The sequence below is a fragment of the Dendrobates tinctorius genome, unplaced genomic scaffold (assembly GCF_039654945.1).
Source record: "Dendrobates tinctorius isolate UK_male_01 unplaced genomic scaffold, ASM3965494v1 ptg000070l, whole genome shotgun sequence".
NCBI classification, from domain to species: Eukaryota; Metazoa; Chordata; class Amphibia; order Anura; family Dendrobatidae; genus Dendrobates; species Dendrobates tinctorius.
Window position 1 is genome coordinate 99,879,857 of NW_027361738.1, and position 241,400 is coordinate 100,121,256.

Here is a 241,400-nt window from a genome sequence, read left to right on the forward strand (position 1 = left end):
AGATCACTTATCCCCTTTATTTTAGTCACTTCTTTTATAACATTTTGCTTAATTATGCAAAGTTCTCAACTACCAAAAACATCATGGTAATACTTCACTTTATAAGCTATAATATTGCAAGAAAACCGAAAACTACATATATGTCCGTATCCAAATAGAAAGTAGTATAATGGCATATTCTTCAGAGTTCTACACCCCCGCCTCCCTTATCTTGCACCTGATGGAAACAGTCTGGTTTCATGACAGCCCATCCCAATTACAAAAATTTAACTTACAGCAACAAAAATGGAGAAACGAAACAGTCAGAGAATGGATAAAACCAAACTTCAACTCTGATTTTAGTTTTAACCCTTCACAAAACGACAATGATATGAATTTAAATTTTACTTGGCACATCCAGGATAAATTAATTGACTTCTTAGATATTACTTTAAAATTTCTCAGAAGAAGGTATAATATAAAAAAGAAACAGCAACAGACTCTACCCTGTATGCTACCGCCTGCCATCCTAAAAAAAACCAAAACAAAACTATACAAAGTGTTCCATTGGGAGAACACATTCGGATAAAAAGAAACACCTCTAAGGATAAAACATAGCAGAAGGAAGCTATTGAAATGAATAGATTAAAAGCGAGAGGCCACTCACAGCGGATGATTGATAGAGCAACAGTTTCACAAGCACGAAGGGACAGAAAACAGACGTTAAAAGAGAAAACGAAAGTGACTGATCAGGGACATAATCAGATCACATCTGTAACACAATATAGTCCACAATTCACAGACATGAGAAAATCTCATTCAAAAATACATCCCCGTATTGTATCAGGATGAAAAATATTCTACATAATGCCTTAAGATTTACAGCTAGAAAAGCCCCAACCTTAGGAGATACTTTGTCACCAAGTGTATGTATAAATAATACTGTTACAACAGATAAGACGCGGTCGCAGCAAACTATAAATGTGGTCACCGTACAGGTTTATGCTGCAAACATATGGTGAATACAAAAGGAATTCCAATCTATTGTTACTGGGAAGAACTATAAGAACAAATCATATCAGTTGTAATACTTCATACGTAGTATAGCCTTTGACTTGTCTAATTTGTGACGTACAATATGTAGGCTGCACTACGAATCCATTAAAAGTCAGGACTAGACGCCACCTTTCCGATGCAACTAGTAAAAAGACATGTTAGGCCATGTGCATACGTAGTGGAAGGTACTGCGGATTTTTCCGCGCAGTTTTGGGAAAATCCGCAGGTCAAAATACCTGCGGTTTATCTGCAGATTGTCTGTGGTTTTGCCTGCGGTTTGACACCTGTCATTGATCAGGTGCTAAACCGCTGCGGAATCCGCACAAAGAATTGACATGCTGCGGTTTTGAAGCCGCAGCAAATCCGCGCGGAAAACTCTGCACCGTGTGCACTGCATTTTTTAATTTCTATTGCTTACAATGGTACTGTACAATGCAGCAGAATCTATTGCGGACCCGCAGGGCCAAAAACGCTGCGTTCGAGTTATAACCTCATAAAGTGACAGTGGTCAGAATTGTAAAAATTGGCTCTGTCATTAAGGACTATATCCTATTTTGATAGATGCCCAGATTGTAACAAACTTCCACCTGATGAAGATGGATCCTCCATCGAAATGCATCGTGGTTTAAACCCATCTCTTGTCTGAGTCTCTTCTCTGCGCTAAGACCGTTTTCCATTTTCTCATAACATTTGGCTTATTGGGATCATGCGTTTAATTGGTTACATGTAAAATTTAATACAAATTTACAACAACAAAAAAAGCCACCACACACACAGACGTCTCCAGGACATGGGCTACAAGTGTCACATTCCTTATGTCAGCCACTCATGACCAATACACAACACCAGAAGCGTCTTACCTGGGCCAAGGAGAAGATCCGGACTGTTGTCAGTGGTCCCAGAGTCTGGAGGAAGAGTGGAGGCCACAATCCAAGCTGCTGGAGGTCTAGTGTGAAGTCTCCACCATCAGTGATGGTTTGGGGAGCCATGTCATCTGCTGGTGTAGATCCACTGTGTTTTAGTTTTATCAAGACCAAAGTCAGCGCAGACGTCTACCAGGACATTTTAGAGCACTTCATTCTTCCCTCTGCCAACAAGCTTTATGGAGATGAAAAAGTCATTCTCCAGCAGGACTTGGCCCCTGTCCACACTGCCAAAAGGACCAATACCTGGTGTATACACAACAGTATCACTGGGCTTGATTGGCAGCAAACTGGCCTGACCTTAACCCCATAGAGAATCTACGGAGTATTGTAAAGAGGAAGAGGAGAGACACCAGACCCAACAATGCAGACGAGCTGAAGGCTGCTATCAAAGCAACCTGGGCTTCCATAACCCCTCAGCAGTGCCACAGGCTGATCGCCTCCATGCCACGCCGCATTGATGCAGGAATTGATGCAGATGGGCCCTGACCAAGTATTGAGGGCATTTACTGATCATACATTTCAGGAGGACAACATTTCAGATTTTACAATCACTTTTCCAGCTGGTGTTATAAAGTATTCTAATTTACTGAGATGACTTTTGGGTTCTCATTGGCTGTAAGCCATAATCATCTACACTAACAGAAATAAACCCGTGAAATACATCACTCTGTGTGTAATGACTCTATAGAATAGAGGAGAGTCACTTTATGTATTGAACAAATGAAATTAACTTTTTAATATTTTAATTTTGTGAGAAGCACTTGTATATAGGCATATCAGAGGTCACCGACATATATATATGTTTAGGCGTATCACAGACCCCTGACATTATATATAGGCTGTGGAGACCGCATTGTATCTTAATTAACCTGACAACTATTTTTTAGCAAGCCAGAAAGAATAGACATCTCCATATGTTCACTTTTGAATGTCTTTATTTCTGGTTGGTCAAGAAAAGATTTTTACTTGTGTAAGACTGTAATATTGACTTTTAAGTTGACATTGCATTGTGCTCTTTTTCTTGATGACTAGTCATGTTTACTGACAAGATAATTACACATTGTCCAAGTCAGATAGTTTGTTGGCATTCCAAATAGGAGGCGGAAAATCTATGCAAATAGATAACAATCAAATAATGCGAGTTGGTCGTCACCATTCTTCCCTTTATTTGTGATGCTGGATTAAAAGACACTTGTAAAACATAAGAGGTGAAATGCCATTCAGTGTGAGAGAGATTCAACTAAAGGCCCTGTCACAATAAGCGAGATCGCTAACGAGATCGCTGCTGAGTCACTGGAACTGTGACGTTATAGCGATCTTGCCAGCGAGATCGCTGTGTAGATCAGTGACCAGCCCCCCTGCCGGGTATCGCTGATCGTGCCCGAAATGTCTTGACATTTCTTTGGTCGCTCATGTCCCGCTGAGTCCCTTGTATCGTTACGTTTGACACATAGCCTAACGACCTCGTTAGCAACTCAGAAGCAAGACAAGGCGTGGATTAGCGTTCCCGTTTCCACGCCTACCTCGGCTTCGATTGGTGGTCACTACAGTGTCCTGATTGGCGGGCTTCCTTTTAAAAGAAGCTAACAAAGTAGCGCTTCAGTTCTTTGTTCCTGACCCGGGCTTACCATACGATAGGCGATGAAACCAAAGCCCTCCCTCAAGTAGAGCGAAATATACCCCAAAGATACATACCGTCAACACTGAATTGGTGTCTGGGTAAATCAATCTGGAATCACAGCCCGTGAACGCTATTTGGACGGCCGGTGAATGCAAATAGGACACCGATGACCGTTACTCGGGTGTGCTAGCCAAAAGACGTGTTCGAGAACAATGAAATGTAGCGCTAGTACGTCACCTTTTAAATGCACGGCCAATCAGGACGCGGCAGCGTCCACCATTCAGAGCTGAGAGCGTGAGAAAGGGAGCGCAATCCACGCCTGTGTAAATACAGCGTCACACAGTACATCCCTCATCGAGGTGTGAATCGTCAATGGAACATGCAATGTGACAGGGTCCCAACGACCACCGACATCGTTACAAAGGTCGCTATGACACGCTAGATCGTTGCTCCGTCGTTGGGTAGATTGGACTGTGACATCTCAATAGCGACCACATAGCGATGCGGCAACGATCCCTGTCGTGTCGTATCGCTGTCGGGATCGTTATAGCGTCGCTAGGTGTGACGGGACCTTAAGACATCAAAACAGCCAAAGGACCAGAGACAGGACAGCAGCCAACACATCATGGCTCCATCACAAGGGTCACAGATTAATTCTACAGGATGCCAGCTTAGGGGACCACGGCCCCCGCTAGAATACAGCTCTGCCCCATGGACCATCATTGAACTATGGATACATTTGTGAAACCCAGGTTGGGACCATCCGGTCACCTGGCACCATGGAGATGTTGTGTGAAGACAGGCTGACCTGGTCAGCTGGCCCTTGTACCAGAATGGACTGTCATCTTCCCACACTTGTCATTACCTCCTCTCTGTGTGCGTGCCACAGGTCGAGTAGTCAGCCCTGGAAGCTCTGAAGTCACAGCAGCTCTTATCCCAGTGAGTCAGTGGAAGGGTGAGGCTCTGTAATGTGCACCATCTTGGGGTATTTTGCTGGGACTGTGCTACATGTTATCTGCCCATTTTGTGGTTCAATAAAGTATTACCACACTTACCCTCACCCTGTGTAGCGATTTGCCCACGTTAAAGGGAGGACAGGCGGTGGGACGATCCCAGGTCCTGGGCACTCGCCCACCTTCCGTGTCTTCACATAGGCGTATCACAGGCCACTGATATTTTACTGGACAGACCTTATTTCTTACTCATCATATATTCGGCCATTCCATCATTTACTATGGGGTAAATAAGACCCTTTTTATGCTCTATTGGAAGGAATAGGAGTTACAGGACATCTTTACTTTTTTCTGACCACACTTTGTATTAATGTTATACATTCTCTATTTAGGCTTCAGTCTACCAACTAGTACCATGATCTTTGCTCTGCTGCTTATTTTTCATGTTTTGTGCGACATTTTTCTTTTGTGTATTTATATTAAATGATTTATCCTTCCCCAAAGAAGCCAACATGAAACGTGCGTTGGGGCACCAGGCCTCACTCCCTCCAGGTGACTCCGTTGAGTGTTTTACATGTGGTGCTCATTTATGAACTGTTCATTTATTTACTAGCCTGCTTTTAAGCGATATCCTGTCACTCAGTAACTTTGGGCTGAATTCTATAATCTTTATATTTTGATACCTCTATAGATACAGGATTTGGTTTAATAGATTATATGACTACTACCCGATCACTGTATGTTATAATTTTTTGCATGATATCCTCATGTGTGTGCATTTATCATTTGTTGTGTTTACTAATGCATACTCTGTGGTTATAACCAATGATCACCCACTTCTAGTTATCCTGATCATATGACAGAATAGATCCCGATCTGCCGAGCACTTTATCGCATACAAGCAGTCCCTCGCCAGCTTCAAGTCCATGCTCAGCCGCAAAACTTCTCATCTCTCATATCCTCCCTGTCTCACAACCCTAAACAGCTTTTCAACACTTTCAATTCTCTACTCCGTTCCACAACACTTCCCTCTCCTCTCATTTCTGCTGAAGACTTTGCCTCCTTTATGCAGAAGACCGATATGATCAGAGAAAGCTTTGGTCTCCAGCCCCAATGCCTTCTCTACTGCTCAGCTTTGTTCTTCCAAAACCAGCTTCTCCACCATGACAAAGATCAGCTCTCCACCCTTCTGTCAAGATCACTCCTCACTACTTGAACGCTTGACCCGCTACCATCTCACCTCATCCCTAAGTTCGTCAGTCTTCATCCCAACCGTAACAAACCTCTTCAACCTCTCACAAACTGTTTTCCTCTCATCCTTCAAACATGCCTCGATCACATCCATCCTCAAAAAGCCCTCCCTCAACCCATCCTCTGTGTCTATCGCCGATATCTCTTCTCCCTTACGCCTCAGAACTACTGGAACAGCATGTATATCTTGAACTGTCCTCCCACCTCTCCTCCTGCTCCTTCTTTGACCGGTTACAATCTGGCTTCCGACCACATCACTCAACTGAAACTGCCCTAACTAAAGTCACTAACGACCTACTAACCGCCAAGAGCCAGCAACACTACTCTGTCCTCCTTCTCCTGGACCTGTCATCTGCCTTTAACACTGTGGACCATTCCCTCATCTCTTGAGATCCAGGCTAGGGCCAAATCTGCAATGCCATCATATCCAACAGACCGGGCATTCAGTGTTTCCCTTTTCCACACCACCACCTCCCCTATCTGTCTGTTTCTCAAGGCTCAATTCTAGGACCCCTACTCTTCTCCAGCTACACCTTCAGCCTGGGACAGTTCATAGAATCCCACGGTTTACATCAGGGGTCCACAACCTGTAGCTCAGGAGCCACATGTGGCTCACGATCTCATGAATTGTATCTCACAGCTGTCTGATAGCTTGGTGCATTAGCTCCAGGTCTAGCAAAGAGCTGAAGAGCACATCTCAAAATGGTGAATTTTGTGAGTAGCATGGCACAGAAGAGCAGATCTTGATGCACATACACTGGTCTTAGTGGTTGAGAGATAACTTAACAATGGTGTGCTGGTGACAGGATGACACCACCGATCAGAGGTGCCTGAAGCTGGATAGAGTGTGGTGGGAGTGCTTGATGGGAGAATACTGAAGGGGGAAATTGTGGGAACCCTTGGATCTTGGTATATGGCTTCTGTGGAAAAGCTTTGGCTGTCATTATACCCATAATAGGGGTTTTGGTTGCTACTAATGTGAGGGAGCCGAATGTGACCATCTCTCAAAGCTGAAGTGAAATAAAACTTGGCACTCAACTTAATGAAAGAATCCAGGAGTAATTTTAATGCAGTCCGTTCAGTGTGACAAAACGTTTCGGTCCCACATGGACCATCAGTCCGACTGCTTCAGAGAAGAGGATATAGAGGTAAGGACGTAGTTGCTTGTGCAAAGCGCCTGTATATCTGGCAGGTTGGTGTGGGCCAAAATTGCCCTACATAAGGTCAGAGTAGACGCAATTGTGTGGAAAAATCCTTCATACACCAACGTGGTGTCCACTGCTTGTTAGGGTTAGGTGTATGAAGGATTTTTCCTACTCTGGCCTCCCTCTAGCACCACTCCAATCTATCCTAAACTCTACTGCCCGACTAATCCACCTGTCTCCCCGTTATTCCCCAGTCTCTCCTCTCTGCCAAGCCCTTCACTGGCTTCCCATCGTCCAGAGACTCCAGTTCAAAACCACAACTATGACATACAAAGCCATCCACAACCTGTCCCCTGCATACATCTGTGACCTAGTCTCCCGGTACTTTCCTACACGTAACCTTAGATCCTCAAGCTCTCCTTCTCTACTCCCCCCTCATCTCTTCTTCCCACAACCACATACAAGATTTCTCCCGTGCTTCCCCCATACTCTGGAACGCTCTACCCCAACAAAGACTCTCGCCTACCACGGAAACAGTCAAAAAGGAACCTGAAGACCCACCTCTTCCGACAAGCCTACAGTGATCCTCAGTCTACTGAACCGCTGCACAACCAGTTCTCCCCTTCTCCTAGTGTATCCCCAGTAGACTGAGCCCTCACAGGAAGGGTCCTCACTCCTTCTGTACTTGTGTGTCTTGTATTGCTCATGTTTATTGTACTTGCCTATGTATGCTCCTATTTCATATGTAAAGCGCCATGGAATAAATCGCGCTATAAAAATGAATAATATGACAGACTATTGTCTTACATCTTTTGATACCCACTGCATGCCCTTGTGTCCCCTTACTTAGCTGCATTAATATTAATTTACTGGTGCTGTCACCTGGACGGTTAGGTCTTCCATTGTGCCACCCTCCCCCCCCTTGTTTTATGTTTAATTGTATGTTAAGAATTCAATAAACATTTCCCCTTAATAAGTAGCAGTATGGTGCTTCCTTTCTCTTTATTGTACCTCTCTGATAATCCAGCATCTACTGCAACACATTCAGTAAAGGAATTGTCCAGACAAAATGAAAAGCATGAGAACAGGAATATGATTTAGAATTTATTCTTCGTAATCTCCTCCATATATCCATATACACCCGGCCATTCTCAGACAGGAGGCGATTCTTCCCACTCATTCAGTAATTACACGTTTTTGTTCCCAGGTAGCGGGAGAGGAATCTCTGTCCGGTCGCTTCTTTATTATGTCTCTTTCTCGCCCGTTTGTGGCGCCGTGCTCTGTGACGCCGGGCACGAGAGGTGAATCTGCTTCTCCTGCTGTAACGTTACACAGTGATAGAGAAGAACAGAAGCTAGGATCTAGTGCTGAGAGATACCTGCAGAACGACTCACCGCCCGCATGGCCTCCGATAGATGAAGTGCGCTCCTTACGGCAGTCAAGGGTCTACACCTGATTCTTATTCCCCCGCACCTCTGTGAACCCCATTTAATAATGCCTATAATCCAGCAATCCTCCCCCTCCGCGGCAGACGTTACCTGCTCCATGTACCTACTCTGCCTTTTACACCTCTCAGAGTGGCAGGAAATAGTAGTCATCCTCATCTGGAGACTTTCCTGCGCTCCACGTTAAGCGTGAGGCTCAGCCTGAGGCCTCTGCTATAACCTTGTCACAGGCCTTTTACTTCAGCGTGCTGCTGAGCCCAGGACCCCCGGCCATTACTGGTGGCCCCTACTTCTCCGCTCGGGCCTGCAAGTCAGCCAAGCACTTGATACTGAAATAAAGTATATGGGGTTTGTATTCTCAGGTTGTACACATCTTGTGAAGAGGACAAGCTTTCATCTCTTATTCACCGGCCTGGTGGGAAAATATTCCAGGCTTGCGATTTTTTCGCCACTATGGGCACTAAATCGAACTACTGAAATGCTATTAGGTAGAAGGGGATCTTTGGAGGTGGGGGTGAGGTTTTCTGCTGACGTGCCAGAGTCTATGCTGTCAGTCGGAAGGTCTGACTTGCCCCCTGCGTTACACAGGACATCTGGGTGAAGTTTGCTCTTGCCTCTGCTCTCTGTAATCCCTGGTGAGGTTTGGAGAGAGTGATGGTCTCTGTCTGAAAGTGGAAAAGAGCGAGGGTCCCAGGGTGTGATGATCTGCAAAGGGAGAAGAAACGTGTGTCATTACGAGCACAGATTGGCCTGTCTATAACTCCCATTATCACAAGATTTCTAGTGGAGCAAATCTTATTGCCTATCCTTTGGAGCCATCATCAGCTTGAGGGTCCGGCTCCCCACAGATCAGCTGAATGTGGTGGGAGAGCCATCGCCGGACCTGTTATTATAGATCAGTACCGTACCCTTGAATAAACCACAGATCCGAGCTGTACTACCAGATATCCACCAATTAAAACAGTCAGGCCCTCTGCAGTCAGCTGATCAGCAGGGTTGTAAGAGTAAAGCTGGAGTCAAAAATAACGACTTACCAGCGATCCCAACAACGATATCGACGTGTCAGGATCGCTGGTGAGTCGCTATGTGATCGCTGGTGAGCTGTCAGACAGCTTCACCAGCGATCAGCACCAGCAACGCCCAGCGTCACTGTGTACTTAGTTACCAGCGTGCTGATGCAGGGAGCTGGTAACTAAGGTACACATCGGGTTTCTAAGGGACGTGCGCACGCAGCGATGCGTGCTGGCCAGCGGGAGACCAGTGACTAAAAAAAAACAAAATTGAAACAAACTTGTTCTTCTTCATCCTGGACCTCAGGGGTGGAAGATCTTGTGTCTTCACTCCAGGAGAGCCCCCTGATGCGGCTATGGACAGCGAGGCATTGGACAGTGCTGTAAGGCTCAGGGTAGTCAGTGGCAGCAGATGAAAGGGTTAGCGGGACATCATTAAGGCTGGAGAATCCAATATCCGGAGAGGCCGGCTGCTGGAAAGACCCTTGACTGTTGGATGTAGGTTGCGGGGTCCATCGACCGTCAGATTTGTTAGAGGACCTAAGGGGAAAACCAAAAGAAAAATATAAAAGGTCTGCAAATCGTTAGGAATTAGAAAGCATATTGAAGCATCATTTGTGCGCCACAGGCCTAAAATCTCCAACAAAAACAAAGAGGTAGCGACCGTGGGCCCCCCCCCCCCGGGAGCGGAGGACCACATAACCTCTCCATTCTTTAGTGTTCAATAAGGATAGAATGAGGCTCTGCAGCGAGACTATACACTGCACATTATACAGTGTCCCCAGTTATACATGTAAGGGATATACTGAATACAGAGTACCCCTATATACAGTGTAGCCACCCCTCCCCTGTAGCAATTGTCCAAGCAACTATACCCTGTATGTTGCTATAAAACACGTAACCACACATGGGCCGCCTCCTCTTGACTGATCTAAGACTCAGAGTAATATGGAGCCCACCAGATGAAGTGCAGATCCACAGCTGAGGCCCCCATAACATGGCCATGGTCTAGGGACATCACACATTGCATATTTAGTGATGGAAACAAATGACGGCAGAATCCGCTCCTGGGACACAGGATTATTGGATCTTAAAGATGGGAAGATCTGTCCCAGTAACTTTTTTTTCAGGACACAGATGGACAAGCATAATGCCATGATTGCTCTGGAGTCGCTGGTCATGCTGCTAAACAGATGAATTTTCCATATAAATTGCAGAGTCCACGCTGAGGCGGCTGGAGAGCGCAGCCCCTTGTTCCGTACCTGCTCCCTCGCCTCGGTGGAATAGCCGAAGTCCATGAGTCCCAGCGGGAGCGTTCCAGATCCTCGTACGCATTGTGCCGGTTCTGATACGTCTCGTCAGACAGGTCTTCAAGCTGCGGAGACACAGACAAGTCAATATGTAGAGCAGAGGCCTCTGCCAGATAGAGTCCATCACAGGGGAGAACAGATGCACCACAAGCTCCAGAACTGTAAACTGAGCGACCCGTTAGCAGAGCGACCTGCACAGCAGCATCAAAATTCTAAAAAAAAAAAAAAAAAAAAACCGCCTGCAATCTGCCCAAACTTAAAGATCAGTTTGTTTTTCAGTCAACACTATAAAAGAGGTTTCTGACAAGCAGCAGGGATGGGCTATTGCAGGATGGGGCAGGCACAAATTAAGAAAAGGATATATGCACATTTTTGCATTTTAAGTTTTGAGCGACTCACCAAACAGCGAAAATCATCTTATTCTGCAGATTGTTATGGGAATCCGTAAAAATCCCATCTTAAAGGGAAGGTACCGCGTTTGTAGATCATTAATAAATCAATGTAATGTGGCATAACATGCTGTTATAGCCAAGTTTTGATTGCATTTGAAACATTTTGTGTGTTATAGGAGTTTAAAGAAGGCACTGGGGGCTAACATCTTGCTTTCATAGTAGCAGCACCACACTTTAGGGCACCCCCACACTTTAGGGCACCCCATGGTCATAGGAGATAACAGATGGACACCGACCCTATTATAATGGAGATGTCACAGCTGTGAACTGGGCAGTCTCTGTGGGCTGCACAATTCACAGTAGTGGGAGTGTTCTGCTGCCATTTTCATGGAGCCCTCGGATCTGCTAACATAAGCAGAACAGCTTCCAGCAGAACAGATTCTTGATTGACAGGAGAAAAATGCAGGCAGAGTATCAGAGACTGCAAAGACATCAAGGAGGAGCAGTGGACCATCAGCATAATTGGAGAAGGAGCTGTCAGGGCTGTGATTCACCCTCCATAAGGAGCTACAGGTCTGCAGTGAATGGCCAGACATTGTGAAGGGGGTGAGAGAATCATGTGACCTGGGAGAGAGACATATGAAGACTGATAGGAGAGAGACAGTAACTGCTGGTGATAGCAGATCACAGGGCAGTCACCCACAAAATGGTGCTACCCTGCGATTCTACTTTTCATTCTGCCCCAGGGATACTAGAACACCCAAAAGGGGAGGGAAATGGTGATGTCAGCAGTTACTGCTCCAATTTTCCAGCTAACAGTAAAAGCTGGTAAGTCGTACTATAGCTGCTTGAGGTCTAAAACGGAAAATTCTCCCTCTAGTGGTAATTGTATACATTTGTAAAAAAAAAAAATGTTTTTCATATAGAAATGTTTGCAAACAGTGCAAATATTGCATGAATACATTTTAATTACTATTTTAAGCTTAATTTCACAAAAAAAAACTACAAGAAAACTGGTAGCACTTTCCCTTTAAGATTGCTTGGGTCCTTCACCTTCTGTTACTACCAGTTATACAATCTGTGTGGGTTTATGGCATTCACCCTGGGAATTAAATCATGTGAAGATTGTATAGTTCAGGCTATGGACAGATTGTAACTTCTATTAACCGCATTTGCTTGACTGCTCATCAGCATTACACCGAGGGGCATCCTTTAAAAAGCTGCTAGTTTAACTACAGCGGCAGACGTAGTCAATCCGCTCCTGCCGCCGGTCTCACAGGTGACGCCGAGACCCCCACTCCTGCCACACTGGTGACTACGAGGCGCCCGCTTTTGTTGCTGATCTGACAGGTGATGCCAGTTAAGAGCAAACATTGCAGAGGAAACTGGGGCCATCTGGTGACTGATGCATTTTTTTGGGGCACAGATTAGGAACGGTGTTCACACCTCTGAAAGCAAATATTGTAATATACAGCTCAGCCAAGCAGTGCTGGGAGGCAAAAATTGACACCTGCTTTCTAAGTGGGCATGTGGTCGGGTCCACATGTTTAGGATTCCTCTTCTACGGCAAATAAGCATCTCTACATTGCGGACTTGGCCTTTTGCAGTAAAACGTTGGCAGCTATTTGATTGAATGTCACATAATACGACACGTCCACTGCAACGATGGAGCCCTAATCATTAATGGGAAGAGAAGGGGAGGCCACATGTGCTCACAGCAGTCAGTAGGCAAAAGACTTTGCCAGTCATCGCAAGTGCCCGTGTGCCAACCATATACTGCAGCTACAGATCTTGTGATGTCACCAGTACCCAATATCTGAGCATGCTATTCAGACACACACGACACCTGGCAGGGACACTCACCTGAGGATCTCCTTCCAGGATGGTTTGCTCTGAAGGGTCCAACTCTCTCCAGCTGAGAAAAATAAAAGATTTGACAGTCACAAAAATTTTTTATTCTTCAAATATTTAATCCTCTGACAAGTCTACAAGCCTCCATGTGCAGAACGAGCAGAGGACCCCCTTTAGTAACAAAATTGTCAACATAGTTTAACCCTTACATGAGAGCCATTTTTCATTTTTTATTCCCCTTCTTCCAAGAATCGTAACAACTATTTTACTACCGGCATAGCTGTATGGCAGTATTTCTTGCAAGATGAGTTGAATGATCACATTCATTGTAACATATGACATAAAACCAAGAATTTTTTCCCCCCAACCATTATGAAATGGTGAGAAAACAGACCTGCCTATCCACATTAGTCTAGGGATTGTTTTTATGGTGTTCACTGCAGTAATTACCTGGTAACCTGATCAGTTACTTTAGTGGCTTAAAAAAAAAAAAATCTCCATATAACAGACCTACATCTATATATTAGGTTTGGGTCATTATTTTCTGAGACGCGTCGTTTTCCATTTAATGGTGCTGCAAGATTGCTCGTTATCTGTGCACAGAGGTGCGGTTTATATTGAGACCATATTTGGGTACTTTAGTCATGTCACCTGCATCCTAAGGGTATGTACGCATGTTGCAGATTTGCTGCGGATCCGTAAGTGTTTGACCAATGTAATTCAATAGGAAAAAAAAAAAAAAGCTGTTCGCATATGCTGCAGAAAATTCCGCATGGAATCCGCAGCAGTTTATTTTCAGCAGCAAGTCAATTCTTTTAGCGGATACGCATGCGTTCTTACACCCTTTCCATTAATGAAATCCGCAAGGCTAAAAACGCATGCCAATCCGCAAAGAAACCACACACAAAAAAAAAAATGCATAAAATCTGCACGGATTTTTCTTTGCGTTTTCTGCCAAGAGATGCAGATTCTGTGCAGAAAATTCTGCAGGCAAATCTGCAATGTGTGCACACAGCCTAAAAACATCTGCAGAATCAGATCTTTTCTCAGCTTTAAAACTGCAAAACCTCTTAGGCTATGTTTACACATTGCATTTTTTGCTGCATTTTTATGCAAATTTTCAGTTGCGTTTTACAGTACCAGCAAAAGCCATGAGATTTCAGAAATCTCATGCACACAAATAGTTTTTTTCCTGACTGATTTGGAAAACTGCTGCGTTTTTGCAAACCGCAGCACATCACTTTCAGCGTTTTTTCACCCATATGAAACAATGAGTAATTGCATAAACTTTAAGTTGGTTCATGATTTTTTTTAGGGCACTAAACTTATTAGCAAGCACAAGAGACAACAAAAACAGCAAACACAGCAGCTTCCATTCTGCCAGGAGAGCAGGTTTTGCCCTTATTCATGGTCATGGGACTACTGCAACTCTACTGATCAGTCTCCCACTAACCAAACTTTCACTTCTCCAATCCATCCTGAATGCGGCAGCTAGGACAATATTTCTGTTCAGCGATTTCATCAAAGCCTCTACCTATTTGCCACCAAAGCAAATAGGGCCATGGGATGCATTAGAAGAGGTCTGGGGAAACGAGATGAAAACACAATTCTCCCTCTGTACAAATTACTCGTCAGACCCACACTTGGAGGATTGTGTGCAATTTTGGACGCCGGTGCTCAAGAAAGACATTACTGAACTTGAAAGGGTTCAAAGGCGGGCTACTAAAATGATAAATGGAGTTGGTTCACTACAATACCCAGAAAGGTTATCAAAATTAGGTCTATTTACTCTAGAAAAGAGAAGACTTAGGGGAGACTTAATATATATGTACAAGTATATCAGAGGGCAACACAGAGATCTCTCCAATGAACTGTTTGTACCAAGGACTGTGACAAGAACAAGGGGGCATTCTCTTCGTTTGGAGGAAAGACCATTTCTGCACCAGCATAGAAGAGGGTTCTTCACGGTAAGAGCAGGGAGGCTCTGGAATTCTCTTCCTGAGGAAGTGGTGTTGGCCAACTCACTGAATGAATGTAAGAAAGGAATGGATGCTTTTCTTGTGAGTAACAGTATAGAAGGTTATGAATAACAGATTATAGGTAGATGGTTGACCCAGCTTAGGGGAAGGAATTTTTTTCCCTATGGAGAAAATTGGCTTCTACTCTGTGGGTTTTTTGCCTTCCCCAGGATCAACAATGCAGAACAGCTGCACTAAAAAAAGGCTGAACTAGATGGACATAAGGTCTTCCTTCAGCCTTCAAAACTATGTAACTAGGTTACCCTGTGCCAGTCATTACACTAGTTACCCATCCACTACAGAGTGCTCACCCACAAAGCGCTCCAGTGCTGCCCCAACATACATCTCCTCCCTAATCTGTCTACCACCCTACCCGTTCTCCCCACAGTGCTGCACCACCCTACATCTCATCTACCACACTACCATCCTCTACACAATGCTGTACTGCCCTACAACTCCTCATCTGTCTACTACCCCCTGCCCATCCTCTCCACAGTGCTGTACTGCCCCCTAACATCTCATGTGTACCACCATACCCGTTCTCTCTAGTGCTGTACCGCCCTACATCTCCTCCTCATCTGTCTACCACCCTACCCATCCTCTCCACAGTGCTGCACTGCCCCCTACATCTCATGTGTACCACCATACCCGTTCTCTCCAGTGCTGTTCTACCCTAAAAAAAAAAAATAATAATAATAATAATAATAATAATAAATAATAATAATAATTTTTATTTATATAGCGCCAACATATTCCGCAGCACTTTACAATTAAGCGGGGACATGTACAGACAATAAATTCAATACAAGTTAAGACAATTCAAACAATGACATTAGGAGTGAGGTCCCTGCTCGCAAGCTTACAATCTACAAGGAAATGGGGGGACACAGTAGGTGAGAAATGCTTGTTAATTCAGGTCTGGCAATTATAATAGGGATTTTCATATAAAGCTGCATGATCCGGTCATCAGCCCGTGTGTTTAAGTGCAATAGACAAGTATCAAGTGCAGTTATCATGTGCATGAAGGGTGTGGAGACAGATGAATAGTAGGGTGCAGATTCAGAATAATATTTGGAAGGAGGGAACAGGGCAAAGTTAGCTTGCCGAGTAGTTGATGTGATAGGCTTCTTTGAAGAGATGGGTTTTCAAAGCGCGCTTGAATAGGTCAGGGCTAGGTATCAGTCTGATCGTCTGGGGAAGTGCATTCCAGAGAGCTGGAGCAGCACGAGAGAAGTCTTGGAGACGGAGGTGCGAGGTTCGGATTACGGGGGATGTTAGTCTTAGGTCATTTGTAGAACGGAGGGCACGTGTAGGGCGATAGACAGAGATGAGAGAGGAGATATAAGGCGGTGCAGAACAGTGGAGAGCTTTGTGGGTGAGAGAGATGAGTTTATACTGGACCCTGTAGCGAATAGATAGCCAGTGTAATGACTGGCACAAGATGGAGGCATCGGTGAAGCAGCTGGACAGAAATATGACCCTGGCTGCCGCATTCAAGATGGATTGGAGAGGAGAAAGTTTGGTAAGAGGGAGACCGATCAGAAGAGAGTTGCAGTAGTCCAGACGAGAATGAATAAGAGCGACAGTAAGAGTCTTAGCAGTTTCAAAGGTGAGAAAAGGTCGGATTCTGGAGATGTTTTTAAGATGCAGGTGACAAGAGCGACTGAGTGATCGGATGTACGGAGTAAAGGAAAGTTCAGTGTCGAATATGACCCCAAGACAGCGGGCATGCTGCTTGGGAGTTATGGTTGAACCCTCCAGGGTTATTTCGATGTTGGGTAGAGTGAGGTTAGTAGAGGGGAGAAACACAAGAAGTTCAGTTTTAGAGAGATTTAGTTTCAGATAGAGGGAGGACATGATGCTAGAGACAGCAGACAGACAATCCTTGGTATTTTGAATTAGGGTAGGGGTGATGTCAGGGGAAGAAGTGTATAATTGGGTGTCATCAGCATAGAGATGATACTGGAACCCAAATCTGCTGATTGTTTGTCCAATAGGGGCAGTGTATAAAGAGAAGAGGAGGGGGCCTAGGACTGAGCCCTGCGGGACCCCGATAGTAAGGGGACGAGAAGAGGAAGAGGAGCCGGAAAAAGATACAGTGAAGGAGCGGTCAGAGAGGTAGGAGGAGAACCAGGAGAGGGCTGTGTCCTTGAGGCCTATAGAGCGGAGCATAGTGAGGAGGAGCTGGTGATCCACAGTGTCAAATGCGGCAGAGAGATCCAGGAGAATCAGCAGGGAGCAATGACCTTTCGATTTAGCTGTTATTAAATCATTAGAGACTTTAGTGAGGGCAGTTTCAGTAGAGTGTAAAGAGCAGAAACCAGATTGTAAGGGGTCGAGAAGAGAGTTATCCGAGAGATAGCGGATTAGACGGGAGTGGACCAGGCGTTCCAGGAGTTTAGAGATGAAGGGAAGGTTAGAGACAGGTCTGTAGTACCCTACATCTCCTCTGTCTACCACCCTTCCCCCATCCTCTCCACAGTTCTGTACTGCCACTAAATCTCATCTGTACCACACTACCAGTTCTCTCCACAGTGCTGCACCTCTCCCTACATCTCATCCTCTCCACAGTGCAGTACTACCCTCTCTCGTGCTGCACCAGTTTTATGGAATGCACTAGACGATCCGATTAATACCTAGACCCCACATTTTTAAGCGTGCTTTAAAAACACATCCATTTCCTCTTGCTAAGTTTTCCTCAGAACTTGGTCCCTCTTATTCATCTGTCTACATGCACCCAATAGTACTTGGTAACTGAACTTCTATAGATCCAGGTTGATGACCGAATCATGCAGCTTTATATCATGACCCCTACTATAATCATGTCCGGAGCGTACATAACAGTACTTTCTACATATAGTTGCTTGCGAGCGCAACCCTCACTCCTCCTGTAACTGATGAATGTGTTACTCTAAATTACTGCGGAATATGCTGGTGCTATAGAAATAATTAAGTTTTGATAGCCTTCTCATTGCATAGTCTGGAGAAGGTAGGACTATAAAAAACAAAAACAGTAATGTTGGAGTTCAGATTTTCTTTTACAGCATTTGCCTTACAGGCTGAGTATTAAGCTAATGTATGAAAACCTAACAGATGTGATGATATTAAATAAGATTACTTTAAGTTTCTTATTTTTAAGTTGGAGAGGGGGGATATAGGGAATTTGAACATTTGCCTGTACTATATACTGCTGCACTTCAGTACTGCAATATACAGTAATAATGTGTCCTATTAAAATCAGTCTCTGCCTCACAGAAGTGGCAAGATGGTGGTGACAGGGCCCATCAGGGCACCCCAGCTGTCATGGTACCCCACTGGCACTCAGCTCCAGAGTGTTCCATCACAAATCGCATCGGGGTTAGTGCAGAGGTAACCACGTACCTCGGGGTCAGGATTTCCTTGTACTGTATCTTCTCCACCCGAGCCGCAGCCGCCATTGACATTGGAATGACAATATTATCTATGTCGTATGAATTCTCAAACCTTTTTCGCTTGAGAGCCTAAAAAAAAAAAAAAATAGAATACATGCATCATGTTTTGAGCCTCCTGCCGCACAGAACACGGACATGTAGAAGGGGCACAGATGTATGGTGTGAATTTATGAGAAGAGGCATTAAATGAAAGTTTGGGAAAAAGCAGGTATAGAGGCGCCATGGTCACCATTACAGCTTTCCGGGCATTTATTCCAGGATATGCACTTACCGTTGAGTTGGATGAAGGGGGGATTTCTGTGAGGGATGAAAGCTGCTGGGCTGCATTGCTTGGTCTTGGAGTGATGGGGCTCGATATGTGTATGCTGGAGTTCGGCAATCCTCTGTACTGCCTGTCCTCTCGAAATAAAGACCCTGCCGGCCAAAACCATGAATCCATTACACTTGTAGATTTGCATCACAGATAATGCATGAGGTGGTCCCTGGACCCGGCAGGCATTTATGCACCTATTCTCCATGTGATCATCTACAACTGAGGGCTAATTCAGAGGTTATGAAGATCCTTGCCAAGTACAGCGTTCCCTGACTCCGGTAGCAATGGGGATAGTTACTACATCTATGGAAGCATTATACTAGGGATAAGAGGGGTGCCCCCCGAGCACAGCCTCTCCTGCTGCAGTGTCCGCTGTGAATGGAGAGGGTCAGGCACATGCACAGCTTTTCCTTTTCGCCAGAATCTGGATACAGATGAGTACGCACGCTTCGGTGCCTTTTTGGAAACTAATAGAAGTCACCACCTCTCCACGTACAGCAGACGCAGCGCCAGCAACGACGGGGGACAGTAGACCCTCCATTCGAGAACACAAGGAATCTTCAGCACAGGATTGCATCACAATCTCCCCTCACATCCCCCCAGCAGGCCTTTCCTGCTAAAGTGCAATCGTAGCTCTGCCCACTCCTTAAAGAGGTTTTGCAGCAGCACTCACAGGTGCTTATTTGTACTGCACCAGGAGGTGAGCAGCACAGAGGATGTGGGGTCAGCCAATGATTGCTGGCAGGTTGTGCACCTGTTCTATTCACATACATGATGCCAAAAGAAGCACCTCCATATGCAGAAGACCCCTTTTAAGTTATAAGGACAGGAGATAGGTGCACTTTCAAGCTACAGAAGTAAGGTCTAAGTCTAGAGTTACCATTGCTATGCCCGGATGAGGAGGAGTCAGCATGACGAGGGGTCTGCCTGGGCATCATTAGGATGAGGGGTGATCAGCCTCTCGGTAACTAATCTAACTGCTGCACAAAGTAGTCATTGATGCCCCCTAGTGGTGAAAGAGGGAATGACAAGCAGAAACACACAAGACGGGCAAAGATAAGAAAAGAGCCACGCACCATTCTATGTCGCGTCCTTGTAATGCACAAAAAGCTACAAAGGCTAAGGAACCCCAATATAAAGAAGTCACAAATGACTTAAAGGGTTTGCAATATCCACAGAAAGTTGCCAGCAGGTATACAGGTATTTTCCAGAAAGCGGGATCCTGAGGCACTTACTGCCTGTGAAATCTGGCGTCGGGCTAGGACAGTCTCTTCGAAACCTTTCTGAGGTTTTCTTGCTGAGCTGAGAAAACTTAAGAGCTTTGAGTTTGTGAGAAAACCGGAGCTGCCTGTCGTCTTTCAGCAACGCTTCAAAGTGCAAGTTAAGGGGAGAATCTAGAAGCAAAGAGCCAATGAGCGCACGTTATCAGTCAGGAGACGCAGGCGACATCGGCCAGAGCCGTCCGCTCTGGGCCACTTTGGACCCTCAGAACGTAGTAAACATTAATCTAATGGCTACATAGTAATAACACATAATAGTAGGCCACCATACACAGATGGCCGGCCGATCAAGCAGAAACTGGCAGGTCAGTAACTTATTGACTTACTTGCTGCCTTTTTATGCATACACAATTGTGTGAAAAGTGTTTGTCCCTCCCTGATTTCCTATTTTGCATTTTTCTCACAATTAAATGTTTCAGATCACCAAATATAAATATTAGACAAAGATAACAAAACGCAGTTTTTCTATCAAGGTCTTTATTAAGGGAAAAATAAATCCAAACCTACAGGGCCCTGTATGAAAAAGCAATGCCCCCCCCCCCCCCCCCCAATACACACACACACACACATTTTAAAACAAAAATAAACTGTGGTTTAATCACATCTTTGGGAAGCTGAGGTCACATTCCCTAGCCACACACAGGCCCAATTACTGCCACACCTATTCTCACTCAAGAAATCACTTAAATAGGACCTGCCTGACAGTGAAATAGACCACAAGATCCTCAAAAGCTAGACTTCATGCCGCAATGCAAAGAAGTCTGAAAAACGGAGAAAAAGTCATTGAGATTCATCACTCTGGAAAAGGTTAAAGCCATTTCAAAAGCTTTCGGACTCTAGAGAACCAGTGTGAGCCATTATCTGCAAATGACGAAAACATGGAACAGTGGTGAACCTTCCCAGAAGCACAGCGACGACTCATCCAAGAGGTCACAAAAGTCCCCACAACAACATCCAAAGAACTGCAGTCCTCACTTGTCTCAGTAAAGGTCAGTGTTCATGACTCCACAATAAGACTTGGGGAAAAAATGGCCTGCATGGCAGAGATCCAAGACTAAAACCACTTCTGTGCAATAACAAAGGCTCGTCTTAGTTGGGACAGAAAATATCTTGATCTCCAAAACTTTTGGGGGAATACTCTGGACTAACGAGACCAAACTTGAACTTATTGGAAGGTTTATGTCCCATTACATCTGGTGTAGAAGGAACACAGCATTTCCGAAAAGGAACATCATACCAATAGTAAAATATGGTGGTGGAGTGTGATGGTCTGGGGTTGTTTTGCTGCTTCAAGACTTGCTGCGGTAAATTGAACCGTGAATTCTGCTGTCTACCAAAGCTGAAGGAGAATGTCCAGCGATCTGTCCGTGGCCTCAAGCTGAAGTGCACTTGGGCTATGCAGCAAGACAATGATCCAAAACACACCAGCAAGTCCACCTCTGAATGGCTTAAGACAAAAGTAAGACTTGAGTGGCCTTGTCAAAGACTGGACAGTAATACAATGGAGATGCTGTGGCCTGACTTTAAATAGGCGGTTCATGCTCTGAAACCTCCAATGTGGCCGAGTTACAACAATTCTGCAAAGATGAGTGGCCAAAAATCTTCCAGAGCGTTGTAAAACACTCATTACCAATTATCACTTAATTTCAGTTGTTGCTGCTAAGGGCGGCTCAACCAGTTATTAGGTTTAGGGGGCAATCACTTTATCACACAGGGCCCTGTAGGTTTGGATCTCTTTTTCCCTTAATAAAGTTATTCATTTAAAAACTGCATTGTGTGATATCTTGCGTTATCTTTGTCAAATGTTTCAGATCACCAAACATATTGAAATATTAAAGTGTGACAAACATGCAGAAGAATAGGAAATCAGGAAGTGGGCAAACACTTTCACACAACTGTACGGCAGCCATTCCTTAAAGGGGTTGTCAGTTGTTTATGGCAGATGCACAGTATGTGCGACCAATACAGTAACAAAGCCTGCAACAATTCCGGTTAGAGAGGGGGGTCCTCCCTACTGAGGGCAGGAGGGACCCCCATGTATTAGACATTTATGGCATGTCCTGCGATGAGACAACCCCTTTAAACCATGCAAAGATTCAATTATTGCTTGTGAATGATCACAATAATAAACAGCAAAAATAAAACAGTGCCAGCCACTGCTTCTAGCTGTAGTTACATGCAGTGAAGAGGATACGATGGGTCCCACCAGCGGCTTACCGTAGGGGAAGGAGAGGATGGGGTGGTAGCATGGATCCGCTAGTGCCAGCCGCTCACACACAGTGCTGGGATGGGTAGCCTTCACATTGGTCTTGCATCCACATAAAATACAGGTGGTTGGAGGCTCACAACCGCACTTTGCAGACAACGGCTTCTGAGGCTAAATACAAGAAAAGATCATCAGCTACACAAAGGGCCAGGAAAGAACGGACAGTAATCACAAGAGACAGCCAGTAACCAAATCACACAAATGAGAACTGCAGAATAAGAATTTGCTGACAATATAAACAATTGAATGAGGTGGGGAATATTGCTGCAAATAGCTCATATACCTCCACCATAGATGTTACATCTAAGGCCGGTTTCACATTAGCGCATTTTATGCGCACGCACGGCCGGGGGTAGCTCCGCCCCCGATCCGGCTCTCTGCCCGGCGTGCCCGCCCCTTGCCTGTAGCGCCGCCTCCTAGCGGACGGCGGCGCCTGCGATCGGCGCACCCTATCTTTAGCATAGGGTGCGCCGATCGTGCGCAGGTCGTGCGCTAGTTGCGCTTTGACCTGCGCTGCGCACTTATGACGGTGCGCGCCAAAATCCGAAAAGTTGGATTTTGGCGCGCACGGCGCACCGTCAAAAGTGCGCAGCGCAGGTCAAAGCGCAACTAGCGCACGACCTGCGCACGATCGGCGCACCCTATGCTAAAGATAGGGTGCGCCGATCGCAGGCGCCGCTGTCCGCTAGGAGGCGGCGCTACAAGGAAGGGGCGGGCACGCCGGGCAGAGAGCCGGATCGGGGGCGGAGCTACCCCCGGCCGTGCGCGCGCTGAAAATGCGCTAGTGTGAAACCGGCCTAAGGCCATCAGGGGCAAGGACAGTAATATCACAAGTTTCCAGATTTGTGAGGGCAAACTAGGGGGAGCCTCTGGTTTCTGCAGGGAATATACTGCTAGCATTATGCTGTGTGATCAGAGGGCAGCAGTGACAGAGACCTCCAGTTCCATGGCTGGTCCTGGTGCTTATACCCAGACTCAATATTGGACAGGACGTCAGCGCTGGGCTCCCGATGTAGCTGATAAAGTCGCAAGTTACCACAACCAGCAGAGAGGAGTGAAGTAGGACCCAGGTGCAACGGTCTGGTCAGTTTACCATAGTCACAGATGGGAGACTTATTACCTGCAGACATCCCTAGCTCCTCTTATGATTACTTGACCGCAACGTGATAATTGTGACACTATACAAACAAGGTCACACCAGGCTGAATAATCAAAAGTCGAGACGGATAGCAGCTGGTAGGTAGAAGTTTGCAGGGCTCCAGAAGATCTGAGCCCAGCAAGTCTAAGAGCAAGAAATCCAGTAAGTGACCCAACGAGGAATTACAGTCTGGTTTTATACTGATCTCAGATCTGCATAACAAAGCTAGAACAGGTCAAGACCAGCAAATTGGTCAGGACACGTATATCATTACCTTCCTACTGAGAGACGACACGTCACTGGACCTGACCAATCTGCGTTTCTTGTGCCCACGCATGGGTCGCGTTCTGGCTGCCATGCAAGTGGGGTCCGGGAGCGCTGGTGCTGCAGGCAGGCCTTCTATTCGACGTTTTTTCCCCAGCACTTCATGATCCAGATCCTCTGTGGAACCATTACAACACAGACTGGAACGCACGCTGCATGGGAGAGAAATCATAGGACCTCAGTGTATGATGACTGACAGTACTGGACAGAAGTCCCCACCGTCTAGGACACTTCTACATGTAGCTAAGGATCTGAGGGGTCAAAATTGGAGAGGCCTTGAAAGATTATACCACAGTGGCTGAATCACCCTTCATACACCAAAGGCTACTCTTTCAGCACAGATCATTGCATCTTCGACAGGTATTTTTGCAAAAATAACCTTCAATTAGTAACTTTATAATTTGTCAAAAAGTTGTCTGTTTAGTTCTGATTTTTACATCAATGTGGCTTTTCCCAGACTTTAAATGATTCCTCAAGTTTGACTTTTTAAAAAGGTCACAAAATTCAGTCTTGGATATCGGTCAGGTGCCTCTCACAGCCAAACCCTTTGCACTGACTAGGGGCAGTACCCCAAAACAGTGTCTGCAAATTGAGATTCTGGCTTGGCTTTTATCCTAAGTCATGTAACAAGGCTCGTTAAAGGGTCGACATTGACTTTTAGGAGTGGTACTTCCAATAGGTGGCACTAGAGGTCTAGTCCTCTTCGTCTCTGAAGAGACAATTTGCATGATTTGTAAAAAAAATTAACCACAAAGACATTGTAAAGATTTTGGAAATAAAAACAAAAAAAAACAAAAAAAAAAACAAAACCCTGCTAGTCAGTACATGGAGCACCAGACTGTTCGGAGGAATGGAAACCCCTTATATTCATTAGTGTAACTACTTTGTTCTAGTGGATTTAGGGCACCAAAATTAGGACATCCAGGACGCTTTCGTCAAAGGAGCGTGACACTTGATTATCGCTCACTACAGTGGAGCTGCTAAACCAGACGCCCCAACATCCGAGCAGCGCCTCCAATGAGGACATGAGACGACTGCCTTATGGCCACCTTGTCTACCCCCATATTTACAGTTAGGTCCATATATATTTGGACAGACATTTTTCTAATTTTGGTTCTAGACATTACCACAATGAATTTTAAACAATTTAGATGCAGTTGAAGTTCAGACTTTCAGCTTTCATTTGAGGGTATCCACATTAACACTGGATGAAGGGTTTAAAGGGTTTAGGAGTTTCAGCTCCTTAACATGTGCCACCCTGTTTTTAAAGGGACCAAAACTAATTGGACAATTGACTCCAAGGCTATTTCATGGACAGGTGTGGGCAATCCCTTCGTTCTGTCATTCTCAATTAAGCAGATAAAAGGCCTGGAGTTGATTTGAGGTGTGATGCTTGCATTTGGAAGATTTTGCTGTGAAGGAAACATACGGTCAAAGGAGCTCTCCATGCAGGTGAAACAAGCCATCCTTAAGCTGCAAAAACAGAAAAACCCATCCGAGAAATTGCTAGAACATTAGGACTGGCAAAATCTACAGTTTGGTGCATCCTGAGAAAGAAAGAAAGCACTGGTGAACTCATCAATGCAAAAAGACCTGGGCGCCCACGGAAGACAACAGTGGTGGATGAGCGCAGAATAGTCTCCATGGTGAAGAGAAACCCCTTCACAACAGCCAACCAAGTGACCAACACTCTCCAGGAGGCAGGCGTATCAATATCCAAATCTACCATAAAGAGAAGACTGCATGAAAGTAAATACAGAGGGGTCACTGCACGGTGCAAGCCACTCATAAGCATCAAGAATCAAAAGGCTAGACTGGACTTTGCTAAAAAACATCTAAAAAAGCCAGCACAGTTCTGGAAGAACATTCTATGGACAGATGAAACCAAGATCAACCTCTACCAGAATGATGGAAAGAGAAAAGTATGGCGAAGGCGTGGTACAGCTCATGATCCAAAGCATACCACATCACCTGTAAAACACGGCGGAGGCAGTGTGATGGCTTGGGTATGCATGGCTGTTTATTGATGTGACACAGGACTGGTCGTCGTTTCATACTACAGATGGACAATGACCCAAAACAAAGCCAAAGCAACGCAAGCGTTTATTAAAGCAAAGAAGTGGAATATTCTTGAATGGCCAAGTCAGTCACCTGATCTCAACCCAATTGAGCAAGCATTTCACTTGTTAAAGACTAAACTTCAGACAGAAAGGCCCACAAACAGCAACTGAAAACCACCGCAGGGAAGGCCTGGCAGAGCAACAAAAAGGAGGAAACAAAGTCTGGTGATGTCCATGAGTTCAAGACTTTAGGCAGTCATTGCCAACAAAGGGTTTTCCACCAAGTACTAGAAATGAACATTTTATTTACAATTATTTTAGGCTAGTTTCACACATCCGGCTTTGTGTCTCCAGTGCCGTGCAGCGAAAAGCCGTAGGGGCAGATCCGGGATGTGCCGGAGACACCGGATGCCTGCGTGGCCGGATACAGTGGCGCCCACATTTAAAAGAGCAGCGCGAGACTCACAGTCTCCGCGCATGTGCTGTGAGAAAAACCGGTCCGGCGCTGTCAAAAAAAACGTTGCAGCGAACTTTTTTGCAGACACTGGACGGCTACTTCTTGCCGTACCCGGCAAAACCCGGATGCGCCGCATACCCATCTGGCACAGTGCGGCGACAATACAACTCTATGGGACAAAGCCGGATCCGGTTGTTCCAAATTTCGCCGCATCGTGCTGGATTCAAAAAGCCGGATGTGTGAAAGCAGCCTAATCTGTCCAATTACTTTTGGTCCCTTTAAAAACAGGGTGGTACCTGTTAAGGAGCTGCAACTCCCAAACCCTTCAACCAATTTTAATGTGGATACCCTCAAATGAAAGCTGAAAGTCTGAACTTCAACTGCATCTGAATTGTTTTGTTTAAAATTCATTGTGGTAATGTCTAGAACCAAAATTAGAAAAAAGTCTCAGTCCAAATATATATGGACCTAACTATCTGGTTACATTGGTGACAGAAGCAAACGGATAACACTAACCAATTTATGAGTCCGTTGACGAGACGAGATGGTTTTTGGGGTCCGGAGGAGTCACACGCTGGTGTGGAGAGAGGATTTTGACACGAGACATTTTCAGACGGTGTAAGGCGAGAACACTGCGCAAAAAAAAAAAAAAAAAAAAAAAAAAAGGCAAGAGATAACTAAAAGGTAGACGGTTCTTACAAAGAATACAGAACAAAGTGCTAACATTTCTTGTTAAAAAAAAGATGAAGCATCTTTGGATAATATATGACCCCCGTCTAGATGACAATAATAGTATTTGAGGAGAACAAGCGACTCCAGGCAATCCCCTTGGGTCTTAAGGTACCGTTACACTTAGCGATGCACCAGCGATCCCGACAACGAAATGGATCGCTGGTGCATCACTAAGTGGTCACTAGTGAGCTGCCACACAGGCAGATCTCACCAGTGACATAGCAGCGGTCGGGGGTCGCTACTTACCTGCCAGACGAGGCGATCCCAAAATCCTCCCGCCCCCGTTGCTCGTCTCCACAGTAGGAAGCCAAGCAGGAAGCTGACGACGAAAAACGGCCCAGGCCGTTCTCGCGCAATTAGCGATAACAAGCGAGGGAGCCGGTCGGAGGTAAGTATCACACACAGCGATATCGCTGCTGCGTCACAAAACCAGTGACACTATAGCGATATTGCTTAGTGTGACGGGGCCTTTAGTCTGTCAAATCAAAATCCTAGTCTGCTGTTCATGGCTGGTTTTAGAAGTTGTGTTTATGCCAAGGTTTTTTTTTCCCCTGGAGATTCAAGATAATAGGGAAATATGAAGCACGCTGCAGACCAGTTTCATGAGGTTTCCTATGAGATCCTCTAAAAAGGAAGAAAAAAAAAAAAAGGCACATTAAGGCTGATCAGGGCCATTTCTGGTAATGCTGGTTGTCTATGGCAGGGTCACATTGGGGTGTGATGAGCATCACTGCAAAACCACCTGCGACTGTCACCAACAATGTAACCACCTGCGTGACAAGTCTCCCAGAAAGAGGTGAGTGGGAGGCAACAACAAAAACAAACCGAAGAGGAATTTTAATAGGGAAACGCTTTCAATATCTATTAGCGGTAAAGCGGAGCTCCATACTGCGAAATCAGAAGGAGTTACGACTATAGATATCTGCGTTTCAGGGGAGCGATCACCTAAGAGGACCAGAAAATATTACAAAGAATGGAGCAGATCTAATTACCTGATTAACTTAAATCTACTTCAAAATGTGTTATGTCAATAACTTGCACCTTACTGGATATCAGCAGTGCCCCAAACAGCATTTTTTCTCCCTTTCACTATCAGTCAGTAAAGCAGAGTCCTCCCCTCGGTCACTAGGGCTGCTGGACTAAAGTGCAATCCTCTAGATACATTTATGGAGGAGGGAGGAAAGTTATCTTTTGCCATTTTCCTGCATCACGCCTTGTCAATATATCTTTGTACCGTGTTAGCCAGGAAGTAGATAGAATATTTAGAGTTGAGAGTCCTCGGTGGTTGAGGACTCTATTAGGTTATTTCTGTGCTGAGTATAAATGTGATTCTGCAGATGTTGTATTAGTCTATATGCCTGATGGAGACCTGAGTAGTCTCGAAAGCTGCAATGTGTTACCATCTTTTCAGTTAGCCACTAAAAAGGTATCAACCACTGAGGATGCTCAATTCTGAATATTCTTCTACTCAACTTTCACTACAGACTAGATAACAGCCCCCTGCATACCAGGAGCTTAGTGAGGCAGCTAGTGGGGTCTGCAACCACTTACAATAACCTGCTTCTAGTTACAGCTGTATTATAATGTGGATCATATCCGGTGTCACATCCTTTGCACACTGCTGCACTATTTGTTAGGATTTACTTTCTTTTTCTGTGTCTGAAGTACAGTGCCGGCAAAAAAGATTTTTACACTTGCGCAGCAAAAAAAAAAAAACTTTACATATAAAATCCACATCATAATTTCACTTTTTAAAAGTGTACACAATGGGGGAGATAATAAGAAACTGTCTAATATTAAAGCTGGCTTTGTTGCAAATATCAACCAATCAACGCTCAGTTTTCACTTCTCTGGTAAAGCGAAAGCTGCACTCTAGTTATGTGCAGCTCAGCCAGTTTTGCTATTAGGCAGTCTTTTATCATCTCCCTCAGTTTATTATCTCCCACAGTGGGTCGAAAGAAGCTTAAAATGGAAGAGAAATCCCGTGCCTTGGCTCTGCTCGAGAAGGGGGATTCGGTGATGGCTGTAGCTAGAGATCTGGAAGTGTTAAGAGAAGCAATTTATCAGCTGAAGCGGTCGGCAGCATCATTGCCTCCTGGGATGATACCGCTGAGGAAGTCAGGCTCTGGCGCACCCAAGACAACTTCACCAAGGACTGATAAGCTTCTGAGGCGTGAAGTGATGTCACATCCTTCTATAACTGCTGTTGAACTAAAAAACAAAGTACCCTATGCTCCTCCAGAACATCGCAACTAGGATAATTCATCACCGCCTGCAGAAGGACCTGGGACCTACCAAGTTGCCGTGCCGCAAAGAAGCCCCTGCTCACAGCAGCAACGAAGAAGAAAAGGCTTGCCTATATCAAGATTGGACATCTGAAGAGTGGAAGAAAGTGATGAGAGCACTTTCAGGCTGGTCAGGGGAGGCTCAAAGGTTGTGCGTCGTCCGAGTACCGAGTCAAGGTATGACCCAAAATATACAGTTTAGGCTAGTTTCACATTAGCGTTTACGGCCGCAGCGTCGCGCTGTTTACGGCCACCCCTAAGCCACGCCCCTGCCGCGCCTTCGCTGGTAGCTCTGCCTACGGACACATGACGCTGCATGTGTCCCCTATCTTTAGCACTGGGGACGCAGGCCGTGCGCAGTATGCGTTTGGCGGCGCATGAGTCCTTTTGACGCTGCGCCGAGTGCACCAAATTGCAGCCTGTTGCGTTTGCCATTCCATACTTATGTAAGTACCTGGATAAGAATGAAGTGATTAAACAGTCAGCATGGGTTTGTAACTAATAAGTCATGTCAGACTAACTTAATTTCCTTCTATGACGGAATCACTGATTGGGTGGATCAGGGAAATGCTGTATGTATAGTATATCTTGACTTCAGCAAAGCATTTGACAAAGTATCTCACACAATCCTTATTGAAAAAAATCACTAGGTATGGAATGGACAAGGCAACTGTTAGGTGGATTCATAACTGGCTAAGTGATCGGACCCAAAGTGTGGTCGTAAATGGTTGCACATCAAGTTGGAAGAATGTCTCAAGTGGGGTACCACAGGGCTCTATCCTGGGCCCTGTATTGTTCAACATCTTTATCAACGATTTAGATGAAGGAATTGAAGGTAAACTGATTAAATATACTGATGACACAAAGCTAGGAGGGATAGCTAATACTAGAGAAGAGAGAGGATTCAAAAAGATAAACTGGAGCAGTGGGCAGCAACTAACAGAATGGTTTTAACAGGGAAAAATGCAAAGTACTACATCTTGGCAATAAAAATTAAAAAAGCATATACAGAATGGGAGGAGTAGGGCTAAGCAACAGAACATGTGAAAAAGACTTGGGTATACTAATAGATCACAGACTGAATACGAGTCAACAGTGTGAGTCAACAGTGTGATGCAGCAGCAAAAAAAGGCAAATGCAATTCTAGGATGTATAAACGGAAGCATACAGTCTAGATCACGAAGTCATTATTGCCCTCTACTCCTCTTTGGTCAGACCTCATCTGAAATACTGTGTCCAGTTTTGGGCGCCACATTTTGAAAAAGACATCAGACTGGAGCAAGTTCAGAAAAGAGCGACCAGAATGGTGACCGGTCTGCAAATCCTGTCTTATGAGGAAAGGTTGCAGGATTTGGGAATGTTTAGCTTGCAAAAGAGAAGACTGAGAGGAGACTTAATAGCTGTCTACAAATATCTCAAGGGCTGTCACATTGTAGAAGGATCATCTTTATTCTCATTTGCACAAGGAAAGACTAGAAGCAATGGGATGAAACTGAATGGGAGGAGACACAGATTAGATATTAGAAAAAACTTTTTGACAGTTGAGGTGATCAATGAGTGGAACAGGCTGCCACGAAAGGTGGTGAGTTCTCCTTCAATAGAAGTCTCCAAACAGAGGCTGGATAGACATCTGTCTGGGATGATTTAGCGAAACCTGCTTTGAGCAGGAGGTTGGACCAGATGGCCCAGGCGGTCCCTTCTAACTCCAACATTCTATGAAAATCCAGAGAGCACCTGAATGACTTTATTGGGTCATTGACTTGCATTGGAGATTTACTGTGTTTTGCATCAAAATTTTTAAGCCTCATCGGATGTTCAAGACACCTGACCACTGCATGTAATCACTGGCTGCAGTGGGTCCTGCTGCTGAAGGTACATCCTTTTCTTTCAATTACGGTATTTATTTTAACAATTTAAATAGAAGAAGACATTAAAAAGAAAGGGAGAAAGTAAGAAAAGGAATTGAATTAAATTTTTTAATAGGGAGGTAAGAGTGAAAAATTCCAGAGAGCAGGGAAGGGGGTAAATTAAATAGAAGAAAAACAAAATAAAAGATCCCTGTAAATGGAAGAAAAGAAATAAGTTCTAACATACAAATAGCTTACAATCAGGGACTATAGAAGTATTGTAGAATCCTAGGAAAGAACCGGTTAGCAAATACAAGCCATTGCTTTAAAGAATTGCTGCTCTATGTAACCTTGTTTGGGTCAGGATACACCTGCGACCTTGGAGACGAACGTTTGGTATAGCCGCTTCCATTAGTAAGGTCTATCAGTATAAGGTGATTGCTGACGTCCAGTTGTAGCAGTAGCTTCTATCGTGAAGAATAATAATTCCATAAACTTTAGTCCTAGAAGTGTACAGTAATTGTAATCCATCAATTGTATTCTAGCCTGGGGATTAGACTTCTGATACTATATTTGCAGAGAATAGAAAGGTTTGTCCAGCGTCACACGACATTTCATCGATTAGGATAACCATATTTGTAATCCGATTAAGTGTCTTGTTTCTTAGAGTAACATTCTGGTTGGTGAAGGAGCTGTAGTCCTTCATCCAGGGATGAAACTGAAATCTTTTTCTCATAGTAGATCTGAAGGATAGCAGATTGCTACCATTTATAAGTTAGAGAGAGAGAATATTTGTATGTCTGTCAGAAATGATTTCAGGGTTAAATTTCCGGCTGACATCATTCCTCCACACATGTGCACTATAAAAATGCGGATCCTTCAGCACAAAAAACGTTACATGGTTCGTCCAGGCATCTTGGCGGACACAAAAAAAATTGACGGATCCGCAAAAAAACGGATCCAACGGATTGCCATCCGTCAAGATCCGCCGGTAATGCAAATCAATGGGGAAAAAAAACGGATCCGTCAAAAAAAATGGCGGATCCTTTTTTTGCAAAAACGGCGGATTTTTACTGATGGTCAAAAACAGAAGTGTGAAACAGGCCTAAGTTGTCACCATTGGGTGCGGAGGAAGCATTGCTGTTATATGCTGGCTGTGTTCCTTGTGTCTCCATTACATTATCATTTCCAAGGGTTAAAGCTTTATCAGAGTTATAATGTGAATGAGGATGAAGAGGGAGAGTTATAGTTGTACTTTCAGTAAGTATGACATGGAGCTATTGCTAATCTGCTGCCCATTTTACCATCAGTTTAATCCACTATGATGAAGCTGTAAAATACTTTTTCTCAAGGGCTCTGTAGCAGAACACTAAGTGTGTCCCTCTTCATCTAACCTCCCATACTGAGCTTCTGTTAAGCTGCAGAGCACATCACCTGCCTTCGATCACCCTGATCTGTCACCGCATTGGAAGCTTCAGAACCTGGAGTCATTGATCACAGGATCTTGGGATACCGATCACTCCACAGCGGTCTCCCACAAGTGATCTGCTGACTTAGGGTGTGTGCACACGCTGCAGATTTTGTTGTGGATTCATCTGCGCAGATTTTGCAAAACCCGCAGGTAAATCCGCAGGTCAAAAGACCTGCGGTTTACCTGCAGATTGGCCTGCGGTTTTGCCCTGCGGTTTATCACCTCTACAATGGAGGAGATGGTAAACCGCAGCGGAATCCGCAGAAATTATTAACATGTCAATTCTTTCTGCGGATTAGAAACCGCAGCAAATCCACGCGGAAAAATCCGCACCGTCTGCACTGCGGTTTCCATTTCCCATAGGATATTATGGCACTGTACACCGCAGCAGAACCTGCTGCGGATCTGCAGCGTGTGCACACACCCTAATATTTCCACCCTGTTAACACGAGGGAGAGGGCTCTCTCCCCTGCAGCCGCTGAAACAGTCAGCACCTACACCAGAGCGAGCAGGTATGACCACTCACCAGATCTTTATGCTGATATTGCATTAAGGGAAAGTTGGGGTCCTGGCTTCAGTATGGGAGGTGAAGCATAGCTTCTCTTTCAGAGTTCCACAGCTGTAGGCTTTACCAGGTCTCAAAATAGAGATCTCTGAAGTCAATTAGTTTTTTTTCTTAGATGCTTTAGGGCCAATAAGAAGGTGGTCTCTTCAGTGTTTGGAGCTTGCTTCTCTGCATAGACAGTAACTTTGGATTGTGTTCAGCGGTGTCTGAATCTGCATCTCGCTTCCCAGCTTACGGGCGGCACGGTGGCTCAGTGGTTAGCGGGTCCTGGGTTCGTATCCCACCAAGGACAACATCTGCAAGGAGTTTGTATGTTCTCCCCGTGTTTGCGTGGGTTTCCTCCGGGTACTCCGGTTTCCTCCCACATTCTAAAGACATACTAATAGGGAATTTAGATTGTGAGCCCCATCGGGGACAGTGATGATGTGTGTGTGCAAACTGTAAAGCGCTGCGGAATATGTTAGCGCTATATAAAAATAAAGATTATTATTATTATTGATTCAGAGCACAAATGTCTTGGGATCGTATTCTGTCTAGGAAGTTTTCCGAACATGATCCTGGAAGTCTTCTACCTTCGTAGTGTCAATTAAATCCACTTACAAGTTCTTGGATGTTTCCAGGCCTCACAGAACGTACGTCTGCTCCCGATCTCTGGCAAACCATGACCCCGATACCTGCTCTTCCTGTGCCAGTGCAGACCACGGAGACGCACGTGCTGGATCAGTGTAGGCGATTATCACTTCGTTTTTCTTTCCAGGTACAAGCCCCAAGGGGACTTTTCTTTGTCTGGACACCCATATATTAACACTGGTAGTGTTTTAATTGCAGCCGTTTAAAAAATTAGTCCCATTGCACCTCATTAGAAGATTGCTGGGCTATATGCCGCACAAGCCCGATGACCAGTCATACTGAACAAATTTGGTCATTAGAAGCCAATAATAATATCTGATCAATTAACCCCTCAGAAGTGGTGGCCAAAAATTCCTAGGAGAACAAATAAAATGTTTTAATATAAAAAAAATAAAAAAAAGATATATAAATGACTTGACAGGACAAAATTGCAGACATAATAAGCAATGAGGGAAAAAAAAGGAGAGGCTAGAATCACTGTTTTCCTGCGCCCTTATTTTGCTCTCAGGTCTTCAGACATGTTTATTGCAGGAGGTTTCACATTGGCATTTTCAATCTGTCACTCGCTGCAGTGCTTACAGGGCAGATGTGGTGCTGGCAGTGGTAAAGATTACCATGACTCAGCGCAGGTTAATCATCATGAGGTTTTTACAGGGAAATAAAGTTATCATTCTGTCTGAATTGTGACCCTCCCATCAATCACCATCCTGTTACTTTACCCCAAAGGCAACTAAAAGGCTGTGACATCTATCCTGACTCCGCAGACGGATGACAGAATGCTAGAAATACAGTCGCAGGGCACAACTAAAAGACTTGTCCATCATTGCTGCTGAAAGCCGCCACAATGTAGAAAACCCTTTCTCTACTTTTCCTGCTACACTTAAGCTACTGAGAAAATCAGTAACATCGCTGAATATGCTCCTGTCCTCAAGCAACATCCTCACGTCTGACAAAAAAAAACAAAAAACCCTTTAACTCAGGGGTCTCAATACTCGGCTGGGTATAATGACCGCACATAGAAAAACTTTGAATTGGGGGGACAATATCAGGACAATGATTTTTATTGATTTTTCTTCTCTACACCTTTTGAACATTTTGCAGTGTTTAAAAAAAAAAATAAATAAAATAAAATAGAGCACATGAATGTGGTGAAAAATGTGCATCATCTTGTAGATATGTCCCTATCCAGGTTCTCATATTGTAGTCAGGGCCCCAGATCCCCATATTGTAGATATCTCCCCATATTTAGATATGTCCCATAATTTGCCGTTCATATATACATAGGAAAAAAAATAAATAAATAAAAAAAAAAAAAAAAAAAAAAAAAAGATTTACTATACATGCGGCCGCAGGCACTGTGGATCCCTTGACAATCGCAGCCCGATACAGGATCCGCCACCGGCAGCACTTTCAGTAGAACATGTGCCCTTGGACAAACATTCCATTGAAATTAATTGCCGCACAGACTCTACACAGCAATACCAATGCAGGCCGGTGGCCAATCAGATGCCAGCAGCTGACATCTGCATGCTAGCGCATGACAGTGGTATCATACTCTGCCGCATGTCAGCTGCTGGACTTGGATTGGCCGGCATACGTATTGCTGTGTAGTGTCTTTTATCGGCAATACATTTCAATTGAATTTGAGTCAAACGCACATTCAGCTGAAAAGACTCTGCCGTTGGCGGCCCCCTGGACCGAGCAAGAATCGCCGAGTCTACAGAGCCTGCGGGCCACATGAAGTAGCATCAGGGGCCGCATCTGGCCCACAGGCCACATGTTTCAGACCCCTGCTTTAACTGGTTGCAGCTTTTTCCAGTGAAGTACGGGCCCCTGTGGCTCCACGCATCCTTCCTACTCTTCATGTCAATACATAGACGTACGACAGCTTTTTTTTTTGCAGGATCAGCTGTGGCTTTGAATGACTCCATTAGTTTTATCACATAAAAAAATTAAAAAATCCACACATTTCCACCTTTGTTTTGGCTTTACAGTGATTATGCGGTAAAGGAAGTTGCAACCAGATTCTCCAGGTTGGTACAATTTTACCAAATAAAACAATTTTTTCTTCCTGTATTCTAGTGGACAAAACAAAACTTTAGTGAGTCAATTTTTTGTTTACATTTTCCAAAACCCACGACCCTTGGGGTATGTGCACACCACATCTTTTTCAGAGAAAATCTGCCTGCAACACGCATGAAAAAGGCACAAAAAAAAAAAAAAATACCAAGAAGAACGAACATATATGCAAAAGCAATAACAAAATGACTTGCTCTGCATACGTTCAGTCTTTAAACTTAAAAACTTTAACAGCTTTGCAGTTACAAGACAATTCTTACATTTAGAATATGTTATTGGAGTTTTAGTATAAGGTTTAACCCCTAACAGCCAATGGTGAATATATTGCTCATGGAGCAAGTTTGGATGCGAGGAGTCGAGGCTGCCCCCCAGGTGGAGGATGCCAGCTAAATTAAATAGCCACAGCGGAGATCTGCATGCTGCCGTCAACCACTGAAAAGACGCCGCCGTCAACCACCAGCAGCATTTAAATGTTGGTGTTGCCGCTGTTTAGTGAGGAGCCGCAAGCTCTGACTTCCTCTGCCTATCAGTTACGTTCGATGGAAGAGGAGAGTGAAGTAGCAGCTGATGGGCTGTAGGGCTCGAGCGACAACGTCAAGTGAACACCGGAAGAGTCCGTGCCAACACCACTGGTACAACATCAGCACTGGGAGGAAAACAGTAATTTTATAATGTGGAAAACCATGATCGCGAAGGGGATCGTCAGAAGTGGACAACCTCTTTAATATAACATTTTATAGGCACCATCATCGCCCCTTACATATGGAAAAAAAAAAAAGGGAGATTTTTGTGTACTCACCATAAAATCTCTCTCTCTTAGCCTTTAATTGGGGGACACAGAACCGTGGGTGTTATGCTGCTGTCCACTAGGAGGCGACACTATGCATAATCTGAAAAAGATTAACTTTGGCTCCTCCTCTGCAGTATACACCCCTGGACGGCGTCAGCCTTCTCCAGTTTTGTGCAAAAGCATTAGGAGGAATATACCAGAAACATAACCATGCCTGTAAAAAAAAAAGGCTACTATAAACAGGCTCAAACAACAATATGAGAACCCAACCGTAACAACGGCCCGCAAGGGCTACAGGGTGGGAGCTGTGTCCCCCAATTAAAGGCTAAGAGAAAGAGATTTTACGGTGAGTACACAAAAATCTCCTTTACTCTGTCGCCTTATTGGGGGACACAGAACCGTGGGACGTCCTAAAGCAGTCCCTGGGTGGGAAGCAGTGGACGAATATTGTGCCGACAGTCCCCTAGACTTGGAGTACTGCCGCCTGCAGGACCCGTCTACCCAGGCTCGCATCCGCTGAGGACTGGGTATGCACTCTGTAGTGTTTTGTAAATGTGTGCAGGTTAGTCCAAGTGGCTGCCTTACACACTTGATGTGCTGAGGATTGATGCCGAATGGCCCAAGAGGCCCCTACCGCCCGCGTAGAGTGTGCCGTGATACCGGCCGGAAGAGGAGAATTGTTGAGGCGGTAAGCCTCTTGAATGGTGGACTTGATCCACCTAGCAAGGGTGGCTTTGGAAGCCGGTAGGCCCTTGCGAACGCCTTCTGGAAGAAGGAAAAGTGAATCAGACTTCCGGAAAGGAGCAGTCCTAGACACGTAAACACGCAATGCCCTGACAAGGTCAAGCGTATGCAGAGCCTTCTCTACCCTATGAACGGGAGCCGGGCAAAGAGACGGTAGTGATATTTCCTCATTGAGGTGGAAGCTGGACCCGACCTTCGGAAGGAAGGATGGTACTGTACGGAGAACCACCTTGTCCTGATGAAAAACCAGGAAGGGTTGTCTGCAGGAAAGAGCTGAAAGTTCAGACACCCTGCGTAGCGAGGTGATTGCCACCAGGAAAACCACTTTCTGCGATAGAAAGCGGAGTGAGACCACCATAAGGGGTTCAAAAGGAGGTGACTGTAGTGCTGTCAAGACCAGGTTGAGGTCCCACGTCTCCAACGGACGTTTGTAGGGGGGAACCAATCGGGAAACCCCTTGGAGAAAAGTCTACACTTGCGGCTTGTTAGCAATACGCCTCTGAAAGAGCACTGAAAGCGCTGAGAAACCTCTGATGGGAGGGAGCAATTGGTATATGCAGGTATGCGTCCTGTATGTCTATGGAGGCAAGATATTCTCCTTTTTCCATAGACGCAACGATTGACCGGAGGGATTCCATGCGGAAGTGACGAACTCGAACGTACTTGTTGAGTTGCTTGAGGTCTAGTATGGGTCGGACGCTGCCTCCCTTCTTGGGCACCACGAACAGGTTGGAGTAGAACCCTCGGAAGCGCTCTTCTGCTGGGACTGGCACTATGACTCCTGCTCGCAGGAGGGAAGAAACCGCTTGACGGAAGGCCTGAGCTTTGAGCGGGGATTTTGGAGGGACAGATGGAAAAAAACCTGTGCGGTGGGCTGGTAGTAAACTCGATTTTGTATCCTGAAGACACTATTTCCTTGACCCACTTGTCTTCTGTAATAGGCAGCCAGACCTGCTGAAAGAGTAGCAGTCGTCCGCCAACAAGTGGGGTGTCTTCGAGAGGGCATGAGTCAGGACGAGGGAAAAGTCTGAGGTTTTCCTCCTTTAGGTTTTGCCTGGCTTGCCTTTGATTGCCAGTTCCTGTCCGGCCTCTGTGCCGCCGTGTGTTGTCCCTGCGGGGGGGAACGATTACGGTTTTGTGCTGGGCGTGAGACGGACCAGCCCGAAGAATTCCGAAAGGATCGGAAACGAGATTGATTACGCCTTTTAAACGTGCGTTTTGGTCTTAGTTGAGGGAGGGAAGTACTTTTGCCCCCGGTAGCATTGGATATCATTGTATCCAGCTTTTCACCGAAAAGACGGCCACTGAAGTACGGGAGATTTGTTAGGGACTTTTTTGAGGCCGCATCCGCTTTCCATTCTCTTAGCCAGAGAATACGCCGGATTGTAATGGCGTTTGATGCTATTCCCGCTATTCCTCTTGCAGAGTCCAACGCTGCAAGGACCATGTAATCTGCCACCACTGCAATTTGCACCGCCTGGTCCGCCATCTGAGGATTTGAAGCTTGAAGGCCCTTTTGCAATAGAGCAGCCCAAGCCATGATGGCCTTGGCTGCCCAGACTAAAGCAAATGCGGGAGCCAAAGAGGCACCTGCCGCTTCAAAGATTGAACGAGCCATGCGTTCGACTTGTCTGTCTGCTGTGTCCTTGAGGGTTGATCTGTCCGGCAGCGAGAGAAGCGTTTGTGCTGCCAGCCCAGAGACTGGAGGGTCCACTTCAGGCGGATCTGTCCAATCCTTGGTGTCTTTCTGTGGAAAGGGGTATTTTGCTTCCAAATACTTGCGATTGGCGAATTTTTTCTCAGGCTGCGAAAAATGCTTAGAAAGGATTTTTTGGAATTCCGGGTGATTAGGGAAGACCTTCGATGGTTTCTGAACACTTTCAAAGGAAATGTGTTCTGGTGCTTCCGGGGTTGGATCTGAAATGTCCAGCACCCGAAGGATGGAAGAGACGATATCCTCAACTATCGCAGTATTGCTAGGGGGACTAGGGAGCAAAGCGTTCTCTGTTTCGTTATCTGAATTGGAGTCACATATGCCCTCTGAGTCCTGCGCATCGCTAAGGAGCTCCCTAGCGGGCGAACTAGAGCGGAGGTTTCCCGTAGTCTGGGATCATTGTGGAGATCCGCATTGTCCTTCTCTATCAGGGGACGGCCTCGGTGACCTGAGGCCACTGTGTCTTTCCCTGGAGGGGGAAGACCTATTGCTATGTGATGACACAGCTGAACGCGACCTGTGGGTCCGCTTACGCCTCGAACTGTCAGAAGCGCCCTGATCATGAGACCGGACGTCCCTTTGCTGGGTAACGTTCATAGCCGAGGCATGACCCTGCAGAGCCTGCAGTAATGTGGAGGTCAGGTTATCTATAGACTGTGTCATAGACTGCGTCATCTGAGTTGCCCATTCCAGCGCAGTAGCGGTCGCAGAAGCGTTGGTAGGGACTTCTTGGGGTTCTGCTCCGTTTTTTTTTGGGTACAGTCCCGGCAGTGCGGATACGTGCTGCCGCTGGGGAGAGTGCAGACTGCATAAAAGCAGTCTTGCCTGGTTCTTTTCTTTGAGCCCGACATAGTACCTAGGCTGATTAATAGAGACCCTACAGGGGTATCTACGCAGAGGAAAAAGGAGTAGGAGAGCGCTATAGGTTATAGGAATTCACAGCTGAGTACCAAGGACCCAGCTGTGATCTTACCCCACCGGTGCTCCCCTTAGGTCCAGCGCTGATAAGCCCCATGTCCTGTGCCCCCCGGAGACTCTGTGCTGCCTTCCTCCAGGTGCAGCAAGATGGCCACCGGATTCTGAGGTGGAGAGGGAAGGGGGCGGAGAGCTGGAAAAGGGCGCGCTGGGCCATGTAAAAGCGCGCCCTTCCTGCCTCGATCCGCCCCTTCTATGACACTGCAGTGTCATTTTCGTCATCCGGGGGGGCGTGCCAGGGGCGGGGCGGGGAAAAGGCGGCGGCTTCGGCTAGGCCGAAGCCGCGGTCTAAATTAGAGGCCTGATGCCCAGGAGGGCTCCAGAGCGGCGCGGTAGTCCGGGAGGGGGTCGGATTTGCACCGGACCCCCCCAGAATGGGCGACTGGCTAGCGGTGGGGGCAGCAGTGCTAGCGGTTCCTGTGTGGGGGGTCCCTGGAGCGCCATGGAGCCACTGCTGCTGCAGAGGCAGGGGCGCAGAAAGCCCTGTCTCTGCTGTGCCACGTCTGCCTGCACCCTCCCCCGGCCCCAGCAGGATCCCACAGCTGGGCTGGGGTCCCTGGTGCAGAATGCTGTCTGTACTCCGACCCTACCTGCAGCGTCTCAACCTAATGCCCCCTGCGGGGGATTAGGGAGGGTGCGTCTGTCACCGTCAGGGGGTCTTCATCCTTGCCTCAACCTCAACCCAGACCCTGAAGGGGGTTGGGGAAGGAGGGGGGGGTCTCAACTTCGGACCAGTACCCGAGGGACTGGGGAAGGAGCGACATGGGGGACCGCCATCTCTACTTCAACTGGGCACCCCTAAAAAGGGGGCCAAGGAAGGAGCCATGCCGGGAGTCTCGCTGGAGACCCACTTTTCTTCATCTGTTCCGACGAAAGGAAAAAAAGAAAAAAAGGTGTGCCTCCTTGCGACACTAAGCAAAAACTGGAGAAGGCTGATGCCGTCCAGGGGTGTATACTGCAGAGGAGGAGCCAAAGTTAAACTTTTTCAGATTATGCATAGTGTCGCCTCCTAGTGGACAGCAGCATAACACCCACGGTTCTGTGTCCCCCAATAAGGCGACAGAGTAAACAAAAACTGCTTCTTGAAACGAGACAAGAAAAACAAGTGCATAAATGAAGTCAAACAGGTATTTAATGGATTAAATTTTTAATTTTTGCTTACAAACACTATCTGCTCATTTTCATTTTTTAAAATGTATTTGCTAATTTTGATAAGGTGGACCATTAAACTGACAATGGGAGCGAGAATGGAGGACATTTTTACAGAGTGGGGGGGGGGGGACATTTTTACAGGAGGAGTCTCAGGGTGGAGGGACATTATTAAAGGACATGTCCAGAATCAGAGACTGCTAGTGGAGGCCAGGTCCAAAGTTTGCACCAGTGCCCATAGTACTCTCGTTGCGCCACCATCAGTTGCTATATCCATCTACCCCAGTAGTTCCCAAACTCGAGTCCTCGTGGACCCCAACAGGTCATGTTTTCAGGATTTGCATAGTGTTACACATGTGAGAATTCCTGATGCCTTGATGATACTTCCATCACCTGTGAAATACTAAAGAAATCCTGAAAACATGACCTGTTGGGGTCCGCGAGAACTGGAGTTTGGGAACCACTGATCTACCCCAATGTGGGGCATTATGCAGCCAGTCATACACTGAATATTCATTTTCGTACACAAATTATCTTAAACTTCCCGTCAGTGATCCAAAGCACTAACCTGTTTGTCTGAAATTTGCGTGGTGGGGGTGGGAGTGCCAGACGAGGCTTCACATAGACTGTCCCCAGATGGGGCTTTTCTGACAGATGGGGAACATGAGGAAAAAGGCAACCGGCTGCCTCTGGTATTCAGCCCTGCTGAAGGTCCTGACGGCTGGTGTGGCGTTGTGTCTTCACTCTGCGGAGAGTCCCCGAGCAAAACACTTCCCTGGAACAACATAACATTGCGTCAAACAACCAGCCATCATTTCATTGTAATGCATGTAACCGGGCTGTCATCTACAGCAGGACAAAGCGGTGATGATTATACAGAGCAGAACGTCACTGCACCTTATTCTTAGCCTTCGTTACCAAGACAGTGCACGTTACAAAAAATAAAATAATCCCACGTCATCGATTTCTAGCAGATTTTGAGGTTCACTCTGCATCACCATTCATTACAGAATATTCCCTATACTTTGTTTCCGCCAAAACCACAATCGATGATGCATGAGTAGAAGATACAAGAGAGCAGACATGGCCCTCGGAAGGAAAATCATGAAAGAAAAAAAAAAAAAAAAAAAAAAAAAAGAAGGAGACGTTGACAGAAAGTAACTAGCAATGCACAGCAACTTTCTTCTTTCCTGAATAGGTTTAGGTGTGTTGTCCATTAATATATCAACCACATTTACATGAATTCATTTCTTATACCCAATTCTCATGTTGTATGAGTTGTATCCAATCCCAGTGTAAATTTCTAGCCAGGAAACAGGACATCACATAATATGTAACTTATTAATTGTTTTTATTTATCTCATCTAGCTTTTTGCTTTATTTTACCAAAAACATTTTGGTTTAATACAAACAAATCTTACAGACTGTCAGATACAGAATAGCAAATAAAACCTCAAATTTCCAGATTTTCAGGACTCCCTCCCAAGCAGACCATCCTCCCCCCTCCCACAACTTTACCCACCTGATTTTGCATTTGACTATCATCCCTCCTTGATGTACAAATAACAAGTATCATGAACGCCACAACCAATAAACTACCTTCTATCCGGTCTATTCTGATGTAATCAGGGCTGTGGAGTCGGTAAGCCAAACCTGTGACTCCGACTCCTCGATCTCCCTCACACCGGCTCCGACACCCACATACGAGTACCGTACATACTCGTGTAGAAGCCGAGATTTTCAGCCCATTTTTGGGGGCTGAAAGTCCCCCTCTCGGCTTATACACGAGTCATATACCGGTGGGGGGGGGGAAAATCGGCGGGGGAGGGGGAGCGGGGGGTGTCAGATCATACTCACCCTTCTCTGCAGCTCCCCTGCTTTTTACATGTTGTCGGCGCTGCTCTCTTCCTGCTTCAGCTGTCAAATGGTACCCGCTCATTAAATATGCGCATATTTAATGAGCGGGTGCCACGTGACCGCTGAACCAGGAAGAGAGCAGTGCCGACAACATGGAACAAGCAGGGGAGCTGAAGAGACAAGCGTCAGGACCCGGTGAGTATGAACGGGGGGGAGCTATCGCTCTCTGCCTACACAGTCACTGCAGAGCGCAACGCTGATGAGCAGGGGGCAGCGACTGAGGTGACTATACAGGTTTGTTTTTTTTTGTAAGTGAGGCAGCGGCAGCAGCAGCATGATGGGGCCACTCACTGTGCAGCATAACTGGGGCCACTCACTGTGCACCCTCGGCTTATACACGAGTCAATAAGTTTCCCCAGTTTTTGTGGCAAAATTAGGGGGGGTCGGCTTATACTCGGGTCGGCTTATACTCGAGTATATACGGTATATTGCTTATTTTTAAGTGAAAAATTTATTGTAGGGCAAAGTGAACATCAGACATTTAATCATTTTTAGGATACAATAATCAGGATATTTAGATAGATCATAATATATATTTATTGGAATACAACTTTAGAACACAAAAAACTAAAGTTGTAAATATGTAATACACTAGGTAATATCGATTATATATACATAGATATCTATCACTAGGTAATAAACTATTTAAGTGGCAAAAAACAGTTTTCAACAAAAACATACTAAATAACATTTGTGCAGTCTATGAATTTGTTCTAAGAAATAGAATTGCCTCCATCAGATCCTCCTTCATAGATGACCTCACATCTGACCTAATAATTTTAAGGCCAGAGAACAACCTCCCTACAGTAACTTGGGTTGGAGGCAACATCTCTAGCAATTTCCAGGTATAAAGGAATTGCCTCATGCACAGTTTTGATGAACGGTTGAATTTTTCTTTGAGATTAAGTGAAACATTTTGCTGAAATATGGTCAATCTGCTGCTATAGGAGACGGAGTGAAATCTTTTTCCTTGCGGCAACGCTTTGCCTGCTCCATGTCATCCAAATACTTGTCAAAGTCATACTCATCTGATGAGGATGAAGATATGGCAGCAGTAGCACTGTCAGGACCCAAGTCCTCTTGTGCCTGGCAGTCCTCCTGTAGGCCACTCTTCCTAACTGCTCCCTCAGTCAGAGCTTCTTTTCCTTTAGTAAGCTGTTGATCATCAACCAGTATACGATGACTTGGGTCCACATAAACAGCTGCCAAAATTTTTTTATTTTCCAATAGCTGTGTCTCTCTCCGTTTCATTGAAGCAGAAATGCTATTTTGCCTGTCCCAAAGAGGAGATTTAATCGCAGATGGCAAGTTCTTCCACTCCCTTATGAAAATGCCAGGAGTTAAATCTTCAGCTTGTAATTTTTTAGTCACGGTAAATGGGTGATTAAGCAATTCCTTCAATTCAGCCACCTGTGTCCATTGACCTTCATTTAGGGTCACCTACAGGTTCGCCATATCTATAAGAAACGGTTTCAGTTCAAGCAATCGCTCAATCATTAAATAAGTGCTGCCCCACCGAGTGGGCTTGATCGACAATTGCCCCTTTCCCAGCACGTCTCTTCAAGATGGAATCAATTTTAGGGGTTCTGGCGGCAATAGCCAATTTCTTCACTTTTCCAATCAGATTTCCAGCATGTCCCTCTTGCAGACTCTCTCTTATTGCCAGCTGCACCGTGTGCACAACACAGCGCATGTGATGCATAGGAAAGTGTTTTGAAGCAGCTTCAACAAGATCATCTATTTCTACAGTATAATTTTGCTGTTCTGTTGTAATATCTGTTTGTTCCTCAGTTACATGAACAGCACTGTGGCCTTCCATCTCAAACATACTGAATCCTAAATTTTCTTCTAGCTGTTGTTCATTACTCTCATCAGTGTAATTGTACTTATGTGTGAAGCATTGTCCATTGCAATAGCAAGAACCTGTTCTTTTTTTGAGTTCGTAATCTTGCAGAACTTTTTCCACTAAGGCCTGGAGAAACTGGCTGCTGTGATGAGCTTTAGTATCTTTTACTGCCAGTGTCTTGGTAACAATTTCTTTGTTGTCACAAACATCGAACATTGATGGCAAAATAGTTCACTCTGTGAGGTGTGCAGGCATCCTGTGTAAGAAACATGAAGCGTCTTTTGAGAGTCTTTTTAAGATCTTCCTTTTGTTTAAGGGCTTCTTCTATCACTAATTTTCTAATACTTTCTCTTTCCAGAGAAACACCAATGGACAGATTGATAGAAAAGATTTCTAATCTGCTTTTGCTATTGAAAACATTATCTATGAGCTCAAAAACCTTTCAGGTGATGCAGTTTTTTAAAAAGCTGATCACCTTTTGCAGCCGAAACCCATATCCTCAAAAATCGCAGCAAAAACGCTGTGTGTGAATGTAGCATTAGATCAGGAAAAGAACAGCCATTTATTGGACATTTCATAACTTTCCCAAATTCCTATGAAAAAATATTCAGCACATTCTGCATTGAACTACTGTACCCAATTTATTATATATTTTAGGAGTCGGTCCATTTTATACCGACTCCACAGCTCTGGTTGTAATTAAGGAACAAGCGGCTTATTAAATATGTCTCTAGTCAACTCATCCATCACCACCACCCTTGATCATTTAATGCAACCTCCCTCACTTTCCCAAATTAAGTCATGTTCCCACTTTTTATATAGACCCATTTTCCACTAAAATAGTACTGTTTAGACCTCCCACAACCTTTTCTATTAGGGAGGCATTATTTGCCAACCAAAGCCTATAATCTTTCTAGTCTGATATAGAATCTGGACTATTGGAAATTGTATAGGAGGCGAGCCCCTAACCACACACCCTGTATAGGAGGCGAGCCCCTAACCACACACCCTGTATAGGAGGCGAGCCCCTAACCACACACCCTGTATAGGAGGCGAGCCCCTAACCTCACACCCTGTATAGGAGGCAAGCCCCTAACCTCACACCCTGTATAGGAGGCAAGCCCCTAACCTCACACCCTGTATAGGAGGCAAGCCCCTAACCTCACACCCTGTATAGGAGGCAAGCCCCTAACCTCACACCCTGTATAGGAGGCAAGCCCCTAACCTCACACCCTGTATAGGAGGCAAGCCCCTAACCTCACACCCTGTATAGGAGGCAAGCCCCTAACCTCACACCCTGTATAGGAGGCAAGCCCCTAACCTCACACCCTGTATAGGAGGCAAGCCCCTAACCTCACACCCTGTATAGGAGGCAAGCCCCTAACCTCACACCCTGTATAGGAGGCAAGCCCCTAACCTCACACCCTGTATAGGAGGCAAGCCCCTAACCTCACACCCTGTATAGGAGGCAAGCCCCTAACCTCACACCCTGTATAGGAGGCAAGCCCCTAACCTCACACCCTGTATAGGAGGCAAGCCCCTAACCTCACACCCTGTATAGGAGGCAAGCCCCTAACCTCACACCCTGTATAGGAGGCAAGCCCCTAACCTCACACCCTGTATAGGAGGCAAGCCCCTAACCTCACACCCTGTATAGGAGGCAAGCCCCTAACCTCACACCCTGTATAGGAGGCAAGCCCCTAACCTCACACCCTGTATAGGAGGCAAGCCCCTAACCTCACACCCTGTATAGGAGGCAAGCCCCTAACCTCACACCCTGTATAGGAGGCAAGCCCCTAACCTCACACCCTGTATAGGAGGCAAGCCCCTAACCTCACACCCTGTATAGGAGGCAAGCCCCTAACCTCACACCCTGTATAGGAGGCAAGCCCCTAACCTCACACCCTGTATAGGAGGCAAGCCCCTAACCTCACACCCTGTATAGGAGGCAAGCCCCTAACCTCACACCCTGTATAGGAGGCAAGCCCCTAACCTCACACCCTGTATAGGAGGCAAGCCCCTAACCTCACACCCTGTATAGGAGGCAAGCCCCTAACCTCACACCCTGTATAGGAGGCAAGCCCCTAACCTCACACCCTGTATAGGAGGCAAGCCCCTAACCTCACACACTGTATAGGAGGCGAGCCCCTAACCTCACACACTGTATAGGAGGCGAGCCCCTAACCTCACACACTGTATAGGAGGCGAGCCCCTAACCTCACACTGTGTATAGGAGGCAAACCCCATCCCTCACACCCTGTTTAGGATTCAAACTCTTAACCTCCCCCCACATACCCTGGGAGCTAGAGAAATAGCAGTATTAACCTCTGAGATCAGCTACCAACATCTTCCCACAGCCGAGCAAGATGAGTATAGGACCAGAACATATGGACTAAATCTGTCCCTTCCTCCCCCACACTGTGGACCCCGATCTGCCCTAATGCCCATTCTATTTAGTATTCGAGCAGTTCTATAGGCAGATGCGAATAAGAAACAACATCTTTGGGTCGTATTCATAGATACTTTTCCCTGTGACTGCTGGATATCCTCCCACTCCTCCTGAGTGATTGAGCCCACATCCCTCTCCCATTTAGGTTTAATTGTAGCCACAGGATCTCCCAAAATCTTTTAACAGAATTATACATCAGAGATAAGACCGCTCACATTCTTTGCAGTTATTACAATGTCCAGTAATCCACTAAAATAAATGGTCAAATCTGAGACACCTGAGCCTTAACATGGTAAATATTTGAAAATTTCAGAGCTATCGGAATACTTTTCTTTAACCCCTTAAGCCCCAAGGGTGGTTTGCACGTTCATGACCGGGCCAATTTTTACAATTCTGACCACTGTCCCTTTATGAGAGAATAACTCTGAAACGCTTCCATGGATCCCGGTGATTCTGACACTGTTTTCTCGTTACATATTGTACTTCACGTTAGTGGTAAAATTTCATTCAAATAACTTTCGTTTATTTGTGAAAAAAAACGGAAATTTGGCGAAAATGTTCGCAATTTTCCAAATTTGAATTTTTATGCCCTTAAATCACAGAGATACGGCACACAAAAAAACTTAACAACATTTCCCACATGTTTACTTTACATCAGCACAATTTTGGAACCAATTTTTTTTTGTTAGGACGTTATAAGGATTAAAAATTGACCAGCGATTTCTCATTTTTGCAACACCATTTTATTTTTACGGACCACATCACATTTGAAGCCACTTTGAGGGGTCTATATGATAGAAAATACCCAAAAGTGACACCATTCTAAAAACTGCACCCCTTAAGGTGCTCAAAACCACATTCAAGAAGTTAACCTTTTAGGTGCGTCACAGGAATTTTTTGAATATTTAAAAAAATGAACATTTAACTTCACAAAAAAAAAAAACTTCAGGTTCAATTTTTTTTTATTTTACCAAGGGTAACAGGAAGAATTGGACTGCAAAAGTTATTGTGCAGTTTGTCCTGAGTACGCTGATACCTGATATGTGGGGGAACCAGTGTTTCGGTGCATGGCAGAGCTCAGAAAGGAAGGAGCGCCGTTTGACTTTTTCAATGCAAAATTAGCTGGAATTCAGATCGGACGCCATGTCGCATTTGGAGAGCCCCTGATCTACCTAAACAGTGGAAACCCCCCACAAGTGACACCATTTTGGAAACTAGACCCCCCAAGGAACTTCTCTAGATATGTGGTGAGAACTTTGAACCCACAAGGGCTTCACAGAAGTTTATAACGTACAGCCGTACAATTAAAAAATATTTTTTCCACAAAAATTCTTTTCACCCCCAATTTTTATTTTTCAAGGGTAACAGGACCCTAAAAGTTATTGTGCAATTTGTCCCGAGTATGCTGATACCCCATATGTGGGTGTAAATGACAATTTGGGCGCATGGCAGAGCTCGGAAGGGAAGCAGCACCATTTGACGTTTTTGGCTGGAATTGAGATCGGACACCATGTCGCGTTTGGAAAGCCCCCGATGTACCAAAACAGTAGAAACCCCCCACAGAGGACACCATTTTGGAAACTAGACCCCCCCAAGGAACTTATCTAGATGTGTGGTGAGCACTTTGAACCCCCCAGTGTTTCACAGAAGTTTGTAACGCCTGGGCGTGAAAATAAAAAAAAATCATTTTTTTTTCCACAACAATGATATTTTTGCCCCCAATTTTTTATCTTCCTAAGGGTAACAGGAGAAATTGGACCCCAAAAGTTGTTTTGCAATTTGTCCTGAGTATGCCGATACCCTATATGTGGGGGTAAAACACTGTTTGGGCGCATGGCAGAGCTTGGAAGGGAAGGAGCACCATTTGACTTTTTCAACGCAGAATTGGCTGGAATTGAGATCAGATGCCATGTTGCATTTGGAGAGCCCCTGATGTGCCCAAACAGTGGAAATCCCCTGGGCTGCGAAGAAATGCCGGCGGAGCCGCCGCCCCTGCACCGGAGCACAGCCTGCTGCCACCACCGCACCGCAGAGCGCCGCCCGCTGCCACCACCGCACCGCCCCGCCCGCTGCCACAAGCCAGAAGGTTAGTACCGTGTATTGCGACCATAAGACGCACACCCCACTTTCCCCCAAAATTTTGGGGGAAAAAAAGTGCGTCTTATGGTCGGAAAAATACGGTACATTGTCCCAGGTGGGACATCACTGACCTGTGATCAGCGATCTGTCACAGGCACTGCTTCAGACTTCCTCATGCCTGCGCTTTGTAGGCAGTGAGGAAGCCAGCTCCCTACAGGCCCCCGAAGGTCCTCGTCGCCATCTTGGATCCGGGGGCCTGTAGGGAAAGAGCCCCCCGCAGCAGCGCTGCACATTGCACTGCCGTGGGGGGCTCAGGGAAGCACGGAGGGAGCCCCCTCCCTGCCGATGCTTCCCTTTAACCCCCGGTACACCGTGATCGTGTTTGATCGCGGTGTACAAGGGGTTAACGAGTCAGGGGCAGTCTGTGACCGCCCTTGACCCTGTGCCAGGTGTCAGCTGTGATAATCAGCTGACACCCGGCCGCGATCAGCGGCGCTCACCACGTGAGCGCCGATGATCGCTATGACGTACTATCCCGTCACTGGGAATTAAGTCCCAGGGCACAAGGACGGGATAGTACGTCTGATGGCAGAAAGGGGTTAAATATGTTGAGTGAGCAGAAGTGCCCTTCCACATAATTGGTGTAGAAATTTCAATCCCTTATTTCTCCATGTCCCAAAATCCTCCACCCTCTAATTCATTCAAATCTAGTACTCACCCATTTTCAACCATTTCTTACAGGAGCACAAAATTTTGTTAGTTGGAAAACCTCTCGAATCGCCCTTGAAATTATTAATCTCTAGGATATCTATGAAGTTTTCACCGCCCAGAAATGCTAATACTGAAACCCTGCACCCTCTGTGCCATCTAGTGCCCAGACTCTAAAATGATGAAATTGAGATGCTAATAAGGTGTGCGGCAGAGCCAATCCCATTTTTAGGCAGCTGTAACCTTTCCAGCTTTATCCTAGGCACCCCCCTTTATTCCAAACCAGGTGCCTAAAAATATTGTGCATCTTCCTAAACCAGTATTTAGGAATCCAATCAGGTGATTTATGTAGTACATATAAAATGCTAGGTATAAGGCATATTTTCACAAGATTTGTTCTCCCCAAGAAAGATACTTTTTGCGTCACTTAATACTTAAATAGTTAAAATTTAGGAAGCGCAACCAATCTTTTGTGGGAGTCTTTCCGCTTTTATTTTGAATGGCGTTAATGGCGCCATCACTATAAAAAAAAAAAAAAAAAAAAGATAATAAAATTTGGCCATAAAGTAGAAGTAAAATAGGCAGTGTTATAGCCGCAACTGCCAGCTCCTAACTCCTCCGCCTCCAGCCCTCTGGGACAATTGACTCGTGTATAAGCAAAGGGGGGCGTTTTCAGCACAAAAAGAAAAGTGCTGAAAAACTCGGCTTAAACATGAGAATGTATGGTACTACTTCCTGTAATGCAGTACGTACAATATCCAAAAGTACACGGCTTTTATCACGAAAAAAAAAAAAACTGTGCGACAACCGCTGCTCAGCCAACACCAGAGGCCTCAATCATTTTCCCAGGCTGGAAGTTCTGGATGAATTAATGGTTGTACCACACTGCAGTTCTCAAACACACAACACATGGTGCACCAATTTGTAGGAAACAGTTCATGGCCACGTATGTCCACCGCAAGGTCACATTTCTATGTAAACATATAGCCACATGAATGGCGGACCTGCACTGCGGCTTTCACCTTATGGACAGAAATTCATTAAAATGAACCAAAAAGTCACAAGGACCAAATATTAAAATTGTCTTACTGAATACAGGAAAGGTACATATCTTTGCACCGTGTTAGCCAGTAGATATTTATGGACAACTGTTTATCACTCTCCCATAATGACAGTTCTGTGCTGTGTCGTGGATAAATAAGATTCTTCAGATTTTAAATTAGTCTATATGCCTGATGAAGAGACCTGCATTGTCTCACTGAAGACACTTATGGTAAATCAACAGATCCTAACTCTGGGCCCTGCACCTTTAGTTCCCCCGCTAGGTCCAGCATACAACCAGCTAGTGGAAAGGTTGTCGTAACATGACTTCTATATGACTTATGGCTACAGAATAGCAAATGCTGTTGGTGGTATGAGAAACTCCCATAAAAATGAATGGAGAGATGGAAAAACACACACTGCCACCTTTCCACTCACTGTGAACACCGGCAATACTGGTTATCAAGGGACTCCTCTTTTAGAGATACATGTGGATCCCACACCCAAGGAACATTTATAGCATAACTAGTGTGCCACAAAAGTCTCGTTAGAAGACACCTTTAGTTCTCTGTTTAAAAAAAAAAAAACATAGAAAGGCAAGGCTCAAACTACTGCCGACCGATTATTGAACAGCACCCATAAAATATCCAGTCTCACACTTAAGTTTTGTGCATTCACTGGCGACATTACTCAGGCTAAGGATTGGGAACAAGTGTTCTTATGAAGACTCATTTGCATCGGCTCATGTATGTAGCACTTTGTCGTATGGATAAAGAACATCTAGTGCATTGATAAGACAGGTCCATACAAAGCGACTTTACTTTCTGGCTGGTAGATGGGGGTCCCCATATGGACATCCCACACAACAGGCAGTCACACCTTCTGTGGGACTCTGTCACCAGTCTGTTGACTCCTTGGCTACAGTAGGATAATATCCATGTCCAGCTTTAATCAGAGCCTAAACTGTAGAGATCCTCCCTTGCATCCCTGGATGACTTCATTTCACCTAGTGACTGCATTATGAAAGAGGCCCACCTGTGTATGAAAAGCTCATGTAGATTGGTCAAGTGTCCAGGAGAAACTGTGCACATTACATAAATGATTAGCCAACAAAGGAATCATCCACCCAGCAGCATAAAGGCCCAACAGGTATTAGAAATACATGGCTGATGCAATACACCTGACAACCTGAAGACAAGTGTGACACTACTGTAGAACAAAGAACCAACCGTTTTCCAATTCTCTACTTCTCTTTAAAGGGAACCTGTCAGCAGTTTTGGTCACTAAGATACGGCCGCTGCCTTTCAGGGCTTATCTACAGCATTCTATAATGCTGTAGATAAGCCCCCAGTCCGACCTGCAAAATACGAAAACTAAGTTTTATTATACTCACCTGGGTGGGGGTTGGTCCGGTCCGATGGGTTTCGCAGTGCCTCTGACCTTTCCCGGTGCCTGCGAACTGCAGTACACTGCTTTGCCCTCAACACAGCAGAGAAGTACGCCTGCGCAGGAGCGCGATGCCGGGAGTGGTGAAGCAAGCAAGATGGGGAGGCGCCGGACCTGGATCTGCGACACCCATCGGACCAGAGCGCCCCGCGGGTGAGTATAAATAAAACTTATTTTTATCTTGCAGGTCGGATCGGGAGCCAAAACAGCTGGCAGGTTCCCTTTAAGTGAAGGAGATATTTTACGATACCCGCAGATAATTTTTCGTCTTTGCAGACAGGTTGGCTTTTTATCTGATGTCGTATTATAGTTTGATAACTCACAGCAGGTCACATTTTTATAACGCATGTCATTACCTTCGTACATCGAATTTGCTTGTAGATCTCCGTCTGTTGCCTTATCCGAAACTCTAGGTCGGAAACCTGAGCTTGTAACCATGTCCACCGGCAGATAATAGCTGCCCGCTCCATCGCCCACCTCCACTCTGCCCGACGAGGAGACCTGCAGAGAAGAGTCAGGTTAGACTATGTTTAGGAGTCTAGCTGCTGCATAAACACAGCAGGAACAAGCAGGTCACAACATAAAACTGAGGCAGAGATTGTGTTACATAAATGTTCATTTATGAAGTGTTTCATCCCAATATACGGCAGTTTAGATCCAGTCTAGAAAACCCAAGAGATCCCCCAAAGTCACGACTGCCACTTTGAAGTGTCATTAACTTTGTAGAACAAGGCACAGAAGTCACAGCGGTTCAGGAAAGTTATACACCAGAGCGGTGCAAAGGGTGAAATTACAGCACGAAGCTCAACCGTTCTATTTCCTGGAAGGAGCGATGAAAACAGAGGATACGGTATAACCTGCACAAGTCACAGCGATGGACCTCAGCATTGCCAGGATGAATCCTGGCACATTACTCCATTATTACTGATCACAACTCTGGACCTGGTGAGATCTGTCTGCTCACCAATACATAAAGTAAGCATTGAGAGAAAAACCACCCGCAGCTCCAATCATCCTTAATGTGACCTCCGCAGAGTCCAAGGGTGGACAAAGGTGCCCCTATTCTGGTGACCAGTGAGGGTCTCAGAAGTGGGTTATCGAGAGAGAGATTGTCCGTCTACTCCAGCCGGCGGACACAAATTCTAAAGGATCCGTCAAAAAACGGATGCAACGGATGACCAGTCAGTCAAAATCCGCTAATGCAAGTCTATGGGAAAAAAAACGGTTTTGCCAAAAAAAAAGGGCGGATCCTTTTCTTTTATAAAAACGGCGGATTTTGACTGATGTCAAATAACTGAAGTGTGAAACAGGCCTTAGTCTAATATATATGGGGTTTTGAGGTTACACCATTAGCGCCAAAGTCAGTCGATATCAGCCATCAGTCTAACGTGTATGGTGGCCTCCCGAGAAAGGGTCAAGAGAAGGATCCGGCCGGCCAAACGGCAGTCGACACCCCTCTCGTACTCTGGGAGGATGGCAGCTGCCCCCCTCCGGGGACACAGGAACGCTTGGCATATGGGAAAGTTGGGGGAGGTAGCTGTTGGCAAAGCAATTGGCAGTGACTAACATGTATGGAGGGTTTGAGGATAATCCAGTATCTGATCACTTGGGATCTGATTGTAGTCGCCCCTAGCAAGCTTCTGTTAACATTTTGGGGGGGGAATTCATTGTGTCCTTTCATCGTGGAACATCCCATTAATAACCTGGTTCTGTGGCTTGGATCATGTGTTTGGTTTGTTCACACATGGCGTTTTTGCAGTGGGTTTGTCTGCAATAAAAACAATCCGCACAAAATGCAGCCATTTGCTGTGATTTTCAGGCACATTTCATGGGCGCCTTTCTACACTACATTTTAATATTTATTCAGCAAAACCGCTGCATGAAGCCACACAAACGTTCCACTGCTTTTTTCAGTTTATTTTCTTTCAATAGGCAAAAAAAAAAAAAAAAAAAAAAAAAAAAAAAAAACACACAACACGAGCAAGAAGTGACACGCTGCAAATTTTCAGAAACGCTGTTCAAGTTTGGTCAGGAAAAGGAATTTGCATGACATCTCTGAACTCTCATTGCTCTGGCTGGTCCAGGAAAATGCAGCTTTTTTGCTTGGTAAAGGAAAAAAAAAAAAAAAAAAAGCGTGAAAACAGTCTAAGGGTATGTGCACAAGTAGTTATTAGGTTGTGCGGATTTTGTTGAAAAATCCGCAGGTAAATCCGCAGGAGGTTTCACACCTAAGGATGAGGTGTGAAACCGCAGCGGAATCCGCACAAAATTGACATGCTGCGGATTGTAACCCACAGCAAAACCGCGCGGAAAAATCTGCAGCATGTGCACAGCGTTTTTCAGTTTACCATTGAAAACAATTGTACTGTACAACGCACCTAAACCTGCTGCAGACCCGCAGGGCCAAAACCGCTGCGTATCCGCAGCAGAATCCGCACCGTGTGCACACAGCCTAAGGCCACCGCATATCTGCATAAAAATTAGGCCCTTTCCATTATGCCCAGTTTTTTTTTTTTCCCTTGCAGACTTTCCTGTGCATGTGAACGGCGGTGACAACACAAGCCAGGTTCACTGAAGGCAGATGGTCAGATATCATTGGTTTGATGAGACTCCAACAGAGAATCCGTATTTAAACTGGTGTCCAACCCTGAATGTGTGAATGGACCCTTGTACGACTACTCCTTCCAGATTATGTCATGTTAATCACCCACATAAAAGAAAAGGACAGGGTCTATACTAAGCACAATAAGGAAGTGAAGCCGTGTGATCACACAGCATAGACCTGTGTATAATGCAGGCGTCCCGAGATCTGAGGACGCTGCAGATCTACATGTACAGTTGAAACCAGAAGTTTACATACACCAAGATTACTATGTTTTTAAACAATTGTGGACTGCCCATATGATTCTTTTTGGCAACATCTGAGATACAGACACCGTGGATGTATTTTAATGCACACTTGAAACACTGCTTCTTTGTGTAGCATCTTGGGAAAGTCTCAAGAAATCAGGCAAGATATAAGGAAGAGAATGGTGGACCTGCACAAGTCTGGGTCATCCTTGGGTACAATTTCATGATACCTGAAGGCACATTGTTCATCTGTACAAACAATTATATGCAAGTACAAATAAGATGATAATGTCCAGCCATCATACCGCTCAGGAAGGAGACGGGTTCTGTGTCCCAGAGATTAACGTGCTTTGGTCCGAAATTGGGCATAACAACCCAAGGACAAAAGCAAAAGACCTTGTGAAGATGATGGCGGAAGCTGGTAAGATTGTGCCAATATCCACAGTGAACCGAGTACTGTATCATCATGGGCTAAAACGCCACTCTGCCAGGAAGAAGTCTACATCAAAAGAAACATAAAAGCGCAAGATTAAGGTTTGCAAATGCACACAGGAACAAAGACCTTAATTTTTGGAGACACGTCGTGAGGTCTGATGAAACTAAAATTGAACTTTTTGGGCATAATGACCATCATCACACTTGGAGGAAAAAGGGAGAAGCTTGGAAGCCTGAGAACAGCATATCACCCGTGAAACAGGGGTGGCAGCATCATGTTGTGGGTTTGCATTACGGCATGAGGGACTGGTGCACTTCACAGAATAGATGGCATCATGAGAAAACAAGATTATGTGGCAATACTGAAGCAACATCTCAAGACGTCAGCCAGGAAGTTACAGCTTGGTTGGAAATGGGTCTTCCAAATGGACAATGACCTGAAGCATACTGCCATTTGGCAAACAAAGTGGCTTCAGGATATCAAAGTTAATGTTTTGGAGTGGCCATCACAAAGCCCTGATCTCCATACTATTGAAAATGTATGGGCAAAGCTGAAAAGGCCGGTGCGAGCAAGGCGACCTACAAATACAGATCAGTTACACCAGTTTTGTCAGGAGCAAAGGTCATTCAATTTAAGGGCAATGGTACCAAATACTAATGAAATGTATGGAAACTTTTCACTTTGTGGTAAGTAAACATTGTCTCTATTTTGGCATTTGGCAAATAATTATGGTAATCCTAATTGGCCTAAAACAGGAAAGGTTTATGCTGATTTCATGTCAGATATTGAGAGAAATCTGCAGATGTGTCTATATATAGTGGATGGAAACTTCTGGTTTCAACTATACAGTGGGTACAGAAAGTATTCAGACCCTTTTACATTTTTCACTGTTTCATTACAGCCATTTGGTAAATTCAATTTTACCATTAATGTACACTCTGCACCCCATCTTGACTGAAAAAAAACAAAAAACCAGAAGTGTAGACATTTTTGTAAAGTAAAAAAGAAAAACTGAAATACCACATGGTCATAAGTATTCAGGCCCTTTCCTCAGTATTGAGTAGACGCACCTTTTCAGCTAGTACAGCCATGAGTCTTTGGGAATGAGGCCACAAGTTTTTCACCCCTGGATTTGGGGATCCTCTGCCATTCTTCCTTGCAGACTCTCTCCAGCTCCGTCAGGTTGGATGGTGAACGTTGGTGGACAGCCATTATCAGGTCTCTCCAGAGATGCTCCATTTGGTTTAGGTCAGGGCTCTGGCTGGGCCAATCAAGAATGGTCACAGAGTTATGAAGCCACTCCTTTGTTATTTTAGCTGTGCACTAAGGCTCATTGCCTTGTTGGAAGGTGAACCTTAGGCCCAGTTTGAGGTCCAGCACACTTGGGGAGAGGTTTTCATCCAGGATCTCTCTGTACTTGGCCGCATTCATGTTTCCTTCAAATGCAACCAGTCATCCTGTCCCTGAAAACACCCCATAGCATGATGCTGCCACCACCATGTTTCACTGTTGGGATTGTATTGGGCAGGTGATGAGCAGTGCCTGGTTTTCTCCACACATACCACTTAAAATTATCACCAAGAAGTTCTCTCTTCATCTCATCAGACCAGAGAATCTTATTTCTCATAGTCTGGGAATCCTTCATGTGTTTTTTAGCATACTCTATGCTGGCTTTCATATGTCTGGCACTGAGGAGAGGCTTCCGTCGGGCCACTCTGCCATAAAGGCCCGACTGATGGAGGGCTGCAGTGACAGTTGACTTTGTGGAACTTTCTCCCATCTCCCTACTGCATCTGTGGAGCTCAGCCACAGTGATCTTGGGGTCCTTCTTTACCTCTCTCACCAAGGCTCTTCTCCCAAAATTGCTCAGTTTGGCTGGACAGCCAGGTCTAGGAAGACTTCTGGTGATCCCAAACTTCTTCCATGTAAGGATTATGGAAGCCACTGTGCTCTTAGGAACCTTGAGTACTGCAGAAATTCTTTTGTGACCTTGGCCAGATCTGTGCCTTGCCACAACTCTGTCTCTGAGCTCCTTGGCCTCATAATTCTCATGGTTTGACATGCACTGCGAGCTGTGAGGTCTTATATAGACAGGTGTGCGTCTTTACAAATTAAGTCCTATCCGTTTGATTAAACACAGCTGGACTCCAATGGAGTAGAACCATCAATGGACAGCATGCGACTTAAATATCTGTGTCTTAGCAAAGGGTCTGAATACTTACCGTGTGATATTTCAGTATTTCTTTAATAAACTTGTACATTTGTTTTTTCAGTCAAGATGGGGTGCAGAGTGTACCTTGAACTTTTTTGAATTTACCAAATGGCTGCAATGAAACAAAGTGAAAAATTTAAAGGGATCTGAATACTTTCTGTACCCACTGTATATAACACCCCCCCTCCCCCAAATCACATCCTGTTACATAGTCAGCTGGAGGATCAGGTACCAGGACGTGTTAATTTTTTACTACTGAACATCAGAGTTCACTGAACTCAGAATATGCTCACCTCCCGTAGCGGCGTCGCTCCAGCAATGTCAGTGCTGCGGTTCCCAGCAGTGATGCGACTTATTGGATGCAGCCGGCACGTGATACAACAAGTCACGTCATTCTCCAAGAACAGCGGCGCCCACATCGCAGCAGGGGGAGAGTGCTGACTGTTTACCTTATGTGGGGTTCTGCCCTGATGTAACGCATGCTGTATGTTAATGGACAAAGCCTTTAAAGACTAAATGTTCTGCATGTTTTTTTTCCATATGTGGCATGCACTAGTTTGCCTGCAGAATGGTGGTCTTGAGACCCCCACCACAACTGCTTACTAGATACAGACGTCAGCTCAGGAGAGGACACAAACCGCTTTCTAGTATATGCTTTACCAAATCTGTAGCCCACAGTGTGCATGTTCACAGGACCTACTGAGCGATAGGTAGGGGTCTCATGACCTGGACCACCACTAATCTCCAAGTCATTAAAGGGCAAGCTAAATATGAAAAAAAAAAAAAACCATTCAAAACTGTCTATAATTAGATCTTTTTAAAAAAAAAATAAAGAAATATATTATATATATATATATTTTTATTTTTTTTTTGAAGACAAAAAGTTACCCCAGACAGATACAGATCATCGTCTAGACACTTTAATCCATCTACTATAAGGCCATGAAGTAGCCACTCTTTCCATTTTTGGTTCCTGGGTCGGCCCCTTCTCTTGTTTTCAGTAAACTGAAAACCCCGGCAGTCTGTTTATTGCACAACAAGACTACTGGCGCCTCCTGCTCTCAGTCATTAGAAGGTAATCACCTTTGCTGCCAGTATGTGGATGGGACCCTTGATAACATTTAAGAATTCCTACACGCCAGCAGCCATAACCTCAAACGGGCAAGAAAGGGGAGAGCACGCACCTGGGAGGAAACAAAAGGATGAAGCACTGAAAGTCAACATGCCCAATCCTTTTAAAAAAGGCCAGGAAAAAGCCAGGAGACCCAGGACACCGAAGGCCGGTTCAAAAGAATCGTGAGCCTTACAGGGGTTGTCTGGTGGTGCCAACTTTTGCATTAGCACCAATGTCATCGCGCACAGTGCTCCTATATTCTGTAGAGTGATGGTGCACCAGTGTGTGCACCAAGTAGATATATGGATGTCTGGCTTCCTGCTAAGAGGAAAAAAAACCCTGTCACTTGATAAACTTATCGGGCCGTCCGTGACCTATTTTGTTGCTTCTGACGCCCTTCAGAAAGTGCAGTAATTGAGAGCTCAGTGTTGTCTCTAAAGTGTACACAACACTGAGCAAACTCAGGTTCTCAGCCGTCTGCTTCATACTTCCTAAGCCACATCTGTGCTACTGGAGTCGACGATTGGACTTAAACACAGGCGCTTCGGGGGGGGGGGACACAAAATTAGTGCAGGAAGTGCACGACTTGGCTGACTAGTCCGAGGCTTCTTCCCACCACTTTCCTGTTGACTGACAGGTATCTTGTGTGGACAGGGAGAGACCAGTCAGTCAAAGGATAGGGCTGGGGAGAAGTCATTGGGACCTGCCTCAGACAAGCCAGCCGATAAGAGTCCCCAGATGGCCTCTCAAAGATTTCTTAGGCACCACAGCCATGGTACGGGGCAGCAGGAACCAGATGACGGGTTCCTTTAATCCAAAGTTAACCACAGACATTAAAGAATTATTAACATTTCATACATGCAAATATATAAACTTTTAATTTATATTCAGAAAGTATCACAGCCTTCACCCTTCAGCAGCCTGAATGTTCCCTTGCTTTCAAAGGGATCTTAACTGTAGGGTCTAAAAACGAAAAAAATAAAAGGTGGCCATTCCTAAGTACTGGAGACACATGAGAAGGAGGAGGGGGATGCAGCTGCAGTATTTCTATAGGTTAGGGCCAGTCAAACAGTCAGAACTCAAAGCTGAAAACCTAGGTCACGTCTAGATAACAATAGAGACGAAATTTACAAAAGGGAAAGGGAAAGAAAAGTCCCACAAACAGCAGCTGTAGGTGACTTCCAATCAATTGATTTTTTTTTAATTGTGTAAAGACGAACAATTTATAAACTTTCTTTGCTAATTCTTAAGACCTATTGGTTGTATAATCTTCATTTGACAGGCACATCATATGAAGGACTTTCTGGTTACAAGACCTGTAGTCGTGCAAAGACTTGCAACCAAACGAGGGATGTGAAAATACAGCCACTATAGTCTCATGTGAATGAGCCACAACACAGTCCCACAATGTTTGCAGCTAGAGACAACAGACAAACAGGGTGGGCATATCTGTGCAATCCTATGTACTGCAAGTCTCACCAGCTGCGTCACACGCTTTCAGGAGCATTCCGCAACCGGTGAGAGGTTGGTAGTAAAATAGCGGTGATGGAGCCCAGCGCCATCGTGTCTGTAATGCAACCTGACTGCACAAAGCACTATTGGGGTATGTGCAACGATCGCATCGCATTTGTGCAGTGTCCAAAACGCTGCGCTCTACATTACAAGCACAGTGGATGGGACTAATAGAAGGCTCCTGCCCACTGTGCTTCTATTTACCGCTGCCGTAAACTCACCCACGGTGCGCGATTACGAGATGCCGCATGTGCTTATTTTGACCAATAGAAAGTCATTACATGCAGTAAATCCACATGTACTAAAAAACAAGCGCGCCAATTAGAACGCAGGGTGTAGGGCGCAGCAAAAATATGCTGCATCCAAAGTGCTACTATTCCTGATCGTGGGAAAGTAGCCTTTATGTCACATCACTCCACATCAGATCTGTAAAATATTTACCCACGGATGTAATCTTGTAAAAATAGCCATTTCTGTACATTTTGAAATTAACAAAAGAGATCCCAAAATGATTCACCACGAGACAACCATCCGAGAAGAGGCATTACCTTATCACGCCATGATACAAGGTAAGGTTTAACATGTTTCTGCCATTACTGTCGTGTTGCCAAGCGATTAACAAACTCACTGAACGGAGCAGGAGAGATCCACGGATCGGCTCTCGTGTATTAAGAGTCAGCGCTACATATTCATGCCGTGGAGTACAGCTGTAGACTGGAGCAGGATGCGGGGATAATGACTGGAAACTCTGCTTCTGCCAACACAACTAAACACTTAGTTTTGTTTTTTAAGGGAGACAAGCTGCCACCAGGTGTCTGGTGTCCTTAGTGGTCAGAATACATGCACGCTTGGCCAAACTGAGCATGCATTTGTAGCGGGAGGGTGACAATGAAGGTGTACGGCCTCCAGGGGTCAGCATTGCTTTTAGTCAAAACAAATTCTCAACTTCCAAAAGAATAAAAAAAAATGCTGAAAGATGAGCAAACTAAAAGCTGGAGAGTCACCAATTGCAGAGAGCAGATGCGGCCGAGTGGGCACAGGCTGCAGGGTTTTCTGTCTATGGATGTAAAAAGCATTCAGGGAATCGGATGAGTCATCAAATGTGAATGGTGCACGGGTCTGAAAGCAAGATCCATCCATATCTACTGGGCATTGTGCAGCCGCGTCTTTCCACTCTCCATGTCTAATCCTGCAGGAGTAGCATCACTTAAAATCAGGTCAGCAATCTGCAGCCACGTGCCACACTACTATTAACGGCGATAGGAGCCCGATATTACAGCACACTGACACCAAGGCATGACTACAGAGGCAAGTTGGTAGATTGGGGTCTGACCACTGGGACCCACACTGATCACCGGAACAGGGAGCTTTTATCCCCACTAGTATGTCAACACTGCTCCATTTATTCCCTATGAGGCTGCGGAGCGCAGGGCTTGATTTTTCCAAAAGCCCCATAGAGAATGAATGGAGCAGTTTATTTTAGTCACTTATACAGCGCCATTAATTCCACGGCGCTACAGAGACATTATCAGAACTGTCCCCAATGGGGTTCACAATCTAGATTCCCTATCAGTATGTCATTGGAGTGTGGCAGGAAACCCACGCAAACACGGGGAGAACAAACTCCTTGCCGATGTTGTCCTTGGTGGGATTTGAAGTTGAAAAAATTCCACAATCTGCTGATGGCTGGGTGTCCTGCATCAATCAGCCAGTTATCAATGGACAACCCCTCTAAATGCTGGATCAGAGAAATGAAGGGGTACATATGGATTTGATGTCATATGCGGCTTTAAAGAAAAAAAATGTTGAATAACCCATATAAAAACAGGGAAACGAGTCTGGTGATAAAACCAAACTGGCCACAAGTTAACAGAGCTGCAGTACATCTGCCTCAAGTTATACCTGACTCCAAAATGCTCCCCTCACTCAATGAGACATGTTATCATAAAAGTGCATGTTTTGCAACCTCTAAAGGATTAAAAAAAAAAAAATTTTGCAAATACACCTGTCCTATAACTAGCTGCTGTGTGTAGCAGAGAAAAGTCTCATCACAAGACACTGATCACACTGAACGATAAAAGCCATTAATACAGGCGCGGAGTCTGCGGGCTGGGTCCCGCTGCTTCCTCCTGTAGACCTCTGTTCAGTGACTGATAACACTATAGTCGGCTGTAATCAGTACAGGGCGAGACCGATCCCTGACAACCAGTAACTCATATTTAAAGCAACACCACAAGTCTCACATCACAGTAGGGATGGGAAGAGGCGACATCTACGGCCCATACATAGATGTCTATATTATGCTGACAAAAAAAGAAAATGATAAATACCATAAGCATGTGTACAAGACAATCTAAAAGACTTCCACAGCCTCCCTGAATAATGGCATTTGTACAGCTCCCTATAATAAAGCTGACACTATGCGTATACACAGTAGTGACCCATCCCTGCCCCTATATACCATATTTTTTGGACTATAAGACGCACCGGACCATAAGATGCATCTAGGTTTTAGAGGAGGAAATTAAAGGGGGGGGGGGAGAAAGACTGAAGCAAAAAAAAAAAAAAATCTGGTCGATTATGTACATAATATTCCCTATCCTGGCAGTAATGATCACCCCAATCCTGGTCCTTGCATGCATGGCCCCATCAAGTTACACTTACCTTCCTGGAGCTCTCTTGCAGCGCCCTGCTCCGGTGCCAGCAACTGCTTTATGCTTGTAAGCAGCGCATGGCAGGGACATCATAAGAGAAATGAATATTCATTTCTCTTATGTATCGGCACACGTGAACGCCGGCACACTGAGTGCTACTGAAGAGCAATGAATACTCGCTGCTCTCTGCGATGAACAGTCATGGTGAGTATTCCGGCAGCTGTGTTCGGCTTGTGAGCAGCGCATGATGCCCATGTCTACAAGCACAAAGTAGTTGCTGGCACCAGAGCAGGACGCAGCAAGGGAGTGCCAGGTAGGTAAGTGTAATGTTCTTTTTACATCTTTTCTGATGGGACCATGCATACTACGACCGGGATGGGGACAATAATACCAGAATAAGGATGGGACCAATAGTAACAGGTTGCCAAAGAAAAAAAAAAAAAAAGAAAAAAAAAGAATAATCATTACCCCCTCCTTGCCCATGGACGCGGACTGCAGTGAATATTCATTTCTCTTTAGCAGTGGGCACAGGACTTAGCCGCAGGCTCCTGCCTCTGTGACCCACTGCTCCGCCGAAACCACTCCCCCACCTCAGCCGGTACATCCGGACTATAAGATGCACCCCACATTTTGGTAGGAAAAGTGCATCTTCTAGTCCGAAAAATATGGTAACCTGTACAGTGTGTGTTTAACACAGCAGGGGTCAGCAGCATACAGACCCCTATACAAATTGCAGTCAGTACACAGATTCCTGTGTACCTGAATGCCGTTAGGATGAATGTTCCCACAAATATAGTGCATTCGCGCTTTTACAGTCACTCACATGGGGCCGCAGTGTATATAAACCCACACCTGAATACTATTAAGGACTAGAGTTGAGCGACTTTGGTCGGATCGGGTTTCGTGAAACCCGAATGAAACAAAATAAGTTTGATGAAACTCGTCCGACTAGAGCAAAAAAAAGTCGGAGTTTCGTCCGACTTTTATTTCCCATTGTCTTGCATTGGGGTCGGGTTTCGGACGAAACTCCGACTTTGTTTTGCTCTAGTCGGACGAGTTTCATCTGAAACTTATTTTGTTTCATTCGGGTTTCACGAAACCTGATCCGACCAAAGTCGCTCAACTCTATTAAGGACCCCTACATAACCTCCCCAAGTACATAAAGAATGAAATGTACATACAATTGTGGCCAAACGTTTTAGACTTAAAATGATCATATGAACTGCAAAAAAGTCATTACTTCCCTTGAAAATTAATTTAATCTCAAAACCCCATTTCCACTGAATTGCAGCCCCGACACAAAGACAGGCCTACATCAGTCCAGTGATTTTTGTCTTTAGATTGGAAGAAAGGTTTACCAAACAATGTAGCTCATCTTCAAACAGCATGATGGTGTTGAGCGCAGACTGGCTGCTTTGAAAGGGGGGGGGGGATGAAGATTGAAATCATTTTTTTGATTACGATAACTATGATTACATCCAAGTAAACGAGTGCAGGAATAGTTGCTTGGCATCAAAAGGGCTTTACAGGCAAGGACATTGCTTTTAAGATTCCCCCTAAATCAACCATTTATCGGATCATCAAGAACTTCCAAAGTTCATTGATGACGAAGGGGGCATAAGGGCACCCAACAAAGTCCAGCAAGGACCATCTACAAGAAAGGATACAGCTATTCGATAGGTTTAACACCAATACAAAGCTTGCTCAGGAATAGAGATTAGCAAGTTTGTTCGGATTTGGTTCAAAATACGATCGGCTTCGAATATTCATCGACCGCAGCCGAACGTCATTAGAGTTAACGGGAGTAGAAATTACCCAATAGGTTCGGAACCGATCAAACATACATTCGGCATGAATAGTTTTCGAATATAGCAGGATTATGTCAAAATCAGATTCGGGGACAAAAAACGAACACATTCACTCATCTCTACTCAGGAATGGCAGCAGACCAAAGAAAACAATGCGCAAGGAGCAATCTATACTAGACAGCTCAGTGACCTTAAACTGCCATAGATCGACAGAGTCCGGTTTATACAGGACAGTGCAGCACAGAGGATGATTTTGTTTGCGCTGCGAGATAGTTTTTAGCAACACTCCTTCACAATTACCTTCTAGTGTACATACCCATTTACTCTAAACAAAACATTGAAATTTGGAGGATATGATCAGCAAACTCCCCAGACAGGAATCCCATTGAGAACCTGTTGTCCAATCTACAAAAGGCGACAAACAAAAACCTAGAAATTGTGATGAACTCTGACGAGCCAAAAACAGACAGCCATCAGTCAGGGTCTGCCCAGAAGCAAATATCCATCTACAGGGGCTGGCAAAGGGCAGAAGTCTGGAGAATAAGGGGTAGTGCTGGGCACTAGGAATATTGAGGCATTACAGAAACTTCATGTGTTGGTTAATAAAAAGTATAAACATTCCATAAGTTGTTAATTGTCCATCAGTAACCATAGAAACAGCCAAATAAAGATTGAAACACTGAAGAGGCAAAACATGAAAACCAAAATCTGTCAGTCTCAAAACTGTGGCCCAGGGGCCACATGCAGCCCTGCAATGCTCGTGTGGACCCCAGCCGCCTCAGACCCCTTTGTGTTCTGCAACTCCCAAAGTATGGCCAGAGCTTCATTGTATGGGCATCCGGATTAATTTTCTTTTTTTAAAATCCTAAATAGTGGAGCATACGACCCGATATCTACAATAGTGAAACATCAAGAAATTACGATCGAAACGTGTCGCTCGTTTCCCCTCGTTCGCTCATCATGAGGAGCACCCACCATTGTGATATTAAAATCGATCAATAAAGTCTGAAATTTTAAGGAGCTGGAACCCAACCTTCACTTTTCATACGTCTGACGTCTCATCAAGAAGGAGTTTTGTGCACCTGTGGGGGCTGTCGGTGAGCTGGCTTATATATATATATATATATATATATATATATATATATATATATATATATATATATATATATATATATATATAGCAGTGCCAATAAACACCTTGTGTCAGAATAGCACTTCAAAATTTTACGAGACCCTTGGGAATTTTACAATCACAAAATGTGGCACTTGGACCAAAACGTTGTGCATCTCTGATATATACTCACACTGGGGGCTGGCTGTATGTACACACTTAATGCAAATCCAGCAGTACATCTCCCTGAATACTACCAGTATATGTAACTGTTTACCTTTAGACACACTCGCCCCTGGTCCAGCAGTATATACTCTTGTATACCATCTGTATATACACTCGGGCACTCAGCCCCAGTCCAGAAGTGTGTACAGTGGCATATAAACGTTTGGACACTCCGGTCAAAATTACTGTTATTGTGAACAGTTAAGCAAGTTGATGATGAAATGATCTCTAAAAAGGTCTAAAGTTACAAGTGACATTTCCTTTGTATTTTTAGGAAAAAATATACATTTGTATTTTTTTTTTTTACTATTTAAAAATTACCAAATAGAAAATGGGCTGATGCAAAGGTTTGGGCACCCTTGGACATGTGTGTATGGGTATAACATTGACCAAGGTTTCAGACCATAATTAGCCTGATAGGAATATGGCTTGTTCACCATCATGGTTAGGAAATGATGCAAATTTCCCAGCTTTATAAAACGCCAGCAGCTATGGGTTCTTCTAAGCAGCTGCCGAGCACTCTGAAAATGAAAGTGGTGGAGGCCCACTAAGCAGGAGGCGGCTATAAGAAGATAGCAAAGTGTTTTCAAGTTGCCCTTTCCGCATTTCGAAATGTAATTAAGAAATGGTAGCTATCAGGAACCGTGGAGGTCAAGATAAGAGATAGAAGACCAAGCAAGATTTCAGCAAGAGATGCTCACAGGATTGCTAGAGAGGGAAATCAAGAACCTTTCAAAAAGATTTAGGAGACTGAACAATAGAACAATGTGCCACAACTCCAGAGAGACAAATATGACCTTCATGAAGAGTCATCAAAAGAAAACCTCTCCAGCATCCTCAACATAAAACTCAGCATCAGAAGTATGCAAAAGAATATTAAACAAGCCTGATGCATTTTGGAAACAAGTTCTGGTTCCAAGGTTAAAATAGAACTCTTCGGCCACAATGATGAAAGGTTATGTGTGAAGAAAAAGGGAAGAGAATTTCAGGAAAGGAACATCTCGCCAACTATTAAGCATGAGGGTGGATCAATCACGCTTCCGGGTTGTGCTGCAGCCAATGACACAGGAAACATTTCACTGTTAGAGGGGGGAATGGATTCAATGAAATTTTAACAAATTCTTAATGCACCCAAGACCAGCTGTAAAAAAAAAAAAAAAAAAAAAAAAAGCTGAAGTTGAAGCGAAGAAGAGGATGGATATGACAAATGGATAATGACCCTAAACAAACGTCACAATCCATAATAAACCTAAAAGTTGCAAGCTGAAGGTTTTACAAGGACCCTCACAGTCCCCCGATTTGAACACCATTGACAATCCTCGGCTAAACCTTAAAATAGAGGATGCAAGACGCCCCAGGAATCTCACAGAACTGGAGATCTCCAAGGAAGAATGGAGGAAAATCGCTCAAACAAGACTTATCTAGCTTCAAAAAACTGTTTACAAGCTGTGATACTTTTAAAAAGGGAGATGCTACTAGGTACTAACCATGCAGGGTGCCCAAACTTTTGCATCAGCCCATTTTCCCTATTGTGATTTTTAAAACATAAAATAAAAAAAGGTTTTTGCATAAAAATACAAAGGAAATGTGTCGTCTTAGAGATCATATCTTCAACTTGCTTAAAGGGGTTGTCCACAGCTAGGACAACCCCTTCTTGATCCAAATGTTTGGCCTCCATAAAATAATAAGCATATACTCCCCTCCTGTGCCGTTCCAGCGGTGTCTGCACTCGCAGTTATGACATGTGATGCTCAATTAGTGCCAGTATCAGTCTCCGCCTTTGGACAAAAACAAGAAGAGGAAGTCCGCGCTGTAGCTGATCTTGTACTTCCTTTTCATGCTCAATTTGACAGATAGGGTTCTGGCATCACAACAACCGCACAGGAGCCCCGGGAGATAGAGCGCAGACACCACAGGAATGGCGCCAACACGGGAGGCGAGTATAAACATTATTTTCTGGAGGCCAAGCGAGGGGTATAAGAAGATGCTGCCAACTAGTGGACAACTTCTTTAACTGTTCACAACAGTAATTTTGACCAGCTATGCCAAAACTTTTACATGCCACTGTACTCCTGTACACCATCAGTATACATAACCTTGGGCACTCACCCCCAGTCCTGCAGTAAATATACTCCTGTATACCATCAGTGTACACTCACCCTCAGATCCTGCACTATATACTCCTGTATACCATCAGTGTACACACTCACCCTCTGATCCTGCTGTATATCAGTGCACACACTCACTGCCAGTCCTGCAGTTTATGGCTGTATGCTGCCAGTGTATACACTCACAGCCGGTCCTGCAGTACATAAACCCCTGTATACCATCAGTGTATATACTCACCCCCAGTCCTGCAGTATATATACACTTCTGTATACTATCAGTGTACACACCCTCACGCCCGATCCAGTAGTATATATACACCCCTGTATACCATCAGTGTACACACTCACCCCCGGTCCTACAGTATACACTACGGATTACATTCACTCCCAGTCCTGCAGAATATATATATACTCCTGTATACCATCAGTGTACACACCCTCTGATCCTGCAGTATATATACTCTTGTATACCATCAGTGTACACATTCACTGCTAGTCCTGCAGTATATGTCTGTATACTGTCAGTGTATACACTCTCAGGCGCTCCTGCAGTACATAAACCCCTGTATACCATCAGTGTACACACCCACGATCCTGCAGTATACACTCCATAGTATTAGTGTACACACTCACCCCGATCATGCAGTATATATACACTTCTGTATACCATCAGTGTACACACTCACGCCCGATCCAGTAGTATATATACACACCCCTGTATACCATCAGTGTGTACACTCACACCCGGTCCTACAGTATATACTACTGATAACATTCACTCCCGTTCCTGCCGTATATATACTCCTGTAAAATATCAGTGTACACTTACCACCAGTCCTGCAGTATATAAAACCCTGTATACTAACAGTGCACACATTCACCCTCGGTCCTGCAGTACATACTCCTGTACACCATCAATGTACACACACACACCCCCAGTCCTGAAGTACATATAGTACCCCTGTACACGAGTGTACATTCACCGCCGGTCCTATATAATATATAACAATGTATACCATCAGTGTACACACTACAGTGTATATACTCCTGTATAGTATCAGTGCACACACTCACTCCTGGTCCTACAATGCATATTCCCCTGTATAGTAGTGTACACACTCACCCCCGAGTAGTGTACACACTCACCCCCGGTCCTGCAGTGTATATACTCCTCTATAGTGTACATTCACCGCCGGTCCTGCAGCATATATAACAATGTATACTTTCAGTGTTCACTCACCCCAGGTCCTGCAGTATATACTCCTGGACAACAGCAATGTACACACCCACAGTACATATAATACCCCTATACACCAGTGTGTACATTCACCGGAGGTCCTGCAGCATATATAACAATGTATACTTTCAGTGTTCACACTCACACCCGGTCATGCAGTATATACACCCCTGTATACTATTAGTGTACACACTCACCCCTGGTACTGCAGTACATATATATCCCTGTATAATATCATTGTTCCCAAACCCCCCCGCAATATATATACCCTTGCATACTATCAGTGCACACACACTCCCAGCCTGCTGTATATACACCCCTGTATACCATCAGTGTATACAATCATGCAGGGTCTTGCAGTACATATACACCTCTGTATACTATCAGCATACACACTTACCCCAGAACCTGCAGTATATATACTCCTCTTATAGTATCAGTGCACACACTCACACCAGGTCCTACAGTATATACATCTGTATAATATCAATGTACACACACCCCAGTCCTGCAGTATATATAATTCTATATACTATCAGTGCATACATTCAGCCCAGGTCCTGAATTATATATATCCCTGTATACCATCAGTGTGTACATTCACCGCCAGTCCGGCAGCATATATAAAAATGTATACTATCAGTGTATACACTAACCCCCCCTCTGCAGTAAATATACACTTCTGTATACCATCAGTGTGTACACTCACCCCCAGTCACACTACTGATTATATTCACCCCCGGTCCTGCAGTATATATATACACCCCTGTATACCAGCAGTGTACACACACACCCCGTCCTGCAGTGCATATTCCCCTGTATACTATCAGTGCACATACTCACCCCCGGTCCGGCAGTGTATATACTCATGTATTGTACACACACTCACAACCGGCCCAGCAGTGCATATGCCCCCGTATGGTAGCAGTGCACCACTCACCCCTGGTCCTGCAGTGCTTACTCCCCCTGTATAGTATCAGTGCACACACTCACCCCCGGTCCTGCAGTGCATACTCCCCTGTATAGTATCAGTGCACACACTCACCCCAGGTCCTGCAGCGAATATGCCCCTGTATACTGGCAGTGAACACACTCACCCCCGGTCCTGCAGCGCATACTCCCCTGTATACTGGCAGTGCTCACACTCACCCCTGGTCCTGCAGTGCATATGCCCCTGTATACTAGCAGTGCACACACTCACCCCCGGTCCCGCAGTGCATATGCCCCTGTATACTAGCAGTGCACACTCACCCCCGGTCCCGCAGTGCATATGCCCCTGTATACTAGCAGCGCACACACTCACCCCCGGTCCCGCAGTGCATATGCCCCTGTATACTGGCAGTGCTCACGCTCACCCCCGGTCCCGCAGTGCATATGCCCCTGTATACTGGCAGTGCACACACTCACCCCCGGTCCCGCAGTGCATATACCCCCGTATACTGGCAGTGCTCACACTCACCCCCGGTCCCGCAGTGCATATACCCCCGTATACTAGCAGTGCTCACGCTCACCCCCGGTCCCGCAGTGCATATACCCCTGTATACTAGCAGTGCTCACCCTCACCCCCGGTCCCGCAGTGCATATGCCCCTGTATACTAGCAGTGCACACACTCACCCCCGGTCCCGCAGTGCATATGCCCCCGTATACTAGCAGTGCACACACTCACCCCCGGTCCCGCAGTGCATATACCCCTGTATACTGTCAGTGCTCACGCTCACCCCCGGTCCCGCAGTGCATATGCCCCTGTATACTAGCAGTGCACACACTCACCCCCGGTCCTGCAGTGCATATGCCCCCGTATACTGGCAGTGCACACACTCACCCCCGGTCCCGCAGTGCATATACCCCTGTATACTGTCAGTGCTCACGCTCACCCCCGGTCCCGCAGTGCATATACCCCTGTATACTGTCAGTGCTCACGCTCACCCCCGGTCCCGCAGTGCATATGCCCCCGTATACTGGCAGTGCACACACTCACCCCCGGTCCCGCAGTGCATATACCCCTGTATACTGGCAGTGCTCACACTCACCCCCGGTCCCGCAGTGCATATGCCCCTGTATACTAGCAGTGCTCACCCTCACCCCCGGTCCCGCAGTGCATATGCCCCTGTATACTAGCAGTGCACACACTCACCCCCGGTCCCGCAGTGCATATGCCCCTGTATACTAGCAGTGCACACACTCACCCCCGGTCCCGCAGTGCATATGCCCCCGTATACTGGCAGTGCACACACTCACCCCCGGTCCCGCAGTGCATATACCCCTGTATACTGGCAGTGCTCACACTCACCCCCGGTCCCGCAGTGCATATGCCCCTGTATACTAGCAGTGCTCACACTCACCCCCGGTCCCGCAGTGCATATGCCCCTGTATACTAGCAGTGCACACACTCACCCCCGGTCCTGCAGTGCATATGCCCCCGTATACTGGCAGTGCTCACACTCACCCCCGGTCCCGCAGTGCATATGCCCCCGTATACTGGCAGTGTACACACTCACCCCCGGTCCCGCAGTGCATATGCCCCTGTATACTAGCAGTGCACACACTCACCCCCGGTCCTGCAGTGCATATGCCCCTTTATACTGGCAGTGCTCACACTCACACCCGGTCCTGCATTGTAGATGCCCCTGTATACTAGCAGTGCACACACTCACCCCCGGTCCTGCAGTGCATATGCCCCTGTATACTGGCAGTGCTCACACTCACCCCCGGTCCTGCAGTGCATACCGCCCTGTATAGTATCAGTGCTCACACTCACCCCCGGTCCTGCAGCGCATATGCCCCTATATACTGGCAGTGCTCACACTCACCCCCGGTCCTGCAGTGCATATGCCCCTGTATACTGGCAGTGCTCACACTTACCCCCGGTCCTGCAGTGAATACTCCCCCTGTATAGTATCTGTGCTCACACTCACCCCCGGTCCTGCAGTGCACACACCCCTGTATACTAGCAGTGAACACACTCACCCCCGGTCCTGCAGCGCATACTCCCCTGTATACTGGCAGTGCTCACACTCACCCCCGGTCCTGCAGTGCATATGCCCCTGTATACTGGCAGTGTACACACTCACCCCCGGTCCCGCAGTGCATATGCCCCTGTATACTAGCAGTGCACACACTCACCCCCGGTCCCGCAGTGCATATGCCGCTGTATACTGGCAGTGCACACACTCACCCCCGGTCCTGCAGTGCATATGCCCTTCATACTGGCAGTGCTCAGACTCACCCCCGGTCCTGCAGTGCATATGCCCCTGTATACTAGCAGTGCACACACTCACCCCCGGTCCTGCAGTGCATATGCCCCTGTATACTAGCAGTGCACACACTCACCCCCCGGTCCTGCAGTGCATATGCCCCTGTATACTAGCAGTGCACACCAGGGCTGTGGAGTCGGAGTCGTGGAGTCGGTGCTCATTTTGGTGGAGTCGGAGTTGGAGTCGGTATAAAATGGACCGACTCCTAAAATATATAATAAATTGGGTACAGTAGTTCAATGCAGAATGTGCTGAATATTTTTTCATATGAGTTTGGGAAAGTTATGAAATGTTCTATAAATGGCTGTTCTATTCCTGATCTAAGGCTACATTCACACACAGCGTTTTTCCTGTGTTTTTTGAGGATACGTTTTTCAGCTGCAAAAGCTGATCATCTTTTTAAAAAACTGCATCACCTGAAAGGTTTTTGAGCTCATAGATAATGTTACTCAATAGCAAAAGCAGATTAGAAATCTGCTCTATCCATTTATCCATATCTGTCTATCCATATCGTATCTGTACCAAAAAGAATGAAAACCGGGTAGTACACCAATATATATTCTGTTCTAAATATCTTGATTATTGGATCATAAAAATGATTAAATTTCTGAGGTTCACATTGTACTACAATAAATTTTTCACTTAAATATAAGCAATATGTGTGGGAGTCGGAGTCGTGGAGTCGGTGTAAGGGAAATTGAGGAGTCGGAGTCGCAGGTTTGGCTTACCGACTCCACAGCCCTGGTGCACACACTCACCCCCGGTCCTGCAGTGCATATGCCCCTATATACTGGCAGTGCTCACACTCACCCCCGGTCCTGCAGTGCATATGCCCCTGTATACTGGCAGTGCTCACACTCACCCCTGGTCCTGCAGTGAATACTCCCCTGTATAGTATCAGTGCTCACACTCACCCCCGGACCTGCAGTGCATACTCCCCTGTATACTAGCAGTGCACACACTCACCCCAGGTCCTGCAGCGCATACTCCCCTGTATACTGGCAGTGCTCACACTCACCCCCGGTCCTGCAGTGCATATGCCCCTGTATACTGGCAGTGCTCACACTCACCCCAGGTCCTGCAGTGCATACTCCCCTGTATACTGGCAGTGCACACGCCCCTGTATACTAGCAGTGAACACACTCACCCCCAGTCCTGCAGCGCATACTCCCCTGTATACTGGCAGTGCTCACACTCACCCCCGGTCCCGCAGTGCATATGCCCCTTTATACTGGCAGTGCACACACTCACCCCCGGTCCTGCAGTGCATATGCCCCTTTATACTGGCAGTGCTCACACTCACCCCCGGTCCTGCAGTGCATATGCCCCTGTATACTAGCAGTGCACACACTCACCCCCGGTCCCGCAGTGCATATGCCCCCGTATACTAGCAGTGCACACACTCACCCCCGGTCCCGCAGTGCATATACCCCTGTATACTGTCAGTGCTCACGCTCACCCCCGGTCCCGCAGTGCATATGCCCCTGTATACTAGCAGTGCACACACTCACCCCCGGTCCCGCAGTGCATATGCCCCCGTATACTGGCAGTGCACACACTCACCCCCGGTCCCGCAGTGCATATACCCCTGTATACTGTCAGTGCTCACGCTCACCCCCGGTCCCGCAGTGCATATACCCCTGTATACTGTCAGTGCTCACGCTCACCCCCGGTCCCGCAGTGCATATGCCCCCGTATACTGGCAGTGCACACACTCACCCCCGGTCCCGCAGTGCATATACCCCTGTATACTGGCAGTGCTCACACTCACCCCCGGTCCCGCAGTGCATATGCCCCTGTATACTAGCAGTGCTCACCCTCACCCCCGGTCCCGCAGTGCATATGCCCCTGTATACTAGCAGTGCACACACTCACCCCCGGTCCCGCAGTGCATATGCCCCTGTATACTAGCAGTGCACACACTCACCCCCGGTCCCGCAGTGCATATGCCCCCGTATACTGGCAGTGCACACACTCACCCCCGGTCCCGCAGTGCATATACCCCTGTATACTGGCAGTGCTCACACTCACCCCCGGTCCCGCAGTGCATATGCCCCTGTATACTAGCAGTGCTCACACTCACCCCCGGTCCCGCAGTGCATATGCCCCTGTATACTAGCAGTGCACACACTCACCCCCGGTCCTGCAGTGCATATGCCCCCGTATACTGGCAGTGCTCACACTCACCCCCGGTCCCGCAGTGCATATGCCCCCGTATACTGGCAGTGTACACACTCACCCCCGGTCCCGCAGTGCATATGCCCCTGTATACTAGCAGTGCACACACTCACCCCCGGTCCTGCAGTGCATATGCCCCTTTATACTGGCAGTGCTCACACTCACACCCGGTCCTGCATTGTAGATGCCCCTGTATACTAGCAGTGCACACACTCACCCCCGGTCCTGCAGTGCATATGCCCCTGTATACTGGCAGTGCTCACACTCACCCCCGGTCCTGCAGTGCATACCGCCCTGTATAGTATCAGTGCTCACACTCACCCCCGGTCCTGCAGCGCATATGCCCCTATATACTGGCAGTGCTCACACTCACCCCCGGTCCTGCAGTGCATATGCCCCTGTATACTGGCAGTGCTCACACTTACCCCCGGTCCTGCAGTGAATACTCCCCCTGTATAGTATCTGTGCTCACACTCACCCCCGGTCCTGCAGTGCACACACCCCTGTATACTAGCAGTGAACACACTCACCCCCGGTCCTGCAGCGCATACTCCCCTGTATACTGGCAGTGCTCACACTCACCCCCGGTCCTGCAGTGCATATGCCCCTGTATACTGGCAGTGTACACACTCACCCCCGGTCCCGCAGTGCATATGCCCCTGTATACTAGCAGTGCACACACTCACCCCCGGTCCCGCAGTGCATATGCCGCTGTATACTGGCAGTGCACACACTCACCCCCGGTCCTGCAGTGCATATGCCCTTCATACTGGCAGTGCTCAGACTCACCCCCGGTCCTGCAGTGCATATGCCCCTGTATACTAGCAGTGCACACACTCACCCCCGGTCCTGCAGTGCATATGCCCCTGTATACTAGCAGTGCACACACTCACCCCCCGGTCCTGCAGTGCATATGCCCCTGTATACTAGCAGTGCACACCAGGGCTGTGGAGTCGGAGTCGTGGAGTCGGTGCTCATTTTGGTGGAGTCGGAGTTGGAGTCGGTATAAAATGGACCGACTCCTAAAATATATAATAAATTGGGTACAGTAGTTCAATGCAGAATGTGCTGAATATTTTTTCATATGAGTTTGGGAAAGTTATGAAATGTTCTATAAATGGCTGTTCTATTCCTGATCTAAGGCTACATTCACACACAGCGTTTTTCCTGTGTTTTTTGAGGATACGTTTTTCAGCTGCAAAAGCTGATCATCTTTTTAAAAAACTGCATCACCTGAAAGGTTTTTGAGCTCATAGATAATGTTACTCAATAGCAAAAGCAGATTAGAAATCTGCTCTATCCATTTATCCATATCTGTCTATCCATATCGTATCTGTACCAAAAAGAATGAAAACCGGGTAGTACACCAATATATATTCTGTTCTAAATATCTTGATTATTGGATCATAAAAATGATTAAATTTCTGAGGTTCACATTGTACTACAATAAATTTTTCACTTAAATATAAGCAATATGTGTGGGAGTCGGAGTCGTGGAGTCGGTGTAAGGGAAATTGAGGAGTCGGAGTCGCAGGTTTGGCTTACCGACTCCACAGCCCTGGTGCACACACTCACCCCCGGTCCTGCAGTGCATATGCCCCTATATACTGGCAGTGCTCACACTCACCCCCGGTCCTGCAGTGCATATGCCCCTGTATACTGGCAGTGCTCACACTCACCCCTGGTCCTGCAGTGAATACTCCCCTGTATAGTATCAGTGCTCACACTCACCCCCGGACCTGCAGTGCATACTCCCCTGTATACTAGCAGTGCACACACTCACCCCAGGTCCTGCAGCGCATACTCCCCTGTATACTGGCAGTGCTCACACTCACCCCCGGTCCTGCAGTGCATATGCCCCTGTATACTGGCAGTGCTCACACTCACCCCAGGTCCTGCAGTGCATACTCCCCTGTATACTGGCAGTGCACACGCCCCTGTATACTAGCAGTGAACACACTCACCCCCAGTCCTGCAGCGCATACTCCCCTGTATACTGGCAGTGCTCACACTCACCCCCGGTCCCGCAGTGCATATGCCCCTTTATACTGGCAGTGCACACACTCACCCCCGGTCCTGCAGTGCATATGCCCCTTTATACTGGCAGTGCTCACACTCACCCCCGGTCCTGCAGTGCATATGCCCCTGTATACTAGCAGTGCACACACTCACTCCCGGTCCCGCAGTGCATATGCCCCTGTATACTAGCAGTGCACACACTCACCCCCGGTCCCGCAGTGCATATGCCCCTGTATACTAGCAGTGCACACTCACCCCCGGTCCCGCAGTGCATATGCCCCTGTATACTGGCAGTGCTCACGCTCACCCCCGGTCCCGCAGTGCATATGCCCCTGTATACTGGCAGTGCACACACTCACCCCCGGTCCTGCAGTGCATATACACCCGTATACTGGCAGTGCTCACACTCACCCCCGGTCCCGCAGTGCATATACCCCTGTATACTGGCAGTGCTCACACTCACCCCCGGTCCCGCAGTGCATATGCCCCTGTATACTAGCAGTGCTCACACTCACCCCCGGTCCCGCAGTGCATATGCCCCTGTATACTAGCAGTGCACACACTCACCCCCGGTCCTGCAGTGCATATGCCCCCGTATACTGGCAGTGCTCACACTCACCCCCGGTCCCGCAGTGCATATGCCCCTGTATACTAGCAGTGCACACACTCACCCCCGGTCCTGCAGTGCATATGCCCCTGTATACTGGCAGTGCTCACACTCACCCCCGGTCCTGCAGTGCATATGCCCCTGTATACTGGCAGTGCTCACACTCACCCCCGGTCCTGCAGTGCATACTCCCCTGTATAATATCAGTGCACACACTCACCCCAGGTCCTGCAGCGAATATGCCCCTGTATACTGGCAGTGCTCACACTCACCCCCGGTCCTGCAGTGCATACCGCCCTGTATAGTATCAGTGCTCACACTCACCCCCGGTCCTGCAGCGCATATGCCCCTATATACTGGCAGTGCTCACACTCACCCCCGGTCCTGCAGTGCATATGCCCCTGTATACTGGCAGTGCTCACACTCACCCCCGGTCCTGCAGTGAATACTCCCCCTGTATAGTATCTGTGCTCACACTCACCCCCGGTCCTGCAGTGCACACACCCCTGTATACTAGAAGTGAACACACTCACCCCCGGTCCTGCAGCGCATACTCCCCTGTATACTGGCAGTGCTCACACTCACCCCCGGTCCTGCAGTGCATATGCCCCTGTATACTGGCAGTGTACACACTCACCCCCGGTCCCGCAGTGCATATGCCCCTGTATACTAGCAGTGCACACACTCACCCCCGGTCCCGCAGTGCATATGCCGCTGTATACTGGCAGTGCACACACTCACCCCCGGTCCTGCAGTGCATACTCCCCTGTATAATATCAGTGCACACACTCACCCCAGGTCCTGCAGCGAATATGCCCCTGTATACTGGCAGTGCTCACACTCACCCCCGGTCCTGCAGTGCATACCGCCCTGTATAGTATCAGTGCTCACACTCACCCCCGGTCCTGCAGCGCATATGCCCCTATATACTGGCAGTGCTCACACTCACCCCCGGTCCTGCAGTGCATATGCCCCTGTATACTGGCAGTGCTCACACTCACCCCCGGTCCTGCAGTGAATACTCCCCCTGTATAGTATCTGTGCTCACACTCACCCCCGGTCCTGCAGTGCACACACCCCTGTATACTAGAAGTGAACACACTCACCCCCGGTCCTGCAGCGCATACTCCCCTGTATACTGGCAGTGCTCACACTCACCCCCGGTCCTGCAGTGCATATGCCCCTGTATACTGGCAGTGTACACACTCACCCCCGGTCCCGCAGTGCATATGCCCCTGTATACTAGCAGTGCACACACTCACCCCCGGTCCCGCAGTGCATATGCCGCTGTATACTGGCAGTGCACACACTCACCCCCGGTCCTGCAGTGCATATGCCCTTCATACTGGCAGTGCTCAGACTCACCCCCGGTCCTGCAGTGCATATGCCCCTGTATACTAGCAGTGCACACACTCACCCCCGGTCCTGCAGTGCATATGCCCCTGTATACTAGCAGTGCACACACTCACCCCCCGGTCCTGCAGTGCATATGCCCCTGTATACTAGCAGTGCACACCAGGGCTGTGGAGTCGGAGTCGTGGAGTCGGTGCTCATTTTGGTGGAGTCGGAGTTGGAGTCGGTATAAAATGGACCGACTCCTAAAATATATAATAAATTGGGTACAGTAGTTCAATGCAGAATGTGCTGAATATTTTTTCATATGAGTTTGGGAAAGTTATGAAATGTTCTATAAATGGCTGTTCTATTCCTGATCTAAGGCTACATTCACACACAGCGTTTTTCCTGTGTTTTTTGAGGATACGTTTTTCAGCTGCAAAAGCTGATCATCTTTTTAAAAAACTGCATCACCTGAAAGGTTTTTGAGCTCATAGATAATGTTACTCAATAGCAAAAGCAGATTAGAAATCTGCTCTATCTATCCATATCTGTCTATCTATATCGTATCTGTACCAAAAAGAATGAAAACCGGGTAGTACACCAATATATATTCTGTTCTAAATATCTTGATTATTGGATCATAAAAATGATTAAATTTCTGAGGTTCACATTGTACTACAATAAATTTTTCACTTAAATATAAGCAATATGTGTGGGAGTCGGAGTCGTGGAGTCGGTGTAAGGGAAATTGAGGAGTCGGAGTCGCAGGTTTGGCTTACCGACTCCACAGCCCTGGTGCACACACTCACCCCCGGTCCTGCAGTGCATATGCCCCTATATACTGGCAGTGCTCACACTCACCCCCGGTCCTGCAGTGCATATGCCCCTGTATACTGGCAGTGCTCACACTCACCCCTGGTCCTGCAGTGAATACTCCCCTGTATAGTATCAGTGCTCACACTCACCCCCGGACCTGCAGTGCATACTCCCCTGTATACTAGCAGTGCACACACTCACCCCAGGTCCTGCAGCGCATACTCCCCTGTATACTGGCAGTGCTCACACTCACCCCCGGTCCTGCAGTGCATATGCCCCTGTATACTGGCAGTGCTCACACTCACCCCAGGTCCTGCAGTGCATACTCCCCTGTATACTGGCAGTGCACACGCCCCTGTATACTAGCAGTGAACACACTCACCCCCAGTCCTGCAGCGCATACTCCCCTGTATACTGGCAGTGCTCACACTCACCCCCGGTCCCGCAGTGCATATGCCCCTTTATACTGGCAGTGCACACACTCACCCCCGGTCCTGCAGTGCATATGCCCCTTTATACTGGCAGTGCTCACACTCACCCCCGGTCCTGCAGTGCATATGCCCCTGTATACTAGCAGTGCACACACTCACTCCCGGTCCCGCAGTGCATATGCCCCTGTATACTAGCAGTGCACACACTCACCCCCGGTCCCGCAGTGCATATGCCCCTGTATACTAGCAGTGCACACTCACCCCCGGTCCCGCAGTGCATATGCCCCTGTATACTAGCAGCGCACACACTCACCCCCGGTCCCGCAGTGCATATGCCCCTGTATACTGGCAGTGCTCACGCTCACCCCCGGTCCCGCAGTGCATATGCCCCTGTATACTGGCAGTGCACACACTCACCCCCGGTCCTGCAGTGCATATACACCCGTATACTGGCAGTGCTCACACTCACCCCCGGTCCCGCAGTGCATATACCCCCGTATACTAGCAGTGCTCACGCTCACCCCCGGTCCCGCAGTGCATATACCCCTGTATACTAGCAGTGCATATGCCCCTGTATACTAGCAGTGCACACACTCACCCCCGGTCCCGCAGTGCATATGCCCCCGTATACTGGCAGTGCACACACTCACCCCCGGTCCCGCAGTGCATATACCCCTGTATACTGTCAGTGCTCACGCTCACCCCCGGTCCCGCAGTGCATATGCCCCTGTATACTAGCAGTGCACACACTCACCCCCGGTCCAGCAGTGCATATGCCCCCGTATACTGGCAGTGCTCACACTCACCCCCAGTCCCGCAGTGCATATACCCCTGTATACTGGCAGTGCTCACACTCACCCCCGGTCCCGCAGTGCATATGCCCCTGTATACTGGCAGTGCTCACACTCACCCCCGGTCCCGCAGTGCATATGCCCCTGTATACTAGCAGTGCTCACACTCACCCCCGGTCCCGCAGTGCATATGCCCCTGTATACTGGCAGTGCTCACACTCACCCCCGGTCCAGCAGTGCATATGCCCCTGTATACTAGCAGTGCACACACTCACCCCCGGTCCCGCAGTGCATATGCCCCCGTATACTGGCAGTGCTCACACTCACCCCCGGTCCCGCAGTGCATATGCCCCTGTATACTAGCAGTGCTCACACTCACCCCCGGTCCCGCAGTGCATATGCCCCTGTATACTGGCAGTGCTCACACTCACCCCCGGTCCTGCAGCCGCTCCTCCGCGTTCCGGTCCCCCCGCTCTGGCAGTCTCCGCTCCTCCTCCTCGCTCCCCCGGTCCGGGCTCGCAGCCGCCCCGTCGCTCTCCCCCCCGGAGCTGCTCTCGGTGGCGTCGGAGTCGAATCCTCCCTGCGCCGCCCGCAGCCGGGCCGTGGAGCTGCTCGCCAGGCGGTCCAGCTCCGTGTGCCGAGAGGCCGGCAGCCCCGCGGGCCCCCGCTCCGCCAGCAGCTCCACCAGGCCGGCCAGCTGCTGCCGGACGTGCCGCTCCACCTGCTTGGCCTGGATCACCTGCAGCCGCCGGCACAGCCTGCGCGCCCGGGCCCCGAGCTCCTGCTGCCGGCCGGACATGCGGGCCGCCCTCCGCGCCGCACACAGGGCCCCGGGCTCCGCCGCATCCCCGCCGGGCCTGTCCGGGGCCCCCCGGCTCTTCCCCTCCTTGCCGCCCCCGTTGTGCAGGAGGAGGCCGCTCCTCTGGGCCCGGCCCGCCCCGTTCAGCTCCGGCCTCCACACGGGCAGGCCGCGCTCGGTGGCCGCGGACGGGGCGCTCAGCTTCAGCCTGTGGGGGGCTTCCTGCGCGGCTCCAGTCAGCGCCGGGGCCATGTCCGCCATGCAGGGCGCTCCGGAGGGGGGCGGCACAGTCACGGCTCCGGGGGGCCCGGGCTCTTCATGGCCCGGCCGCCGGGGGGTCTCTCTCCTCAACCCTCCGGCACTCAAGGCGCTAGCTCGCGGCCGCGTCTCCTCAGAAGGCCCGAAGCGCGACGACGGCAGAGGCCTCCTCCCCGGCACCCGGGCAGCCAGGGGAACAAAGCTCCTTTACTCCTCCCCCCGCCTCCTCCTCCATTGCGCGCTTACCCCGCCCGCCGCCATCTTGTGCCGTGCCTGTCACTCCGCGCCCCGGAGCGTACCACCGCACTCGGCGCTGAAGACGGTGCTCCTCAGTGCCCCCGTCACTATCCCTTTCCGTTAACCGCTGCTTAACCGAATATGTACGTGTGACTGATAATATCTGTGGATAAAACAAAATGGAAGAAATTAAAAAAGCAAAACAATTATCCACCCCTCCTCTCTGCAGCAACTTGGTACAGTCCACCACGACTGAGGCGGCGACGACCTCTGTTGCGCACTAGGCTAATTCTCTCTTTCCCGCCTCCTTCGCCTGACAGAACGTCCCGCCCCTTGCTCTGATTGGCTGAGCTCTGCACTCCTTTGTTTCGCCTGCTTTTTTTTTTTTTTTTTTGCCCGTTCCTGGACACCGATAGGCGTGGCTTAACTCCCGCCTCCCCATCAATGTGATTGACGCGCACACCAGCCAATCAGGTGAAAGAACACAGTTCCCGCCTTTATTTCACAGGCAGCATGGTAGTCACAGCCATGAAGAGAGAGGGCTTATAATAAAATGGCCTCTCAGCCCCAGAATCTCACACAGATCAGGATTCTTTATTCTTTTTCTTCACAGCTCTCTTTATGGATTTAAATTACACTTAAATAATAAGAGTTTGGAATTCCCTTTAAGTAAAAGGGGTGGGGCTTAAAGTCAAACTCTAAAGGGCATTGGCGTGTGTTAAGCAAATAGCGCAAAAAAACTGAATTTTTTTTTTCAAAAAAAGTTTATATTGTGATGTCCTAAGAGCAGCAACTTATAGTTTCCTGTCAATGGCGCTGTGTGAGGGCTTGTCTATTGCGTGGCGAGATGTTGGTTTTCTTGGTACAATTATGGGAAACATATCACATGGCGATTACTTTTTATTGAAGGAAAAACTGCAATTTTGGAGTGTTAAAAAAGGGGCAAAAAACTCATCTGCATGTGAACATAACCTTAATGGGATTCCTGCTCCTACGGTATAATCATATAGGTTTAATGTATGTGGTTTTCCCGTCTAGCGCGCTGGTCTAGAACTTTTTTTTCCTTTTGCAGTAAATGCGGTTGTATACTGGTCAGAGAAAGGACAAAATTACGCAATTACGGCTCCTTCTCGCTAAATAGTGTCCTACCTTATTATATATAGCGCCGTCCATTATTATATAGTGTCCTTCCTTATATAAAACACTATCACTTAATTCACACAGTGTCCATTCTTTTATTTATATATATATATATATATATAGCACCATCCTTTACTATATATAGGGTCCGTTCCTTATTATATATAGCACCGTCCATTTTTATATAGTGGTCTTCTTTATTACATATAGTGCTGTTTCTTATTACATACTGTGTGTTTCCTTGTTATGTATAGTGTCACCCCTTATTACATACAGTGCACTTCCTTATGTTTAGTGCTATCCCTTATTACATACAGTGCACTTCCTTATGTATAGTGCCACCCCTTATTACATACAGTGTCTGTAGCATCAGGTTTTCCTCCTCCCCCAGTAGGAACGCCAACTCTCTCACAGCCACAGCCCCAATCCCGCCCTTCCTTTTCCTCTTGGTGCTGCCCGGGATCTGCACACAGCTCGCTGATCCTCGGGCACTGTCTTTGGGACATATGCACGCTTCCTCCTTCTTAAAGGGACAGTGCCCGCTATCCTAAAGTGTCCCCAGCCAATGGCTGTGAGACAGTTATTACAATTATTATTTAAGGCACCTCCACCTGAGGTCCCCTGTTCTAGTTTACCTTTCAGTACCTGCCTGTGCCTCCCTGTATAGCAGCTGTATTTGTCATACCTTACTGCACTTGACATACCCATCTGAATTCCAGCTGTACCTGCCTGCACCTGCTGTGCCCACCTCTTTATCAGCCGTACCTGCCAGTGTCTGCCTGTATATCAGCCGTACCTGCCAGTGCCTGCCTGTACATCAACCTTGCTCACCTGTATACCAGCTGTGCCCGCCTGTATACCAGCCGCTCCTGTGTGCACCTGCCAGTGCATGCCTGAATTCCAGTCATCCCCACCAGCCGCTCCTGTTTCTGCCATGCCTGCCTGTACTAGCTGAACTTTCCTTTCTAGGCCATTCTAGCCTTGGAAGAAGCTACAGGTGAAACGCGCGTCGGGGCGAGAGGGTACTCTCGGTTCACCCACGGATCACTGGCCACCTTATTTCAGGTAGATATCCTGTTGCTATACTTTCCGTATATGCTTAGGTGATGGTCTTTGTTTTAGTGGTACTAACCGGGCTGTGCAATGTCTTTGGATCACTTTCCGTACCCGTACTAGTATTTATTCACTACTACGGGACCTCCCTAATTTGTTTATTCATCTTGCTAATTTATTTTATTTAGCTAGGATATTATGCCATTTTATTTGGTGTGCATACAGTGCATTTTGTCTGCTTAATTACTACTATTCATATGTATAAGCAAATTAATTTATTTAACTATTTTGGGTGTTACGCTGGTGGCCCCTTCTGGTGGTTTGTTTTTTGAGAATATGATTTGTGCCTACATTTTTAGTATATTTTCTTAGGTATTAATAAAGAATTACTTTTTTAATATCAATTTGATCATGTTTTGTGGATCTCTTCGTTAGGTCTGGGGTTTACTAACTCCTGGGCCCATTTGTTATTTATCATTCTAGCCTCCTGTCCATGGGGTTCAGCGGCCGTGCGTCCGAGGTCTGTCCTGGTATAGCACCTGGTGCTCATTTGGAGCCAAGCCTAGTCCACCATCAGGGGCTCTACTGAAAAGTCAGATATTCATTTGGTTACACCCCTCCAGGCTCTCCTCGGACCAAGGTACAGTGGTTCCACCACTCCTGTTACAGTGTCCTTCCTTATGTATCGTGAAACTCCTTATTTAAAACCGTGTCCTACCTTATGTATAGTGCCTCCCCTAACTATATACAGTGTCCTTCCTTATTTCATATAGCGCCGTCCATTATTATACAATATCCTTCCTTATTACATATAGCGCTGTCTCTTATTACATACCATGTGTTTCATTGTTATGTTTAGCCCCACCCCTTTCAACATACAGTATTCTTCCTTGTATATAGCCCACCCCTTATTACATACAGTGTCCTTCCTTATTACATATAGCGCCATCTCTTATTACATATTGTTTCCTTACTGCATATAACATATTCCTTTTTTACATACAATCTACTTTCTTATATATAGTAACATTTTTTATTCGTACAGTAATAAGTGTGATGCTTCGGGGGTTTTGGCAGCGTCCGAGAGTGGACCCTCTGGGTCGCGGAACTGAGGCCCCCGGGGCGAGCGCACCAGGTGGAACCGACCCCTATACAGGGACCGTTTGGGGCAGGCCCGTGGGGGATCAGACACCGCGACAGCTGAAACCAAGAGGGGCGGCTCAAAGGACCGGAGTGACCACAGGCAGGACTGGGAGACCGCACCGAGACCAAGGTGCGAGACGAGGAGACGTACAAAGCAACAGTAACCGAGAAGATAGGGAAGACAGGAGGACAACAGGCTAGGAAACTGGACAGGAAGGGAACCAGACACAGGGAGTGGGTCAGAACTGATGACTAGGAGACACGGACCAGCAGGACGGTGGGCGGGCAGGGCAACCAGGAGAGGCAGAGACGAAAAGGCTAGGAAGAGTATAGTGTGAGGAACTGAAATACTTTCCCAGCACAGATGACTAGTTACCTCAATTTATGTTGTATTTACATGCAATGACCTTATCTGGTGGGGGAATATGTGCCTTTCTTTCTCTGGGCAGGGGGGCCACTTGGGTTCACACCACTCCAGACTGGCCGGAGACTTCACTGGCTGTGAATTCAATTTACATTGGTTAGGGGGTTGGGAGTAGAGTTGAGAGACGTGATGGGGGAGTGCAGTTGTGTCTGGGGATCTGAAGTGAAAGGAGCAGAGTTAAGGCCGCTCCTGGAACCCATGCATGGACTATCGAACTTGGAACTAAGTTTTCTCGGGCTTCGGTCGTGAGATCTATATTCCCCTAGGAATTATCCCATGGACTATTTTTACTGACTTGTTGCTGATCCCGTGGACTGGGGGCATTACATTGGGGTCATCTACCTGGACTTACTGAAATGCTTGTATGGATACAAATAAAACTTGTTGCATCGTTAACCTGCCTAGGTGATTACTAACACCCACAACTCTAGATCTTCACATATAGGACAGGAGGAAAACCTATAGGAACCCTATAGGCGGCCAAATCAATGGACTTCACACAATAACCAGGCGTCATCCCCTTATGGGAGACGCCTGATATATCCCCTGCTGGCAGGTGATTGGCTAACCGCTAATCGGCCGCCACCCACCGCAGGGTTAACCATCAGGACGGGCGCGCGCCCGCGCCCTAGTGTGCATGTGAAGGCGGGGAGCTGCCCGGAGGCCAGGAAGAGGAGAAACACGTGAGCAGGAGGAAGGAGGGAGCGCGCGCGCCGCCGGGTGAGTGAGAGCTGCGGAGGGAGCCGGTGCCCGTGGGACGGCAGCGGCCACGGCCGCCGTTGTCACAATAAGAAGATATATAGATCCCTGGTGGTCAAGGGCAGTGAAAAGGTTAATATAAGGATCCCAGGTCATCTAGGGCAGTGAAAGGGTTAGTGTAAGCATCTCTGGTGGTCTAGGGGATAAAGTAAGGATCGATGGTGGTGCAGGGAAAAAGTAAGGATCCCTGGTGGTGTAGGGCAGATCTGGATAACCTGGGGACCATGGGCCACATCCGGGCCTCTGGCTGTTCCAGTGTGGCCCGCTGACCAAGACAGCTGAAGAACTGAAAACAGTGGCAGCAACATGCCCCCACCCATCGCCTGCTGTGCCAGCTATCCCATCCTCTGGGTGCAGACACAGAATACATTGGTGGAGGAGGGACCGCCAACTCCTTCATCCACCAATCAACATGTGTGACTGAGCCAGCAGACGTCAATGATGTCACCTCACTGCATCTGCTGTATGGAGAGTCAGTGCACAGGAGCGGAGAACCAGTGCAACAAGAGCAAGGTGAAGAGGAGTTGTTATTTTTCTCACGTGTGTAAGGAATGTTTATATATAGGAGACTATGTGAGAGCTCATAGTGTATACAGGAAGCTATGTGAGAGCTCATACTGTATATAGGGGGCTATGTGGGGGCTCATACTGTATATAGGGGGCTATGTGGGGGCTCATACTGTATATAGGGGGCTATGTGGGGGCTCATACTGTATATAGGGGGCTATGTGGGGGCTCATACTGTATATAGGAGGCTATGTGAGAGCTCATACTGTATATAGGAGGCTATGTGAGAGCTCATACTGTATACAGGAAGCTATGTGAGAGCTCATACTGTATATAGGGGGCTATGTGGGGGCTCATACTGTATATAGGAGGCTATGTGAGGGTTTATACTGTATATAGGGGGCTATGTGGGGGCTCATACTGTATATAGGAGGCTATGTGAGAGCTCATACTGTATATAGGGAGCTATGTGGGGGCTCATACTGTATATAGGGGGCTATGTGGGGGCTCATACTGTATATAGGGGGCTATGTGGGGGCTCATACTGTATATAGGGGGCTATGTGGGGGCTCATACTGTATATAGGGGGCTATGTGGGGGCTCATACTGTATATAGGAGGCTATGTGAGAGCTCATACTGTATATAGGAGGCTATGTGAGAGCTCATACTGTATACAGGAAGCTATGTGAGAGCTCATACTGTATATAGGGGGCTATGTGGGGGCTCATACTGTATATAGGAGGCTATGTGAGGGTTTATACTGTATATAGGGGCTATGTGGGGGCTCATACTGTATATAGGAGGCTATGTGAGAGCTCATACTGTATATAGGGGGCTATGTGGGGGCTCATACTGTATATAGGAGGCTATGTGAGAGCTCATACTGTATACAGGAGGCTATGTGAGGGCTTATACTGTATATAGGGTGCTATGTGAGAGCTCATACTGTATATAGGGGGCTATGTGAGGGCTCATACCGTATATAGGAGGCTATGTGAGGGCTCATACTGTATATAGGAGGCTATGTGAGAGCTCATACTGTATATAGGAGGCTATGTGGGGGCTCATACTGTATATAGGGGGCTATGTGGGGGCTCATACTGTATATAGGAGGCTATGTGAGAGCTCATACTGTATATAGGGGGCTATGTGGGGGCTCATACTGTATATAGGGGGCTATGTGAGAGCTCATACTGTATATAGGGGACTATGTGGGGGCTCATACTGTATATAGGGGGCTATGTGGGGATCATACTGTATATAGGAGGCTATGTGGGGGATCATGCTGTATATAGGAGGCTATGTGGGGGATCATACTGTATATAGGGGGCTATGTGAGGGCTCCTACTGTATAAAGGAGGCTATGTGAGGGCTTATACTGTATATAGGGTGCTATGTGAGAGCTCATACTGTATATAGGGGGCTATGTGGGGCTCATACTGTATATAGGAGGCTATGTGAGAGCTCATGCTGTATATAGGGGGCTATGTGGGGGCTCATACTGTATACAGGAGGCTATGTGAGGGCTTATACTATATATAGGGTGCTATGTGAGAGCTCATACTGTATATAGGGGGCTATGTGAGGGCTCATACCGTATATAGGAGGCTATGTGAGGGCTCATACTGTATATAGGAGGCTATGTGAGAGCTCATACTGTATATAGGAGGCTATGTGAGAGCTCATACTGTATGAAGGGGGCTATGTGAGGGCTCATACCGTAATATAGGAGGCTATGTGAGGGCTCATACCGTATATAGGAGGCTATGTGAGGGCTCATACTGTATATAGGAGGCTATGTGAGAGCTCATACTGTATACAGGAGGCTATGTGAGAGCTCATACTGTATATAGTAGGCTATGTGAGAGCTCATACTGTATATAGGAGGCTATGTGAGGGCTTATACTGTATATAGGGGCTATGTGGGAGCTTATACTGTATATAGGGGGCTATGTGAGAGCTCATACTGTATATAGGAGGCTATGTGAGAGCTCATGCTCTATATATGGGGCTATGTGAGGGCTTATACTGTATATAGGGGCTATGTGGGAGCTTATACTGTATATAGGGGGCTATGTGAGAGCTCATACTGTATATAGGAGGCTATGTGAGAGCTCATGCTGTATATAGGGGGCTATGTGAGGGCTTATACTGTATACAGGGAGGTATGTGAGAGCTCATACTGTATATAGGAGGCTATGTGAGAGCTCATACTGTATATAGGAGGCTATGTGAGGGCTTATACTGTATATAGGGGGCTATGTGGGAGCTTATACTGTATATAGGGAGGTATGTGAGAGCACATACTGTATATAGGAGGCTATGTGAGAGCTCATACTGTATATAGGAGGCTATGTGAGGGCTCATACTGTATACAGGAGACTATGTGAAGGCTTATACTGTATATAGGAGGCTATGTGAGAGCTCATACTGTATATAGGGGGCTATGTGAGAGCTCATGCTGTATACAGGAGACTATGTGAGAGCTCATACTGTATATAGGAGGCTATGTGAGAGCTCATACTGTATATAGGGGGCTATGTGAGGGCTCATACCATATATAGGAGGCTATGTGAGGGCTCATACCGTATATAGGAGGCTATGTGATGGCTCATACTGTATATAGGAGGCTATGTGAGAGCTCATACTGTATATAGGAGGCTATGTGAGAGCTCATACTGTATGCAGGGGGCTATGTGAGGGCTCATACCGTATATAGGAGGCTATGTGAGGGCTCATACCGTATATAGGAGGCTATGTGAGGGCTCATACTGTATATAGGAGGCTATGTGAGGGCTCATACTGTATATAGGAGGCTATGTGAGAGCTCATACTGTATGCAGGGGGCTATATGAGAGCTCATACTGTATACAGGAGGCTATGTGAGGGCTCATACTGTATATAGGAGGCTATGTGAGGGCTCATAATGTATATAGGAGGCTATGTGAGAGCTCATACTGTATATAGGGGGCTATGTGAGAGCTCATACTGTATACAGGAGGCTATGTGAGGGCTTATACTGTATACAGGAGGCTATGTGAGGGCTCATACTGTATATAGGGGGCTATGTGAGAGCTCATACTGTATACAGGAGGCTATGTGAGGGCTTATACTGTATACAGGAGGCTATGTGAGGGCTCATACTGTATATAGGGGGCTATGTGAGAGCTCATACTGTATACAGGAGGCTATGTGAGGGCTCATACTGTATATAGGGGGCTATGTGAAAGCTCATACTGTATACAGTACAGACCAAAAGTTTGGACACACCTTCTCATTCAAAGAGTTTTCTTTATTTTCATGACCATGAAAATTGTAGATTCACTCTGAAGGCATCAAAACTATGAATTAACACATGGGGAATTATATAATTAAAAAAAAAGTGTGAAACAACTGAAAATATGTTTTATATTCTAGGTTCTTCAAAGTAGCCACCTTTTGCTTTGATTACTGCTTTGCACACTCTTGGCATTCTCTTGATGAGCTTCAAGAGGTTGTTCATACACGGAGAGGGCAGCGCGGTACCAGAGGGACAAGCAAAGAGTAGTCAGAACGCAAGCAATGAGTCATACACGGAGATAGCAGCACAGTACAAGAGGGGCAATCAGAGAATAGTCAGGACACAGGCAATGAGTCAGAAACCAGTGGAGCAGATACACAGTACAGAATTAAGAGACAAACTCACAACAGGGGACAGAACTGGGTCAGAACCATATAAGCAAGCTAGAAGACAATCAGAAAGCACAGGCACACAGGGGTCACCACACTCGGCCAAAGGCAAAAGTATAACTGACGGGGATTGGAGTTTCCCAGGGCTATAAGAAGCTCTCCTTGAACCAAAGAGAGGCCACAATAATTAACCCCAGGCGTGAAGGTCAAAGCCTGCACTGGTCTCAAGACATTAACCCCTGATGTGCAGGTAAAAACCTGCACTGGGATCATGACAGTACCCCCCTCTCAATGGGGGGCCTCTGGACCCCCAGGCTTCCCCGGGTATTTAGTATGGAAAGCCCGAACCAGGCGATCTGCATGTACAAAGTGAGCAGGGACCCATGAGTGATCCTCTGGTCCATATCCCTTCCAGTGAACCAGGTACTGCAAGGAGCGGCACACCCGCCGAGAGTCCACAATATGTCCAAACTCATACTCCAAGTGACCCTCCACCAACACTGGAGGAGCAACAAGTCCTCCTTGACCGACCCCACGGGTTTTAACATCGATTTATGGAACACATTAGATATTTTTTAAGGAGGCGGGGAGACGCAACCTATATGCCACTGGGTTGACTATCTCCACAATCTCAAACGGACCAATGAAATTTGGTCCCAATTTAGCTGATGGTACCTTCAAGTTGATGTTGTACTGTTGTACAGTCATATGTTAAAGTTTGGGCACCCCTATTAATGTTAACCTTTTTTCTTTATAACAATTTTGGCTTTTGCAGCAGCTATTTCAGTTTCATATATCTAATAACTGATGGACTCAGTTATATTTCTGGATTCAAATGAGGTTTATTGTACTAACAGAAAATGTGCAATCTGCATTTTAACAAAATTTGACTGGTGCAAAAGTATGGGCACCCTTATCATTTTCTTGATTTGAACACTCCTAACTACTTTTTACTGACTTCCTGAAGCACTAAATTGGTTTTGTAACCTCATTGAGCTTTGAACTTCATAGCCAGGTGTATCAAATCATGAGAAAAGGTATTTAAGGTGGCCACTTGCAAGTAGTGGGGGATAATACACCTACACCGTACATATAATACACCTGTCACGGTCACGTGTGTCTGGACGCAGCGAGTACCGCAAGGCGAACCCATGACACGCGTGACCCTGGATACACCGCCTCCAGTAGGGCGAATTTAAATAATAAAACGTGCAGCTGGATACACCGCCTCCAACTGGCGAATTTAGGTAATACACGTTATATATACAGTAGTATGGAAACCCCGCCTCCAGTAAGGCGAATTTAAATAATAAAAGGGAAACCTGGCTAACAATAACAATGGTGGGCCCTGCGATAGGGAATAGGGACGTGGAGACCTCCTGCACTCCCCTGAGCCAGTGTCCCTGCACTCCTAACGTTCCCTATGCTGGTTCCGCACCGGGCGACGCACGCGTACCTCAAACCCTGACTCGCCCTGCACCTAAACCCTCACTAGGGAATTGGTCGGTGCGGAAACTAATCCCACCACTGCACTAAACACACACAAGGGAAAATGACAATACAGGGGAAACACCACTTAGCTTTGCTCTGTTGCGTACGCTCCTAGCAACAGAGCCCACCACCTGCATGCATCTTCTCCTCCACCCGGATCCCTCACCATAACTGGATCCATCACCATAGTGCAGCCTTGGAGTAGAGTTCACCACCAGTTGCAGCTGCCTAGTAAACAGAGTCCCAAAGATGAGTTCAGATTCTGCCCAAGAAGTCAAGCATGCTTGAGTCCAGTTTTCAGCAACCAAGTCCAGCATGCTGAGTGCAACTCTCACCATCGTCGCCACTCCACCAAGCCATGCAAGCATCTCCTACTGACACCATAAACTGCGACTCCACCACGCCATGCCAGCCCTCCATGCAGACTCCATAGCTGACTCAACCCCTCTGTCTGGGCTGCCCAGGACCCTCATTCAGTTCCTTCTTTCACCCAGGCTTGCTTCCCAAATGAAAACCTATCAATATCACCAACAGTGATTGAACACACCTGACTCTCTTTTATAGAGCCTCACACCTGATTTATAATTACGTGCACATTAAACCAAAGAAACTAAAGTGCACTACCGCTCACCACCAGCGGGGCAACTTAGAATGAATGACACCACGTGTAATAATTCTAATGGCCACCGGGGGCAATCACACCACTTTGGAACCAAGCCAAAGGTAAAAAAGTTCACTTTGTGCATTTAAACTGTCAGATCCACCTTGGATCATGACAACACCTACACCGTGCATGTAATACAACTACACCGTACATATAATACACCTACACCGTACATATAATACACCTACACAATACATATAATACGTCCTCTTCTCCCCTCTCTCTTTTTCGCACTTCCTTTCCATCTCATTCTCCTTCTGACTTTCTCCAATTCTCCCTCTTTCCCATCTCTTTCTCTTTCTCCCTTTCTTTATGTTTCTCCTATTTTTTTCTCCCCTTCCTCCCCACTGTCTCCCTCTCTGTTCTTCCCCACAGCTCTCTTTTTCTTTCTCCATTCTCTTCTCCCCTGTTTTTCGTCTCTCTTTCTCCCATGTGCTCTTTTTTCACTCTTTCACTTTTCTCCCTTCCTTTTTTCTCCCTTTCTTTCCCTCTCACTCTTTTTTACCTTTCTCTTTCTTCTTCTCTCTACCTCCCTCTTTCTCCCCTACTCTCTTTCTTCATCTCTGTTTCTCCCCTTCTATGTGTTTCTATCTATCTCTCTTTCTCCTCTCTGTCTCCTTCTGTCTCCCCCACTCTCTCTTTCTCCCCCTCTATTTCTGTCTCTCTTTCTCCTCTTTCTCCCTTCCTCTTCTCCTACTATCTTTTTCATCCTCTCTTTTTCCTTCTCTATCTTTCTCCATTTCTTCCACCCTATCTCCCACTCCTTTGTTTCTCCTCCCTTCTTTCTTTTCCCCCTTCCCCATCTCTCTCCTTTTCTTTCCTTCTCCCCTTTCTCTCACTATCTCTTTTTCCCCATTGCTCTTTATCCCCCTCACTCCTCATGTCCTCTCTTTCTCTTTCTTCCTCTCTCTCCCATTTTCACTTTCTTCCTTTGTATCTTTCTCCCTCTGTCTCCTTCTCTTCCCCTTTCTCCCTCTGTTTCTTTCTCTCTTTCTCTACCTCTCCCTGTCTCTCCTCTTTTCCTCTCTTTCTCCCCCATGCTCACCTTCTCTTTCTCCTCTTTTCCTCCCTCTCACCCTTTCTACACACCCCTCTTCCTGCAGTTCCCCTGATGGCCGCTGGTCCTCCAGTGTCGCTGTCGCTCGGTCACTTGTACTTGCTGTCAGCCGTCTCTGCGCTCATTAATGATGGCGGCGCCCTTGGGTGTCGTGCCGCTGCTCGGGAGGCTGCTGCTGTGCCGGGTGCCCCGGAGCCATGTGCGGCCGCTGTGTGTGCGGAGACACCGAGTAAATCCGGCAGCGGAGGATCATCACACGGCGGAGCCTGCGGGGGACATGGGGGCAGGTGAGCGGCGGCGGCGGCGGCGGCGGCGGCGGCTGAGTGACCTCCATGTGCTGCGCCCCGTTGTGTCCTGCAGAGGGTCAGCTCTGGGCTCGGGCTCCTGCCATTAACCCTTTGTGACTGTTATGTCTCTGAAGTTGTTTCCTGTTTGAGTTTTTTTCATATATAATTTATAACAAAGAAAAAAAAATCACAATAATAAAATAGAAAACAGCACGAATGTCAGCGGCAGAGACGGCCTAAAAGTGGCCCCGAAGGGCGTGATCCAAAGGGTTACACGACCAGTGGCCATAGATCTCACCACAGATAGGGGGCGCCACACAGGGGACTTGTCGGGGGCTCTGGGGGGTCCCGCTGTGATGTCTGCAATCCAGCGAGCGACGGTGGGACCCCCCCCTTCCCCAGCGAGTGACGGTGGGACCCCCCCCTTCCCCAGCGAGCGACGGTGGGACCCCCCCCTTCCCCAGCGAGCGACGGTGGGACCCCCCCCTTCCCCAGCGAGCGACGGTGGGACCCCCCCCTTCCCCAGCGAGCGACGGTGGGACCCCCCCCTTCCCCAGCGAGCGACGGTGGGACCCCCCCCTTCCCCAGCGAGCGACGGTGGGACCCCCCCCCTTCCCCAGCGAGCGACGGTGGGACCCCCCCCCTTCCCCAGCGAGCGACGGTGGGACCCCCCCCTTCCCCAGCGAGCGACGGTGGGACCCCCCCCCTTCCCCAGCGAGCGACGGTGGGACCCCCCCCCTTCCCCAGCGAGCGACGGTGGGACCCCCCCCCTTCCCCAGCGAGCGACGGTGGGACCCCCCCCCTTCCCCAGCGAGCGACGGTGGGACCCCCCCCCTTCCCCAGCGAGCGACGGTGGGACCCCCCCCTTCCCCAGCGAGCGACGGTGGGACCCCCCCCTTCCCCAGCGAGCGACGGTGGGACCCCCCCCCTTCCCCAGCGAGCGACGGTGGGACCCCCCCCCTTCCCCAGCGAGCGACGGTGGGACCCCCCCCCTTCCCCAGCGAGCGACGGTGGGACCCCCCCCTTCCCCAGCGAGCGACGGTGGGACCCCCCCCCTTCCCCAGCGAGCGACGGTGGGACCCCCCCCCTTCCCCAGCGAGCGACGGTGGGACCCCCCCCCTTCCCCAGCGAGCGACGGTGGGACCCCCCCCCTTCCCCAGCGAGCGACGGGGGGACCCCCCCCCCCCCTTCCCCAGCGAGCGACGGGGGGACCCCCCCCCCCCCTTCCCCAGCGAGCGACGGTGGGTCCTCCTTTCCCCAGCATGCGACGGTGGGACCCCCCCTTCCCCAGCGAGCGGTGGTGGGACCTTCCCAGCGAGTGACGGTGAGCCCCCCCCCCCCCACCTCCAGTGCGAGCGACGGTGGGACCCCTCTTTCCCCCCACCCCCTTCAGTGAACCTCATTTAACTTTTGATGACGCTGTGCGGAGGCCATGTTTGTGTCTCTATTGTGTTCTCTTGCTGCTGTTCTGTGTTTTCGCCTCCGGCCGCCGCGTTCTATCTTATTATTGTCCTTTTGCACATAGAGTATCGATCGCCTCCGCGTCATCTGTTCGTTTTCCTCTAGACGCAAATCTTCTAAGACAATTCCCGGCTCCGAAGAACCTGCTGCACTGCGCCATCAGCCGGGCGCTGCGGACCTCACAGCTCCGCGACAAGATGAGCTACATCCACAGCGGAGGCGGCAGCCACAACGTGAGCACACTGCTGCTGCTGCAGCACCTCTTGTCATTACAGGGGACTGCTATTCTGGAAGTCAGTCCTTATAAAGAGAAAAGTTTTACATCTTTCCAGAGGAGTTAGTGTCAGTACTCACCGATGTCAGTATCTCTGCTGCCCTTCAGTGAATAGGAAATCCAGAAAAGGAGCCGAAACCCCCTGTTACCTCCACGGAAATATTACTAAAAAGTGTCAGGTCTGAACAAGGCGCAACGCCCGAATATAAACCGCGATCACTGATCGCAAATAGATATACAGGTGAATCCAGAAGTTTCCATCCACTATATAAACAGACATCTGCAGGTTTCTCTCAATATCTGACATGAAATCGGAATAAACCTTTCCCGGTTTAGGTCAGTTACGATTACATTATTATTTGCCAAATGCCAGAATAATGAGAGAGAGAGAATGTTATAAGGAATGTTTATTACTTACTGCAGTCAGAAGTTTCCATCCATTTCATTAGTATTTGGTACCATTGCCCTTACACTGAATGACTTGGGTTAGACGTTTAGGGTTTCCTTCCACAGGCTTCTCCCAATAGTTGGTTGGAATTTGGGCTCCTTCCTCCTTAGAAAACTGGTGTAACTGATCCAGGTTTGTCGGTCGCCTTGCTCACACCAGCCTTTTCAGCTTTGCCCATAAACTTTCAATAGGATTGAGATCAGGGTTTAGTGATGGCCGCTCCAAAACATTGACTTTGTTATCCTGAAGCCACTTGGTTACCGTTTTGGCAGTATGCTTCCGGTCATTGTCCATTTAGAAGACCCATTTCCTCCCAAGGTTTAACTTCCTGACTGATGTCTTGAGATGTTGCTTCATAATGCCATCTATTCTGTGAAGTGCACCAGTCCCTCCTGCAGGAAACAACCCCACGACATGATGCTGCCTTCCCCGTGTTTCACAGGTGGGATGATGTTCTTAGACTTCCAAGCTTCTCCCTTTTTCCGCCAAATGTAACGATGGTCATTATGCCCAAAAAGTTCAATTTTAGTTTCATCAGACCACAGGACGTGACTCCAAATATTAAGGTCTTTGTTCCTGTGTGCATTTGCAAACATTAATCTGGCTTTTTTTTGTTTCTTCTGGAGTAATGGCTTCTTCCTGGCAGAGTGGCGTTTCAGCCCATGATGTTGATACAGTACTTGGTTCACTGTGGATATTGACACAATCTAAACAGGTTCCACTGTTGGGGTAGCTATTTAGGGAGGGCTAAATTAACCCTTCACGGTTGAGCCAGTGATTTCCAAATTACTCAAAAGACCACACGGAGACGGGGGTCTCTGTATGGGAGGATCGAGACAGATCACCAAGCCCCTTTATTTTAGTCACTTCTTTTATATCATTTTGCTTAGGCCGGTTTCACATTTGCGCTTTATGGCGCAGCGACGGCCTGCGCACGGCCGCCGCTAAGCCCTGCCCCCTGCCGGCTCCCTGCCCGCCCCTTCCGGTCATCGCCGCCTACTAGCACACATGGACGCTTGCGATCTGCGCACCCTATCTTTAGCATAGAGTGCGCAGATCGTGCGCTGGCCGTGCGCTAGCAGGATTTTGCCGTGCGCTGCTCACTTTTGAAGGTGCGCCGTGCGCACCGAAATGCAACATGCGTTCGGCGCACGCACACGGGCGCACCTTCAAAAGTGCGCAGCGCACGGCCAGCGATGACCGGAAGGGGCGGGCAGGGGGCGGGGCTTAGCGGCGGCCGTGCGCAGGCCGTTGCTGCGCCATAAAGCGCAAATGTGAAACCGGCCTAAATTATGCAAAGTTCTCAACTACCAATAACATCATTTCACTTTATAAGCCAATAATATTGCAAGAAAACCGGAAACTACATATATGTCCGTATCCAAATAGAAAGTAGTATAATGGCATATTCTTCAGTTTTACACCCCCCGCCTCCCTTATCTTGCACCTGATGGGAACAGTCTGGTTTCATGACAGCCCATCCCGATTACAAAAATTTATCTTGCAGCAACAAAAATGGAGAAACGAAAGCTTCAGGAAAAATGGATAAGTGAAACTTCAGCTCTGATTTTAGTATTAACCCTTCACATTCCCCCCCTAGATAAATTTTTTTTTTAAACATATATGCAGCATCAGAGGTGCTATCCCACGCTAACAGCTTGAGGGGTACTGGTCTTCACATGACTGATGCCGTGTTAACAGTCATGGCTGTCGCGGCGCACCCGTCCCCCCTGTATACTGCAATTCACGAATAACAATTTTTGATGACGGTGGTGGAGATCTTTTGTAGGTAGCCATGTGCTTGGCTTCAACATCTTCATCAAATAACCTTTTGAGATCGGTGTAGAGAAGAGCAGGGGTGACAGCGTCTTTGGTATCATCATTAGCTGGCTTAGTGCAGAATTTCCTAATACATACAGAAATACACCAAAAAACAAGTTTTAGTATCACATATGCAACAAGGATACAGGCAGCAATGTGTAACAAGCTCTGTAAGATCCCAGCTATCCAGACCCCAATTCCCTTAAACCAATTGGCTGGATTGAGAAAGGAGAAGGTGTCTGACCAACAACTGTCCTTATGACGATCATTGTCTTTATCGTATTGATCTGAGTCTTTGAATATCTTCTAACTTTAACTTTTAACTTCTACCAATAATAATATGGAAAATGCGAAAAACTAAAACATTATGTCCCCTTTATTTGCTATTGGCTTGTTTAACCAGCTTGCAGTGCGATGCATGAATCCAAGTCAGTCTTCCTTCTAGTTTCTCTGATATAGGGGTGATGAGGAGGACTTCATAGGGACCGTCGTACAAGGGTTCTAGTCCGTGCTTCCTGACATGCCTCTTCACGACTACCAAATCACCAGGCTTCAGGTTATGACAGGTGTCGGTTTCAGCTGAATCTGGATGAAAAGAAGAAACTAGAACATGGGTGTTAGCAAGATTTTTACTAAGCTGAATAACACATTGAATTGCACGGTCAGTTTCTTCTGATAACTGCTGAGGCTGGAAATTTGCAACTGGGGGCCTAGCACCAAACAATATCTCATATGGGGACAGGCCATGTTTTGTAATAGGGGTAGTACGAATATAGTATAGTACAATGGGTAGGAGCTCTGGCCATGGAGCCGTAGTCTCCTGCATCATTTTGGTCACTTGTCCCCTCAGTGTGCCATTCAGCCTCTCAACTTTCCCACTGGATTGTGGGTGGTACGGAGTATGGAGGGCTACAGTGGATCTGAGCATTGTCAGAACTTTTTGGTACACATGAGAAGAAAAGGCCAGATCTTCATCACTTTCAACAACTTCTGGAACCCCATATCTGCATATGACTTCCGTCACCAGTTTCTTCGCTGTGGTTTTTGCAGTCATGTTGGTAACAGGGAATGCTTCCGGCCAACTGGAGAACCTGGGGCCCAGTAGAATTTTTGCACCAGTGCGAGGGCCTGATTCTTTCCTCGATATATAGGTCCATGTGCCCATATGGCAATACCAGGGTACATCCGCTTAGGGAGACACACAAATCGGTCCTTTTTCCAGAGACCATTATCCATTCGTGCCCCATCAGTCTTCCATTGCTTCATCTCTTCCTTTGGAGACATTCTCTGCATCGTCATTAAGCGGTCTCGCGGGGTCCGACTGAAAACTTCAGTCTGTTGTAGATCAACAGGTTCTTGTAGGGTCAGTGCTTCTTGTAACTGTTTACGCTGAGAGCGTGTGGTCACCATAGTTGGTATGGTTGGTTCAATGGGTAAAAGAGCGGCAGCTTTTGCTTGCATATCCGCAAATGTGTTGCCAACAGTCTGTGGTCTGGTCCTAGGACCGTGCGCCTTAACTTTGATAATGGCCACCTGAGTAGGTAATTTGATCGAGTCCATGAGGGTTTTAACAGCTTCAGCATTTTTCACTGGGGTTCCGGCAGTAGTAATAAACCCTCGATTGGCCCATAGAGCCCCAAAATCGTGAGCAATACCAAATGCATACCGTGAGTCCGTGTATATATTAGCCCGTCTGTTCTTGGCCAAAGTACATGCAGTAGACAGAGCCTGAAGTTCTGCTTCTTGTGCTGACTGTGAGGGCGGGAGCGCAGCTGCGTGCACTACAGTGTCCTCTGTGGTAACAGCGTATCCCGTGTGGAATCTACCAAACTCGTCAGCATATCTTGAACCATCCGTGTATAACACCAGATCAGGATTTGGGAGTGAATTCTCACTGACATTTGGTGGAGTAGCTGTTGCTTCTATCAGAAATTGGGAACAATCATGTTGGAGGTAATCCTCATCACTGCCATCTTCCCTTATAGTTCATTATACCGTCTTTCAAGGCGTTGTAAAGGGGTTGCATTATGCAGGATGCATCCGGTATCCACTGACAAAAATAAGTGCATAGTCCAAGAAAACGCTGGAGTTCAGCTTCATCTTTTGGGAAAGGAAGGGAGCTGACAGCTATTATTCTTTCTTCTGTGAGGTGTCTGACACCCTGAAGGAGACAGTGACCCAAGAATATCACTTGACCAAGGCAGAACTGAAGTCTCGAGGCCGAAACCCGACAGTTCAGTGCTGCCAGATACTTAAGGAGGCTAACAGTGGCAGAAATGGCAAAAGACACCTGCTCATATTTTTGTAAACTGGTTGGGACTGCTTTGGGCCCCTTGTGGCATCTGTGGGAAAGGCATGCAAAATACAGATTTCCTCACTGTCTTCATCTACATAGGGATTATATAATGTAAGAGCCATCTGACCATCATCTTGGAATTGTATTCCGGAGCGGAACTGTGATAATAAATCTGCCCCTAGTAAATTTACAGGACATGTGGGAGAGATTACAAACTGAGTAGTAACCTCCGGGAAGGGTTTTATGGGGTTTATAAAAGTATATTAATTGGGTCTGCCATCTACTCCGATTAAAACAGCGGCCTGTATGACAATCTCTCTGAAAGTGTCCGAGTCGGGCACAGCGCCAGCATTGGCAGGGAGGGGCATGGGAGAAGGTTCCTAGTCATGGGATTAGGAGCTGAAGTCTGAGGGGGGGCCAGAGTTTGCTGTATGGGCTGAAGGGCACACTGATAAGGGACAAACTGTGTGCTCACAGCCGCGCTGAGCGCAATGGTGGGGGCTGGAGCAGCTACTAGTTTTTTTGTTTTTTTTTCCCCCTCTCTCTGCTGAACAGACGGGTTAAATTCTTCTGAAAACTTTTTTTTTTTTTTTTTTTCCCTCTCTGGATCGGGTGATTAAAATAGGAGGGGGTGGATACTCATAACCACTAGCAATATTAGGCATAATGGGGACTAAGGCTGGCGGCGGTGGCTGATAATAGATACCGTGAGCGTTTAACAAAGAAAAGGTGGGGGCTGCGACTCTCAGTCTCCTTGTACAATTGTCATCTAGCAGGGAGACCTCTTCTTTCAAATCATTCTTAACTATTTGCCTGCCTGACACATTAGTCTCTATCAGTTTCTTCTTTAATCACTTCAATTCTCACACCACAATCACTTTCTTGAACCACAATACATCCAGTCCTTGTCATAATAGACAATTTTTCCTTCTTCAACATAGCAGTAACAGAAACAATCAGAATTCACTTCCTCTGTTCTTCCTAACACCTTCGTCTCACAATTCATGTGCCAAGCCACAAAATTCTTCTTTTCCTTCCACGAATTCTCTCATTTAGAGCTAAATATCCTTACTTCAGTTGTGCACAGATCTGGAGCGGCGGCCGTATCAGTCTGTTCCACAGGGTCAATAATCCCCCTCTGGGATTGCCCAAAATTCGCGGTACTCCGTGAAAGGAGGAGGGCGTCTCAGACTATCCCTCCGGACACCTCTGGTTATATATATCTATCTATACCTGAGTTACGTATCCTACCCAGTCTTCGATCACATCACCACGCCTAACTCTAACAATGATCAGGACTTCAGGATATTTTGACTATAAAGAGAGTCACAATCACTGGTCAATCTGGGGTGTCCGTCCCTTATGAGGTACGGTTCGAGTACTGGGCCCCCAATGGGACTACACCTCTATATGATTCCACCCATGAATCACCCCACCACGGGGACAAACCTCAGATCCTCTTTGCAGCAACAAGCACAGGAAAACCACACCCAACGGTCAGTCTGAACAGTATAACGGCCAACTTACCGTGGTTGTTGTGGGGGATGATCAGCCCCAATTTTCCAGCACCTGCGCCCGCTCCGAGGGTCCTTTGTCTTGTTGTCCTCCGGGGGGGGCAGAGGCGTCCCTATTCGGGGGCCCCACGTTGGGCGGCCAGTTGTTGGGGTAGCTATTTAGGGAGGGCTAAATTAACCCTACACGGTTGAGCCAGTGATTTCCAAATTAATCCAGAGTGTTGCTAGCAACTCAAATGACCACACGGAGACGGGGGTCTCTGTACGGGAGGATCGAGAGAGATCACTAAGCCCCTTTATTTTAGTCACTACTTTTATAACATTTTGCTTAATTATGCAAAGTTCTCAACTACCAATAGCATCATTTCACTTTATTAGCCAATAATATTGCAAGAAAACCGGAACTACATATATGTCCGTATCCAAATAGAAAGTAGTATAAATGGCATATTCAGAGCAATACACCCCCGCCTCCCTTATCTTTGCACCTGATGGAAACAGTCTGGTTTCATGACAGCCAATCCCGATTACAAAAATTTATCTTACAGCAACAAAAATGGAGAAACGATACCTTCAGGAAAAATGGATAAAACGAAACTTCAGCTCTGATTTTAGTATTAACCCTTCACACCGCCATCATCTTCACAAGGTCTTTCGCTTTTGGGTTGTTATGCACATGTCGGACCAAAGCACGTTTGTTGTGAGTTCATTTTCCCCTTCGTTACTGGGGTCTGGTGAACTCCCTATTCTGGTAAAGGAAGGTAATGAGCCTGATTATCAGGCACCTGAGCCTAATGATGATGACTGGCTGAGTGGAGTCACGGACTGGATATAAGGCTGCCGACGCCCTTCTGCCCTGCGGGTGATTTCTCTGTGGAATTCTAGGAAACAAGTCTGATTCCTGCTCCTCTAAAGCTAAGTTTTCTGCTTTGCCTTTTAGCATTTGTGTTTTGTTTTTGTTTGCCTTGCTTTTCTGGATTCTGCCATTCCCTGCTGGGGTGAGCTGATTCTTCTTTTGCCTGTTGCTCTGTCTTCAGAATATTCCTGAGTGCTGACATAGTCTTTTTGAAGCCTAGCGTCTTCAGGGCCTTTTTCACTGTCAGTCTGTTGGCTCTTATTTTCATAGGGTTTTTCACGGATTGCAGACAGCAGCCTTCCTGTCCTTTCCTATCTAGTTAGCTTGGGCCCCGTCTTTGCTCAGTCTATCTTTCTGTCTGTGTTGTGTTCTTTCTTCTTGCTTCACCGTCATTATATGTGGGGGGCTGCCTTTTGCTTTGGGGTCTGCTCTGGGGCAGTTTAGATTTCCCTTTCTGTCTTTAGGCTATTTAATTCTCCGGCTGTGATCGAGGGGTCTAGGGCATCGTAGGAACCCCCCACGGCTACTGCTAGTTGTGTTGATAGGTTCAGGGGTCTGCAATCCGATAGCTGCCAACCTCTCTGGTTTTCTGGACTTAGCTAGCATTTCTGTTTTTGCCTCCTACGGTGACTTTTTCATAACACACGTTCATCTCTGGGACACAGAACCAGTCTCCTTCCTGAGCGGTATGATGGCTGGACATTCCCATCTTTTTTTCTACGGATGAATGAGGCACCATCAGGGATCTGGAAATTGTACCCAAGGATGAGCCAGATATGTGCATTATTCTGGCATTAGGCAAATATTAATAATTATGGTAATCCTAATTGACCCAAAATGGGAAAGGTTTTTTCTGATATGTCAGATATTGAGTGAAACCTGCAGATGTGTCTTTATATATAGCAGATGGAAACGTCTGGTTTCAACTGTATATACAGTGACTGCACCAGCAGAATAGTGAGTGCAGCTCTGGGGTATAATACAGGATGTAACTCAGGATAAGTAATGTATGTACACAGTGACTGCACCAGAATGTATGTACACAGTGACTGCACCAGCAGAATAGTGAGTGAAGCTCTGGAGTGTAATACAGGATGTAACTCAGGATCAGTAATGTATGTACACAGTGACTGCACCAGCAGAATAGTGAGTGCAGCTCTGGGGTATAATACAGGATCCTATCTTCAAAAAGGGGAAGAAGGTGGACCCAAGCAACTATAGGCCGGTGAGTCTGACTTCTATACCAGGAAAGATCTTTGAACAAATTATTAAACATGTATGTCAGTACCTGGATAAGAATGAAGTGATTAAACAGAGTCAGCATGGGTTTGTAACTAGAATCATAGAATCGTAGAGTTGGAAGGGACCTCCTGGGTCATCTGGTCCAACCCCCTAATAAGTCATGTCAGACTAACTTAATTTCCTTCTATGACGGAATCACTGATTGGGTGGATCAAGGAAATGCTGTAGATATAGTATATCGTGACTTCAGCAAAGCATTTGACAAAGTATCTCACACAATCCTTATTGAAAAAATGACTAACTATGGAATGGACAAGGCAACTGTTAGGTGGATTCAAAACTGGCTTAGTGATCGGACCCAAAGAGTGGTCGTAAATGGCTGCACATCCAGTTGGAAGAATGTCTCAAGTGGGGTACCACGTGGCTCTGTCCTGGGCTCTGTATTGTTCAACATCTTTATCAATGATTTAGATGAAGGAATTGAGGGTAAACTGATTAAATTTGCTGATGACACAAAGCTAGGAGGGATAGCTAATACTAGAGAAGAGAGAGAGAGGATTCAAAAAGATATAAATAAACTGGAGCAGTGGGCAGCAACTAACAGAATGGTTTTTAACAGGGAAAAATGCAAAGTACTACATCTGGGCAATAAAAATGAAAAAAGCATATACAGAATGGGAGGAATAGGGCTAAGCAACAGCACATGTGAAAAAGACTTGGGTATACTAATAGATCACAGACTGAATATGAGTCAACAGTGTGATGCAGCAGCAAAAAAGGCAAATGCAATTCTAGGATGTATTAACAGAAGCATACAGTCTAGATCATGTGAAGTCATTATTTCCCTCTATTCCTCTTTGGTCAGACCTCATCTGGAATATTGTGTCCAGTTTTGGGCACCACATTTTAAAAAAGACATCAACAAACTGGAGCAAGTTCAGAAAAGAGCGACCAGAATGGTGACCGGTCTGCAAACCCTGTCTTATGAGGAAAGGTTGCAGGATTTGGGAATGTTTAGTTTGCAAAAGAGAAGACTGAGAGGAGACTTAATAGCTGTCTACAAATATCTAAACGGCTGTCACATTGTAGAAGGATCAACTTTATTCTCATTTGCACAAGGAAAGACTAGAAGCAATGGGATGAAACTGAATGGGAGGAGACACAGATTAGATATTAGAAAAAACTTTTTGATAGAGTGATCAATGAGTGGAACAGGCTGCCACGAGAAGTGGTGAGTTCTCCTTCAATGGAAGTCTTCAAACAGAGGCTGGACAGACATCTGACTGTGATGATTTAGCGAATCCTGCTTTGACCAGATGGCCCAGGAGGTCCTTTCCAACTCTACGATTCTATGATTCTAGGATGTAACTCAGAATCAGTAATGTAATTAATGTACACAGTGACTGCACCAGCAGAATAGTGAGTGCAGCTCTGGAGTATAATTACAGGAGGTAACTCAGGATCAGTAATGTAATGTATGTACACAGTGACTGCACCAGCAGAATAGTGAGTGCAGCTCTGGAGTATAATACAGGATGTAACTCAGGATCAGTAATGTAATGTATGTACACAGTGACTGCACCAGCAGAATAGTGAGTGCAGCTCTGGGGTATAATACAGGATGTAACTCAGAATCAGTAATGTAATGTATGTGCACAGTGACTGCACCAGCAGAATAGTGAGTGCAGCTCTGGAGTATAATACAGGACAGGCTAAGTGAGTTACTGGGTGTCTCAGTCAGATCATCGCTCAGATGGGTGAATTCTTATTACCAGAATACCCCTTTAAGAATGTTTGCTGTTATTGTTTTTTACTCCTGTTATCTCTTCCTCTTTCTAGAGAGTTCTCCTTCGTCTAAAATGGCCAAAACTCATAGAAGTAGAAGGTTACGGATCAAAAAAGGTGGATGCAGAGCGTCAGGCGGCCGCTCGGGCCTGTAAGATTCTGCAGGTGAATTTGTTGCAATGTAACAATTAGTAGCTCAGTGCACCGCCATCTAGTGGTGATTGGGAGAAGGAGCCCCCAGCACTGTGACACCGCCCTCTGGTGATCATTCTGGGAATGCTGACAATACTCAGTAACTTGTCACAATGGGAGTTTAACACTGATCTGCAACAACTAAAGGCAGAAATGTGACACTCCTCCTCCTCCAGCCGACTAATAATTGCAACAGCTTTACAATAAGAGTCGATCTCGGGACTTATTCTGGGCTTCTCTTTGCAGGATCTTGGCTTGTTGCATTCAGGTCATCTAGCAGGGAAAGGAAATCCGGAGGAAAGTTTGGATACAGCCCCTGTTTCCTCGTGGGCGCGGAGTAGGATCCACAGCCGAGAGTCCAGGTCTGTCCGTCACTTACCTAGTGCAGGTTACGAGCGCCCCCCAAAGCTGCAGTGAGGCCCCCGTATCTCTTCGTGGCAGAGACTGTCCCGCCCTATACCCGGCTAATATCGTCCTTGTGGCCGCTCCTGTTAGTCAGTGACTACTCTTTGGTGAATCCCCTTTCTCTTCTTCAGGGTCGTCCCCATGGATTTGGCTGGTGAAGATGATGAAGCTACGAGGGCTCTGCGTGTCTTCTCAAATCCCAAACACCTGCTCTCCTCCGTCATCCAGGTGGCCACGTCCGTCTCAGCCAGTTCGGTAGGTCACTAGTCTTCGATCCTGCGGCTCTCCAGCGGTTGTGGAAATGCATGCTGGGACTTGTAGTGCCACAACAGATGTAGGTCTGTGCTATGGGTTTGCAGACAATTTAGCTTTAAAGCCCCTTCTGCCTGACACACCAGTGGTATGGTCCTTTGATGTAAGACCACCGAGCAGCACCGGGTGTCATGTGACTCTCCCGGACCACCTTTCCTGCCTCCATGGGTATCATGACCGTCTCTTTCGCCCTCAGGATTTCATACATTATCAGCACATTGGAGGAAGGATGAAGATGTGCCGCCTGACCCTCCAGTGGCCTCAACCCATGGCCTTCGTTGCAAGCGGCCAGCGCCGGATTGAAGCTGAGAGGAAAGCTGCCGCCCTCGCCTGTCAAAAGCTGAAGGTTCGAGATTGTCGCATCGCCGGGAGGAGGGGGTGCAGCTCGGATATGGGATTGGATATACAATAATAGGACAACATTTATCGATGCATAAAAGCCTCTTATTCCCTGATATCCGCACAGAATGGATCTGGTTCTGAGATCGGGGTTTGCCCTGATGTTCCCATCTTACATAGGAATCGATGATAGATCACGGCTGTAAGGGGGATGTCCGCTGCGGCTCCCTCCTGCATCGGGGGGCGAGTTGCTCGGATGACTTGGGTTATCTATAGTCCTGTCCCATTAGTGTAAGACACGTGCTGATCACACGTGGCCCGACAAGAACGTGGAGGCAGATGGCACTGCTCATCTTCTCATGTGGATGTGAGCGGCATCGGCCTACCCGTTCCAATATGGGGCACTATCGCAACCCCAGAGCAAGCACAACCGGTGGAAATGATCACTGGAGGAACTTTTTTTTTTTTCTTGTAGTCCGTGTTGCTGTTGGTGGTGTTAATTGCACCACATTTATTAAAGTGTATGATTTACTCCGCCCGAATTTGCCGCCGATTCCTGGCGCGGATTTACTCCGCCCGCTACAGCAAGTTTTTAGAAAGTCGCAATTCATAAATCTGTGTTATTTGAATGGGTTTTGTGGGGAGATCAATGTAAAATAGCAAAAAGTCGTAGTTTTTGTATTTTGCACAAAAGCAAAATGTAAAACAATTTTGCCTTGAAAATAAGCCTCGATAATTCCCCCAATGTGAACATGGCTGCAGGTGAATGCGCAAAATAAGGCGTCCAGGAGTTCCAGGGGGGGAAGGTGGTGGTTTTATTTTTTTTAATGCTGATTTTAATTTCCACTCTTTATTTTTAGGATCTGGGCCTCCTGGACCCCCAGAATCGCCCCCTGACTAATGCGATGTACAACAAGTCATCGGTGCAGAAGTTTCAGGAACAACAGAAACAAGCAAAGAAGTTCCAGGTCCCTGAGCATCTGCTGCAGAGGATGGAGGAGTATTTCAGCCAGGTAAGGCTGCAGAGTCCAGTATGGGGGTGCATTACCTGTCACAGCCCCCCACAAAATACAAATGATGTCATAAGGACTATGGGATATCTGTCATCCTCTGCTCACATCCAGAGCTGCATTCACAATTCTCCCTGCTGCCTTTACTCTACAGCTGGGCCCCTGTAATCCTCTGAATTTCACATCTTTCAGTTTCCCTTAGCACCGGCGACTGGATCACATTGCAGTGAAGATGAGGCTGCGTATATGGAGACGTCAGATGAGTCCGGTATGTCCTCTTCGTTCTCCGATCCGATCACTGGCCGGCCGTACACCCCGATGTCCGAGGCAGAAGCTTCCTATATCAGCCGCTCGCTGGAAGAAAGATGGGACAGCAGCATCGCTTTGCAGGGTCTGCCTGCGGACCAGCATCGGGAGGTCATCCTGTCCGCCATTAAAAGCCATCAGGTGGTGGTGATCGCTGGGGACACTGGATGTGGGAAAACCACCCGCATCCCGCGCTACATCGTGGAGGACGCCATTCTGAGTGGCCATGGAGCCCACTGTAACCTACTGATCACCCAGCCCCGCAGGATCAGTGCCGTGTCCGTGGCTCACCGCGTGGGCCAAGAATTAGGGCCCAGACTTCGTCGGAATGTGGGCTATCAGGTCAGGCTGGAGAGCAGTCTGCCGCCACGTGGGGGCGCCCTTCTCTTCTGCACGGTCGGGGTGTTGCTGAAGAAGCTGCAGACGAACCCCGGGCTGGAGGGGGTGAGCCACGTGGTGGTGGACGAGGTCCACGAGCGGGACGTGAACACAGACTTCCTCCTTATCCTCCTCAAGCAAGTCCTAGACGTGAACCTGGGCATCAAGGTCATTCTGATGAGCGCCACGGGCGACAACCAGCGCATCTCGCGCTACTTTGGAGACTGCCCGATTGTGAGGGTCCCGGGATTTATGTACCCTGTGGAGGGGCATTATCTGGAAGAAATTTTACCCATGCTGGGGAAGAGATCGTACCAGAAGCCGCAGGTAAGGTCATGATATCTGACCGGAGTCTGCTGCGTCAGTGTTTACACGTCTCGCCATTTACAAGATCTCTGCTTGCTGGATTATACGTGACGTCTCAGCACCTCTGCTAGAATTCACCCTGTGCCTGGTGCGCACTTTCCTATTAACCCCTGCCTATAATCCAGGAAATCAATACGCCCAACGGGAGGATGGCTGTGATTGACGGCTGCCGGAAAACTCAGATCACCATTGTGTGACTCGGCGCAATGCTGACTGGGGGATTCCGTAGAAAATTGATGTATATGTATCCTGAAACTATGCCTAAAAATGGCCGCCCCATACAAGAGAAAAAGACTAATGGAAAAAAATTAAGATGGGGGGGCGCAATGTCTGGTGCCATCGGATGGGGGGTCTAGGGCTCTTGGATGAGTGGTGATCGCTGCCCCCCACCCTCAGATTCTCTCCTTTTTTTTTTCAGACCACTGAAGATTGTGTTCCGGACCTGGATCTGATTAGCGACGTCATCCTTCACATCGACCAGCACGGCCCCCCAGGTGAGCGGGTGATATGGTTCTGACTTTACAGATGGAGCTGACTTTTTTATTTTAATTATTGCGTATTTCCCCATTAAACTGCAAAATTTGTGCTCAGACTGGCGCTCGCGTACAATTGCTAATAGGACCTTGGTGAGCGCTTTTGACTATTTGGAGACTTTTGGGGTTTTTGCCCCCCTTCTTGGTAGAGAGGGGAGTGTTAGCATTGATTGGTCCTGGTATTTCTGGTAACATTCATGTCAGTGGGGAGCGCAGCTCTGGAGGACTTGGTGCCACCACAATTTGCTTTGCATTTTATTGGCGCCATGTGATCCCACATTTCACAGGCATTTTCATTATTTTCTAGGGGGAATTCTCTGCTTCCTTCCCGGATGGCAAGAAATCCGCCGCGTTCAAGAGATTCTGCAGGAGCAACTGGTTCATAGGAACGGCCATCACCTCATCCTACCAGGTGTGTGGACGCAGGAGTAATGCTCTGCAGAACGTCGCTTGATAACGGGGGACTGGATGCTGTTTCCATGCAAAGTGGGGACGACCAAATGTCTGCAAGGCATAGCTCTGTAGGGGAGCTGTGTACACAGAACGGGAGTAGAGTTGCAGTAGAAAACTTTATTTTACAAAGTTTGCAAACTTTCCCACACCCTTTGTTAATGCTTCTATATTCTGTCGATTCTCCCCCACCCAGTTCACTCCAACATCCCCTTGACGAACCAGCAGGCCATTTTTGAGCGCCCTCCTCCCGACGTCCGTAAAATCGTCCTCGCTACAAACATTGCAGAAACTTCGGTCACCATCGATGACATTGTGCATGTGGTCGACACTGGGATGCATAAAGAACAGCGGTACGACCTCCGGACGAAGGTACGATGTGTGAATATCAGGGAGGCCAATGAAGAGGGCAAATGTAGGGGTCCATAGGGGAGACTGTAAAGTCCAGCGGTGGTGGGGACACAATGTGGGATAGTCATTATGTATTTCCTGTCCATTGCAGTAATCCACTCTACCACTAGGCGGCTCCTGCATCTGCTTTTTTTCTAACAGTGCTCCATGTGGCCTGGCACGGCATTGCAAGTAAAACACTATCAATAGCAGGTGCAAAACTACAAGTCCCATCTTCCGGCACGCTAGGAATTGTAGTTTTGCACCTTCTGTGTTGATGTCACGGAGCAGATTCACACACAGTCAATGTCACACGTCGACATCCGAGTGGATAACATTAATCTATCGGCGTTACTATTGAGCTCCTGCTGTCTTCTGCAGGTTTCGTGCTTGGAGACAACCTGGGTGTCCAAATCCAACGTGACCCAGAGACGTGGCCGGGCCGGACGCTGCCAACCAGGGTTCTCCTACCATCTTTTCTCCCACCAGCAGTACCAGGACATGCCCACTTTTCAGGTGGCGGAGATTCTGCGGACTCCTTTGGAAAATCTTGTGGTCCAGGCCAAGATTCACACCCCAGAGATGACGGTGAGACGAGCCCCCGCCCGACGCGCCTGGCTCCGTCTCCCCGTCCATCGTGCCTGACTCCGTCTCCCCGTCCATCGTGCCTGACTCCGTCTCCCCGTCCATCGTGCCTGACTCCGTCTCCCCGTCCATCGTGCCTGACTCCGTCTCCCCGTCCATCGTGCCTGACTCCGTCTCCCCGTCCATCGTGCCTGACTCCGTCTCCCCGTCCATCGTGCCTGACTCCGTCTCCCCGTCCATCGTGCCTGACTCCGTCTCCCCGTCCATCGTGCCTGACTCCGTCTCCCCGTCCATCGTGCCTGACTCCGTCTCCCCGTCCATCGTGCCTGACTCCGTCTCCCCGTCCATCGTGCCTGACTCCGTCTCCCCGTCCATCGTGCCTGACTCCGTCTCCCCGTCCATCGTGCCTGACTCCGTCTCCCCGTCCATCGTGCCTGACTCCGTCTCCCCGTCCATCGTGCCTGACTCCGTCTCCCCGTCCATCGTGCCTGACTCCGTCTCCCCGTCCATCGTGCCTGACTCCGTCTCCCCGTCCATCGTGCCTGACTCCGTCTCCCCGTCCATCGTGCCTGACTCCGTCTCCCCGTCCATCGTGCCTGACTCCGTCTCCCCGTCCATCGTGCCTGACTCCGTCTCCCCGTCCATCGTGCCTGACTCCGTCTCCCCGTCCATCGTGCCTGACTCCGTCTCCCCGTCCATCGTGCCTGACTCCGTCTCCCCGTCCATCGTGCCTGACTCCGTCTCCCCGTCCATCGTGCCTGACTCCGTCTCCCCGTCCATCGTGCCTGACTCCGTCTCCCCGTCCATCGTGCCTGACTCCGTCTCCCCGTCCATCGTGCCTGACTCCGTCTCCCCGTCCATCGTGCCTGACTCCGTCTCCCCGTCCATCGTGCCTGACTCCGTCTCCCCGTCCATCGTGCCTGACTCCGTCTCCCCGTCCATCGTGCCTGACTCCGTCTCCCCGTCCATCGTGCCTGACTCCGTCTCCCCGTCCATCGTGCCTGACTCCGTCTCCCCGTCCATCGTGCCTGACTCCGTCTCCCCGTCCATCGTGCCTGACTCCGTCTCCCCGTCCATCGTGCCTGACTCCGTCTCCCCGTCCATCGTGCCTGACTCCGTCTCCCCGTCCATCGTGCCTGACTCCGTCTCCCCGTCCATCGTGCCTGACTCCGTCTCCCCGTCCATCGTGCCTGACTCCGTCTCCCCGTCCATCGTGCCTGACTCCGTCTCCCCGTCCATCGTGCCTGACTCCGTCTCCCCGTCCATCGTGCCTGACTCCGTCTCCCCGTCCATCGTGCCTGACTCCGTCTCCCCGTCCATCGTGCCTGACTCCGTCTCCCCGTCCATCGTGCCTGACTCCGTCTCCCCGTCCATCGTGCCTGACTCCGTCTCCCCGTCCATCGTGCCTGACTCCGTCTCCCCGTCCATCGTGCCTGACTCCGTCTCCCCGTCCATCGTGCCTGACTCCGTCTCCCCGTCCATCGTGCCTGACTCCGTCTCCCCGTCCATCGTGCCTGACTCCGTCTCCCCGTCCATCGTGCCTGACTCCGTCTCCCCGTCCATCGTGCCTGACTCCGTCTCCCCGTCCATCGTGCCTGACTCCGTCTCCCCGTCCATCGTGCCTGACTCCGTCTCCCCGTCCATCGTGCCTGACTCCGTCTCCCCGTCCATCGTGCCTGACTCCGTCTCCCCGTCCATCGTGCCTGACTCCGTCTCCCCGTCCATCGTGCCTGACTCCGTCTCCCCGTCCATCGGCTTTAATTTGGTGTCTGCTTTTATTTCAGGCTGTAGAGTTCCTGTCTCAGGCCCTGGAGAGTCCCGACCGCTGCGCCATCATGGACGCCGTGCGCTTCCTGCAGGAGATCAGTAGGTGGCGCCTGCATTATCTGCTGTACTTAGGGTGATGTCAGGACAATGACCCTTTATACCCTCAGTCTGTTGTCCTGCACCCTCCACCCGTCCGATGTTCAAGTACATCGTGGATTGGGCTCAGGAGCTGAACTCACGGCGTACAAAAACCCATTATACAAAAGCCAATACCAGTTCTGCTGCGGCCACTAAACTTTGATATAAATTTATTGAACCCATAAAGAAAAAAACTACAATGGAGGCTCCAGAATTGTTGCTTTACAGTTGCTGCGACTTTTGCCAGAACTGCAGTAAATCAATAAGAAGTTATCAAGGCGTAGCAGGTAACACGAGGTGCCAATAACAACTGGAAAAGCAACACAAACGTCTCTGGGCTTAGCCGAATAGTAATAGAGCAAAGCTGCACTGTAAAGCATGGAGAATTGCCAGGGTAGCATCTGGAATCAGTGGCAGGACAGGAGGAATATTCCAGATTACACCTCAGTCTTATAGCCAATGCTGGAAAGCGAATGAGTCTCTGGTCATAGCTGACTTCTAATAGCGCTGAGCTGCACTGTAAAGCATGAAGTTGTGTGTTTCTGGACATGAGAGTTTGTGACTTGAATTTGCCATCAATCTCTCAACCTCTCCACTCAGTGACCTGACAGGTTTACTAATTGTTTATACAGGGGTCCTGGATGAAAAAGAAGGGCTGACGTTACTTGGCCAGAGAGTGGCCAGCATCTCCACGGAGCCCAGCCTCGCTAAGGCCATTGTCCTGGCCTCTATATTCCGCTGCTTGCACCCGCTGCTGGTGATTGCGGCCTGTCTGACCAAGGACCCATTTCAGGGAGGAGTAATGAACCGGACGGAGGTGAACAAGGTGAGATGGACGAGAGGAGGCGCAGGCTGCTTCTATACTGAAGTTCCCATTTCTACCACTAGGTGGTGACGCCATCCTGCAGTGCCCCATGTGGTCAGATTTGGCACTGCAAGTAAAACCAGTAAATAATTACTCAAACATCCATCATCATCAAACTACCTGCGGGAAGGCCAATGGGGGTTTTCCCATTTTGTAGCCCCCTATTGATGGCTGCTGCCTTGTTTCCTATATTATGGGTCTTTACTTGTAGTTTTTGTGTCCAGGTGAAGACAGAGTTCAGTGGGCAGTCGTGTAGTGACCACTTGGTGTTCACCAGAGTTTACAATGCTTGGAAAGAAGTTCTCGGTGGGGCGAACGGCGCCAGTCGGAATGATTTCATAGAGGATAACCTGCTGTCCAAGTCTGCCCTGCGCTTCATCCAAGGTGAGCCTTGTCCTAGAGATTAACACAGCAGTGAGGATGGCCCAGTGCTGACCCCTGCTCTGTGCTCTCCAGGCCTTGTCACACAGTTTTCCTCCAACGTGGAAGACGCTTCCCTGGTGGAAGAAGCTAATGAATGCACAAACAGATACGCCCTGTGCAACCAGCTGAGCGACCAGGATGAGCTGGTGAAAGGGGTGCTGCTGGCGGGGCTGTACCCCAGACTTATACAGGTGACTATATGGGGCAGGAGCGGAGACATGGAATGGAGGTCCGTGACCCCCTTCCTTCACATCATGTGTTGCCTCCATAGGTGACACGTGGTTATGTGATCCGTGGGAAGTTCCGGCCAAATAGCCTCTGCTACAAGACCAAATCTGGACCTGTTCACCTGCACAAGAGCACCGTGAACAGGTGACTGCCTGAGAACAGGACATTCTGGGAGTTGTAGTGTTTGCAGCCCTCTCTGTATATTTGGCCGTTACTCATTACGCTCTGCCTTTCAGGGAGGTGAAGGATTTCTGCATGCCGTGGCTCACCTACTTCCAGGCCGTGAAGTCGTCCGGTGCGGTGTTTGTGCGTGACAGCTCCATGGTTCACCCTCTGGCAGTTTTGTTGATGGCAAACAGTTCGGTGAATGTGAGAGGTGAGTACCGTGGCCGACGAGGGGCAATCTGATGGCGGCACAATGAAGATGCTGCAGAGATCCACTGTGGGTGCCCCCTGCTGGGGAACTGTGGCATTACCCGCACGAGTGCGTCAGGTCTGTCCGATGGGGAACGCTATTATTTATCCCCCGCCAGCAACGGAGTCACGTTACCAGTTATTGCTCCGCATAATGCTACGGTGACTGTTTTTTTTTTTTTTTTATTAATCCTTTCATCCCCATGCAACTTTTTTTTTTTTTTTCTTCCTAGAGTCATAACTTTTTATTTTTCTTGCCATATAGCTGTATGAGGGTTTGTTCTTTTGTGGGACTAGTTGTACTTTTGACTGACACCATTGACTTATTTTATTGTACTGGGAAAAGTGCTGTGAAATTCCACTTTTATTTTTTTACCATGATCAATATTTAGTATAAGACTTTGCAAAATGATCGCCCCAAGCATTGGATCCATCTTAATTATTTTTCCCTCTTGCAGATAATGGGGAGCAGATGATTGTTTCTCTTTCGGACACGAACCTCCTGAAGCTAGAAAGTGACCCCCGAACTATCGCCCTGCTCGGTGACCTGCGCCAGGCCTTATCCCAGATGGTGGAGAGGAACCTGCAGGATCAGCTCCCGCCGCTGTCCCCCCAGGAGGAGGAGCAGTACACACAGCTGCTGACCATCCTGGCGGAGCTGCTGGACAGCACGACCTATTGCTTCACGGAGCGAGTGCCGGCCATCGCTGAGGAATGAGGCGACGGTGGTTGTTACCCATCCTGGCAGCAGGGACATGCAGCGAGATTTCCTTTTTCTGCTCTGCGTTTTAGGCAGGGTTATTTATTCACACACAGGACCGGGTTGGTCGTATCTTTTTGTTCTGCACCTCCTGCTTCAGAAGATTCCATATTAAAAAGCATTTTGTGATACTTATGTCACCGGTTTCTCCAGCGACAACTTATTATTGTATAAAAAGTGAAGTTCTGATTCCTTATTTAATACCTCTACCTGCTGTCAGCAATGAGACATTCAGAACAGTGTCCTGCTCACAGCGGAGGGTTCGTTACAACTTTGTGCTACAGATTCAAAAATTATTCTCACTTTTTCTAGACTGTAATGAGAGCGAATCTGTGAAATGTGTGAGAAAATGGAAATGACACTCTGTACTAGTAGCCCGATCATTATATGGACTAAGGGGGAGGTCGGCCTTTATACGGGGAAGGGGTGTCTGAGGGTCCGGCCTTAGAATCGACTTCTGGGAACACTGACATTTGTGTTAATGCTGCAGACTCCACAGTCCATATATTAAAGGGTAGGAACAAGTGCAGAATAGGAAGAGTTTGGTGCGGGTTATGGGAACCTTCCCCCAGCAGTCTACTTCTGTTATCAGAGCTGCAATGTGGAGAAAGCTGATGTAATCTGAGGGGGCCGGGAGGGGGGGGGGAGAGAATCTGAGGGGGCCACGGGGGGGGGGAGAGAGAGAATCTGAGGGGGCCACAAGGGGGGGGGGGGGGGGGGGGAGAGGGGAGAGAGAGAATCTGAGGGGGCCACAAAGCACCTGCTAAGAAATTAGAAAATCCTGTGGTCACAGCTCCATTCTGCACTATGTGTGGAACTTTGGAGAATCCTCTAAGACCTGGGCAGAACACAGTGACCCTTGTGCCACCTTACCTTGGGTCACTGTGAATGGTGGAGGAGGAAGCTGCTGCCCCCTTCCACCATACAGTGTGTGACTGACACTGTTGTGGGGCTCATACTGACCCCCTGTATATACAGTATAAGTAATTACTTGATTTAATTGTTAACTGAGCAGAAATAAATTTCAGCCATATTGGTTCAGCCTCTGGTCTCATGTGGCTCCCTGATAAGATTCCTAGTGTCAGACAAAACCCTGTGACTTGGCTACAGTTTTTTTTTTTTACTTCAATAAATTTTTATTGCATATTTTCAAAAAAGAAGTAACACCCCCAACGTAGGGGTTGAAACATAAGCATAAATGTGCATACTCAAATTGACAAAGTATAAAACAGAAAACATATCTTCGGATATGATTTTTCTTTATGCAAGTGTCGCTATATCTTCAATGCAAAGGGGCAGACTTCTAACCACAGTTCCCATATTCCATCAACCTTTTTCTTGGTAACTGACGAGTGCGCCAGAGTTTGTTCATATTGACAATGTATATTAGTTTTGTCTACCACTTCTCTCATGGTGGGAAGAGACATCCCCTTCCATTTAGCAGCAAAGGTGAGCCTAGCCGCAATCAGAATGTGACACTAAACCCCTGATATTTAAAGGAAAATCAGTTGTCCCTATAGGCAACAGTCCCATTGATGGTATCAAGTTAACCTGAATCCCAGTCACCTACCGTAACATATTTATAGTATTCCAAAAACCGATCGCCACCGGACAGGACCACCGCAACCTCTCCAGCAAGCCGAAGTCTGGTTTGGCCCATAATGTACCAGTTGTCTTAGACACCTATGGCTGCAACTTTTTGATGCCACTATGGAATATCTGCTGCAGTTTGGTTGCGCTCGGCGCACCGTGAAAAGGACGCATGCGCCGCCAAACGCATACTGCGCACGGCCTGCGCCCCCAGTGATAAAGATATGGGGGGGGGGGGATGGCTTTGATTGCATTACTACAAGATATGTGAGTTGTTACATGTATATTGATATCCACTGTTTATTGTTTAAAACCTTTTGAAACCTAAATAAAAATAACTGGTTTAAAAAAAAAAAAAAGATAAAGATATGCAGCGTCATGCGCCGGTAGGCGGAGCTACCTGTGGAGGCGCAGCAGGGGCTTATCGGCGGCCGTGCGCAGGCTGTCACTGCGCTCAAAAGCGCAAATGTGAAACTAGCCTTACACTTGTACATTTCCATAACTGCAGCTGCATTCCCCTCTCTCCCCATCTGAGATGTTGTGTTTCCAAAAGGAGAATAAAAAAAAAAAGAGAAAGTGATGTAACTGAGGTAGGACTAACATTTGTTTTAATTTTGGAAAATTGTGGTTAAAAGAACAAAAAGAAAAAGTTGTGAATGCAGCCTACTGGTGCATGTAGCAGTCATCCTCCTCGTAGATAGTTACCTGCTGCCACCACTAGGGGGCGCTCCAGGTGCACCTGAACAGAAGAGACGGACATGGACTGCCAGCACTAGGGGGTGCTCCAGGTGCAGCTGAACAGAAGAGATGGGCGCTCTGGGTGCAGCTGAACAGAAGAGTCGGACACTGACGCATTTCACATCTAGAAGCTTTTATTTCAACCTTTTACGATAGAAAGTTTCAGGATGTGGAGCAGATAATATTGCTATCAGTATAGAAGGGAGGAGCGGGCAAAGTCAGGAAGCCGCCATCGTGGCTTCTATCAGCAGCATGTCAAACATTCAGTCACAGTCCTGTCCACATGAGACCGGACCCTCAGCTCCTGGCCACGGGGGGGCACCAGATCAGTTATTGCAGAGCGAGGAGCTACAGCCGCTGGGGGCTTTGCTCGAAAGGATGAATTCCAAGTATAGCCCCCGATCATAAATATCAGCGAGGGTCCGGAGAAGTCCTGATAAAGTGCTCGTCGCCCCACAGAGACAGAAGGAGCCGCAGTGAAGCGGAGCAGTGATGGCGAGAGACCTAACAATACTATTTACGTCTTGTTCTCCAGTCACAACCAGAGCTGCTGTCACTGTTGTCGTAGATCTCCATGCGCTCCCCACCCAATCCCATATTCCAGGGGGTTAATAAGAACACAAGCGAACCATGGTGCATTACAATAGCTTCTGTATTCACTAAGATAAACCCACAAATTAGAGAAAGTGGAGGCAGCTCTGGGTGTGACTAGAGAATAATACAAGTTAAAAAAAAAAAAAAATTATGGAAGACTGCAGATCCCTCCTGTAAATTCGGGGTGTTTTACATTGCAGGGGTCCTCTGTCTAGACCCCCAGTTTGTTCCTTTCAGACATTTGGCACTTAGTGAGCAAAAATCACTACGATCGGCCACTAATGAGAGCGACTACAGTGAGCCCACACATGGTTAAAATGTGATTGCATCCACCAGAGCTAGGTCAGATATGAACAGGACCCCCGAAAACATGAACGATAACGCCGTCACACAGAAAAACGCACATCGCTAGGACGAGATAGAAATCACTAACTACCCAGGAAAGCCGGGTGCACCAACATGGGCGCCATCACCCAACACAAACTTATAATAACTGCAGGAGCCAAGGGGGGGAGTGAGCCGTGACGCCACCCAGACCCTCAGCCACTGTCCAGACCCTTGGCAACGGCATCTATATTTGTGGTTACCCAGATATCCCAGAAGTAACACCACCCCAATTTAAAGGGAAATGCTCGTAAACAATGACCCATCTATTAGAAGCTTCTAACAAAAGAACAAAAAAGAAAAAAAAAAAAAAAATGGAACAAAATTGCAGTGCCACCTTACAGGCCGGCGCCTCGGACGCCTCTGCCGTCACCCACCGCGGGCGTGAAGATTTCAGGATAAGAAATAAATGGTCGTGTTATAGACTGGTAAATACCATAAGGTCAAGCAGGCGGGGGGGGGGCGGCGGACAAACCTGGAAGATACCATCACAGAAAAGGTAGCGGGAACAGGAACAACAGGAAAGAGACAACATATGGGAGCATCTTCAAGGTACCCCCCATAAAATAACTCCGTCCGTCCAGTTTATTGCCCTTTGTGCCCCCCACGCTCTGCGGATGACTCCCGACTTCCTCTATCTGCTTTCTGCCCCTTCTTCCTGTTCTAACAGCAGAGGCAGTCTACTATATAGCAGACGTTAGAGAATCTGAGCTCCCACCTCCGGGTACTTTGAGACTTCAGTCATTCTTGTAGAGATTGTCGGCATATAATGGACTGGACTGCAACACTGAGCAGGAAATCCAGCTGTGAGGAGTCCGGACCTGAAACATCCTAAAGACCCCCGAAACGACAACTGAAGGCATGCGGGATCACAGCCATGGGGGGAGGCAGACGTGGGATATGGGGAGGGGGGCACACAAGACCGACCATTTGTGTGTCATCCTGAAGAGTCCAGCACAGCAAGCGAAGAGTTAAAGACGTCCAGACACCGCTACAATTTTGTCACATTTTAATGTCATTTTATTAGAAATCATGCAACAAATTTATTATATTTATATATAAAAATACAAGTGCAATAAGAACGGTGTAGGTCCAGGTGTCGGGGTGCGGCCCCCCTGGTTACCTAAGCTCTGGCCTTACCCCCCCACCCAACCCCCCAGAATAAATTATTTACACGTCAGTCCTTTAGTGTCGTCACAGCAAGTAAAATGTTAGTCCAAACCACAAACAGTACAAAAGGAAAAAAAAAAGTCAAACGTCCCCCCCAATAAACGATCCTTAAACCTTCAGATATCACCTTGTCTTCGTCCCTTCTCTCGGGGGGCTTCGGTAAGAACACGCCCCCCTTCCTTCTCTAAAACAATATGGCCGACATTCCCAAACCCAACAGCGGTCGCGGCCCACGTCCCTGACACTTCCCAATCCTTTCCGATCACGGAGACCGCGTCACACATTTTTCAGAAGACTCCCATATAATATTCCCTCCACAATCACGTGCTGAACTTTCCGATTCGCAATAATATTAAATATAAACCTAAGAAAAATAAAAAATTCCGCAACTTCGATATGTGAAGAACTTGTAGCGATGAGAAAGCGTCGGAAGCGGCGGGTGCAGGACGTCCACGTGGGCTGCGGAGCTTCGAAGGTTACGGACGCGTCCACGTGGCGCTAGTCATATACATATACCCAACATTTCGTATTAAATTATAGACACAGGTTTGTAATGAAGATGGCTACCAGGGCCGGCTGCCATTACCGCCCCTCCCCCGGCGGGTCTGGCTGGGTGATGGACGCCCTGACCATACCGCCATTACCACCCCTCCACCGGCAGGTCTCTGGCTGGCTGATGGACGCCCTGACCATACCGCCATTACCACCCCTCCACCGACGGGTCACTGGCTGGCTGATGGACGCCCTGACCATACCGCCATTACCACCCCTCCACCGACGGGTCACTGGCTGGGTGATGGACGCCCTGACCATACCACTAACTGCCCCCTCCCCAGCCAGAATTTGCCATAAATCCGCCTTATATAAAAAAAAGGTACCATTATCCCAGACAGGGGCGCTGCCCGACCCACCATCACTGAAGCCAGACACCAGGGGGCGGTGGCGAGCCGGCCGTGGTGTACAATGACGAGCAGATGTCACTTGGTGCCGTGGAAGGTGAACGGCGGATGGATCGGTCGTAGCGGACACCATGGCGGCTGTAGCGGTGGTGGAGGAGATGTCACCATGTCACAAACCCTCTGCTGCGCTATGGATAGTAAGAGCGGGGGAGGGGGATGCAAGTGCAGAACAGAGGATGGGCTATAAAGGCGAAGGCGGGGGGAGGTTGCAGACGAATTCTCCGTGGTCCATCCATCGGCGACGGCCGGGGTGGCTCATCAATCTGCAGGGAAACAGTGACGATTTCGGAGGTGGGTGAAGAACAAGTGGGGAGGACAGGATGATGGGAGTTGTACAGGGAGGAGATCAGACAATGAGAGATGGAAGACGACACCACAAATTCATCATTAGATGCCTGGAAAATAAAAGCATTTTGCATCTCAGACGGTGAAACGTGGCGGAAAGTTCCTGTAATCCGGCAACGTAAACCCGAACCAGCAGCGAGAACCACAGCGGATCTCACTTTGTGGCAGAACAGTCTGATAATCCAGAACATTCCAGATTACAGGAGCCTTCCAGATCCATTATTTACACTGCAGTAGTTGGTGGGACATGACAAGCTGCTGCAGACCCCAGGGTCGAGGTGTAGGGGGCGCTACACACATCCTGCCAGTCTTTACTTTATACAAAGTTTTATCCTTATTTTTTTTCCAGCTTTAGTGTAACTTGTCAATCCAGATCCCTGCTTCCTGTCAGTGTCCGGAGCATTCAGCGAGAGCAGGGCTGGATCTGTAAAGACCTCAGCCCGCGCCCGGGAGTCCACGTGACCAAACACACGAAAACGTGTCTATTCACCGACAGCAAGCGGAGATCTCCATAATGCCTCCCACTAGGATCTGACTGGAGACCCCATCACTGCCCTGGATCCCCATATTCTAGTTAGAGGGGTCCTCCGTCAATTTCTTACTTGTCTCCGGTATGAGAGAATTGAAGCTCTGGATTTCCCTTTGATTGCTGCCGTCTACGGGGAGCGTCTCCGCCACGCCATTCTCCCGCGTGTCCACCGCCGTGTCATCTGTGGCGGCTGCTAGGTCCCCGTTCTGTGGTGGGGTCCTCTGTTCTGCATCGTTCTCCTGGAGGCAAATGAAGATTTTATTTTTGGGGGCAGAGAGAATGATGGGACCCCCCGACCGCCCTCCGCGGTCTCCGGTTCAGACCTTTATGCTCTCCTGAGGTTCCTGCTTCATCTCAGTCTTCGGTGAGGACTCGTCAGATTTGGCTTCACCACCTCCTGCAAGAGAGGAAGAGCCGCGGTGTATGGGTAAGAGATAGATGGGGGAGAAGGGCACTGACTACTAACTACAACCCCTGCCCTCCACAGTCACCCCGGGAGACTTCCAACAAACTCCCAGTAAAAAAAATAACTGTTCACCAACAGTGCGAAACCCCTCGTCATCACTGCCCACCACAGAGCCGTGCACCAACGTAGCCGATCCGAACTTGTGACTGCCCGGTCCCTAGCAGGAGCGCCCGTCCCCAGCCTACAGAGCCCAGCAGGAGCGCCCGTCCCCAGCCTACAGAGCCCAGCAGGAGCGCCCGTCCCCAGCCTACAGAGCCCAGCAGGAGCGCCCGTCCCCAGCCCTGAGTGGCACCCACCAGTCTCTGCAGTCATTCGCTCACCTGACTTGGCTTTAGTGCTCGGTTTGGAGCCGCACTTGGAGGAAACCTTGGAAACATCCACCTTCTTGTTCAGAATCTGAACCTGCGGGGAAGACAAGTACAGAACATGAGCGACGCTCGGCTCAGTGTCCTCGTCCGATCCGTCGTCTAATCACAGACTGAACCTACAGATCTCAGAGAGGAAGAAAAGACCAAGAAGAACCCTGTGAAGAAGACAGGCGAGTCAGGTCAGGGAGCCCCAAATATCGGCGTTACCCCAGACGGGTCTCATCACCTGCTGGGTGCAGAATTAACCCTTCAGGGCTCACACTCCTTTAAAGGGGTCTTCCAGATTTATGTAAACAGTATAAAAGTGTTTAAAAAGTCTTACAATTTTGCAGAAATCATAATTATACAATGGTTAAAGGGGTCCTCTGGGGCAGCTCACATCTGCGGAGACACGCCCTGGTCTAATGCATAGGACTGGTGCATACTGACTGTTAATAGTGCACGTGTCCCAGCGGTACGTGGAGACGTGACGTCCTCCTGACGCAGAAGTGAGACGCCGGACCCCTTTATCCTCATTGGGCTGGAAGCCCCCTTTAACTCGCCCTGCACTGAACATCAGAAACCTGAGGAAGGTGGGAGAGAATAAGAGGCAGATACGGAGGAGTCAGAGGACGCCACCAGCAGCGGCGAGAGACATGGATCCAGCGTGCCCGCATTGCCCCAGGTACCACCATCTATCCGCCCGCTTACACCGGCTCTGGAGGTAGCGGCCATATCACCGGAGGGGCTCGGCTCGGGCTGGGGGTAATCCCCCTCTATTACAGTGATGGACAGAGCAGAGATCAGTGCGAGGGGACGCGGTGCTGGCCGCACATTACTCACGTTGGCACCGCCCGGTTTGTGGCTGGTGGACACTGACGGACGGCTGCTGCCTACGGACGGTTTGGCGGCATTTGTTACCTGTAAATAATAGGGGATTTAGTTCTGTAGGGTTGAAGGCAAAGGAGAAGAGACAGAAAGGAGGAGAGCGCGGAAACCAGAAATATATAACTAAGGAGAGAAGGGAAGGAAAGGTGGGAACGACGTCCGGAGAGGAAGTGTACAGCTGGCAGCACTACAACTCCCAGCATGTCAGGAGCATGGCATCAGCTACAGCACCGCACGAGACTTATGGCAGCAGTCGTGCACATACGACACCAGGGAACCAGCGAGATGTCTGGGAGTGGAACTGGCGCCTCCAAGACTGGAGACACCATGGCGAATTTCTTCCAAAAGCAGCGCCATCCCTAGTTACAGGCAGTGAGTGGTACTGCAGCTTGGCCTCTATCGGACAACAGCGCTGATCCCTGGCATGGCGGCCATGTGTTTCCATCCCCTTTCAGGAACTTGCTCATACAGTAAATAAAGGGGTTAAATCTAAAATATAGCTCGAGTATCTGCAGTATACTGTGCCCCTGAGCATACACATCTGTATGGATAGGTCAGGACCCCCACAGGCAGCACTACCCTGGGCCATGCATTAGTGAGTGCTCCCCGACTGGGCACATGGACTGTGCCGCCATCTGCTACCACGCACCGAGCTGCCAAGATGCTGAATATATTGTTTGCACGCTAAGGGAAAAAAAAAACAACAAAAAAAACATGCAAGCTGTCCGAGAATCGGCCGAGGGATAATTAATTAACCTTGTAGGCGCCAAATGACATCACGAGGCCTGCGGGGGGGGGTGTAACTGCTCCCGCGTAGTCACTCGGTTGGTGCTCTACCTCACTGCATTACATTGAATCCATGGCACGACAGGGGTTAAAAGCTACAGGGGAAGAAAGTCTGCAGGTGCAGCAGAGTACTCCCCCGCGCTGCACAGGTGCAGCAGAGTACTCCCCCGCGCCACACAGAGTCACTTCTCTCTCGCATGGCTCAAAATAAACGGCGCCACTCCTGACCATAGGTTGAGTGCAGTTTTACAGCTCAGTACCATTCCCTTTAACAAGGAGCCAACATGCAGAATCAGGAATATCCCTATGGACGTGAGAGGCAGTTTTTGTTTTTGGGGGTCATGCAACCAGGTCTTAGTAATCCAGTAGCCTTGCGCATGAGACAACAACTCTCACTATGCGACCAGCTTGAGTCTAAAAATCAGCAACCTAATAAGAAGTCGAGCGCAAGCTATAAAAATCCCACTCCCAGATCCAAACAGTCGGGGACCCCCCCCCCAGACAACAGGTGATCTGCAGCTAGCAACAGGACTGGCAGACGCATGCAATAAGGCGCCTGTGGTCTGATCACTTAGCGATGGCGACGTGGAGCGAGATCACGGGAAAACAAAGAAGCTCCACAACTTTATTATTCATCTCGTCCATTCATTTTTACAACATCTGATTCCTGCCAGAGACTGAAAACCAATCATCGTTCTAAACCTGCTCACACCGATACATTGCAGCAAACTATCAGGGCAGGTAAAACAGCTCATTCCGTATAACTCAAGATTGGATCTATTTGTAGTAAACCCTCAAAAGAATTATATCCAAGCTTCAGTTTACTGCTCTCATTCACTTACAGGAATCAGAGGTAGTGTAAAAAACAAAGACAAACCTCCAAATAGGTCACAGTTAACAACGGGGGTCTCACAGGGGTCAGTATTGGGCCCTTTTCTTTTTAACACATTTATTAATGTCCTTATAGGGGGCGTACAGAGGAGAATTACACTATTTGCAGATACTAAACTCTGAAAATGTGACCAACTCAGAGGAGGACAATTTATTACAGAAGGATTTATTTTAGCTGGAGTCTTGGGCTGAGAAATGGCTATCGAAGTTTTAAGTAGATAAATGTAAGGTTATAAACTTGGGCAGAGGAAATAAAATGCATAAATATGAGATAAATTATGTGCTAAAATGGTAAAACACTGGGTAAATGGTCACTGAAAGAGCCTTGGGTGTATGGATGGACAGCAAACTCAGCGTTAGTGACCAGTGCCAGCAGCGACTGCCAAGGCAAATAAAATAATGGGATAGATTAAAAGAAGCAGAGACTCATGACTAGAACATAGTTTTCTCTATACAAGTCACTAGTGCGACCATAATTAGGATACTGGGTACAATTTTGGTCTCTGGTGTATGAGACTGATATAGCGGATCTAGAAGGGGTGCAGAAAACAGCGACCAAGGTTATTAAAAGTCTGGGCGACTGAAGGTGATTGGCCATCAAACTGGGGGTTATTCAATTTGGAAATATGACGATTTAGGTGCGATCTTATTACAATGTACAAACATATGAGGGGACAGTACAGAGATATGTATAATGATCATTGTACACAGGTTCTACGACAGAAATCTCTACTGTAACAGTAGTGAAACTATGGCTTCTTTCCTGTAAGGGCAGGGAGACTATGGCCTCTTTCCTGTAAGGGCAGGGAGACTATGGCCTCTTTCCTGTAAGGGCAGGGAGACTATGGCCTCTTTCCTGTAAGGGCAGGGAGACTATGGCCTCTTTCCTGTAAGGGCAGGGAGACTATGGCTTCTTTCCTGTAAGGGCAGGGAGACTATGGCTTCTTTCCTGTAAGGGCAGGGAGACTATGGCTTCTTTCCTGTAAGGGCAGGGAGACTATGGCTTCTTTCCTGTAAGGGCAGGGAGACTATGGCTTCTTTCCTGTAAGGGCAGGGAGACTATGGCTTCTTTCCTGTAAGGGCAGGGAGACTATGGCCTCTTTCCTGTAAGGGCAGGGAGACTATGGCCTCTTTCCTGTAAGGGCAGGGAGACTATGGCCTCTTTCCTGTAAGGGCAGGGAGACTATGGCTTCTTTCCTGTAAGGGCAGGGAGACTATGGCTTCTTTCCTGTAAGGGCAGGGAGACTATGGCTTCTTTCCTGTAAGGGCAGGGAGACTATGGCTTCTTTCCTGTAAGGGCAGGGAGACTATGGCTTCTTTCCTGTAAGGGCAGGGAGACTATGGCTTCTTTCCTGTAAGGGCAGGGAGACTATGGCTTCTTTCCTGTAAGGGCAGGGAGACTATGGCTTCTTTCCTGTAAGGGCAGGGAGACTATGGCTTCTTTCCTGTAAGGGCAGGGAGACTATGGCTTCTTTCCTGTAAGGGCAGGGAGACTATGGCTTCTTTCCTGTAAGGGCAGGGAGACTATGGCTTCTTTCCTGTAAGGGCAGGGAGACTATGGCTTCTTTCCTGTAAGGGCAGGGAGACTATGGCTTCTTTCCTGTAAGGGCAGGGAGACTATGGCTTCTTTCCTGTAAGGGCAGGGAGACTATGGCTTCTTTCCTGTAAGGGCAGGGAGACTATGGCTTCTTTCCTGTGAGAGCAGTAAGATTATGCACAACTCTGCCAATTGATGTTGTAATGGTTGATTCACTGCAAAAATTCAAGGAGGCCTGGATGCCCTTTCCAGATTCTGTGATGTTGATCCAGGGAACTCGTCTGATCGCCGTATGTGCAGTCGGGAAGGATTTTATTCCCATAACATGGAGCTATTAGTGTCTGCCCCATGGGAGGCTTTGCCCATGTTAAATTATAGGTTGACCGTGATAGATTTATATCTACCTTCAACCTTAAAATCTAGTTTCACAGATTTTATTTTAAATGAAAAACAAAAACTGCATCTCCCCTTTTTTAAATTTTATAAAAGAATAAAAAGTTGTGTTTTTTTTGTTCCCGCCGCTTCCTATTAATGAATGACAGCATTAAACTCCGGTCAGTTCTACAAGTATTAAAACATATACCCCCGACACACGGACACCGTTAGTTCATGGAGCAGGAGACATGATGGATATTAGCGGCCACACGGACATGACGCGGCGCCCGGCAGCCATACTTACATTCCCACCACCAGGAACATGCTTAATATTGTCCTTGGAGCCACACTTGGACTGAACATGGCTGTAGTTGACTTTTTTGTTGACTATCTGGACCTGGAGCGTGACCGGATGGGGAGAAAAAACAAAACGAGACACAGAAATGGAGAGGCGAGGTTAGAAAATCACGTGACAGCGAACAGGGTTACGTGAATGACAACAGGGAGGGGAAAACATGAAGCAAAGGGGTTAAGCAGCAGCTACAGTGACGTCCTAGGCCACCCATGCAGAGTCAGCAATCCTCTTTTTGCAACACGCTGTAAGTTGATACGCTGCAAAGTCAACACCAACACTAGTGATTCAGTCCTGCGTTACAGACCACCGCCATACTGGTGGGTGTTAGTACCAGCAATCTGCATGTGCCCTCGTGTCTTATTTTTTTCCAGAATTCCTTTAAGTGTTGCATGTTGGACCCCCAATGACCAGGAGAGCGAGCTGGCACCATCAACAGTGTAGAGAGCGCCAGCTCACGTGCATGATACTTACCCATCACTCCGAACATGGGCACGCGAGCGTTTCTATCCGCCGCAAGGAGGAGGTGTTAGGCAGATATACGATAGAAGGAGGGAGAGAGGGACAGATCGCTAAGGTTAAGAGAGAAGTGACTAGGAGGAGGAGGAGGCGACAAGCCGGCAGCGGCTCACAGAACACTCACTTTCCCATTGGTTTGCTTTTGTGCGGTCTCTTTAGGGTCTGCCGGCTTAGTGCTGGCTGTTTTAGTGGCGGCTGGGGCAGGTTTTCGGGCTGTGCTGGCGGGCACAGATTTTTTCTCTACTTTTGCCTGCTGGGGGGGAAAATGTAAGATGGTTTATAATTCAGCAATAAGAAAGGAAATAAGTCACCTGTTCCCTTATTTATAGCGTCTCATTACAGAGTGACTGTTCAGGGATTGTCCATCTGGTCCAGAACTGCAGACGAGAAGGAAACGAGACCTTGTACTAATCCCGGGTTACATCCTGTATTATACTGCAGAGCTGCACTCACTATTCTGCTGGTGCAGTCACTGTGTACATACATTACATTACTGATCCTGAGTTACATCCTGTATTATACCCCAGAGCCGCACTCACTATTCTGCTGGTGCAGTCACTGTGTACATACATTACTGATCCTGAGTTACATCCTGTATTATACTGCAGAGCTGCACTCACTATTCTGCTGGTGCAGTCACTGTGTACATACATTACTGATCCTGAGTTACATCCTGTATTATACTGCAGAGCTGCACTCACTATTCTGCTGGTGCAGTCACTGTGTACATACATTACTGATCCTGAGTTACATCCTGTATTATACTGCAGAGCTGCACTCACTATTCTGCTGGTGCAGTCACTGTGTACATACATTACATTACTGATCCTGAGTTACCTCCTGTATTATACTCCAGAGCTGCACTCACTATTCTGCTGGTGCAGTCACTGTGTACATACATTACATTACTGATCCTGAGTTACATCCTGTATTATACTCCAGAGCTGCACTCACTATTCTGCTGGTGCAGTCACTGTGTACATACATTACATTACTGATCCCGAGTTACCTCCTGTATTATACTGCAGAGCTGCACTCACTATTCTGCTGGTGCAGTCACTGTGTACATACATTACATTACATTACTGATCCTGAGTTACATCCTGTATTATACTCAGAGCTGCACTCACTATTCTGCTGGTGCAGTCACTGTGTACATACATTACTGATCCTGAGTTACATCCTGTATTATACCCCAGAGCTGAACTCACTATTCTGCTGGTACAGTCACTGTGTACATACATTACATTACTGATCCTGGGTTACATCCTGTATTATAGTCCAGAGCTGCAGTCACTATTCTGCTGGTGCAGTCACTGTGTACATACATTACTGATCCTGAGTTACATCCTGTATTATACCCCAGAGCCGCACTCACTATTCTGCTGGTGCAGTCACTGTGTACATACATTACTGATCCTGAGTTACATCCTGTATTATACTCCAGAGCTGCACTCACTATTCTGCTGGTACAGTCACTGTGGACATACATTACTGATCCTGAGTTACATCCTGTATTATACTCCAGAGCTGCACTCACTATTCTGCTGGTGCAGTCACTGTGTACATACATTACTGATCCTGAGTTACATCCTGTATTATACTCCAGAGCTGCACTCACTATTCTGCTGGTGCAGTCACTAAAACGCTGTATTTTTGGCCCGTAGAGCCACATGACAAAAGTTGGTAGCTGCGGCTTTGAACCATCTCAGCTACTACCTCCAATGTCACCTCCATTTCACCATCGTTTTATTGACCGTCGCCCTCCATAAATCAATCATGCAGAGAATCCGCACAACGACCGACCCTGCAGCCATGACAGATGACATGAGAGGGGAAGGCACAATGTACGAGGTACGGTCACTCGGTCGGACGCCGCCGACAATCACCTTTCCTCCTCCAGGCTGATGCTTCAGGTTGTCAGTGGATCCGATCTTGGAGCGCACGTTCTTCAGATCGGGGGCTGTTGATGGACGAGGCTGTTTGGGGGCTGCGGTGGGCTTGCTGGCGGCCAGTGCACTGGAAGGTTTACCAGCCGGGGCTGTGCTGGGTTTGCTCAGTGGAGCCGGGCGGGTGGTGGGCAGCTTCTTGGCGTCTGTGGAAGCACTGGGACCAGTAAGTGGTTTGGAAGCAGCTGGTTTGGTGGTCCTGGGGCGGCTGGGGGCTGCTGCGGCTCCATTGCTTTTTGTTAGATCAGCTGGAACAGATTTGGGGCGACTTAAATCTGCGAGAAAGAAAAAAGAAAAAAAAAAAAAAAAAGAAGAGGGAGTCAGTCCTCCACCGAAACCCACCCAGGAGTGAAGTTAAAGGCGATGGTCAACGGGTTTGTCTGGGACCATATAGGTGGTCTTCGTGTCACCGCAGACCACCCAGACCTGTATCACATATACGTCCAGTATGTTCCCAGCAGACAGGACTACGTACCCGTAGGGGATTTGGTTATGGTGGGCTTCTTGGCTTCTGCCACCTTCACGTCATTCTTCAGGGCTGTAACAGAGGAGACCCGTCAGGCCCGGGCCGGCATCAGAACACGACGTGAAAAATTGTGTGACCCTCTAGAAATCAATTTCATCTATTGGGGTCATTTCTGCATAAATTACTCCAAGTCTCCACTTCCAGCTTGTGCTTAGACCCTTAAAGCTGAACTCCAGCTCAGCCAGTAAATATCCATAGCTCCGGCTAAAAATTGCCATTTGGCCCCATACAATGACATGGGCCTTTGCAGCTGCTGCTTGGCATTGGGCACTATGACTTCCCAGCATTATTTGTTTTCCTGCAGGATTAATGGCGGCGACTTACCACTTGGTCGTTTGGGGGTGACATTAGGTCTGGGAGCGGACGTTAACGTAGTAGTTGCAGCGGCAGATGCGCCGAGCTTGGGGGCCGCCAGGCTGGCTTTAACAGAAGAGCGAGGGGTAGCCAAAGGTGTTGGGGGCTTCTTGTCCGGGGACTTCACTGGACTTAGACTCTGCTCAGAAGAAAAACAAAAAAAACTGACAGTAGAAGTCCTACCGATGTCACAAGGGCGGAGGGTGAGGACACCGGCTGTCGACCTCCTGCCTCTTACTATACACATGGTGGTCTGCACAGGTGTCAGTTTCGCTTTTCTTGGCTGTGATCGCGCCCACTTTATCACTACGCCCGTATTAATTCACAACCACAGGAATAATTGCTCCGCGATGTCCCGTCCAGTGTGTACAATGGCCGCTATTGATCGGGGCGCTCGGCTATGAGGTGGGAGGCCCCATTCTCGGTATAATTGCAGATGTCCACAGCAGAGCAGCGCGTGGAGGGAGGAGAGCGTCACCTACCTACCATATGTGCCAGATTAGAAAGGCAGCAAAAACGGCACTGAGAACGGGTCTTCATACAATGTAGCTTATCGTTTCCCGGCCTCCCGTGGATCATCACTTTCCCATCATCCTGCATATTCTCTCTTTGGCATCTCTACCTATTGTGATGCCAATGCTATGCTCAGCACTGAGCCAATCACAGCTCTCCGTGAGGTCCCTCCCCTCACAGCAGGCAGTCTCACAGAGAGATGCTGCAGCTGCATCCCCCTCCTGTCTCTCTACAGTTTTATACTAAATTAATCAGAAAAATAAGCTACCAATGCAGGAGGTGAGGAGACGCCGACCCCAGAGGGCCGTTACACAGTATATACACTATAGGATCAGCAGATTGCGTCACTATACACACAGGAGCCGGGTGCAAGAGCCGCGCGCAGGGGCCACCGCCTCCAACCCAACCTGCAATGCAAGATTCCAGCTGACGGGTGAACAGGTATTTTCCATCTTCACAGTCACTTACCTTGGGCTTTGCCTCCTTCGTCTCCTTAGATGTGGTGGACTTTGTCGCACTCCCTAGGGGGCGCTTTGGAGTGCCGTTGCTAACAGTGCTGGCTGGAGTGGGGCCGCTGGTCTTTTTAGCCGGAGTGGGTGTTGAAGAGAGCGGCTTCTTAGGGCTGGCGGCAGCCAGAGGCTTACTTCTAGGGCTAGCGGCGGGCTTGGACGGGGTCACTGCTGCAGCGGCCTTTATATAGAAGATATAAACACACAGTGTGATCTGTGCAATCTGTGGACGTCTTACAGTCCGACTCCAGACATCAGTATCGCGTGCACAACCGCTCGCTCTCATACCTTAACCTTCTTTTCAGGACTCGCGGGAAGCTCCTTGGTAGGAGGAGCAGTGATGTTTCCTGTGTTGGCGGCTTCTGGGGCGGCGCTCGCTTCTGATTTACCTGAAAGGTGAAATTCACAGGTTAAGCTCCGAACGCTGCCACCCGGACTGGAGACCCTCATACGTACACAGGACTGATTACACACACACACATGAATCTGCCATAACATTAATACCAGACACAATCCTATCACAGTCATTTAGTCTGAAGGACAATATTGGTAGTCACTAACCAGTGTAACTAGCAACACCCCCTCGAGCACCGCAGTATACCGGGTGCATCCACCTCCCATGAGAAACACTATACCTGGAGCACCCCACGAGACCCGCCGTATACAGGGTGCACCCCACGAGACCCGCCGTATACAGGGAGCACCACACGAGACCCGCCGTATACAGGGAGCACCCCACGAGACCCGCCATAAACCAGGAGCATCCCACGAGACCCGCCGTATACAGGGAGCAGTATTATCAGAGGACAGGATAAAGCCTGTATCATACCCCAGAGCTACACTCACTATTCTGCTGGTGCAGTCACTGTGTACATACATTACATTACTTATCCTGAGTTACCTCCTGTATTATACTCCAGAGCTGCACTCACTATTCTGCTGGTGCAGTCACTGTGTACATACATTACTGATCCTGAGTTACATCCTGTATTATACTCCAGAGCTGCACTCACTATTCTGCTGGTGCAGTCACTGTGTACATACATTACATTACTGATCCTGAGTTACATCCTGTATTATACCCCAGAGCTGCACTCACTATTCTGCTGGTGCAGTCACTGTGTACATACATTACATTACTGATCCGGAGTTACATCCTGTATTATACTCCAGAGCTGCACTCACTATTCTGCTGGTGCAGTCACTGTGTACATACATTACATTACTGATCCTGAGTTACATCCTGTATTATACTCCAGAGCTGCACTCACTATTCTGCTGGTGCAGTCACTGTGTACATACATTACTGATCCGGAGTTACATCCTGTATTATACTCCAGAGCAGCACTCACTATTCTGCTGGTGCAGTCAGTGTGTACATACATTACATTACTGATCCTGAGTTACATCCTGTGTTATACTCCAGAGCTGCACTCACTATTCTGCTGATGCAGTCACTGTGTACATACATTACATTACTGATCCGGAGTTACATCCTGTATTATACTCCAGAGCTGCACTCCCTTATATTTCTGTGGTGCAGGTCATCATCCTTCAGTGATGGAATAGCTCATCACAGGATGTAACCAAAACTAGAAAAAACCCTTATGCTTTACACTGCAGGCTTCATTCAGAAAACCAAAAGCATGACAGTATAAAGATTTTTTCTTTTTGCCTCTGTGGGAACATCTGCGCTGCGTGTAACTAAAGCCGCAATTTATATAAGAGGCTAAAAAAGCAAATCATGTCCATTTTATTCTTCTTTTACTACAATCCTCAGCGGACGACTAATCCGGCTTGAGACTGCGGCCACTTCAGTAATAACTGTCCCAACATAACCCATGAGCTGAAATAATGATGTGCGAGGGGCCGGCCGTCACTCACTGCTGCCCCCGCGAGCCCGCCCCGTTTATTAATACATGGACGGGTTAGAACAATCACCCCCATCATTAGGAGGAAAAACTAATTGTGATATCTGGCAACGCTGAGAGATGAAGACGTGTGATGGCGTCAGCGGCGGACCATCAAAAACCACCTAATGGGCAGATGGCGGACCATCAAAAACCACCTAATGGGCAGATGGCGGACCATCAAAAACCACCTAATGGGCAGATGGCGGACCATCAAAAACCACCTAATGGGCAGGGGGCGGACCATCAAAAACCACCTAATGGGCAGGGGGCGGACCCCGCCACACCAGGGTGGGGGCGGACCCCGCCACACCAGGGTGGGGGCGGACCCCGCCACACCAGGGTGGGGGCGGACCCCGCCACACCAGGGTGGGGGCGGACCCCGCCACACCAGGGTGGGGGCGGACCCCGCCACACCAGGGTGGGGGCGGACCCCGCCACCCATAGAATCCATTAGAGTTTCTAATGCAGAAAATCCCCCGGGGACACATAAGTAGAAGACCCTTAAGCCTGCGCAGCGTGCTGTTGTGGTAATGCACTGCCTGTGCGCTTCGCGCAGACCCTCGTTCCTCGGTATCGGGGCAGCTGCATTACTCAATTGTTGCACCGAAGCTTCACCCTCGTTCCATGTGAAAGCACCAGAGTAACAGCGGCCAGACTGGTTGCCCTCCCGTCCGGACCGTGCATCACGTGCTGTAGGACCACCTTACAAGAGGAAAATCTATAAATGTTTACAAAGGACGAGACGGATGAAGGAGACGACTGGAACAAAAAGATTATGAACATTTTATTCAAATCCTAAATACGTGTGTTTTGTGCAAAAATATTTGCAATTGGGTTTCATTAAAAATCCGACACTTAAAGACTTCAAATCTAAAAGTAGATTGTCGGCTGTAGAAGGAGTTGACTGAGAAGCGGTCAGCGAGCTTGTCACTAATCATAAATCACCCATCACATGGTTACACTCTCCTCAGAATGAGCTCACTGACTGATCCTCAGTTAACTCATTCAGCAGCCAGCAATGTACCGAGAAACAAAACCTATCAAAGCACAAAAGGTGCAACGTTTGTACTAAGACTCAATGGCAGACATTATTAATCTGCTTGATTTTTGGGCTATAAATTAACATGAGAATCGGGGGGTGATCGGGGTCCTGATCCGAGGAGACTTTACCCCTGGGCTCCAATGATCGCTGCTCTCGGCATTAGCGCAATGTGATCTAATGGCTCATGTGAAGCAGAACACTTTCGTCGGCGGAGTTCTTCCCGTTTTGGGCAGATCCCATTATACAGAGCCTCCGTAATCTGCTCTAATCTACGCTGCATTTTCTCCCATCTGACAGATGGGGTCCAGGAGTAAAATCCAGTCTGAAGCGCAGATTTATCTGTAATAGTCACATTTCAGAAGAGTTCCCCCCCACCCCCCCCCCCCAAAAAAAAATGTGATTATTCTTTCGAGGTCTTACATATGATTTATAGCCAATCTGGCCGCCATTGCTAAACATAAGGCGTTATCACCACCATCCCCAGGTCCAGAAACACTCCCCTCCCAGTGCCCTGAGTGACCGTCGCGGCTTTCCTACAATCTACAGTTCTATCCTCCTAAATGATCAGATGCGCTGCCACATTCCACCTGTAGAGGCCGCTGCAGAGACCACAGGCCGGCAGCTACTACCCCCCAGGACAGCCGGTGTATGCCGGGGAGTGGGGTCAGTTACAGCCTACACAGAACAAGGGGAAAAAGTGAAAACACATCTGCACCATCAGACCACACATTAGGCATCATTTGTATTCTGTAACCATAGAGACACAGATCTGCAGAGAATGTGCAGACACAAAACGGGAGAGGTTTTTTTTTGTTTTTTTTTTTTTTTAAACTGAAAGTTGCATCACTGGTTGTAAAAGTGCATAATCCTGCATGTAATGTGTGCTAACAAAGGCCTGGAAATAAAGAGGGGTAAGAAGCCTGAAATAAGAGCTCTGGAGATTTCGGTTGTGTTACAATTAGGATAATCCCTCTATGACCTCAATCATCTGTATACACATCATGAAGTAATGGAAGATATAGCAGAGCCACATATCTTTTACCCCCTATGATAATCAGGCTCTGGCCAAAACGGAGAGAGGGCATCTGACAAGCCGGCACCCTGCAGACAGTATGGAGGAAACACAGGAGCCATCTACTAAAAATCATCTATATTTCTGAAAGCAGCAATGGAAGCTGCCCATCATGGAGCAAGTGACACACTCAGCTCTGCTACATCTCCACACATCACAGAGGCATTTCACAGTAGATCTGGGTGAGCTGAGCATTCCCCCCCCCCCCACCCAGAACCTTTCAGGCTTCTCTCCACGTAAGCGCTCTATACCTGGAGTCCAATGAGCCCAACGTCTAATGCCCCTGAGACACTGCAACCAGGGAAAAGACACAAATGCAAGAAAATGGAAATAAGCAATCACTTGGAGAAAAGCTGAGTGACGACCAATGTGGCGGCTTTAAACACCCATGAATTCTGCAGTAGGAAAGCCAGGGAGGTAAAACTTCAGAACCAGGCGGTCGGGGGGGATGAAAAAGCCAGGACCACTAGAGATGGCCGAATACGAGATGGACATGTCCTAATGCCTTACACTTACCCTCAGAGACACCCTTCTCTTTGGGTGATAACAGCGAGGCACTAGCACTTTCCACCATTGTCTCCTCAGTCAGCCTCATGTTCTCCGGCTCAGGTCTCTTATTCTCCGAAACGTTGGATGGAGACGCGAGCGGAGATACCTCTTGCTTCGTTTCCTTCTTGTTGCCGGTGCCAGCTTCCGGGACATCGTCCAGCTTTGTCAATGGCATGGCCAAGGACAGAAGGTCCTGGCTGGTTAGGAACGGCCCAGCGCTGCCTCGCTCATCCTTAAAGACAAGATGCCCCTTCATAAGAGAGGAACAGGAGGAGGAGAAGTCCGGGATCTCACTCCTGGAGCTGAAGTCGTAGCCTGACGACTGCTCTTCGGCTACAGTCATGGACCTCTTCATGGAATTTGCTTGTTTTTTGGCCGGGACAGCTTGGCCAGGGTTCAAGCCACCAGGTGGTGACAGCAGATCAAGGTTTTCCTTGGCTCCTGAGCTCTCAGGGTACTTATCAGCAACATTGACCGTCTGAGGGACTGCCAAGTGCGAGCACTCGGACATCGCACGCCTGATGGCTTTCCGTTGATAGGAAGCTCTGTCTAGTAGCGGGCAATCATCTAGACTGTCGAGCCGATCATCTGTGTCCATGTTGAACCAGTCTTCATCTAGGTCATTAGTGTGATTGGCAGGGATAGGCTTAAAGTCGTCCTGTGCCAGCTCCACCATTGTTTTCGGCGGTTGACGGTGCATTTGGACAGCACACCCGTTCAGGTGGTTGTTAAACAGGTCGACGTGGGATGGAGAACACTTCTCTTTGCTGAAGGAATTGTCAGTCAGGATGGGGTTAAAATTGGAATTCAGACCCATGGTGCTGCGATTTTGGAAAACCACCTCTGATTCAGACTGCCCGAAAAGCTGCGATTCCTTCTCCATGGAAGACGCCATGACGTTTTTCGTTGCAGTTTTTTCCTTGTCTGTGATTGCTGAGATCGGTTCGAAGCCATCAAAGATACTACATGGTCCGGCGGTGGGTAGGGCACCCTCCACAGGCTTAGAGCAAGAGAACGGGTCTACTCCTAGGAAGGAGAGAGGGTCGGGACTGGACGGGACCTGGTTGCCTTTTGCTTGCCCTTCACACTCCTCTTTGGGTCCCAGCTGGAGGCTTTTGTCCAGTTTGGTCTCGAAGAAGCAGAGCTTGTCCTCATCCGTGAAGCCGGCGCTTTTAACGAGCCCGTCTTTGATTTGCCCTCCGGTCTTGTTCACATTCAAGCCGATCTCGTTCAGCTTCCCTTCCGTCCTATGCCATTCGTACTCGGCTTTGGGGTAGTCGGTGCCCGGGATGGTGTCGGGGGTCCTGGCGTTGCACAGTTGACTGTATTCAGGGGGCTGCTGGCTGGAGAAAGACATTGTTTTCTGGTTTGGCTCGCCCTGGCTTGTGAGAGAGACTACCGTGCAGAGAGTGAGCCGCCTCGCGCTGTGACATCACATCTGCTTCTGTGTACACGGCAGAGGATTAATCTCCACCTACAGGGTCCCACCTCCCCATAGCTGACAGCACAGCCTGGAAGAGGAAGCGCGAGACCCCCGGCAGAGCCATTGTCATCTACCCGCGCAAGTCACAATGTGTAACGGAGACGCAAATACTGCAGAGATTCAGATCGGATCCCACCATAAAGTATACTACCCCAATGACCAACTATTCACTCCGACAGCCTCCTGTAGCCCCATACGTTCACACGTGGACCCCCGCAGTGTCAGCACCGCCATGGTACATGAGACTGCACTTAGCCCGCCGCATAAAATCTCCGATACGGAAAGGTGGCGAGGGTCCGAGTCTAGTTCCCAGAGATCCATTCCTTGCCCCCAATACTGGTGAAAGGGTCACCGATTCTCAGAATGAAGGGGCTGTGGTGCGGTTTTACTAAGTGCAGGTTACCCGGATTTAAATGAAATGGCGCCTGCAGCTGGTCCCTGTCCTGCCCGATGCTCTGTAGAGACCCCCAGGGATCGGACCACCAGCGATCCACAATTGCATGCAAATTTACTTACATCCCCACACTGTATTGCCCACGGTTGTCAGTGATTAAGCTTTTCTTTTTTAATGGTTGCACCCTATAAGAGGGAGGGAGGGTCAGAGACTTTTTCCACTTTATAACACAACGTCCATTTCTGCTGCAGATCGGACTTCGGTCTCGTGTGGCCCCGGGGTCTGCGCAGACCTACTTAGCGCGGGGCCCTGGAGTGACAGGCCGCCCTTGCTTTGATTTCAGCTCCTGCTGCTATTTCGGGGCAGTGTAGCTTTGCATTAGCGGCTGTATACACAGACACAGGCAGATATCCGCCGCTGGGGGCCGGACAGATAACACCACGCGCCAACAGAAATGTCACATCGGTCCATGCACAGAACAGGCACAAGGGGTCAAATCCTGGGTAAGGCTGGGAGCGGGGGGCACATTTCACATGCTAGACCCCAAGAAAGCTATGGCGGCCATATGCACACATCCATTCCGTAAGACGCAATGGTGGCGGAGTACCAAAAAAATCAGAAACAGTCTCCTATTGGCTGGAAATATCCCGCCATTACCGTAATAATCGCTGTCAGCCAGACGAGAAAATTTTTAATTTTTTTTTTTTTTATAAAAACCCATTAGCATCGACCTTCGTCCATGACCTCCCCTCCCCCACAATCAATCCCGACGCTGCTCTGTGAATGATGCTTTATTCCTGGAAGGTGATGGGAATCCTGCCGGCACTGTAGGGGTTAACACAATCTCGATGCCTCCGCGCTATACGGAGCGATTCGCCCCCCCCTCCCCCCAATCCCTTCGCGCTATTTTTAGCCCGGCTATTTTTTAACCAAATTTAACGCTTTCCTTCCAGTTTTCTCGCTCGCTGGTTGCCATGGCAACGTCCCCCCCCCCCCCCCCCCATAAAGGAGGGAAACGAGCAGCGAGGAAGAAGCGAGCGCGGATGGAAGGAGAACAGACGTCAGAAATTCAGCGCATCGGCGTCTGGAAAAGCTGGGTCATGGCCCATGTGGCTGCTATTAATGCCGTCCCTCAGGATAAGCGCCCAGCTTTCCTGGACTATGCAACTTCAAAGTGTGAAATCTTCCGTAAAACCAAAAACGGCAAAATTTGCACAAGTTAGAGCGGATTTTATTGCAGCAATGCGTGTGGATGCCCCATAAGGGTCAGCTTAGCGTCACCCAGCTTTCCCAAGGGTCAGAAGGGAATTCTCGCTGCTCGCAGGTGCAGACATGTCGCCGTCTCGGCCCAAACACCCGTCACAATGTGACCTTCTAATGTCGTAACCACAATCTCCACCGCTACAAATGGCTTCTCCATCCCCTTCTCAAAAATCGGCCGGAGGGGAGAGGTCACCAACAATAAGTCTGAACCTCATCCCTCAGGTCATCACCTGAAAGGCGACCGATTGATGGGGCGGCGGAGACCCCCGGAGCTCAGATTGGAAATTAACACTCGGCTTTCTACATTGAAAAAATGATCCCTTCGCTCTGGTCAGTTTTGGAAACAGAAGTGGACAATCCCTTTAACTGTAGATGGAGGAGAGAACTACTAGTCCCATCATGCCCATGATGATTAGCAGTGATATTGAGGGGTATATATACTTTCCAGGGAGACTTTCCAGGGAGATACAAAAATATATAATATATAACAAAAAAAAAAATAAAAAAAAAAAAAAATGACAAAATAAAAAAATAGTAAGTAATTTTAATAAAAAAAAAATAATAATTTGCATTATTTATTAATAAAAATGTCTGATTTGCATCCATAAAGCCGCTTTCCTCCCTGTAAGATCGCCCCGTCGAGGATATAATAAACCTTTCCCTCACAATCTCTATGCTTCACCAACACAGACGTCAATCTCCCCCATTGTACAGGAACGCACAAGGGAAAAAAATCTAAATTCTCAGACCAAAACCACAAAAGACAGCAGCTGCAGGTTTTTTTTTTTTTTTAAGCAATTAAAAAAAAAAAAAAAACCACAGCAAAATTTGTAGTTTTGCAAGAAAAAAAAAAAAAAAAAAAAAAAAAAAAAAAAATTTACCACCCAACTAAGCAAAAGTCCCCATCGCAGTACTGAGCACAGCGATCAAGTCGCCAGTAACCAAAGGTGTGCAAGGAACCAGAAATGTTACCACGTTACACAATTAGACATACACAGGGGTTCACATGGGTCTGAATTTGTGGTTTGTTTGTTTCTTTTTCACAATACATAGGAATATAAAAATTCTCTGGATGCAAGCTGCACTGTAAAGAATGGTGGATTTCTATCAGATTGCTATGATTACACAAAGTCTACTTTGTAAGAAATCTCTCACCTATTAGGATCTGTAGTAGAAGAGCGTCTCGGTATTGGATGACAGTCACAAACACATTGTACACTCCATATCCGGACCCCAGTGACCGTACCGATCCCGGATCTCCTGACCTGATCCCAACGCACGGTGTCATAATAGGCTATTTGTGCAGACTGATCTGAACCCAGATCATATCATACATTCGTTCATGTAAATGTAGCCTTCCGAATACATAGAAACCAGAGATACCAAAATGTAACCCCCATTCTTTATACTGCAGGCAATGCTATATTAAAAACTGATTGCAAGAAGATTGTATACATCTCCCATGCTGGACGACCTGATATTTAATCCCTTCCCCCCCAGACATCTTTGGACTAATTGCTCCTTGGGGGGGGGGGTCCCAGTCTAAATACCGCGACACCCACAGCCTCCCGTCTGCACCGGACACTGGTGCGACTCTCAGCCATACTTACAGATGAGCGATGAAAGCTTCAGACACAGAAAACTGCAAAACCAGCGCACACGGATTAGTCACACCATGCGGAAATACTGATTATAGATTGTCTCGAGCTAAAAGGGGCCTAGCGGCATGACAACACGCTACTTTATGATTAGTGGGGGTCCGACTATTGATTTTTTGAGATGAAGGTGCACGATGATTGCAGCACCGCTCCGGGCAACGAAAACGTGAACGCAACCCTTCATTTTGGGGATCAAAGTCGGACCACTGCAGCTCATAAAGCATAAAAGCTATGGCCTAGCAATAAACCCCGACTTCATCAGGGCCCATTTGTTCATTACATTGGGGGGGTCCTTTGCTAAAGACCCCCAAAAGCATTGCAGCAGATCTGGCAATCCCAGACAGCAGCTGTAATCATTAACAGGCGAACAATCACAATATGACATTATCTTTAAAAAAAAAAAAAAAAAACCCACAAACTTAAAATTGTGGGGAAAAAAAAAAAAAAAAAAAAAAAAAAAAAAAAAAAAAAGAAAAAAAGTTTCTCATCCTCCTCATCTTCAGAAATTGATGGATATGGTTGGTTAGCGCTTGCTAGTGCGAGCATTTTTGCATTTTGTTTATTAAACTACAGCCGTTCGAGAATTTTTTTTTTTTTCCCCTCTTCACACAGCTTGCTGCCTAGGAGACCGACCACCACCACTGTCTCCCTGGTAAGTGCTGCTCTGAAGGTGGTAGTATTCGGAGCGTGGGTCCAGTGGTCACGGCCTGCTTTTACAGGCAATGCTTGAGAGCTAATAGAAATGAGCTTGTAAGCACTGTGCATGTTTGGCCACCACTACTAAAGACTAGTGGTGGTCGGTCTCTTTGGCAACGAGCTGTAAACTAACAGAAAAAAAAAAAAAAAAAAGTGTTAATATCTCAAGAAAGATTGAAAATTTTGAAGCAAACTAAATTACAAGAGTGTTTGTTTTTACAAGCTCTATCAGACAATATCCAGTTATAAAAGTAAGAATAACAAAGGTTAATAACAAAAGCAGTTTTCAGATTGAGGTTATTGTTCACAACATGCATATCAGACCCAAGACTCAATTGGATGCACCAACACAATGGTAAAAGGATGCTGCCCCTTTAAATGACCCTTTACCGGCAGCTCTTACGTGGTGTATGGGATTAGCGGGGTATACCGGTAATATTAGCAGTGCATCACACAAGCAGCCAAACCTCGTCCCGGTGCTGTGGTGAGTGCGGCCATGCTCTGCTTGTAAACACCATGCCAGAGGATGCAAAATATCACACACCTTTTTCCGGTCTGACATGGGCTTCTTTTGGCTGCTCGGGTTTTTCCGCAGCAGGTCCTGCCGCTCTAGAAAGTGATGGTGGTCGGGCAGCTTCTCTGGCTTTGGTGGGCCTCATGTAGCCCTTCAGAACCTCAGTCTTGTTACTCTTCTGAGGGGTCTTCTCTGTAGCAGGACGATCTTTAAGACCAGGAGCTGAAGGAAAGACCCTCATTTTGGTCTTCAAAATATCTTTGGTGGCTTCTCCAGTAGAAGATTTAGTTGCGGCAGGGAAGGATTTAGCGCCAACTTTTTGCCGTTTGGTTGCATCACAGCCAGTTTTACTACGTTCAGAAACATTTTGGACGACATCTTTGACATCAAGAAATTCTCCAATCTTTGCCGAGTCCTTGGTGGAGGTTCCTACCTCTAAAGAACCTCCTTCAACATTGAAATTATAGTCAATGTTGTGTTTGGGCATAAAAGAATAATTCCCAAGGGGATCTGGGTCCTCACACTTTGGCTCCAGTTTTGGTGAAAATACGCAACCTTCACGATTGGAACGTGACTTCTCCACTGAAGAATCCGGAGGTTCTGCCAATTTTTTTGGGAGATTTTGATCTGGAGTTCTACATTCCTCTCCAGCTCCTGAAGACTCTGCTGACTGAGGGGGCAGATTTGCATTAGGAGGTCCATTCTCATCTGACTTCAGCTCTATTTTTTTAGGAGGCGTTTCTCCAGCAAGTGCCGAGATGTCGTCACTCAGCCCTTGTAATAACGGAGCAATGGTTGGAGATTGTTTTTCTGGCTGGACATAAGGAGGAAAGATGACATCGTCAAGGTCTAGGTCCATTCGTTGAGGAAGAACCTTCGCTTCTTGCTCTTTCGAAGACAAGTCCACTAATGGAGAAGGAATCAAGACACCTTTTGCCGAATCTTCCACATGATCATTTGTAACAGGATCATCATTGGCACTCATCAGTCCAGCATCTATCAAATTGGAGCTGTCCTTCTCTGAACTATGAGGACGCTTTAAAGACCCACGCTCGGCTTTCTTAGAACCTGACAACTTTGTTTCCTGCAGATGGTCACTTGGCTGGAAGGGGAAGTCAGAAACCTCGACCCCTCTGTCCCCTGCATCGGATACACTTTTTGTACCATTTGGCTTTGCCTTTACTTTTCCCCTTTTGCTTTTCATTTGCCTCTCAAAGGAAGGGCTTCCATCAGTTTGAGCTTTTATTGGAGATGAAAGTGGCTGCTGAGTTTGGACCGTTGGCTCGGACTGACCCACAACAGCAGGAGAACTGGAGAGTCTGGGTTTAATGATTGTACCTGACAGATTTTCAGGGACGGGTTCTGCACCAGGCCAATTTTCAGGAAAGGGCTCTTTGGTATCTAGCAGTGTATGAAGCTCATCTACTGGAATAGTGGCCTGAGCCTTTCCAGGTTTATAGTAATCTAGATTTGTAATAGGTTTACTTTCTGGAAGGGGCTCTTTGTTGCCAGGGACAACATTTGGCTTACATTCAGGAGTGAGCTCCTCATTGCACTGGACAGTAGCTGGCTTATCTGCTGGAAGGGCTTCCTTGTCACCCAAAACTGTATCTGGCTTTTTTTCTGGATGAGGAGGTTTGAGGTCAAGAACTTCTCCCTCATTTTCTGGAACAGACTCTTTAATGTCAAGGACTGCACTAGGCTTGTCTGGAGAAGGAGCTTTAAGCTCAAGGAGTGCACCAGGCTTATTGTCTGGAGGGCGCTCATGTTCTAATTTACTTTTTGGAGCACATTTTTTTTCACTTAGGACTGCACTAGGCTTATTTTCTGGAGGAGATTTAATTTCCAGGACTGCACTAGTTTTATTTTCTGGAGAAGGAGCTTTAAGGTCCACGACTGCACTGGGCTTATTTTCTGGAGGAGATTTAAGGTCCAGGACTGCACTAGGCTTATTTTCTGGAGAAGCTTTAATGTCCAGGACTGCACTGGGCTTATTTTTTGGAGAAGTAGATTTAAAGTCAAGGACTGCACTAGGCTTATTTTCTGGAGAAGGATCCTTAAGGTCAATGACTGCACTAGGCTTATTTTCTGGAGAAGGATCCTTAAGGTCAATGACTGCACTCGGCTTATTTTCTGGAGAAGGAGCTGTAATGTCCAGGACTGCACTAGGCTTTTCTGGAGAAGGAGCTTTAATGTCCAGGACTGCACTAGGCTTATTTTCTGGAGAAGGAGCCTTAAGGTCAATGACTGCACTCGGCTTATTTTCTGGAGAAGGAGCTTTAATGTCCAGGACTGCACTGGGCTCATTTTCTGGAAGAGATTTAAGGTCCAGGACTGCACTGGGCTTATTTTTTGGAGAAGTAGATTTAAAGTCAAGGACTGCACTAGGCTTATTTTCTGGAGGAGCTTTAATGTCCAGGACTGCACTAGGCTTATTTTCTGGAGAGGGAGCCTTAAGGTCAATGACTGCACTAGGCTTATTTTCTGGAGGAGCTTTAATGTCCAAGACTGCACTAGGCTTATTTTCTGGAGGAGATTTATGGTCCAGGACTGCACTGGGCTTATTTTTTGGAGAAGGAGCTTTAATGTCCAGGACTGCACTAGGCTTATTTTCTGGAGAAGGAGCCTTAAGGTCAATGACTGCACTAGGCTTATTTTCTGGAGGAGCTTTAATGTCCAGGACTGCACTAGGCTTATTTTCTGGAGGAGCCGCCTTAAGGTCAATGACTGCACTAGGCTTATTTTCTGGAGAAGGAGCTTTAATGTCCAGGACTGCACTGGGCTTATTTTCTGGAGGAGATTTATGGTCCAGGACTGCACTGGGCTTATTTTTTGGAGAAGTAGATTTAAAGTCAAGGACTGCACTAGGCTTATTTTCTGGAGGAGCTTTAATGTCCAGGACTGCACTAGGCTTATTTTCTGGAGAGGGAGCCTTAAGGTCAATGACTGCACTAGGCTTATTTTCTGGAGAAGGAGCTTTAATGTCCAGGACTGCATTAGGCTTATTTTCTGGAGAGGGAGCCTTAAGGTCAATGACTGCACTAGGCTTATTTTCTGGAGAAGGAGCTTTAATGTCCAGGACTGCATTAGGCTTATTTTCTGGAGAAGGCGCTTTAATGTCCGGGACTGCACTAGGCTTATTTTCTGGAGGAGCCTTAAGGTCAAGGACTGCACTAGGCTTATTTTCTGGAAGACACTCGTTTTCTGGCTTGCTTCTTTGAGCAGATTTTCTATCACCTCGAACTGCAACAGGCTTATTTTGTAGAGTGGACTCTTTGGTATTAAAGACTAGACAAGGCAAACTTTCAGAACCTTTATAGACTAGCATTATATCAGGCTTGCCTTCTAGTTCGTTGCTGGCTGGGACTGTAGCAGACTTTTTTTCTGGAAAAAAATCCATGAGTTTGCCAAGCTTAGCTTCTGGCGTAGATACTCTTCCATCCAAGACCTCCACAGGTATCATTTCTGATATAGACTCCTTGTTACCCAGGACCAGATCTGGATTATTTTCGAGGACAGGCTCTGCGCTATACAGAACAGTATCAAGCATTTTGCCTCCCTGGACTGTACTGGGTCTACCTTGAATGGACTCCTCGCCCAGGACTGTGCTAGTCTTATTTTCTGGAACGGCCAGCTTGTCAGCCACAACATTATCAGACCTACTGTTTAAAAGTGAATCTTCACAACCAGGCTTATTTTCTGGAAAATGCCTCTTACCGTCAGACTTGGCTTCTGAAGGCGGCACTTTGCCATACGGGTCAGTACCAGACATCTTGTCTAGACCACCTAGATTTTTGTCTTTTTGGGCTGAACTAGAATCATTCTTTGGAGTAGGTGTTTTTAATTCAGGCTTTATAGATCCCAATACTAAGCCAACTACTGTGTCTGTGAGCTTTAAAGGTGTAGAGGGGATATCCTCATCCAAGCCAACTGGTAACGGGACAGAACCAGTGAACGTGTCGCTTTTATTACAAGCTTTGCTGTGCGGCAGAACATCGCCGTCTAACCCTGATGTCTTTCCAAATACCAGCAAGTCTCCAGATACGCTTTTATGGTCTCTACCAAGTCTAAAGTCATCATCTAGGAGATCTTCGGTGTCACAGAGCAAATTTTCATTCGGATTCTTTTTTTTATGCCCTCTCTCGTGGGCTTTTTGGAATTCATCTGGTATTACAGGAGGCAAATATTTTTCACCCCAGTCTGGACTGGATGACACATGACCAGCCTGCAGATCTGATTCTAATCCTTTCTGCCAATGCTTTGAGTCTTTTGAGTGCCCTCCACGGCTATAATTTCCAGCTCTCTTATCCCTTTTTTTAGGCTTGTCCCATTTCACAGTCTCGGGTCCACCGGGTGAGGACGGGTCGGCGGAGTACTCCTTTTCCGAGATGTTCTCCTTGCATTCGTCTCCTTTCCATGGAGCGTTCAGAGATTTTTGCTCTGAAGTCTGGAGCAGAATTTCAGGATGTAAATAAGGACACTTGGTGACATCTGTGTCAGCAATTCCAAATATAGCCTCCATAGGAGAGTCAGGTTTCCCACTTTCTCCCATGAGGGAAGGCCGTGTGTCGAAAAGGCTTTTATCCACTTGGTCGGCAGGTGGGGACTCCAAGTGTCTGACTGAGGGAGAATCAATGTTTTGTGGAGCTTGCGTTTGTTTCTCTGGAGGATACAAGGTCGGGTCACCTTCCCTCTCCGAGCAGCTCTCCCGGGTAGACTTGGCTGCGGTGGGATTAGCGGCAGGCACTGTGCCATTTGCTGCACTTAGTGTCTCTCTCTTAGCAATACCCAGTGGTTGCTCAAACAGATGGTCTTGTCTTGTAAGAGGCTCCACGTGTCCCATCTGCCCAGCACTGGAGTATAAAGCCTCACTGCCAGCCCTAGCAAATGGGTCTTCCTCACCAAACTCCAGATCTCTGGGTGCAAAAGTCTTCCTCTGTTTTGTTTTCTTCTTTTTCCTTTTCATGGATGCCTGGATGCCTTCTGGATCTCCCGCATCTCTTGTGGCTTCCTTTCTGCTTTCCATCATGTCGTGGGCTTTTTTGTGCAAAGCTTTGGCTCTAGAGGCTAAGGATTCGGAATAACCAGGCTGGGCAGGAGGTAGATTTGGATTAGGACTGGGCTCAAGGAGTGCGTCCGAAACGGGTGCCAGAGCAGTTTTCGCTCTGCCCAGCCGTCGGTCACTGGTTTTGCAAATGTTTTGCTTTAGGGGCACTGTAGATATAACAGGAATATCAGGTTTATTCCCCAAAACTAAAATCAGATTCATATTAAATGAGCGTCAGAGAATAGATATAGCTCTTAGAGGAAACACCAAAAAAAACAAAACAAAAAACCTTAAATGGTAAACGTAAAAACAAAAAAAAAATACGGTAGATATTACAGCATTATAAAAACACTGGTATAGTATATTATGTGTCTCCAGATTATTCCCATCTGACAAATATTGAACTTTCCAAAAATTCGGTACAGAAAATGAGAGAAAAAAAAAAAAAGTGTTATGGAGACACTTGGAAAGAAAATTCAAGACCAGCAAAGGGGAGATCAATATCCCCAAAGTGCCAGAGTGAAATATAAAACTAAAAACCAATCTACAATAATGATACAGTAATGCATTTGTCTTACCTTGGTCTCCAGGATGCTGGTTGACATCTTTCACCACTGGGTTTACTGGTTCTTCAGGTGTTTGGTTTTCTCCTGTTACAAGTGGAGTTGGTGCCTCTGCTGGGATTTGGCTGACAAGTGAGGTCAAAGTAGACTCCTCCGGAGCAAAGGTAGCAAGTGGAGCAGAGGTCTCCAATACAGGGGTTGGAGCAGCAGGTGAGGTCGGAGCGTCTACTTCCTTGGTTAATGCAGCAGGAGAGGCCGGGACCTCTACGTCCTCAACTAAGGCAACTGATGAAGACAAAGCTTCCTCAACCAGGGAAGCTGGAGCCTCCTGTTCCTGAGCCAAAGCCACTAGAGAAGCTGGAGCCTCCTGTTCCTGAACCAAAGCAACTGGAGAAGCTGGAGCCTCCTGTTCCTGAACCAAAGCTACTGGAGAAGCTGGAGCCTCCTGTTCCTGAACCAAAGCTACTGGAGAAGCTGGAGCCTCCTGTTCCTGAACCAAAGCTACTGGAGAAGCTGGAGCCTCCTGTTCCTGAACCAAAGCTACTGGAGAAGCTGGAGCCTCCTGTTCCTGAACCAAAGCTACTGGAGAAGCTGGAGCCTCCTGTTCCTGAACCAAAGCTACTGGAGAAGCTGGAGCCTCCTGTTCCTGAACCAAAGCTACTGGAGAAGCTGGAGCCTCCTGTTCCTGAACCAAAGCTACTGGAGAAGCTGGAGCCTCCTGTTCCTGAACCAAAGCTACTGGAGAAGCTGGAGCCTCCTGTTCCTGAACCAAAGCTACTGGAGAAGCTGGAGCCTCCTGTTCCTGAACCAAAGCTACTGGAGAAGCTGGAGCCTCCTGTTCCTGAACCAAAGCTACTGGAGAAGCTGGAGCCTCCTGTTCCTGAACCAAAGCTACTGGAGAAGCTGGAGCCTCCTCTTCGTGAACCAAAGCCACTGGAGAAGCTGGAGCCTCCTCTTCGTGAACCAAAGCCACTGGAGAAGCTGGAGCCTCCTGTTCCTGAACCAAAGCCACGCGAGAAGCTGGAGCCTCCACTTCCAGAACCGATGCAATAGGGGAATATGGAGCCTCCTCTTCTGGAATCGATGCAACAGGGGAATCAGGAGCCTGCTCTTCCTGGACAGATGCAACAGGAGAGGCTGGATCCTCTTTTTCTGGGTCCAACACAACAAAGGAAGCTGGAATCTCCTCTTCTGTAACTGAGGAAGAAGGAGAAGCTACAAACTCTTCCTGGTCCAATGCAATGAGGGACTCTTGACCTCCCTCTTCCTGCACCAATGTCAAAGGGGAGGATGGAGATGCTTCCTCCTGGATGAAATCAGAAGGGGGTGAACCTGGAGACTCTCTTTTGTGGTCTGAAGCAATAGACAAGGCTGAAATGACTTCTTCAGGGTTGAATGAAGCAAGTGAGGCCTGAGGTTCTTCCTGGATCTCTGCAGGGAACTCTTGGATAAAGGAAGATTCCCTTGTGTCCGCTATGAATTCGGCAGGTGAGACGGAGGGCTCCGCAGAAAACGGAGCTTCAGGAGGAGATCGAGGAGAAGTCACCTGCTCTGCACTGAAGTCTTCTTTGGGTTGAAGGACGATGGATGCTTCGAGCTGACAACCATCACCAACAGCAGGATTGGGGAGACCTTCATATACATAACTTTCAGTAGTTGGGTCAGAACCTTCGATGTAGGCAAAAATGATGTCTTGACTGCTAGGATCTGGATTTAGCAAATCTTCTGGAAGATAAAAAAATAAAAAGGTACAAAATGATTGATAAGAAGCTACTAGGAGATAGAGAGGATGAAACAAACAGGTGAATTTTTGGGGGAAGAGTCAGGCCTGAGCCAAGCAGGTGCAAACACACAATAACCAAACGCTCGCTGACAGACTATACACAGAGGACAAAATGACTAAATGGCTGCAAGGCGGACAGAAGCTGCAAGATGCTGTAAGACAGTAGCACATGCTAAGGCGCCCCCCAGAGATGCGCAGGATAAAGTAGTGACAGCTACAACCCCGAGTCCAACATACGCGACTGCAAAAATGGTGCACACATGTAACCGCAGGGGCGCAGGCGATGCACAACTAGTTGCCCTCATTAGCTCGGACAAGGGACCTCTGATCTAAGGAAGATTAATTACTACGGAATTTTGGGCACCTGTGTAATTCATGCATGGCCACGTATAAATATGGTGTTCCCGAGAAAGTTTACACACCTCCGACCTACTGACAAGCCTTAAAAAAAGGGGCTCTGAAATGCTCCGACAAGAGAGACAGGTAGCGCACATGTGCGACACTCCATTCGTTCTCTATGGGATAAAAAAAAAAAAAAAAAAAAAAAAAAAAAGACCATTGCTTGTCGCCAGCAGTCCCACAGAGAACGATAGGGGTATTTCAGAGCCCAATCTGACATTCCTATAGATCCCACCCCGCAGACGCTACCGATCAGACGTCAGGTGGGATAGCCTGTTAAGAGGGTAGCCTGACTGTGCACAAGGACTGCAGACATGACGCTTTAGATGAGATTGCGTCCCCGCTGGAGGGTGCGGGACACGTCTAGTGTTCACTATATAAACCATCCATACGCCTTTTAAAAAAAAAAAAAAAAAAAAAAAAAAAAAAAGGGACACTTAGCAGGATGCCACAAATACCAAATGAAGCAGCCAGTCCACGTTCCTATACCGGGACGGGTCTACATTACAGCGTCTACGTGTCATCTCCTTACCTCCGTCATGTCTCTCCACATAGGAACTTCCCAAGTCCGGTAGGAGCTGGCTTTCTGAGGAAGGAGCGGAGTCGAGTGGAGTCTCCTCAATTTTCAGCTGATTTCCCTCGTGTTCTGCAATGCACAAACAGGAAAGTCACCACGACTTGCATAGGCCTGGTGTCCTCTGTTGGGGGAACTACAAGTCTCAGAATAATCTGTCAGCAACAGGTGAAAAAAGTAAGATACTAAATCCGCTGGAAGACATTCACAGCCTTAATGCAAATGTAATGGACATGGCAGCGGCCCCCTCTGCAGAAATCCGACACGGGGCAGGGTCCAGCTGGAGCCATGCATGTCACCAGGAGGTCCGAGCTTAGAAAAGAAGGAGAATCCGGGGCCGGGAAAGTCACCGATCACAAGGCAGAAGAAAACAGGTCGGAGAAAGAAAAGTTCTGTCCTGTGAGTCAGCAGAACCGTCCGGAGAGGAGCAGGACTTCTGGTAAATTAGACAGCGCTTCCTCAGCAATCCTGAGGGGCCGCGGGGACACGAGAGGCGTCCGCTGATTAAAAGTGAATGAGGCCGAGAGACAGCTGCACGGGGCAGTCTATAAGACCACGCATGACGAGCCGCAGAGGAACGATCACTATGTCTGAAACCAGGAAAGTTACACGAGAACTGGATCCTAATGCCGAGACCTGCGAACTGCCAAAAGCCCAGAGCCCCATCATATAAGAGCGGGACAGGAATAGCCGCAGCCGCCACGCTTATCACATCCACTATGGTGGAGGGGGAGCGACCCTATATACACTGCACTATTAGGACCCCCGCAGTACGAGAGACGGCAGAACCTGTGACCCAGAGAGAAACTATTCTGGGAAGGTCACATAAGGTCACAGTCACAACGAAGCATGGGACGCCGACAACACAGGTGGGGTGAGGAAATCACCGAGATTTATGCCAGTATCGGATCCAACAAAGCATGGCGACAACAGCAAAAAAAGCAAGACTACACTACACTGACCCCTGTATTATACCCCAGAGCTGCATTCACTATTCTGCTAGTGCAGTCAATGTGTACATACATTATATTACTGATCCTGCGTTACCTCCAGAGCTGCACTCACTATTACACCTGGGATGGGAGAATCGATTTGAATCTGTGACGGAAAGCCGATGTAGTGCTCAATAGAGAGCACGGAGTAAATGTGAACTGAGCCTTATTTTCACTCGTGTCCCTACACAGTTTTTGCACATGGTCCCGGCTCTCACCTGGTGCATTGTGGGGGCTTAGCGCGATCTGTTCCTCTGCCGTTGGTTGCCATATTTGTGATCTAGGATCGCTCTGAGGAACTTGAAATGGAAGACTTACAGATTCGTCACTTGGAGTTTCCCCAAATGCAGCTATGAAAAATAAATGATAAACTAAAAATAAGAACGTCACAATATACCCGTTACATTTCAATATCTGAGCAGCGGCACCGCAGGGAGCGCAGCATTACACGGTGCACAGACAAAAGTAACGTACATATGTGTCGGCTCCTCCAGAGCAAGAGGGTCTGACTAGTGGACGAGACTCCCCAATGGAAGATCATCCCCCCCCACTCACATCCTAATCTTACCAATCGGTTGTAATCGGTTCTAGGCCACCTCCTCATCTCCTTGTACACTGCCCCTATTGGTCAAACAATCAGTAGATTTGGTTTCCAGTCCCATCTCTATGCTGACGACACCAAATTATACGCTTCTTCTCCTGACATCACGCCAGCCTTTCTAGAAAACACCGGCGATTGTCTAAACGCTGTGTCTAACATCATGTCCTCACTATATCTGAAACTGAACCTGTCAAAGACTGAACTCCTGGTGTTTCCGCCCTCTACTAATGTACCTATACCCGACATTGCCATTTCAGTGTGTGGCTCCACTATTACTCCCCAGCAACATGCCCGCTGTCTTGGGGTCATACTTGATTCAGAGCTTTCCTTTTGCTCCCCACATTCGATCACTGGCTCGCTCTTGTCATCTGCACCTCAAAAACATTTCTAGAATTTGACCTTTTCTTACTTTTGACTCCGCAAAAACTCTTACTGTTTCTCTTATTCATTCTCGTCTCGACTATTGTAACTCTCTTCTAATCGGTCTCCCTCTTACCAAACTCTCCCCCCTCCAATCCGTCCTCAATGCTGCAGCCAGGATCATATTCGTCACCAATCGTTACACCGGTGCCTCTACCTTGTGCCAGTCATTACACTGGCTACCCATCCACTCCAGAATTCAGTATAAACTTATTACCCTCACCCACAAAGCCCTTCATAGCTCAGCACCACCCTACATCTCCTCCCTTGTTTCAGTATACCACCCTACCCGCGCCCTCCGTTCTGCTGATGACCTGAGGTTAGCATCCTCAATCAGAACCTCCCACTCCCGTCTCCAAGACTATACACGTGCCTAGCCAATTCTTTGGAATGCACTTCCCAGGTCAATACGATTAGTCCCCAATCCCCACAATTTTAAGCGTGCCCTGAAAATGCATTTATTCAGACTGGCCTATCGCCTCAACACATTAACCTAATCTATCCCTGTGTGGCACAGTCAAAAGTCTTACCATAACCAGATTTCCCGCATCATGTTCCCACATGCTTTATGCATCCATTAGCCCTCTGTGTCTGTACTGTTACACACTTAACATTATGGCTGGTCCATACAATCAGGGCAATTGTTACCACTCACCTTTCGTGTCTACCTCTTTCCTCAGACTGTAAGCTTGCGAGCAGGGCCCTCACTCCTCATGGTATTTGTTATAATCTACTGTATGTGATTATTGTTATGCTGTAATGTCTATTGTCTGTACAAATCCCCTCTGAAATGTAAAGTGCTGCGGAATATGTCGGCGCTATAGAAATAAAATTTATTATTACCAGTGGTCTTCTCAGAAGTGTCTGCATTCGGTGTGTCTGTGTCCCCGGATTTAGAGTAAGAATCGGTCAGCCATCCTTCATCAAAGCCAACATCAGAGGAACCTGCAAAATAAAGAGATTACACCGAGTAACGCAATAAAAAGGTACCAAATCCAGGGGAGTGGCAGTCACGTCCTAGGGAATGGCCAGGATAAGTAATGAATGTACTCCAGAGCTGCACTCACTATTCTGCTGCTGCAGTCACTGTGTACATACATTACTGATCCTGAGTTACATCCTGTATACCCCATTTTTTCTAGGCTGTATTGTGCATAAATATGTGACTTCAGATTTTGTATTAGTCTAGCCTGATGAAGAGACCTGAGTAGTCTCGAAAGCTTGCAATGTGTTACCATCTTTTCAGTTAGCCATTAAAAGGTATCAACTACTGAGGACTCTCAATCCTGAATATTTTTCTATCCTGTATACCCCAGAGCTGCACTCACTATTCTGCTGCTGCAGTCACTGTGTACATACATTACTGATCCTGAGTTACATCCTGTATTATACTCCAGAGCTGCACTCACTATTCTGCTGGTGCAGTCACTGTGTACATACATTACTGATCCTGAGTTACATCCTGTATTATACTCCAGAGCTGCAGTCACTATTCTGCTGCTGCAGTCACTGTGTACATACATTACTGATCCTGAGTTACATCCTGTATTATACTGCAGAGCTGCACTCACTATTCTGCTGCTGCAGTCACTGTGTACATACATTACTGATCCTGAGTTACCTACTGTATTATACTACAGAGCTGCACTCACTATTCTGCTGGTACAGACACTGGAGTATAATACAGGATCTAATTGAGAACAGTCACTATAGTCGGTGCGGACAACCCCCATCATCCAGGGTCAGCGATTTATGGTTGAAGTCCACAGATCAGAGCAGTAGTCATCCCTATTACCCCAATCACATCAGTACAGGGTCTGCGGATGAGATTTGCACAATCCGCACATTTCCTGAGCTGTGAATCGCTCGGTGCTCGAGATGAACTGTCCCCAAAGTCTCCAGCAGCGGAGTCCTTGAGTCGTCCTCTTCTGTCAGGACGGTACATGTCGTTAAGAAGCCTTTTCTCACTCACATCTGACAATATGGTTGACACCCAAACTTCCTAGAAACATTTTTTTTTTAGGCCTTTCCTCAGCTTTTAGAATAACTCAAAAAAAAAAAAAAAGTGAACCCAAGTCAGCAGGGTTCAAGCCCCTAAACCACCACTGAGATTTCCAGGACTAGATCTAGGACGGTGACCGGATTACAATGAAGCTTTGTAATTGGAGAAAAACCGAGGATCATCATCAAAAGCCACCACCATTGGCATCGTTGCTGCACACCCTGGCGGTGGGTGGCAAGGACGTACCCAGAGGTAGGACGTCCAACAACTCAGGAGGGTGACCGGCCATGCTGAACGGCCTCCATGCTGCCTTTTCCAGCTTTTTCCCAAAATCAGTGAATCTCTCTGTGGATTTTGGGTCCCAAGTCTTGCAGACATCTTCCTTATTAAAGGAGTTTAGATAACAGACTTTCCTTTACATCTGGATCCTTTCTGAACGGCTCCTGGAAACTGGTGAAATAGCTGCTTTGTTCTCAGTATCGAGTCAGACTTCATGAATCCGATCATTTTTGGTACATTAGGGCCACCGTAAATCTCTGTAGTGGGAATACGGCTACACGAAAGGGCAAGTTTCCAGTTCATGTCCCTGGGACCAATGTGCGACAGTCACCGAGATAAATGGCTGCGTTCCGGTCACAACACAACTTGCAGTACGTCTGGTGTATACGGCAGGAAAGTTTCCTGCGCAAAAGTTCAACTTATCCCCAGACCGCTAGAGATGAGCGATTTGATCTTGTTCAGGCCGCCACCCAGCGACACCCGGTCGTCACTTCTGACCCCATCGCCCTGGACGCCTCTTTCTCTCATTTGGCCCCGCAATGAAGCGGCATGCATCGCGCCATGGTGCAAATAGGTCACAAGGCCAAGTAAGAGCCAGGGCTGTCTGGGACGTCGGGTGCAGAAGAGAAGACCGGCAGCTGCCACGGCAGACCGGACTGGGCAGCACAAGTGTTAATGCTCATCTCTATTTGCACGATTTAGGCCATGAACGCCCCTTCTCCAGCTCCACGGGCCTGGCAGAATGCGGGGAAAATCCTCTCAGCTATAATTCTGGACCTGAAGCTTTGTCTATACAGAAGAGGCTGACCCACTCCTTACCGGGGTTTGCGGAAAGACGGGTGCACAGTTATGAGATGTAGGGTGTGTTATGCTGCAGAAACACAAATGAATCCCCCCAATCAGGCCCAGCGCACCCCCGGGTGCAAGGAGGAGAGCAGCAGCAGCGAGGCCGTGACTTATTGCCAGCATCTGCTCGGTAGCTCAGCCCGAGATGATAAATGAGATGTCAGCCCAACCGCGCAGCTCAGCTGTGGTTATATATGGGGAGCTGCGTACCAGGGAAGGCCGGGCAGATCTGTACTTGTGGAGGCAGGAAGAGATCGGCCAGGACGTCTTCATCGACCTGTGATCCATATGGGTCTGGGAAAAAAAACAAAAACCATACATTAGAAGTGCCATTACGGCCATGGACGCAATAAACTGATATCCGTCACTGGTGTCATCTTCGCACTCATCTGCAGCTCATGAAACAGGAGGCTCAGGCTGAACTCTGCAGTGTCAAGAGGCAGTAGCATAAATAATGCCCTTTCCATAGGTCATCAGTAAGGCATTATATCACCCTGCCGACCTCAATGTATGCATCCATTAATGTATAATCCTCCTCCTGATGACAAAGCAAAAACCCCAGACTCAGAGGAGACAGGATGAAGCCTGAGATTTCACAGGATCCCCCCCCAACCTCTCTAATCATACCGTGAACCGTAAGCGATGGTGTATCACAACTCCCTGACCCACTTTCCTCCGCCGCGCACTTTCTCCATTATATAAGAGGTGGAAATTTTTCAAGTAGTGCTCCCTATTATCTGGGGAGGGGGGGGGGTGTCTCTCGTCCATTTACATTCAGCCGTGCTGCCGAGTCTCTTAATAAACGCTGCGGAGATTTCACGCACCACTGCCTAAAGAGTACCAAGGGGGATGTCTAAAGTGGACGCCAACTTAAAAGGGGCCAAAAAAAAAAAAAAAGTTCAGGAGGAGATACTGATGACGGGCGGCTTCTCAACCTGCAAGCCGCAGCTTAAAAAAAAAAAAAAAAAACACTTTTAAAAGTGGAGAAATGGTGGAAAGTGGGACAAGGGAAAGGGAGGAGGGGGGCTCTACAGATACGGTGGACATTCAAACACAGGTTTGTTTTACCGCACTTTGTCCCAAATTATCACGTACCTAAAGCATAGGTTGGCCAGGACTCAGGTCACCGTGTGGTCGTATATAAGCTCCATACACCATGTAGTGGCCATTCTTGGTATTGCAGCTCAGATCACATTCACTTTAATAGGAGCTGAGCTGCAATACAAAGATCGGCCATTATACAGCATATACTGCTCTGGACATATCCTGCCATAGCAATAGCCCCTACAAGCTCATATACTAAGAATAGGCTGTCAATATCAACCCCTTTTAACTTGCTGAACGCTCCATACAAAGTAGCCCCTTTAGAGGGAGTTTCCTACAGGCGAGACCCCCAGCGACAAGCAAATGGTCAGCTGTTTTATGGATTGATAATTAGCAAAATTTGGGTTAACTCCTTTAAGTCTGCATTGCAGTTACATCAGCAGCACCATTTAAAATCCCAAGTTTGGGACGACTGAAGTTTCAGAGCGTCTGTGCCGGGAACGATTGGAATAGGAAAACATTTTACTCCATTTTCTGTTGCCTGATATCCTGTAAAAACCCCTTAAAAAAACAAAAGCAAGTTATCAAAAGTGAAAAACAGCAACTAAATAAAGCGCAGTGTGCGGGCGGGAGCGGGTGCACGCTCTGCGACCCCGGCGTCCATGTCTGTTTTTCTCCAGCCTCCTGGAATAGATGCGCTCTCTTCATGGCTGTGGGGAACTTGTCACATTTCGTTACCGATCAGGGAAAATGCTGCGAGCAACTGGCAGCGGAGCCGGCTGCCCGGATACACAGCTGCCCGGCCAGGAGTCACTGTCTAGACAATATGCCCGGCTTCACGGCTCTGCCACACGTGAGAGGAGAAGATCGGAGGACGGCAAAGCAGATCAGACAAGGAAAAAGCCAACAGCCAGGTCAGCTCGTTCCGGCACCTGGGAAAGCTGGGTAAAGGCCAATATGGCTGCCATTACAGCCCAGTCACCCAGCTTTCTTGGGTTCCTGAATGTCAAGTCTTTCCGGTGATACATAGCAGGGGTCTAAGAATCAGCGGCCAGGTCCGTACACCGATACATGTACCGCACCAGAGGAAGAAAGAGCCGATATCTAGCAGAATTATGATTGCAGCTCTGGATGTGAATGCAGCACAAATTGCATCTCAGGATTATAACAAGTCATGCAAAACACACTGCGTATTCTCAGACACAGCTGGGGCGTGCATTCAGGACTCGTCGCCTCTGCTAACTGAATGGTCCTGTCCTGATAAAGACTGGACGTTTCCATCTCCGGATCCAGTTGCCCGGGGCCCTCACCACTATACATTAGGATGGCTGGGGGCAGTATCAGCTGGCAACATATAGTGCGGATATCACGACGACTAGGACTGCGCGAGGTCGACTCGCCCGTCACTTGGAAAGAGCAGAGCTTTAGCAATGGAAAGATTTTACTTTCCAGTTCCATTTAAAAAAAAAAAAAATAAATATAAAAATAAACACAAAAAGGACGCTGACGGATGGAACCGGCAACACTAGGGGTTAACGAGTATGTGCACCACCTCTGTTGTGCTCGACATTTCAGCCACATACATGTTTTAAAAAGATTTCTCATACTTAGCCTGCGCTTTAAACTGCATAGAAGAAAAAAGAAATGGGTTTATTCACAGCTACACTGCTCAGCAGATTGTCTACGATGCTGCTGCAGCTTTAATCGTTTAATTTCACTATTGCTCTGGATTCACAGCTACACTGCTTTTGCATGGTCCTCCACGCTAAAAGCTTTTTAAGTGTTTTCTCATCTCGGTGCTGAATTCACAGCTACATCACTTAGTAATGCTATACAATTTCCTCCGTGCTGCTGTCTCCTAGTGTTACCTCATCCAAGTGCTGGATTCACAGCTACACTGTACAGTAATGCTGCATAATGTCCTACATGCAGTTGTTTTCTACTGTTAGCTCATTCCAGTGCTGCATTACCAGCTGTATCACTTGGTACTGCTATATACGGTAATTTCCTCCGTGCTGCTGTTTCCAAGGGTCATCATTCCAGTGCTGGATTCACAATACACTGCACAGTAATGCTATACAAGTTGGTTCATGGTGCTGCTTTCTACGGCTTTAGCTCATGACTGAATTCACAGCAACACAACTCAGTACTCCATCCTGAGAAAAAGATGGGAGAAAACATGACCATATTTACTCCCCCCCCCCCCCCCCCCCATCTCATGGCGTACCCCCAGCATCTGCCCCCGCAGTAATTCCCCGATATATATGAAGGTCTTCCTCCATCAGTGATGTTTTCTCCACCTGGCGCTTAGGACAGATAGAGGCAGAGCCATCCTCGTATCCAAGCCACGGAGATGGAGGAACATGGAGCTGACGTCATCACATCTCGGAAGGCAGGGATATTCCTGCTTTACCTGTGTCAGCATGACACTAGCATCAGATACAGCCCCACCTGATCATCCCAGGAGACCCCCATAGACCTATTTAATTGTTTAATATCACAGTTCATTCTGATCTCTGTTGTGAGTTCATTCTCTGGATCACCACTTGGGAGTTCTCCTTCCAGACTCCCTCTGGTGGTAACAGGAGGTAGTGAGGCTGATTTGATCGGTGGAGATCTGCCACCTGAGAATGAGGATGACGATTGGACCTCAGGAATCTCAGATTGGATTTAAGACAGCCGACACCCTACTCTGGTGCTGGCGATTCATTCAGGCTTGTCAGCTCTTGGTTTTCAGCTCTGTTCCAGTCATCTAAAGCTAAGTTTTTCTGCTAATGTTCACACTTGATTTTGTTGGTCTATTCGGCTTCTTGTGTGGTCAGCCAGCCCCGGCTGGGGGCTGTGCTGAATTTCTACTCGTATTTATCTGTATTTGCCAATTTGCTTTTTGTCCCTTACTAGTTTGGCCTCTTTTTGCGCTCTCTCAGAATATTTCAGAGTGCTGATACAGTGGGAGAAGTCTAGTGACTTAAGGGTTAATTTTGCTATCAGAAGTCTTGGACATTATTTTTGTAGGGTTTTTTGCAGGTTGCAGACAGTGTCTTTCCTTTCCTCTCTAGTTTGGGCCCCATCGTTTGCTCAGCCTATTTTCCTGCCTGTGTTTGTGCTTTCATCTTGTTTCACCGTCATTACATGTGTGGGGGCTATCTATTCCTTTGGGGTCTGCTCTGGGGCAGTTTTCCCCTTTTCTTGCTTTAGGCTTATTTAGTCCTCCAGCCGTGACAAGGCGTCTAGGATCATCGTAGGTACGCTCCACGGCTGCTGCTGTGGAATCAGGGATCTGCAATCTGCATAGTTACCAACCTCTCTGGTTTTCTGTGACTTAGCTTATTTTGCTTTTTTCTCCTCGGTGACCCATTCATAACAATCACCAGCCATACCGCAGATTCTAGGGTACTCAAAAGCAGGAAAAAGTTGTTTAAAAAAAAAATAATATTTTTTTTTTTAAATATTTTTTCTCTGGGGCCGTAGGATGATTTTTTCTTTTTCCAAATGGAGATTAAGCAATTGTCTGATCGTGTGGAGCAGCTGGCTGCTGAAGTGCAGAGAATTTCCACCTACCTCATTCAGTCACATGATGCTAAACCCAAGATTCCTACTCCTGATGTGTTTTCTGGGGATCGGTCTAAATTTCTGAATTAAGAATTGTAAATTATTTCTTGCCTTGAAGCCTAACTCATCGGGGAGCTCTGTGCAGCAGGTTAAAATTGTCATTTCCTTGCTGCGTGGCGATCCCCAGGATTGGGCTTTTTCTCTGACACCTGAAAATCCTATTCTGACTAATGTGGATGCATTTTTTAAAGCCTTGGGGTTGTTGTATGATGAACCTAATGCTGTTGATCAAGCTGAGAGAACCCTGTTGGCATTAAACCAGGGTCAAGATCCTGCAGAGTTATACTGTCAAAAATTCCAAAAGTGGGCGGTCCTTACTACATGGAATGATAGTGCTTTGGCAGCTCTCTTTCGGAAGGGTTTATCAGAGACTGTAAAAGATGTTATGGTGGGATTTCCTGTTCCCTCTGGTCTGGATGGTTCCATGTCATTAGCCACTCAAATTGATCGGTGTTTACGTGAACGTAAAACTACACGGGAGGCGCTGCCACCTTTTGAACAGAGGTCTGAACCTATGCAATGTGATGGGGTTTTGTCTAGGGCGCAACGTCGGGAGTTTAGAAGGTGTAATAAGCTGTGTTTTCTCTGTGGAGGCGTGTCTCATACCATTTCTGTCTGCCCTAAACGAGAGAAACATTTTGCACACACATTTGCTGTGGGCAGTGTACAACCTAAGTTCCTTTTGGCAATTACTCTGATCTGCTCCTTATCCACGTTTTCCACGAAGGCTTTTGTGGATTCAGGAGTAGCATTGAATCTGATGGATTTGGACTTTGCTAAACGTTGTGGTTTTTCCATGATGCCTCTGCAGACGCCTATTCCTTTAAGGCGTATTGATGCTACTCCTTTGGCGGAGAATAAACCTCAGTTTTGGACCCAGGTGACAATGCGAGTTGCCCCAGACCACCAAGAAAATTGTAAAATTTTGGTGCTGCATAATTTGCATGATACTATTGTTCTGGGTTTTCCTTGGTTGCAAACAATCCAGTTTTGGATTGGAAATCTGGGTCTGTGGTGAGTTGGGGTTGTCAGTGTGTTCTTAGGGACGCTCCTGTTTTCTCCTCCTCTCCTCAGTCTCATGATATTCCTGATTATCTGGCTGATTTCTCCGATGTATTTAGTGAGAATGAGTCTGCGTCTTTGCCTCCTCATAGGAGTTATGACTGTGCAATTGAGTTGATGCCTGGGTGTAAATTTCCCAAGAGTCGGCTTTTCAACTTATCTGTACCCGAACATGATGCTATGCGATCCTATATTAAGGAGTCGTTGGAGAAGGGTCATATTAGACCATCCTCGTCACCTTTAGGTGCTGTTTTTTTTTTTGTGGCCAAGAAAGATGGTTCATTAAGGCCTTGTATTGATTATCGTTCCCTTAACAAGATGACGGTTAAATATCAGCACCCGTTACCTCTGATGTCTGATTTATTCTCCAGAGTTAAGAGTGCCTGCTGGTTTACTAAGCTTGACCTCAGGGGGTGTATAATCTTATTCGCATCAAGCACGGGGATGAATGGAAGACTGCATTTAATACTCCGGAGGGACATTTTGAGTACCTGGTGATGCCTTTTGGGCTCTCTAATGCCCCTTCTGTCTTCCAGTCCTTAATGAATGATATTTTCCGTGACTTTGTGGATAAGTTTTTGATCATCTATCTGGATGATATTTTGATCTTTTCTAGTGATTGGGATTCCCATGTGGAACATGTCCGGACTGTGTTTCGGATTTTGAGGGAGAATTCCCTGTTTGTTAAGGGATCGAAATGCCTCTTTGGTGTACAAAGGATTTCATTTTTGGGATTTATCTGGTCTCCATCGACTATTGAAATGGACCTGGCCAAGGTACAGGCCATTTATGATTGGGTGCAGCCCACTTCTTTGAAGGCTCTTCAGAAATTTTTGGGTTTTGCTAATTTCTATTGTAAATTTATAGGTAAATTTTTCTGGTATTGTCAAACCACCGACTGATCTGACCAAGAAGGGAGCTGATGTGCTGAATTCGTCTCCTGAGGCTGTCTCGGCATTCCAGGAGCTTAAGCAGAGATTTACTTCAGCTCCAGTTTTACGGCAACCTGATGTCTCACTTCCATTTCAGGTGGAGGTGGACGCTGCCGAGATTGGTGCAGGAGCTGTTTTGTCCCAAAAAGACCCTGTGACTTCTAAGATGAATCCCTGTGCCTTCTTTTCTCGAAAGTTCTCCCCATCTGAACGCAACTATGACGTGGGGAATCTGGAATTGTTGGCCATGAAGTGGGCATTTGAGGAGTGGAGACATTGGTTGGAGGGAGCTAGACATCAAGTTGTGGTCCTCCCCGATCACAAGAATTTGATTTATCTGGAGTCGGCCAAACACTTGAATCCTAGACAGGCTAGATGGGCCTTGTTTTTCACGCGTTTGAATTTTGTGGTCTCTTTTCTTCCGGGCACTAAGAATGTTAAGGCAGACGCCCTTTCTAGGAGTTTCTTTGCCGATTCTTAGTGTGACCGAGCCTACTACCATCCTAGGTGAAGGGGTAGTTCTGCCATTTCGCCCGATTTGAGACACGCCCTGGAGGAATTTCAGGAGGATAAGCCTGAGCGTTGCCCTGTGGGAAAGTTGTATGTTCCTGACAAGTGGAGAAAGAGTGATGTCTGAAATTCATTGCTCCGTATTGGCTGGTCATCCAGGTATTTTTGGTACCAGAGATATGGCGAGTCGGTCCTTTTGGTGGCCTGCCTTATCTCGTGATGTCAGGAATTTTGTACAGTCCTGTGGGACTTGTTCTCGTTCTAGTGGGTTGCTGATGCCCTTGCCGGTGCCAAATAGGCCATGGACCCATATCTCAATGGATTTTATTTCAGATCTTCCTGTCTCTCAGAGAATGACTGTTATCTGGGTGATTTGTGATAGATTTTCGAAGATGGTCCAACTTGTACCACTCCCAAAGTTGCCATCATCCGCTGAGTTGGTGCCCTTGTTTTTACAACACGTGGTTCGGTTACATGGGATTCCTGAGAACATTGTGTCCGACAGGGGAGTCCAGTTTGTTTCCAGATTCTAGAAAGCCTTTTGTGCCAATCTGGGAATTCAGTTATCCTTCTCAGCGTTTCATCCCCAGACCAATGGACAGACTGAGAGAATAAACCAGACCTTGGAGTCTTATTTGAGATGTTTTATATCTGCTGATCAGGATGATTGGGTCTCATTTTTGCCCTTGGCCGAATTCACACTGAACAATAGAGCTACTTCTGCCACTTTGACGTCCCCCTTTTTCTGTAATTTTGGGTTTCATCCTCAATTCTCTTCAGGGCAAGTGGAATCTTCGTCCTGCCCAGGTGTGGACACTGTGGTTAAGAGAATGCAGCAGATATGGGACCAAGTGGTGGATAAGTTGTCACTCTCAGGAAAAGGCCCAGCGATTTTCCAACCGGCATAGGACCATTGGTCCCCGGTTTAAAGTGGGTGATATGGTTTGGTTGTCGTCTAAGAATATTCCTATGAAAGTTGCATCTCCTAAATTTAAGGCAAGATTTATTGGTCCTTATAAGATTTTGGAAATTCTTAATACTGTTTCGTTTCGATTGGCTCTTCCAGATACGTTCAAGATCCATAACGTATTTCACAAATCTCTGTTGAAGAGGTTTGTTGAGCCAGTGGTTCCTATGGCAGCACCTCCTGACCCTGTGTTGGTCGAAGGCAATGTGGAATATGAGGTAGAGAAAATATTGGATTCTCGTTTGGTTAGACGGAGACTCCAGAATTTGGTCAAATGGAAGGGTTATGGTCAGGAGGACAATTCTTGGGTCTCTGCCTCTGATATTCATGCCAATAGATTGGTTCGTGCTTTTCACCGGTCCCATCCAGATCGGATGGGGGTTCGGTGACCCCTCCTCAAGGGGGGGGGGGGGGATGTACTGTTGTGAGTTCATTCTCTGGTTCACCAGTTGTGAGTTCTCTTTCCAGACTCCCTCTGGTGGTAACAGGAGGTAATGGGGCTGATTTGATCGGTGGAGATCTGCCACCTGAGAATGAGGATGACTATTGGACCTCAGGAATCTCAGATTGGATTTAAGACAGCCGACACCCTACTCAGGTGCTGGTGATTCCTTCTGGCTTGTCAGCTCTTGGTTTTCAGCTCTGTTCCAGTCATCTAAAGCCAAGTTTGTCTGCTAATGTTCACACTTGATTTTGTTGGTCTATTCAGTTTCTTGTGTGGTCAGCCAGCCCCGGCTGGGGGCTATGCTGAATATCCACTCTTATTTATCTGTATTTGCCAATTTGCTTTTTGTCCCTTACTAATTTGGCCTCTTTTTGCTCTGTCTCATAATATTTCAGAGTGCTGATATAGTGGGAGAAGTCTAGTGACTTCAGGGTTCATTTTGCTATCAAAAGTGTTGGACATTATTTTTGTAGGGTTTTTTGCAGGTTGCAGACAGTGCCTTTCCTTTCCTCTCTAGTTAGTTTGGGCCCCATCGTTTGCTCAGCCTATTTTCCTGCCTGTGTTTGTGCTTTCATCGTCAATACATGTGTGGGGGCCATCTATTCCTTTGGGGTCTGCTCTGGGGCAGTTAGTTTTCCCCTTTTCTTGCTTTAGGCTTATTTAGTCCTCCGGCCGTGACGAGGCATCTAGGATCATCGTAGGTACACTCCACGGCTGCTGCTAGTTGTGTGGTAGGATCAGGGATCTGCACTCTGCACAGTTACAAACCTCTCTGGTTTTCTGTGACTTAGCTTGTTTTGCTTTATCCTCCTCGGTGACCCATTCATAACAGATCTCCCTGGTGCATGCGCAGAGTGACACTAGCACCATGCAGACGCTGCGCACATTTACATGGCACTCGGGGTCTGCGGTGAGCCGGATAGCACCACAATACCGTATCTGAACACTAGGTGGCAGTCATTTGTATCTCTATTGGATGGTCAAAGGTCTGAACTTTCTACCAAAAAGTATCCGCAGACTGCAAAAAACACATCCCCCCCTGCAGATACCATCGTCTCCGTCCTCCCTGCCAAGGGATGAGGCATCTACGCCATCTGCAAATGCTAAAGTAGAAATGATGGTGCAGCGTCATTAGGAGTGCGGAACAGAGCGCACAGCCAGAGGGGAATCTACGCAGCGGCATCCTAGAAAGAGCGACTAGGCAGCGATCGGACATCAGTCCTTCCAGGAACTGTTACATTAGGATCTTCTGCTTTACCGTGCCCTTAAATCTGCAGTAAACCTATTAGTCCTGGATTTCACCTATTCTAGAAAGTTAAGAATTCAGCCACAAAAGTGTAGACAAAACCAGAGACAAAGGCGACAACTCCAACATGGCCTGTAGGGGCGGCCATATTGGAGGAGGGGGTACAGCCATAGCTGTATTACACATTTTTAATGCATATGTAGCCACCTGCTGACATTTCACTAAAACTGCAGAGGTGACAAGGCGCCAGAAGAGGCGCACTGCATTGCAGGTGGCAGACATGACAAGCATCATGCATAGGAGGGATGTGAAGGTTCACTGAGGAGGGGGGGCATATATTTAAAATTGTATTAAGTTGAATTGACACTTTTTTGGACATCAGCCATGACGTGTATTTGTTGTGCACAATGCAATGTGCCATATTGCAATTCTAGAGCTGATCCCGCGGGTGAGGCTTCCAGCGGACAGTCTAGGCTGTGATTGCCACAGCTCTCACTTCCCCTCTCGCAGCAAAAATCTCAGCAAACACCTAAATCAAACTCATGTCCCTCTGTCTCTCCTGGTCAGTCATTTTCCCTCCATCTTCTCCGGAAACTGGCGATCATTACTGCGATGAGAAGGGGCGCTGTGGTCAGTAATGGACAAGGAGATGGGGGCACTACACATTCCCTGCGGAGCGTTAGTGACAAACATGGTGTTAGAACTTTCCACAAAATATTAGTAGAAGCAATTAAAACCCAAGTGTCAGAGTGTTAAGTAGTTTATTACAGGTTAGTAAGACATGGAAAAACTTAATTAAAATCAGATTGACCGGGACAAAAGGGAGCGCGAAGAGTGAAATCTAAAGGCACTAATGTCTACATTGTGAAGGGGCGGCCGAGACGGGGAAAGGAAGGAGATGGCAGGCAGGAGAGTGGCCACCTCTCAGGAAAGCATTCTTCACACTCCCAGCACGAAAAATGCAGCAAGTCCTGAGGAACGGTGCAGAAAAGAAGCGAGAGGTGGCGAGATAGCGAAGCAGGTCCAAGGGTCCCGTCATGTGCTTACACGGAAAAATGGGAAGCGCTGGAGAAAGGAAGAGGAGGAGGAAGAGAAGCCTTCTGCAGAGAGGGCAACTGGTGCCGAGGACGGCCACGGCTTCTTCTATCCACTAGCAGCCGGGCAGGGGAAGCGGATATTGGAGGAGAAAGCACTGAGTGTGTAGAGGAAGCAGACTGGAGTCCCAGAGTGAGGAGCATTACTCTAAGGGAGGAAACAAGGAGGCGGGGAGGGTGAGATAGAGGAGGAGAGAGGCACAAAGCACAAGGTTAGTACAACATATCCAGAAAGTAGTGTCACACGAGCAGCAAAAGACGGCAGCGGGGGACCCACAACACATGCACTCAGCATCCAACATGCAGACCCTTACCCCCCTAGATAAGAGGACCTGCAGCTCCATGCTGCCCCGACTTCCAAGGAGAGTTAACGCCAGTTTAGTCCCCCCTTACTCCGGTCATGGCGTGGATATAAGACCACCCAAATCTGTAACGCTACCAGCTCTGGCCTTGGTGTCTCATTACTGCCTGTTTGGGCACATTCTCCATTCGCATGCAAAGCTCGAGATTCTGCAAGTCGCCTTAGGAAATGTACGTGGGTGAAGGAGCGCATGACAGCCGGACACGACAGCAAAATCACGTCCTCAAAAACTAACGGCCCATTCAGACCACGAAAGCCGACGGGAAAAGAACGACTAACTACGATGGTTGTGACCCCAAAGAGCACGTGGCCATACACGTGTCGCTGCTGGCATGAAGTGGGATTGGGTTCGTTTCCTGGGCGATGGCCGACGAGTTTACAAGGCCAGAAAGTCAGGAACGAGCATTCCCGCACTTTATTTTCTCAGCTGCGTTTCTCTGCCGTCGTTCACTCCAGCAGCCATCCGCCCTGACATTACATTACATTTTTGGTGCAGACTAGTAAACACTTTGCTGATGTATCTTTGTGTAGACATGCTCGGATCCCCCTATACTATTTCCATGCGTTATTTCAGGCTCTGCGTAGAAGCAGACAGTGAAATAAAACGCAACAAAAGACGCAATGTTTACCAGGGTCCTAACAAGCGTCAGAGCCGCCATCTGTCATCAAATCACATCCACTTTGCAAACAAATTAAGTTCTGCAGAATGGAGGGGGCAATAAAAAAAAAAAAAAAAAAAAAAAAAACACGGACGACTTTCTATAGGGGTTTTATCCCCTTCAGGGCAATATACGATGTCAGACTGGGGAGACAATGCCCTTTATAACGCCCGTGATATTAGGGATGCAATCACTTAACAGCCCATTCTTGTGCCTCCCCTGGGGTTCACCCTCCCCCGGTGACAGACTTATTAGCGCCGATTACATATAGTCCTATTTTAGTAATCATGACAGCGTGCTCATTAATCACCGCACCCAAATCTCCTGTGTGACATCACCGGAGCGCAGCTCTTCATATAGATCATCCATAGATTTAGCTCCGGCTGATGACAGATCCTCCTGCCAGTTCTGAGTCATTGCGGCTGGATGTCCGGGCAGATTTCCCCGGTACACGAGCTGGTGGTCTTCACCAAGCAGCAGTCTGACAGTGGGGTGCACTGCCGGACCCCAAGCGATCCATATATCCACGCTGGTTATAATGGTTACACTGTATTCTTATTATATCCTTTCCAGAGATGGACAATATCTGCCAGCATGTCAGACGGCTCGCCGACGCTCTGCACTGCAGGTTTCATGTCCGCAGTGTCACAGCGGTGTCGTCTGGCCACAGAGCACAAGGGACGACAGCGGAGCTGTGTGCACTTACCGGCGACCGACGCGTTACTGCCACGTGTCAGGACCCCAATCCACAAGGACTTGCAGAAAGTGAATGTGTAAGGGTTACGTTGTGAATAACTGGTGGAAGACGCAGGAATCACACACCACAGTGACCGCTGCAGCACACACTCCGCACACAGCTGCCCGATCCTGGGTAAACAGGAGACTGAGGCGTCCTGTCATCACATCCCGGGTTATACGGGACAGGTAATACCGTACACCCAGATCTCCGCTAAATGACTCAGCAAATAAAGGAGGAGCAGCTGCGTGGGTTATGGAAGTGCACTATGAGCAGTTGTCCTCAACATAACAAGTGCTGAAGGCTCATTGCACAACACAGGAGATCAGCAGACGACCAAAATATATGGAAGTGATACACAAAAAACAAATGGCGGGGAAAAAAAAAAAAAAAAAAAAGTGGTGAAGCCATAAATGTAACCAGCAATTAACGCTGGGGATGGCGGAAAGTAGACGAATGTAACGTCATACCTGACCCTCCGACATCTCCTGTGATGTGCTCACCGTTCTCCAACACTGAGGGATGATGACAACCTGCACCGGAGAGAGGAGAGGAGAAAGGTCAGGAGTCGAGACTACAGACAAAGGAAACAGCAGAACTTTATAAAATGAGTGCAGCTCTGGAGTATAATACAGGATGTAACTCAGAATCAGTAATGTATGTACACAGTGATTGCACCAGCAGAATAGTGAGCGCAGCTCTGGGGTATAATACAGGATGTAACTCAGGATCAGTAATGTAATGTATGTACACAGTGACTGCACCAGCAGAATAGGGAGTGCAGCTCTGGAGTATAATACAGGATGTAACTCAGGATCAGTAATGTATGTACACAGTGATTGCACCAGCAGAATAGTGAGTGCAGCTCTGGGGTATAATACAGGATGTAACTCGGGATCAGTAATGTAATGTATGTACACAGTGACTGCACCAGCAGAATAGTGAGTGCAGCTCTGGGGTATAATACAGGATGTAACTCAGGATCAGTAATGTATGTACACAGTGACTGCACCAGCAGAATAGTGAGCGCAGCTCTGGAGTATAATACAGGATGTAACTCAGGATCAGTAATGTAATGTATGTACACAGTGACTGCACCAGCAGAATAGTGAGCGCAGCTCTGGGGTATAATACAGGATGTAACTCGGGATCAGTAATGTAATGTATGTACACAGTGACTGCACCAGCAGAATAGTGAGTGCAGCTCTGGGGTATAATACAGGATGTAACTCAGGATCAGTAATGTAATGTATGTACACAGTGACTGCACCAGCAGAATAGTGAGCGCAGCTCTGGGGTATAATACAGGATGTAACTCGGGATCAGTAATGTATGTACACAGTGACTGCACCAGCAGAATAGTGAGCGCAGCTCTGGAGTATAATACAGGATGTAACTCGGGATCAGTAATGTAATGTATGTACACAGTGACTGCACCAGCAGAATAGTGAGCGCAGCTCTGGAGTATAATACAGGATGTAACTCGGGATCAGTAATGTAATGTATGTACACAGTGACTGCACCAGCAGAATAGTGAGTGCAGCTCTGGGGTATAATACAGGATGTAACTCAGGATCAGTAATGTATGTACACAGTGACTGCACCAGCAGAATAGTGAGTGCAGCTCCGGAGTATAATACAGGATGTAACTCAGGATCAGTAATGTATTTATAGTAGAATCCTGTAGTTTGCCACAATATATAAGTTATAGCACCATCTTTCTCACAGCCAGATTGCCTCAATATTACTAATTACCTTCAGCCGAGTGTTTGCCTCCGGAGCCATTGACCTCGTCACCATCTAACAGAGGAACGTAGTCCACTTTGTCGCATTTCTCCCCAATGACATCGTCATAAGGCTCAGCCTCCAGCGAGCTTATAAAGTCCCGTTTGATCTCCGGCTCAATCTGTGGCGGGGCGTCCGTCAGGGCGTCCACAAGTTCTAGGTCCGCCATTCTCTATATCTGGGTCTGGAGAAATAAAAGAGACAATTAAGAATGAGTAGAAGTGGATGATGGAGCAGACCAGGCCACAAGCTCATAATCAGGGGGGACCACCAGACTGGATAGAGTTGTAACAAACTCCGCTTTCCTAGACTCCTGACCGGCAATGTGCTTATATAGCAGAGCGGAGCCATTACTGCACTCATCGCCTGTCACTCAACTTTTCCCAGATACAGATAAGACAAAAAAAAGCCAAGCAGAAGTCAAACGGGGATTTTCTGATAAAATTATAAATTGAGAATAAATCTAGGAGACTCTTGTGGATTAGCAGTTAATGTCGGTATAAAATGCTGATATCCTCTCCGCGCGGATTATGTGGCGCTGACACAAATAGAGATATAAATCCCGGGGATGCGGCAGCTGCCGGTAATACATGGCCGACCGCGTACTAATCCGCAGGAGATTGTGACAAGCTCATCAAAAATAAGCAACAGCTAAAAATGTAACCGGAAAATAAAGCGGAACACGGCGAAGAGAAAAGATGGCGGCGCCCGGCAGAGGCCCCCGAAAACTCAACTACAGGGGAAAGATATATTTGGGTGCTTAACCCTTTTTACGGCACTTCACAGATGTACGGACGAGGAGTCTTGCAGTAGACCCGGCTGTCAAACTACAGACACCGGAGCAGCACGCAGCGTAATCCTAACCTCACAACTGACCGTGGCATCTAAGAGGTTAAACGGTGGCAAGCTCAGATCGTATCGGTCGCTCTCGGGTACCGACGGTACGGCACAGCCGGCGCCGGAGTGTAAGCGTACCACGGCCATCCCAACATCTCCCTCCGCAGACTCCAAAATAACTCGCCTGTAATCTGCTTAAAGGGGATTACGGGAGAAGGAAGAGCGCTTTAAGATGAGCGGTTACAACAACATGCGGATATTCGGCGGATGCCATAGAGCAGCTCAAGACACAGATCTGATGAGAGCCGCGTACACCGATGATCACACAAGCAGCAGATACTTCTGCCACAGACAATAGGAGGTCAGGGGGTACATGTGGGGGAAGATAAATACCACCCGAGACACAACCTGAAGTCCAGGGTGGTCCTGCTGTATCTGGGACCACTTTATATCACTTATCCATAGATCTGATCCCTGCCTCTTCCCCACAGCCCTGCCTGTGCAAGTCATTATATGCATGAACCAGGAGGCCCAGGATGAACAGCACTGTACAGACTGGCCATATAAAAACCATACAAAGCAAAGCCTCATCCCAGCTTGAGCAGCTCTGCTCCTTATCTGTGTAACGCCCTGCAGCAGACTGAGCACTAGGGGGCAGCAGAGATCAGGCATGTTGGGCACTACTAATGTGGGACCTGCGATCAGAGGCCTCAGAAGACGGAAACAGCGGAGATGGAGAATGTAAACCTTCCCTGCAGCCATTGTACCGCCGCTTCCTCACATCAGCCACCTATTACTGCCAGGAACCGGGCACTGCCTGAATAAGGAAATGGGGAGGGGGCCGGGGCAGCACTCAGCACCTGCACCCCAAATCTGCCCATTTCCTACAAGATACTAGCACAAACCGCACGGCACAATGAGCAGACACCCCGCGCAGATGTGCGGCCACAGAAAAGGCCCCGTCCAGGACTCTTGGGAGAGCAGCCACCTTTTTCTAATTCTGTACAACCCCTTTTAACGCTGGCTCTCGAGGTACTGACTGGACTATGAGCTCAGCTTGTGGTCGAACACAACAGTCAATTATCAGGAGAGCTGCAGTGTAAAGCATGGAGCAAGGACAGAAAAATCACCTTGGATGAATTCTCCTGTTTCATCCAGACAGCTGAGCTAGAGCCATTAATCACTGCTGTGCCCTAACGGAGCAGACATGCAGTATAAAGCATGGAGTAGGGACAGATTGACAACCACTTATGAGCCAGGAGGTGGCTTTCAGGCTACTCATGTTCAGACATTGCAGCTCCGCTGGATTTACTGCTTCCATAATAAATTCAAAGCCAGAGATTAAGGGGGCAGGGGGTAGGTGTGAGGGTCATCCTGCTTAAAGGGATGTTTGGGTACTCGGACTTCATTCTCAGCGAATGCTCAGCCATCCTGGAGAGGTCGTCTCACAGGACTCCTCCTAGATGTCCTTACTAGCTGGATGCCAGCATACTGCTAGAGTCATTTCTAGCCGAATGCTCCTCCTAGATGACCTCTCTTACTGGATACCAAGCACAATGCCCCATCCAAAAGTCCTTTCAAGCCAAATGCCAAGCACATAAAGCCACTCCTGGAGGTCCTTTTACCTGAATGCCGGGCACACAATGCTTCTCCTAGAGGTCCTGGATGCCGGGCACAATGTTCCTACCAAAAGTCCTTTCCAGCCCAATGCCAGTTCAGCACATTGTCCATCCATAACCACCAGCTCTTAGCACTCGATAGTTGTACCCTATATATATATATTTTAAAGTGACAAATTTGGCTTCACGCCTCCAGCAGTCAGTGTTACAGTCCGGCTTCTACATTGTAGCAGCTATTTTTTAGCTCTGACATCCATCATTTCCATTCCTGGTAAACAGGTGTCAGCCGACGCTCCCTTCTGCCCAGTTAGCGGGAACACAAGGCCATGCGACAAGCGAGCCCGCACAGGGCGGGGCAGACATTTCTGGAAAATACCATGTGTTGCCCCTTGAGAGTCAGCGATCTGGTCTCGTGCTCGGATGTGGGGGAAACATTCCCAAACTTAACTTGAAGTATTAAAAAGTATCCGTCTGCTCTAGTGATAAATCTGCATTAGTAACCTCCATAGGACATCTGTGGTGCCATCCCGCTGTTACTCTTTCTGAAGAAAAATAAATCGCCAACTGGGCGTTACCAATTATGGGTGTGCCCATACAATGACCTGATTGTCTCTGAAACCAACCAATCCTTCATCAAGAGCAACTCCTAGATCCTTGTCATTTCCAGGAGGAATAAAGGAGGGAGGAAGGCAAAACATAACTCTGCGGGGAAAAAAAAAACAAAAAAAAAAAAAAACCACGACATTGCTTTAGCCACTTCTGGGCTGATGCTGACCGTCAATCAATAGAGCTGCACAAAGTCTATTTACTTGAATGGGGCTGTGCTGAAGCCTCCTTCAATCTCTGGACTAACCACAAAATTTAGCAGTGAACCATAACTGTGTAAAAAAATTAAAGATGGAAGCAGGAATGCAACAAGACAACCCAGACACGACAAGCGAGCTCCCCCTCCGTCCCGGACACGACAAGCGAGCGCCTCCCCCCACGGACACAACAAGCGAGCGCTCCCCCCTCCCCTCCGGGCACAATAAGCGAGCACTTCCCCCTCCCCTCCATCCCGGACACGACAAGCGATCGCTCCCCCCTCCCCTCCATCCCGGACACAAGCGAGCACTCCCCCTCCCCTCCGTCCCGGACACGACAAGCGAGCGCTCCCCCCCCCTCCTCTCAGTCCCGGACACGACAAGCGAGCACTCCCCCTCCCTTCCTGGACACGACAAGTGAGCGCCACCTCCTCCCGCATAAGACAAGCAAGTGAGAGCACCCCCCCCCCCCCCCCCAGATGCGCTCGCTTGTTCGTATCTCCCCCTCCTGGTTATGACAACCGAGCACCAGGACCCCTAGAGACAAGCGAGCGGTGCATTCACCACTTGGAGGATGCATAAACAGGTTCTACGTTAGATCAGCGGCTACGGTTGGATTACAGACCTGTACACCGTAACACCGAGTGACGTCATGTATCCGGATTATGGGAGGTGCTCGGATAATTACCTCCTGGATTAGGACACAAACCCCGCATTTACAACCGGAACGGGAGCAGCTCAGGAAAATCCGACAACGCAAACAGATCGGACTGACCGCTGAAAGTACAACCTGACCTGTAACACACGAGACGTCATTACCTCCGGCTGAGATGCAGGGTCAGCGTTCAACTTTACTATGCAAAGACAGGGAGCAGAATTGTGAATGCAGCTCTGAATGAGACCGCAGACTGATGCACAAAGCAACTGACACAAGTGCACATGATCATACGCTCGTCTCTATTATGTATTGTTTGTTCACTTATTTTCACCATTTTTTATATTACAAATTCGCTCAGGGTATGCTCTCATGGTGTATTACTATGTAATTTTTTTTTTTTACAGGGATACTATACCTCCAGTGAACACATCAGGCCATATGGTAAACTTGATAAATCAGGGATTTATGGTATTTTCTCTCTTGCATAGGTCTATGTGCCTAATATATACTGTAAATCCCTGATAGAAGGCCGCTACATACATTGTCTCTCTATACTTATGCCGTTTGATGTTGATGCTTACTGATTGCTTTATACATGTATTTTAATATAAATATTTATACCTACTCGGCATAATATAACCACTATAAGCTCATTAGATCGGTTCGTGTGTTCGGACACTTTATAGGCGCAGTTACACATTCCCGTTTTGATATGTTGATACACGGATCTCCTCCATATAGGGCCATGTTGTGTTACTCTACACCTTGTGCAGGATACGTGCACCGGTCGTGGACATACACTGCCTCAGGGTACATCATGTGTGCTACATGCATGTAGTCATCTCCACCTCAGTAGCGCACCGGACATTCGCGCACCACCTCGTTTCTGGCATCTTATCTCTTCCTTTCATGCACGGCTATGTTGAATGCGCATGTTTTCACTTCCGGCATGCAGCGCAAAAAGGATTTCTCCATGTTGGCCATCACCAGGAAACGATCATCAACTTCGTTACACCCAAGTCTCCATACTTCCCCCTGATGAAGCTACCAATTGGTAGCGAAACATGCATCATGATCTAGATATTGCCTGGTATGCATGAACGTACGCTCTAATGTGCTATACGCCTGACTGTCTACTTATATGTGCTTCACCTATACTAATACCGGTGTCACAGCACATTGTGCTATTGAACTAATGTTCTGCTCTTTGCACCTTGTAGACCGTGGTTGACACCATCAGATGCCTGTGTATTTTATCATCTATAGCATTCAGTGCGGAGGGATTGTGGGGCCTATTTCTGATCTATATACTTATTTTTTTGTCTCTGTATATAATAGTCACATATATATACTATATTATTTGAGACTACACGGTCACCCCTCCACCCCTGGATCCTTACAGCGTTTTCCACAGGCTCACACATCTGGGGATATTTCTATTGTTATCTGCTGTGTTTTTGAATGTAATACTATAAGGCTGAGTTCACACGTAGCGTTTTTTTCGCGGCGGTTTTAACCGCGCGATTTTGCCGCGAAAACGCGAAAAATAAGCATCCCATGCATTCCTATGGGATTCCGCAATGCTGTGTTAATGCTGCGGTTTTTACCGCGGCGGAATCGCTTTGCGGTAAAAACCGCAGCATGCTCATTAATTTGCGGAATCGCGGCGATCCCGCACCCATAGGAATGCATTGTTCCGCTTATTTCCCGCATGTGGCTGTGCACACCATGCGGAAAGTAAGCAGAACAATTGCGGATAGTACCCACGGTCCGGAGGAGAGGAGACTGTCCTCCGGGCTTTGGGTACCATATCCCTGTAAAAAAAAGAATTTAAAAATAAAAAATATTGTTATTCTCACCCTCCGGCGTCCCGCGCAGTCTTCCCGCTTCTCTCCACGAGACGTTGCGATCCCGTGAGAACTGACGTCATCGCGGGCATTTTCGCAAAGGACTACTGGGAACGGCTGCGCGGGACGTCGGAAGGTAAGAATACATTATTTTTTTTTTACATTCTATCTTTTACTACTGATGCCGCATAGGCAGCCTCAGTAGTAAAAAGTTGGTCACACTGTCAAACACTATGTTTGACGAGTGTGACCAACCTGTCAATCAGTTCTCCAAGCGATGCTACAGATCGCTTGGAAAACGCTAGCATTCTGCAAGCTAATTACGCGTGCAAAATGCTAGTTTTTCCGCGGGAATTTAAAGTGCGATTTTCCCGCGGACTGGAATTCCGGAATTCTCGCGGTAATTTCCGCGAGAGTTCCGTTACGTGTGCACTTAGCCTAAGGGTTCTCAAGTAAACTCATCTATATATCCCCTAAAATGATACTTTATTGTTTAAAAACCACGACTGTGGTATACACCAGAAAAAACGTGACAGAAGATGAGAAAAAAGTAAAAAGAAAAAGTGTTCCAGCAAAGCCCATACTAAGGTGACACCTTGGAATCCCTCGTCCGTAACTGAGCTGTATCCTGCCTGGCCGCGGAGGTTGGCACCCTAGGGGGGAACGTTGTGGCGCCCCCGCTCAACGATGGCTGTCCCTAGGGGCCCTGATAAACCCTACAGCCACTAGTGGTCCCTTCTACCCAATATATAAATAAGGGAACCCCTGCTTCTAGACAGAGACCACACTGCTCTATAGAGGACCCTGTGTCCCAAAGAGAGGTTAAAAATAGAATTAGAACACACATGGCATTAGGTGGTCATATTGGATAATGTCCCACAAAGACCAACAACCGTGAGACATCATAATGGGATAAAACGATTGGGATAGTGCCTCAGTCTCATGTACAAAAGATCTATTGATATAGAAAAAAGAGGCACATTATTCTATTAAATTACTGATAAGCCATAACCCAGAAATCGGCCATCAACAATATCCCATTGTTGTAAATATACAATAAACGCAGAACTGCCACAGCGATACTCATCTGCGTTTGTCGCCACCTGCCATCAAATAGTTAACGCCTCAACGCGTTTCGCCTTATTAGGCTCATCAGGAGGGCTGATGCTGCGATATCTTGTGTCCCATGAAGGTGCAAATAGCTTACCGATACTCAGTACAGCTCCACTCTTTAAACCTGCCGCGCAGAGCCTAAGCTCCGCCCACTCACATTCCATGGCGTCTGAGCGCCAATTGCAGCGCCACCCATCCACTGTCGCTCCAATCAGCTGGCAGATCTCTCATGCAGCGTCATAGTGACCAATCAGGTGTCCACAGACAGAAAGTCTCCCAGCACTCTCCAATCATCAGAGCTGAAACTGGTTACCGCATCTGACGTATATGCAGCGTCGCTGCTGAGTCGCCAATCAGATGTCCTTAGACAAACAGTCTCATAGCGCTCTCCAATCACTGCGGCTAAGACACACTGTCAGCTCCGAGGTATATCGCCCACATATACAGTAAACGCTGCACTCTTCTAAACCAGGCATATATGCCCACAGCACTGTATATGACATATAATCCGATGCTTAACAGTCTAGTCTAAATATGTTATCTGCATTGCTAAGCATAAATCGCATCATAACCTTCAGCAGTGTGAACAGGCGTCAATATGCAACTACCTCATCATATGCAATAAACAGTAAACGCTCTCCTAGAATAGACATATATGCCTCCAATAAGACACTGTAAAACATATATATGCAGATCTTTTAATTGTTAATCAGATGCTTAGCAATCCAGTCCAAACATGTTATCTGCGTTGCAAAAATAATTAACATGAGAATATTCGTAAATCGCATCATACACTTCAACAGTGTGAACAGGCGTCAATATGCAACTTCCTCATCATAAACGTGTACTGAGAACTTTCTGTGTATGCCACTGAGGCTAAGATTAGCCAAAACTGCTCAAAGTCCATTAGAGAGTGGATATACATACGGCAGTAAAGAGGGAGATTTTATATATCCAATATTCCACGACAATGCATGGGGATCCCACTAGAACGGGAAACAAAAACAAAACCCAAAAGGCCAATATCCTCAAAAAAGAACACATTATTCAATTGTGGCTCATAAGAAGCAGGCAAATGCCAGTTGCTCATTCAGCCCCCTCGGCTCCAGGGACTCCATCCTGAATATCCATTCACATTCTCTCCTAAGAATCACCTTATCCACATTACCTCCTCTTGGGTTCCCATTAACTACCTCTATAACACAAAATTTAATGTCACCGGGGTCGCCTTTATGACACGTCCACATATGCTTTGCAAGTGGGGTCTCTCTTTTATGTCTAATGTCTCCAAGATGTTCCCCCACTCTTCTTCTGAATTCTCTCCTAGTGTTCCCTATATAATTTTTAGGGCACGAACATATGGTCATATAGATGACCCCTGTAGTCTTGCAGTTTGAGAAGTCACGTTGAAAAAAACATCTTACCAGTGCTTGCACTACAGAAAGACTTCCCCGGTCTCATATTTACAAAAGCTGCAATCCCCGCACTTAAAAAAGCCACATGGTCTCCTATCTAGCCAGGTACCACCAACCACTGGTCTCCTATATTGGCTGTGGACCAACATATCCCTAATTGATTTGCCCTTTCTGAAGGTAATATTGGGACGCTCACCAATCATATTTTTCAAATCTGGATCCAACCTGAGAATGTCCCAGTGCTTGGACAGGACCTTTCTGACCTCCTGATGGTTAACATCAAATGTCCCGATCACCCTTATTAGTTCTGTCGAGTCTTCAGTCTCACGTTTCTGCAGCAATTTAACCCTGTCTGCTTTCCTTGCAAAGTCATACGCTGTGTCTAGAACATGTTGCGGGTACCCCTTATCCTTAAACCGACAAAACATATCACCAGCCTGTTTTTGGAACAGATCATTCCTGGAACAATTCCTCCTCGATCGTAGGAATTGTCCCTTCGGGATGCCTCTCTTAAGAGGAACTGGGTGGTGGCTCTGCCAATGTAACAAGCTATTTGTGCTCGTCGGTTTCCGAAATATACTGGTAGAAACACCTCCCATCAGATCTTTTTTGATTTTAATATCTAAAAATGGTATTTCAGTTTCATGAATTTCTGAGGTGAATCTCAGGTTCACATTATTTTGGTTCAGTTCTCTTACGAATTCTTCAAACTGATCTTTTTCCCCTGTCCATATCATGAAGACATCGTCTATGAACCTGTACCACAGAGAGATCAGACCGTGCCACCACTTCTCCTCCAAACACAATTGTCTCCTCCCACCAGCCCAGGAACAAATTTGCATACGAAGGGGCACAGGGGCACCCCATCGCAGTGCCCCTGAGCTGGTGGTAGAATTTTCCATCAAAGCAGAATGCATTATGGGTCAATATGTACCGCAAGAGAGAATTCAAAAAGGTGTTATGCCCTCTATAGGCTATTGACCTGACTCAAAAAGTGTCCCACACCCCTAATGCCTGCGTCATGTGGTATATTGCTACAGAGGGCTTCTATATCAATGGAAGCCAGCCATTTCCCTTCCAGATGTACGCCCTCTCATTTTAGCAATAAATCTGATGTATCCCTTAAATATGACGGCATAGAAACCACAAAGGGGCGTAATATCTGGTCAATATATAAGCCACTATTTTGTGTCAATGAGTCCACACCTGATTATATAGGGAAGACTAGCAGAGAATTCAGAAGAAGAGTGGGGGAACATCTTGGAGACATTAGACATAAAAGAGAGACCCCACTTGCAAAGCATATGTGGACGTATCATAAAGGCGACCCCGGTGACATAAAATTTTGTGTTATAGAGGTAGTTAATGGGAACCCAAGAGGAGGTAATGTGGATAAGGTGATTCTTGGGAGAGAATGTGAATGGATATTCAGGATGGAGTCCCTGGAGCCGAGGGGGCTGAATGAGCAACTGGCATTTGCCTGCTTCTTATGAGCCACAATTGAATAATGTGTTCTTTTTTGAGGATATTGGCCTTTTGGGTTTTGTTTTTGTTTCCCGTTCTAGTGGGATCCCCATGCATTGTCGTGGAATATTGGATATATAAAATCTCCCTCTTTACTGCCGTATGTATATCCACTCTCTAATGGACTTTGAGCAGTTTTGGCTAATCTTAGCCTCAGTGGCATACACAGAAAGTTCTCAGTACATGTTTATGATGAGGAAGTTGCATATTGACGCATGTTCACACTGTTGAAGAGTATGATGCGATTTACGAATATTCTCATGTTAATTATTTTTGCAACGCAGATAACATGTTTGGACTGGATTGCTAAGCATCTGATTAACAATTAAAAGATCTGCATATATATGTTTTACTGTGTCTTATTGGAGGCATATATGTCTATTCTAGGAGAGCGTTTACTGTTTATTGCATATGATGAGGTAGTTGCATATTGACGCCTGTTCACACTGCTGAAGGTTATGATGCGATTTATGCTTAGCAATGCAGATAACATATTTAGACTAGACTGTTAAGCATCGGATTATATGTCATATACAGTGCTGTGGGCATATATGCCTGGTTTAGAAGAGTGGAGCGTTTACTGTATATGTGGGCGATATACCTCGGAGCTGACAGTGTGTCTTAGCCGCAGTGATTGGAGAGCGCTATGAGACTGTTTGTCTAAGGACATCTGATTGGCGACTCAGCAGCGACGCTGCATATACGTCAGATGCGGTAACCAGTTTCAGCTCTGATGATTGGAGAGTGCTGGGAGACTTTCTGTCTGTGGACACCTGATTGGTCACTATGACGCTGCATGAGAGATCTGCCAGCTGACTGGAGCGACAGTGGATGGGTGGCGCTGCAATTGGCGCTCAGAGACGCCATGGAATGTGAGTGGGCGGAGCTTAGGCTCTGCGCGGCAGGTTTAAAGAGTGGAGCTGTACTGAGTATCGGTAAGCTATTTGCACCTTCATGGGACACAAGATATCGCAGCATCAGGCCTCCTGATGAGCCTAATAAGGCGAAACGCGTTAACTATTTGATGGCAGGTGGCGACAAACGCAGATGAGTATCGCTGTGGCAGTTCTGCGTTTATTGTATATTTACAACAATGGGATATTGTTGATGGCCGATTTCTGGGTTATGGCTTATCAGTAATTTAATAGAATAATGTGCCTCTTTTTTCTATATCAATAGATCTTTTGTACATGAGACTGAGGCACTATCCCAATCGTTTTATCCCATTATGAGGTCTCACGGTTGTTGGTCTTTGTGGGACATTATCCAATATGACCACCTAATGCCATGTGTGTTCTAATTCTATTTTTATCCTCTCTCTTTGGGACACAGGGTCCTCTATAGAGCAGTTTGGTCTCTGTCTAGAAGCAGGGGTTCCCTTATTTATATATTGGGTAGAAGGGACCACTAGTGGCTGTAGGGTTTATCAGGGCCCCTAGGGACAGCCATCGTTGAGCGGGGGCGCCACAACGTTCCCCCCTAGGGTGCCAACCTCCGCGGCCAGGCAGGATACAGCTCAGTTACGGACGAGGGATTCCAAGGTGTCACCTTAGTATGGGCTTTGCTGGAACACTTTCTTTTTACTTTTTTCTCATCTTTTGTCACGTTTTTTCTGGTGTATACCACAGTCGTGGTTTTTAAACAACTGCTGTGTTTTTGCACTAAGTGACGTGTTCGCATTATGCCGTTGTGCTTGTCTATAGGTAATGGCTCTTCTACTATATGCTCGGTTTTGATTACTGATATTACACCCGCTTTTGGCGTCGTAGTTGGGAGTCATTTTCTGATTTATACACCGCTATGAATATGACCGCAGATTGACGCGCAAAGCAACTCAGAATGAAGAAAAAAAAAAAAAAGCTTTTCAAAAGTTTCTCAAAAGCCGTTCCTAAAGCGTTAATGGAAGGTCCTGAATAATTATTCACTGGAGAACCCAGCAGCTAACTGTCCTGAGCTGAGGGTTTGCTACAATAAATGAATGCACAGAGAAAAGCCAGGCATGGACAGACAGTAGCCAGGTCAGACACCAGATATAATGATGTGGCACAACCGAGGAGGATGAGGGGGTCTGACCAAAAACCACACGAGATTCTGCACGTCAGTGGTCAGACCATTGGGATCTACCCCCAAATATCCTTAACTGCGCCCACAGCTGAAAAATGGTGTCCCCCTGTCCCTCTCCTCCAGTCCTCAGAGCAGATGCTGTGGACAGGAAGCAGAGATCTTGATAATGGCATCAAAATAAATCTGTTCCCCCTGATAAAACCAGATCAGCGGTCTACACAACTGCAGTAATGACACTGAGAAGGCACAACCCCTCCTAGGCACGCGCGTCGCACCCGCACAACCCCTCCAGGGCACGCCCGTCGCACGCGCGTCTGAGTGGGGGCGCCGGCAGACTGATCGTCGGGGGGGGGGCGATGTCGATTTTGCATGTCGGATTTCACACAGATAAGACCCCTTTAAGCAACGATCACCAGAGTAACTAGACTAACAATAGGGGCTGGCGACACAGAGATACCGTTTGCAGGACAGTAACGCATCTGCATGGAGCAGGGTTACATGGATACAAGACATGACATGAAAATGAGACAAGGGCAAAGCTAAAACATGGAGAAAAGTGGCAAATGGAGCAACAACCACTCCCAAGCTTCTTCCCCCTGAGGACCGGGAGCCAAAAATGACACAAGGATCCTGGCAAACACAATACAGGATGAGGCCGACGAGAGAGGAGCACATGGGATGACTCAATGCCAGCACCGGTGTCAGACGTGGAGGGTCAGGAGCAGCTGCCACCGCGTCAAGGTCCTACAAATACACCGACGCCAGACGGAGAACGGCAGCACGGGGGCGTCACAGCGACAAGCAGACCAACACAATAATGACACAGGGGAACAAACCCTCAGCTGAGAAAAGGATTAGGCCTCTGGCTATATAAAAAAAAAAGTTATCATCCAATGACAGAAAACAGATCCTGGAGATCGTCCAGCGCTGGATACAGAAACCCTGCAGACACCGAGGTTCCCATCCACCATCACTCAGAGCGACCTCGACGAAAAAACACCGAGTCAAACCCATTTCCTGCTAAATAAAAAACAAATCACTTCCAAAAAGGAAAGCCCGGCTTCCTAAAATGGTCCGTCATGTAAGGAGTGTGGCCGACAGCCAGAGCGCGAGTCACGGGAGGGAGAGGACTGTGTGTAAGGGTCAGAAACCAGAGCCGGCAGGACGCAGGTACAGTCAGGAGTACGGGGGAACCCGTCCCTGTATAATGTAGTATTACACTGTTGGAAACAGTCAGCAAGCTGGTGTCAGATCACAGCCAAGAGTGAGAGCCAGGAGACCATCCTCAGCTCATCAGAGCGCAGCTGCCATTGACGTACAATACAGGATTAGTAATGTATGAACACAGTGACTGCACCAGCAGAATAGTGAGTGCAGCTCTGGGGTATAATACAGGAGGTAACTCAGGATCAGTAATGTATGTACACAGTGACTGCACCGGCAGAATAGTGAGTGCAGCTCTGGAGTATAACACAGGATGTAACTCAGGATCAGTAATGTAATGTTTGTACACAGTGACTGCACCAGCAGAATAGTGAGAGCAGCTCTGGAGTATAATACAGGATGTAACTCATGATCAGTAATGTAATGTATGTACACAGTGACTGCACCGGCAGAATAGTGAGTGCAGCTCTGGAGTATAACACAGGATGTAACTCAGGATCAGTAATGAAATGTATGTACACAGTGACTGCACCAGCAGAATAGTGAGTGCAGCTCTGGAGTATAATACAGGAGGTAACTCAGGATCAGTAATGTAATGTATGTACACAGTGACTGCACCAGCAGAATAGTGAGTGCAGCTCTGGGGTATAATACAGGATGTAACTCATGATCTGTAATGTAATGCATGTACACAGTGACTGCACCGGCAGAATAGTGAGTGCAGCTCTGGAGTATAACACAGGATGTAACTCAGGATCAGTAATGTAATGTTTGTACACAGTGACTGCACCAGCAGAATAGTGAGTGCAGCTCTGGAGTATAATACAGGATGTAACTCATGATCAGTAATGTAATGTATGTACACAGTGACTGCACCGGCAGAATAGTGAGTGCAGCTCTGGAGTATAACACAGGATGTAACTCAGGATCAGTAAAGTATGTACACAGTGACTGCACCAGCAGAATAGTGAGTGCAGCTCTGGAGTATAATACAGGAGGTAACTCAGGATCAGTAATGTAATGTATGTACACAGTGACTGCACCAGCAGAATAGTGAGTGCAGCTCTGGGGTATAATACAGGATGTAACTCAGGATCAGTAATGTATGTACGCAGTGACTGCACCAGCAGAATTGAGAGAGGGCAGCTCTGGAGAATAATTTAGGATGCATAATGCAATGTGTTAGTCCATAATTCCGTGCACCGCAGCACTCCACTAAGAGGATTGGACCTATATTTCTGTATACCATTGTATACTCGCATATAAGCAGAGATTTCCAGCCCATTTTTTTGGGGCTGAAAATCCTCCTCTCGGCTTATACGCGAGTCATATAACGCCAGGGGGTTGGCGGGGGAGAGGGAGCGGGGGTGTCCGATCATACTGATCCCCGCATATGCTTCTGCTGAGAAAAAAAAAAAAAACAAAAAACAAACAAAAACACATATTCGCCTCTTGTCCCTGGGGGCTAGGCGTCAGGTCCTGAGCAGGCGTCGACACAGGCGCGCTATGGGGGAGAGGTGCCGGTGTCACCGCTGGCTCAGGACCCGGCACCTGACACATTCACCTGTCCCCGATCCATCGCTGCTCACCGCTGTCTGCCGCATCTGTCAGTGACGTTCAGGCAGCAGAGGGCACGGCGCGCACTAACCACGTCATCGCGCCCTCTGCTGCCTGAATGTCACTGACAGAAGAAGCGGTAGACAGCGGCAAGCAGCGATGGACCGGGGACAGGTGAATGTTTCAGGTGCCGGGTCCTGAGCCAGCGGTGACACCGGCACCTCTCCCCCATAGCGCGCCTGTGTTTACGCCTGCTCAGGACCTGACACCTGGCCCCCAGGGACAAGAGGCTAGTATGTTTTTTTTTTTGCAGCAGCAGAAGCATATGGGGCATAATCTATGAAGCATCTTATGGGGCCATCAACCTTTATGGAGCAGAATATGGGGCATATTATTCTATGGAGCATCTTATGGGGACAGTATTAACCTTTGTGCAGCATTATACGGGGTGTATTTTGTATGGAGCATCTTATGGGGCCATCATGAACTGCATGGAGCATTATATGGGGCTCCTGATTCAATATGGATATTCAAAAACATTTAACCTGCTGATGTCTCAATTTTTCAATAATTGGTATCTATTTTTATTTTTGAAATTTACCAGTAGCTGCTGCATCTTGCACCCTAGGTTTATACTCGAGTCAATAAGTCTTCCCAGTTTTTTGCGGCTTATACACGAGTATATACGGGAATTTACGTCTCTTGATTTACAAACAGAACTCGCAGTGTACACAGACAGAATAGCATTTAACAGTAACTAGATGGCAGGGGACTGTGATGTAACTCCCTGGACAGTTTATGTGGTGCATATAAAAAGGCAAACTAATTGCAGTCCAGGATGTTGGACCTCCCCCACCACCATGTTATATCCTAGCGTTACATCACATCATCACAAATAACTTATGGTCTACAAAGATGAAGAAGCAGTAGATCTCTAGTGTCAGTGGGAGATACGGGTGCATTGTACACAGGTCACACGCTGTGGATTCTGTACCTGTTCTGCAGGCGTCCTCTGTTTTCACCCTCTTACAGGTTCTCTGAAAAGTAAAAAGGAAGGTTACTTAGATGAACGCAGCATCAGACGATCACATAAAGGAGACATTACAGTAACCAAGAGTCCTAGAGAAGTGAAGCCGCCATGTCTGGACCTGAGGAAAGTGAACTGCTCAGCATCCCAACCTTTCCTGTGGACGAGCCATCAGAGATTTATTGCTTTGATCTTGCAGATCTTTGCAAAATTAATACAAATTCTAGATTCCGAGATGTTCCTTTTGAAAAACTTCTATAAAGATTAAACAGTGGATATAAGCTTTACACACCCAGAAAAATCCTACCAAAAAGAAACATTTCAGAACTTTTTCTACCTTAATGTTGCCCATAATCTGTACAAATGCATAAAAAAAAAAAAAAAAAAACGATTTAATTTTAAGAGGGAAAATAAAAATATTGTGATTGCATATGTGTGAACACACCCTCTGATAATTGGGGTTGTGGTTGTGTTCAGAGTCAACCAATCACAATTATCTTTGTGTTATATAGTCCATGCTCGGCCGCCGTCATCTACAGCAATTTTGATTCTGTAGATGACGTACAAAGCGTTGCCGTTTTTCCCCTCATTTTCTGGTTCATAAACAGCTGACAACACAGCAAAAGGATCTCATTGTGGCAAGTTATCAGATCGATCTAATGATACCATCGACACTTAAGACGTCATGAAGGGGCTTACATTTGAGAACTGGACATCTCTCAAAAACTGTTGAAAAAAAAAACAAGAAAAAGTTGTCTAGAGGCTGTCAAGAGGCTGAGAGCAACATTAAAGGAGCTGCAGGAATTTCTGGTTGTGTCCTGCATGTGATAACAATCCCCTGTATTCTTCATATGTCCGGCCTGTGCGGTCAGGGGTGAAAGACTGAAACTTTCTTACAAAAAAAATATCCAAGCCTGGTTATGTCATGCCGAAGCCTTCATCAAACCTGCTAATCACATGGAGGGAACGTTATTTATTTTATTTATGTAATGTTTTGTCTGAAGAGACCAAGGTAGAGCTTTGTGGCCTTAATTCCAAAGAGAGGAGAGCAAACATGCACATCACCAGAAGATCACCATCCCTATAGTGATGCATGGTGGGGGCAGCATTGTGTTTAGGAACTATTTTTTGGGCAGCTGAAACTGGGCTTTAGTCGAGGGGAGAAAAATATGAATAATCCAAATATCAATTTTGCAACAAAACCTTCAAACCTCTGCCAAAAAGAAATTTCACATTTCAGCACGACAATGACCCTAAGCAACCTCTAGATGAGCAAAAGAACGGCTTCACCAGAAGATTGAAGTTGTAGAATGGCTGAGCCCTGACCTAAATCCAAGTGATAATCTGTGGTGATGAAGAGGGCGCTGTAAACCGGAGGTGACCTGCAATCTGACAGATGTGGAGCGACTGCAAGGAGGAGCGGGCAATGATCGCCAATTCTACTGTGGTTGTTTGTATCGCTGATTAGCCAAGATGCTTAAATTATGTCATATTAAAAGTTATATTTTATTATTTTCTGCTGTAGTGACATTAAAAAGGAGAAAAATATTCCGAAATGTTTCTCTTACATAACAAGAACTGGGCATTTTAACAGGGGTGTGTATACTTTTTAGATCCACAGTTTATCAGAAGTCCAAGAATGGCTCTGGAGTTCTCCTTTAAACAATGTCCTAGTTGTTAAAGCAAAGTGCATGAAATAATGGGCTTGCAGCTTCTTCCGTGGAAGCTGTGGGCTGAATGCGGACGCTCACCAGTCAATGACATCTTTTGCGCAGAGGTTTCCATAGTATTAATGAAGCATTCCAAATAAATACAACACAAAAGCTGTCTCTCTGCTCGGCGGTCGCTGACTGCGCGGCCAAAACTGCAGTCAGACGGCCATTGTTAGGGAAATACTTTCAGCATTGCACAATCCCAGTGACTTCACCCTGTGCAGAGCATCTCATCGGCCTCCACAACCTTCATATAAACCTCCACAATCCCAGTGACTTCACCCTGTGCAGAACGTCTCATCGGCCTCCACAACCTCCATATAAACCTCCACAATCCCAGTGACTTCACCCTGTGCAGAGCGTCTCATCGGCCTCCACAACCTCCATATAAACCTCCACAATCCCAGTGACTTCACCCTGTGCAGAACGTCTCATCGGCCTCCACAACCTCCATATAAACCTCCACAATCCCAGCGACTTCACCCTGTGCAGAGCATCTCATCGGCCTCCACAACCTCCATATAAACCTCCACAATCCCAGTGACTTCACCCTGTGCAGAACGTCTCATCGGCCTCCACAACCTCCATATAAACCTCCACAATCCCAGCGGCTTCACCCTGTGCAGAACGTCTCATCGGCCTCCACAACCTCCATATAAACCTCCACAATCCCAGCGACTTCACCCTGTGCAGAGCATCTCATCGGCCTCCACAACCTCCATATAAACCTCCACAATCCCAGCGACTTCACCCTGTGCAGAGCGTCTCATCGGCCTCCACAACCTCCATATAAACCTCCACAATCCCAGCGACTTCACCCTGTGCAGAGGATCTCGTTGACTTCCACAACCTCTGTAGAAAAATATTTGGAATTTTCTATCTACTGGCTAACACGGTACAAAGATGTATATACAACCTCTGTATAAACCTACACAATCCCAGAGACTAGGAAGATTTCTTACCTAGTTTTCTGTATAAATGTGGCACTTCTGCTTGCTCTCAGTGACAAGGAATCATTCCCTTCTTGAAAACAGAGAACTGCCCTAACTTAACCCTAAGGATAGTTTGATACAACTGTATGGAGAACGTTTGCTACAATCACTGGAAGTAAAATGTATCAGTGCGGCGTTCAGCTCACGCTCAGGAGGAGAACTCCAGCTCTAACACGTTGCAGGCAGCGTTCAACAGGCAACGGCTCCAATGAGGAGGTGGCAGGACCTAAGCTTCAGTCACACAGGGAATTGGGGACCCCCTTTTCTGGCAATTTGTTGGGGTTGGCCACTATAGGGCTGAAGATTAGTTGTTACCAATCCCAACCATAATGGCCCCGCAAGCCTAAAAGGGTATTACCGTATTTAAATTTTCTTATATAACGCCATTAATTCCACAGAACTTTACAGACATTATCACCACAGTCTCCGATGAGGCTCACAATCTAGATTCCCTATCAGTATGTCTTTGTAATGTGGGAGGAAACCCACGCAAACATGGGGAGAACATACAAACGCCTTGCATATGTTGAACCCAGAACCCCAGCGGTGCAGTGCTAACCACTGAGCCACCACGCCGCACTACAACATTAAGTTATAACCCATCTACTAAATTAGGAGAACTTCTACATTAGACGACCATGTAGAAAATTAATTAAGTGCTGGTCAGGTGTGCGCGCTGCTACTCTGTTCTATTGGGGGGGGGGGGGCTCAAGAGCCCGTTTACTAGCAGGATAGTCACCAGGCCGCACTGCGTCTGGGTTTTCGCGGCTCTGCTCTGAATACGCAGCAGATTTTCCGCCTTCCCACACTGCAATCTCCAGTCCGTCCCACAGCACAGAAATGTGAGGAATTTCTGAGAACGGCAGAATCACTGGGAACCTACACGTGTCATTAACACTATGATGGATGTCGGGGAGTACTGTATGCTCCTCAGGCTCCAATGTAAGCCTACACTGCCCAGCCACCGTCCACACAGCAGGTGCAAGAAAGGGGGCGATTAAAGGGACGGCGGACTCACTGAAGAGGAAAGCTGGGCAAGTGTCAGATACTTGGAGATTCCATCTGCTTCCTGTCAGTGAAAGGAAATGGATTCTTACAGAGAGGAGCTTGTTACAGGGCATCAATGGAGTCAATGACAACTTCAATGATACTAAAGGGAATCCGTCAGCAGGATTTTACTGCCACATCTGAAAACAGCATAATATAGGGACAGAGACCACAATTCCAGATACAGTTGTGCTCAAAGGTTTACCTACCCCGGCAGAATTTTTGCTTTCTTGGCCTTTTTTCAGAGAATATGAATGATCACACCAAAACTTTCTCCACTCATGGTTAGTGGTTGGGTGAAGCCATTTATTTGTCAAACTACCAATAACAGCAGATGGAAGTGGGAGCTGGATGTCTTTTGATGACCTATCCTAGGGATCATCAATATGTGTTTGATCTCACCCAATTGGTGGATTCACAGCTACACTGCTCAGTGCAGCTGTATAATTTGATCTATGCTGCTAAATAGAGAAGGGAGAACAGGTATCCCTCAGGTCTGTGTATGAGGGCATGACAGCTAATCTCCAGCCACCAGCTCAGAGACTACTAAATATTACATACAGAGCCTGAAGAGGGGAAAATGGTGAAAAATGCAGATTACAAGACCAGAAATAGTGTTCCTCAGGTGCTCCTATGACTGCGTGTTCTGAACAGTCACCAAGACCCTCTCTACACCGCATTCTTCACCACTTTCAGTGGTCCTATCAAACCCTCTAAAAAAAAAAAAAAAAAAAACAGGTTTGGGTGTAGGCAGTGATTTTGTCTGCACTATTCTAGTCAATGGCCCCGTTGGCGCATACACCCAAAATCCGTTCAGAGACGGGACCACTGAACGTGGCGGCATCCGTCCGTCCCCACACATAGTCAGAATCCACAATTTGTATTCAGCCTGACAGGTCATTACAGTCTCTTAGAAAACCCCTTTAACAAGGCTTCTCCTCGCTTTAAGTGAAGCAATTAAGAAATAATCTTCATCCAGAGGATTTAGTTGTCTTTGCTGCAGCTTATAACAACCCTAGCCTTATTTGATACAGGAGCGAATCTGAACAAGATTGTACTGCAATGTAAAGCATGGTGGAAAAGCAAATCAGCACCTTAAGTCTTTTCTAGACAGCAGGCTGAACTCCTTACCACGAATCCTTGGGGGGGAACCTAAAACTTGAGTAACAGGCCAAGACTGTGACCTAAAGCAGCAAAGTTGCAGTGTAAAGCAAGAGGTAAAAGGGAAGCTGGAGGTCCCATTACAAACTATCAGTGTGCATCCCCCCCACCTCACCCCATATTAGATCATGTGCTGCTGTGGGACGAGCCCCCCCCGGAGGCAGGAACAGCGCTGACTCAGTAAATGGAAACGTGGGACAGAAGATAGACAGCACGACCGGAGGTGCAACGCGCCCGGGACGCAGCCGGCTCGTCCAGCAGCTTTCCTGTGACAGTCGCTAGAGGAGACGGCCATACTGCGACTTGTTCCCAATGATTCTGGTACACAGGTGCGTCTACGAAATCTGTTGCGCTCCATTAACTTCAGGTGGAAATCGGCCCAGATGAAAACCACAAACCTTCCAGGAAATTCCTGCAGGAATGCAACCTAAAAAGTGCCGCCATAGAGGGGCTTAATGGTGCTCAGCACCAAATCCTCCACTAAAGGCGACAACCCAGCTTTCCCAGACACCCAGCTAAAGAAAAGGACCAACAACGGGGACCCCCAGACAACATGAGTGCCCACCACTGTCAATTATGGTGCGACCCATGATGTACGGGATTTGTGCAAGACATCTAATGCACGTCAAAGGGGGCTTTTAACTAGGGTCCTCCATTACCTACCCCAAAGAGCAGAAATGTACAGCTGCACTAATTCATAACCACCTTGAGTGAAGCTGCACTGTAAAGCAAGAGGTATGGACGCAGCAGTAGATTTCAGACTACAGTATACTCCAATAGACAGTGCAGATAAACAAGAGTCACTGATCACTGCTGGAAGCAGAGACCAAGACCCAATGAAAGGCCGCACTGCGTGGATCACAATAGGAGACATCCCCTCAATCCCCTACAGCCCTGTACCACAATGACCTGGGATTACCGAGCTGGAGGGGGTGACCCTGTGTTTGGTGCTTTAATTACAGTCCAGAGTGGAAAACGAGCCCCCCTAGTAGCGAATCATGGCTAAAATGCTGCCACGTGTTCATGTACACCCCCCAATACGTGGAGACGGACTCATCTGACAGGGAATAGTTATATGGCAGTAAAATAAAACTGCAGCTATGAGAAGGTGACAGCGCGGGTTTATGGGTGGTGGAACAAGAGACTGTAAATCCCCTATAAACACGGACAAATTACAGAGGATTACTACACCGGGCCGGCCAAAATCCACCCAGAAACCTCGCTGCAAACACATGGGGCGAGACAGCGACCAGGAAGAACATGGACACCATCCACAGGACATATAACACTGATCACAATGGTGCCTGCAGGAGAGCAAGCGGGAGAAGGGAGCAAGCGGGAGAAGGGAGCAAGCGGGAGAAGGGAGCAAGCACAAGCATCCAAGAACATCTACAAGACGACCAGGTCAGAGTATCTCCAAAACAGCAGAGCTGGTGGGCGGCGCGGTCAGCCTGCGGCACGGCAAATACATACTGTCAGAGCTGGCCATGGACTACAGACTATTGGACCAATAGAATCCACATCTCTAAGGGACGCAGACTTTTTCCAGCAAGGAGCGCCGCTTTCGTAGACCTCATTGTTGTGATCTATTTAGACATTTGCTTGCTCGTCAGTTCAGCCTCAAAAATCGACATTTCCATTCAGTAATAGTAAGCAGAGGAAGACGTGCAGGGTGGATCTTATGCATACGTAAGGCCGGACACAAGACTGGTCATCTGGTAATGCTATCATTCCATTACTCTCCTCAGTGTCTCAAGCCATTTTTCTCCCAGTCACTAGTCCCATTGAGTGGATGAGCATAGCCGTCACCACAGGGGGTCTCACAACCAGTCCCAGGTGAGGGGGCTTGGCCTTAGGAAAATACCTCCACCAAGGCACACTTAGCTTTGTATTGGGGGGGGGGGCTGCTTAGAGTATTTAGGACATTGACGAAGGAATGGAGGGGTTATTTCTGACTTGAGATATATCCAGATACACGTGCTATGGTCGTGGTATCTGTCATCTGAAAGAACATAGGCTGTGACTACACACTATACTGCCAGGCGATAGAAAAGTTGTAGGCCAACCAAAATTTTGGAGACAGTGTGTATCGCTTAATACAGTGGGCAATGGAACTACCAATCCTGGGTTAGGATCTTGTAGACTGGGGGGGGGGCGGCAACGCCTTTTTACCAACTACCCGGAGTTGCTGTAAGACCATGGACGCAAGGAAAAAAAAAAAAAAAAGAAAAAAAATAAATTTTGCATTCTTCACCTGACTAGGTGATTATTACAATCCACAATCTCAAATCCTCACACCTACCAAAAGGGGTCCAATGGCTACCGTGAACAGGGGACTTGAGCCCACAAACCTCATTGATGCCTTTATGGACTGCAATTTCTCATGTGTGAAATCAATGTACTGATTATAATAAGAAAAATTTGAGAGCGGCGCCCACAACAGAAAGCGGGGGTGGGGGTCAGAGCGCGCAGAGTAAGGCAGCTTTCTGCCCACATCCTGAACATTGTTTGTGCACTTTAGAAATTGATTTAATTCCACACAATATTCCTAAAAAGAAGCTGGAGTGACCAAAGCATGGGCAGGAAGTGTTGGCATGGGCCCGATATCTGCAGCTCCTCACCTCCTGCTGCTAATAACTCAGCCTGGTACTGATACACGTTTTCATCATTGCCCTGATCGCACCCCCTGCACCCAGTTCCCACATTTCCCCAGGACCCGCATTAAAGAAAAAGGATTACAGAGCTACTGCTGCCCTGCAGCTTCCAGGCCGGCCGAGCGTGCAACGTTATCCCTCCTCCGTATTCGGCTCCTCTGATGTCATGTCACAGCTATCTCCTCCTGACCACCGCTGTACCCTGCCAATAGCCGCCCCATCCCAGACAGAATGAACAGAAGGCGGCCGGCCACGCCTGGAGCTGGAAGCCATGTGTCATCAGCAACAAAGAGGAGTCCTGCGCCAGAGCCGACCTGTGCAGCAGGAACACGACAAACGTCACATGGAAAGTGATGGGAGATCGGGCCGTCTACAGGTGGCATAAGGTGTGGAAAGCACCTATTACAGAATCTATGGCGCTTTGTGGCCCAGCACTTTGCAAGAACAAAAAGAAAAAGAAAACCTCTTTCCTATTTTACCCAAAATACCCGGTGTGTAACGTTCACAGAAAGCAAATGTGCTGCAGATTTCCGACACGCTGCAAAGAAAACAATATATAAATGTACAGTCATGGCCAAAAGTATTGACACCCCTGCAATTCTGTCAGATAATACTCAGTTTCTTCCTGAAAATGATTGCAAACACAAATTCTTTGGTATTATTATCTTCATTTAATTTGTCTTAAATGAAAAAACACAAAAAGAATTGTCCTAAAGCCAAATTGGATATAATTCCACACCAAACATAACAAAGAGGGTGGACAAAAGTATTGGCACTGTTTGAAAAATCATGTGATGCTTCTCTAATTTATGTAATTAACAGCACCTGTAACTTACCTGTGGCACCTAACAGGTGTTGGCAATAACTAAATCACACTTGCAGCCAGTTAACATGGATTAAAGTTGACTCAACCTTTGTCCTGTGTCCTTGTGTGTACCACATTGAGCATGGAGAAAAGAAAGAAGACCAAAGAACTGTCTGAGGACTTGAGAAACCAAATTGTGAGGAAGCATGAGCAATTTCAAGGCTACAAGTCCATCTCCAAAGACCTGAATGTTCCTGTGTCTACCGTGCACAGTGTCATCAAGAAGTTTAAAGCCCATGGCACTGTGGCTAACCTCCCTAGATGTGGCCGGAAAAGAAAAATTGACAAGAGATTTCAATGCAAGATTGTGCGGATGTTGGATAAAGAACCTCCACTAACATCCAAACAAGTTCAAGCTGCCCTGCAGTCCGAGGGTACAACGGTGTCAACCCGTACAATCCGTCGGCATCTGAATGAAAAGGGACTGTATGGTAGGAGACCCAGGAAGACTCCATTTCTTACCCCGAGACATAAAAAAGCCAGGCTGGAGTTTGCCAAAACTTACCTGAAAAAGCCTAAAACATTTTGGAAGAATGTTCTCTGGTCAGATGAGACAAAAGTAGAGCTTTTAGGGAAAAAGCATCAACATAGAGTTTACAGGAGAAAAAAGAGGCATTCAAAGAAAAGTACACGGTCCCTACAGTCAAACATGGCGGAGGTTCCCTGATGTTTTGGGGTTGCTTTGCTGCCTCTGGCACTGGACTGCTTGACCGTGTGCATGGCATTATGAAGTCTGAAGACTACCAACAAATTTTGCAGCATAATGTAGGGCCCAGTGTGAGAAAGCTGGGTCTCCCTCAGAGGTCATGGGTCTTCCAGCAGGACAATGACCCAAAACACACTTCAAAAAGCACTAGAAAATGGTTTGAGAGAAAGCACTGGAGACATCTAAGGTGGCCAGCAATGAGTCCAGACCTGAATCCCATAGAACACCTGTGGAGAGATCTAAAAATGGCAGTTTGGAGAAGGCACCCTTCAAATATCAGGGACCTGGAGTAGTTTGCCAAAGAAGAATGGTCTAAAATTCCAGCAGAGCATTGTAAGAAACTCATTGATGGTTACCGGAAGCGGTTGGTCGCAGTTATTTTGGCTAAAGGTTGTGCAACCAAGTATTAGGCTGAGGGTGCCAATACTTTTGTCCGGCCCATTTTTGGAGTTTTGTGTGAAATGATCAATGTTTTGCTTTTTGCTTCATTCTCTTTTGTGTTTTTTCATTTAAGACAAATTAAATGAAGATAATAATACCAAAGAATTTGTGTTTGCAATCATTTTCAGGAAGAAACTGAATCTTATCTGACAGAATTGCAGGGGTGTCAATACTTTTGGCCATGACTGTATCCACGGTGCAGATTTCCAATCCACTTTGCAGCAGCTTTTTACTGTGAGGAGCAACATTAAACCTGCCATAAAAATGCACAATTTGGATGAGATTTTGCTGTGGATTTTCTGCGCCAAAAAATAATAAAAAAAAAAAAATAAAATTCCGCTTCAGTCCCGTGTAAAGAGATCCTAGAACAGTCACACCGTCATCGCATGAGGCAGTGATATCCTTCAGAGCTGCAGGGTGCCGACCACGATGACAACCATTAATAGTCAGGAGTCCAGGGTCACGACCAGCTCTCCCACACACGGAAGTCGGATATACCTGTAGAGCCAATAGTCTATGCAACAGGCGGTTCAGGATGAACAAGGCATCACAGCCAAGCTGGAAGAATATAAAGAGGCAAGATAAATGCATTACGTACCAGACAGGAGGAAATAACCAAGGCGGCAATGTTCGCGGCCTCCTGGAGCAGATCCAGTGCTGGATTACAGGGTTTGCATCGATTTTATGCTTCTGCCCATATTACACATCACAATCAACTATTAATAACCACAGCTCATTAAAAATGGATGTCTGCACTGAGGATACCGGCGGCTGATGAAGGCGTAGAGCCGCCTCGCTGCTGGTCTCTCCAGATAATTAGGCACACAATGCCGGCACCATATTAGCGACAGGTCGTATACAGACGCCACCGAGCGATGAGAGGGAAAAGGACTGTCCATGGGCCAATAAGAGCAAACAACTGTCACCCCAGGTTACAATAAAAGGAATCATCACAGGAGGACAACTGTGAAACAAGGGGCAGCTGCTAGGACCCAAGATATTACATGGCACCTACATGAATGAAGGATCGACCCCAGTGGTCTATAGATGCACCACACTCCGGCTGACCCCATCTAATTGAACAGATTCAGCAGTCCCTTCATTCTCAGGAATAGTGAGGTCCCACAGGTCAGACCCCCACCAATCAAGGGGATGGGAAGTCCAACAGCTACCGCATCAATTTGAGATTTTTCAAAAGAGAAAATCGACACCGTAAACCGTCAAGCACGCCGATGTGAAATCCTTGTTACGCTGCAGACGTCACCGCAGATTTCACCATCTGCGATGCAAAATGTACAGAAATGCTGACAATTTTGCAAAAAGATCAATAGCAATTATTTTTAATTTTTTGGCTACAGCAGATTTCGATTTTGCACAGTGAAAAGGTCCCATAAGAGGAAGGAAACGATTGTCGGGGAAGAAAAGGAGCCGACACGACCGACGATCCTTTTGCTCTCTATGAGAACACCAGAGATGTCTGGCAACGACTCTCAGAGAATAAGAGGGTTCGGCAGAGCAAGAGCTCCCGTGTATGCGAGAGTCGGCCGAGATTACTGCCCAAGACCGCTTATCTAAAGTGTATGGGGGGGGGGGGATTTACGCTCATCACATCACAGGGTGGCAATATCCGCACACGAGCATTGTGATCTCCAGAGACACTTATGTGGGGTCGGCTCGATGTTAGTTCCCTATTTAGGAAGTGCAGCTCTTCCCCCCCCCCCCCCCCCTCATTCTGCATCGCTAAACTATTTTTCTAACCAAAGAAATTAACTTTTCCTTATGCCGGAGCTGCGAAACAGCAAGAGGAGAAGGAGAGGGTACAAGGATGGCACACGCCAAGTGTGGAAATGGCAGCCTTTAACTACTTCACACCCAGCAACCAGACAACCCAATACGGCACATGCAATCAGTACCGATCCACAACTTGCAGACGTAGGAAACCTGTGTACCGCCACACGGTGCCCCTGTGCAGGACTACATTACTTCCCAAAAACAAAATGGAGGAAAATAAATGGCAGAACGCAGAATTTGATGCTACATGCCACAAGGCTGTAAATGAATGAAGTCAGAGGTGCGGTATGATCGTATGGATTTCTATGCAGCTGATGCACCAGTGTACACGAGGCCTCGGGCTGCACTCAGGACAAGTTTTCCTGCATTACACCTGTCTGACGGGATGTGAATCAGCTCCTGGCACCAAACACAGGGCTCCTGTAAAGCGCTGCACTGGCAGTGAGCGTGCATCCTCGTGCACGTGGCCATATATGTGGCATGAATCAGTAATATAAGGTGTGAGCAGAGCAGCACCCTCACAGCCCAACGTACACCCACGCAGCATGGTATCTACCTATAGGCTGCAAGAAAAGATTTTTCTTCCAATATTATACAGAGGTTTTTTATCCCCGTTTGTGGGGAAAAACCTGCACATTATTCAAGTATTGGTGGAGTAGTATTGAGTGAAGCACACAAACCTTAACTCCTCATAAAGTAGTGTCAATGAGCGGCTGCACAGAGCACAAGCTCATGGCTGCAGCCTGTGCACACACTAGTCACAGGTCTAGGGATGGCAGCAGGATTGGCAGCCGCCTGTCCTCGTGTGCCCCTGCAGCGGCCAGGATCAAGATTCCCCGTAAGGTGCTTATAAAGCCTGTCACGGCAGACACATGATGAGTATGATGGGCGGATCTGACCGAGCAACAGCTCAACTTCATCTCCATATCACTACTTAAATAAGGTCATAGCAATGGGGGCGTCTGGCAGTGAGACCCCCACTGACCCCCGGAGATTACGTTGCTCTAATACACTTTTAATTATGTAAAAATGTCTACAATCATCCAGTTGTTTGGCAGCTGAATGTTGGGCGGTCACCAGGTGAACGCCACAACCTTGTGTGCAGTTGCATCTCTGTACACTTCGTATCAGATCAGGCAGGCATGTGTGCGGACAACCCCTTTAAGGGTCACACTCTTACTCCCACCTAGAATAAAAACACAGCTGATCCTCTGGCGGGCCGGCAGTAAAGCTGACCGGACTAGTGGCAGCTTGTTATAGACCAGCAGCCGCTGGGTAGAAATGGTCGTCATTCAGCTCTGTAACACGCTCAAGCGGCCATTTTTCTCAAACGTAGATTTTTCTGTAAATGTAACAAGACAGACGAGCACAAGACACTATCAGAGCGGCCGACTGCGCTAAGGGCTAATAAACTGCACCCAGACCGCAGCCAGCCCTGCACCGGAGCGCGGCACGGCCCTCTGCAGCCACGACACCTCAGCACAGGTGACACATTACAAATCTGAGGATCAGATCCAACGAACTTTGCTCCTTCAACCCGAGCTGCGCAGGTAAACAGCCACTGACACACGGTAATAGACAGCACACCGTCTACATTCCTCCATAACACTCCTAAATACTCTGCTGTGCTGGACGCCGTGCCCACACTGGCTCCACGCCGCCGCCTGTAAAGGACGCCGTGCCCACGCCGCCGCCTGTAAAGGACGCCGTGCCCACGCCGCCGCCTGTAAAGGACGCCGTGCCCACGCCGCCGCCTGTAAAGGACGCCGTGCCCACACCGGCTCCACGCCGCCGCCTGTAAAGGACGCCGTGCCCACACCAGCTCCACGCCGTCGCCTGTAAAGGACGCCGTGCCCACACCAGCTCCACGCCGTCGCCTGTAAAGGACGCCGTGCCCACACCATCACTGCCTGTATACTACACTGTGCTCACTCCATCACCTTTATACCACTGTCAGCCCTCATTTATGATTTAGGTCAATATATGTTACACTGTAGTATGTATGATCCGGTGATCTTCTACATTCCCAGTCTTCAATATCCCCCCCCCCCGCTTTGGGGGGGTTTTGTGTCCCCACCCTGTTTTTTAATGTTTTTCTATATTGTATGTATATTTTCAATAAAGATTATTATTGCATTAAGTGACTTGAATTGCTTCTGTATCTTCTGGCGACATTACCATGTACACTGCCCCGTGTGCACACACCACCACATCACACTCTGCTGCCCCTCCATGTATACGCCACTACTCCACAGCTACTGTCAGCACACAGCGCTGCCTCCAGGCTCCACGACTTGCATGTGGCCCACTGTATATGGGTCTGCAGATGACGCACCCTCCGCCCATGCCCCACTCCCTGTCTTATACATGACTAGTGCAGTACACAGGCATTACACAGGGAACAGCACAGACGCTCAGCAGTGCACAGGTCACATACAGGGCGAGATGGAGGAGTACACGGCCTTGTACACTGCATTCGACAAAGTGGGTCTGCTAGCGCACCCTCCCCCATTACAGGACACCACTGCCAACCCACAAGAACGGCTGCGAAACTCAGAGAATGAGGTGTAAATAGAGTGGAGGCCTCAAGACCCTGGAGAAAGAAACCAAGAGTCACAGCCCCCCAGGACCAGTATGGAGGGGGGAGCAATCACAGCCCCCCCAGGGCCAGTATAGAGGGGGGAGGGGAGAAGTCACAGCCCCCCCCCCCAGGGCCAGTATAGAGGGGGGAGGGGAGAAGTCACAGCCCCCCCCCCCCCAGGGCCAGTATAGAGGGGGGAGGGGAGAAGTCACAGCCCCCCCCCCCCAGGGCCAGTATAGAGGGGGGAGGGGAGAAGTCACAGCCCCCCCCCCCAGGGCCAGTATAGAGGGGGGAGGGGAGAAGTCACAGCCCCCCCCCCCCAGGGCCAGTATAGAGGGGGGAGGGGAGAAGTCACAGCCCCCCCCCCCCAGGGCCAGTATAGAGGGGGGAGGGGAGAAGTCACAGCCCCCCCCCCCAGGGCCAGTATAGAGGGGGGAGGGGAGAAGTCACAGCCCCCCCCCCCCCCCCCCCCCCAGGGCCAGTATAGAGGGGGGAGGGGAGAAGTCACAGCCCCCCCCCCCCCCCCCCCCAGGGCCAGTATAGAGGGGAGGGGAGAAGTCACAGCCCCCCCCCCCCCCCCCAGGGCCAGTATAGAGGGGGGAGGGGAGAAGTCACAGCCCCCCCCCCCCCCCCCAGGGCCAGTATAGAGGGGGGAGGGGAGAAGTCACAGCCCCCCCCCCCCCCCCCAGGGCCAGTATAGAGGGGGGAGGGGAGAAGTCACAGCCCCCCCCCCCCAGGGCCAGTATAGAGGGGGGAGGGGAGAAGTCACAGCCCCCCCCCCCCCCCCCCCCAGGGTTAGTATACAGGGGGAGGCAGTCACAGCCCCCCCAGGACCAGTATAGAGGGAGGGGGAGCAGTCCCAGCCCACCAGGCCCAGTAAAGAGGGGGGGAGCAGTCACTGCCCCCCAGGACCAGCACAGAGGGGGAGCAGTCACTGCCCCCCAGGACCAGCACAGAGGGGGGGGGAGCAGTCAGTCACACCACCTCCGCTGCCCGGTGGGTGCAGTCGGTCAGGGTGAAGCATGGACGGTGGGTGCAGTGAGGAGGACGGACACAGTCTCTCTCGGACACTTACCAGCGACACCGGCGCCTGTCTCCTCCGCACGGACAGTCTCAGGGATAAATCTCGGCTCCTCACACCCGGCCGCCACCGTTAGAGCCCGCAGAAGCCTCCAGAGACCGGCCGCTCCCCCTCACTGAGGCCGGTGACAGACAGCCAGGCCAGCCAATCCCAAGTAATGATGGAGCCAGAGCCGGGCGGGCCAGCCAATGGAATGGCACAAGGCAGCCGAAGGGCGGGACCAGGAGCTGCACAGCGTCTGAGGAACAGCCAATAAGATAGGTTGAAATCCTCCCTTTGCCGCAGCTGGCAGAGAGGCGGGACTTACCCAGGCAGGCGGATAACGGACAGGCGGCCCTAGCCAATAAGCAGGGCGTATGAAGTCAGTGGCGCGGCGGAGTGATATCCGGCACCTATAAATAGTGCGTCAGCGCGAGCGGTGACATAGTGGAATGTGTAGTTTTGCGGCATTGGACGTAATGCGATTCCTGGAGCACCGCCCCGGCTGCCGCTGTTACTTCATACACATCATTTGGCCTAATCCAGTCAGCGAGTTATTAGCCAATCAGGATCAAGGTGGAGTCGTGAATGACAGGAAAATGCGTCATGGTTAGCCAATAGGATGACGAGAAAAGGGCGTGGCTGGCGGAGCCGAGATTTCCCGCTGGATTTCTGTCAGGGCCAGGGCAGTGTCTGTGACACACTGTCACCTTCCCGGGCGGCTCCGGGGCGGCGGTCTGTGAGCAGCGGACGTGTACTAGTGAGCCGATAACAATGTCTGGGGGAAATGTGGGCGACGCCACGAGCTCCGGACAAATACTGCGAGAAAAGCTTCCAAAATAATAAATGGCGGCATAGTTACTTATACAGGTCGTCAGGGTCGCGGCGGTGCTGTATATGGCGGATAGTTATACAGGTCGTTAGGGTCGCGGTGGTGCTGTATACGGCGGATAGTTATACAGGACGTTAGGGTCGCGGCGGTGCTGTATATGGCGGATAGTTATACAGGTCGTCAGGGTCGCGGCGGTGCTGTATACGGCGGATAGTTATACAGGTCGTTAGGGTCGCGGTGGTGCTGTATACGGCGGATAGTTATACAGGTCGTTAGGGTCGCGGCGGTGCTGTATACGGCGGATAGTTATACAGGTCGTTAGGGTCGCGGCGGTGCTGTATATGGCGGATAGTTACTTATACAGGTCGTCAGGGTCGCGGCGGTGCTGTATATGGCGGATAGTTATACAGGTCGTCAGGGTCGCGGCGGTGCTGTATACGGCGGATAGTTATACAGGTCGTTAGGGTCGCGGCGGTGCTGTATACGTCGGATAGTTATACAGGTCGTTAGGGTCGCGGCGGTGCTGTATATGGCGGATAGTTACTTATACAGGTCGTCAGGGTCGCGGTGGTGCTGTATACGGCGGATAGTTATACAGGTCGTTAGGGTCGCGGCGGTGCTGTATACGTCGGATAGTTATACAGGTTGTCAGGGTCGCGGTGGTGCTGTATACGGCGGATAGTTATACAGGTCGTTAGGGTCGCGGCGGTGCTGTATATGGCGGATAGTTATACAGGTCGTTAGGGTCTCGGCGGTGCTGTATATGGCGGATAGTTATACAGGTCGTTAGGGTCGCGGCGGTGCTGTATATGGCGGATAGTTATACAGGTCGTTAGGGTCGCGGCGGTGCTGTATATGGCGGATAGTTATACAGGTCGTTAGGGTCGCGGCGGTGCTGTATATGGCGGATAGTTACACAGGTCGTTAGGGTCGCGGTGGTGCTGTATATGGCGGATAGTTATACAGGTCGTTAGGGTCGAGGCGGTGCTGTATATGGCGGATAGTTATACAGGTCGTTAGGGTCGAGGCGGTGCTGTATATGGCGGATAGTTATACAGGTCGTTAGGGTCGCGGCGGTGCTGTATATGGCGGATAGTTATACAGGTCGTTAGGGTCGCGGCGGTGCTGTATATGGCGGATAGTTACACAGGTCGTTAGGGTCGCGGCGGTGCTGTATATGGCGGATAGTTACACAGGTCGTTAGGGTCGCGGCGGTGCTGTATATGGCGGATAGTTACACAGGTCGTTAGGGTCGCGGCGGTGCTGTATATGGCGGATAGTTATACAGGTCGTTAGGGTCGCGGCGGTGCTGTATATGGCGGATAGTTATACAGGTCGTCAGGGTCGCGGCGGTGCTGTATATGGCGGATAGTTATACAGGTCGTTAGGGTCGCGGCGGTGCTGTATATGGCGGATAGTTATACAGGTCGTCAGGGTCGCGGCGGTGCTGTATATGGCGGATAGTTATACAGGTCGTTAGGGTCGCGGCGGTGCTGTATATGGCGGATAGTTATACAGGTCGTTAGGGTCGCGGCGGTGCTGTATATGGCGGATAGTTATACAGGTCGTCAGGGTCGCGGCGGTGCTGTATATGGCGGATAGTTATACAGGTCGTTAGGGTCGAGGCGGTGCTGTATATGGCGGATAGTTATACAGGTCGTCAGGGTCGCGGCGGTGCTGTATATGGCGGATAGTTATACAGGTCGTTAGGGTCGCGGCGGTGCTGTATATGGCGGATAGTTATACAGGTCGTTAGGGTCGCGGCGGTGCTGTATATGGCGGATAGTTATACAGGTCGTTAGGGTCGCGGCGGTGCTGTATACGTCGGATAGTTATACAGGTCGTTAGGGTCGCGGCGGTGCTGTATATGGTGGATAGTTATACAGGTCGTTAGGGTCGCGGTGGTGCTGTATACGTCGGATAGTTATACAGGTCGTTAGGGTCGCGGCGGTGCTGTATATGGCGGATAGTTATACAGGTCATTAGGGTCGAGGCGGTGCTGTATATGGCGGATAGTTATACAGGTCGTTAGGGTCGCGGTGGTGCTGTATACGGCGGATAGTTATACAGGTCGTTAGGGTCGCGGCGGTGCTGTATATGGCGGATAGTTATACAGGTCGTTAGGGTCGCGGCGGTGCTGTATATGGCGGATAGTTATACAGGTCGTTAGGGTTTCGGCGGTGCTGTATATGGCGGATAGTTATACAGGTCGCGGCGGTGCTGTATATGGCGGATAGTTATGCAGGTCGTTAGGGTCGCGGTGGTGCTGTATACGTCGGATAGTTATACAGGTCGTTAGGGTCGCGGCGGTGCTGTATATGGCGGATAGTTATACAGGTCATTAGCGTCGAGGCGGTGCTGTATATGGCGGATAGTTATACAGGTCGTTAGGGTCGCGGTGGTGCTGTATACGGCGGATAGTTATACAGGTCGTTAGGGTCGCAGCGGTGCTGTATATGGCGGATAGTTATACAGGTCGTTAGGGTCGCGGCGGTGCTGTATATGGCGGATAGTTATACAGGTCGTTAGGGTTTCGGCGGTGCTGTATATGGCGGATAGTTATACAGGTCGCGGCGGTGCTGTATATGGCGGATAGTTATGCAGGTCGTTAGGGTCGCAGCAGTGCTGTGTATGGCGGATAGTTATGCTGGTTGCAGCGGTGCTATACATGATTGGTGCAGCCTCCAATACATATTGCATATTGTCTTAGCCATCTGGGTACAAGTTAACTGGCAAGAGGAGGGTACAAAAAAATTGAAAATAAAAAAAAGTACTAAAAGTTAAAATTAGCCCTTTGTTCCGAGCCAGAAAATAGAAAAATAAACAGATTTGCTCTCGCCGCTTCCAATAAAGTTTCATCCATCAAAAATTCCATAAATTATTTAGTCCAATAAAAGCAGTAAAGAAAAAGTAAATCAAAGCCCCAGATTAAAACAAAAAGTTTTTTGTTTTTTTTTATCATGACCTTTTTTTTAAATAAATTTTATTCAGGTGTTTTTTTCCCACTAAATACATTTATCACCTACATGTGATTGTGGGGGTCCGACCACTGGGACTGATCCCAATGTCTCCAGTGTGAATAAATCGTGTACGGCAACATCTCCCGTCATTGATTCGCAGAATTGGAGCAGTCATTTCTCGTGTGTCCTCCATCCACACTTGCACAAAAGGAATAGGCCCCCCCATTCTTGGGATCAGTGGGGGTCTCAGCGGTCGTACGTTTATTACCTGTCCTATCCTAAGGCCGGAGCTACACGGCGACATTGGACATAACATCGTGGCCGAACATCAGGCTCTAGCTCTGCTACATCGCAGGATAATGCAGGTGCAACCTGTACTGTGACATGTAAGTGGCAAAATTCTAACTGGTTCCAACTTTTTGCAGCTTCCTTCCAGTCATCCATCATTTCCTGCCCTCCCTCACTATTTTACTCTTATTCCACAGGTCAGTAAGATGATGGCGATATTACATTCACATCGTTTTTTTATGTATCACTATTTTAAAAATTTTTTTCTTCTTTGTCATAGTCTGAGATCTGTCACTTTTATTTTGATCTTTTGACTTTAAATTTCATGCGGAAACTTCTAGAGAAAAGCGAATTTATTTCAATTTGCCTTGAATTTTGGAAAAATTCTGTTTTCTATTAATACCATTTTTTTTTTTTTTTTTCACTTTGTTTTATGCAAATACAAACTTGTGCTCCCAGTGCTGAGTCTGGCCTATGGCGTTACAGCACGTGAGGCCTCGGAAGCCCCGGCACAGAGTGGAGAGGCCGAAGAAGACATTGCCCGGCTGCGGCATAACCGGTGAGTGGCCGCTATTGCGGCAACAGAGCCCTCCGAGGATAAGCCCCATTGTCATTATTGATTTCTGCGTGCATTATTTCCCGGGTCGTGTGAATGGGGAATGAAATGTCTGTTTAGTTTGCAGTGGATTCGATAATCCTGACCATTTGAATGAGGCTTTTGAGGACGGGTTTGACGGGATAACTGCCCATTAATTATGAGGCTTGTTTACTGGGATGCCTGGGCTGCTGCAGAAAGCCGTGTCGCTGGATACCGATGGCTGTAGTTCCCAGCTGATTTATAACTTGTTTGTATAACATGCTGCACCAGAAGCTGTATATATGACCGCTACATGGTAACCAAACCGACACAAAAACAGACCTCAAGACTAATCAATGGGATTATATAGTAAGTAGTAACACCAGAAGCAACCAAAAATAACCCCTAAAATTTAGCTTTTAATTCAATAACTAAAAACATTAGTGAAAATGACTAAAAGAAGGAGGGGTAGAGGACACAAATGAAGGGTAATAAAGATACTATTTTAGTTCTCTTCAGTTATCACACAATATGGGCCACCAGCTAAATTGCCCTAGTCAGCCCTAGTTTAACCCTTCCTAGCCGCGGAGGTTGGCACCCTAGTTGTAGACGATATGGCGCCCCCGCTCAACGTCGGTATCCCTAATGGCCCCTACGTCTCCCTACATATATAAAAAAAGGGACACAAAAAAGAAAAACACACACACACTTATAATACCGAAAAAATGAAGACACATAAATGGTCTCATAGATAATACTAAAATGCTATGAACTTATCTCGTAGTAATTCTGATGGTATGAAAACCCCAAAAAGAACTTATCTCGTAGTAAAAAGAATGATAAATGGGGTTAATATAAAAAAAAGCAGCTTAGAAAAGGACTTATCTCGTAGTCACAAAAATACTAATAAGCTGCAAATGGCAGACCCAATTACCAAATAGCAAAATCAGTAAAAACCCGGCTACAAGAAGATTCAATGAAAAGCCCATATACTAATTTATTTGTCCGGATCCCCGGACAAACATTAGAAAATGGTACAAAAATTGTACATTAAAGGCAGTAAAAAAGCAGCCTATGTAGCACATGTGGGGTCATTACCTTGAAAATGGGGGTAAGAATCACCCTATTTCACAGGAATACAAAAGCCAGCTCAAATCCAATATCTGTGCATTAACCAAAACACACCAAAAAATGTGCTACCTCACAAAAATCATAAATGAAAAAATGAGGCTACCAAATTCATCTCAGATCATGTTATGTGGTACACCGATATTCAAATAGCAATGCATACAGAGTCTAGACCAACAGAGCATAATTGCTCAATAGATTGAATCTAATAGATAGTACCACAGAGGGATCTGCCAAAAATAATGTACAACATTATACTTATCAGCCACTTGATGCATATGGAAACCCGACGCGTTTCCCCCTCTTAGTCCGCTGAGGGTTCATCAGGGGTCAAAAAGTGGGGTCTCATTACCCCTGGCCGAAAGAACAATACAGTGTGCGGCTTACTCCAAGCGCGTTCACCGCCATTGTTTAAAGATTCTGCGCTGGTATAGAACGCCCACTTCCGGTCACCGCAATCCAAGATGGTGGTCTAAACCGGAAGGGATTCATATTGAGGACGAACAGTACTCAGACATGCTGTCCAGTGCAGCAGCCACCTGAATGACATAGACACCGCGCACCTTACTAAAAGGCACTGACAGAAACAAGAATTAACAAACTAGTGCCTAAAACCAAATGATTAGATAGAATAATACATCCTTCTCACTGGAGATAACAAATTCCGCAAATAATATGCAGAAAATCTTATAGTCTAAAAAGAGTGTAATTAATTATAGGATGAAATGCTAATTATGTGCACGTAACCATCCACATAAATTCAAAAAATAACCTCATTGTTCAGAGCACCTAGTTCTTCAACAAAATCGATGGAAAAAATCCTCAATGGCATGGAGTAGAAAAAATGTATCCCTAGATAGAGTAAATAAAAAATAAATGAAAAATAATCACCAATAGTAATAATATACTGACCCAATCATCAAAAACACTATAGAAAGTAGGCTGGGAAAATGTGAAACCCACTGATTATAGATAACTACTAAAATTTAGCTGTTCATTAAGGCCTTTTGGGCTCTGTGATTCAAGCCAAAAAATCCAGCGTGTCTCACGCTGTAGGATTCTGTTATCCCAATCTCCCTGTCTGACTGCGGGCTGCACTCTCTCTATAACACGAAAATTAATATGTTTATCATCCCCTCCATGTACCATATTGACATGACGAGCTAAAGGGGTATCTCTTTTGTGTCTAATATCCCCCAAATGTTAACCTATGCGGACACGTAATTCACGCTTTGTTTTGCCAACATAGTCAAGGGGGCAGGTACAAATACACAGATATACAACTCCAGTGGTTTTGCAATTTGCAAAGCTTTTCATTTCATAGATCCTCTTTGTATAGGCACTGCAGAAGGTATGAGATACACAAATATATTTACAAAAACTGCAGTGTCCACACTTAAAAGTGCCTGTTGCTCTATTCCGCAGCCACGTTTCCTCTCTTTTCTGAGGCTCCAAATGGCTGCCTACCACCCGATCCTTTATTGACCTACCCTTCCTAAATGTAACTGATGGACCCGGAGTGATACAATCACATATGTCATTATCCATTTTCAGGATAGACCAATACTTCTCCAGAATGTTCATGACTTTACCGGATTGGTCATCAAAGGTCCCTATCAGTCTAGTGATTGTATTAGAGTCCTCCCTTGCCCTCGGAGCCAGCAAGGACATCCTGCTTACTTGTTTAGCGTGTTTATAAGCCGGTTCAATCACCCTTATTGGGTATCCCCTGCTTCTAAACCTCATCCATAAATCCCTCGACTGTAATTCAAAATCATTCCAATCAGAGCAGTTCCTCCGGACTCTGAGAAACTGACCCCTTGGTATACATCGTTTAAGAGGGGGGGGATGATGACTTTCCCACCTCAAGAGACTATTGGTCAAGGTTGGTTTTCAGTGCAGGTTGGTTTTGAGCAAGCCATCTGAAGAAATAGAAATATTAACATCCAGGAATGTGATCTGATCTCCACCTACATCATGGGTGAAGAAAAGACCCAACTCATTCTTAAGGGTATCAACAAAGGACCTGAATGATTCTCCACACCCCGCCCAGAGGACGAGGATGTCGTCGATGTACCGGGTTTCACATTTTCCCAGCCTACTTTCTATAATGTTTTTGATGATTGGGTCAGTATATTATTACTATTGGTGATTATTTTTCATTTATTTTTTATTTACTCTATCTAGGGATACATTTTTTCTACTCCATGCCATTGAGGATTTTTTCCATCGATTTTGTTGAAGAACTAGGTGCTCTGAACAATGAGGTTATTTTTTGAATTTATGTGGATGGTTACGTGCACATAATTAGCATTTCATCCTATAATTAATTACACTCTTTTTAGACTATAAGATTTTCTGCATATTATTTGCGGAATTTGTTATCTCCAGTGAGAAGGAGGTATTATTCTATCTAATCATTTGGTTTTAGGCACTAGTTTGTTAATTCTTGTTTCTGTCAGTGCCTTTTAGTGGGGTGCGCGGTGTCTACGTCATTCATGTGGCTGCTGCACTGGACAGCATGTCTGAGTACTGTTCGTCCTCAATATGAATCCCTTCCGGTTTAGACCACCATCTTGGATTGCGGTGACCCGAAGTGGGCGTTCTATACCAGCGCAGAATCTTTAAACAATGGCGGTGAACGTGCTTGGAGTAAGCCGCACACTGTATTGTTCTTTCGGCCAGGGGTAATGAGACCCCACTTTTTGACCCCTGATGAACCCTCAGCGGACTAAGAGGGGGAAACGCGTCGGGTTTCCATATGCATCAAGTGGCTGATAAGTATAATGCTGTACATTATTTTTGGCAGATCCCTCTGTGGTACTATCTATTAGATTCAATCTATTGAGCAATTATGCTCTGTTGGTCTAGACTCTGTATGCATTGCTACTTGAATATCGGTGTACCACATAACATGATCTGAGATGAATTTGGTAGCCTCATTTTTTTCATTTATGATTTTTGTGAGGTAGCACATTTTTTGGTGTGTTTTGGTTTATGCACAGATATTGGATTTGAGCTGGATTTTGTATTCCTGTGAAATAGGGTGATTCTTACCCCCATTTTCAAGGTAATGACCGCCACATGTGCTACATAGGCTGCTTTTTTACTGCCTTTAATGTACAATTTTTGAACCATTTTCTAATGTTTGTCCGGGGATCCGGACAAATAAATTAGTATATGGGCTTTTCATTGAATTTTCTTGTAGCCGGTTTTTTACTGATTATGCTATTTGGTAATTGGGTCTGCCATTTGCAGCTTATTAGTATTTTTATGACTACGAGATAAGTCCTTTTCTAAGCTGCTTTTTTTTATATTAACCCCATTTATCATTCTTTTTACTACGAGATAAGTTCTTTTTGGGGTTTTCATACCATCAGAATTACTACGAGATAAGTTCATAGCATTTTAGTATTATCTATGAGACCATTTATGTGTCTTCATTTTTTCAGTATTATAAGTGTGTGTTTTTCTTTTTTGTGTCCCTTTTTTGTATATGTAGGGAGACATAGGGGCCATTAGGGATACCGACGTTAAGCGGGGGCGCCATATCGTCTACAACTAGGGTGCCAACCTCCGCGGCTAGGAAGGGTTAAACTAGGGCTGACTAGGGCAATTTAGCTGGTGGCCCATATTGTGTGATAAATGAAGAGAACTAAAATAGTATCTTTATTACCCTTCATTTGTGTCCTCTACCCCTGCTTCTTTTAGTCATTTTCACTAATGTTTTTAGTTATTGAATTAAAAGCTAAATTTTAGGGGTTATTTTTGGTTGCTTCTGGTGTTACAACCAAACCGACACAGCCTGCAACATACATTCTGCAGGAACACCGCCATTACTAGCTATTGGTCCTTGTTATCAGACACCTCAGGCTGATTATAAAGGCTCCCATGCACACGAAACTGAGGTAGGCCGGACCCACAAATGTCAGCAAGTCAAACTAATGCGTATGATGTCCGCCTGGCCCTCCCCAATCCATCCACCAAATGATTATGTTATGGAAGAGAAGTATCTGGCACATTGGATTTCCAATGGTCGACCTATAGTTTTGTTCTATGGGAGATAAGTCCTTGTTAGAGGAGCCTGGAGGACACCGAGGACTATGGAGGACAAAGAGGAGCCAGAGGTACATGGGAGAGCGTGGAGGACACAGAGGAACCTGGATGATAAAAAGGGGCCTGGAGGACACAGAGGAGCCTGGAGGACACAGAGGAGCCTAAGGTACATAGGAGAGCCTGGAGGACACAGAGGAGCTTGGAGAACACAGAGGAGCCTAAGGTACATAGGAGAGCCTGGAGGACACAGAGGAGCTTGGATGACTCTGAAAGTCACAGAGGAGTTTGAAGGACAGATAGAAGCCTTGAGGACACAGGAATTTGGAGGAAACAGATGGGTCTGGAGACACAGGAGTCTGGTAGATACTGAGGAGTTGAGAGGACAAAGAAGAGTCTGGAGGGGACAGAGGAGCCTGGAGGCCAGAGAGGAGACAGATTAGTCTGGTGGACTCAGAGGAGCCTGGAAGTCTCAGCGGAGTCTGGAGGACTTGGAGGAGCCTGGCAGAGTCTGGAGGACACAGAGGGGTCTAGCAGAGGATCTGTCTCATAGAGAACACAGGAGTGCCTGGCCATACTTAGCATTTCTGTCTATGAGGGACTCATGAGAGGTTGCTGTTGGATGACAATGTTTATAGGGTTATAAGGGCAGTGTGGGATACAGAGACCCACCAGTAATATTGGCTCTGGAGGCCCATTGTTACATTAAACTCATTCACATTGTTTCCTCCTCTTCCACATAATAATAATCTGTGTAGCTTTTTCGCTGAATGATGAGGATCTGCTTCTGTCTGTACATCGGGAATCAAGTGTATTGTGCCTCATATAGGGGAGTGAGGGCCCGCCAGAGGATTCACCTGTTGCCCCGTGGGCCAGTCCGAGCTTGTACAGGGAGCTTACTGGTCAAGGCAGACGTAGCTCTGCAGTTCAGTTATACCACAAAACATAAAGGTTTTCAGATTGATCTATTGTACAGGTTAAAAGCAGCTTCACCCACAAAACGCTGCAACCATTAGCCATAAAATAAGAACATTTTCCCCCACAGCTTCTATTAGACCAGCGCTCTCTTCCATCCGACTTCCATGGTCAATGTCTGGACCACCAGCGGCCTCCTGACCTGAAGCGTAGGAATATATGAGGCTGTTGAATTTGAGTCAGGAGGCTCGAGGCCAGTCCAGGCAAAGCTGGATGTGTGAATCTGGTCTTATTCACAGCTGGGGGTTTGCTACACTTGCATCATTTCCACACGATCTTCTGTGGCTGCTAAACAGCCTTTATTCCAGACTGCTACATAATAACAAACTATCAGGACACTAAAGAGAACTGTGCAGCTGATACAAATGTAACAAACCCTCAGCAGTGACAGCTGTTCGTGCAGAATAGTCTCTGAATGGAAACAAGGATGTTTCCATCCACTGACAGCAAACAGATCTTATTATAGCAAACTATAAACAGGAAATTAGAAAGATTCAGAACATTTTATTAAGGAGGAAATCTCTTCATATGATGACACCATCATCCTCCGCTGTGCTGAAGTCAGTGGTGGATGCTGAGAGTTCCTCAGTGGTGTCATTGGTGATGGGGCCCAGCTGGGCCTGTGGCCGCTCAGCGTATTGTAGTAGCGTCATTGTCGGCCAGCACACAGATGGATCTGTCTCTCTCTCTCTGTCTCTCTCTGTTGGACGCCGTCCACGCTCAGCTGCTGTTTCGTATCAATGTCTCTTAGGGATCGGGGGCGGCCACTGCAGCTGTGAGATCACCACCGGATCCTCATGGATGGGAGAACGGAAATTACTATTCTCATTTTCTGGCCAGCACTAGCAACGTCTGATCATAAATGCAGGAAATGCAGAATACGATCATTGTTCCTTTTCACAGGGCAGCACAGAGGATGTCAGCATTGATAGTCCATTGCTAGGTCCAGCAATGATGGTGGCAACTTTTGGAAGGACCATGGTGATGTGACTGCAAGTTACAGACATCGACATCTGTTAACTGGAATCCATCACCATTCGTTTCCTGAAAATTCAAGAGTGGAGACGATAAGGGGCGCCAGATACATTTGGTTCTGCTTATCTCCAGAGGAAGAAAGATCAGATCCAACCTGATAGATCCCTGATCTCTTGTATGGCAGAGTGCAGGTCTGAATAAAGGCCCCATAGACAATTTACTGAGTATCAAGATTAATGTGTAGCAACAATTATGTGATCATTGACTAGTATATTCTGCTGCATTTGACTTTTATTTTATGTTGTAATACTCACTATTTTCAGTCACCACAAGGAGGAGCTCTCTACATACAGATTTATACAGCCACCACTAGGGGGGAGCTCACTACGTACAGATTTATACAGTCACCACTAGGGGGGAGCTCACTACATACAGATTTATACAGTCACCACTAGGGGGGAGCTCACTACATACAGATTTATACAGCCCCCACTAGGGGGAGCTCACTACGTACAGATTTATACAGACACCACTAGAGGGAGCTTACTACATACAGACTTATACTGTCACCACTAGGAGGAGCTCACTACATACAGATTTATACAGACACCACTAAGGGGAGCTCACTACATACAGATTTATACAGCCACCACTAGGGGAGCTCACTACATAAAGATTTATACAGCCACCACTAGGGGGAGCTCACTACATACAGATTTATACAGTCACCACTAGAGGGAGCTCACTACATACAGATATTTACAGTCACCACTAAGGGGAGCTCACTACATGCAGATTTATACAGCCACCACTAGGGGGAGCTCACTACATACAGATTTACACAGTCACCACTAGGGGGAGCTCACTACATACAGATTTACACAGTCACCACTAGGGGGAGCTCACTATATACAGATTTATACAGCCACCACTAGGGGGAACTCACTACATACAGATTTATACAGCCACCAATAGGGGGAGCTCACTACATAAAGATTTATTCAGCCACCACTAGGGGGAGCTCACTACGTACAGATTTATACAGACACCACTAGAGGGAGCTCACTACATACAGATTTATACCGCCACCACAAGGAGGAGCTCTCTACATGCAGATTTATATAGCCACCACTAGGGGGAGCTCACTACATACAGATTTATACAGACACCACTAGAGGGAGCTCACTACGTACAGATTTATACAGCCACCACTAGGGGGAGCTCACTACATACAAATTTATACAGTCACCACTAGAGGGAGCTCACTACATACAGATTTATACAGCCACCACTAGGGGGAGCTCACTACGTACAGATTTATACAGCCACCACTAGGGGGAGCTCACTGCATACAGATTTATTCAGTCACCACTAGGGGGAGCTCACTGCATACAGATTTATACAGCCACCTCTAGGGGGAGCTCACTACATTCAGATTTATACAGCCACCTCTAGGGGGAGCTCACTACATACAGATTTATACAGCCACCTCTAGGGGGAGCTCACTACATTCAGATTTATACAGTCACCACTAGGGGGAACTCACTACATACAGATTTATTCAGTTACCGCTAGGGGGAGTTCACTACATACAGATTTATGCAGCCACCACTAGTGGAAGATCACTACATATCGTTAAAACAGCAGTCCAGTGTGTTTTTTTTTTTTGTTGTTTTTTTTTTTACATTTCAGCCCTGAAGTAGTGCTGCTAATGTAAGTTCCCTGACCCCAGTCTTATACTTACCAACCGCCTTCTTCAGCTCTTCCCACCGCCAGTCCAGGAAGTCAGAAGTAAGTCACAAGCTCTCAATGTAAGTCTATGAGAACCTCATTTTGGCCTTCTTCTGGCTCTCATAGATTTACGTTGAGTTACGAGTCTTACGACTTCCGGATGCTCAGGTTATACCAGCTGTACCTATATAATTATATACAGGAGATACCAAGGTTATACCAGCTGTACTGTACATATATAATTATATACTGGAGATGCCCAGGTTATACCGGCTGTACATATATAATTATATACAGGAGATGTCCAGGTTATACCAGCTGTACATATATAATTATATACAGGAGATGTCCAGGTTATACCAGCTGTACATATGTAATTATATACCGGAGATGTCCAGGTTATACCAGCTGTACGTATATAATTATATACAGGAGATGTCCAGGTTATACCAGCTGTACGTATATAATTATCTACAGGCGATGCCCGGGTTATGCCAGCTGTACATATATAATTATATACCGGAGTTGCCCAGGTTATACCAGCTGTACCTATATAATTATATACAGGAGATACCAAGGTTATACCAGCTGTACTGTACATATATAATTATATACTGGAGATGCCCAGGTTATACCGGCTGTACATATATAATTATATACAGGAGATGTCCAGGTTATACCAGCTGTACGTATATAATTATATACAGGCGATGCCCGGGTTATGCCAGCTGTACATATATAATTATATACCGGAGTTGCCCAGGTTATACCAGCTGTACATATAACTATATACAGGAGGAGATGCCAAGGTTATACCAGCTGTACATATATAATTATATACAGGAGATACCTAGGTTATACCAGCTGTACATATATAATTATATACCGGAGATGTCCAGGTTATACCAGCTGTACATATATAATTATATACAGGAGATGTCCAGGTTATACCAGCTGTACATATATAATTATATACCGGAGATGCCCAGGTTATACTGGCTGTACATATATAATTATATACAGGAGATGCCCAGGTTATACCGGCTGTACATATATAATTATATACAGGAGATGCCCAGGTTATACCAGCTGTACATATATAATTATATACAGGAGATGCCCAGGTTATACCAGCTGTACATATATAATTATATACCGGAGATGTCCAGGTTATACCAGCTGTACATATATAATTATATACCGGAGATGTCCAGGTTATACCAGCTGTACATATATAATTATATACAGGAGATGTCCAGGTTATACCAGCTGTACATATATAATTATATACCGGAGATGCCCAGGTTATACTGGCTGTACATATATAATTATATACAGGAGATGCCCAGGTTATACCGGCTGTACATATATAATTATATACAAGAGATGCCCAGGTTATACCGGCTGTACATATATAATTATATACAGGAGATGCCCAGGTTATACCGGCTGTACATATATGATTATATACAGGAGATGCCCAGGTTATACTAGCTGTACATATAATTATATAAAGGAAATGCCCAGGTTATTCCAGCTGTACATATATAATTATATACAGGAGAAGCCCAGGTTATACCGGCTGTACATATATAGTTATATACAGGAGATGCCCAGGTTATACCGGTTGTACATATATAATCACATACTTGTGGGGTGTGGTATATTGATACATGAGCATTGTCACTATTTTGCTGGTTCCATCATTGTGCTGCGCCCCAGGACGCAGAGTAACCATATCTGCCAGCTACGTGTAACCTTACCTGCGTGTACTCTGTAATTAGCGGAGCTGAGTGTTCTCAGTTTCTTCTTCTGTTCCCTATTATAACCTCACCGCTCCCACTGTGCCTGTGACAGAATCACCCACTAATGAAAATCCTAATAATATATACTCTTTATATTGAATCAGATGTAGAACAAAGGTTGTTAAAGAATGTGAATGACAAGAATCAAAGTCTAGAAAACAGAAGTGACTGAATCCTGTCAGGAAGGGTTAACACATTTAGTGTCTCCCTCTCACCTACCACCTCCTCACCTCACCCCCTGTCTGTTGGTGTTCCTCAAGGCTCTGTCCTAGGTCCCTCTACACCTTTGGTTTGGGACAGCTCATAGAATCCCATGGTTTGCAGTACCACCTCTATGCTGCTGACACGCAGATCTTCCTATCTGGACCCGTCCTCGCCTCCTTACTGCCTGAAATCCCACAATGTCTGTCTGCTATCTCAGCCTTCTTCTCTGCTCGGTTTCTCAAACTGAACATGGACAAAACAGAATTCATCATCTTTCTCCCATCTCACTCTACCCCTCCACCAAACCTATCCATCAATGTCAATGGCTGCTCTCTTTCTCCAGTCCCGCACAATCGGTGCCTTGGGGTGATCCTCGACTCTGCGCTCTCTTTCAAACCACATATCCAAGCCCTCGCCTCCTCCTGCCGCCTCGAACTCAAAAATATTTCCCTGATCCACGCATTTCTCAACCATGAAGCCACAAAAACACTAGTGCACGCCCTTATCATCTCCCGCCTCGACTACTGCAACCTCCTACTCTCTGGCCTCCCCTCTAGCACTCTGGCTCTGCTCCAGTCCATCCTACACTCTGCTGCCCAACTAATCCACCTTTCTCCCTGCTATTGCCCAGCCTCCCCCCTATGCCAGGCCCTTCACTGGCTTCCTATTGCCCAGAGGCTCCAATTCAAAACCCTAACCATGACATACAAAGCCATCCACATCCTGTCTCCTCCATACATCTGTGACATGGTCTCTAGGTATCTACCCGCACGCAACCTTCGATCATCTCAAGATCTCCTTCTCTACTCCCCCCTTATCTCTTCTTCCCACAACCGCATACAAGATTTCTCCCGTGCTTCCCCCATACTCTGGAACTCTCTGCCACAACACATCAGACTCTCACCATCAACGGAAACCTTCAAGAAGAACCTGAAGACCCACCTGTTCAGACAAGCCTACAGCCTGCAATGATCCTCTGTCTACTGAACCACCGCACGACCTGCTCTACCCTCGCCTACTGTGTCCTCACCCATCCCTGTAGACTGTGAGCCCTCGCGGGCAGGGTCCCCTCTCCTTATGTACTTGTGTGTCCCTTGTCTTACACATGTTTACTATACTTGTCTATATTTCCCCTTTTCACATGTAAAGCGCCATGGAATAAATGGTGCTATATAAATGCATAATAATAATAATGAATGGAATCGATTTGTAAATCATATGTCATATACCAACTGCATCAGAATTACATCACCACGCAATGAGGCAGAAGTCAAACATTCAGAGCTGCACTCTAAAATACAGGATGTAACTCAGGATCAGTAATGTATGTACACAGTGACTGCACCAGCAGAATAGTGAGTGCAGCTCTGGGGTATAATACAGGATGTAACTCAGGATCAGTAATGTATGTACACAATGACTGCACCAATAGAATAGTGAGTGCAGCTCTGGAGTATAATACAGGAGGTAACTCAGGATCAGTAATGTAATGTATGTACACAATGACTGCACGAGCAGAATAGTGAGTGCAGCTCTGGAGTATAATACAGGATGTAACTCAGGATCAATAATGTATGTACACAGTGACTGCACCAGCAGAATAGTGAGTGCAGCTCTGGAGTATAATACAGGAGGAAACTCAGGATCAGTAATGTATGTACACAGTGACTGCACCAGCAGAACAGTGAGTGCAGCTCTGGGGTATAATACAGGATGTAAGTCGGGATCAGTAATGTATGTACACAGTGACTGCACCAGCAGAATAGTGCGTGCAGCTCTGGAGTATAATACAGGATGTAACTCAGGATCAGTAATGTATGTACACAGTGACTGCACCAGCAGAATAGTGAGTGCAGCTCTGGAGTATGATGTAAAATTACACTGACATCTGAAGTAGATGGCAGAAGATGAAATCATCCAGATAATGTCCTGTACAGAAGCAGACAGTGCTCAGAAGTATAAGGTGAATGATAATTCAGAGAGGTGGGTTTGGTAAGGAGCACCCAGGAGAGGAGGGCGACGTCCGCAGCACTGAGGGGAAGCAGGGTGCTGTTGGAAAATGTACTTTTAGAAGGTAAGAATATGACCACCTGTTTTACTATGGGAAGCTGGATGCACTGAGGGGAGATGGAGATGAAAGAAGATGCAAAGGTACAAGAAAGAAATGTTATGGTGGGCTTAGCCTGTATTATCACTAAGTCTGCAGTTACTGTGATCTGTGAAAAATAATACAAAAATAATGTGAATGGGAATAACCCTTTAAGTGACAATCCTCTGTGTGTCCATAGATACATAACCTGAAGAGGCGAGTGATGCAGGCGGCGTCCCGTGAACATGTAGGACAGGTTTAGTTACAAAGTAACGTCTCAGGTATTCCAGGAATTGCATTCATGTCCGGAACAGACGAACAATTTTTATCCATGTGCAACTCATAATTTTTGTGTTGTCGTAGTGAAGTGCCGCCCTGTGGAATGAATGAGAGCAACAATCTATAGACCTGGTGAGCGACATTTATCTTTCAGTGCTGTTGTATGTTTCTGGTCACGCAACTATCATACGCTGCAAAGCAAAATTGGGGCACAATCCTGCACCCTTGCTGCACCCCTGCCCAGTCATACCATGAACATCCCAAGTTACAGAGGACATGTTCTGAGCAGGGACCCCTCTCCTCTTTGCTCCAAATTCTCTCGTTTTGTATTAGGAAAATGTAATTTTGAAACCAGACCTGGATCTCCGTTTAGTTTCCCCCAAATCACCCCTAATGATGACACCGTATATTGTCATCATTGCCTCACAGGTTGGGAGTCACACACTGTTCAGATTTGGCATTTCAGGCGGTTTGCTCATTAATCCGCCACATCAGCAACTGCTTCACCGAACATAGCTGGGGGACGAGACATAATTCATTGCACTGATTCCTAGGAGCAGCCTGGTCATAGGCTGGATGTGCGCCACAATGTCACTGCGCGTGGTGACATCGTCTATTATCTACATCTATGACTCTGTAGCTGTTGAAAAACTGTAATTCCCAGCATGTCTTGACAGCAGTAGGGGTGGGACATTATCAACCAAAACATTCCTCATTATGTCCCACCCTGACATGATCATCACTCTTAAGTATCTACATCAATAAAGTGTGCCCCAGCTAGAGAGCATGCCTATATTCAGTGCCCCAGCTAGAGAGCATGCCTACATTCAGTGCCCCATAGAATCGTACAGTTGGAAGGGACCTCCTGTGCCATCTGGTCCAACCCCCTGCTCAAAGCAGGATTCGCTAAATCATCCCAGTCAGATGTCTGTCCAGCCTCTGTTTGAAGACTTCCATTGAAGGAGAACTTACCACCTCTCGTGGCAGCCTGTTCCACTCATTGATCACTCCAACTGTCAAAAAGTTTTTTCTAATATCTAATCTGTGTCTTCTCCCATTCAGTTTCATCCCATTGCTTCTAGTCTTTCCTTGTGCAAATGAAAATAAAGATGATCCTTCTACAATGTGAGAGCCCTTAAGATATTTGTAGACAGTTATTAAGTCTCCTCTCAGTCTTCTCTTTTGCAAGCTAAATATTCCCAAATCATGCAACCTTTCCTCATAAGACAGGGTTTGCAGACTGGTCACCATTCTGGTCGCTCTTTTCTGAACTTGCTCCAGTTTGCTGATGTCTATTTTAATATGTGGCGCCCAAAACTGGACACAGTATTCCAGATGAGGTCTGAACAAAGAGGAGTAGAGGGCAATAATGACTTCACGTGATCTAGACTGTATGCATCTGTTAATACATCCTAGAATTGCATTTGCCTTTTTTGCTGCTGCATCACACTGTTGACTCATATTCAGTCTGTGATCTATTAGTATACCCAAGTCTTTTTCACATGTGCTGTTGCTTAGCCCTATTCCTCCCATTCTGTATTAGCTTTTTTATTGCCCAGATGTAGTAATTTGCATTTTTCCCTGTTAAAAACCATTCTGTTAGTTGCTGCCCACTGCTCCAGTTTATTTATATCTTCTTGAATCCTCTCTCTCTTCTCTAGTATTAGCTATCCCTCCTAGCTTTGTGTCATCAGCACATTTAATCAGTTTACCCTCAATTCCTTCATCTAAATCGTTGATAAAGATGTTGAACAATGCAGGGCCCAGGACAGAGCCCTGTGGTACCCCACTGGAGACATTCTTCCAACTGAATGTGCAGCCATTTACGACCACTCTTTGGGTCCGATCACTAAGCCAGTTATGAATCCACCTAACAGTTGCCTTGTCCATTCCATACCTAGTCATTTTTTCAATAAGGATTGTGTGAGATACTTTGTCAAAAGCTTTGCTGAAGTCAAGATATACTATACAGCATTTCCCTGATCCACCCAGTCAGTGATTCTGTCATAGAAGGAAATTAAGTTAAGGGGGTTTTACACTCAGCGATATCGCTAGCAATATCGCTAAAACGTCACTGGTTTTGTGACGTTATAGCGATATTGCTAGCGATATCGCTATGTGTGATACTTACCAGCGACCGGCTCCCCCGCTGTCCATCGCTGATCGCGCGAGAATGTCCGGCTCCATTTCTCGTCGGGCGCTTCCTGCTGAGACTTCCTGCTGTGACGTCCAGCGACGCGTGGAGGCGGGCGGGAGGACGTCTGGATCGCTGTGTGTGAATGGTAAGTATCGTGCGCTGCGTCGCTGCTGAATCGCTGCTGAATCGCTGTGAGGTCTTTCTGTATGAAAGCTCACTAGCGATCATTTAGCGATGCACCAGCGATCCTGACCGGGTGGGATCGCTGGTCGGATCGCTGGTGCATCGCTAAATGTAAAAGGGCCTTAAGTCTGACATGATTTATTAGTTACAAACCCATCCTGACTCTGTTTAATCACTTCATTGTTATCCAGGTACTTACGTACATGGTGTTTAATAATTTGTTCAAAGATCTTTCCTGGTATAGAAGTCAGACTCACCGGCCTATAGTTGCCTGGGTCCACCTTCTTCCCCTTTTTGAAGATAGGAACAACATTTGCTCTTCTCCTGTTTTCTGGGACTTCTCCTGTTCTCCACGAATTTTCAAAGATTATGGAGAGCGGTTCGAAAATTTCTTCTGCTATCTCCTTCAGTTCTCGGGTGTAATTCATCTGGACCTGGAGACTTGAAGTCATTTAGGTTAGCTAAGTGTTTCCTCACTATATTTCTTTTTATAGTTATCCTGGATTATTCTATTCCCTTAATAGGACAGTGAGGAATAGTTGATGCATTTCCTTTCTGAGAGAAAGCAGATGGAAATTATTCAGTCTCCAGCTAGAGAGCATGCCCATATTCAGTGCCCCAGCTAGAGAGCATGCCTATATCCAGTGCCCCAGCTAGAAAGCATGCCCATATTCAGTGCCCCAGCTAGAAAGCATGCCCATATTCAGTGCCCCAGCTAGAGAGTATGCCCATATTCAGTGCCCCAGCTAGAGAGTGTGCCTCTATTTAGTGCCCCGGCTACAGAGCATGCCTCTATTCAGTGCCCCAGCTAGAGAACATGCCTCTATTCAGTGCCCCAGCTACAGAGCATGCCCATATTCAGTGACCCACCTAGAGAGCATGCCTATATTGAGTGCCTCAGCTACAGTGCATGCCCATATTCAGTACTCCAGCTAGAGAGCATGCCTATATTCAGTGCCCCAGCTAGAAAGCATGCCTATATTCAGTGCCCCAGCTAGAGAGCTTGCCCATATTCAGTACCCTAGCTAGAGAGCATGCCCATATTCAGTGCCCCATCTAGAGAGCTTGCCCATATTCAGTCCCCAGCTAGAAAGCATGCCCATATTCAGTGCCCCCAGCTAGAGAGCATGCCCGTATTCAGTGCCCCAGCTAGAGAGCATGCCAATATTCAGTGCCCCATCTAGAGAGCATGCTCATATTCAGTGCCGCTCACTCCCTGCCTCTGTTTTGTTTGTTACATTGATGCAGAACCTGGTGAGTGCCATCTTTCACTTATTCTTGGATGACATCCATATACAGTACCCAGCTAGAGAGCATGCTTACATAAAGTGCTCCAGCTCGCGAGCTTACCAATTTACCAGTACAGCTAAAGAGCATGCCCACGTACAGTGCCCCGGAAAGATAGCATGCTCATATACCGAACTGTGCTCCAGATAGTGATCATGCCCACATACAGTACAAATCCCCATATATAGTGCCACAAATGGTGGGTTGATAAATAGTGATTAAATCAGAGTGTCCCTATATACTCAGCTCTTGCCTCCAATGCCATAGTTAGAGAATGCTCTATATCCAGTGCTGCGTCCAGAATATTTGTTTATTTGCAATACCCTGAGTACAGAATCCCTGCATATACTGCAGTATTTTGGAGAATGTCACAGAAAGAGAAAATGCAGCATATGAGGTCCTGCTGATGGTGGATTATAGAAATTGTAATATACTGATAATGATTCCATATAAATGTATTGTCATGAGAGGGGTGTGTCATATTTTGGGGAGATGCACCCAGGCTACAGTAGGGAGCAGGCTGTGATACTGAGAAGCTACTGATCCATTACTCGCCAGACACAGAGATTAACGGAACTGCTGCATAAAGATATGAAGGAAGTCAGACAGAACTGATTTCAGTAAGGGTACCGTTACATTTAGCGATGCACCAGCGATTCCGACCACGATATGACCCGGTCAGGATCTCTGGTGCATCGCTAAGTGGTCCCTAGTGAGCTGCCAAACAGGCAGATCTCAGCAGCGACATAGCAGCGGTCTGCGGTCGTTACTTACCTGTCAGACGCAGCGATGAAGCCGTCCACGCGTCGCTCGTCGGCGCCAGCAGAAGCCCAGCAGGAAGTGGCCAACGAGAAACGGTCCAGGACGTTCTCGCGCGATCAGCGATAACCAGCGGGGGAGCCGGTCGGAGGTAAGTATCACACATAGCAATATCGCTGCTACGTCACAAAATCGGTGACGCTTTAGCCAATATCGCTAGCGATCTCGCTGTGTTTAACGGGGGCTTAAGATGTTACTGTAATGCCCAGCAGGAAGGATTAATCTCCATCCTAATCTTACTATGCCATGTAGTGTGTATCTATCCCATTATCCCATTCACCCCAGAGCTCACAATCTAATGTTGCTATCTCACACTATGCAACACTCCTCCCATCATCCATGACCCCAGAAGCTCACAATCTAATCTCACACAATATATCATTAACATAATCTATGCACTAGAAGCTTGCAATCTAATCATAAGCACAATGTATCACTGTCATAATCTTTGCTCCTCTCTGTCACACAACTCATAAGGCCGCATCACACATAGCAAGATCGCTGATGAGTCACCGTTTTTGTGACGTAACAGCGATATCGCTGTGTGTGACACATAGCAGCGACCGCCCCCCCCCCCCCGCCGGGAATCGCTGATCATGCAGCAAAGTCCTGGGCCATTTTTTTGATCGTTGGTCTCCCGCTGGCTAGCGCGCATCGCTGCGTGTGGAAGCGGGAGACCAACGAACAGGGAGCTCCCAGCACTGTAAGCAGACGCTGGGAGCTGGTATCCAGGGTAAATATGGGTCAGCTAAGCGTGCGCGTCTCTTAGTTACCCGCTGTGTACTTTGGATACCAGCGTGCTCGCACTGGGAGCTGGTATCCAAGGTACACAGCGGTTAACTAAGCGACGCGCGCGCCTAGTTACCTAATATTTACCTTGGATACCAGCTCCCAGCACGAGTACGCTGGTATCCAAGGTACACAGCGGGTAGCTAAGTGACGCGCACGCTTAGTTACCTGATATTTACCTTGGATACCAGCGTCCTCGCTGGTCCTAATTGCTGGTGAGTCTGCCTGTTTGACAGCTCCATAGGCGATCATGTAGCGACGCACCAGCGATCCTGACCAGGTCATATCATTGTCGGGATCGCTGATATGACCCATAGTCTCAGTTCATTCTCACATCTAGAACCTTTGATACTCATGTCTTTAGGGTTTACAAAAACTCTTGTTAACTTAGCACTATTATGTACCTTCCCACAATGCACTTCTTTCTTGTCACAAGAAATCAGAATATTTCCAAATGCAGGCATATTTTTGCACATTCTGCTAACACAGGATTTTAGTCCATGAAAATTGGTTTTAACAAAGTATTAAACAACTTCCTGGTGGGACCGCCATGGATACGGCAGCAACCTCACTACATGAAAGTTTCAGCTATTTAGTGCAGCTTTATTTTTTAAGGGACCTGCTGTACATGACTAAGTACAGAGAAAAAAATTAGCTGCTTAGTGGTTGGATATGAAGTAGATAGCAATTATGGAGAACCTCCATGGACTCTTCATTAACTACAGGGCAGGAAAGCCTATATTGTGCTGATCATATGCAATCTGTGGCTTCCTGTGTCAATATGAGGTGCATTTACATAGTGCTGTACAGTCGGCCTGATATAATCATATGGGTCTGACCAATAGACTGTTAGTCAGCAAAGTGCACTACATCTAACTGTGTGCCTGGCACTTTATACTGTCATGGACAGTAGGAGTAAGTGGTTGTTCATCAGTATGTTGCACCAGTGATACCTCCAAATACGTCACATGTGTGTCTGATTCCTTTTTTTGTATCATCCATTCAATCCTTACACATCCCAAAGCCCTAGGAGGAGTTAGTCTCCCTGATTTATTATCATACTATAGAGCCACCCATCTAGGATTATAGATTGGTGTTGACACAATTGAGGAATAAGCTTCCTATGGATCATTGATCAAACTCTATCGCTATCACGTACACGTACCACAGTGAATCCCACTCTTGATGTTGCTCACACTCAATTCTCACAGATGGAGTTTTCTCCTTCACCTTCTTCATTTTTTTCCTTTTTAGGGTAATCTCTTCTTTCCCTCTGGCTTGGGGGAGGCTAATTTTTTATATGGTGTAGGGTCCATAAATGTAGAGCTCTGCACATTTAATAATAATAATAATAATAATAATAATAACCGTCCTCTACTTTCTCCAGATTTAGACCTTTGTCCACTAGGAGACTTGAGACTTCAGGATTCACTTTCGCGTTTGCTGTCATCTTCCGTTGGTAGGAACTGTGCACACTTTGGAGGGATTTTCTATACTTATCACTCTCTTTGTCATTTATGTCTCTTATCTCTCTTGCAAACTGATTCTTCCCTAATTATATTTCACTTTGGGAAAGAGATCTCAAAACTTTCACCTCTGAACAAAAAACAAAGTTTTTTTTGTTGCTTTCTGCACAAGTCCTTATTGTCAAGAGCATTTCATATGATACAGAGTCGCCTCTACACTACGCGCACTTATCTCTCCATTGTGCTGGAGATCTCCATTGTGCTGGAGAAGTGGGGAGAATATTACTCTCAAGCTTATTAAACAGGGTGGCAAATAACTTCCAAACGCACTGATTTTGCCCTCTCTTTTTCTTTGGATCGCTCTCTGCTCTACTTTCTTCCTATCGTAAGTCAGTTGACCGCCATTTAATAAATGCATCCAGAGCATGCATTCCAGTAATGCAGAAACAGGAGGATCCTCCCTCATTAAAACTTTGCCTTCCTAAGGTGCAGGAAGAACTGCAGATGAAAGACCTATCGGCTTTTTTGAGAGGCCTACGATTAATACCTTAAAACCTAGCATAACCGTGTACCCTCAATTATTTCTTTTATGGATGTTTTGAGGACTATATGTTGACACTGTTTAATGTTTAGCTTAAAGAAGCACTCTCATAAATCTTTTTATCCCCTAAACTGCAAATGTTTATGTAATATAGCGAAAGAGAGACAATGTAAAAGCAACATCTAGGTCATGCATAAACCACTATGAAATCCAGTGGGTTGTAATTGTAGTCTTGTGATTGAGAAAAGTACTATGGCAGCATTGGAAACTGGAGAAGACGGCAATCAGTGAGTATATTAAAGCACTTACACTACATTACATATACAATAACACCGTTTTAGGAAGTTAAAAAAAAATATGGGAGCACTTATTTAAACAAAGGCAAAATTTTGCCTCCTTTTACATTTTACCTTTTCTAAAATTTCTGTGAAATATTTTCTTCTGGTATACCAATTTTATCTCTAGTATGTAACCTGCCACAATGAACTTCTACCTAGTGATAGGATATCAGATGTCAATTTGCATCTGAATTTCTGTTAACAGAAGCATTAGGTCAATGATAACTCATTTTCACTATTTTCACTACATACTGTAGGAAACATGTTCCTTGGGAACCGCCATGGATACAGCAGCAACCCCAGAGCAGGAAAACTTCAGCAGTTTAGTGCAGTCTGCACTGAACAGCTTTACTTTTAAGGAAAATAGACGTAGAAGAAAGTAGTTAGCATTTCTAGAGAACCACTACAGAATGTGCAGTAACTCCAAAGCAGGGAAGTTTAGATTGTACAGATCATAAGCCAATCGTGACTCACAGCCATGTGTGGCTTCTACAGAAACTCATTTCAACTTAGCTCTAGTGAGTAACCGACCAAAATGAGCTGCAGCCTGGTAATCCGAATCTTTCTAAATGCAGCTTTAAATGTGACTAGAGAAGATATGTAGTAGGAAGCCTCCAAGAAAAATAAAGCAAAGCATATATTTTTTACTGGAGCAGCGATGTATCACTTTATATCTACACTACAGTTTTCATTCTGTTGGCCATGTCAGCAATCTGTGGCTAATGGACAGGAACACTGAGAACTACCTCTTACTTTACGGCAATCACGACTCTTCTTTTGATAGTTTAGCCTGGCGCTACGTCATTGTTGCAGAAGAACGCGCATAGTACATTGTGCCTAGTCAGCTAATCAAAAGGAGAATCATGGATGCCTTCACTTCAGAGGCAATTTTCTTCCTTCCAGAAGCCACAGATTACTGTTGTGACCAACTTGATTTGCACCAAGTGTAATAACTAGTTATATTTGCAGTCTAGGAAAGTTAGATGATGTCCCTTGTAAGGGCTATAACTGCAGAAATATTGACTGTGACTCAGCTTTCCCAGGAGTAGATATACTGTAAGTAAGGAACAGCTGAAAAGAACTTGACAGCTGTTCAAGAAGTCGACTTAAAGTCCTGAATTTTGGGATTTTATGGTGGAAAATTATTTTGCAAAATGTATTTTTTTTTCTGGAAGTTATCAGGATCCAGGAAATAGAACAGTATTGATTACAACATTACTCGCAAGCAATCACGTGTGGTTACAATACTTAGGCTAGATTGTGACATTAGTGTGAGAACAGAGCAGCTGTCTCCAAATATCACTGTCCCCAAAGGTCACTTATAAGCAGGAATGTAACGCAAAGTATGAGACATATCCGGGATTCCACCATGTAATCCAGCCCAGAACCTGGATTCTGCCATGCTGCTGCAGGGGAATTTCCCAAACCAGATCTCTGCCAAGACATTACTTCATTAGGCATCAACTCCTGGAATTATCTACTTCAGATGAGTCTGGTTATCAATTTGTACTTAATTTTTGGTCAAATAATAATTACAAGATATGAAATTTTATTAGGGAACTGACTTGAACATAGCAACAACCCAAGAACAGGAATAATTCAGCTGTATAGTGAATCGTGCAGCAAAAGATAGCATTACTTTTTAGGGGACCGCCATGGACATTGCATGAATCCCAGAGCTGGAAAGCTTAAGCTGTAGTGTATATTTGGAGGCGCTGGATTGTTTCATGGCAGCAACTACGGGAGCAGAAAAGACTCAGCTGCATAGTGTATTGGTATACAATGAATAGTATTCTAACGAAACCATCATGGCTTTGATGCAGCCCCCAAAACAGGAAAGTTTAACTGCATACTGTATTAAGATGTAGTTCATAGGGTTCCTAGGAAACCTTATACACATTACTGCGACTCTAGAGCAGGAAAGCTTCAGTTGTATAGTGCATTAGAATGCCTCAAATAGCATTTATAGGAAACCACTATGGACTACATGGTGACTTGATTATGAAGTGGATAGTATTTCTACCAAATCCCCATGAACTCTACAGTAACCCCAGAGCAGGAAAACTTTAGCTGTGTAGTGCACTAGGATACACTGGATAGGGTTTTTATGGATACTTATGAACACAGTCGGTACCCCGAAGCAGGAAAGCTTTAGCTGCACTGTGCAATAGGATTCAGTGAATAGCATCTCTAGGGAACTGTTATGGACTCCGACAGCAACCCCAAAGAAGATAAAGTTTAGCTGCACAGTGCTATTTGATTCGGTAGAAAGCATTTCTAGGGAACCTCTATGGTCTTTTCAGCAATCCAAAAGAAGGGAAGCTTCAGCTGCATAGTGCACTGGGATGCAGCGAATAGCATTTATAGGGAATGGCCACAAACTCTGCAGTAACCCCCAGAGCAAGGACGCTGCATATTGCATTGGGATAGTCTCTTGCATGTGTGGAATTGTCAGAAGTCATGTACCCAAAGTTCACTGAAGTTAATGCTTCTTGCCATACACTAAACATAGCTATGGGCCATCTTTTCAATCATGAGTGATCGCATAAAAAAATATATCGATTCACAGAATTTGAAGACATGATCAAAGCTGGGTGACCATAGTTGGGTAATTATCCACTATGATAGGACAATAACAATGTGATCGGAAGTCCGAAATCGGACATGCCCAATCAATATCTCTCCAGACCATCAGTCGACCAGCGCTCAAAGCGCATTAAGACCGTCGACCGAATCTGTCGATATTGGTGGGTTGAGCCGACATTAGTCTAATATGTATACGGACCTAATACGGGCACTGTTAAGGTGGGCCACTTTCAGGCTGTTATCTAAGGAAGCTAGGTCAGTGTTACTCTAAGACCATGCAGCACAATGAGTGAATAGAGATATTATAGGATGGTTGTGTGGGAGGGTTATTAGAAGAACATGTGGTACCGCTAGTTGGGCTGTATACGGCAGGGTTATTGGAACACCATGTGACCTTGCTGTTTGGGCAGTATTATTGTAAGACCACCTGGTAATGATATTCGGGCTGTGTAGGGCACTTTTATGTAAACACCTTGTGGTAGTGGTATTCAGGCATTGTAAGGACGGTGTGGTATTAATATTTAGGTTGTATAAGGCAGTATTATTGGATGATGATGTGGCAGTGCCTTTTGGACTGTATATGGCAGTATTGTTAATCAACAATTTGGTCGTCTTATTCGGACTATGTAGGGGTATGTGTGGTCGTGGTATTTGGATTATGTAGGAAAATATTATTCAGAAACTATATAGCACTGTTATTTGGACAGTGTTATTAAAGTACCACATGGTAGTATTAATCAGATAGCGTAGGGCAATAATATTGGAGGAGCATGGGGCAGTAGTAATAGGGCTGTGTAGGGCAGTATTATTGGAGGACCGTGCGTTGGTGTTATCTGGGTTGTATTATTGGAAGACCGTGCGGTGGTGTTGTTTGGGCTGTATTATTGGAGGATCGTGCAGTGGTGTTATTTTGGCTGTGTAGAGCAGCATTATTGGAGGACCATACGGTGGTGGTGTTAGGGAAGTATTATTGATAAACCATATGGCGCTGTTATACGGACAGTGTTATTTCGGCTATGGTCAGACCATGTTCTAGTTGTTGGCTTTTCTGTAGACCCCGGGCCTCCACCCTCCGCACCGCCCTGCCTCACACATTGTAGCACATTCCTCGTTCACACGGTGCTGCTGTCAGATTGTATTTTGGGCTTCAGACCTCATCAGGCAATGACTCCGCAGAATGATCCTCCCTCCAGAAGTGTGTCTGGTGAATCACGACCCATAGGATCCAGCGTCTGTCTGCAGGCGCTAATGTGTGTCAGAGCCCAGCCAGTCTGTGCACGCTCGGCAAGGCCTAGAAACAGGGACACAATGCTGTGTGTGCACTGGGATCTACTGAGCTGGAGGGTCCAGGGCGGCCAGAAGCAGCAAGGGTGGGATCCTTGATTTGGGTGCCATTATCCTACTGTGTGACAACGAGCTTGTTATATTGGATCACACTCCAGCAATACATATAATAGGTTATTGATGTATCGTCTGGTTCCAGCTGGTCTATCGATCGGTGATGTGAACTCTCTATGAACTAGGAGATGCTCTGCAGCACTGAGTAACACTCCTCCTGATACACCACCCAAAGCAGCAATGAAATCTGCTGCAGCTGCACTCTTCTATCTCACACATTTCCATTCTTTAGTATCGAGCCCATATCTGATACATGTAACCATGAAATGACCCCCAGTCATGGCAGGCTGCACTTTCCTACACAGATGCCCATTAGAATACTTTATAACACCAGCTTGTAAAAATGATTGTAAAATCCGAAATGTGGTCCTACTGAAATGTATGTTCAGTAAATGCTCTCAATACTTGATTGGGGCTCGTCCTGCATCAATTACTGCATCAGTGTGGCGTGGCAAGAAGGCGATCAGCCTGTGGCACTGCTGAGGGGTTATGGAAGCCCAGTGTTCCGTCTCCAAAATTTAATTCATAATCTTTGATTGTCTATCTGATAATATTACTAGGGAATATCCAGAATGTTCAGTTTCTTCCATAGATTTAATGTTTTCATTGTTTCTGGCTCCATCTAGTGACCAGAGTCATAACCGCAGTGTTATTCTGTGTATACTTCCTGAATCTTTTTCCCTCCGTCCACAATGTATTCTGGGAAGGTTGCAAGGCACCCTGGTAAGCTTTGCAAAGGATTATGGTTAGTCCAGCCCCCATTTTCCCTTCAGTTCTCCATTTTCCCTCAGCCTGCATCCTGGAAGCATCTCATTTCTCTTCTTCCTTTGTGACAGCATCGCTGGTATGTAATCACGCTTCCTGGACTAATTTCTGACTCAGATCAGCCTGTTCAGTTAGTTTTCCCTTCTCAGCTAGTAGTGCAGATGTTGATTCATGATGTATTATTTGTATCCCTGATGTACCCTGTATTGACTCAGTGTATGTGTATATATTTATATATATATGTTTTTGTTTGTAGTTTCACCGCACCAATATACCATCACGTTCAATAAAACACAAATTCAACCTACAGTCTCCTTATTGGACCCCGGTATAGCGGTTTAGCTGGCTGTATAGCTACATGCAGTCTGCTTCATTTAGTGAGGACAGAACACCCAGGTTGCTTTGATAGCAGCCTTCAGCTCGTCTGCATTGTTGGGTCTGGTGTCTCTCATCTTCCTCTTGACAATACTCCATAGATTCTCTATGGGGTTAAGGTCAGGCGAGTTTGCTGCAAATCAAGCACAGTGATACTGTTGTGTGTACACCAGGTATTGGTACTTTTGGCAGTGTGGACAGGGGCCAAGTCCTGCTGGAGAATGACATTTCCATCTCCAAAAAGCTTGTCGGCAGAGGGAAGCATGAAGAGCTCTAAAATGTCCTGGTAGACGGCTGCGCTGACTTTGGTCTTGATAAAACACAGTTGACCTACACCAGCAGATGGCATGGCTCCCCAAACCATCACTGATGGTGGAAACTTCACGCTACACCTTGGAAATCCAGGTCCCAGAGTCTGGAAGAAGAGTGGAGAGGCCACAATCCAAGCTGCTGGAGATCTAGTGTGAAGTCTCCACAATCAGTGATGGTTTGGTGAGAGCGGTGAGATCTACAGCACATTCAAGAACACTGGATGCTCCACGGACATCCAGGAATATTCGAGAGGACTAATCGAGAGTCTATCATCATTGCCACCAAGAGAAAGATCTGTGAGCTGGTAGATAGAAACATGGAGATATGGAGGTGTAGAGCGGCCATAAAGTAGCTTGGGTGAAAGATGGACGTTACTGAGATGATGGTTCCTATCAAACTTCTCAGCAGGAGCTTTTACAGGTAAGATACAGAACAAGTCGTCTTCAGTCATGGCGACCACTTGAGGTCTGCTCAAAACCCATATCAGGAACAGGTTAGAGGAAGAAAAGAAAAACAAAACTAATTCCTGCCCCTATTGGTGGTCAGAGCACTGGATTCTGAGGAGTTAGAAATCTTGACTTTAGATTAGAGACCATCTTGTCTATTATGAATAAAATCCAAGACTATGAAGTGTTTAGAAAAGACCAAGTGGATAGGAGGGGAAATAAACCCTGCTCAGCCATCCACCCACGTGAGTCACAAGTTGTTAGATTCTGCTTGGTCGGCTTTTTTTGTGCATATTGGAGTCCACAGTTTGGAGTGGACATTCTCCATCCTGAGAATATTTTTCTGCCTCGTCTCTGTGCCTTAAAATTATCAAAAACTGGATAAAAAAAAAAAACCCTAGTGAGAAGATCCAAAACTAAAATCCCTGACGTATAAAAAAGCTTCATCTACAGGGATCTGTGAAGATACACAGGGCGTCTGTCCCTCATACACTGGGGTGATATGAACACAGATTTGAAAGTTAAAGTAAAAAAGACAAATCATGTCTCCGATTTAAAGAAATACTTGTCTAAGTCGTTGAGGTCATTTCTATCATTACTGACAATTTCTTCTGTTGATTTGGGGGCAAAGATGATCACCCATCATTGATTGTGGAAACTTCACACTAAACCTTGGAAATCGCAGTCCCAGAGTCAGGAGGAAGAGTGGAGAGGCCACAATCCAAGCTGCTGGAGGTCTAGTGTGAAGTCTCCACAGTCAGTGATGGTTTGGAGAGCCATGTCATCTGCTGGTGTAGGTCCACTATGTTTTATCAAGACCAAAGTCAGCGCAGCCGTCTACCAGGACATTTTAGAGCTCTTCATGCTTCCCTCTGCCGACAAGCTTTTTGGAGATGGAAATGTCATTCTCCAGCAGGACTTGGCCCCTGTCCACACTGCCAAAAGGACCAATACCTGGTGTGCACACAACAGTATCACTGGGCTTGATTGACAGCAAACTCGTCTGACCTTAACCCCATAGAAAATCTATGGAGTATTGTCAAGAGGAAGATGAGAGACACCAAAGCCAACAATGCAGACGAGCTGAAGGCAGCTATCAAAGCAACCTGGGCTTCCATAACCCCTCAGCAGTGCCACAGGCTGATCGCCTCCATGCCACGCCGCATTGATGCAGGAATTGATGCAGAAGGAGCCCCGACCAAGTACTGAGCGCATTTACTGATCATACGTACATTTCATGAGGACAACATTTACAATCATTTTTCCAGCTGGTGTTATAAGGTATTCTAATTTACTGAGATAATGCAGAAATATACCCGTGGAATAGATCACTCTGTGTGTAATGACTCTCTAGAATATAGGAGAGTCACTTTCTGTATTGAAGAACTGAAATAAATTCACTTTTTGATGATATTCTAATTTTGTGAGATCCACCTGTATATTTCCAGCGGTGGGCTCATACGCAGTGTGCGCGGATCCTCGATCACGTGTGACCTCGCTGCTGACAATCCTGTAACCACAAGTGGCTGCTGACAACTGAGAAGTGATCACTTACTGTATCTGCATGTCAGACCCTGGTTCTAGAGGCAGCAGCGCCATCTAGTGGCAGACCAGTGTACAGACCTCCACTGTACACTTCAGAGACTGGGAGTTCTGTGGAAACTGTTTGGGTAAGAATACATGGACAGAACAATGGAAAGGACACCATTGTAGGCATTTACTACAGGCCGCCTGTGCAAGCTGAAAATATGGATGAACTCTTTATGCATCAAATGGCCAAGTTCTCCAAAAAAAATGACAGTGGTCATGGGAGAATTCAACTATCCTAACATTTGTTGGGAATCTCTCTCAGGCAAAACTAACAGGTCAAGGAAATTCTTATCCTCTCTTGCTGACAACTTTATCTTCCAAAAGGTAGGGGAGAAAACAAGGGGAACTGCTACCTTGGATCTAATCCTTATAAACAGGGAGGAAATGGTTGAGGAAGTAAAAGTGGCTGGGACCCTAGGATGTAGCGACCATGCTATTTTAGAATTTTGGATAACTAGAGGCGGAAGACCTGTGAAGACTCAGACGTCAAGGTTAGATTTCAGAAGGGTAGATTTTAAAGGATTCAGAAGGAGAATTGGAGGGATCCAATGGCTGGATATCCTTAAGGACAAAAATGTCCAGGAAGGATGGGAAATCTTGAAAAATGAAATTCTCAAAGCACAATTGTTAACAATTCCAAAAAGAGGGAAGAATAGGAAGCATTTAAGGAAACCAGGATGGATGAACACAGAACTTAAGCACATGCTAAAAAAGGAAGAAAAAAATGTTTATAAAATGGAAAGAGGGAGGCATATCTAAAGAAGAATATAATGCTGTCTGCAGAACCTGCAGGGCACAAATCAGATTATCTAAAGCTGACAATCAATTGAGGCTTGCAAGAGATGTCAAAAGCAATAATAAAGGATTTTGGGGCTATGTCAAAAGTAAAAGAAAAGTCAAAGATGCTATAGGATTTTTACAGGATGAAAATGATGAAATGGTAAGACAGGATGTTGAGAAGGCCGAACTTTTAAATTCCTATTTTGCATCTGTTTTCTCTCAGAAAGGAAATGTAACATCAACTGTTCTTCACTGTCCGATTAAGGGAATAGAAGAATCCAGGCTATCTATAAACAGAAAGATGGTGAGGAAACACTTAGCTAACCTAAATGAATTCAAGTCTCCAGGTCCAGATAAATTACACCCCAGAGTACTGAAGGAGATAGCAGAAGAAATTTTTGAACCCCTCTCCATAATCTTTGAAAATTTTTGGAGAACAGGAGAAGTCCCAGAAGACTGGATAAGAGCAAATGTTGTTCCTATCTTCAAAAAGGGGAAGAAGGTGGACCCAGGCAACTATAGGCCGGTGAGTCTGACTTCTATACCAGGAAAGATCTTTGAACAAATTATTAAACAACATGTATGTCAGTACCTGGACAAGAATGAAGTGATTAAACAGAGTCAGCATGGGTTTGTCACTAATAAGTCATGTCAGACTAACTTAATTTCATCCTATGACAGAATCACTGATTGGGTGGATCAAGGAAATGCTGTAGATATAGTATATCTTGACCTCAGCAAAGCATTTGACAAAGTCTCTCATACAATCCTTATTGAAAAAATGACTAGGTATGGAATGGACAAGGCAACTGTTAGGTGGATTCATAACTGGCTTAGTGATCGTACCCAAAGAGTGGTCGTAAATGGCTGCACATCGAGTTGGAAGAATGTCTCAAGTGGGGTACCACAGGGCTCTGTCCTGGGCCCTGTATTGTTCAACATCTTTATCAGCGATTTAAATGAAGGAATTGAGGGTGAACTGATTAAATTTGCTGATGACACAAAGCTGGGAGGGATAGCTAATACTAGAGAAGAGAGAGAGAGGATTCAAAAAGATTTAAATAAACTGGAGAAGTGGGCAGCAACTAACAGAATGGTTTTTAACAGGGAAAAATGCAAAGTACTACATCTGGGCAATAAAAATGAAAAAAGCATATACAAAATGGGAGGAATAGGGCTAAGCAACAGCACATGTGAAAAAGACTTGGGTATACTAATAGATCACAGACTGAATATGAGTCAACAGTGTGATGCAGCAGCAAAAAGGCAAATGCAATTCTAGGATGTATTAACAGAAGCATACAGTCTAGATCACGTGAAGTCATTATTTCCCTCTACTCCTCTTTGGTCAGACCTCATCTGGAATATTGTGTCCAGTTTTGGGCACCACATTTTAAAAAAGACATCAACAAACTGGAGCAAGTTCAGAAAAGAGCGACCAGAATGGTGACCGGACTGCAAACCCTGTCTTAAGAGGAAAGGTTACAGGATTTGGGAATGTTTAGCTTGCAGAAGAGAAGACTGAGAGGAGACTTAAGAGCTGTCTACAAATATCTCAAGGGCTATCACATTGTAGAAGGATCAACTTTATTATATATGTAGTTTCTGGTTTTCTTGCAATATTATTGGCTTATAAAGTGAAATGATGCTATTGGTACTTGAGAACCTTGCATAATTAAGCAAAAGATTATAAAAGATGTGACTAAAATAAAGGGGCTTAGTGATCTGCCTCGATCCTCCCGTACAGAGACCCCGTCTCCGTGTGGTCATTTGAGTTGCTAGCAACACTGGAATAATTTGGAAATCACTGGCTCAACCGTGAAGGGTTAATTTAACTCTCTCCTTATCAGCTTGGCGCGCAACGTGGGGCCCCCGAACAGGGACGCCTCTGCCCCCGGAGGACAACAAGACAAAGGACTCTCGGAGCGGACACAGGTGTTGGAAAATTGGGACTGATCACCCCCCACAATCACGGTAAGTTGGCAGTTATACTGTTCAGACTGACCGTTGGTGTGGTTTTCCTGTGCTTGTTGCTGCAAAGAGGATCTGAGGTTTGTCCCCGTGGTGGAGTGATTCATGGGTGGAATCATATAGAGGTGTAGTCCCGTTGGGGGCCCAGTGCTCGAACCATACCTCATAAGGGACGGACACCCCGGATTGACCAGTGATTGTGGCTCTCTTTATAGTCAAAATATCCTGAATTCACTGTTAGTAATCAGGGTGGTCATGTGATCGAAGATGGGTAGGATACGTAACTCGGGTATATATAGATATATATATATATATATATATATAACCAGAGGTGTCCGGAGGGAGAGTCTGAGACGCCCTCCTCCTTTCACTGAGTACCACGAATTTTGGGCAATCCCAGAGGGGGATTATTGACCCGGTGGAACAAACTGAGACGGCCGCTCCAGTATTGTGCACAATTGAAGTAAGGGTATTTAGCTGTAAATGAGAGAATCTGTGGAAGGAAAAGAAGAATTTTGTGGCTTGGCACATGTATAATACAAAATAAAATTGTGGTACCGTGTTAGCCAGAAAAATAGATGTAATTATTCAAGGTGTGATACCTTTATTGGCTAACCAGAGAAATTATATTTGCAAGCAAGCTTTCAGGGCTCAGGCGGCCCCTTCATCAGGCTAGATTACAAGTGAATCACTGAGAAAAGATGGCAACATTTAAATAGGAATTACAACAGGACATGAGATGATGCTAGCTTTAGACATGCCAAGGAAATCAAATTAAGGTTTTTGTTACACATGCAGATGAGGACCAAGTGTTCTATTAGAGATCTGAAGACCTTCTTGTGGAGGTGTGAACTGTGTCCATGTAATGAATCATAGAATCATAGAATCGTAGAGTTGGAAGGGACCTCCTGGGCCATCTGGTCCAACCCCCTGCTCAAAGCAGGATTCGCTAAATCATCCCAGTCAGATGTCTGTCCAGCCTCTGTTTGAAGACTTCCATTGAAGGAGAACTCACCACTTCTCGTGGCAGCCTGTTCCACTCATTGATCACTCTAACTGTCAAAAAGTTTTTTCTAATATCTAATCTGTGTCTCCTCCCATTCAGTTTCATCCCATTGCTTCTAGTCTTTCCTTGTGCAAATGAGAATAAAGTTGATCCTTCTACAATGTGACAGCCCTTTAGATATTTGTAGACAGCTATTAAGTCTCCTCTCAGTCTTCTCTTTTGCAAACTAAACATTCCCAAATCCTGCAACCTTTCCTCATAAGACAGGGTTTGCAGACCGGTCACCATTCTGGTCGCTCTTTTCTGAACTTGCTCCAGTTTGTTGATGTCTTTTTTAAAATGTGGTGCCCAAAACTGGACACAATATTCCAGATGAGGTCTGACCAAAGAGGAGTAGAGGGAAATAATGACTTCACGTGATCTAGACTGTATGCTTCTGTTAATACATCCTAGAATTGCATTTGCCTTTTTTGCTGCTGCATCACACTGTTGACTCATATTCAGTCTGTGATCTATTAGTATACCCAAGTCTTTTTCACATGTGCTGTCACTTAGCCCTATTCCTCCCATTCTATATATGCTTTTTCCATTTTTATTGCCCAGATGTAGTACTTTGCATTTCTCCCTGTTAAAAACCATTCTGTTAGTTGCTGCCCACTTCTCCAGTTTATTTAAATCTTTTTGAATCCTCTCTCTCTCTTCTCTAGTATTAGCTATCCCTCCTAGCTTTGTGTCATCAGCAAATTTAATCAGTTTACCCTCAATTCCTTCATCTAAATCGTTGATAAAGATGTTGAACAATACAGGGCCCAGGACAGAGCCCTGTGGTACCCCACTTGAGACATTCTTCCAACTGGATGTGCAGCCATTTACGACCACTCTTTGGGTCCGATCACTAAGCCAGTTATGAATCCACCTAACAGTTGCCTTGTCCATTCCATACTTAATCATTTTTTCAATAAGGATTGTATGAGAGACTTTGTCAAATGCTTTGCTGAAGTCAAGATATACTATATCTACAGCATTTCCTTGATCCACCCAATCAGTGATACCGTCATAGAAGGAAATTAAGTTAGTCTGACATGACTTATTAGTTACAAACCCATGCTGACTCTGTTTAATCACTTCATTCTTATCCAGGTATTGACATACATGTTGTTTAATAATTTGTTCAAAGATCTTTCCTGGTATAGAAGTCAGACTCACCGGCCTATAGTTACCTGGGTCCACCTTCTTCCCCTTTTTGAAGATAGGAACAACATTTGCTCTTCTCCAGTCTTCTGGCACTTCTCCTGTTCTCCAAGAATTTTCAAAGATTATAGAGAGGGGTTCAAAAATTTCTTCTGCTATCTCCTTCAGTACTCTGGGGTGTAATTCATCTGGACCTGGAGACTTGAATTCATTTAGGCTAGCTAAGTGTTTCCTCACTATCTTTCTGTTTATAGATATCCTGGATTCTTCTATTCCCTTAATAGGACAGTGAATAACAGTTGATGTTACATTTCCTTTCTGAGAGAAAACAGATGCAAAATAGGAATTTAAAAGTTCAGCCTTCTCAACATCCTGTCTTACCATTTCATCATTTTCATCCTGTAAAAATCCTATAGCATCTTTGACTTTTCTTTTACTTTTGACATATCCCCAAAATCCTTTATTATTCCTTTTGACATCTCTTGCAAGCCTCAATTCATTTTCAGCTTTAGCTAATCTGATTTGTGCCCTGCAGGTTCTGCAGACAGCATTATATTCTTCTTTAGATATGCCTCCCTCTTTCCATTTTATAAACATTTTTTTCTTCCTTTTTAGCATGTGCTTAAGTTCTGTGTTCATCCATCCTGGTTTCCTTAACTGCTTCCTATTCTTCCCTCTTTTTGGAATTGTTAACAACTGTGCTGTGAGAATTTCATTTTTCAAGATTTCCCATCCTTCCTGGACATTTTTGTCTTTAAGGATATCCAGCCATTGGATCCCTCCAATTCTCTTTCTGAATCCCTTAAAATCTGCCTTTCTGAAATCTAACCTTGACGTCTGAGTCTTCACAGGTCTTCCGCCTCTAGTTATCCAAAATTCTAAAATAGCATGGTCGCTACCTCCTAGGGTCCCAGCCACTTTTACCTCCTCAACCATTTCCTCCCTGTTTATAAGGATTAGATCCAAGGTAGCAGTTCCCCTTGTTTTCTCCCTTACCTTTTGGAAGATAAAGTTGTCAGCAAGAGAGGATAAGAATTTCCTTGACCTGTTAGTTTTGCCTGAGAGAGATTCCCAACAAATGTCTGGATAGTTGAAATCTCCCATGACAACTATGTCATATTTTTTGGAGAACTTGGCCATTTGATGCATAAAGAGTTCATCCATAGCTTCAGCTTGCACAGGCGGCCTGTAGTAAATGCCTACAATGGTGTCCTTTCCATTGTTCTGTCCTTGTATTCTTACCCAAACAGTTTCCACAGAACTCCCAGTCTCTGAAGCTTCAATCTCTGTGCAGATATACGCGTTTCTAACATACAATGCGACACCCCCTCCACGTTTATCAAGTCTGTTTCTTGCAAATAAGTTGTATCCTTCTAGTCTTGTATTCCAATCATGTGTATTGTCCCACCAAGTTTCAGTGATTCCAATGACATCATATTTCTTTTCCTGTGTTAGTAGTTCCAATTCTCCTTGTTTGTTGCCCATGCTTTGTGCATTAGTATAGAAACATTTTAGTTTGTGATTGGTTTCTCTTTCTCCAATATTTTTATTAATTAGATTCTTTCGTCTTTGTTCTTCCT

The 241,400-nt window shown here is 47.0% G+C and overlaps 3 protein-coding genes across 14 annotated transcripts; 1 reads left to right on the forward strand and 2 right to left on the reverse strand.

The window, feature by feature from the left end:
* Positions 1 to 8,022: 8,022 nt before the first annotated feature.
* LOC141095857 (KAT8 regulatory NSL complex subunit 1-like) lies at positions 8,023 to 82,679 on the reverse strand. Of its 2 annotated transcripts, XM_073582222.1 has the most exons (13): positions 81,827 to 82,677; positions 53,050 to 53,194; positions 41,776 to 41,982; positions 26,743 to 26,858; positions 23,660 to 23,861; positions 22,199 to 22,358; positions 19,937 to 20,095; positions 18,660 to 18,802; positions 18,339 to 18,457; positions 12,952 to 13,003; positions 10,649 to 10,761; positions 9,668 to 9,926; positions 8,023 to 9,081 (listed from the first exon to the last, which is right to left on the reverse strand). In XM_073582222.1, exons 1-13 carry the CDS (start codon positions 82,453 to 82,455, stop codon positions 8,770 to 8,772), a joined length of 2,616 nt encoding a protein of 871 aa, XP_073438323.1. In that variant the 5' UTR covers positions 82,456 to 82,677; the 3' UTR covers positions 8,023 to 8,769. The 2 variants fall into 2 exon arrangements, with proteins under 2 accessions (XP_073438323.1, XP_073438324.1); XM_073582223.1 differs by lacking the exon at positions 19,937 to 20,095 and having other exon boundaries at positions 81,827 to 82,679.
* A 12,025-nt stretch (positions 82,680 to 94,704) lies between these two features.
* On the forward strand, positions 94,705 to 116,577 carry DHX30 (DExH-box helicase 30). The gene is made up of 19 exons (XM_073582224.1): positions 94,705 to 94,884; positions 96,451 to 96,578; positions 106,636 to 106,746; positions 107,020 to 107,135; positions 107,310 to 107,433; positions 107,687 to 107,836; positions 108,690 to 108,842; positions 109,032 to 109,850; positions 110,308 to 110,383; positions 110,730 to 110,834; positions 111,069 to 111,244; positions 111,644 to 111,850; positions 113,632 to 113,713; positions 114,385 to 114,578; positions 114,842 to 115,001; positions 115,074 to 115,231; positions 115,312 to 115,412; positions 115,505 to 115,644; positions 116,141 to 116,577. Exons 1-19 carry the CDS (start codon positions 94,725 to 94,727, stop codon positions 116,398 to 116,400), a joined length of 3,420 nt encoding a protein of 1,139 aa, XP_073438325.1. The 5' UTR covers positions 94,705 to 94,724; the 3' UTR covers positions 116,401 to 116,577.
* A 2,309-nt stretch (positions 116,578 to 118,886) lies between these two features.
* MAP4 (microtubule associated protein 4) lies at positions 118,887 to 202,322 on the reverse strand. 11 transcript variants are annotated; one of them, XM_073582228.1, is made up of 21 exons: positions 201,960 to 202,320; positions 186,902 to 186,944; positions 171,277 to 171,490; positions 169,992 to 170,054; positions 157,064 to 157,147; positions 154,570 to 154,671; positions 152,924 to 153,055; positions 151,672 to 151,785; positions 148,973 to 150,682; positions 133,052 to 133,152; positions 132,723 to 132,944; positions 131,712 to 131,880; positions 131,337 to 131,399; positions 130,802 to 131,136; positions 129,037 to 129,162; positions 128,346 to 128,438; positions 124,408 to 124,485; positions 123,538 to 123,619; positions 123,075 to 123,148; positions 122,825 to 122,990; positions 118,887 to 122,272 (listed from the first exon to the last, which is right to left on the reverse strand). In XM_073582228.1, exons 3-21 carry the CDS (start codon positions 171,473 to 171,475, stop codon positions 122,265 to 122,267), a joined length of 3,921 nt encoding a protein of 1,306 aa, XP_073438329.1. In that variant the 5' UTR covers positions 171,476 to 171,490; positions 186,902 to 186,944; positions 201,960 to 202,320; the 3' UTR covers positions 118,887 to 122,264. The 11 variants fall into 11 exon arrangements, with proteins under 11 accessions (XP_073438329.1, XP_073438331.1, XP_073438326.1 ...); XM_073582230.1 differs by having other exon boundaries at positions 118,887 to 122,140; positions 129,037 to 129,165; positions 201,960 to 202,319; XM_073582225.1 differs by having other exon boundaries at positions 129,037 to 129,165; positions 201,960 to 202,319.
* Between the last annotated feature and the right edge of the window lie 39,078 nt (positions 202,323 to 241,400).

What these genes read in the sequence shown, in the direction of transcription:
- LOC141095857 (XM_073582222.1), bottom strand. Translation starts at nt 82,455, where the DNA reads ATGGCGGACATGGCCCCGGCGCTGACTGGAGCCGCGCAGGAAGCCCCC. An exon ending in GAGCGGCTGCAGGACCGGGG is followed by an intron (nt 53,195 to 81,826) that starts GTGAGTGTGAGC and finishes TCTTCTCTGCAG; the next exon opens with GTCTCCTCGTCGGGCAGAGT. An exon ending in AGCAAATTCGATGTACGAAG is followed by an intron (nt 41,983 to 53,049) that starts GTAATGACATGC and finishes ATGTTGTTCCAG; the next exon opens with GGAAGTGTTTTGCTCGGGGA.
- DHX30 (XM_073582224.1), top strand. Translation starts at nt 94,725, where the DNA reads ATGATGGCGGCGCCCTTGGGTGTCGTGCCGCTGCTCGGGAGGCTGCTG. An exon ending in GCGGAGGCGGCAGCCACAAC is followed by an intron (nt 96,579 to 106,635) that starts GTGAGCACACTG and finishes TCCTCTTTCTAG; the next exon opens with AGAGTTCTCCTTCGTCTAAA. An exon ending in CACAAGAGCACCGTGAACAG is followed by an intron (nt 115,413 to 115,504) that starts GTGACTGCCTGA and finishes TCTGCCTTTCAG; the next exon opens with GGAGGTGAAGGATTTCTGCA.
- MAP4 (XM_073582227.1), bottom strand. Translation starts at nt 171,475, where the DNA reads ATGGCGGACCTAGAACTTGTGGACGCCCTGACGGACGCCCCGCCACAG. An exon ending in AAGCCCCCACAATGCACCAG is followed by an intron (nt 151,786 to 152,923) that starts GTGAGAGCCGGG and finishes TGTGCATTGCAG; the next exon opens with AACACGAGGGAAATCAGCTG. An exon ending in CCAGCATCCTGGAGACCAAG is followed by an intron (nt 133,153 to 148,972) that starts GTAAGACAAATG and finishes TTCACCTTTCAG; the next exon opens with GTAAATCAGAAGCGAGCGCC.